At 42.3% G+C, this 288,358-nt stretch overlaps 3 protein-coding genes across 5 annotated transcripts in view; 1 reads left to right on the plus strand and 2 right to left on the minus strand.

The window, feature by feature from the left end:
• The first annotated feature begins 24,069 nt into the window (after positions 1-24,069).
• On the plus strand, positions 24,070-179,574 carry SLC6A13 (solute carrier family 6 member 13). The gene is made up of 15 exons (XM_030214649.1): positions 24,070-24,098; positions 32,202-32,420; positions 61,996-62,130; positions 70,490-70,630; positions 80,843-80,924; positions 106,111-106,243; positions 109,071-109,205; positions 122,685-122,788; positions 143,512-143,636; positions 147,259-147,371; positions 148,833-148,970; positions 157,736-157,838; positions 161,663-161,763; positions 163,575-163,745; positions 178,993-179,574. The coding sequence occupies exons 2-15, from the start codon at positions 32,207-32,209 to the stop codon at positions 179,128-179,130; spliced, it is 1,833 nt and encodes a 610-aa protein (XP_030070509.1). The 5' UTR covers positions 24,070-24,098; positions 32,202-32,206; the 3' UTR covers positions 179,131-179,574.
• Positions 139,122-139,732, minus strand: LOC115477638 (dynein light chain roadblock-type 1). The gene has a single exon (XM_030214650.1). It carries the CDS (start codon positions 139,668-139,670, stop codon positions 139,380-139,382), a length of 291 nt encoding a protein of 96 aa, XP_030070510.1. The 5' UTR covers positions 139,671-139,732; the 3' UTR covers positions 139,122-139,379.
• Positions 179,575-205,067: 25,493 nt separating the features above from the next.
• LOC115477581 (sodium- and chloride-dependent betaine transporter-like) overlaps positions 205,068-288,358 on the minus strand; it is a 107,716-nt gene continuing 24,425 nt past the window's right edge. Inside the window, exons 3-16 of one of the 3 annotated variants that reach the window (XM_030214554.1) lie at positions 273,227-273,423; positions 268,696-268,830; positions 268,250-268,390; positions 261,255-261,327; positions 250,905-251,037; positions 246,954-247,088; positions 241,412-241,515; positions 236,758-236,882; positions 228,420-228,532; positions 218,439-218,576; positions 216,835-216,937; positions 211,289-211,389; positions 208,299-208,469; positions 205,068-205,616 (exon numbers count right to left, since the gene is read on the minus strand). In XM_030214554.1, the coding sequence (XP_030070414.1) occupies positions 205,470-205,616; positions 208,299-208,469; positions 211,289-211,389; positions 216,835-216,937; positions 218,439-218,576; positions 228,420-228,532; positions 236,758-236,882; positions 241,412-241,515; positions 246,954-247,088; positions 250,905-251,037; positions 261,255-261,327; positions 268,250-268,390; positions 268,696-268,830; positions 273,227-273,419 (1,812 nt within the window). In that variant the 5' untranslated portion in view covers positions 273,420-273,423 and the 3' untranslated portion in view covers positions 205,068-205,469. Of the gene's footprint in view, positions 205,617-208,298; positions 208,470-209,154; positions 209,356-211,288; positions 211,390-213,729; positions 213,882-216,834; positions 216,938-218,438; positions 218,577-228,419; positions 228,533-236,757; positions 236,883-241,411; positions 241,516-246,953; positions 247,089-250,904; positions 251,038-261,254; positions 261,328-268,249; positions 268,391-268,695; positions 268,831-273,226; positions 273,424-288,358 lie in introns of those variants that run through there. The other 2 variants (XR_003943350.1, XM_030214555.1) reach the window with 2 other exon arrangements.

Genomic DNA, 288,358 nt, shown 5'->3' on the forward strand with positions numbered 1-288,358 from the left:
GGGGTGGGTAGGAAGTATGCATGGGGACATCAAAGCATATCATTGATATTCTAACAGGGTGGGTGTGGATAGGTGAGGGGAGGGTGATCAACAGAGACATACAGCTTTATGGTTTATAATGGGCTAGGAACCCCAGATCCTTGTTGTCCTTTCTGTTGGGTGTTAAAATATTCAATCATTCTGACTTCAAAGGTCTTACGTTCTTGTATGGTTTTAAAGTTACCTTTGAGGATTCTCACTGTGAAATCACTGGTACAGTGTCCTGGTCCTGTAAAATGTTGACCAACAGGCGTGGGAACCCTGCTGGCACCAGTATTGTTCATATGATGTCATTTATAGGGTGCTTCAGTTCACTGTTGTGTTTTGCCTTGATGAAACACGACTTTTCCACCATCATTTCATTTGATAAGTTCATGTGAGAGAGAGGAGAGAGAGAGGAGAGAGAGAGAGAGAGAGAGAGAGAGAGAGAGAGAGAGGAAACATGGTGCCTTGTCGAGTCTTTTTATGAATAAACGTTGAGTTTGATTATGTACATCTTCCTTGTGCTGCTTTGGAAATGTCTTGTTGGCTACACTACTACTTCACTGGGGTTGGAGATATGTCAGTTTTACTGGACACATACACGTACAGCCCTGGTCTTGTGAAATATATCACATCCTGCATGTTTTCAAAATACAATGATATTTCCATATCCACAACCTATCTAAAATGGCACTGCACACCTCTGCCATCTTTAGTTTCTGAGGTAAGAACTAGGCAAGCAGTTTTTCCACCAACTGTAACTGAACTGTCTTGTTCAGAGGATGAAACAATGTCATATAAGGTGACAAATTTGTGTTCCTTTCATGAATCTACAACTGGGGTGACAATCTTTATTCTGCAGTAGTATCTGAATCTGAATAAACTTGTCTCCCTCAGGAGAAACAACTATGGAATGTGAAACTCTTAAATTTTGTTCCACACCAAATCCAGAACCCGAAGTAGTGCTGACTTTTTCAGAAAAAGATATGTAACATAAAAGAAAACAGATGAGATGTCATGTCTTCTATAATACACTTGCAGTCTGGTAGATTTCAAGAATGAGATCCTCCAGCCTTCTTAAACCAGTGGCCTTGGTGGAAGATGCCCAGGGAGTTTCAGAAGACAACAACAATAACTACAACTACTTATAATTTTTGTAGCGCTACTAGATGTACGCAGTGCTGTACATTTGAACACGAAGACAGTCCCTGCTCGACAGAGCTTACAATCTAATTAGGACAGACAAACAGGACAAGGGATAAGGGAATTACTAAGGTGGTAATGATAAAACATGAGTACTGAAGAAGTGAGTGGAGTTAGAAGTTAAAAGCAGCATAAAAAATCTGGGCTTTTAGCCTAGATTTGAAGACGGCCAGAGATGGAGCTTGACGTACTGGCTCAGGAAGTATATTCCAGGCATATGGTGCAGCAAAATAAAAGGAACGGGTCTGGAATTAGCAGTGGAGGAGAAGGGTGTAGATAAGAGAGATTTACCCAATGAATGGAGTTTCCGAGGAGAGTGTAGGGAGAGGTAATAGTGGAGAGGTACTGAGGAGCTGCAGAGTGAATGCACTTGTAAGTCAATAAGATGAGTTTGAACTGTATGCTGAAATGGATAGGGAGCCAATGAAGTGACTTGAGGAGAGGGCTAATATGAGCATAGCAACACTGGTGGAATACAAGTCGTGCAGCAGAATTTTGAACAGATTGAAGGGGAGAGAGATGGCTTAGTGGGAGACCTGTGAGAAGCAAGTTGCAATACTCTAAGCGATAGGTGATAAGAGTGTGGATAAGCATTCTGGTAGTGTGCTCAGAAAGGAAAGAACAAATTTTGGTGATATGATAGAGAAAGAAACGACAGGTTTTTGAAGTATGTTGAATATGTGCAGAGAAGGACAGGGAGGATGAGAGTGTTATCTACCGAGAAAGAGAATGGGGGCAGAGGAGAAGTTGGTTTAGGGGGAAAGATAAGAAGCACAGTCTTGGTTATGTTTAGTTTCAGATGACAGTGAGACATCCAGGCAGCAATGTCAGACAGGCAGGATGATACTACAGTCACTTCCCCTCTCTGCTACAGTATCATTGGTGTTATCACTTAATGAAAGTATCTGTGGCTGGATATATCCTACTGCTTTTAAGAAGTTCTGAAATATTTTTGATTTAGTTTATTTATCTCACAATAAAAACATAACATTGTTCTTCCTGCAATCTGTGAAACAATAAGCAAAGGACAAGACAAAATGTCTTCACATGGTTGCTTTGACTGTGTCCTGTGGATGGAGCAGTTCAAAGGAATAGCAGGGAGGCTTCCCACCTGGAGCTCAGAAACATTTGTAAAAACTTCCCTGATATCTAGTGGACAAAAACTTCAGCTGGATCAAAGGGAACAGCAGCTTGTAGTGTGGGCCTGGACAACTGCCAATAAAGTCATGTAAAACCTTATGTAATGCAAATAGAGGAGTGTTGTTTTATTGGAAAATGAATGATTTGCATTGCATGTTCATATAAATGCTTGTATTACAATTTGCGCAGGTAAATAAATTGGTGCAATTAAAAAAATGCTGCCACGTGTTATAATGGATTTTTGTGCCACTTAAGCCCTCTTTTACAAGGCCTCGCAACAATGCCAACACAGCCCATTCAAGTGAATGGGCTGTGTTGGCATTGCCGCACCACCAGCCACTAGCACAGCTGTGTAAAAGGGAGCCTTAAATAGCACCAAAGCTGAAAATTATGAAAGGAAACTGGTTTATATGCATCTGCAGCATGTGTGTTTACTATTGAGCTTTATTGAACTGTTTTCTTAAGATACAGTATATGCTGTTACTAGTTCAATATTACGGGTCAGCTTTACGGTGCAGTCCAGCATACTGTGCTGCTGGCTGAGATGGCTTCTGCTCATCAGGGATTAGAAAGGGTATTTGGAAGTGATTCTTGAGTCTTATGCAGCAGTTCAAATGGGAACAGTAGGGAAGGAATTGAGGATTTAGCTTACGCCCTTTTTTAGTTTTGTCTCAAAGTGAGTTACATTCAGGTATAGCAGATATTTTCATGTTCTTGGAGGGTTTGTAATATAAGTTTTTGTATCTGAGGAAATTGAGGGTAAGTGACATAAAGGGGTATTTTCGATATGACATCTAAGTCCGACTTTGGCCGTTTTGCAAAAAACGTCCAAAATCCGAATAGCAAAGAAGGTCATTTTCAAAACAGAAAAATGTCTTTCTTTTGTTTTCGAAAATACTGTTCTGAACAACATTTTGTGATTTGGACATTTTGTTTTTTGGTCCATTCAAAAAAAAAATGTCCAAGTGCAAAATGCACAAAATCAAGCCATTGGGCTGTAGAAGGAGTCAGCATTTTTAGTAGACTGGTCCCCTTGACATCCCAGGACAGCAATAGGGCACCCTATGGGGCACTGCAGTGCATAAACTGCTTCCAGGTACACATCTCACCATTGCTCCCTTACCTTGTGTGCTGAGCCCCCACAAAACCCACTACCCCCAACTATATACCACTACCATAGCCCTTACAGGTGAAGGGGGCACCTATATGTGGGTATAGTGGGTTTCTGGTGTTTTTTTGGAGTGCTCACAGTTTCCTCCACAAGTGTAACAGGTAAGGGGAGGTAGGAACCTGGGTCCACCTGTCTGCAGTGCACTGCACCCAACACTAGACTATTCCTAGGAACTGCATGCTGCTCTAATGAACCTGAGTATAATAACATCTGAGGCTGGCATAGAGGTTGGTAAGTAATGTTTTTCATCACATTTTTGGGGGGTGGTAGGGAATTAGTGACCGCTTGGGGAATAAGGGTAGGTCAGTCCTGATTCCTTCCAGTGGTTATCTGGTACTTTAGGGCATCTTTTTGTGCCTTATTTGTAATAAAAACAGGTCTTGCTCAAAACATCTAAGTTTTAGTCCTGGACGTTTTTGTTTTGTTCCATTATGGCTGAAAAACATCTGAGTCTTAGAAACGCCCATATTCTGACCTGAACATGCCCCTGGCATTCCCCCTTGAGATCTGGACACACTTCTGGTGGACTTCAGAGAAAAACATCTAAAAATATGTCACGAAAATGCTGCTTTGGACGTTTTTATGAGAAAAATGTCCAAATGCAGGCTTACGCCACTTTTTGGACATTTTTCTCTTTTGAAAATGAGCCCGTAAGATCACAAAGAGCTGTATTCTGCTTTCTCTACAGGGGGAACTATTCCAGCAGTTGGTAATGGAACCCATGTGGGATGGGGCCATACTGGACACAGTGCTTACTAATGGGGAGAGTGTTATAATAGGTGGTCATCTGGCATACAGTGATCACCAAATGGTGTAGTTTAATATTAAGATAGGTATGGAGAGGGTTCATTCAAAAGTGAAGGCTCTAGACTTAAAAAAAAAACTAACTTTATTCAGATGGAGGATTACCTCAAGGACTTGCTGTCTAAATGGGAACATCTGGAAGAAGCTGGAAAGCAGTGGGCAAAACTGAAAGGAGCTATTGTAAGGGCAACAAACCTTTTTGTAAGGAAAGTTAATAAAAGTAAGAGGAAAAGGAGGTCACTTTAGTTCTGAAAAGTAGTAGTTAAAAAAGGTAAGGAAAAAGTGGTTAGCTTTTATAAACTAAAAGAGATCACAGAAAGAGGAAGACAAGCAACAGTATCTGGAAAAAGTAAGAGAAGCTGGTAGATTTGTTAGGAAAGCTAAGATGCAAATGGTGGAAAAAATAGCCAATATGGTAAAAATGGGGGCACACAACATTTTTTAGATATGTTAGTGATGAGGATGAAGTGCAAAAGTGGCATTGTGAGACTCCAAGGTGAAGGGGAGGAATATGTAGAAGCTGATAAAAGATAAGGCAGAATTACTTAACAAATATTTTTTTTCTGTGTTCACAGCTGAAGGGCAAGGAGCAGGACCACAGAAGACAAACACAAATAGGAACAGAGGGGTGGGAGTCCCTGAATGATTTTCAAAGCAGAGGACTGTGTTCGTGAGGAGCTGGATAAACTAAAGGTGGACAAAATGATGGAGCTGAATGGCATACATAAGAGGGTATTGAAGGAACCTAGGGAAGTTCTAGCGGCTCTACTGACTGACCTTTTCAAGGCCTCTCTAGAGTCAGGAGTAGATGTGGTCTGTCTCCACAAAAGTGGAAGTAAGGAAGAGGTTGGAAACTATAGGCCGATAAGACTGACTTCGGAGGTAAATAAATTAATGGACACTCTTTTAAAACAGAGAATAATAAAATATTTGGAATCAAATGGATTACAAGGTAACATGGTTTCACTAGAGGCAGGCCTTGTCAGACAAATCTGATTAATTTCTATGACTGGGTGACCAGAGAGTTGGATCGAGGGAGAGTGCTAGATGTTGTGATAAAGTCACCTCCAGGATAGTTGGGTTAAGGCAGTTTCAGTTTGAAATACAAGTCCCAGAAGGCATTGCAGGCAAGGAGCCAGAGGGGGAGATGAAGAAGCCGGACTGGACTCCTAGCTGCAATCAGGGAAGACATGGGTGTAAGCTGGCAGGTTGTGTAGAGTGGCTGCCACTAGGCGGAAAGAGAGGAAACCCTGTGTGCAGGAACTCATCATTGGTCTCATTAGTTTAATGCTCAATTCAGCTGGTTTGGGTGTGAGGAAGCTAATGGAAGGAGAATGATTGGTGGTGGTAGCTGAAGCCAGGGATTGATTAGGCAGGTGGGAAGGAGTCCCAGCAGAGGAGTTGAGTTCAGTTCAGGAGAGAGAAGCAGAAGGAGAGAAGTATTTGCAGGCTGAAAACCCTTGGGCAGGGAGGTCCCTAAAGTACTGAAGCAGGCTGAGATTCCTTGGGTGAGAGGAAGTCCCAAAAGTATTGAATTCATTGTGAAGCTGATGCAGGGGAAAACCCTTGGGTAGAAGGAGTCCCTAAAATATTGAACTCTCCTGAATGTAAAGCGGATAGAAGGTAGAAAATGCTGCTTGGTGACTGAACTGAGATGATGAACTGAAAGAACTGTTTGTCTGGGGGAATTGAATTACTGTTTATTGTGCCCTGGATAAAGAGCCCAGACTGAAGCCTGTAAGCCTGTATTGAATCCTGGTATGTGCTATGCTGCTATTGGAACTGTGTACTAGAAACCTGCATGGAATAAAAGTTCTTAAGATTGAAGTTACTGGTGGACATCTGTTTCTTCACTGTACCTGGGAGCCTGTGGCTGGAGGAGATTGTTCTATCCTTGGCTGCATAAGAGAGGTACCTGGTTACAACGTGGTGTATTTAGATTTTAGCAAAGCCTTTGACAAGGTTCCACATAGATGACTAATAAATAAACTGAGTGACCTCGGTATGGGCCCTAAAGTGACTGACTGGATTAGGAACTGGTTGAGTGGAAGATGACAGAGGGTAGTGGTAAATGGATGCTATCAGTGGTGTGCCGCAAGGTTCAGTCCTTGGGCCGATTCTTTTAAACATTTTTGCAAGCGATATTGCTGAAAGGCTGTCTGTTAGGGATTGCTTCTTTGCAGATGATACCAAAATCTGCTGTAGGGTAGACACCCATTATGGTGTGGATCACATGAAGATGGACTTAGCAAAGATAGAGGAATAGTCTGGAATTTGGCAGCTTATATTTAATGCTAAAAAATGCATGGTTGTGCATTTGGGCAGCAAAACCCAAGAGAATGGTACACTTTATGGGGTGAAGAATTTTGGTGAATGAAAGAGGAGTGGACTTGGTTGTGATCTATGTGATGATCTTAACGTGGCCAAAGAAGTAGAAAAGGCGATTGACAAAAGCTAGAAGGATGCTTGGCAGTGGCGTAGCCAGACTGCCAATTTTGGGTGGGCCTGAACCCAAAGTGGGTGGGCACAAAATTTTCTCTCTACCCCCCCCCCCCCCCCCCCAGCAAAATGTAGTCACACTCAGATGCATTTGTCACACAGGGTAAAGTGCTGCTTTTCAGTGCATCAGATTTCAGACAATTTATTTAATAGCCTATTCCTTTTCAGTGAGCTTTCAGAGGCCAAAACCTCCTGCCTCAGGTCAGTATAATGCTGTTACGGTATCCTCTCCTGACCTAAGGAAGGAAGTATTGGTCTCTGAAACTTTATTAACACCATATTACTTTATCCTAAATTAAAAATAAAATTATTCTCTGTACCTTTGTTGTCTAGCCATTTACTTTTTCTAATTGTGTTGGTCCCAGTCAAGATTCTGCATTCCTTTGTCTTCTCTTAACTCTCTTGCCAGGGTTTCCTGTTCATTTGTAATTTTTCTCTCCTTTTTCTTTGTTTTCTTCAATTTATTTTTCTGTCTCACTCTCTGTCCAGATTTAATGAATTCTTACTATCCATTCTTTAATTTCCCTCTTTTTACTTCATCTACCTATCCCTTTTCATCTTTTCCTCACTTTTGTTCTCCCCATGCCCCTTCCTCTTCTTCTCCAGTCTTTCATTAACTCTATCCTCTCCCCCTTTCTCTCCCTATCCTTTCAGTGTCTCTCCCTCTCTCTGAATCCAGCGTCTCCTCTTTCTCTCCCTAACCTTCCATCCAGCACCTTCCCTCTTTCTCTCCTACCCTTCCATCCAGTGTCATCCCTCTTTCTCTCTCCATCCTTCCACCTATTACTAATCCATCCATCCATCGTCTCCCTCTATCTCCCCTTCCTTCTAGATAGTTATCTCTCTACCCTTTTCCATTCAGCATGTCCTCTCTCTCCCCCCCATCCTACCAGTGGCTTTCCTCTTTCTCTTCCTACCCTTCCATCCAGCATTTTCCCTCTTTCTCCCTCCTTTCATCCAGCATTTCTCCATTTGACCAGCTAAGGTCTCCCCCAGTTTCTCTCCAGCAGCTTCTCTCTCTTTCTCCTGCCATTTTCCATGTCCCCTCCTTCTCTTCCCCATCTTTCTACTCATCTCTCTCTCTGTGTACCCCTCTTCCATCTAGCATATTCCCTCTTTCTGCCCCTCCTTCTAGCATTTTTCCTCTTTCACCCTCCTTTCATCCAGCATTTCTCCTCTTTGTCTCTCCATCTGACCAGTCAGGGTATCCCCCTTGTTCCCCTTCCTTCTCCCCAGCAGCCTGTCTCTCCCCTGCTCTTTTCCATGTCCCCTCTTTCTCTCCCCATCTCTCTCTGGCTCTCCCCTGCTCTTTTCCATGTCCCCTTTTTCTCTGGCTCTCCCCTGCTCTTTTCCATGTCCCTTCTCTCCCCATCTCCCACATGGCTCTGCCCTCTTTCTCTCCCCTGCTCTTTTCCATGTTCTCTCCCCATTTCTCTCTCTGGCTCTCCCCTGCTGTTTTCCATGTCCCCTCTCTCCCAATCTCTCACTATCTCTCTCTGTACTCTCCAGCGTCCTCTTCTTTTTTCTCTCCCCTCTGCTCTCTCAGACACCCTTCCCCTACCAGCCACGTTTCCTCTCTCACTCTGGCCTTCTCAAGCAGGAGCAGCAGCAGCGTCGTCGTCAACACAAGAAGAAAAACAAGCGCGGGGCCGCCCGCAGCAGCCTTCACTCATGCGCTTTCGGCTCTCCCATCCTCTGCCCCCGCTGACGTCAATTTCCCGTTCCGGGAGCAGAGGACAGGCAGAGCCGACAGCGCATGACTGAAGGCTGCTGTGGGCGGCCCCGCGCTTGTTTTTTTTCTTATGCCGGCTGAATTGAAGTGGTGGCTCGGCGAAGCGCCTGTTTTTGTTCCTGCTGCTGCTCAGGAGAGAAGCGGCGGCAGCAGTTGCAGCAGTGGAGTTCAGCGGGAGACCGGGAGATGACCCGCCAAAGCGGGATGCGGGAGACTTGGCACGAAGGTGGAGAAGATGTCAGATCATGGATGGGCGGGCCTGGAGGGAAAGTGGGTGGGCCTGGGCCCACCCATGCCCACCCGTGGTACGCCCCTGATGCTTGGGTATATAGAGAGAGGAATGGCCAGTAGGAAAATGGAAGTGATGATACACACTCTGGTGAGATCTCATTTAGGACCCTGTTTACTAAGCTACGCTATAGGCGCTAATGTTTTTAGCACACTCTAACACTAGAGACACCTATATATTCCTATGGGTGTCTCTAGCATTAGCGCACGCTAATTTTTAGAGCACGCTAAAAACGCTAGTGCGCCTTAGTAAACAGAGCCCTTAGAATATTGTGTACAATTCTGGAGATCGCACCTTTAAAAAGATATAAACAGGATGGAATCTGTCCAGAGAATGGCTACTAAAATGGTAAGTGGTCTTTGTCATAAAGCATATGAGGACAGACTTAAAGATTTCAACTTGTATATTTTGGAAGAAATGTGGGAGAGGGGAGATATGATAGAGACATTTAAATTCCTATGTGGCATAAATGCACAGGAGGCAAGTCTCTTTCAACTGAAAAAAAAAAAACTGGAATGAGGAGGCATACGATGAACTTGAAAGGGGATAGACTCAGAAGTAACCTGAGGAAATACTACTTCACGGAAATGGTGGTGAATTCGTGGAACAGCCTCCTGGTGGAAGTGGTAGAGACAAAAACAGTATCTGAAATCAAAAGAGCTTGAAACAAGTACATAGGATCTCTAAGGGAGTGATAGGGAGAGTAGATGGAAAGGATGGGCAGACAGACTAGGCCATATGGTCTTTATCTGCCTACATTTTACTATGTCTCTCTTAGTCTGTGAATTAGTTCTGTAGTATATGGGTGAAATGCAAAATGGTAGAGAGATTTAAACAACTGGAAAAAACCCTGGGTAGCTGTGAGGCTAACTGGGGCATATTTTGCTTGGGATAGAAACACAAGAACTAGAATACAGCAGGGAAAACAAATAAGGCAATGTTAAGAATAGAACAGATAACCTTATGAAGTTGATAGTCTGTCAGTGGAATTATTCCTGGGTATTCAATGCCAGGCCATTTCCAGAAAACAGCACTAAATATCTGGGTTTATGTGGTCAGCTTTTTCTTATGCTGTTAAGTGCGATATTCAGTATTTAACTGTATAAGCAACACCACATAAAAAAAAGGACAGATTTTTACGCGATGTGTGTCATGCAGTACAGGTTACTCTCCCTATACTTGTGTCATTGGGGTTGTACTTGCTGTGCAGTTCTGTATTGCAATGAGGAAAAACAATTCATTACTACTCATGCACCAGAAGAATTGGAGGAGTCAATATTCAGCTGGTGGCAGTTAGCGTCTTGCTGACTCTCACTGACATTATTCTTGAGTATTCAATACCCGGGACATGTCTGAGCTTCGGCACTGTATATCCAGTTTATGTGGAGCCGGCAAACGTATAGCCAGTTGTCGATATTCAGAACTTAAGTGGCTGGTAGTGGTTCCCAAACCTGGTGCTGGAGGCACCCCAGCAAGTTAAATTTTCAGGACTCCCACTGACATTATTCCTGGGTATTCAATGCTCGGGTCATGTCTGAGCTTTGGCATTGAACATCCGGTTTATGTGGAGCCCCAGTTAAGTCGATATTCAGATTAAGTGGCTGGTAGTGGTTCCCAAACCTGGTCCTGGAGGCACCCCAGCCAGTCAAGTTTTCAGGATACTCACAATGAATATTCATGAGAGAGATTTGCATGCACTACCTCCACTGTACGCAGATCTCTCTCATGAATATTAATTGTGGATATCCTGAAAACCTGACTGGCAGGAGTGCCTCTAGGACCATGTTTGGGAACCACTGAGCTATGGGTTAGCACATAAAGATAGGACTGTGATTTATGCAATCCCATTTATGTGGTTTCTCTGGCTGGTTAAGTGCCCCCAAATAGCCAGTTTTCACTTGGGTGCCAATTACTAATTTTCTGTGGTGATAACCAATCAAATGCCCCTGAAAATGAGCAGATAACCCCAAAGAAGTGATTTAAATGGTGAGCAGCCAATTAAATAATTTTGAATATCAACCAGGTAATAATTCATGATGTAGTTTTAGCTTATGTGTGCCAATGAAAACTTAAATTGGCCCCAACATAAATATAGTAAACAGGCAAGTCATTGAAATAGATGTTATAGTTACACATTTAGGACTAGATTCTATTAAGGCAACGTAAAAATTGGCGCCAAAAAAAATACACCTAGGCATATCCTATAAACTATGCCTAAAGTTAGGCACGATTTATAGAATATGCCTAATGCCTGTCCACGTGACTAAATTTAGTCGCAGGTATTCACACTTGGTGTAAATGCCGGTTAAGTTAGGCATGGAGTGGATGTATTCAATATCAGCGTGCATAGACTGTAGAAATACCCATGACCTGCCCATTACACACCGATAACCATGTCCCCTTTTTTGTTCTGCATCTTAGAATTTATAGTTCTGCACATAAAGTTTAATTAATGCTAATTAGTGTTATTATTGGCGCTGATTGGCTTAAAATAAATAAGTTGTGTGCAAATCAGAACGCAACCTGATTTATGCGCGCAACTCCAATCACACTGTATAGCATCCGGGGAGTTAGGGGGCAATTGTATGAGTTCACACTTAGAACCACATGCCACTTATACACGTCAAAGGTGCCTTTAATTGATGTTTTCACACATAAGTGCACTAGGCACTTTTCTATAATGTAGTGCAAAAGCAGGTGTAAACGTGGATGGAGAATGAGTGAACCATGGGTGTGTCACCAAGTCACACACGTAACTTACAGAACGCTATCAGTTATGCATATCACTTGGTGCACATAGGCATGGACATTAATACCTTTCTACAGTCTGTGCTCTGATCTGTGGCTGGACAGATTCAGTTTCAGAAATTGGAGAACAAGGCCAGTGTTGGGCAGATTTCTATGGTCTGTGCCCTGATCATGGCTGAATAGATTTGGATGGGCTGGAGTGGAGCTTTTCAGGGGCTTCGATGTTAACTTCAGGAATTTTAGAACAAACACAGGGCTGGGCAGATTTCTATAGTCTGTGCCCTGAAAATGGCAAAGACAAATCAAGATCAGGTATATATATGAAGTATTGCATGCCATATGTAATGAGTTTATCTCATTGGGCAGATTGGATGGACCATACAGGTCTTTATCTGCTGTCATCTACTATGTTATGTTACTATATTGAAATGACATAGAGGGTCGTGCCTAAGTTTGGCGCACCAATGCGAATTTGCCCTAATATTTTATCATGACTTAGGTTTGTCTAAGTGTTATAGAATTAGCACTAAGCATGCCCCTTTGCCTAAAAAAGGCACCAAATGATATAATTGCCTCCTTAGTCTTTTAGCTGATGTGGAATGCAAAGGTCTGCTATATTAGCAGCAGAACGTTTGGTAGCTCTGGCTAGTATTTGGCCAGTACTTTTGTTGTTTGGCAAACGTTGGTTTAGGTGAGAGGAGATGGAGTTTCTAAAATAGGGAAAACCCCTAGGGACTTGCAAATGAAAGCTCATAGCTATGTAACCCTCTAGAGGCTGGCCCCAATTAAATTTAAAGCCCAAAGGAGCAGGAGAACACTGCCAGACTACCCTTCCCCCTCCCTCTTCTCCTACAGTGTGAGATAACATTATCTGTTTGAGGTGATAAAGCCAGATTTAAGAACTAAGGGCCAGATGCACTAAACTTAACGAGCCATTAACGAGCAAGTAATAAACCGTGGCCTGCACAAAAGGCTTCAGGGATGTTGTTTTTTGGTTTAGTGAAGGACGTCCATGTTAGGCACTTTAGGACGTCCCTGATGAGCAGGACAGCCTTTTCTTCAAGGGTACTCATTTATGCCCCTCCTTCAGGTCTCTCTCAGCCAATCACAGCGCGTTTAGCTGTCATTGGTGTCAGCTAAACATGCTGTGATTGGCTGAGAGGCCATGGGGGGGCCTCACAGTCATCCATTAGCCCTTTCTTCAGCTGCCAATGAGGAAGGGAAAAATGTCTCAAAAGAAGATTTAAAACAGAAAAGCGAGAGTAAAAATTAAGAAGTATGACGTCCTTTTTTTTTTTTTTTTAAGTGAAGGACGTCCATAAAGGACGTCCTTGGCATGCACAGAGCAGCCAGCATAACACTCATTTGCATTCCATTTCCTTGATGCATGGCCGTTCCCTACCGATTCACTATGGAATCGGTAAGGGAAGGGCTCTTCCGAGGATCTCAGTGCATCTACCCCTAGCTTAGCAGTCCCGCCAGGGTTAACAGGCTGTTAACGCTAGGTTTGTGTGCAGGTTAGAGTGAGCGGCATGTACAAGTGCAGACTGCATTTAAATGCAGTCATTATGCACCCCACAGCTATGTTTGAGGGGGGAAAATAGGTTCTCGTGCCTTTAGCTCGGGAAACTTTTCACCAGGTCCAAGAAAGCATTAGAAGAGTGGTTGAGGGGTGTCTAGCAGCATCCCTTCTTTCCCGCCAATATGACCACCCTGTCCTGGACTCCTCAAATACAGAAAAGTAGCCCTGACTCTCATGACCTCCTTTCCACTCCAAACCTAAAAAAATGCCCTGGTGGTCCATTGGCTCCCTGTTCTTCCCTCCCTCAGGCACAATAACAATGATGGTCCTGTGATTCAGTGCCCCCCCCCCCCAGCCTACTCCCTCCCTCCCTCCCTCCTAAGTCAAACATTGCCCTGGTAGTCCCTTATATGGTAGGTAGGCCCCACCCAGTGCATCCCAGGATGTACTGTGTGGGCAGGGCAGTGACACTTTGGAGGTGACAGCACCTGGAGACAGGAGGGAGTGGGCATCACTCCTGCCTCCTTCCAGGTTCAGAGCTGGGGATGTTTTGGTGGGGAGGGGGTCCTACTAGACTAACAGGGCAATTTTTGATGAGAGAGGGATGGAGTGGACCAGGAATGGCCACCAGACCACCATTGTTTTTGTGCCAGAGGGAAGGAAGAGGGGGTCCACTAGACCATCAAGGCATTTTTTTCTAGGTTTGGGTGATGGGGGTTGGGAGTTGGGATGGAGCTGCAGCATGTTTTTACTTCTTTTTTTTTTTAATGTCAACTTTCCTGTCAATGCCTGAGCCTCTCAGGCACTGACAGGAAAGTTGTCATTCTGCACTAAACTATGGATTACTGCTTAATGTGGCAGTAATTTGCATGCTCATTAGTTTGAGCATGCCGTGGCTAAAGTTTGCGTTGCAGTGAGGATTCTATTGTGAACCTCTGCACATCAGCCTCACAGAATGTAGCACTATAATGCAATATCACTTTGTATTTCTGAACCCGGAAGTGGCGATCGCCACTCTGGCACAATGTAGGCCACATTGCAAAGAGGTGGGAAAATGTGGGATACAAATGCAACAAATAAACAAACAAATGAGGTAATTGCAAGAGAAAGCCATAGCAGCAGATTTAGAAATTACACAAAACATTTTCACAGCTGTGCAGAAATGTGCACAATATTTTAAAACAGAAACAGTGTTCGGAGTTTCTGTCATCAATTTTGCAAACATTTGTGAAGAGCTTTTTAGATCACAACATGATAAAGAACACACTTCAGGTTGTGACATCACTTCCTGCTGGGGACTGACCATGAAGGGTTCAGGTTTAGTACTTTGAAGCTCAGCTGGAAGAATCTTGAAATAAAAAAAACCAAACTGGCACAAAGTTAGGTTCTGGTGCAATAGTTTACGCATTTTATTAAACAGTGTTGGTAGTTTGTGCTGTAGGGTTGACACCCAACCTAGGTCAAATCTTGCAAACTCATGCAATTCTGGATTTGCCCTTCTACATCTGTTGACTTCTAGTTTTGCTTTCATTAGAAAAATTGGAACTAAAAATCCATAGATGATATTCCTATTATTGCTACTTACCATTTATATAACACTACTTGACTTGCAATGCATACGGATATACAATAAGAGCCAGTCCATGTTCTATAAAGCATATCATCTAGTCGTGACACAAAGAGAGGACTAACAAGGCTATAGAAAATTTCTGAATTATATGACTAACATTAGGAAGAACAAGAATTTAGGCTGTATTTGATTATAAGAATAATATAGCACCATTTTAACTAAATACCACTAATTACAAAACATACCCTAATGTAGCTACATATAAATAAATAATAAAAACGTATACACTAAGCAATGTGTTTAGTTCATCAACAAGTGAGAACTGAAATGGAATCATCACTGCACATTAATGTTTCGAATACAACACCAATAATATTAATAATTATTGGTTATATCACCACCATCGGATTACTAAGGAGAAACTGTTATGGAAAAGGTCATAGCATTAATCAATTATAAAGCCAAGTCACTTCAATTGGTGCTGATAACAAGCAAATAAAAGTAGTGCACATTAGTCCATGACAATTAGATGAAAGTAGAACACAATAGTCCATAACAGTTTACTACACCAATTTCTTTAGATGAAAGTACATAAGTAATGCCACATGGGAAAAGACCAAGGGTCCATCGAGCCCAGCATCCTGTCCACGACAGCGGCCAATCCAGGCCAAAGGCACCTGGCAAGCTTCCCAAACGTACAAACATTCCATACATGTTATTCCTGGAATTGTGGATATTTCCCAAGTTCATTTAGTAGTGGTTTATGGACTTGTCCTTTAGGAAACTGTCTAACCCCTTTTTAAACTCTGCCAAGCTAACCGCCTTCACCACGTTCTCCGGCAACGAATTCCAGAGTTTAATTATGCGTTGGGTGAAGAAAACCTTTCTCCAATTTGTTTTAAATTTACTACACTGTAGTTTCATCGCATGCCCCCTAGTCCTAGTATTTTTGGAAAGCGTGAACAGACGCTTCACATCCACCCGTTCCACTCCACTCAATATTTTATATACCTCTATCATGTCTTCCCTCAGCTGTCTCTTCTCCAAGCTGAAAAGCCCTAGCCTCCTTAGTCTTTCTTCATAGGGAAGTCGTCCCATCCCCGCTATCATTTTAGTCGCCCTTCGCTACACCTTTTCCAATTCTACTATATCTTTCTTGAGATGCGGCGACCAGAATTGAACACAATACTCAAGGTGTGGTCGCACCATGGAGCGATACAATGGCATTATAACATCCTCACACCTGTTTTCCATACCTTTCCTAATAATACCCAACATTCTATTCGCTTTCCTAGCCACAGCAGCACACTGAGCAGAAGGTTTCAGTGTATTATCAACGACGACACCCAGATCCCTTTCTTGGTCCGTAACTCCTAATGTGGAACCTTGCATGACGTAGCTATAATTTGGGTTCTTTTTCCCCCACATGCATCACCTTGCACTTGCTCACATTAAACGTCATCTGCCATTTAGCCGCCCAGTCTCCCAGTCTCGTAAGGTCCTTCTGTAATTTTTCACAATCCTGTCGCGAGTTAACGACTTTGAATAACTTTGTGTCATCAGCAAATTTAATTACCTTGCTAGTTACTCCCATCTCTAAATCATTTATAAATATATTAAAAAGCAGCGGTCCTAGCACAGACCCCTGAGGAACCCCACTAACTACCCTTCTCCATTGTGAATACTGCCCATTTAACCCCACTCTCTGTTTCCTATCCTTCAACCAGTTTTTAATCCACAATAGGACATTTCCTCCTATCCCATGACCCTCCGTAGCCTTTCATGAGGTACCTTATCAAACGCCTTTTGAAAATCCAGATACACAATATCAACCGGCTCCCCTTTGTCCACATGTTTGTTTACTCCTTCAAAGAATTGAAGTAAATTGGTCAGGCAAGATTTCCCCACACAAAAGCCATGCTGACTTGGTCTCAGTAATCCATGTCCTTGGATGTGCTCTGTAATTTTGTTTTTGATAATAGCCTCTACCATTTTCCCTGGCACCGACGTCAGACTCACCGGTCTATAATTTCTCGGATCTCCCCTGGAACCTTTTTTAAAAATGGGCGTTACATTGGCCACTGTCCAATCTTCTGGTACCACGCTCAATTTTAAGGATAAATTGCATATCACTAGCAGTAGCTCCGCAAGCTCATTTTTCAGTTCTATCAGTACTCTAGGATGAGTACCATCCGGTCCAGGAGATTTGCTACTCTTCAGTTTGCTGAACTGCCCCATTACGTCCTCCAGGTTTACCGTGAAGTCAGTAAGTTTCTCCGACTCTTCCGCTTGAAATACCTTTTCCGACACCGGTATCCCATCCAAATCTTCCTCTGTGAAGACCGAAGCAAAGAATTCATTCAATCTCTCTGCTACATCTTTATCTTCCTTGATCACCCCTTTTACCCCTCGGTCATCCAGCGGCCCAACCGATTCTTTTGCTGGCTTCCTGCTTTTAATATACTGAAAAATTTTTGCTATGTTTTTTTGCCTCTAATGCTGTTTTTTGTAATCCCTCTTGGCCTTCTTTATCTGCGCCTTGCATTTGCTTTGACACTCCTTATACTGCTTCTTGTTATTTTCAGATGGTTCCTTCTTCCATTTTCTGAAGGCATTTCTTTTAGCCCTAATAGCTTCCTTCACCTCACTTTTCAACCATGCCGGCTGTCTTTTGGACATGCGTCTTTCTTTTCTAATATGTTTGGCCTGGGCCTCCAGGATGGTATTTTTGAACAGCGTCCATGCCTGTTGTACAGTTTTTACCCTCTCAGTTGCCCCCCTAAGTTTTTTTTTAACCGTTCTTCTCATTTTATCATAGTGTCCTTTTTTAAAGTTAATCGCTAACGTATTTGACTTCCTGTGTATACTTACTTCAAGGTTGATATCAAAACTGATCATATTATGATCACTGTTATGAAGCGGGCCCCAGTACCATAACATCGCTCACCAGATCATGCGCGCCACTAAGGACCAAGTCTAGAATTTTTCATTCTCTCGTCGGCTCCTGCACCAGCTGCTCCATAAAGCTGTCCTTGATTTCATCAAGGAATTGTACCACTCTAGCATGTCCCGATGTTACATTTACCCAGTCTATATTTGGTCACCCATTATTATCACATTGTCCATTTTGTTTGCGTCTCTGATTTCTTTTATCATTTCTATGTCTACCTGCTCATCCTGGCGAGGTGGACGGTAGTACACTCCTATCACTGTCCTTTTCCCTTTTAAACATGGAATTTCAACCACAATGATTCAAAGGTGTGATGTGTGTCCTGCTGAATTTGTAATCTATCTGAGTCAAGGCTCTCGTTAATATACAATGCTACCCCTCCACCAGTCCGGTCCAACCTATCACTACGATATATTTTGTACCCCAGTATGACAGTGTCCCACTGGTTATCCTCCTTCCACCAGGTCTCAGTAATGCCTATTATATCCAATTTTTCATTTAGTGCAATATATTCCAACTCTCCCATCTTATTTCTTAGACTTCTAGCATTTGCATATAGACATTTCAGAGTATGTTTGTTGTTCCTATTTGCATGATGCTTAGTACTTGACACTATTGATTTGCTATCTTTTGTCTGATCTTTAGTTGTGTTTAAGGGCACCTGGCCTACCACGGTCTGTTGTGCAACCTCACTATCCAGAAACCCTATCTTCCCTGTTTGTGAGGTATCCTTGCAAGATACCTTATCCCGAACCATGCGCTTTTGAGCGACTGTCGGCCTTCCCCCCCATTTCTAGTTTAAAAGTTGCTCTATCTCCTTTTTAAATGCCGACGCCAGCAGCCTGGTCCCACTCTGGTTAAGGTGGAGCCCATCCTTTCGGAATAGGCTCCCTCTTCCCCAGAATGTTGCCCAGTTCCTAACAAATCTAAAACCCTCCTCCCTGCACCATCGTCTCATCCACGCATTGAGACTCCGGAGCTCTGCCTGTCTCTTTGGCCCTGCACGTGGAACAGGTAGCATTTCAGAAAATGGTACCCTAGAGGATCTGGATTTGAGCTTTCTACCTAAGAGCCTAAATTTGGCTTCCAGAACCTCTCTCCCACATTTTCTTATGTCATTGGTACCCACATGTACCAAGTCAGCTGACTCCTCCCCAGCACTATCTAAAATTCTATCTAGGTGAAGCGTGAGGTCCGCCACCTTCACATCAGGCAGGCAAGTCACCAGGTGATCCTCACATCCACCAGCCACCCAGCTATCTATATGCCTAATGATCGAATCACCTACTACAATGGCTGTCCTAACCTTTCCCTCCCGGGCAGCACTTGGAGACATATCCTCGGTGCGAGAGGATAGTACATCCCCTGGTGGGCAGGTCCTGGCTACAGGACTACTTCCTACTTCACCAGGGTGATGCTCTCCTTCTAGGAGACCTCCCTCCTCCAAGGTAGCACAAGGGCTACCAGAATGGAGATGGGACTTCTCTACACCATCCCTGTAGGTCTCCTCTATGTACCTCTCTGTCTCCCTCAGCTCCACCAAGTCTGCTACTCTAGCCTCAATAGAATGGACACGTTCTCTAAGAGCTAGTAGCTCTTTGCATCGGGCACACACATATGACATCTCACCAACTGGGAGATAATCATACATGTGACACTCAATGCAAAAGACTGGATAGCACCCCCTCTTGCTGCTGGACTGCTGACTCCATCTTAGTGTTTTTGAGTTTTTCAATAATTTAAAACTTGCTACAGTATTAAGGATATTAGCCTAATATAAAAGTGTCTTTTAGTTTATATAGTATATTGTATGATTTATTTAGTGTTTCCTTCTTAGATGGTAATGAAATGTATTTAAAACTCTGTAAATTGCTTATCTCTTATATTAATCCTCCTCTAGTAGAATGAATGCTGACACTCAGAATTGCGTGAGGGCCCACACCCAGTTTGTATATAATAGCTGTCATCCAGCACCTCTCTCCTTGCCCCTTCTCTCCTCATCTGGCATATCTCCACTTGCCCCCTCTCTCCCATTCTGGCATTTTTTCCCCTTGCCCTCTCTCTCCCCATCCAGTATTTCTCCCCTTGCCTTCTCTCTCCACATCCAGCAACTCTCCTAGGGCTGCTGCTGCTGGTTGGGAGAAGCAGTAGCGGCCCTAGGAGAGTTGCTGGATGGAGAGAGAGGGCGAGGGGAGAAATGTTGGGTGGGGAGAGAGAGGGCGAGGGGAGAAATACTGGATGGGGAGAGAGGGGTCAAGTATAGATATGCCAGATGGGGAAAGAAGGGGCAAAGAGAGAGATACTGGATGGGGAGAGGGCAGGCAAGATGGGGAGAGAGAAGGCAAGGGGAGATATGCCAGATGGGAAGAGAGGACAAATGCTAGAAGGGGAGAAATGCTGGATGGGGAGAGAGGGGGCAAGGGGAGAAATGCTGGATGGGGAGAGGAGGCATGAGAAGAGATGCTGGATGTGGAGAGAGAAGAAAAAGGGAGAAATGCTGGATGGAAGCAGAGAAGGGGCACATTCTGGATAGATGTGTGGAGGAGAAAGAGCAAATACTGGATGGAAACAGGTAGGAGAGACGGGCAAGCTATAGGTAGACAAAGTCAAAAGACATAAAAAGAGGGAAATTGAAGACTGGATAGTAAGAAAGCACTAATTAGCCCTTTTACTAAGGCACATTGGCACTACCACCCAGCTACCATGTGCCCCGGGTGGTAATTCCATTTTTGGCACATACCCAAAGCACTTGGTAGAAAATATTTTTTTTATTTTTTACCACATTGCGCTTAACCAGCGATAATTGACAGTTTACGTGCATTGAATGCTTACTGCCCGGTTAGCATGTGAGACCTTACTGCTAAGTCAATGGGTAGTGGTAAAGTCTCATGCCAAAAATGAATGCGTGCTGGTTTTAATTTTGCTGCATGTCAATTTTCCAGCACAAAAAAATGTTTTTTTTTTCCAGGCACACTGAGGAAATGGACCAGCATGCATCCAAAACACGTGCCTTCAGCAGCACAGGCCACTTTTAGATGTGCCCAAGTAAAAGGGCTCCTAAATATGGATAATGGCAGTAAATAAAACCAAAGAAAGCTGAAAAGGATAAGGAGGAGACAAAAATGACAAACAGGAAATCCTGCAATAGAGTTAAGAGAAGATGAGGAAAGTAGAAACCAGAGAAGTACCTGGCCAGACAACAAAGTTAGAAAAAAGAATTTTATTTTTATTTTAAGTTAAAGTAGTGTGGTAGTTGTGTTAATTTTTTTTGCTTTATTTGTAGTTGTTAATTTGTAATGTAGTGAATGAAATATTTGAAATTTATGTCTGCTATTTTTATAGCAAGGGGAAAATACTCTTGTTTTTCTGGTGTTATCCTGCATGCCAGAGTCCGGTTTTTGGGGTTTCAGCTGATTTTTTGTCTACACATTTTATTAGTTTATGTAGAATCTTAGGGGTTCTTTTGTTGGGCCTAGGGACCTGTGCACCATTTTCAATGATGCCTTTTTATATGCTCTATGACTGGTAAAAGGGTGTGGCTACTGTGGGGGTGTGGTTACTGTAGGAGTGGAGCTATAAATAGTGACCCCGGCCTTAAGGTTGGAGATGGTGATAAATATCTGGAATGTCCTCCTGCGGGAAGTGATGGAGATGAAAATATGACAGAATTAAAAAATGTGTGGAATAAACACAAAGGAATCCTGTATGGAAGGCATGGAACCAAACAAGTTTAACGGTAATTAGATGGCAACACCTGTAATTGAGAAGCAAAGTCAGTGCTGGGCAGACTTCTACTGTCTATGCCCTGATTGTGGCTGGACAGATAGATGAGTGCCAGGCAGACTTCTACATTCTGTACCCTGATCAGGGCTAGACAGATTTGGATGGGCTGGAGTGGGGCTTTGATGACAACTTAGTTGGAGAACAAGGTCAGTGCCAGTCAGACTTCTATGGTCTGTGCCCTGAAAATGGCAAGGATAAATCAAGTATGCATATGTAGCATCACATCATACCTTATGCTATGTGTTTACCTTGGGTGGTGGGGCTAGTTCTGGGCAATACTTCTACGGTCTGTGTCCTGAAAATGGGGCTAGTTCTGGGCAAGACTTCTACGGTCTGTGTCCTGAATATGGCAGATACAAATCAAGGTAAGGTATATACAAGAAGTAGCACATATGAGTTTATCTTGTTGGGCAGACTAGATGGACCGTGCAGGTCTTTTTCTGCTGTCATCTACTATGTTACTGTGTATATATGAGTTTACCTTGTTGGGCAGGTTGGATTGACTGTACATGTGTTTATCTGCCATCGTCTACTATGTTACTGTTAACCTGGTGGTCAATGCAATGGATCATAAACCAGGGAACCCAGGCTCAATTCCTACTTCAGTTCTCTTTAAATTGTGAGCCCTCCAGAAATAGACATATATCTACTGTACCTAAATATTTATGACACCTGCAAGCCTGAAGTCTACTGAGGTGGAGTACAGTCAGGTACGGTAGGCATTTCCCTGTTACTGGAGGGCTCATCATTTAAAATAAGAGTAGTAAGGGGATATGAACCTGGGTGCCCTGGTTTATAGTCCATTGCACTGACCACTAGGCTGCCCTTTTGCTCTGCAAGGATATCTCTACTACTACTTAACATTTCTAGAGCGCTACTAGGGTTACGCAGCGCTGTACAGTTTAACAAAAAGGACAGTCCCTGCTCAAAGGAGCTTACAATCTATCGGGCGAAATGTCAAGTTGGGGCAGTCTAGATTTCCTGAATAGAGGAACGGTGGTTAGGTGCCAAAGGCGACATTGAAGAGGTGGGCTTTGAGCAAGGATTTGAAGATGGGCAGGGAGGGGGCCTGGCGTATGGGCTCAGGGAGTTTATTCCAGGCATGGGGTGAGGCAAGGCAGAAAGGGCGGAGCCTGGAGTTGGCGGTGGTGGAGAAGGGTACTGAAAGGAAGGTTTGTCTTGAGAGCGGAGGTTAAGGGTAGGAACGTAAGGGGAGATGAGGGTAGAGAGGTAAGGAGGGGCTACAGATCGAGTGCATTTGTAGGTTAATAGGAGAAGCTTGAACTGTATGCGGTACTTGATCGGAAGCCAGTGAAGTGACTTGAGGAGAGGGGTGATATGAGTGTATCGGTCCAGGCGAAAGATAAGACGTGCAGTAGAGTTCTGAACGGACTGAAGGGGGGATAGATGGCAAAGTGGGAGGCCAGTGAGGAGTAGGTTGCAGTAGTCAAGGCGAGAGGTAATGAGAGAGTGGATGAGAGTTCGGGTGGTGTGCTCAGAGAGGAAAGGGCGAATTTTGCTAATATTATAGAGGAAGAAGCGACAGGTCTTGGCTATCTGCTGGATGTGTGCAGAGAAGGAGAGGGAGGAGTCGAAGATGACTCCGAGGTTGCGGGCAGATGAGACGGGGACGATGAGGGTGTTATCAACTGAGATAGAGAGTGGAGGGAGAGGAGAAGTGGGTTTGGGAGGGAAGACAATAAGCTCGGTCTTGGCCATGTTCAGTTTCAAGTGGCGGTTGGACATCCAGGCAGCAATGTCGGATAAGCAGGCCGATACTTTGGCCTGGGTTTCCGCAGTGATGTTTGGTGTGGAGAGATAAAGCTGGGTGTCATCAGCATAAAGATGATATTGGAAACCATGAGATGAGATCAGGGAGCCCAGGGAAGAGGTGGCCTTTTCTATAACAATGCTGCCAGACAGATGTCCTTGTCCCTGGATTTTTGCCGTTCGTAATATGGACATTTCAGTTTGTAAAATGGCAGTAAAGTTTGGATGTCCCTTGACCTAAACACCTCCATGCCTGCTTACTAGGGATGACTGTCATTTGCACTGACATATCCTATGTCATTTAATGTTACCAATCGAAAATGAGCAGCGAAAACACAACGTTTTGTGTTTTGTCATTCTTCGACAATAGTATGTACTATGTGGAATTAAGATGCACTATGTGGAATGTGTGCAAATTCATCCTCAATAGTGGAACCACCATACGTGTGCGACTTGTTGTGCTTGCATAAACTAGTGAGCATTTACAAACTCAGGAAAAGAGTACACCCTCTTTCCACATAGAGCACACTTTCCAAAGAGTGCACATTATTATCAGAAAATGACAGAATGGCCAAATAAAGACAAATAAAAATGAAAATTCCTGTAAACAACATGGGACATGACATAAAAACAAAATTTTTCTGCCTACACAAATTTTTACCTAGGTAAAAGATGGGACATCTTTACTGGGTAAATTGCTCTCTTAAATTTCTTTCTACCATACACCAGTGAGAACAGTGCAGAGAGGACCCTGTCTGGCAGTGGCTGGGAATGTGGGAGGGGCAAAGTTTAGAATTACACAGCTGTAGAATTCCTCCCTTTGTCCTTTAAATAGCCCATGCACTGCTCCTTTTTAAAGTTTCTACAAGCAGATCTCTGAGTGTTCTCTCTGAAAGGTAACCATTGGTTTCACTTTATTTTTCACTCTTCAACTTTTATTGTGTTGGAATCAATGAGAATGTGTTATTTATGGTGAAAGAATCTCTTTGATGGGATTATTCTAGGATGGTGGTTTAGCCTATTATATTTATTTTGATTATTTTATGAATTGTTCTCTGTTTGGTGCATTTGTATAAAAAAAACAGTATACAAATTAAACCAAATAAATATTTTTATATCGCTAATTGAGAAATCATTTAGATAGACGATTACTCTTTTTTTTTTGTAAAGCAAGAGTGAATGCTAATTGAAATGAAATACACAGACTTGACCGCAGTCTGACAAAATAAAATTGTTATTGGGACAGGATTGTAACCTGTGATATCTGCAATGTATGAGGTTGTGCGTTATGTAAGGTCATATGGATTTGGCTTTAGATCACACCTTTTTCATTTATTTATGATGGTGAATTACATACAGGTTCAGTAGATATTTCCTTGTCCCCAGAGGGTATATAATCCAAGTTTGTATCTGAGGCAACAGAGGGTTAAATGACTTGCCTGGGAACAAAAGGAGAAGCAGTATTTGAACCAGGCTTCTCTGGTTTGCAGACTGCTGTCTATCCATATGCTATGCCTCCATTCCAAATGCCACTCACCTGTGCTGCTGGACAGTATCTTCCACATCCTTGTTCTCTGTATCAGAAAATAAAATATTGAAATAGACTGCTACTCTTCTTGGAATTTTCTCTCTCTGTCTCCTCCTCCAAATCTCTCTGTTTTTTACATGCATGTCAAATCTTTATACAGTACTAATCAATCAAATGTCAAACAATCTATCTTTCTAGTCTTACCTGGAAGATGAACCCTTTTAATCTGGCTCTATCATGTTCTTATAATCTATTTAAACATTTACCCTGTTTACTAAGCCACGCTAGCGGCTGGCGATGCGATAATACCGACACAGCCCCTTCACTTTGAATGGACTGTGTAGGCAATGCTGCGTGGCAGCTTCTTGTTAGGCCAATATATGGTAAGTTCATTTTAACAGCTATAATTGTTGGGGGACAATATTAAAAGTGATTTAACTGGCCAGAAATGGCTCCTGATCAGTTAAGCCACCTGTTTGGGGCTAACTGTTAATATTCAGTGGTACTTCTGTTTACTGCAGCTGAAAATAACTGGTTACATATGAATAGCCATACTGGATCAGAGCAGTGGTCCATCTAGCCCAGTGTCCTGCTTCCAACAGTGGCCAATCAAGGTCACAAGTACCTGGCAGAAACCCAATTAGTAGCAACATTCCATGCTACCAATCCTGGGCCATGCAGTGGCTTCCCTCATGATCATCTTAATAACAGACTATGGACTTTTCCTCCAGGAACTTGTCGAAACCTTTTTTTTAAAAACCCAGATATGCTAACCACTGTTACCACATCCTCCGGAAACGAGTTCAAGAGCTTAACTATTCTTTGAGTTAAAAAATATTTCCTCCTATTTGTTTTAAAAGTATTTCCATGTAGTTTAATTGAGCGTCCCCTGGTCTTTGTACTTTTTGAAAGAGTGGAAAATCATTTCACTTTACCCGTTCTACTCCACTCAGGATTTTGTAGACCTCAATCATATCACCCCCCTCAGCCATCTCTTTTCCAAGCTTTCCTCTTTAGCCTTTCCTCATCTCCTTCATTGTTTTGATCGCTCCTCATTGAACCTTTTCTAATTCCACTATATCTTTTTTGAGATATGGCAACCAGAATTGAACGCAATACTCAAGGTGAGGTTGCACCATGGAGTGATACAGAGGCATTATAATATTCTTGATCTTATTTTGCATCCATTTCCTAATAATTCCTAGCATCTTGTTTGCTTTTTTGACCGCTGCTGCATACTGACAGAAAATTTCATCATATTGTCTACAATGATACATTTGTCCATATTTAAATTTCATATGTCTTTTGGGTGCCATTCAAGTTTCCTAAGGTCGTCCTGCAATTTTTCACAATCTGCATGTGTTTTGACAACTTTGAATAGTTTTATGTCATCTGCAAATTTAATCACCTCACTCGTTGTTCCGGGCCCCAGTACAGATCCCTGCGGTACTCCACTATTCACCGTCCTCCATTGAGAAAAATGGCCATTTAACTCTACACTCTAGTTTCTATCCAATAACCAATTCCTAATCCACAGAAGACATTGCCTCCTATGCAATGACTTTTTAATTTTCTCAGAGGTGTCTCATGAGGAACTTTGTCAAAAGCTTTCTGAAAATCTAGATATACTAACTGTCTCAACTTTATCCACAGGTTTATTCACGCCTTCAAAGACATGAAGCAATTTTGTGAGGCAAGACTTTCCTTGGCTGAACCCATGCTGACTCTGTCCCATTAAATCATGTTTGTCTACATGTTCCATAATTTTATTCTTTATAATAGTTTCCACTATTTTGTCCGGCACTGGTCAGGCTTTTACTGGTTTGTAATTTCCCAGATCATTCCTGGAACTCTTTAAAAATCAGCATTACTATGGATGATTTTAACGACAGTTTACAGATCACTAACAGCAGACCTGCAATTTCATGTTTGAGTTCTTTCATTACACTGGGGTGTATGCCTTCCGGTCCAGATGATTTATCACTCTTTAACTTGTTGATTTGGCTCAGTGCATCTTCCAGGCTCATTGAGATTTTTTTCCGTTCCCTTGCATCTTCATCCTTGAAAACCATTTCTGGTACAGGTAGATCTGTTACATAAAGACCATAGCAAAGAATTAATTCAATCTCTCTGCTATGGCCTTGCATTCCTTGAGTGCCCCTTTTGCTTCTTCATGATCTAATGGTCACACAGATTCCCTCACAGGCTTTCTACTTCTGATGTACCTGAAAAAGGCGTTACTATGAGTTTTTGTCTCTGCGGCTAGCTTTTCTTCATATTCTCTTTTAGCCTTCTTTATCAGTGCTTTGCATCTAGCTTGACAGTGCTTATGTTGCTTTTTATTTTTTTTTTCGTTTGTATCCTTTTCCCATTCTTTAAAGGATGTTCTTTTGGCTCTAATTGCCTCTTTCACTTAACCTTTTAACCATGCTGACTATTTGCTCTTCTTTCCACCTTTATTAATATGTGAAATACATCTGGTCTGGGCTTCCATGATCATATTTTTAAACAACATCCATGCCTGATTTCAAGCCCTAACCTTTGTGGCCAATCCATATAGCTTCTTTTTAACCATTTTTCTCATTTTGTTGTAGTTACCCTGCTACCCTGTAGTTATCTGCTACAGTAGATTTCCTTTGTGACTTTACTCCAGATATCAGGTCAAATTTGATTATGTTATGATCACTATTTCCCAGCAGAGCCAACACTGTTACCTCTCGTTCTATGCCCTGCAATCAACTAAGGACTAGATCTAAAATATCTCCCCCTCTTATCTGTCCATAGACCAGTTGATTAGAACCAAATTGAAAACCATCTATTTTGGGGGCGTTCTGGGGATGGAGTAAGTGCTTGGTCAGTTAAGTGCCAATATTTAGCATTTAACCAGCCATGTTAACCGCATAAATAGGACTGCATAAAAATCTGTTCTATCTTTATGCGATAACCCATGACTGAATATCACACTTAACTGGCTATGCGTTAGTCAGCCCCAGAAACCTGGATTTATAATGTCAGTGCCTGACATTGAATTTCTGGGTTTAACACCAGCAGCAGCCAGCAAAACGCTGATCATTGCCGACTGAATATCAGGCATGTTAATTATATAATTGGCACAATTATTAATCTTATTTCTTTTATTGTTCAGTTTTAAATGCATCTATGACAGGTAGTAAAGAACAGTGAGAACCTTAGAGACAATTATGCATAAATAGAACTTCTCACTAAATTTTCAAAATAATTCAAAAGTACTTTAAAGCAAAAAGTTACCTACAGATCAATACAATGTAAACACATCTAGACACAAGCAAATAGAGTATCACCATCAACCTATATCTTTAATGCACAAACTTTTCTACTCCTTACAACAGATGTTCTTTTTGTATGTTAAACATGTATGTTGAAGATTGTGCCTGTAAATGTGTTTGTATTTTATTGTTCTATATGTGCTATACAGTATTTTTGTATATTTTGTAAATTTAGTGATACGTTCTGTTTATATATAACTTAAATGTCTTAAGCTGCATGTTTGTGCAGTATGGCCTAGTCTCCTATACCAGAGCAAGGTATTTCTCTCCTTTCCATGTTTCTCTCTCTGTCCTTCCTTTGTCATGTATATCCCTCTCATGAAAGAGTGGTTTGGGTTCTTGGATGGCAGTATACTATTTGTAATATAGCTGCTATTATTCTGGGATCTTCATTAGGAATTTTCAATGAAAAGAAAACACAACTGCAATAAAATACAAAGTATTTTTGCTATGAAGCTTAGAGGGGCATTTTCAAAAGAAACATCTAAGTTGGAATTTGGATGTCTTTTGTAAAACATCCAAATTCGGAGGCGGGGAAAAGGTTATTTTCGAAAAAAGATGGATGTCCATGTTTGTTTTCGATAATACCATGGACATCCTTGATTTTCGGCCATTTTCGAATGCAAAGACGTCCAAGTCTAAAACGTCCAAATTCAAGCCATTTGGACATGGGAGGAGCCAGCCCTTGTAGTACACTGGTCCCCCTGACATGCCAGGACAGCAATCGGCACCCTAGGGGGCACTGCAGTGGACTTCATAAAATGCTTCCAGGTACACAGCTCCCTTACCTTGTGTGCTGAGCCCCCCAAACCCCACTACCCCCAACTGTACATCACTACCATAGCCCTTACAGGTGAAGGGTGCACCTATATGTGGGTACAGAGGGTTCTGGTAGGTTTTGGAAGGCTTGCTGTTTCCTCCACAAATGTAACAGGTAGGGGGGTATGGGCCTGGGTCCACCTGTCTGAAGTGCACTGCACCCACTAAAACTGCTCCAGGGACCTGCATGCACTGTCATAGACCTGAGTATGATATCTGAGGCTGGCAAGTAATATTTTTAATGATGCTTTTTGAGGGTGGGAGGGGGTTAGATCTAGCTGGCTATTTCCTGTAGAATATTGCCAGTTAGCGCTTAGCAGATATCCGACTATACCGCGTGATATAACCGATGATTAATATTCAGTGCATTGGTGGTTACATTTGGTGGCCAAATTAGTCCGCCGAAATAGAAGGTCTAGCTTTGGTGGGTTTCAACTTAACCAGCTAGCGCTGAATGTTGACTCGGCCGGTTAAGTTGAAAGTGGCCAAAAATAAACTTGGATATTCAATGCCAGTCACTGGAAATGGCCTGGCATTGAATATATGGGCTCAGTGACAAATGCAGGAGATAGACTTACCACAGTTTGAATATCGGCCTCAATGTCTTTAAGGGAAAACTCTCCTAGGAACTGAGACAACACAAGCTTAAAAAGAATAGATGTGAAATGAAAATCTTTACCTGTTTGGGTCCATGTAACTGCTGTTCTTGGTCAGGGATTTGGTAAGCTGCCTAAGAGGCCCTTTTATTGAAGTGTGGTAGGTTTTTGTATTTATTGTACCTGAACTGCAAAACTCCTTATATGGAAAGATGGCCTCTAGTGATAGTACCGAGAGACTACTAATAGGGCTCATTTGCACCATTTTGAATCTAGCACAGTCTGAAGCAGAAATGAAGGGGGACCACTCCTGCTGTGGGCCACTAGGCTACCAGTTAGCCCTTGGGTAACTCCCAGGGGAGGAGAGGGGGGAGAGTTTGGCTCTGTGTTGGACTGGGTTTTGGTGCTGTGAGAAGGGGGATCAGACTGGGGACAGTTATGTGCTTGGGAGGGGGGAACTGGACTGGGGCGAGGGAGCTGTGTGCTGTGGGGATAAAACAAAAGGAGGAGAGATTGTGAAGGTGCCCCACCACGGCTTTCTGTTCTGTTTCATTTGTGCCACCAGACTGCCTCTTGAGGTGAGGTTAAGTGTGGCCATACTGTTGACAGTTGTGAGAACTAGTGTACAGCACTGACCTGCGAACTAGCTGTCACAGGTGGTCAGTCCTCCACTCCACATTTTGTCACGCCTATGATCTGCACCTACCAGTACTGAGAAGCTAGCTTGGGTTTTTCACACTTCAAGTAAGAATAACATCTAGGAACACATTCATGAACTTGTGGATCTTTACCAGATCCTGTATAGTTTGATCTTTGAGCCCTCAAATTGCTATGAACATTGAGATGTTCCCGGCTTCCTATGACTCTGAAGATCAATCAGACCTCTTGAGGAAGGACCACTGGAATTTTATATACTCAATTGTTTTTTATGAATTGTATTTATTGTAAGCTACTTTGGGCTTTATATTCTGCCTTATCAACAAATTGTCATTAACTGTACCATAGTGTACCAAATGCCTTTACAAAGAAATGCCTTTTCAATTCTTAATAATAATTGTTTGAATTGTAAAGGTGGCATCCAAGTGTGAAATAAAATTAAAAATACACTAGACTTTATACAGAGCCTGCAGTTAGCTAAGCCACTCCATTGTTTTGAATGCAGAACACCAGCCTCTGACTAAGCAGATCCAGGCTCAGGACTGGCCTGAGCATTTTTGGCCTCAACACAAGGAAACTGACCTTTTAACATAATTCAGATTGATTGGCCATAATACTGACCCTTCTACTATTCATGTGAAAAACACTGAGGGAAAATATGGTTCCTTAATGTCACACAAAAAAAGGCTGCTTATTTGTCTTTACTGAGTCCTGGGTGTTATGAGTGTTACCCCCTCATATTTTACAGGTTCTTAGTTTCAACCAAAACAATATAGGCTTTCATCTTAGCCAGAAGGCTGAGAATCAGTCCTTCAGATGATGATGATGATATTATAGAGCTGTGGTCTTCATCCAGTCTTTAGGATCCACCTATACTACTGGGTTTTCAGTGTATCAACAATGAATATGCATGAGAGATATCTGTATACACTTTCTTCACTGATTTGCAAGAAAATCTTGTATATATTCTTTGTGGATAGCCAATACATGTACGGTACAAACATATCTTGTGCATATTATTGGGGGGGGGGGGGGGGGTTCTGAGCACTAAGATGAGAAGAACTTCTATAGATAACAGTTGGTATGTCATCCTTAGTTGAATGGAAGCTTTTAGAACATATAGACCCTTATTTTAGAAGCTCTATTCATGTTTTAGACATCTAAAAATTGACATTTAGACATCCATATTATATAGATGTACCAATCTCGATTTTATAAAGGCAGGATATCGATGTTTAAAACTTCAGTACATCCTTCTGGCAAGGGGCATGGTCTGGATATGTTTTCGGTGGGACGAAGGAGGGGCTAAAATATGGATGTCCAACTCTGATTTCAGAATGGGATGGGACATTTATGTCCAAAAAGATGGACATTGTTATTTAGATCTGGTACTTGGCACGCCAAGGTTACAGAAAGGTATGCTGATTGAGCTGCTGTCCACTGGATGGATTAAGGCAAGTCATCTCCTTAACCCCCAGTGGTTGATGTCCCCCTTGCTCCCCCTGAATGTGAACCCACTTCAGCTCCTTATTTAGACCAGAAAAATACTTACAGGCTCATTTTCAAAGCACTTAGCCTCCCAAAGTTCCATAGAAACCTATGGAACTTAGCCTCCCAAAGTGCTTTGAAAATATGCCTCTTAGTCTACTTGAATGTATAAGAAGCCACTCATAATTTAGACATTTCTTGTTTGTAAAATGGATTGTTCTAAAATACATAAGACTTCTATATGTAACTTGGATGTCCATATTCTGAGTTGGACATTGTTTTTAAAATGTCCTTCATGATCGCTTGAAAGTAGGTGCGCTGCATGTATGCTTGATGCAAAACAGAGAAAATGAGAAGTGAAGTTTAATGTGCTTTATTATAAATCATCAATAATATATCAAATTTTAGTATTTTTAACAGTAAGTTGAACAGTTTGGCATTTAAAAGGATCTTACAGCAGTGTACTGAAATATATGTCTAACTCATTTCATTCAAAATTCCATATTTGACACTTTTGCATTTAGGCAACGATATATATCTTAGTCAGGGATGCTGATGGTACTGATGTGAACAAAATAATTTAATTGTGTTTATAATATTTTGAAGGTGTTATGGACAACAGGGTACCTGGTGCTGTTAGCAATGGAAGGGCAACCCCTGATTATCCCCCCATGAAAAAGAATGGGAAGGAAGTGGATAAGCTCGAGATAATGGAACGAGGACAATGGAACAATAAACTGGAGTTTGTGCTGGCTGTAGCTGGAGAAATCATTGGCCTGGGAAATGTCTGGAGGTTCCCTTATCTTTGCTACAAAAATGGAGGAGGTTGGTGGATTTATTGCTCTGGATTTTCAGATCTTCATCAATGATGAATGATCAATGGTACTGCCACATCAAACTAAACTTTCATGGTTAACTTTTTGTTCCTTCTGAAGCATCAGAGGGATCTTTTTGACTCATAGCTCACATGCCTTTCTTATGATATTACAAATAGCTCAATATTCAGTTGACCTTGATAACAAATTTCCTCTGGAAAATACAAAGGACAAGTAGGTTTTAATGGATCAAGGTCAGATTTCATGTCACGATTTTGGAACTCTCATGGGAGGACAGTAAGACATAAGTTTATTTATGTAATGTATGCATATAGAGGTCTTGACTATTTGTAGAAGCATGTTCCTCAAATGGATAATATTTAGCTGCTGGTAACAGGGAATAATGACGGAATGGGTAGGGGATGTGGGTTGGAATAATAGTGAACTGCTGATGGTGATTGCATTGGTTGTGTCTGAACAGGTTGATGGTTTTATAAAGGGGTTATATGATGGTGTAATGGAAATTTCAATTTGTTTTAGTAAAATAAGTGATATGTGGCAGATTAAGAGATGGATTTTTAGAAAGGATGATCAAAAATCAGAATTGAGACTTGCAGGTTGAGGTGTCTCGATTTCTGCTGGTATTTTAGTAAAGGATCTGCCAATGTAGAGCCTGTTCTAAAAGCAAATGACCAGAAAAGAGGTGATAATCCACAAAACAGCAGAGAAAGAAGCAGACCAAAGTAAATTAAATGCTGAGCAATTTGACTCAATAAAATTGCTCAGCACTCCATTCACTTTAGTCTGCTTCTTTTTCTGTTGTGAACCTGTTCTAAAATACATGGAGAACTGGAAGTTTATGTACCAGAGACATGCAGTAGGTTCATCCATTTTAGAATTATAAATATCTAAAATATCAATGGGCGAACATGGACACATAATATCTATGTGCCAGCACATACATGTTTGTTATGAAATGGCATCATAACCATCTATGTGCCAGAACATAAACATTTATTTTTTCTGAAGCTGTCACAGATCTCAGTTTTGATTTTGAGAGGGACATCAACTACTGGGGGATTAAAGGAGTGACCTCCCCTAATTCCTACAGTGGAGTGTTGCTGAATAGGAGCACTTTCCTGTAACCTAAATGTTATGGATAGAGGGTGTAAATCCTGACATCACTCTTCTTGGACAAAGAAGTGCTTTCCCCTTCTGAAATGGGGAATAAACATTCTGGTTGATATTCAAAGTGATTTAAGTGGGTAGGAGAGGGTCCTGTCTGCTTAAAACACTTGTGGCCGCCTACCCTACCTCCTCCCCTGATATTCAACGGCACTAAACAGGACAGTGTTGTAATACTTTTTGATTACCGTTTTAGAACTACTGTCCATTTTTTCTTTTTATAAGCGCACCAGTAAGGTAACATTATTTATTATTGTTAGTTCACTAACTGCTGATTATTTCCAATTCAATTTTTAAATTTTAATGTCATCATGTTTTTACGATACTTTATGTATTATTAATGTCCATAACATATTTATATATTGTTTATGTACAAATCATTTATGCATGTTGTATCATGTTTTAACCGTAATTCTTTATATTTTACATTTGTGACAGTCGTTTGTATGTTTTTACTTGTAGACTCCCGAGGCAGGCATTTGTTTTGCCGAAACATGGTGCTGTGTTGTGTTGACATTTGTTTTTATGCAATAAATTTTATTTGTTGAACCTGTGGTTTGTCCAGTCTCTTGAGAGGTCATGACAGCCATATTGAAGGAGCTGCTGCTAGGGGCAGGAGTGAGTGGCCTGTCTCCATTGCCCCCCCACTGGACCACCAATGAGAGGAAGTAGGCCCAGGGGCCTATTGAGCCCTTGGGAGTTGGGGGGCTTGGTAAAGGTACGGGATGGAGATACAGAGACAAATGATAAGAAACATAAAATATAAAATTTCAGCAATGAGCAATAGGTAGGGAAATGTAGTAGCACAACAACAACAAAAAACAAACAAAAAGTCTAAATAATGGATACACAGTAGGGAAGAGGACTGCCTGCAATATTAGATAAAAATAGAATAGAAGGGGAGTCACTGCTTAAAATGTTGACTAAGTAAAAACATAATGAATTCATTAGTCTAAGCAGAGAAATTGAGATTGCTTCAAGATTAAGCTTTTTGAAAATCTTGATTAAAAAAAAATATATATATAGGAAGGCTCTAACAATCAACAAAAGGGTATTCCAAAGGTTGGGGGTCATACATAGTTTCAAAGTGGATGATCCCTTGTTGGCCTTAGAGTACATCTCATGAGATGTAAAGTATAAATCCATAGGATCCAGTGCCTAGCCCTCACTTATTCCCATAAAGTATCCATAATTTGAGAATCTCCCAGGACACAGATGATCCCTTCCACAGGACATGATAGAAGAGCACAGTTCCAACCCTTCCTTCCCTTCCCCTAATAGGTTTACCATATTCAGCCAGCCTATACTTTAACCCCCTAACAACTTAAACTTCCACTCCCACAATCCCTTCTCTATGCCGTAAGGACTGTGATATCTAGACACCCCGTACCATCACCTTTCCACCCAACCCATCAATTCTTGCAGCCTCTTCCTCCCAACAGCCCAATCATCCCATTTTTAAATTAGGTTATCCCAGAGGCAACAGTTACTCCTTCTTCCCATATAAACAGCGATTAATTTGTACAGATAATATACAACAATAACTTTTTTAAACTTCTGGCAATATTACAACATTCACTAATCATAGACATTTCCAAATGTTTCCTTATCCAGAGAGCTTGGAAGGATTGGATCATGTACTCCAAAAAGTGTACACTGCGAAATAAGACTTGAATTAAAACAAAGAAAGCAAGGAAGAGAATGGGGGTTCCCCTCATTTCACTCAAACTAAATAGTCCAACTAGAAACCTCATTTAACTGCCTGAGGTCCAACAGATGCTTTCAAGCCAGTCAAAAAGAACTCAAAGAAAATATCTTCTTAACTTCAAGAATATTTCACACAGTTTCCCTATAGCAATTCGCATGCCATATCTCTGTATTGTCCCAGCTGTTAGGACCAAAGCAATCAAGTTTCTGCAAGATCTCCCTGCATCTGTGTTAAAAAAAAGCATTAGCCTCGGTGACTTTTACAAAGATTTTAGTTTGACCATCATTTGTGACTCTGCTTCACTGGGTAGAGTAAAGCAAATTTTATATGTTTATCAAACAAGGCAGTACACACAGGAGCGAATGCCCTGCGCTGTGCTTGCACTGATGCAGAGTAATCTTGGAAACATAACATTTTTTTGTTGTTATAAGTCCGTGTTGTTCCAGAGCAAAAGTGCTTGTAGTACAGCTTGTTTATGGGAAAAGTTCAGTAATTTAAGAATTACCAGCCGAGGATGCTCCAGCTCCACTCTCCTAGGTCCAGGTCTGTGTGCTGTCTCAATATAGAAGGGTCTGGAATGCTCACTCAGTTGTATGTCTATGGGAGCCAAGTTTCCAAGAAGCCTCAGAGTTCACCCTCCAGGAAGACTCAGGGAGCTGAATTAAATGCAGATTACTCTTCTGGGACTTGTTTTCTAGGTTGTCTACCTTCTGCTCCAAGGTCAGGTCCCATTTATGCAGCTTATCATGCAACTGAACCATATTTTTGACCTGGTCTTACAATGTCCTGGTATGTTGCTGATGAGTGTTAAACTCCAGGTCTAGGCTATCTAGTCTTTCCGGGGCCTCCTCTGTTTGATCATATAATTGCTGCAATTTTGTAATGCTGTGGCAGTGACCTCCAATGTAATCTCTGCTGTCCATGCGGAGCTGATGGATGGTCTGTATGGGCTATATGAGTGTCCTCCATTTTAAGGTCCACCATGCCCTGCTTCTCCTTGTCTCGGCATTATGGTTTAGAGGTCATTCTAGCTTGCTCCATTGGTCGACAGATCTGCACCAACATAAACCACACTCCCTATAGTTCAGTTCTCAAGATTCTACTCCAATAAAATCGCCAGGAAAGCCAATAATTAAGCAGCTTGGTAGGGGTATGGAGGAGCTCACCTTTTCAGCTATCACTCTATTTCATGGCATCACATGGCTCCACATGTGTATTTTATAAAATATGTATGTGAATGCACAGAGAAAATATTTACACCTTCTTTGGAGCAGCTCTAAATTTGTGCAAAAGTATTTGTGCTCTTTTGGGGATAGTTTTCGAGTCTATTTTATAAAGGCATATGGGCTCATTTTTGGAAATTTTACATGGGTCTTCTGTAATAATATTAGTCCCGTGGAGGGGCATTTTCGATATGTCTAAGTCCAACTTTGGACATTTTGCAAAAAACGTCCAAAATCTAAATAGGGAATAAGGTCATTTTTTGAAAAAGAAAAATGTCTATCTTTTTTTTCGAAAATACTGTGGACGTTTTGTTTTTTGGACGTTTTGTGATTTGGACTTTTTTTGGTCCATTTTTGGAAAAAAAACCGTTCAAGTGCAAAACGCACAAAATCAAGCCATTGGGATGTAGGAGGAGCCAGTATTTTTAGTAGACTGGTCCCCCTGACATCCCAGGACAGCAATAGGGCACCCTAGGGGGCACTGCAGTGGACTTCATAAACTGCTCCCAGGTAGACATCTCACCATTGCTCCCTTACCTTGTGTGCTGAGCCCACTACCCCCAACTGTACACCACTACCACAGCCCTTACATGTGAAGGGGGCACTTATATGTGGGTACAGTGGGTTTCTGGTGAGTTTTGGAGGGCTCACAGTCTGCTCCACAAGTGTAACAGGTAGGAGGAGGGTAGGAGCTTGGGTCCACCTGTCTGTAGTGCACTGCACCCAACACTAGACTACTCCAGGGACCTGTATGCTGTTCTAATGGACCTGAGTATAACATCTGAGGCTGGCATAGAGGTTGGTAAGTAATGTTTTTCATCACATTTTTTGGGGGTGGGAGGGGGTTATTGACCACTGTGGGAATAACAGGAGGCCATTCCTGATTCCCTTCAGTGGTCATCTGGTTATTTAGGGCACCTTTTTGTGGATTATTCGTAATAAAAACAGATCTAGCTCAAAACATCTAAGTTTTAGTCCTGGACGTTTTTGTTTTGTTTCATTATGGCTGAAAAACATCTAAGTGTTAGGAATGCCCAAGTTCCACCCTGAACACGCCCTTGGCACTCCCCCTTGAGATTTGGATGCACTTTTGACATACTTCAGAGAAAAACGTCTTAAAATAGGTTTCGAAAATACTGATTTGGATGTTTTTGTGAGAAAAACGTCCAAATGCAGACACGCCACTTTTTGGACATTTTTCTCTTTTGAAAATGAGCCTGATAGTGTCAACAGAAGCTCTCAGTACAGAATAAACTTGCCTTCATCACCAAATTACAGTTGTGTGTGAAAATATTATAGGGACAGTTTTCAAACTGATTGTCTAGGTGCAAACTCTGAAGCAAATAGTCTCAATTATGCTTAATTTTCAAAGGGAAACTACATGTATTTTCCTTTTGAAACTCCATGGGTGCAAAGTATCCTCAGACTTTTGCTTGTGCTTTTTTTGCGGACCATCTTTCTTCTTTCCAAGTGAAAGTATTAGTGTTAAGGAACTCCAGGTAAGGGTTATTTATTTATTTATTAGGATTTATTTACCACCTTTTTGAAAGAATTCACTCAAAATGGTGTTCAGTAAGGATACATCAAACATAAGCAATAGACAAGTACATTAGTAAAAATATTCATATAACAATACAAAGTATGGCATAGAGGAGCATAATAAAATGGGGCGCCCAAGTTTTCCTGAGGGCGTCCTTGCAGGACGTCCCCACGAAGGGGTGGGGAAATCAGTATTATCGAAACAAGATGGGCGGCCATCTTTTGTTTCGATAATACGGTCAGGGATGCCCAAATCTCCACATTTAGGTCGACCTTAGATTTGGTCGGCCCTAGAGAAGGTCGTCCTCGATTTTCCGCGATAATGGAACCCGAGGACGCCCATCTCAGAAACGACCAAATGCAAGCCCTTTGGTCATGGGAGGAGCCAGCATTCGTAGTGCACTGGTTCCCCTGACATGCCAGGACACCAACCGGGCACCCTAGGGGGCATTGTAGTGGACTTCAGAAAAAGCTCCCAGGTCCCCTAGGGGGCATTTTAGTGGACTTCAGAAAAAGCTCCCAGGTCCATAGCTCCCTTACCTTGTGTGCTGAGCCTCCCAAAACCCACTCTCCACAACTGTACACCACTACCATAGCCCTTAGGGATGAAGGGGGCACCAAATGTGGGTACAGTGGGTTTGTGGTGGGTTTTGGAGGGCTCACATTTACCACCACAAGTTTAACAGGTGGGGGGGGGGATGGGCCTGGGTCCGCCTGCCTGAAGTGCACTGCACCCTCTAAAACTGCTCCAGGGACCTGCATACTGCTGTCAGGGAGCTGGGTGTCCTCAACAACAGAAGGTAACCTCTCCACTGAAGAACAATTGCCAAGCAAAAAAAAGTGGAGTAAAAAAATCTCTCTCATGGTGTTCACAATTAAGGTCTTTATTCAAATTGATAAAAACGACGACCTGACTAGGGTCGTGTTTCGGCCCTACTGGCCTGCGTCAGGTGTGTAGGAATTTTGCGAAATAGTATAATTTCCCAGAGCGATAAGATTGCAGCCAATCTCCTATGGTGTGTAACATCACACGCGGATCTCATGAAAACAAGTCCCGCAAACTTTCTGTAAAACGCTGTTCACTACATGGTGAAGAATATGAATTAGAAAAGGTTCGGAGAGAGGGGGTGTGTCAAGATGGCTGCACAACCGGTCAGGTTGTGAAACGCTCTGAACTTCTGGGCAAGAAAAAGTTTGTTTCCTCATTATGCCACACTCTAAACGAAAAGGAATGTTGAGATTAGTACCTCAGCCTACCTCAACTTCCTCTCCAGCCCAGCCGTCTTTGGAACGTTACTTCCCCGGGACCTCCAAGTCACAACAAGGGAAAGATCCCATTGCGGTAATTTCTGGAGAAGCAGATTCCCTGCCGGGAGATGAAACTTCCCTTTCTCCACCATCAGCTTCAACGATTCCTCCCTGTCCAGCATCGAAGGCGGTCCTAGAGGGAAACCTGACCAACCCTGGAAATGTGTTGGGAACGGTAACCAGCGAGGACCTAGGCCCGCAGCAACAGATGCTGAAAGCTGAAGGAGTTTTTTCTTCTTCGGTGAAGACCTCGGAGGTAACTCTGGAAGCGAGTTGGGTGATGTTAAATCGGATGGAGACTACACTGCAAAAAGCTTCAGGTGATGTTGAAACTCTTAATAATAAGTTTGAAGGATTAAAATTGACTGTAGACTCTGTTAAACAAGATCTAACAACGCAAGTCATAACTTTGCAAAAAGAAGTCGACTCAATTAAAGAATTTAAAAATATGGCTATCAAAGACAATAGTGACATACGAAGGAAAATCGAGCAGTTGGAAAATTTTAATAGACGCCTCAACCTTCGCCTCTTGAACTTTCCTAAAGTATCGGGGGCGACCCCAATAGAAACATTTCAAAGATATCTTAACGAAATATTGAAAATTCCTCTGGAGGCTATTCCCCCAGTAAATAAGATATATTATATTCCTAAACTTAGAGGAGAAATAGGTGGTGTGGAAAACGAGATTCCTGATCTTCAAATTATATCTGCTATATTGGAGCAATCTTCAGAAATAATAATAGAGAGATCTACATTGATTGTCTCATTAGTTTTCGAGCAAGACTATAATAAAATCTTAAAGCTTTAGAAACTCTAAAACTCAATTTTGTGGGTCTAAAATCTGGATGTATCCAGATGTGACTAAACAAACACAGTTGAAAAGGAAGTCTTTTCTTGCCCTGAAACAAAAGACAATAGAAATTGGTGGTTCCTTTTTTCTAGCATACCCTTGCAAATGTGTAGTTAAAATGGGTCAAACGAAATATACTTTTTTCTCACCGGAACAGCTGAAATCGTTTCTGGAGTTGAAACAGTTGAAATAATGTGAAAATTATACTTGGAGGTGTGGTAGCCTTTTTACTTTTGATTCCTTCTTTTGCTTACTTGATTACTTCTCTAATTCATAACTCCTCCTCACCAATTTGAGGTCTAAGAAAGTATAATATATTTCCTTATTGAATTGTTTAAATTTTTATTCTCATATTTTCTTTTATTTACTTTATATAAATAATCTATTGATTTTTTTTAATGTTGAGAATAATGATGTATAATTATTCGGCTGTGTTTCTGTATGCAAGGTTATTCTTGTTAAATTATGTTACAATAATAAATAAAGAATTAAAAAAAAAGAATTAGAAAAGGTTTAAAGAAGAGCGACTAAAATGACAAAGGGGATGGAACTCCTCTCGTATGAGGAAAGGCTAAAGAGGTAAGGGCTCTTCAGCTTGGAAAAGAGACGGATGAGGGGAGATATGATTGAGGTCTACAAAATCCTGAGTGGTGTAGAATGAGTAGAAGTAAATCGATTTTTTACTCGTTCTAAAAGTACAAAGACTAGGGGACACTCGACTAAGTTACATGGAAATACTTTTAAAACAAATAGGAGGAAATATTTTTTCACTCAACAAATAGTTAAGCTCTGGAACTCTTTGCCGGAGGATGTGGTAACTGCTGTTAGTGTATCTGGGTTTAAAAAAGGTTTGGACAAATTCCTGGAGGAAAAGTCCATAGTCTGCTATTGAGACAGACATGGGATGCAACTGTTTGCCCTGGGATTTGTAGTATTGAGTGTTGCCACAATTTGGGTTTCTGTCAAGTACTTGTGACCTGGCTTGGCCACTGTTTGAAAAACAGGATACTGGGCTAGATGGACCACTGGTCTGACCCAGTATGGCTACTCTTATGTTCTTATGTTCTAAGAAAAGCAATGCTAAGCAAGATCAACGTCCATCAAGCCCTTCATCTTGTCTCTGACAGTGGCCAGTCTGGGTCATAAATACCTGGCAGATCCAGAAAAGTAGGTTTATTGCTCAAAGTTCATTCCAAATGGATAGGCAATGGTTCTCCCAAGTCTCTGTGGTTTATAATTTTTTAGGGTGTTTTCCTCCAGGAATGTGTCCAAACCTCTTTTGATCCTTGCTCTGTTAGTCACCTTGATCACATCATCTACATGAAAAAGATTTTTCCATGGTTTGTTTTCAATCTGCTAATCATTAGATTCATGGAGTGTCCTTTTGTTTTTATGTTGTTTGAATGATTAAACAGCTCTTCCTTATTTATCAATTCCACCCTACTCATGATTTTATTATCTTTCATCATATCCTATGAGTCATCTTCTCTGCAAGCTGAAAAGCCCTTTCCTTACTAAGGATGATATTCTATCCCCTTTATTCTGCTCCTGATTTTAAATGGATAACTTTTGGCCAGACATTAAAATGTCCAGTCAAAAAGCATGCATTTAGCTGCCCAGGAAATTTAAAAACAAATATTTATCTGATTATGTATTTATAAAATTGTATTTATTTATTTATTTTAACCAACTAAGGTGAAAAGTTATCAATGTGGGCTACTGTTAAATTGGATTATTTTACAAGTCAGGTTTTTTTTTAGCACAGGGTCTCATTGCATAAAATGGGACACTGTGCTAAAATAGCACGACTTGTGGTAAACTAATATAATATAATAATCACACATCTAGTGACAGCCTGAATGGGAAAAAAACTTAAGTACTAAAAAAAACATGAAGAAAAAAAGACCTCAGAAACATAGCTCAAGCCTCCATTGCAGAGCCTAATGCACCATCACAGGTCAGAAGAAAACTCCACTTTTATATAGTACAACAAACATAAGCATCTTACCCCCCACCCCGTTTACTAAGCTGTGTGGCAATGCCGATACAGCCCATTCAAAGGGAATGGGCTGTGTTGGTATTAGCACAGCTTAGTAAATGGGGGGAGGGGGGTTAGTCTTCAAACAGAGTGAAAAATCACATGCACAAACACAGACATTAATGTTCCAAAATTTTTTTTTAAGTTCAATAAACAATCAATTCAAGCTGACACAAGTTTATAATCCACTTATGTCACATGCTATCTTCACTTCTTCAAATGATAGCGAACAGAAAATGTATGTCTAGCATCCAATTGTAACCCCAACACCTGACAGGGAATTCCCGTTTTGCCGAAGCTACGTCGGTGGTAGAAATCCTGTGTCATGATCATTGTAACTTACACTAAACAGGGCAACTGGCAAAAGACACCTTCAAATACTTTAAAGGTGAAACTTCTCCACCAAAATAGAGGATAACCAATCATACATTGATATAGTCAATTTTCCACCCAAAGAAAATCAACGGTCCACTCAAAGGTGCAATGGAGGCTTGAGCTGTGTTTCTGAGGTCTTTTTTTCTCCACACTTTTTTTTAGACTTGTTTATTCTCATTCAGACTGTCACCACATGCGGGATTATAATATTATATTGATTTTCAAGTATTGCATAAATTGCTCGTTTGGATTGTAGTTGTGCTAAACTAACACATCTTCATGGTAGCCCGTATTGATACCGCCCACCCCCCAAATGACTTTGAATAACAACCATTGTAAGGCCACAAATGTGATGGGAAGAAAACCAAGACAGCTTACTCTAAGCTTTTTGATATGGGATAGGTCTTCACAAATGTGTTCTGGTGACCCCATAGCCGGTTGGGTTTTCACATATCATTTTGCACATATCGGGTTCCATTGTATATATCTTGTGCATATTCATTGTAGATATCCTGAAAAGCTTACAGGCTACAAGGTCCTTAGAACATGTGTAAAAAGTTCTGAGCTAGAGGGTTATCTTATGTAGACCTGACTTGCTCATTCCTATTTCTATTAGATGAATGTTGTAAACCATTTGTTTAGAAGCAGCACACTTGACCCATTTTTATTACATAAGTACATAAGTACATAAGTAGTGCCATACTGGGAAAGACCAAAGGTCCATCTAGCCCAGCATCCTGTCACCGACAGTGGCCAATCCAGGTCAAGGGCACCTGGCACGCTCCCCAAACGTAAAAACATTCCAGACAAGTTATACCTAAAAATGAGGAATTTTTCCAGTCCATTTAATAGCGGTCTATGGACTTGTCCTTTAGGAATCTATCTAACCCCTTTTTAAACTCCGTCAAGCTAACCGCCCGTACCACGTTCTCCGGCAATGAATTCCAGAGTCTAATTACACGTTGGGTGAAGAAAAATTTTCTCCGATTCGTTTTAAATTTACCACACTGTAGCTTCAACTCATGCCCTCTAGTCCTAGTATTTTTGGATAGCGTGAACAGTCGCTTCACATCCACCCGATCCATTCCACTCATTATTTTATACACTTCTATCATATCTCCCCTCAGCCGTCTCTTCTCCAAGCTGAAAAGCCCTAGCCTTCTCAGCCTCTCTTCATAGGAAAGTCGTCCCATCCCCACTCATTTTCGTCGCCCTTCGCTGTACCTTTTCCAATTCTACTATATCTTTTTTGAGATACGGAGACCAGTACTGAACACAATACTCCAGGTGCGGTCGCACCATGGAGCGATACAACGGCATTATAACATCCGCACACCTGGACTCCATACCCTTCTTAATAACACCCAACATTCTATTCGCTTTCCTAGCCGCAGCAGCACACTGAGCAGAAGGTTTCAGCGTATCATCGACGACGACACCCAGATCCCTTTCTTGATCCGTTTAGATTTCCTTGGTGAGAACTCTCCACCCCTTCTTTGATTTGTTCAAATATTACATTCATCATTTTTGGAGGTAGGGCATTGGAAGAACTGGATGGTTACCTCTTGGCTCATGTTCTGGAAGAAAGCAGTTTCTTGCTGGGAACAAGCGCTGCATGTTAAATCATAACTTGGGTTAATCAGAAGTCTTTTTGCATAATCATCTTACAAACACTTCAGTTACAAGGATCACTGCCTGTGAAGTTCAGGTGGATCAAGTTTGCTGAATGAGGCCTTAATAGTTATTTATTATAATTGTGACCTGAGGTAGTTGTAGTTAAAACAGTTAAATATTGGTTTGACAGGTCGATGTGTAGTAATTCTGCTCATCTGGTCCAGTGAAAACAAGTTAGGATCAGGTGTTTTATGACACTGATAGTTAATGGGGAGGACATACGGTGAATCGGTAGCCTGTGTACTTCCTGTTCTGATTTTAATGAATGTCCTTCAGCCCACAAAGTGATGTTCATTTATGAAAAATCTTTCTAATCCAGCCTAAGTTTAGCTGCTTTCTTTCTTGAAGATGAGGGCTATATCCAGTGAAAATGGGGCAGGATGGGGGGGGGGGTCACAAGGAGGACAGCTTCCTTTCTGGGTATGTCCTTTCCTCTTGGACTGAGACCCATATGAATATAAAGCTTTGTCTTATTTACAAATTTAAATAAATAAAAGGTACAGAACTCTGAACATTAAGGGCCTCTTTTATTAAACTGCACTAGTGATTCCTGTGCAGCAAATGCGATGCAGCCCATTTAGAATGAAAGGGTTGCGGCACATTTGCTGCATCAAGAATTGTTAGTGTGGTTTAGTAAAAGAGGCAGGCCCTAAGTAACCATATCCATAATTGGTACTTATCTAGTACAAGTTCTATGTCTCCTTTTTCTCTCATCCAAATTGGTTTCAGAAATAAAAGCTAATTGCTTTGGGTGTAAATTATGTTTTCTTTAGGCTTTATTGAATAACAGAGAACTATGATAACACACAACATCGAGAAGCAGTGTGCCTTATGAGACTACATTATTCTAGCATAGTTTTGTATATGGTTCTTAAGAGGGTAGCTTGGGTATAAAATGCTTTCCAATTAGATCTTGCCATTTATTAGATATCATCTTTGAGAGAAGACATTGGTAATAACATAGTAACATAGTAACATAGTAAGTGACGGCAGAAAAAGACCTGTACGGTCCATCCAGTCTGCCCAACAAGATAAACTCATATGTACTACTTTATATGTATACCTGACCTTGATTTGTATCTGCCATTTTCAGGGCACAGACCATAGAAGTCTGCCCAGCACTAGCCCCACCTCCCAAGCACTAGCCCTGCCTCCTAACCACCAGTGCTGCCACCCAATCTCTGCTAAGCTTCTGAGGATCCATTTCTTCTGAACAGAATTCCTTTATGTTTATCCCACGCTTTTTTGAATTCCATTACCGTTTTCATCTCCACCACCTCCCTCGGGAGGGCATTCCAAGTATCCACCACTCTCTCCGTGAAAAAATACTTCCTGACATTTTTCTTGAGTCTGCCCCCCTTCAATCTCATTTCATGTCCTCTAGTTCTACTGCCTTCCTATCTCCAGAAAAAGTTCGTTTGTGGATTAATACCTTTCAAATATTTGAACGTCTGTATCATATCACCCATGTTCAGGTCAGCAAGTCTCTCCTCATACATCTTGTAACGCAAATCCCATACCTTTTTTGTAGCTTTTCTTTGCACTGCTTCAATTCTTTTTACATCCTTAGCAAGATACGGCCTCCAAAACTGAACACAATACTCCAGGTGGGACCTCAACAACGATTTGTACAAGGGCATCAATACCTCCTTTCTTCTGCTGGTCACACCTCTCTCTATACAGCCTAGCAACCTTCTGGCTATGGCCACTGCCTTGTCACACTGTTTCGTCGCCTTCAAATCCTCAGATACTATCACCCCAAGATCCCTCTCCCTGCCTGTACATATCAGACTCTCACCGCCTAACACATACGTCTCTCGTGGATTTCTACTCCCTAAGTGCATCACTTTGCATTTCTTTGCACTGAATATTAATTGCCAAACATTAGGCCATTCTTCTAGCTTCTGCAGATCCTTTTTCATGTTTTCCAGTCCCTCCGGGGTATCAACTCTGTTACAAATCTTGGTATCATCCGCAAAAAGGCAAACTTGACCTTCTTTTTTTTTGTGGAAATGTCTTAACCCTTCGGCAATGTCACTCACAAATATATTGAACAGAATCGGCCCCAGCACCGATTCCTGAGGCACTCCACTACTCACCTTTCCCTCATCCGAGTGAATTCCATTAACCACCACCCTCTGGCGTCTGTCCGTCAACCAGTTCCTAATCCAGTTCACCACTTCGGGTCCTATCTTCAGCCTGTCAAGTTTATTCAAGAGCCTCCTGTGGGAAACAGTGTCGAAAGCTTTGCTGAAGTCTAAGTAGATTGCATCTATAGCACATCCTTGATTCGATTCTCCAGTCACCCAGTCAAAGAATTCAATGAGATTTGTTTGGCATGATTTACCTTTGGTAAAACCATGTTATCTTGGATCTTGCAACTTATTGGCTTCCAAGAAATTCACTATTCTTTCTTTCAGCATCGTCCATTACTTTTCCAATAACCGGTGAGGCTGTACTTTCCAACTTCTTCCCTATCACTACTTTTGTGAAGAGGAACCACATCCACTCTTCTCCAATTCCACGGAACCTCTCCTGTCTCCAAGGATTTATTAAACAAATCTTTAAGAGGACCTGCCAGAACCTCTCTGAGCTCCCTCAATATCCTGGGGTGGATCCCGTCCGGTTCCATGGCTTTGTCCACCTTTAGATTTTCAAGTTGTTCATATACACTCTCTTCTGTGAATGGTGCTATATCCACTCCATTCTCATATGTACTTTTGCCAGTCAATTGTGGTCCTTCTCCAGGATTTTCTTCAGTGAAAACAGAACAAACATATTTGTTTAGCAAATTTGCTTTTTCTTCATCATTATCCAGATAGCGGTTCGTAGCATCTTTCAGTCTCACAATTCCATTTTTAGTCTTCCTCCTTTCAGTAATATACCTGAAGAAATTTTTGTTGCCCCACTTTATATTTCTAGCCATTTGTTCTTCTGCTTGCACTTTCGCCAGATGTACCTCTCGGCTTCTTTCAGTTTCATCCGGTATTCCTCTCCGTGTTCCTCTTCTTGAGTTTTTCTGTATTTCATGAACGCCAACTCTTTAGCCTTTATTTTCTCAGCCACTTGCTTGGAGAACCATATCGGTTTCCTTTTTCTCTTGCTTTTATTTACTCTCCTTACATAAAGGTTTGTGGCCATATTTATAGCTTCTTTCAGCCTGCACCACTGCCCTTCCACTTCTCGTATGTCCTCCCAGCCCATCAGATCATTTCTCAGGTATTCCCTCATTTTACTAAAGTCAGCATGCTTGAAATCCAGGACTTTGTTTTGTGTGGCTGCTCTCCACTTCAGCTGTTATACCAAACCAACTGGTCTGAGCAGATCACTTTGAAAAGCATCCATGATCTCTCTGCTTCTTTCCGATTCCACAGATGGAACTTTCCAATCTACATCTGGCAGATTGAAATCACCCAGCAACAGCACCTCTCTTTTCTTTCCCAACTTTTGGATATCTGTAATCAGATCTTTATCTAGTTCCTCCGATTGTGTCGGAGGTCTATAGACAACACCCATGTGGACAGAGGTTCTATCATCTCTTTTTAAGATGATCCATATCGCTTCTTCCTTTCCCGAGGCCCCTGTCATTTCAGTCGCTGCAGTATCACTTCTCACATACAGAGCTACTCCTCCACTTTTGCGACCATCTCTGATATATATAAACATGATATATATATATAAACATCTTTCTGTCAAGCTTCCAAAAATAATTTATATATATAATTATTTTTGGAAACTTGACAGAATGATGTTTTTTGTTGTAGTCAACCTGATTGATTAGAACACAGGATGTTAATCCATTGATTTGTTGTCTCACAGATGCAACTATTTGGAATGTTTCTGTTTTGTGCATTTTTTTCTTCACAAATATGTTTCAAAAACATAACCCCCTATAATAATAAATTTTGAAAACTATTGCTATTTTGTTTTATTATTTGATTTATATTGTACTTCCTACATTTGCTTGTATCTGTATATTGGATTGCCTTTCTGTTATTATTTGTTAATTATTTTTTTGTTTTTGCTGTTTAGTTTTTTTTTTAATTGATTTATATTGTATTTTTTAGATTGATTGCATTTATATTGGATTACTTTTGTTTTAATTGTAATGTTTGTCTATATTGTTCTTTATTTGCTGTTATCTATTCAGAATTTTAGAGGATTAAGTGGAATTCACATCCAGGAATTAAATTAAAATTAAATTAAATTAAATATATCTGGTTTAAAAATGCCCAACTTCACCCAGGACCTTCATCTCTAAGATTCAGAGCATTGCACTCAAGTTGACAGAATTAGGAGGTTTTGGTGTTTGGGTCTCAGATTATGGAATTCGATTTCACTTGATTTACGTCAGTTACATTGTTATGGGTCATTTAAGAAACAGTTTATAATTTGAGAGCCCTTTTACTAAGCTGTGTGAAGGGCTAATATGTGCTTAACACAGGAAAAAGTATTTTGTATTAGTCTTGCAATTTGTGTGTGTTAACCGTACGGTATTACTTAATTTTTTGTTTTGGAGGGCACGTGCCAGAGGCAAAGAATGGGCAAGGAAGAACTATTCAGCAGACACACTGACATTACTGCTGCTGTAACTGGTTCACATGTCCATAATGCGGAAGCATTTGGTTTCGCCTAAATAGGTGTGTTGATTTTTTTTAAATGGCCGTGTACTAATGCTAACATTAGCACATGGCCAGAAATTCAACAAATAGAAAAATGCCTATTTTGTGACAATGCTAGAAATGGGCTTAGAACGCATTTAGAACTCGCTAAGCCCATTTACTTATGCACCTTTGTAAAAGGAGCCCTTGGTTTTTGAAGACAGGGCCGTGCCAACACGATAAGTGAGGTAAGCATGGCAGGGGGGCGCCTCCCTCTGGGGGGCGCCGCCGCACCATGCTCACCTCGCTCGCCCTCCCGCTCCCATTGTTCAACTACTGCCCGCCCTCTTCTCCCCCCCCCCAACATCCCTTTTCTTTTTTTTCTTTTAAATTTACCTCCGTGGCGGTCCAGCAGCGCAGCATCAGTGAAGGAGGTGGCGCTCCCGACGTCTAGCTTTCCCTTCGCTGTGTTCCGCCTTCTTCTGACATCAAGGAAATGACGTCAGAAGAAGGCGGAACACAGCGAAGGGAAGGCTAGAGACGTCGGGAGGCGAGCGCCGCCTCCTTCACTGACGCTGCGCTGCTGGACCGCCACGGAGGTAAATTTAAAAAGAAAAAACAAGAAAAGGGATGTTGGTGGGAGAGAAGAGGGCGGACAGTAGTTGAACAATGGGAGCGGGAGGGCAGGGGAGAGATGAGCATGGATGCGAGGTGGGGGGGTCATGGAAGGGAGAGAGGGGAATTGCTGGATAGGGATTAATGGAGGGTGACAGAGGAGTATGGATGGGGGGGCAGGGCTCAGGGAGAGAGGGGAATTGCTGGATAGGGAATTAGGGATGAATGGAGGGCACAGAGGAGCATGGATGGGAGGGTAGGGCTCAGGGAGAGAGGGGAATTGCTGGAAAGGGATGAATGGAGGGGGCAGGGGACAGAGGAGCATGGATGGGCATGGATTGGGAGGGCAGGGCTCAGGGAGAGAGGGGAATTGCTAGATAGGGATGAATGGAGGGGACAGGTGGGCATGGATGGATATGGATTGCAGGGCAGGGCTCAGGGAGAGAGGGGAATTGCTGGATAGGGATGAATGGAGGGGGCAGGTGACAGAGGAGCATGGATGGGCATGGATTGGGAGGGCAGGGCTCAGGGAGAGAGGGGAATTGCTGGATAGGGATGAATGGAGGGGGCAAGGGACAGAGGAGCATGGATGGGCATGGATTGGGAGGGCAGGGCTCAGGGAGAGAGGGGAATTGCTGGATAGGGATGAATGGAGGGGACAGATGGGCATGGATGGATATGGATTGCAGGGCAGGGCTCAGGGAGAGAGGGGAATTGCTGGATAGGGATGAATGGAGGGGGCAGGGGACAGATGGGCATATAGAAATGCTAAATAGTAGTAGTAGTAGTAGATTGCAGGGCAGGGCTCAGGGAGAGAGGGGAATTGCTGGATAGGGATGAATGGAGGGGGCAGGGGACAGAGGGGCATGGATGGGAGGGCAGGTCTCAGGGAGAGAGGAGAAATTGCTGGACATAGAGGGGAGGGAAGAGAGATGAAGGAGATGAAATGAGGGAAAAGGAAGAGAGGAGAAAAACTGCTCATGGATGAAGAAAATAGGCAGAAGCTGAGGACCAGAAATGAAGAAGAAAGGAGGAAAGGAAAGAAATAAATGGAAAGGTAGCCTTGGAAACGGAGTTAAGAGGACAGATAGCAGCAGAATCAGATACTGGGCCAGCATGATCAGAAAAAGAAAGTCACCAGACAACAAAGGTAGAAAAAAAATAATTTTATTTTCATTTTAATGTTTGGAATATGTCCACTTTGAGAATTTACATCTGCTATCTTATTTTGCAATGTATAGCAGTTTGTTTCTAAGAATATTGCTGACAATTCCTGTCAGTGTGGCAAGTAGTGAGCGATCATTTTCACGGGGGGGGGCGCCAACGCCGCCACTGCCAACTGATAGTCTGCAGGGGGGCGCCAGAGACCCTAGGCACGGCCCTGTTTGAAGACATTTATAAGGAGCTTTTAGGTCAGCATTAGGATATTTTATTGGGAAGATGATAAATTAAACTACAGTATGTGGAAGTGTGAAATGCTTTCTTGTAACTCACTTTGAGCTCCTTTTGGTGAAGAGTGTAATCAGATAATCTAATGTAATGTATTTATATAGTAATTGGACAAAATACATTGGCAATAATTACTTGAGAATCCAAATTTCTTTTTTCCCCACTTCTGCTGTTAATCCAGTCTTTATATTTATTTATTTATTGCACTTGTATCCCACATTTTCCCACCTATTTGCTGGCTCAATGTGGCTTACAAAGATCTGTTATGGCATCGCCATTACAGGGTAAAAGATACAATTGGTGTTACAAAGAGATCAAGGATGACAGAGAATAGCTAAGCCAACATTTAGAGAAAGATGTCGTTTAGAGACAGGGTGGGGTAAAGAAGTGTTATAGTTAAGCTACGGATTCTCGTGGTAGGCCTTGATGAAGAGGTTTTCAGAGATTTGCGAAAGTTAGTTATTTCGTTAATTGTTTTCAATTATAAGTCATAATATATACTGATGCCTCCATCATTCCTGCACTATATAACTATCATGGCCAATAATCCCATGGCAGCTGGATGTCAAAGATGCAACCTGAACCACTGAAACCATTCAGCCCTCATTATTAGGTTTAAAGCAAAGTGGTCTACTCCTTGCTTAACTATCAACTAGCAGGCACTACAGCAACTCTTTATGGCTGACAGCAGGGTGGAGTCACTTTACAGAACTTGTTCAGTGCTTTTTTTATGCTGATAATCATAGACCTGCTCCCAGGTTTCAGTCTAATTCATGTTTAATGTGGGATAAAATGCCACAAATAAGTAAATAGATAGAAACTCTGAATGCTAAGCACCTGATTTTCATAACATGAAGTCTGTTTAGTGGCCCTTTACCAGGAGAAAAAAAAATCTCTGCACGAATATAATAGTACTAGGATGCCCCTTTAACCAGCCCCTCCAAATGACACAATTTATAACTACTTACTACTCTACTTATTATACTTCCTTTGTATACAGTCTGTAAGCACAAGCCGGCATGTTTGAAAATGTAAGTGAGATTAAATAAAAATTCCACCAACAATAAAGAAAGACAGGCACCCAGTCATAATAGCCATGACAAAATAGCCCTGACAAAAGAGCCTTGTAACAAAATAACCCTTGACATTTCACACCCTAACAAAATAGCCCTTGACAAAATGGCCCCTCCCACAAAACAACCCTTGACAAAATACCCCCTACACAAAACAGCCCCCTAAGAAAAAATAACACATCACAAAAAATATAATAAACTACACTAAAATCTTCACTGATAAAGACTCATACCAGCATTCAATTACATAAAGCATATTAAATAAAGAAAATTCTATAGCTACAAACTGGTATTCATGATCTATTCTGCTATTTAAAGAAACCATTCTTCCATCAACATGCTAATTAAAAACAAAACAGAACAGTATTGTCATCATTTTCATAGTCTTACCAACCTTATCCTGTTTGGCAAGGTAAGATTATTAGGAAAAAAAATGCAGTCTCAGATTCTGGGTAGCCTGATCGGGCCCTTTTGTCGGGAGGCTAACTTGTCAAGGGTTATATTGTGGGCAGGCCGTTTTGACAGTGGCTGTTATGTCAGAGACTATTATGTCAGGAGCTTTTTTTGTCGGGGCTATTTTGACCAGGTACCAGAAAGACTACAGATATCCAGCTGCACGAGGAAGGGGACAGATATTACCTTGTGTTTTTTTTTTTAACAGTGTCCTCCTCTCCCTTCCACCCATCCACCTATTCCAGATGCCCTCCCTGCTCCTCAGTTCCCCAAGCCACAGGGTGCCCACCTGGCACATACCTGAAGCCACCCTGGTGGTCTAGTGGATTCTTTGGGGCAGGAAAAATCCCCAGTCTTTCTTGGCCACTGCTAGCGCTGACCCTTTTGCTGCTGCATCTTCTTTAAAGTCTCATGAGACCACCGCTGGAAGTCTTGGTAGCCATTTTAAAAAAGCGATGTAGCACCAAGAGAGTCAGCGCTGGCAGTGGGCAGGAAAGACTGGGGATCTTTCCTGCCCCGAATAATCCAATAGACCACCAGGATGGCTTCAGATAAGTGCTGGGAGGTGAGGCAAAAGCAGTCAGATTGCAGCCCATGCATGAAGGAGACAACAATAGCAGGGAGTGGGAGGGAGCGCCGTGGGGCCCCTGGAGGCGCGAGGCCCTGTGCGTCTGCCCCTGTTGTCCCTGCCTAAGACTGGTACTGGGCCTCATAGAAGGTGCCACAAAATCATTAACTCCTTTTTTTCTATGGGCAACTGCCATCAGCTATATAAAGGGCAGTGGTGTGCCCTTTGCTAAAGAAGAACATTCTTAACCAGGACAAGCTTAAAAGTTACTAGTCAATATCTAACATCCCATTTCGAGGAAAAATTATAGAACAAACAGCCTGTGTTCAACTTGGTGCTTGGCTAGAAGAGAGAAACTGGCTAGATCCATGTCAATCTGGATTCAGACTCGGTCATGAAACAGAAATAGTCTTTGTATCCCTACTAGATGATCTTCAAAGAAACCAAGACAGGGGATTTGCCTTGGTGTTAGTACTGCTGAATGTTTTCACCAGCTTTTGACACTGTGAACCACAATATCATGCTAGAATGACTAGCAGAAACAGGTATCAATGGCACAGTACTTGCTTGGTTCAGATCCTATCTATCAGATAGGCAACAGTCCATACTGTTCAGCAGCATCTCATCACCACCATGGGCACTGACCTGCAGGTTACCACGAATTTGCTATACCGCTAAGACCAAGTTGCAGATCACAGCGGTGTACAAAATCAAAAAAGCATAGAAAAGGAAAAGAACTACAATACATTGATAGGAAAGGCATTCATACACATACCATACTATAAAGATAAGGTAGAATAAGAAGAGGGAAACAATATAAAGACTGAGGAGGGAGGGGAAGGACTGTAGAAAATGGATAATGGTATACAGGACAGTGGCAGCCTGCCTAGTGGCTACTCCCCGACAAGACCAAATGCTTGGGTAAAAAGCCAAGCCTTAAGCCCTGCTTTATCATTTTTTTGAATGAAAGTTTTGCTCGGAGGTAAAGGGGGAGGGAATTCCAACATGAAGGGGCAGCGAAAAAGAATGCCCGATGTCTTGTCAATTCTAGTTGGGCAAACCAAGGACTCGGCAAGACCAGCTGGTGGTCATTTAACAATTGAAGAAGAGCTGGGGAGTACGGGATGATGAAAGTGGATAAGTAGTATGGAAGCCCAATTCTGTGAGGATTGATACTATCACCTATTATGTTCAATATCCACTAGCCTAGCTGATTCAGTCAATGGATACTCAGTTCTACATCTACGATAAATGCAAAGTGATGCAGATTGGGAAGAATAATCCAAATCATAGTTACCTGATGCTGGAGTCCACCTTTGGAGTCAGCACTCAAGAAAAAGATTTAGGTGTCATTGTAAACAATACACTGAAATCTTCTGCCCAGTGTGCAGAGGTGGCTAAAAAACAAACAGGATGCTAGGAATTATTATTAAGAAAGGGATGCAAGGTAAGACCAAGAATATTATGCCTCTGTATCGTTCCATGATGCGACCTCACCTTGAATATGGCATTCAATTCTGGTCGCTATATCTCAAAAACACATAGCGGAATTAGAAAAGGTTCAAAGAAGAGAGACCAAACTGATAAAGGGGATGGAACTCCTCCTATATGAGGAACGACTAAAGTGTTTATGACTGTTCAGCTTGGAAAAGAGATTACTGAGGAGGGGGGGGGGGGGGGATATAATTGAGGTCTATAAAACCCTGAGTGGTATAGAATGGGTAAGAAAGACACGATTTTTCACTCTTTCAAAAAGTACAAAGACCAGGGGACACTAAATGAAATTATATGGTGTCAGGCTCAGCCGCCAGATCCGCACCACTCTTTCTCAGTCTCTTCCTTTCTTTACCAAGCACGCCCTTCACTCCCGACAGTCTGCAATCAGGGTCTCCGGACAACAGGCAAATCACCAGAAGTGCTTTATTATCTCCTGCGTACATTTACTCTGCTTTAAGGCTTCATAGGCCTTCCCCTCTCCTCAGTGTAGCTCCACTTTTAAACACAGTTCATTGGAGCCCTGCTTGCAATACAGTTCAGCTTGGGCCTGCTTTCAATATGGTTTTCTCCAGCGCTGCTTCTAATCCAGTACTTAGTAGCCCTGCTCTTTCTCACAGCTAATGAGCACTGCTCACAATTCAGTTCAGTTAGCAATGTTTTCCTCCTCAATTCAGTTTTAGCACTGCTTTCAAACACAGTTTAGTTTAGCATTGCCTTCAAACACAGTTCATCTTAGAAATGAAATTAAACAGTTCAATTCAATGGCAATATGGTCTAAGTCACTTTCTCACTCTTAGACCTAATGACCCACCTCCCTCATTTGTCAGCACAAAACCACCTGACATCCACCCACCGGGTCAATTCACCAAGGCTTCATTCACTCTCTCCAGTTCAGTTCATAACTCACTTTAAGAGCCCTCCACCAGCACTTCCATTTCCTCCTCATTCTCCCCTCCTTTCTCCTCCTCCAGTTCCATTCTCTCCTCCCCTTCCTCCTGGTCTAGGGGCTCCTCCCTTCCCCCATCTGATTCCATCTCCCAATCACACCCCGGCTCCTCCCTCCCTTGCATAGATTCTTCTCCCTTCACCTGATCTGTCTGCTGGTGCTGCACTGCCTTCTGGGGCTTGTAGTTTCTTAGCTCCTGGCTTCTCTGACGTTGCCCTGCCTTCTGGGCTTTGTAGTTCCTTGGTTCTGAATCTCTCTGGTGCTGCACTGCCTTCTGGGGCTTGTAGTTTCTTTGCTCTTCACAATGGAAATACTTTTAAAACAAATAGGAGGAAATTTATTTTTCACTCAAAACAGAATAGTTAAGCACTGGAACTTGCTGCCAGACGATGTGGTAACAGCGGTTAGCATATCTGGGTTTAAAATAGTCCATAGTCTATTATTGAGATGGACATGGGGGAAGCCACTGCTTTCCCCAGGATTGGTAGCATGGAATGTTGCTACTAATTGGGTTTCTGCCAGGTACTTGTGATCTGGATTGGACACTGTTGGAAGCAGGATACTGGGCTAGATGAACCATTGGTCTGATCCAGTATGGCTATTTTTATATTCATATGTTCTTACGTGGATGATGTGCAGCTACTCATACCCATTGAACCTGACTTACCTACAACTCTGAATAAACTGACTACCTGTTTAACATCAATTCAGGAATGGGCAAAAAACAACAACCTTTGCCTTGAACCCAAGTAAAACCAAGTTTCTGTGGGTCCCTAACACAAGTGGGCATATACCTGACATCTAAATCTCTTTTGGGAAATACGAACTTCCTCTTAAATCACAAGTAAAGATCCGTGGAATACAGCTAGACTCCACACTTATGCTGATTCCCCAAATTCAAGCAACCTTCAAGAGCTGCTTCTATCATTTGTGACAACTACACTGCCTCTTTCCATACTTGAAAAGACAAGTCTTGTCCCGGTGGTTCTTGCCATGATAACATCAAGACTGGATTACTGTAATGCACTCTATACTGGTCTGACTACAAAGGGTTTGTACCAGCACCAATTGACTCAGAATGCTGCTACAAGATTGATAGGTTATTTATTTATTTAAAAATTTATATTCCGCCTACAACTAAGCGGATTGCAATATCACATACATAATCAAAGTAAAAACAATAAAAATTAAATCAAATATAAATAAAGATATAACATATTAGGCCCTTGCAAAAACTTCACTGGCTACCAGAACAATACAGTGCTAAATTTAAAACTATCAGGCTTATTTTCGAAAGAGAAAGACACCCATCTTTTGACACAAATCGGAAGATGGGCATCCTTCTCACAGGGTCGGCCAAATCGGTATAATCGAAAGCCGATTTTGGGCGTCCCCAACTGCTTTCCATCACGGGGACGACCAAAGTTCCTGGGGGCGTGTTGGAAGCGTAGCGAAGGCAGGACTTGGGCGTGCCTAACACATGGGCGTCCTCAACCTATAATGGAAAAAAAGGTTGTCCCTGATGAGCATTTGGATGACTTCACTTGGTCCAGATTTTCTTACAACCAAGGCACAAAAAGGTGCCCGAACTGACCAGATGACCACCAGAGGGAATCGGGGATGACCTCCCCTTACTTTCCCAGTGGTCACTAACCACCTCCCACCCTCAAAAAAGAAATTTAAAAATATTTTGTGCCAGCCTCAAATGTCATACTCAGGTACATCACAGCAGTATGCAGGTCCCTGGAGCAGTTTTAGTGGGTGCAGTGCACTTCAGACAGGCAGACCCAGGCCCATCCCCCCTACCTGTTAAACTTGTGGAGGAAACAGTGAGCCCTCCAAAACCCATGAGAAACTCACTGTACCCACATCTAGGTGCCCCCCCCTTCACCCGTAAGGGCTATGGTAGTGATGTACAGTTGTGGGTAGTGGGTTTTGGGGGGCTCAGCACACAAAGTAAGGGAGCTATGTACCTGGGAGCTTTTTCTGAAGTCCACTGCAGTGTCCCCTAGGGTGCCTGGTTGGTGTCCTGGCATGTCAGGGGGACCAGTGCACTACGAATGCTGGCTCCTTCCATGACCAAAAAGCCTGAAAATCCTTGGCCTCGTAATAGACCACAACCTTACACTGGAGAGCCAAGCAAAATCCACCACAAAGAAAATGTTCCACTCAATGTGGAAGCTCAAACGCGTGAAACAGTACTTCCCGAGGGATACCTTTCATAACATGATACAATCAATGGTAATAAGCCACCTAGACTACTGCAATGGAATCTATGCAGGATGCAAAGAACAAACCTTAAAGAAACTTCAGACTGCTCAAAACACAGCAGCTAGGCTCATATTTGGAAAAACGCGATTTGAAAGTGCAAAACCCCTCCGCAAAAAACTACACTGGCTCCCAATCAAAGAACGCATTGCCTTTAAAATCTGCACCATTGTCCACAAAATTCTCTATGGCGAAGCGCCTGGGTACATGACAGACTTAATCGACCTACCAACCAGAAACGCCTCCGATTCAACACAATTGTATCTAAACCAACACTACCCAAGCTGTAAAGGTCTAAAATACAAATCTACCTATGCATCCAGCTTTTCCTACATAAGCACACAATTGTGGAATGCTCTACCAAAAGCCTTAAAAGCAACCTACGACCACCTAAACTTCCGGAAAATACTAAAACCCACCCTGTTCAAAAAGGCATACCCTCCCGATCCAACTTAAAGGACTGACCTTGGCTACACAAGAAAACCGAAGCATGTATGAACACAACACTACTCTCCCACTTTATGACTATTACTGTGACTTTGCCATTTAAACTTCATCTTATCACAACATCACATTGTATTTGTTCACACCGGAAACGGCAAACGCCTTTCCGGCACTATGTAAGCCATATTGAGCCTGCAAATAGGTGGGAAAATGTGGGATACAAATGTAATAAATAAATAAAAATTTTAAACAGTTTTCTATGAAGTCCATCAGAAGTGCATTCAAATCACAAGGGAGTGTGTCTGGGGCGTGTTAAGGGTGGGATCTGGGCGTTTCTAACACTTGAAAGTTTTTCAGCCATAATGGAACAACAAAAAAAAAAGAAGTCCATGACTAAAACTAAGATATTGTGAGCTAGACCTGTTTTTATAATGAATAAGGCACAGAAAGGTGCCTTAAATAACCAGATGACTACTGGAGGGAATCAGGGATGACCTCCCCTTACTCACCCAGTGGTCACGAACCTCCTCCCACCCCCAAAAAATGTGATTTAAAACATTACTTTCCAGCCTTAGATGTTATACTCAGGTCCATTAGAACAGCATTCAGGTCCCTGGAATAGTCTAGTCGTGGGTGCAGTGCACTGCAGACAGGTGGACCCAGGCTCATATCTCCCCTTATATGTTACACTTGTGGAGAAAACTGTGAGCCCTCCAAAATTCACCAGAAACCCACATATAGGTGCCCCCTTCACCCATAAAGGCTATTATATTGGTGTACAGTTGGTTTGGGGTAGGTTTTGGGGGGGCTCAGCAGACAAGATAAGGGAGCAACAGTGTGTACGTCGTACCATTTATTTGAAGTCCATTGCAGTGCCCTCTAGTGTGCGCCATTGCTCTTCTGGGATGTTTCTGTGGCCAGTCTACTAAGAATGCTTGCTCCTCCTATATCCCAATGGCTTGATTTTGTGCGTTTTTCACTTGGACCTTTTTTTTTTTCAAAAATGGACCCAAAAGATAAGCACACGGAGCACAAAAACATCTTGCAAATAGCCATTTTCAAAGAAAAAAAAAAGAGATACGATTTTTTTCTGTTTTGAAAATGGCTATCTTCCCTACTTGAATTTTGGACGTTTTTAGCAAAACATCCAAAGTTGGACTTACATGTCATATCGAAAGTGTCCTGCCACATCATAGACAGTAAATAGTTTCCATTTGAAATTTTGGGCTAAATTGAAGAAATCCTACTGATACAAATATGTCTGTGTGCATACTAAGTAGAGGGAATTTTTTTTTAAATCTGGGGAATTTACCTTGCAAATTGCTTTGAAAGGTTCACTAATGCTGCCTCCATTCTGCCAGTATCCTGGCACCAAAGAAAGCTCCTTTTACTTCTTTAATTTATGAAGACTTTTTTACATTTAAAATTTCATAAATTTCTACTTGAGACACATTTTCTTTGAAGAAAGCCAACCCTGGCATCTCTGGTTTGTACCAAAGGTGATAGAAAGTGAAAATGACTTACCCATCCGCTGTTACTCAGTTGTTGTTCTAGGCTATTCCATTCAAAGCATGAATTTGCAGAGAAGTCCCAGAGTTCTCTCAAAACCTGATCCTGCTGTCACTTTAAGAACTAGGCCCTATAGTTTTTCCTATAATAATCCTGGAGAGGTGAAATGTAGGGGAAAGTTATGAAAAAGTATGTGTGTGTGGTGGGGGGGGGGGGGGGGGGGGGGAAGAGGCAAAGCAAAACTGCTAATGTAACTGTGAGGGAGGGAGGGAGGGCTGATAAAATGAGTAAATAGGGGTCTGTGGTAGGGGCCCACATATGTCTGTTTGTCTAGAGCCCCATATAGCATTAATCTGGTCTTCCCAGAAGAAAAAGAAAGTATTAAAATATTCAGTGTGCCAGAAAGAGTGTGCAAACTGAACCAGAAGAGAAAAAAAGAGGACACCAGAACAATGAGGTGGCAGTCTGCAGAGATGAAATTAAGAAAAGAAGGAGAACAAGCAGAAATACAAGGATAGAAATCAAGCTGCAGCACGGGTTGGAAATTATTTATTTTAATTTTGGCTAGGATTCTTTGGGCCCAATATTCAAAATGATTTAAATGGCCAAGAGAAGCACCTGTCCATTTAAATCGCTTGTCTGGGGCTAAGCAGCAATATTCAGTGGCACTCGATCAGACATCGGTGTTGAATATTGCCTCTTAATGGCAAACCCCCTAAATGACTTGTTTAGGGGTGGGCTGGGGCGGAGTTTGGGCAGAGTGACTACCTAGCCAGTTAGCAGTCATATTCAGCCCTCTAAACTGGCTAGGAACCTGCATAAAGTTAGACCAGAAAAGAGGTAGTCGTCCTAACTTTATGCAATGAAGGTAACCAGGCCCCATTCTGAATATCAGCTGGTTGCCCCTCCCCCATCCCAATCTCTCCCACCCATGGAATAGAAAGAATCCCCTCTGGCCTAATCACCTTCCCCCCCCCCCAAAGATAAAGCAAGGTAGGCCCAGGCCTCCAGCTCCCACACCACTGGACACTCCCCCCCAGGCCTACCTTGAAGAATCCCTGGTGATCCATTGGTAAATGGGCAAGAGCAATGTCCACTTGCTCCTGCCTACATCCAAAGCTATGACAGAATGGCTGCACTGACAGGTAGCGGCAGCCTCATGATATTTCAAGTACCACGGTACTGTAAGGCTGCCGCTAGAGGTCACGGCAGCCATTTTAGAGGGGCCTCAGACATAGGCAGGAGTGAGTGGGCATAGTTCCTGCCCGTATACCACTGGATCATCAGGGATTCTTGAAGGTAGGCTCGTGGGGGAGGGGGGATTCTTTTCATTCCTGGAAAGGGGCATAGTGGAGGGAGGGAGGAGCAGGATCTGGATAAGAATGTCTTAGACAGGTCATGGCTGAATAGGGCCTGCAAATTAGTCCTAGATGTTCTGTGTTGAAGACTAGATATAGCCCAGTACTGAGTATTCGGGGCTTATTTAGCTGGCAATGGTCAGCATTTTAAAAAAGGCTGACTGCCACTGGCTGAATATCAGCTGTCTTACCTTTATTTTTCCTGTGCTACATAGATACTCTAACACAAGAGGCATCTAGTGGTGGGAGAACTAGCTATTATCTGTCCTTCACATTTATCCCTGTTGTTCTGGTGTTAATAAGGGGTTTTACTGGAAGGATTGGGGGTGGGGTGGGACACTGTGCTGTGCCATGCTCTGATACATGTTGAAAATCTCCCTCTTAAAAATTTATATGCTTTCGCAGTTCTGCAATTAAATGCCACTTCAAGAACAGCACACAGTTCTTAATGTCTCTTGGAGTTCTTACTGTAGACTTCACTAAGGCTGGGAGCAACTATCTGACTTGTAGTATATGCAGTTTCCTTTATGTTGAAGCTACTGATGGACTGTTGATCCAACAAGTCTAGCCTTTGTTAACTGATCACACTTTCAAGTCTATTACCACAAACCCCTATAAAAACCTCTGTATCAAACCCGCCATAGATCTATGCTCTTTCTATAAATCACTCCTTTGTTATCTGTCATTTCTGTATCTGTTCTCTTTGCCTTTTTTTCTGGTCAAATTCTGCTAATTTTTGCATCATTCTTCTCTTATATGTACCTTGCCGTTCCCAAATTTCTCATCTAATGGGGCGCTGAAACTCATTCTAGCTACACTGACTTTAATAAACATGATATTGGGGAAATGCAGATGGGAACTAGTGTGTAAATGTTATCAAACGTTTTGTTCTTTTACCTGGCAGGAGCTTTCTTCATCCCCTACCTAATTTTCCTCTTCTCATGTGGGATACCAGTGTTCTTTTTGGAAGTTGCTCTGGGACAGTACACCAGCCAGGGAGGTGTCACCTGCTGGAGAAGGCTCTGCCCGCTCTTTGAAGGTGAGTTAGATCTTCCTGCAACCTCTTATCCATCTACATTGCAACATTAGGAAGCAATATTGAGTTGCTATTGTCTCTTTTCAACTTGAACTTCTTCTAATTATATACAAAGATGGATAATTTGCTGGTAATGATACCTTTAGCACCCACAGTAGAATTATCTGAACATATTTTAGATGAGTTTTAGTTTAAACTTTGAAGGGTATTACGTGATTTCAAAAACTCAGATGCAAAATCTTGGCATGATTTTTTTTGGTCTAACAAAAGCTATTCCGGCAATATAAACCCTCATTAACTCTAACATCCTCCCAATTAAGGCAAATATATATAAAGGACAAATCTATGATCTAATTCTGGGGGCAATTTTCAAATCTTCCACATTGGGACAAAGACTACAAGTACACTTTGGGACTTGTTTATAAGCAGCACTAAGGACGCGCTAGCGTTTTTAGCACACACTGATTAGCATGCGTTAAATGCCAATCGCCCATAGAAACATATAGGTGACTCTAGCATTTATTTATTTATTGCATTTGTATCCCACATTTTCCCACCTCTTTGCAGGCTCAATGTGGCTTACAATATATCATGTGTAATGGAAATACATTAGAAAATAGACATTTAGTATTACAGAAGGATCTTGGGCAACATGATGAAGATAGAGCATAGTAGTAGTAAACCAAGCAGATAGTGCACCTTATTAAACAGGGCCATTTGAAGACTTTGCACCGATTTTCAGATGAAATATATACTCAAATATATTTTCACTTGGAAACTTGCCATATGTACAAAGGTTGCACAGTCTGAGTCACTTGCATTCATATTTTATGTAGGTAGATTTTTACTGGAAAACAATTGAATCTATGGCTGTACTTTTCCACCCCTCACCTAAACTTGCCTCTGGGAGTTCCTACTCTCAATGAAATACTTGTGTTTTGGAACAATGTGCAGACTTTTAGCTGCATCAACAGAATACAATTTTCAGACAACCGACCGATGTTTGTTAAACAGTTTTTACTGGCATACATGGCTTTGAAATTTGCCCCTTTAATGCAAAATGATAAATCCAGGCACCCCATTACTGATGTCACTGCATCTCCATCTAATAATAATAAACAACTTATTTATATACGTCTTAACCTTTAGCTCTAGAATGGTTTACATAATGAGAGCCTAAAAAAAGCTCTATGTATACAACATAATTAGATTTACAAAAAAAACAGTAATAAGAATGCCATATTTATATTCCCAACCCAAGTATCACTAAATGAATGATATGATACATTTTAGAAGATACTAGAAGTACTTATGGGTCCTTTTACTAAGCTGTGGTAAGTGCTAGCATACCGCAGCTTTAAATGGTTTACTGCGGGGTGTGCTTAGCAGTGGCGTATCTACCAGGGGTCCTTGAGGATCTGGGCCACCCAAATTGGATCTGGATCCCCAAGGTCTGCTGGTTTGCCTGGTGTGGGCCCTCAAGCCCTGCCAGCAAAAGCCTTCCTCCAGTGCTGTATGCTGCTGCCCTGCCTGCCCTACTTCCCTACCCCCTATGTGCATGCTTAGATTTAGTGGAATTGAGCATGCATGACGTTTCATTAAAATTTAGCTTGCTCCACGGGGGGAAGGAGGGCAGGCGGTATAGCAGTGAACAGTGCTGGAGGAAGGTTTCTGCTGGCAGGGCTTGGGGACCACCACCAGCCCAGGTATGTAGGGTTTTGGCAGGGGGCGGAGAGTAGTGGGGAGGTGGGGCAAAATGTGCCCTCCCACTTTGGGCTCAAGCCCCCCCCCCCCCCAAATTGAAGTCCGGCTACGTGCCTGGTGCTGAGGCGTCCTACAGTAAGTTCCAAATCGGCTTGTGCTAACCCTGCACTAAAAAATATTATTTAATTTTTGTTAGAGGGGCATGGCAGGGAGGCAGAGAGTGAGCATTCATGCACTAACCAGCGTGACTACATTACCGCAAGTTAGTTGGTTAGTGCAGGAATATAGTATGAGCTCACACCACCTACAAAATAGGTGTCAGTATGTGCTCATGCAGTAGCTTTTTTTAATGGCCACGTGCTAATGGCAACATCAGCGCATGGCCATTAATTCCAAAAATGGAAAATTGGTCATTTTACTGCTATGGTGAAAAGTAGCCTTAATGTACTCTCACATGGGTTCTCCCCATGTGTTCAGGCCACTCTTTACCTCAGTTTAGTAAACACAAAACATGACGGCAGATAAAGGACAAATGGCACGTCCAGTCTGCCCATCCTTTGTAACTCCTAACACTCCCTTTTCCTAAGGGATCCCATGTGCTTGTCCCACGTTTCCTTAAATTCTGACACAGTCCTAGTTTCCACGACTTCCACTGGGAGGCCATTCCACGCTTCCACCACCTTTTCCATGAAATAATACGTTTCTAGATTCCTCCTAAGCCTATTTCCTCTTAACTTAATTATATGCTCTCTTGTTCCAGAGTTTTCCTTCAGTTGAAAAAGGCTTACTTCCTGTACATTAATGCCCTCGAGATATTTAAACGTCTCCTCTCTCCCTCCTCTCTTCCAGTGTATGTTGAGGTTCATAAGCCTGCCCCTATATGTTATGTGTTCAAGACTGCTTACCAATTTTGTAGCTGCCCTCTGGACCAACTCCATCCTGCTTATATCTTTTTGTAGGTGGGGCCTCACCACTATCGCCTCTTTTTTCCTGCTGATCATCCATCTCTTTATGCACTCAAACACCCTTCTGGCTTTGACCTTCACTTTTTCTACCTGTTTGGAAGCTTTAAGGTCATCAGACACAATCACCCCGAAGTCCCTCTCTTCCTTCATACACAGAAGCACTTCACCCCCTATTACTGGCTAAATCCAGAGGTCAATATTCCATCCTCATTCTTCTTGATCTTTCTGCTGCTTTTGACACTGTCGATCACAGCATACTTCTCGATACCCTGTCCTCACTTGGATTCCAGGGCTCTGTCCTTTCCTGGTTCTCTTCCTACCTCTCCCTCCGCACCTTTAGTGTTCACTCTGGTGGATCCTCTTCTACTTCTATCCCTCTGCCTGTCGGCGTACCTCAGGGTTCTGTTCTTGGTCCCCTCCTCTTTTCTATCTACACTTCTTCCCTTGGTTCATTAATCTCATCCCATGGCTTTTCCTACCATCTCTATGCTGATGACTCCCAAATCTACCTTTCTACTCCTGATATCTCACCTTGCATCCAAACCAAAGTTTCAGCGTGCTTGTCTGACATTGCTGTCTGGATGTCTCAACGCCACCTGAAATTAAACATGACCAAAACCGAGCTTCTCATTTTTCCCCCCAAACCCACCTCCCCACTCCCTCTGTTTTCTATTTCTGTTGAGGCTCTCTCATTCTCCCTGTCTCCTCAGCTCAAAACCTTGGGGTCATCTTTGACTCTTCTCTCTCCTTCTCTGCTCATATCCAGCAGATTGCCAAGACCTGTCGTTTCTTTCTTTACAACATCCGTAAAATCCGCCCCTTTCTTTCCAAGCACTCTACCAAAACCCTCATCCACACCCTTGTCACCTCTCGTTTAGACTACTGCAATCTGCTTCTTGCTGGCCTCCCACTTAGTCACCTCTCCCCTCTCCAGTCGGTTCAAAACTCTGCTGCCCGTCTCATCTTCCGCCAGGGTCGCTTTACTCATACTACCCCTCTCCTCAAGACCCTTCACTGGCTCCCTATCCGTTTTCGCATCCTGTTCAAACTTCTTCTACTAACCTATAAATGTACTCACTCTGCTGCTCCCCAGTATCTCTCCACACTCATCCTTCCCTACACCCCTTCCCGTGCACTCCGCTCCATGGATAAATCCTTCTTATCTGTTCCCTTCTCCACTACTGCCAACTCCAGACTTCGCGCCTTCTGTCTTGCTGCACCCTACGCCTGGAATAAACTTCCTGAGCCCCTACGTCTTGCCCCATCCTTGGCCACCTTTAAATCTAGACTGAAAGCCCACCTCTTTAACATTGCTTTTGACTCGTAACCACTTGTAACCACTCGCCTCCACCTACCCTCCTCTCTTCCTTCCCGTTCACATTAATTGATTTGATTTGCTTACTTTATTTATTTTTTGTCTATTAGATTGTAAGCTCTTTGAGCAGGGACTGTCTTTCTTCTATGTTTGTGCAGCGCTGCATATGCCTTGTAGCGCTATAGAAATGCTAAATAGTAGTAGTAGTAATATTGTATGATTCCCTCGGATTCTTGTGACCCAAGTGCATGACCCTGCATTTTTTAGCATTAAATCTTAATTGCCAAATATCAGACCATTCCTTCAGCTTTGCTAGGTCCTTCCTCATGTCATCCATACCCTCTGAGATGTCCACCCTGTTGCAAAATTTGGTATCATCCACAAAGAGACAAACCTTACCAGACAGCCCTTTCTCAATATCACTCACAAAGATGTTTAAAAGAGCTGGCCCGAGGACCAATCCCTGCGTTACTCCACTGATAACATCCTTTTCTTCAGAGCAAGCTCTATTTACCACTACCCTCTGTCTCTTTCCGTTCAACTAATTTTTAACCCAATCAATTACTCTAGGTCCCATACCGAGGGCACTCAATTTATTTATCAGTCGCCTGTGCGGAACCATGTCAAAGGCTTTGCTGAAAACTAAGTATACCACATCTAGCGCCCCTCCCACGTCCAACTGTTTGGTCACCTAGTTGAAGAACGCAACCAGATTCGTCTGACACAACATGCCTCTAGTGAAGCCATGCTGCTTAAAAGGACACCTTAGTAAATAACCAAGATTTCAGAACTTTCCTGAATCTTAGATAATTTCTGCTTCTAATATTTGTGGGTAGTGGGTTCTACAGCATAGGGATTGCTCCATTGAAAGGTTCCTATTCATTGAGGCTGTACAGTCCAAAAAAAGAGATGGAGAGAGAGAAGAAACAGATATATAAAACTAACAGGAAACAAGAGGGACTAGGTGGAACTACAATGTACATAAGTACATAAGTATTGCCATACTGGGAAAGACCAAAGGTCCATCAAGCCCAGCATCCTGATTCCAACAGTGGCCAAACCAGGTCACAATATACCTGGCAAGATCCCAAAAAAGTAAATAGGAAAGAGGGAAAGAAAAGTAAGGTTGGGAAATCTGTCATCCAGCTATGAGGGGCCTTATCTGGAAAAATTAAGCAGAGGCATCCTGAAAAAGGAAAGTCTTGAGCTCAGCTTTAAAGATGAGTCACAAGGTAATTTATCTAAAATGGGATGGTAAGGAATTCTGTAACTTTGAGCCTTGAAATGAAAATATGGTATGCCTACTGTGTTCATGAAATAGTTCTCTATGTGATGAAATAGACAGGTTAAGCTGGGACAACCTTAATGCTGTAGTCGGTGTGTACGAGGTGAGGTATCTCAAGACATAAAGGTGCTCAGAGGTAGCTAGAGTTTTGAAGATTAACAGAAAGATTTTACAAGTAATATGGTGAGAATTTGGAAGCCAACAAGAGGATTTAAGATAAGAAATAACATGATCATATTGTTTGAGATGATGGATAATTCCAGAGGCATAGCCAGACTCAGTATTTTGGATGGACCCAGAGATAACTTGGACGGGCCCTTTCACTCCACCCCCCCCCCCAAAAAAAATATCTTGCCGGAGATATTTTTTAAATTACAGATTTTATTCATCTGCCCTGCATCTCCCCTCCTCTTCTCCGTGGTGTCCCAGCATCTTTTTGTCTCTGAACCCCATCCTTCCCTGGTGTACCATACAGGCATCCTCAGCGCCTGCATCAATTCATTCTTGCTGCTTGCACCATCCCTGCAGGCTTCCATCTGCTGCGTGCCCATGTCCTGCCTTCACTGATTGCCTGTTTCCTGTCTGACGGGATGTGGCAAATGGAAGCCGGCACAAGCAGCAAGAATGAATTGCTGCAGGCGCCAAAGATGCCTGTATGGTACATCGGGGAAGGATGGGGTTCAGAGACAGAAGGTCAGATGCCGGGATGCCGCAGAGGAAAGAGGAGAGAGAGCAGTGTTGTGCTGCCACTGGGTGGGCCTGAGCCAAGAATGGGTGGGCCTGTGCCCACCCAGGCCCACCCGTAGCTACGTCACTGGATAATTCTGATGGCAGTATTTTGAACTAATTGTAAATGGTGATGATTCTTAATCCGAAGGCCTAAGTAAAGGGCTTTGGCTTTGAATATCTGGTTTTGTGGAGCTGGCTAGCGCATAGCTGTTATATTCAGCACTTAGCCGGCTATGGATTACTGCATAAAGATAGAACTGATTTTTATGTAGTCCCGTTTATGCAGTTAACCCAGCTGGTTAAGTGCTGAAAATCAGCACTTAACTGTACAAGTGCTGACTCCTCTCCTGGAAAGCCTCCAAAATTGCCAGTTTGCAGTTTAGCGCTAACCGGTTATTTTCAGTGGCACTAACCGGTTGAGTGTTGCTGAAAGTTAGCGGTTAACCCTGAGCAGGCAATTTAACCGGCCAGGAGCCATTTCTGGCCGGTTAAATTACTTTGGGCCCTGTTTACTAAGGTGTGCTAGTGTTTTTAGCATGCTCCACAAATAGCGGTGGTAAATGCTAGAGACACCCATATGTTCCTATGGGGTCTCTAGCATTTAGCATGTGCTAATTTTTAGCATATGCTAAAAATGCTAGCACGCCTATAGCGAGACTTAGTAAACAGACCCTTTGAATATTACTACTACTACTAATCTACTTTTACTAATAATTTCTATGGTGCTACTAGACGTACTCAGTGCTGTACACATTATATATAGGTACTTTCTCTGTCCCTAGGGGCTCACAGTGAAAGTTTTTGTACCTGGGACAATGGAGGGTTAAGTGACTTGCCAAAGGTCACAAGGAGCTGCAGTGGGAATCGAACCCAGGTTGTCAGGATCAAAGCCTGCTGTACTACTCCATAGTGTTTTGACACAAATTGTTATTGTTTTTGAATATGCTCAATGATGATATCTTTGATGCTTTTAGAGTGTTGCAAGCCACTTCATAGTTTGCTAAGAAAAGAAGTTATATAGATTCAGCAAATAAAAAATAAAACATTACCCATGTGACTGCAAGCTCATTTTCAAAGGGAAAACCTGTGTGGGGTTCTCCTTGAAAATGCAGCCAGCCATGGGAATGATGCTCCCTACATACATTTGCATTTGCTTTAAAGCAGATGCAAATGCACCAGTGGAAAGTACAAGTAAGGCCTTCAGAATGCAAGTCCTGAGCATATGATCCCTCCTCTGACCTCATTCTTTCTCTTTACAGCCACAGGTAAAAGTACCATTTTAAATGGCTTAAAACTATCCTCCAGATTCTATAAACTTACACACGCAAATGTATGCATAGTGCACAAATTTGCGCGCATAAGTTATAGAATAAGTGTTGTATGTGCCACTTAATTTAATAATTGGCTGTTAATTGAAGTAAACAACCTATTATTGATTTAAATTGGTGTTAATTGGCACCCATTAACATTTGCGAGCATAACTGCCCTTAATTGCTAGTCTAGAAATTGGGTGTGCCGTTTTTTTAATCACTTGCAACTTCTAGGGGGCCATAGATGTGGGAGGGTCAGGGGCATGCCATGGAGTTAGACGAGCAGGTTATAGAATACTATGAGTTATGTGCCTAACTTAGAACAGTTGGACACAAGCACATCCTTTGATATGGTGTAAGTGCTCTCACCTATAGTTAGGCATAAAACTGTAGACTTACAGTAGTATTCTCTAACAGCAATTCCATGCAGAATCGCTGTTATAGAATTCATGCTTAGTATGCATCCTCCTGGCGCCTAAATGTTGGCGCTTTTTCTTGAATCTACCCCTATCTGTATAATTTTTATATAGATAGTTCAATTATGCATATACCAGTTATTGGTAAATATGTAATTGCTTTTGAATAGGGCCTCTTATGGTTAACTACACATCCTGCTCAGCTTTACAATCCCTTCCTATCCCTCAGTTTTTCTGCCATGCTTTTGTGAATTCTTGTACTATCCTTGTCTTCACCAGCTTTATTGGGAGGCAATTCTTCATATCCATTCCTTCGGGAAGGAAATATTTTCTTAGATTATGCCTTTTACCCTTATCTCATGGTCTATTTTTAGAGGGTCTCCTTTTTGTTGATAGGCATCTGCTTTCTTGCATTAGTACACTGGAGGTATTAATGCCTCTATCATATGTCCCAATATTTCCCTCCTGTCCTCCTGAGTATATGTGTTTAGATTTTGGTTTTCTGCTTTTCCTGTATGATGAAGGCCATTGACCAGATGGAGAAAAGAGATGTTGTACTAGAGTGAAAACTATTTTCATGGTTTTCAGGTTTTTTACATGCTTATTCATCTTCATGGTGTTCCTTCTCCTCATTGCAGGAATTGGATATGCTTCTCAGGTGATTGTTGCTCTCCTGAACTTCTATTACATAATCGTCCTGGCATGGGCCTTTTTCTACCTCTTCAGTTCCTTCACCACAGAGCTTCCTTGGGCCAGTTGTGGTCATGAATGGAATTCAGGTAACTTTTTCTTTTTCTTATCCTCATATCCCTCAGTTTTTCAGTTCTGCTGTTAGATGGTACAATAAGATTCTCAGATTTGGCTATATTTGCTTCCTCTTTTAGGGAGCAATTTTCAAAGCAATGCAAGTAGTTGCAAAATCCGTAGATACTTTTACTCACACTAGTTTTCAAATGGGAAGTATAAGTGCAGTTTCTCTTTGAAAACTGCCTAGTGTAGCACTTATCACACACTTATAATGGCTACAGAAAATGTAAGGCCACCATAGGCATGGGCTGATGATGTTTCTATGAAGGACCTGCCTAGGCTGCAACCCCCAAATGTGGGTTTTGTGACTCTAATTGTTTGGGAATTTCTGGCCTAGAGAAAAAGCATCTGTAGAAACGTACACCTGCTTTTCTTGAAGATATTTTCTGTGACCAACAAAATGCATAATTTTGAAAATGCAAACTGTATACCTCTTCTTTCCTAATCCCACCCCAGGAGTACCTATGCAGAAATGTAGGTTAAAATTACATGTGTATAAAACAAAAGGTTTTACTGTTAGTGGACCGTCGCTTTGGAACTCACTAGCTATATCTCTCCATCTAGAAAGTGCTCCAGAACAATTTAAAACTGGGTTAAAAACTTTTCTATTTAAAGATTCTTTTAGGACAGAGTCTGCCTATCTTAGTGGAGCAATTGCTGTAATTCGGCATTGCTCTTTCCCCAATCACCTTTAACCTTCTTCACATTCTATCCTATCAGTTTATTGTAGTTCCTTTCCATATCTGATGATTTTTATTTCAATATTGTAAGTCACCTAGAAAGTACTACTTATGGCATAGTATACAAAAATTAAACAAACCTATCCTTAAATAGGTTGGGCAGTTTACAAAAAGACATCAAATGGCTTCTGAAAATTGCTCTGTGCATTCTTCACTTTCTCCCATTTTGCTCCATGCCTGACTTGGATGCAAATTTGACCTTCCATTATCCTTCAGGTAAAGGCTTCTACAGCAGGGCGTAGCCAGACTTCGACAGGAGGGAGGTCCAGAGCCCAAGGTGAGGGGGCACATTTTAGCCCCCCCACCCGCCCCCGCTGTAACCCTCTTGACCCCCCCTTCCTGCTGCCAACCCTTTCCTGCCGCATACCTTTGCTGGCGGGGAACCCCCGCCAGCCGAAGTCCTCTTCTCGGCTGCGCAGCATTGCTGACCCCCCCGCCACTGCTGCCGCTGCCGCAACCCTCTCGACCCCCCCTTCCCGCTGTGTACCTTTGCTGGCGGGGGACCCCCAACCCCCGCCAGCCGAAGTCCTCTTCTTGGCCGTGCAGCGTTGCTGACCCCCCCTCCTCGCCGCCACCGCAACCCTCTTGATCCCCCCCTTCCGCAGGATGTCAGATGCATGTACAGAAACTTGATCAGATCATTCAGCAAGCAATGCTGTGCAGCCGAGGAGAGAACTTCGGCTGGCGGGGGTTGGGGTCCCCCGCCAGTAAAGGTATGCAACGGCGGCGGGGGAGGGTTGGCGGCGGGAAGGGGGGGGTCGAGAGGGTCGCAGCAGGGGGGTCCAGGGCCAAATCTACGGGGGCCCAGGCCCCCGTGGTCCCATAGTAGCTACGCCCCTACTACAGAGTATTTTCCTCACTTTAGCCTTGGTGTGGAGGAAACTAACCATTCTGAGATGAAAGAGGATATGATATGCACTAACAGTGCATCTGAGCTTCATTGTAATGACCCATTAAGACATGACAGTTCCTGAAGACTTCCAGCATTGCAAAAGATGGAAAATCTAGAAAATCTTATTGACGTTTGAGACAGTGAAACTTCTCTAGCTCACAGTCAGAGGAATTAATATGCATATATGTTAGTGACTATTTTGAACTGATGCAAAAAAACGTGAGTTAGAGTTCTGCACTAAAGGTCAGCAGTGTAGAGTTTCCTAATGCAAATAATCTGAGCATGCCGGATGCATGTACACACTGATCTGCACTTGCAGCAGCTACATTGGTGTACAAAAAATTGCATCTGTATGCAGGCAGCAGTAGTAAAATCCTCACTAACGTTGCCTTCAAAAGAACAAGCTAAGCTTTTATTTCTCCTTAGACCTTGTGTTCAAGCCTCAGTTTTAGAAAACACTGTGCTTGGCATTTGGTCTTCTGTGCATCTGCCTTTAATAGCATGAGCTTAAATGAGCTTGCCCACAGTTCATTTGCAAACTTATTTCAGAGATTCTAAGGGGGTGAACCTCTCGAGCAGGAGATATAGGGCCTGCCTATAGCTCCGCCCTAGCCTGCTCAGCACACCCATAGCTCCGCCCATCCCACCCACAGTTCCGCTCAGAACCGTCCACAACTGTGTCCCGGCAAAGTCTCCCTTTCCAGTGACAGCAGGAGACGCCTTGTAAAACATCATTTCCTGCTGCCGCGAGACCAGCGGCAGCAGGAGATAACGTTTAATGAAGGCATTTCCTGCTGTCTTTGGAAACGGAGCTGTTCAGCGGAGATCCCCAGCGGGAGTGCAGGAGATGACCAGCAAAAGTGTGAGTCTCCCACTTAAATTGGGAGACTTGGCAGCTCTGTCATTTTAACATAGGGTGTCCATGGTAGTGTGCAAAATTGTGCACAAAAGCCAAGCCTACTGCACTTTAGTGCATTGGCCCCTCAATTGTTACTGCAGTCATCAGGACTTTGCTTTCTGAGAGGCCGATGCTCAGAACCTAATGCTGGCCTTAGAGCCCATTAGCGCTGGACTAGGGCCAGTGTTTATCTGCACGGAATGCTCAGATGGCTTTAGCACAGGAAACAATGTGTGCGTCAAAGATGGCCACAAATTGTATTTAAATGTAGTCAAATGGTTGTTAATGAGGTAATTTGCTAAGCCAAGGCTCAGAAAGCAGCACACAAACAAACCCTGCTCTTACTGCTGGCAACCTACCACCAGCTCAGAGCTGGCATTGGGGGGGGGGGGGGGGGGGGGGGGGGGGGGGGGTTGAAGAGAGGATTTCTTTCAGAAGGAGAAGGAAGCCTGTGCAAGTGAAAAAAGCCCTGAAAAGCTTATATTTAGAAGCGCAGAAGAACAGCGCTGATGTGTACTTCAGTTCAGGGCTTTGCTTACTGTGAAACTCTTGTGCGCATGCGCGAAGCACATTCCTCCCCATACCTTTGGTCTCACAGCGCACATGCAAAAACTTCATTGGCTGCCAGTACTATACAGGGCTAAATTTAAAACTCTATATCTGATCTTCAAGGCCCTGAAAGGAAATGGCCCCGAGTATCTGAAGAATAGGAGGATCCTCCACACACCGCCAAGGACACTAAGGTCCTCTCAAGGACTTTCACTAACTACACCCTCTCCAAAAGACATTACACGATGTGATACCCGCAAGCAAGCCTTCTCCGGAGTAGCCCCCACACTCTGGAATGCATTGCCTGAAAGGCTCTACTTAACACAAGACTACCTCTACTTCAGGAAGCAGGTGAAAGCTTGGCTCTTCAACCAAGCCTTTAATGGAAGAAGTAACTAACCTGTTAGTCTCACTCACACACACAAGGATTGACTCGGGCTGCACATACTGCAGCGGGACATGTTTATCCACTCCTATCCTAGCTGAGATAATATTTAACCATCTCTCTGACCTCACATGCAACTTTCTTCAAATCAATCACCTTACTTTCTAATTCTTCCTACTTTCTTACTCATCTATATGTTACAACTTTGCCTTACCCTTCACTACCAATTACAATGTTCTAGTACATATTGTGATGTCATTGCAAGTAGTATACCATCTATTATAAATTTATTCCAAGGATACTTTGAATGTTATTTTCACATGAGCGTAACTATAAATTGCATACAGTTATTAACCAGACCTCAATACTTCCACTCCTGGTCTATCACCCTCCTGGAATCCTTTTGAAAAGAAGGTTCTTTTACACCCGAGAGGATGATAGACCAGGAGTGGAAGTATTGAGGTCTGGTTAATAACTGTATGCAATTTATATTTACGCTCATGTGAAAATAACATTCAAAGTATCCTTGGAATAAACTTATAATAGATTATAAAGAACCAGGGAACCCTAACACAAGGAAAAATAGAGAAGTAGTATACCATGCCATACTTTGTATTGTTGTTAGAATATTTTTACTGCTTTAATTGCCTACTGCTCATGTTTGATCTATTCTTAATGTACACCGCCTTGAGTGAATTCCTTCAAAAAGGCATTAAATAAATCCTAATAAAGAAATAAATATAATTTGAATGTCATTAGCTTTGAGCATTGGAGGGCTATTTTTCTGCACCATTTCTGTGGTATGGGGCAGGCGCTGTTCGATTTAGTGCCAGAGCTTTGAGCATCGGGGCCTGACAACAGTAACCTGATTTTATAATTGTACTTGCTTTGATACAGAAAGCCCAGGGTGTTTTCAAAAACAAAAGTTAGAACAAAACACACTGGGCCTGTAATGCGCTGTAATGCTTAGTTTGTTTCAATCCAGCAGCTAGAGTCTTGGCATGGGTCAAGCACCTGAAACCTATTAAAATGATAAGGTTTTTATTTTTTATTTTTTTTACTTTCTCATGAACATTGCATTACATTACATTGCTCTGTCCCAGGCATTCCGCAGCCTGCAGTGTTTTCTCAGCAGGAAGTAAGCAGCATGCATCCTCTATGTCTGCTAACTCTGCGGGATGTCACATTGTGTGTATAAATCCAATCACAGGATCCTGCCCCTGATATGGAGGGGCCTCTTTTGAGTGAGCAAGTTGAAAAGTACAGTTACATTGAGGCACAATGGCACTTTTCTGCTTTCTTCACAGACTCAGGCATGTCTGCAAGGGGTACTCAGTAAGAACAGTCATGGTAAAGTCTGTCACAGAATAGCCAGTTTAACGTGCAAGTAGTAAACAGGGACATGCACAAAAGGGCATTTTCCGATCATGGTAGCAGCTAACGAAAATGGAATGCAAATGATCCAAAGTCTATTATAATGAGCTGCACTACCGTTGCAAGGCTATTATAATGAGATGCACTACCATTTTCCGATCCCCTTACTGTGGAAAACCTAATGGGAGGTCTGCACCTCTCGTTGGGGCTGCTGTGAGGGAATTGGAAGGAAAATAAAAGTGCTCATCAGGGACGTCCTTCTAAAGTGCCTAACATAGACGTCCTTCACTCACAAAAACAAAAAAGGACGTCCCTGACGAGCACTTGGATGTTTGCAGCTTAAGTGAAGGGCTACTACTCTGCTCGAAAAGACCTTTCCTTACCTGCTGACCCCTTTTTTGTCTTCCCTCTCCGTCCTGCCCCCCCTTTCCCTATTCTCCTTAACCCTTTCCTTCTCGCTGGCCTACAGCCCAGTTGTGTCCGGCCAACCTAAATGGTTTGGCCTCCTCCATTTGTCTTGTCCCCTGGAAATCTGGGTAGTTTGTAGCAGGGGCATAGCCAGGCTTCAACGGTAGGGGGGTCCAGAGCCGAGTGAGGGGGAACATTTTAGCCCCCCCCGGCACCGCTGAGCCCCCAGACCCCGCCAGCCAGCCATTGCCGACACCGACCCCCCCCCCCATTGCCGACACCTCCAACAACTTTGACCCCCCCCTGCCGATGACCCTCTCGACCCCCCACCCGCCGTCACCTACCTTTTCTGGCGGGGGACCCCAACCCCCGCCAGCCGAAGTCTTCTTCCTTCATTTGGTTTCTGACCGAGTCTGATGTCCTGCACGTACAATGTGCAGGACGTCAGACTCACAGAATCAGAACAAAGCCTTGCGATCTGCAGGGCTTCGTTCTGTTTCTGTGAGTCTGACGTCCTGCACGTTGTACGTGCAGGACGTCAGAGTCAGAAACCAAACGAAGGAAGAAGACTTCGGCTGGTGGGGGTTGGGGTCCCCCACCAGCAAATCTAGCAGGCGGCGGGTTGGCAGCAGAAGGGGGGGGGGGTTGAGAGGGTCACTAGCAGGGGGTCCAAATCTACGGCCCCCGTGACCCCATAGCAGCTATGCCCCTGGTTTGGAGGGTTTGTGTGCCTCGGATTCTGCTGTCCCCACACAGGGTGGCATCGCGGGGGCTCTTCGGCTGCTGTTTTCCTTCTGAGGAGCATGGGGAAGTGGCTGGAAGGACGACAATCTGGAAAAATAAAAGGTCCAAGTGCTCGTCAGGGACGTCCTTCTAAAGTGCTTAACATGGATGTCCTTCACTCAGAAAAACAAAAAAGGACGTCCCTGATGAGCACTTGGACGTTTGCAGCTTTCTCCAGCTTTCAAAAGTTGAACGGAGCCCCTTTCTCATCGCAGCTGAAGCTTAATGGACAATTGTGAGGGCCCGCCCCCACAGCCTCTCAGCCAATCACTGCGCATTTAGCTGACACCAGTGACAGCTAAACGCGCTGTGATTGGCTGAGAGAGATCTGGAGGAGGGGCATATTCGTAAGAAAAACGCGTCCAAGAAGGACGCCTATCAAAAATTCTTCATGGGGAAAAAAAAGTCCTGTCAGGGACATCCTTTTTTTGTTGTTTTTTTTGAGTGAGGCAGCCTGTGTCTGGTCCTGCACTGCTGTTCCAGTGCGGGTGACTCGCGGGAGGGTCGGGTTCATCTCCTTATTAGCCACGGCTCCTTCCACACCTCTTGGTGCACAGCTGGTCGCTCTTTCCCAGGCATAAGGGTGGAAGCTGGGTCACTCCTCCTTGTCTTGCCAGCTCAGGGAAAGAGGAGAGAGATCAGCTGTGAGGCACGGTGTCTAATTGTTTTTTTTTAGTGAAGGACGTCCTTGGCATGCGCAGTGCAGCCATCATAATGCTTGGCTGCTCTGCGCATACTCGACCGGCCGACTGGCTTCCGAGGGAATAAAGAATGCAAGTAAGCTACAACGAGCAGCTCATTTGCATTCCATTTCCTTGATGCATGGCCGTTCCCTGATTCGCTATGGAATCGGTAAAGGAAGGGCTCTTCCGAGGACCTTAGTGCATCTACCCCTGAGTATTGACAGATGCAGTATGTGTGGGACAGGAGGTGTGTATCAGTGGTTTGGTCTGCATATTTATTCTGTCTGGAGTGTTTAGCTGTTTACCTATGGGGGGAGGGGCAGCTTTTGATGGGATGTCAGGGATGCATGTGTGTTTCAAGGGTGTGGTGTGTGTAAGTATGTGTGAAGGGTGTGGTGTGTGTGAATATATGACTAGTATGGGTACAATGCTGGAGTTAGACATCAAGGGCCCAGGGCAGAAACTGGCGCAGGGACCCCAAAACCAACCTGCAGGTAATGTCTACTTCAACTTGAGGCAGGCTTGGGGCCCCTTGTAGCATGGGGGCCCACGGCAATTGCTATGGTTACTGTCCCATAATGCCGGCCCTGTATGGATGATGAGTCTTTGGCTGGGGTCATATAGGCTTCGTTGCCCTTGCCCTCTTCTGTGCCCTCCTTTACTTACTCTGAGGAAGATGCAGAAAGCTTCTCGGAAGAGCTGCTGAGCTTTCCACTAACAATGGATCATGGGATGCAGTATTCAATGAGCATGCAAATTACTACTGCATTAATATCACAGCAGAAATCTGCATATAAGCAAAATATCACCCTTCCTGTCAGTGCCTGAGTTGCGATTGGCTCAGGCACTGACAGAAAAGGTGATGCTGGAAAAAAAAAGAAAAAGTGCTAGCAGTCTATACCAGCACCTGATCTCCCTCCCTTCCCTTCTTCTACCTCCCAATATGAAAGAATTTGCTTGGAGTCTACTTGCCCTCCTATTCCCCCCCCCCCCCCCCAATTAGGGGATTGGCACAGGCACCAGCCAGCTTTCTTCCCACCCCCACCCTCCCAACAAGACCAATTGGCCCCCTCTCTACTTCCCTCCTTAAAACTGTCCCTGGTGTCTAGTGCCCTCCCCCTCCAGAGTCATACCTTGCCAACATGACTTTTCACTAGTATTCTGTAACAACTTAGGTATGCCCTGAAGCTGTTATAAAAATTGGTGCTAAGCATGCCCCATTGTGACACCAAATTATAGAATTGCCCCAGGATGCACCACATAGGCCAGGGAGCTGCCATTTTAGAGAAGACAGCCTGGAGGCAGGAGCGAGTGGGATGTCATTAAACCACATATTTGACTAGTGATATATAGAGAGGGAGACTGGAGTGCTATGATGTCTAACTGGGCAATATAACACAGCTTTCGCTGTGTATGATTCCTTGCAGGATAGCCCTTCTTCACTGAGCACTATTGCATAACTTAAAAAAGAAAAAAATGTTTGTGTTTACACATGAGGTATCACGTACATAGATGAGTTTATGATTGTAGGCTTTCTTTAGTAAGAATTAAATTTTAGCTGCCAGACCTCTGACCATTCTTCTAGTTTTTGGAGATCTCACTAACAATCAATTATTGGAGTTAACAAGCACTTAATTGGCAGTAATTAGGAGTTTATATGCGGATCTGCCCTCTGTCCTATTCTATAACATGTGAGCTTAAATGTTATTGTGTGCAACTCAAAAGGGGTGTGGCTATGGGTGGGTCAGGGGCCTTCTCAGAGATTAGGTGTGATGATATAGAGTACCTGCAATTGTGCACCTGTCATCAGTTGGATGTGAAAGAAGCCAACCAAAATGTCCAGGATGAGCAAAGTTTATTCTTCAAAGAAAATGCTGATAGAACAACCCAACATGGGCTGTGTTTCGACAAATACAGGCTTCGTCAGGGGAATCTTTCAAATCAGCAAACAGTATGCTGTCATATCGGAACTGTCATAACAGCATTCTCCTTTGTGGAGCAGATCTTTCATCATGCCTAACAACCTTGGTGTGTGAAGGGCCAATACCATCTTGGTGTAAACAGCACCATTAGCCATGTAACAGGCATATACTGTTGCTGAAACATGGGACTATGTCGAGTCCATCCTACTTGGTTTTTGACAATAAAAACTTTTTATCCACCTATGTCTGGAGCTCTACTTGTTTTTGATTGTCCTAAATCTCTTCCCTACTTCGTGGGACTGTCGTAATGGTTCCTAACCTTGGTTGCCATTTATTGAATCTGACCATGAACCTGTGTAAATGTTTTTGTGTGTTGGGGGACATCTGTCCACTAGGAGTTTGACTGAAACTACTGACCCATTTCACATAGGCCACAGAACAATATTCTGTAAGGTAATGAAGGCATCTAATTGGTACTTTCATCACTGTTTGCAAAGGGGCTAATGAGGAGTTAGGAGTACATAAACAGCTAATTTCCACACAATCCATGTCCCTGTGAGGAGTTTCACTTTGAAAGCAGGGTTGGATGTAGGAATGTGATAGCTTTACCCAGTATTTATTTTTTTAGCAGTATTTAGCTTACACCTTTCCTGTAGTAGTTCAAGGTGAGTTATATTCAGGTACAATAGGTATTTTCCTATCCCCAGAGTGCTTACAATTTAAGTTTGTACCTGATGCAATAGAGGGTTAAGTGACTTGCCCAAGGCCCTGGTTTCTCTGGTACCTAGCCTGTTGTTCTAACCACTAGGCTATTTCTTCACTCTTGTAAATAGGAAAGAATATGGTTTCTTCTAAACAGCAATGCTTAAATATATGTAAATTGCTGGCAGTATTCATTTGTACTTGCTTGGAAGCAAAATGCAAGTCATACATGCACTTTCTTTTTCCCCCGATAAAAGTATCCATGTTGTGACCAAGGGAGGTACTTTTGCCTTTATTGAAGATGGATAGTTTCCTGCTGAACTTTTTCCATGGATAAACAGCTGTTCACTCAGGGCCAAATTCTATAAATGGTGCCTGAAAAATCAGCACCGAAAAACCATGCCCTTAGCGTGATTCTTTAAACTATGCCTAAAGTTAGGCATAGTTTATAGAATATGCACGTGACATTCTTGTGACTAAAATTTAGGCACACCCATTTAGTGCACCTAAAACCAGGCCTAAATACCTGCGCCTAACTTAGGTGCAGATCGTTGGTATTCCATAATAGTGTTGATAGTTTTTTTTTAATGCCTAGAGCCCACCCTTTCCACGCCCATGGTCATGCCCCCTTTTCAGCTACATGCATTAGAATTTACAAGCACCACGTTATAGAATACGCCTAGAACATTGTGTGCATAATGGAGAGATATGCTTTGACCATGATACCACAATTAGGCTCGAAGAGTCCTAGGTTATTATTGCCTCCCCATGGAAGTAAAGTGATGATCAACTCCAGATATGTGTATTATTTAGCATTCATTGATTTCATTTTTGCTTGTGATCTGCAGGTGCCTGTATGGAGTTCCAGAGGAGCAACTCTTCCCACAATATGACATCAAATAGCACTTCAGCTGTCATTGAATTTTGGGAGTAAGTGAAACTCTTTGTATACGATGCAAGCTGCTCTGTGCTAATAGGGAATACTAGCCGCCTTGTAGGTTCTTAAGTTCAAGTTCAATTTATTTGATACACCACAAATATTATTATTAAAGAATCTTTTTATTGATTATAGAAACACAATAAACATTGTAGCAGGTGAACACCAATGAAAAACAGTACAAAACCATACAAACAACTTCACCCCATCCCAAAAAAAATAAAAACCAACCCTTAAAACCCTGATGTCCATCAGCAGAAATAAATTTAAGCAGTCCAAGTCCTGGACTCTGAAAACCTAAAAAAAGCATCAAACCCCCACTTCCCAACCCCCTCTCCCCCCCTCAACTATTTAGAGAGTTACCGAGTAGGACCTTGAAAAGTATTCAAGACTAGACTTTTTAAAATGGGGGATACTGAGTTCAAATAAGGTTCCCAAACCAATAAGTGTGTTTGATCTAGGCGGTTGCAGGATAACCACAAAAGTGGAAAGAACACTGAAGTCTCATGGAAACATCGCAACACAAAAAAAAGGAGTGGGAACTGGATCAGGCTCTTCAAAATCGGACCAAGGACACTCGATATGAAGATATAACTTTTATATTCTATTGTTGATTCTATTGTTGACGCGACACGGTACCATGTTTCGGCACAAACATGCCTGCTTCAGGAATATTTGATTAATATTTACAATACAGTTTGTCTTCTATGGTGAGAAACACATACAGAAACACCTATCTGGATGGCTAGGGTGTGGTTTTAGAAAGACCATTTATGAATCAATTCCCTGAAGTGCATGGCGGTTATAGATGTGGCAGTTAACTACTACTACTACCACTACTACTACTCATTTCTATAGCGCTACTAGACATACACAGTGCTGTACATATTATATGCAGGTACTTTCTTTGCCCCTAGAAGGCTCACGATCTAAGTTTTTGTACCTGGGACAATAGAGGGTTAAGTGACTTGCCCAGGGTCACAAGGAGCTGCAGGTTGCCAGGCTCAAAGCCCGCTGCACTAACCATTAGGGAAAGTTAAACAAAAGACTAAAATCTATAAAACCTTCCTGAGCCCTTACGCCAAGCCCCCTCCCTGCCCGTCTTCAAGTCTTTGCTTAAAGCCCACCTCTTCAATGCTGCGTTCGGCACCTAACCCTTACTGTTCATTGAATCCGGACTGCCCCAATTTGACTGCCCCTATTGGACCGACCGTTCACTTGTCTATTAGATTGTAAGCTCTTTGAGCAGGGACTGTCTCTCTTTGTTAAATTGTACAGCGCTGCGTAACCCTAGTAGCGCTCTAGAAATGTTAAGTAGTAGTAGTAGTAGTAGTAGTATAAAACAGATGATAAACTAACTAGCCACAAAATGGGAAAAAAGAGAAAGAAGATCCAATTTAACAAACAGGAAAAGCGGTGGAGGGAAAAACAAATGCGGGAGAGGACAACAAATATCATCATTGGATGAGTTGCAAAGGAAGAGAGCAGCAAACAGGATGCATGGACAGATGAAAAATAATCTACCAAAAAGAGGCGTAAACAGTCTACAAACAGAATGGAACAGACCACCAAACTGAAGAAACAAAAATTTATTGGTCAAGATGCTCATGGTTCAAGATGGCCATGTTTTGCCTTCCAAGCAGCTGCATCAGGGCTACACTGTTCAACCAGAACATATATGACAGTTAAAATAACAAAATACTTGATCTCACAACCAAATAAATAAATTACAAATCATGCACAAGCAAATACTTAACAAAAAATCAACAACAAATAATTAGGCAAATCATAACAAATATAGAACAAAAAAGTTCTTACATGAATAAAATGTCCAATATTAAATGAAGAACATAAATCAAAAGATTTAGAACATAGATATGATCATAAATAATAAATCATTTAAAAGGGACACATACCTATCAGAGGAGTCCTTTTACTAAGCTGTGGCAAAAAGTGGCCTGCGGTAGTGTGGGTGTGTGTTTTTGGCATGCACTGGGCCAGTTTTTACCGCGTCTGGGAAAAAGGGCTTTTTTCAATGGGCTGGGAAAAGGGCCTGCAGTAAAACTGAAACCAGTGCATGCCTATTTATGGCTTGAGCCCTTATTGCCACCCATTGATCTAGCAGTAAGGGCTCATGTGCTACTAGCGTGGTGACCGGTCAGTGCGCGCCAACTGCCAATTAACACTGGAAACGCCACGCGCGGTAGGAAATAAAAAATAATAATTTGTCCTGGGCGTATCATGCACCAAATCCAAAATTACCACTAGGGGGTGCTCTAGCCTGGTAGTAGCCTCATTTTGGCGCATGCTGCTTGCACGTAGAGCCTACCGGGCCTTTGTAAAAGGGCTCCTTAGTCTCTTAGTGCACTTTCCCCTTGTCTGTCATACTAAGGTAGCAGGGTCTGAGATAGAGATGTCTGTTTTATTAGGAGAAGGAAGATAAAGTGGGCTATTTACTCTGTAAGCTGACCTACAAATTCTGATTCGGCTGTTTAGCTAACACGCTGACATTAGCAGTAATAAGTGTCACTTAGCTTATCACTGATACGGTCCCTATGATTCTTTACATATCAGTAATAGGTTAAGTGAAGTTTATTAGTGCTGTGACAACCAGATGTTATTCTACTGTGCTAATATATATGTATATTTGAATCTGTAAGAAAATTTGGACAATTCATGTTGTTTTGCATTAGTATTACATATTGCATATTCTGTATAGGAAGTATATAATTATGATTGATACAGCAGCTCAGTTAGCCTTTGGGTAAAAGCTGTAATTACTGCAGTGAAGATAGTACAGCAACCTATTTGGCATTAATTTTTAAGCTGTTGAGAACTTAACCCTCATATTAAAATATTTTCATTGGCATTTAATAGGATATTTTTGAACTCTTCCATTTGCTCTGGACAAACTTTTTGGCCTTCAGTTTTATTCTTTGGGGTGGTTAGCTCACGCTTTGGGATGGTTTTCTCTTAGCATATCCAGGGTATAAATAGCTGGCTACATTTAGCCAGGGGTAATCAGGTAAAGCTAGCCAGCTATCCCTGTAAATTTGCACTAGCCAGCTAAATTCCCTCCCTCAGCCAAGTTTTGTAAACACCAACCTTTTAGAAGTGTGAAGCTCAGTTTTACATGGAACATTGAGATGGGAATTGAGATGTCCAGGTTGGGATGTTCACAGTTACCTTGGCATTTTACAAAAGGTAACCCCTCCTCCCCCGGGACAGCAACACATCCCCTGGCAGCAAATGCTTACCCACCTCATTATGCCATCTCTGACTTGTACTGACAGTCCCTGATGGCCTAGTGGAAATAAGAATGATCCCCATTTGCTCCTGCTCATTGTTGCTCTGGGTTCAAGATGGCACTAGTGGTAATCTGGCAGTACTACCTAATAGTGGCAAAGCTACCAAATAAGGGCTTGCTGCCATGGGGGATATTGCTGCAGGGGAGGGATTGATATTGGGGGAAGGGGGGTGTTGCTACCAAGAGTCACTGATGACCAGGGTGGAGGTAGGGGAGATGTGCTGTTGTTGGGTGGCTGGGGGCATTGGCCTTTACAGCTGGCCCTTCAAGTTGCACTTGCACATGCTTAGGAAAGGTGTATAAAGCCGACATTGACATATATTGGTCTTCATATATACTACTAGACATCATGCCCCCTTAGAATCTAAACATGGTGCAGATCTCCATGTGTAAAATAGTGGTTTTCTGAAATCACTATAAGTACATAAGTGTTGCCATACTGGGACAAGACCGAAGGTCCATTAAGCCCAGCATCCTGTTTCCAACAGTGGCCAATCCAGGTCACAAGTACCTGGCAAGATCCAAAAACAGTACAATACATTTTATGCTGCTTATAAGCAGTGGATTTTCCCCAAGTCCATTTTAATAATGGTCTTTGGATGTTTCCTTTAGGAAGCCATCCAAACCTTTTTTAAACCTCGCTAAGGTAACTGCTTTTACTACATTGTCTGGCAACGATTTCCAGAGTTTAATTACATGAGTGAAGAAATATTTTCTCCAATTTGTTTTAAATTTACTGCTTTGTAGCTTCATTGCATGCCCCCTAGTCCTAGTATATTTGGAAAGAGTAAACAAGTGATTCACATTGACCCGTTCCACACCACTCATTATTTTATAGATCTCTATCATATCTCCCCTTAGCCGTCTTTTCTCCAAGCTGGAGCCCTAGCTGCTTTAGCCTTTCCTCATGGGGAAGCCATCCCATTTCCTGTATCATTTTCATTGCTCTTCTCTGTATCTTTTCTAATTCTACTATATCTTTTTTGAGATGCGGTGACCAGAATTGAATACAATATTTGAGGTGCGGTCGCACCATGGAGCAATACAAAGGCATTATAACGTCTTCATTTTTGTTTTCCATTCCTTTCCTAATAATACCTAACATTCTATTTGCTTTCTTAGCCACAGCAGCACACTGAGCAGAGAGTTTCAATGTATCATCAACGATGACGCCTAGATCCCTTTCCTGATCGGTGACTCCTAATGTGGAACCTCGCATTATGTAACTATAATTCGGGTTCCTCTTTCCCACATGCATCACTTTGCACTTGCTCACATTAAATGTCACCTGCCATTTAGATGCCCAGTCTCCCAGTCACATAAGGTCCTCTTGTAAATTTTCACAATCCTCTCGCGATTTAACAACTTTGAATAACTTTGTGTTGTGAGCAAATTTAATAGCAGGCTTCCTATTCCAGTTTACCGCCCTCTGCTTAACAGCCAGAGTTAGGGTTACCTTTCTCCCTACACTCAACCTTCGGGCGGCAGAGAGCAACACCTTCCTTTCTTTCTGCGCTTCTGGCTCAAGCCTGCCTATTTTCAGCTGGGGATGGGAATGGCTCCTCCTCCCAATTTCCCTTCCTGATGAGGCACGTCTTGCTTTTTTCACCTAGGGGAGCTGAACTTTCTTACTGAGGCTCCCCCTGGCTGCCAAACAAGGTAACTCCACCTCTAGCTTAGGAAGAACAATCCTAATCCTTTTTCCTGAGGACATTCCAGCTTTTCTTTCCCTCCCTTAGGTCTAAGGCCAGAAGCTTTATCCCTAAGTGCTGTTTTGCTGTGAATCCATCCCCTAGAGGGACAATCTGGGACTGCCTCATCACAACATCCTCCAACTCTTTCAAAAGTCTTACCCCTGGAGACTTCCATCCAGGTCAGCTGGACTTGCAGTGTGTGCACTCTACTGCCATTTCCTCTCAGTGGTCCTGCACATTGGCATACTCTGTGCATATCTTCTTTTCCATTTCTACCAGCTGCTGGGTGAATAACCCATTGACTTCTGCCAGTCTGGTACACTCTAGCTGGGCTAGGCTGGACTGCTCTCTCTCTCTCTCTGGCAAGCCCTCGCCTTCCAGATGCAACTACTGCACTTTGTTCTGGAGCATGGCATTCAAGTCCTCTAACATCTGTGCCCTTGCTTGCAGTTCCTCCTGGCTCTGCAAGACTTCAGTTAGCAGCCTTTGCAGCTCAGTATACTGCCACCATTGCACTGTTGATGCCAATTCTCTCTGCGGCTACTTCACTTCAACTTCTGCAGCCTCTGGTTTGGCCTGACAACCCCTGGTCTAGACTGTTAACTGGTTCATTCCGTCCTTCAATGCCTGGACCTCTTTCCACTGCTCTTCATCCCTGGTTTTAGTAGCTTAACTTTCTCTGCCACTTCATTGGTCAATAGACTCTTCATTTCCTGAAAATGATTATCTGGAACATTCCTCTCCAACTGGTCTTGCTGTTCCTGCAACCTGCAGGTTACGTCTTCTTTCTCTTTTACTCAATTAGTTTTCTCCTCCACCAGCATCTGGGAATTTCTGATGAGCTGTGCTTCCTCACAGCGCAGCTCTTCTACATGAATTTCCAGTCATCTACACTGGTCATGAGACAGGCTAAGTTCAACCAAAGCATTCTCCCATTGCTCCTTTGCAACCCAGGTGAGTTCTCTTGCCCCTTTCAATTCAGCAAGCAGCTCCTCTACATGCTTCTGCAGTATCTCTGTGGAGAACTTCACAAAGGTTACCTGCTCCTGCAGCTGGGTAACCTCTGTGGCCTCTTGTTCTCTGTCACAGTTTAGAGACAGGGCTTCCATTTATGTATTTTGGCTCTGTGCCTACTCTCTCTCCTTCTGCAGCTGTTCTTCTCTGTAGCTTAAATAGATTTCCAAGCCTTGCTTGTATTCCTCTTTCAGCAGGATCCCTTTCCAGAGACTTGACACTCAGTTGTCTTATCTCCTCAGTGTTTTGTTCAAGAGTTTCCCATAATCCCTTCTGTTCTGCTTCCACAGCAGCGCGAATGGTCTGCAAACTTACTCACGTACTCACCAGTTTGGTGGGCAAGAACTCCCATTAGTTCCTCTTTCTCTCTTGCCGGGTCCTACAGTCTGGTCTGGTCTTCAATCCACTTTTCTCTTCGATCTTACAGCTGGTCCTTATCCTCAACCAGTTGTTACTGAAGGGACTCCTTTTCCTCTTGTAGGTTACATACATACACAACTGCCTGCTGTAGCTCTTCCTTTTGTACCACCTCAGTTGGCTTTCATCAAGCTCTTGAGCTGCCCTCGGCAGGTTCTTAACCTCAACTGTTGTTCTTGACAGGTTCCATTTTCCTCCTTGGGGCTTCTGGGCTTGAGTTGTAACTCACTCCCTTGCTCAGGCATGCTTTCTGTAGGCAATCTTGCTTCCTTCTGCTGCACTGTCACTTATCTGGTTTCAGGCTTCCTGTTCTTGCCAAGGCACTTAACCTCCTGAAGCCCTTTGACCTTGAGCATGTCACTTAATGCTCAGAGACTCATTTGGCTGTCTTTCTCCTAGTGCCTTCTTGGCAACCCCAGGTGGTTTCTTATCAGTCACCATTTGTGACTGCCTCATGACCCTCTGCTTGCCCTCACCTTTCTTACCTTCAACCGCACCCCACTCCCAAGACTGGTAATTCTCCTGATACACAGGGCATTGTTGCAGGGCTATCCAGGCTTCTTGCCACTCTAGTTCACTTATTCCCATCTTGGAATCTTCCTTCCTTTGAACTTCTGTATGCACCCTCACTGGTCTTCCACCAATATACACTGGAGCACTGAGCTGAAACAGATACTACAAGATTTCCAACTGCTCCAGTTACAGCAGCTTCTGCATTCAGCACACAGCATGGAGTCTCTATCTTCCTTTAGCCTGCTAGGCACACAAGAGATGGCCTTCCACCACAGGACCACAGCACCACCTCTGGCTCCAGCTACAATTATTACTCCAGACCAACTTTTCTGGACTGCTCCTCATTTCTTAGTTTCACTTTTCACTCTGACCACTACTTGCTCTGGGAACTGCTTCTCTGTTAATTTTACTAACATGCACTCTGTGCTTGATTAAAACAGCCTCCAGGATTACTACTCACTTCTTTCTTCTTTTAAACTTGCCATTCCTTCTGGCTGCTTATGGCTTATCCTAAAGCCCACAGAATTTTCTCTAGATAATGATTCTGACCACTGTTCTCTCTAAACTGCACAGCTGTGCAGCCAGCAACACCTGCTCTGTCCACCATTGCTACTGCTTTCCCAAACCAGCAGCAGGAAAACAAAATACAAACATCATGGGGCTGCACTGTACATACCTCGGCTGCCAGTCCTGCCCCCCTCTGACATCACTTCTTGTACCAGGACAGAGCCAGCAGCAGTGCAACCCTAAGATGTTTTTGCCGCTACTGCTGCTAGTTTGGGGAAGCAGAAGCAGTGGCGGGATGTCAGGGAAGGAGGCAAATGCTGGATGGAAGGACAGAGGGGCACATGCTGGAAGGAAGTGGAGAGAACAGAGGGGTACATGCTGGATGGAAGTGGAGGAGAGAGAGAGAGAGAGGACAAATGCTAGAAGGAAGTGGAGAGGACAGAGGGGCACACCCTGGATGGACATGGAGAGAAGAGAGAGGACAAATGGGCCCATGCTGGATGGAAGTGGGGAGGATAGAGGGGTCATACTGGATGGAAGCAGGGAGGACAGAGGGGCAGGCTCTGGATGGAAGTTGAGAGAAGGGGCAGATGCTTGATGGAAGAGGAGAAAGAGGGCAGATGCTGGAAGGAAGAAGGGGGAGAGAGGAAAGATGCTGGGGGAGGGGGGAGGATAGAATTAGTGAGAGACTGAGGAATAAGAGGAAGCAAAATAGGAGAGCCAGAGTGACAGAAAGAGTGGCAAGCTGTAGGCAGACACAGTAAAAAGAGGGAAATCAAGGATTTGATAGTAAGAAAGAATTAAGTCTGGATAGAGGCAGAAAATAAATTGAAGTAAGATGAAAGGAACAGATGGAGAGAAAATTGACAAGTGGACAGGAAATCCTGGCAAGATGAGGAAAGCACAAGCCAGAGATTGGGACCAACACAATTGAAAAAAGTAAATGGCCAGGATAGCATAACAGCCTAGTATTAGATTTTGGTTTTGGATTTAGACCACACCTGTCTCAGAAGTAGCTCAAGCAAGCTACATTCAAATACAGTAGGTATTTTCATGTATATTTCATGTCCCTGGAGGGCTTACAATTTAAGTTTTGTATCTGAGGCAATGGAGGATTAAGTGACTTGTCCAAGATCTCAAGGAACATCAGTGGGATTTGAACTCTGGCTTCCCTGGTTCTCAGTCTGCTGCTCTAACCAAGTTTGGTAACTCATCAGCAAACTAAAGGCCAGCAGAGCTGAAGCCCAGTAGCCTTAAGCATATTCACTGTGGCTTTACAGAAAACAAGACCTGTTAGGTATGCCTCCAGGAGTGGATTGGGAACACTGTGTTAAAAAAAATCATACACATATATTTCTAATTGATGTATCAGTAGATTTATTTTTATTGTAAATATTTTACATATTGAAAATACAAGAAGTGTGTTGTTAAACAAGAAACAACTATAAGGGCCCACTGCTAACACACAGTCATTATGTTTAAACAGCATTCATTAAAGAGTCACTGTGAGAACTTCTACATGTTAGAAAACTGGGCTTGAACATACTCCTGCTATAATGAGAACAGCACAAAGTTGGAAGCAAACAGAGTGCTGGCCAGTGGCACACTGCATTGACATATAGGGGCCTTTTTACTAAGTCGCGTTTCTACGCGTGCCAATTTGGAGTTACGGCCCGGCTACCGCGTGGCTGTATCGGTAATTTCCTTTTTGGCGTGCGTCCGATATGCGCATCCAAAAAATAATTTTCATTTTTGGGGGCATGTCCGCTATGCGCACCAAGTGGCATTTGATGCACATAGGTCATTACCACCCAGTTAATGTGTTAAGACCTTACCGTTAAGTCAATGGCTGACGATAAGGTCTCAGATTCAAACTGGACACGCACCAATTGTATTTTGCTGCACATCCATTTTCAGCAAAATTTTTAAAAAGGCATTTTTTTGCAGGCGTGCTGAAAAATGGATCTGCACGCACCCAAAACACACACCTACATTACTGCAGGCCATTTTTCAGCGCGCCTTAGTAAAAGGACCCCATAGTAAACTCAGGATGGAGTCATGCCTAACCCATGCTCATTGGGATACAAAAGGCTGGGGCATCTGGGAAAGCAGCACTCAAAAGGGGAGTCCTATCAATTGCTCACTAGTGGTACCTACTGGCCAGAATAAGGGTGCAGGCATGGCAGGTCTGAAGAGAGCTGGGCAGTGGCGTTCCTAGGGGGGTGGGTGGGTGCGGTCCGCCCCAGGTGCATGCCGCTGGGGGGGGGGTGCCGTGCGCGCCTGTCCTTCGTTCATTCCATGCTCCCTCTGCCCCGAAACAGGTTACTTCCTGTTCCGAGGCAGAGGGAGCATGGAACGAACGGACAGGCGCGCACGGCACCCCCCCCAGCGGCGTGCACCCAGGGGGGTTCTTTCGCAGGGGGGTGTCCTTTCGCCGGGGGGGCGGGGCGCATCGGCGATCCGCCCTGGGTGTCAGCCCCCCTAGGAACACCACTGGAGCTGGGGTCTCTGGCCCTTGTCCCAGATTTGACATCCGAAGGCCAAAAATTTGAAAATTGGGTTACATTTGCAACAAGTACACAAATTTATCAAAGGATGAATGTATATTTCTTTGGATATTTGTCTATGTTGTATCATACATAGCCATTCTAACTTTTTCTAAAACCAAAATTTGAGTTTGACTGCTTTTCAAAAATATAAAATTGATGCTCCTGTTACGTTTTTCAATGTTTTGTTGATAAAAATGGGCAAATTGGTCTGTTCAAAATCAACACTCCACACTCTAGTCCAGTGTGTCTCAACCCAGTCCTCGGGGCACGCCCAGCCAGTCAGGTTTTCAGGATATCCACAATGGATATGCATGGGATAGGTTTATATGCACTGCCTCTTTGGTATGCAGATCTATCTCATTTATATTCATTGTGGATATCCTGAAAACCTGACTTGCTGGGTTTGCATCGAGGACTGGGTTGAGAAGCACTGCTCTAGTCCACCCTTCCTACACAGATTCCAGATTCTGGTCTATGATCAGTGGTTCTCAACCCAGTCTTAATAGACCACCTAGCCAATCTATTTTCTTTTTTTTTTTTTTATCATTTATTTATAATTTTTTCATTTTACAAGGATCACTTGCAAAACAGTAAAACAGAGATGATTGTACATTAAAACAATATTAGAAGAAAACAATCTCAACAAGATAAATGGATTTTATACAATCTTTCTCTTTCTTAGACCACAAAATAAATAGGGAGAGTGAAACAAGACAAGGAGATCAATTTAAGCAACAGCAAACAAAGAAAACGTTTTCTAGCCAATCTATTTTCAAAAATGATTAGGTATTGTATATATTTGTATACTTTGGAGGCCTGGATTGAGAACTACTTCCTTTACCAAACTAAAAAAAAAAAAGTCTCTGCCAATCAAGCCTTGGGCATGTACTTCCAGAAGGGAGAGCTTGGAAAGCTGGAAGATAACCTTTAACCGACAGAATAGTTTTCCCAGCAAAACGGACTGGATAGGGCATAATGCAAGGCGCAGTGCCCCGTAGGGTGCACGGAGCCAAAAATAACATGGCGCCGTGCCCCGACGGGCATGCCCACCAAGCCCCAGCGGGAGGCGAGGGAAGGGACATCCCCTATCGCCAGAGGCTCCCCGCTGGGCATCGGGAGGAGCCAGAGAGGGGCTTAAAAGCCCACGATGGGAGCCGGGTCGACCTCTTCCGGTCGCCGCGGCAAGCTGTGTACACCCAACCCCCCCTCCCCAGTAAACCTTACCGTATGCAAGTAGAAATTGTCGCAGCTTGGGTGGGGTACCCAAGCCAGTTGACAAGGTTGCTAGGCAGCTGGTAGCTGCGGTTACCATACGGCTCCCTTGCTGTGCGGCGGGGAGCCCTGTTCAAGATTAGCCAGTCTTGCTAGTGCGGCGGACTCGGCTTGGGGGTGATTGAACCAGAGGCTGAAAGTGGCTTGGGTATGCCCAGGGTTAAGATATGTTGTTGTAATTAAATAAAGCTGCGGCCAAGTTGTGCCAAACCTGCAAATAGAATGTGTGAAGTCTTTATTCAATAAAGGGATAATACAGTAAGCGGGGCCCGAGGGGTCTCGGCTGCCTATGTTATGGTCTTTATCTTCCACCATTTTTGCTATGTTTCAGTATTTACAGAACTTGAATATACTTAGATATTCAATCAAATGTTTATCCTTTAAAAGTGGTAATCTAACAGTACCATTATCTACAGTAAGGTTCAGGCATGATTGGATAAATTTCACAGGATCAAGCCAGGTAACTCTAGGGATCTAAGAATTTGAAAAATTTCCCTTGCAGAGCAGCTATATACCGCTGTCTATCTTGACTAGGTGCTATATTTAGGCCCTTGTTTTAGAAACATCTCCATATCTAAATAGCAGTTTTCACATTTGTAGATTGGCTACATGTGCAAACCTTGCCTCATCAATCTATTACTGATACTACAGATTGTATTCTCTTGTTATTATGTAAGCCGCATTGAGCCTGCAATAAGTGGGAAAGCGCGGGATACAAATGTAATTAATAAATAAATAAATATTACATTTATTTGAAGGGGTAAACAAATGTGGATAAAGGTGAGTCGGTCAATATTGTGTATCTGTATTTTCAAAAGGTGTTTGATAAAGTACCTCATGAAAGATTCCAGAGGAAATTGGAGAGTCATGGGATAAGAGGTCGTGTTCTATTGTGGATTAAAAACTGGTTTAAAGATAGAAAACAGAGAGTAGAGTTAAATGGTCAGTATTCTAAATGGAGAAGGGTAGATAGTGGGGTTCCCCAGGGGTCTGTGCTCGGACTGCTGCTTTTTAACATGTTTATAAATGATCTAGAGATGGGAGTAACTAGTGAGGTAAAAGGAATTCCAGGTACTGCAAAAGGCAGTTGTGGGAGACCACAGAAAGAAGTTTATTGGAGCGGGGAGCTGTCAGCCCTCAATAGTGAAGGCGGCAGACCACTGGAAGAAGCTTATGGGATCTGGGAGCTACCAGCCCTGAATAGTGCAGGGGGCAGACTGTAGAAAGAAGCCTGTGGAATTGGAGTGCTGCTAATCTCAATAGCGGAGGTGTAGACTGCTGAAAGAAGCCTGTGAGAGTGGGGAGCTGCCAGCCTCAGTAGTAGAGGGGCAGACCACTGAAAGAAGCTTGTGGGAGTAGGGAGCAGCCAGCTTTCAACAGTGGAGGGGCAGACTGCTGAAAGATGTTTGTGAGGAATATCTGAAGCTGGAACAGAATCAGGTATAAAAGCACTTAGGATTGATATAATGTTTGTGTACACTGCTGGTTTGTTATTTTCCTTTTGTTTGCTGCACTTGTGTTAACACTGTTTGGCTGGAATAAAGGAAGAAAATCCAGAGTGGCCTTGATCTGAACTCAGAGAAATTATAAAGCTGGTAGTGTTGACCAAGTGATGGAAGGGCTCAAGGGACCTGGGACCCAGGGATTTTATCACAATATGCTCATGAAGGCTTCTCAATCAAGGGTTGCTCTGGAGAGATATCAGAGTACGTGGGAGGTCCAGCTGATGGAAGCAGAAGGAGAGTGAAAGAGGAGAAGCAGTGGATAAAAGGTGCTCATGTCCTGACTCAAATGAGGGAGATGTCTCTCCAAGTGGAAGACTTAAGCAGACAATTGAAGGAAGAGTTAGGAACAGCAAAAAGACTGGTGGAGGCCTTGCCGAGAGTCCAAGTAGATTCAGGAGCAACAGGAGCCAGAGGTGGAGACTAGAGACCAGAGTGCTCTAGTCCATGTGATTTCTGAAGTGGTTCGGTGGTGAACCAAGTGTGTGCCAAGTGGGCGACTGGTATCAGAGGTGCCACACTGGATAGAGAATGTTCTGTTCTGTACTGAGAAGGAGGGGGGCAAGTCCAGTGTCCATGAGTTTTGGAGAACAGTTACCAAGAACGTGGATATGTTAATTGATTTGCTGCAGGCATATGAGGAAGCCCCTGTAAAGAAGCTGAAAGATGTACAAGTGAAGTTTTCAGAAAATGGGAAACCTATGAGTTTTGTCTTGGTATTTCACTCTGAACCTAGGGACCAGGGTGCAGTAAAGGAGGCAGATCTGTTGGCGAACTCATGAAAAAACTGTGACAGTACTTCCTTTCCTGTGTTGAGTCACCCAGAAAAGGGCACCAGAGTAAGCAGGGAAGACGAGGATACTGAATTGGAAAATACATTTCTCTGCAGATGCTTTCTTTCCTTTGACTCTATTACATGTTTACTGACCCGAAGAAAATGCATGACTTTATAGTTTCCAAGGAAGAAGAGAAACGATCTAACCAGAACAATCCTGTAGGCTAATGCTGTTAAATTCGATTGTGGGTTTAGTAGCTCTCTTGCTCTAATGTTAAAGTATTTCCTATTTTTTTTCATTGTGTCTTGCCCCACTTTACTTTATTTTATTGTGGACTAACTAAATGGAAGTGTTTACCTCAGGAGGTTATCTCCTAGATTTAATTTTTTTCCTTTATGTTGTAATTCAATTACTGTGATTGCAGTCATGTTATGTGATTGTTAATTTGGAAAATTATAAATAAAGATATTAAAAAAAAAAAGAAGAAAACAGTACGCTGCCTGTACAGCTGAATATACAGGCAAAGCTTCAACTCCCCATAGAAGATGGGGTGAGGTTAGATAGCCATGCAATTAGTTACCAACTTTTTCACAGAGATAAACCTGACACCTGCCCTGATCTATGCTCCACCTACAGTGGGGGAAATAAGTATTTGATCCCTTGCTGATTTTGTAAGTTTGCCCACTGACAAAGACATGAGCAGCCCATTATTGAAGGGTAGGTTATTGGTAACAGTGAGAGATAGCACATCACAAATTAAATCCGGAAAATCACATTGTGGAAAGTATATGAATTTATTTGCATTCTGCAGAGGGAAATAAGTATTTGATCCCTCTGGCAAACAAGACCTAATACTTGGTGGCAAAACCCTTGTTGGCAAGCACAGCGGTCAGACGTCTTCTGTAGTTGATGATGAGGTTTGCACACATGTCAGGAGAAATTTTGGTCCACTCCTCTTTGCAGATCATCTCTAAATCATTAAGAGTTCTGGGCTGTCGCTTGGCAACTCGCAGCTTCAGCTCCCTCCATAAGTTTTCAATGGGATTAAGGTCTGGTGACTGGCTAGGCCACTCCATGACCCTAATGTGCTTCTTCCTGAGCCACTCCTTTGTTGCCTTGGCTGTATGTTTTGGGTCATTGTCGTGCTGGAAGACCCAGCCACGACCCATTTTTAAGGCCCTGGCGGAGGGAAGGAGGTTGTCACTCAGAATTGTACGGTACATGGCCCCATCCATTCTCCCATTGATGCGGTGAAGTAGTCCTGTGCCCTTAGCAGAGAAACACCCCCAAAACATAACATTTCCACCTCCATGCTTGACAGTGGGGACGGTGTTCTTTGGGTCATAGGCAGCATTTCTCTTCCTCCAAACACGGCGAGTTGAGTTCATGCCAAAGAGCTCAATTTTTGTCTCATCTGACCACAGCACCTTCTCCCAATCACTCTCGGCATCATCCAGGTGTTCACTGGCAAACTTCAGACGGGCCGTCACATGTGCCTTCCGGAGCAGGGGGACCTTGCGGGCACTGCAGGATTGCAATCCGTTATGTCGTAATGTGTTAGCAATGGTTTTCGTGGTGACAGTGGTCCCAGCTGCCTTGAGATCATTGACAAGTTCCCCCCTTGTAGTTGTAGGCTGATTTCTAACCTTCCTCATGATCAAGGATACCCCACGAGGTGAGATTTTGCGTGGAGCCCCAGATCTTTGTCGATTGACAGTCATTTTGTACTTCTTCCATTTTCTTACTATGGCACCAACAGTTGTCTCCTTCTCGCCCAGCGTCTTACTGATGGTTTTGTAGCCCATTCCAGCCTTGTGCAGGTGTATGATCTTGTCCCTGACATCCTTAGACAGCTCCTTGCTCTTGGCCATTTTGTAGAGGTTAGAGTCTGACTGATTCACTGAGTCTGTGGACAGGTGTCTTTCATACAGGTGACCATTGCCGACAGCTGTCTGTCATGCAGGTAACGAGTTGATTTGGAGCATCTACCTGGTCTGTAGGGGCCAGATCTCTTACTGGTTGGTGGGGGATCAAATACTTATTTCCCTCTGCAGAATGCAAATAAATTCATATACTTTCCACAATGTGATTTTCCGGATTTAATTTGTGATGTGCTATCTCTCACTGTTACCAATAACCTACCCTTCAATTATGGGCTGCTCATGTCTTTGTCAGTGGGCAAACTTACAAAATCAGCAAGGGATCAAATACTTATTTCCCCCACTGTATGCCTGTCCCTTGCCCTGCCCACTTGCCCCGCCCCATGGCCCATCACAGGTCCCTTGCCATTCCTACTGTTGCACCCTTTCCCAACCCCCATCACCACAACCAACTATCTGTACTAGGGTTGCCATATGTTCTATGATTATTTTATAAACTTTACATAACAGAGACAGGCTAATTTTGTTATGAATGTGGAATTCAGATAAACCAAGCATTATATACATACTAGTAACAGAGGCCCGTTTCAGAGCAAATGAAACGGGCGCTAGCAAGGTTTTCGTTGCCAACACCCCCCCTCCCTCCCTGGCCAACCCCTTCGTTGTTCTGTTATTGCTCCGCCCTCAAGGGCGGGGCCCGGAGCGATTTTGGTGGCTTCACCACCACGAACCTTCGAACCTTTTTGAAGGAAGTCAGGGCTTGGCTTCCCTGACGTCAGTGTCCTCAGAACGTTGAGGGTGAGTTTTATTATAGTAGATACCACAGAGGAAACTCACCGCTATACCTTGACAAGGGAAGTACAAGATTAAGATTAACACCAGTTAATGCAGAATAAAGAACAGGATCCAGAGAACATCCAGAGGATCCAACTAAACAGGGGACCCAGCGGAGATGGAAGATACTGAGAATGTGGAAGTTCTGTGTACCAAGTCAATATGCTCAGTGTAAACAGGCTGCTCAGAAAGCACTGTTGAATGTAAGCTATTATTATTCTAATAGTTTAGAAGGAAGTAGACAACACTAAAAACTGGACCAGAGTAAGCAGTATGCTGCCCATAGAACTTGGATATTCAGGCAAGGCTTCAGCTCCCCATAGAAGATGGGGTGAGGTTAGAGAGCCATGCAATTAGGGTATTAGGAAAGAAATGGAAAACAAAAATGGGGATGTTATAATGCCTTTGTATTGCTCCATGATGCAACTGAACCTCAACTACTGTGTGCAGTTCTGGTCACCGCATCTAAAAAAAGATATGGTGGAATAGAAAATAAAAGTGAGGACATTATAATGCTCTTGTATCAGCCCATGGTGCAACTGCACCTCGAATATTGTGTTCAATTCTGGTCGCCGCATCTCAAAAAAGATATAGTGGAATTAGAAAAGGTACAGAGAAGATCGACGAAAATGATAAAGGGGATGGGACAACTTCTCTATGAGGAAAGGCTAAAGCAGCTAGGGCTCTTTAGCTGGGAAAAGAGATGGCTGAGGGGAGATATGATAGAGGTCTATAAAATAATGAGTGGAATGGAATGAGTAGACGTGAATCAACGGTTTACTCATTCCAAAAATACTAGGACTAGGGGGCAAGCAATGAAGCTACAAAGTAGTAAATATAAAACAAATTGGAGAAAATATTTCTTCACTTTACATGTAATTAAACTCTGGAGTTCATTGCCAGAAAATGTAGTAAAAGCAGTTAGCTTAGTGGGTTTTAAAAAAGGTTTGGATAGCTTCCTAAAAGAAAAATCCATAAGCCATTATTAAAATGGACTTGGGGAAGATCCACTGCTTATGGAGTGGAGGAGTGGCCTAGTGGTTAGGGTGGTGGACTTTGGTCCTGGGGAACTGAGTTCAATTCCCATTTCAGGCACAGGCAGCTCCTTGTGACTCTGGGCAAGTCACTTAACCCTCCATTGCCGCATTGAGCCTGCCATGAGTGGGAAAGCGCAGGGTACAAATGTAACAAAACATTTTTCTAGGATAAGCAGCATAAAATATGTTGTGCTTTTTTGGTATCTTGCCAGGTAGTTGTGACCTAGATTGGTCACTGTTGGAAACAGGGTACTGGACTTGATGGACCACTTTCTGTCTGTCCCAGTATGGCAATACTTATATACTTATGACCTGGTGGCTTACCACACCAAAACAGCACTAAATCCCAGGGCTCAAGCAACAACCTTATTTATGAAAAAGCAGTACTGTAAATAGTAAATCAGAACCAAAAACCACTTGTAGTTAAACTGATGGAGAGCATGGTGACCAAACAGCTCACTGACTATTTGGACAAATTCTCTTTACTACATGAATCTCAATCTGGTTTCCGCCCTTCCCACAGTACCAAAACTGTGCTGGTCACTCTCCTGGCCAAATTCAAGAGTGAAATAGCTTTAGGTAATAACATACTTCTGCTCCAATTCGACATGTCGAGTGCATTCGATATGGTCAACCATAATATACTTCGACTTCTAGATCACTTTGGAATTGGTGGAAATGTACGTGATTGGTTCAAAAGCTTTTTGACCACCAGGTCATACCAAGTTAAATCTAATACAAATATATCATCAACATGGAAATCAGACTGCGGAGTTCCTCAAGGTTCACCTTTATCACCAATACAACATATTAATGATCCCATTGGCCAAGTCCCTATCAAATCAAGGTCTCCACCCGTTCATCTATGCTGATGATGTTACAATCTACATCCCTTTTAGAAATTATCTATCAGAAATCTTCAATGATACCAAGAGTGGATTGAACAGCATGCACTCATGGGCAAACTCATTTCAATTGAAGTTGAATACCGATAAAACGCATTGCATTATCCTCTCATCCCAGTACAACAATTACAAACCCACAGCCTTATTCACTTCAGATCATTCCCTTCCCATCTCTGATAGTCTTAAAATACTAGGTGTTATTATTGACCGAAATCTTACACTTGAGACTCAAGTCAACTCCACCGTAAAGAAAATGTTTCATTCAATGTGGAAACTCAAGCGTATAAAACCGTTCTTCCCAAGGGATGTTTTCCGTAATTTAATTCAATCAGTGGTATTAAGCCACGTTGACTACTGCAATGGAATCTATGCATGATGTAAAGAACAACTCACAAAGAAACTCCAGACGGCCCAAAACACAGCAGCCAGATTGATATTTGGTAAGACACGATTCCAAAGCGCCACACCACTCCGTGAAAAATTGCACTGGCTTCCTATCAGAGAACATATCTCTTTCAAAATCTGCACCTTAGTCCATAAGATTATCTACAATGAAGTCCCAGGTTACATGACTGACCTAATCAACCTCCCAATCAGAAATAGTACCAAATCATCACGGTCTTACTTGAATCTTCATTACCCAAATTGCAAAGGACTAAAATACAAGACAACCCATGCGTCCAACTTCTCTTACATAAGCACGTGCCTGTGGAACGCACTGCCACAAGTGGTGAAAACAATCTACGATCACCTAAAATTCAGAAAATTATTAAAGACTCACCTATTCGGAAAGGCATACCCAACTGACCCAACTTAAATGCCTCAACCCTGCAACACTTCACAATCAAAGATCGTATTAGACTTTAACAAACCCTTTACATTAAACCCAACTTGACTGATTCTTAGCTTCCCTATCCCACTACAACATTTATTATACTTATCCCCTACCGGACTTGGTGAATGCCTTTATGGTATTATGTAAGCCACATTGAGCCTGCAAGTATATGGGAAAATGTGGGATACAAATGTAATAAATAAATAAATAAGACTGCTACAAAATCTCCTCACAGAAACTATATACTAGAAGACTATCACACCTTGGTCTCATAAAAAAAACAGAGACCCTCAACAAATATGAAAGAAGGGAACACAGGTCACTAACAGTGATATGAAGGCAAAAAGCTCAACTGGAAACCTCAAGAAGTCAGGCTCTGCATATAAAGCACATAAATATTAGAGAAATAGAACCTGAAATGCAAGATAGGAGATGCACATTTTCAAAAACTGATATGTTCCAAATAAGATACCTTTTTCTACCTTTGTTATATGAAAATTGTATTTTTCCATTTTCTTTGGTCCCAATGTCTCTTTTCTGCTTTTCTCTATCTTTTACTAAACCACTTTCCAAGTTCTCTGGTCCATTTGACATTTCTTCTCTCTCAGTGTCCACTATCCATCTTCCCTCTGCAACCCTATGTGTTCTGCCCAGCATCTCTCTCCTGTGTTCCTGTCTCTATCCCTATCCTCCCCCCCCCCCATGTTCAGCATTTGGCTTTTGTGTCCCTATCATCCTGCCCCAGGTTCAGCATATGTCCTCTCAGTGTCCCTATCCTTCCCCCATGTCCATCATCTTCCCCATATAATAATGCCACCCCTTTACAGCATTGCCCTCTGTGTCCCTATCTCTCATGGTTCTAGTGCTGACCCTCTGTATCCCTTTCCCTGTACTATCTCCATGCCCAGCATTTTTCCTCTGTGCCCATGGCCCTCCCCTTCCTCCTTCACACCCCACCCTGGGGCCAGAATATCTCCCCTCTCCCCTGCCCACCACCTCATAGTCTGGAATCTTTCCTTCCCTCTATGGATCCAGTGTCTCTCCCCCTCTCTAATGCGCCCCCCCAAACCAATCTCTCTCTCTCTTTCAGGTGGAGAAGTAGCATTATAGGCCCTGGAACAGGGAGAGCCACAGGTGACATGGCACACTCAAATTTTTTCTACCCTTCCTCTCTCCTCATGAGGCCTTTCTTCACTTACCTCTTATCTTGCATCTTCACATACTCAAAGCTGGTTGCCTGGCTTCCAGGGAGGGGAGAGATGCTGGAGACCGTGTGTGTGTGTGTGTGTGGGGAGGGAGGGAAGGAGAGATATGCTAGAGACCATGAAGGATAGTGGAATGCTGGACACCACATGTGGGGGGAGGGGAAAAGGAAAAGAAAAAGAGAGATGTTAGAGACTATGGGGGTACAGGTAAAAAGTGGGATGTTTGACCACGGAAATACAAATCCTGGAGACAATATCTTAAAAACTTCTTTATTGATGAAAAGACTTTACACAACTGTTGTGTTTTGGCCTACAGGCCTGCATCAGGAGTCTGAAATGCCTGAAACACGATTTGGTCCGTGTGGCGAACCAAATGTAATGTGATTGGCTGAATGCAAAAGTGGTCTTGAAAAAGACCTTTCGTGGTAAGCTTGTCCGTAGCGGATCACTAGAAGCGTGGCACTGAACGTTCAGTTGTCGAGTCTTTTCATCAATAAAGAAGTCTTAAAGATATTGTCTCCTGGATTTGTATTTCCGTGGTCAAACATCCCACTTTTTACCTGTATTTGTGTTTTCCCGTGGGGCGTTCGAGTTCTCCGCTTGATTGCGGATTTTTCTGAACAGAGACTATGGGGGTAGAATTTGGACATCACAGGCTGTGGGGGGAGAAGGGAAGACCACAGACAAGGGAACTAGAAGGGAAGGAGAGAGATGTTGAAGTGGAAAGGAAGGAGAGAAATGCTAGAGACCATGGGTGGGTACAGCTGCTGTCGAACTTAGGGATGGGGTTGAGAGGGAGGGAAGGAGAGAGATGCTGGAGACCCTGGTGGTGTGTGTGAAATGCTGGACACTATAGGCAGGGGGTAGGAGAAGGGAAGGAGAGATGCTGAAGGAGAAAAGAAGGAGAGAGGTGTTGGAGACCATGTGGTGGGGGGGGGGGGGAAGAGAGAGAGAGAGATGCTGTAGACAATGGGGGGGTTGAAAAGGAAGGAAGGAGAGAAATGCCAGATAAGATGGGGGGGGGGGGGGGGAGGAAAGAAATGTCTGACACCGTAGGTAGGGGGGTGTTGAGAGGGACAGAGGGAAGGAGAGATATGTCAGATACCATAGGAGGGGACTAGGATAGTATGGAAAGGTTGGGGGTGGAGCTTGGGCACTCCCAAATAAAAAAGTGTTCCTCTGCTCCTGAGTAGCCTAATGGTTAGTGCAGCAGCCTGAGAACCTGGGTAACTGGGTTTGATTCCCACTGCAGCTGCTTGTGACTCTGAATAAGTCACTTAACCATCCACTGCCCCAGGCACATAATAAGTACCTTTACATAATATGTAAACTGCTTTGATTGTAACCACAGAAAGGTGGTATATCAAATCCTGTCCCCTTCCCTTTCTTTCTCTTTCTCCTCCTGTCTCATGCCCCCAGATCATGCATCTCTGCTCTGCTCTCTCCCTTCCCCTGATCATTTACTCTTCTCCACCCCTTCCCTGCAGATCCAGCATATTTCTGTCTCCCTTTTCCCACCTTGGCAGATCCAGCATCTTTTTCTCTCACTCAGCAAATCCAGCATCTCTCCATCCCCTTCCCTGGCAGACCCAGCATCTCTTCCTCTCCCTTGTGATAATAGCATCTTTTGGGTCCTTTTCCCCCCTCCCCCCTGCATTTTCCTTCTCCCTCCCTCTGTGAAAATTTATCATCTCTTCCTTTCTCTAGGCCGATCCACCATTTCTTTCTCTCTTTCATTCCCCCCTCCCCCATGAGTTCAGCTTTTCTTAATGCCCTCTCTCTCCTTCTCCCAGGTCCATCTAACATCTCTCCTACTGCCTCTCCTTCTCCCTCTTTCTCTCCCTTTTCCTGGTCCATCCAGTGTTTCTCCTGTTTTATGTCCTTCTCTCTCTCTCACTCTCCTGGGTCCATCCAGCATCTCTCCCACTGCCTCTCCCTCTCATTTTCCCGGGTCCATCCAGCATCTCTACCTCTTCCCCTCCCTCCTAGGTAATAGTGATCATAACACAATATGGTTTGATATAAGAACAAAAGTGGGGTGTGGACGCACAAAACTGAAAGTACTGGATCTCAAACATGCTGATGTTGGTATAATAGGGGAATACCTGGATGGAAGAAGTAGCTGACGGCAGGGGTAGGAAGACATGGAAATGCAGTGGTCCAAGTTGAAAGCTGCTATAAATGTAGCAACAAGAGAAACAAGCCTATGTGGTTCTCCAAGCAAGTGACCAAAAAAATAAGGGCAAAAGAGGCTGAATTCAAAAAAATACAGAAGAATGCAACAAGAGGATTACAGAAAAGATTACCGGATTAAACTCAAAGAAGCAAAGAGGGAAATATGGCTAGCAAAAGCAGAGGTGGAAGAAAAAAATGGCTAAAGATGTAAAGGTGACAAGACCTTTTTCAGATATATTGGGGTAAGGAGAAAGCTAGGAATGAAATTGGAAAACTGAAAGATGTCGAGAATAGCTATGTGGAGAGGATAAAGCAAATATACTAAACAAATACTTCTTTTCGGTGTTCACGGAAGAAAATCCTGGAGAAGGTCTGCGTTCAGCTGCTGAGAGTATGTCTGGGAATGAAGTGGATATTGCACCATTTACAGAAGAAAGCATTCATAAACAACTTAAGTACGTAAGTGTTGCCATACTGGGGCAGACCGAAGGTACATCAAGCCCAGTATCCTGTTTCCAACAGTGGTCAATCCAGGTTACAAGTACCTGGCAAGATCCCAAAACAGTACAATACATTTTATGCTGCTTATCCTAGAAATACCTCACATGAACAAGTAGAACAGATGTGTGTATGTTATGTATATAGTACTGCTCTTAGTAGGGAAGTTCATAAGGTCGCCGGGGTTTAATTGTAATCTCTTACATGCCCCTGTTTTGCGACAGTTATAATCATTGACTTATCCTACCTCCTTCCTCTTTTGTGGTGATTTTATAATTTTTCTGTCTTTTTTTAATCTGTTTTTCTGATTATCAAACACCAGAGGTATGACTATTATCATTACTGCATACACATCAGGAGCTTTAGTGTTTGAACAATCTGACAATCTGACAAGGCTGTATACTTTTCTCACAAAAAAGCATAACTTAGCTTAATTCTTGAAGTGTGGAACTCTCCCTGACAGGTGCCTGTTTCCCACAACATGGCTTTCTCAAGGGGTTGATAACACACTGGTCCTGAAAACAAACAAAGAGATGCAAAGCATCAGTACTGGCGTTCTCTAAAGCTGTATTAGCGTGCGGGAACATCTTAGCTTCTGGCTTACAGCGAGACAGCCTGTCCTCACTCAAGCTAAACGCAATTGTGAATGTAACGGTTTTTAAAGGGCTGTATGGGATGCTTCCTGTTTCCGGTTTCAAGGTTGAGTGTCTCACATGAAACAACCCCAGTGGATATATGTGTTTAGTCCACTGGGTTCCAAGGTGTTTAAATAATGAATCCAGAATGTTTCACGTTGCAAGTTTTCTGTCTCTGTTACCACCTCTAGTAGTTGATGCTGCGTGGTCTATGACCATACATCTCAGGGCATCAGCAGGATGATTGTGTTGAATACAATGTTGCACAAGGGGTGCTCCCATATGTCATGCTCCGATGCGGGATCTGTGCTCGGTCATCCTGGCGTGTAACGTCCTATTGGTCTTACCTATATATTTCTTGTTGCACGGGCAAAGAATGTAATATATCACATAAAGAGTATGACATGACGTGCAATATCTTAATAGATAGGTCTTCCCATTGTGTTGAAAGCTGACTCCCTCTTTAGTCACGGTGCACGTTTTACAATTTGCTTTACAACACTTGCTATGTCCAATATTGGGGCTCAGGGATTGTTGATCTGAGCTAGGTAAATCTGCTGGGCTCAGGATTTCTTTTAAATTCTTTGCTCTTGAAAAAGCTGTCCTCAATTTGTGCTGAGCAAATAGGGGATGAGATCTCATAATATCCCAGTGTTGTCTAATTATGTGAGCTGCTTTCTCACCACCCGGCGCAAATCGCATAACGAAGGTCATCACTGGATCAGGAGATGTGTCTGGTCTTTTTCCTTGTAATAGCAGCTCTCTATTGTATGCTCCTGAGGTGTATGCAGTAATGACCACTGTTGGAAACAGGATACTGGGCTTGATGTACCTTCGGTCTGTCCCAGTATGGCAACACTTATGTACTTAAGTTGTTTATGAATGCTTGTCCCTGTCCCTGCCCTGTCCCTGTGGGTTCTGTCTCCATCCTCACCCCATCCTCGCAGGCCCTGTCTCCATCCCCGCCCCATCCCTGCAGGCTCTGTCCCCGTTCCCGCCCTGTCCCCATGGGCTCTGTACTTATCTGTAGAAGCCCCGAACAGTTATGATTTTATATATAAATTTTTATATTAAAGTATAAAAAGGAACAATATGCTGTGCAACTATTGTGTATAAATTACAAATCGAAAACAATAATAACAGCGAGCAGGTATAATAACCCTCCTCACCACCACCTTCTACCATTCCAACCCCAACAATTGCTGATTTCTACTACCTCAAGGAATCCTAATCCACCCTGTTAAAATGTCCAGGGGTACAAAATACAACCCATTCTGTATGTCCTAGAGGGAAGAAATATGCCCTATAAAACGCTGTTATGATTTTTTAATCTGTGGATGAATAAGAAGTCATCAACAATCTCAGGATACAGTCTTGCTCTTCTGTGTTGCATAGTCCTTCCTGCAATAGAAGATGTCTTCTTCGAAGATGTGCTGGTAGCAGGATGTACAGGATCCCCCATGCAAATTTTGCTAGTTGTGGCCAGCATGTTTGCATGTTTTTCCAAAAAATCAAACCATTGGAACAGAGAGAAGTTGGAAAAAATCCTGTCATAGTTTGGGGAGCACGGAAGAAGTGCTGTGGTACATTATATATATATTGATGTCTTTTATCTCCCGTTCAGAAGGAGAGTGCTACACATTTCTGATGGGATCGAGCACATAGGTAGCCTACAGTGGAAGCTAGCCCTTTGTCTTCTCCTAGCCTGGGTTATCTGCTATTTCTGCATCTGGAAAGGAGTAAAATCCACAGGCAAGGTAAGTACATCAATCCAAATTCCTTCCATCCACATGAGAATCGGAAAATTTGCACCTTAATAATGTCTTGCCCAAGACATATCCTCCTTGTCCTCTCGTATCCAGCTTGCCTTAGTATGATAAATTTGGGATATGTCTCATCCTTCCATTCAGGACAGGTTTAATCATAGATTCTGGAATAGAAAATGTATTATGGGGCTCATTTTTGAAAGAGAAAAATGTCCAAAAATTGTCATAAAGCACCATTTGGACGGATTTCTTCTCAAAACATCCAATTTGGTGTTTTTGAAACCTATTTTGCAGCTGTCTATCTATGCATTTTGTCTGCAGTTCATCCAAATCACAAGGGGGCATATTAGGGGCATTTCAAAGGCTGTATTAGAGCAGGTTTAGGGCGTGTCTAACATTTGAATGTTTTGCACTCATAATGGAACAAAACCAAAACGTCTAGGGTGAAAACTTCAACGTTTTGGTCTAGACCTATTTTTCTAATAAATAAGACACAAAAAGGTGTCCTAGATGACCAGATGACCACTGGAGGGATTCAGGGATGACCCCCCCTTACTCCCCCAGTGTTCACTGACCTTCTCCCACCCCCAAAAAATTTGAATAAAAATAGTACTCACCATTCTCTATGGCAGCCTGAGATGTTACAGCCAGGTCTATTAGAGCAGCATGCAGGTTCCCAGAGTAGTGGGTGCGCAGAGCACTGTAGACAGGTGGACCCAGGCCCATACCTCCCCCTACCTGTTACATTTGTGGTGGAAACTGGGAGCCCTCCAAAACTCACCAGGAACCCACTATACCCACATATAGGTGCCCCCTTTAACCATAAGGGCTATTGTAGTGGTGCATAGTTTGGGTAGTGTGTTTTGGGTGGGTTTTGCAGGGCTCAGCAGACAAGATAAGGGAGCAATGGTGAGTTGTGTACCTGGGAGCATTTACATGAAGTCCACAGCAGTGCTCCCTAGAGTGCCACATTGCTCTCCTGGGATGTCTGGGGGATTAGTCTGCTAAAAATTCTGCAAGATATAAGTTTGTCCACCAGGAGTCAGGGGATGGCCCTTTTTGCCTTCAGCACACAAATTCATTTGGAAATCAAATAGGAGAGACGCACAACACTGATTGGGGGGGGGGGGGGCATTACATTGGTACAGGTGATGTCATTGAGGTGGACATGAGGACAGAGAGTACCGTTTGTGTGCAGTATTGTAGTGATGTGGGAATGGTTTTCCTTTCTAGTACATAGATTCTATGTACATAGATTCTGATTACCCTTGAATACAGACTACAGTTAGTGCTTACATTGCTGAGGGAGCTCTTATATGTGTAGCTACAGGAGGGGGAACCTGATAGCCTAGGAGAGGGGGAAGCAAACACTTACCTTTCCAACCTGTCTCTTATTTGACACCAGGCTTGGATGGAGACAGTCTTGGGGGGCAGGTGGTGGTGGTGGCGAAAAAGAATGCGCTGGTGTTTTAGGCAATTGTACACCAGGTACAAGCTTTCAGCGTTGCTGAAATTTGGCTTTCTTCGTAAAGACATGTTTGTCAGGGAATAACCGTTGAAAAGCGTGCATCACCTTATATGGACACCCATGCGTGTTGGACGTCCTTACGTGCACAGTTTCATATATGGATGAGTCATCACGTGGACGTCCTGCCCCATATATGATGGGTCGACACGTGGACGTCCATGACGCATGGATGACTATGACGCATGGACGTCCATGACATGCATGGACCATCGTCACGTGTGCGGGGCCTTATTTGGATGAGTACGTGTTCATACGTGTGGAACCTTCCTTATTTAGATCATTATCAAGTGTGCGAACCTCTTCATATATACACAATAAAATATGTATGTTCCTTATATTTCCCATAGCTGTATATTCCGCAAGTACAGTGCATGTAGTTGTGGATATCCAGGTACGGGAAATATAAGGAACATTCATAAGTGTAAAGTACAGTAACAAGGACGTTTCTCACAGAACTGCCGAAGAACGTCCCTTTTACAGGCCTGCTATCTTTGGTGGGCCTATAAGTTGGATGTCCTTTGGCAGTTCTGTGAGAAACACGTCCTTGTTACTGTACTTTACACTTATGAATGTTCCTTATATTTCCCGTACCTGGATGTCTGCAACTACTTGCACTGTACTTGCGGAACAACCAAGTACATCAGAGAAGTCCAAAGTATAGTAATAAGGACGTCTTTCTCATACAACCAGCGAAGGACGTTGATGACAAATTGGCAAGTACAGTGAATGTTTTAGGGATGTCCTTTATCGGTTCTGGAGGATGGGCATCCTTTTTACTATACTTTGGGCGACCCTGATTTGGGCGTTTTGCACTGCAATAATGGAATGTCTAAGGACGTCCATACTATTTTTCGATTATACGTACCTGATTTTGGCCGACTTGGACGACCTTTCGAAAATGCCCCTCTTTGGGGCAAAATGTCCAAAGTCCGACTTAGACGTCATATTAAAAATGCCCCTCTATGTATAAAACAAATATCCTTTAATTCTTTCTTTGTGTTCAGTTTCCTATCAGAGCAGACCCTCTTCCTGCAGTCCAAATCTCTCCCATTCTACAAAGGTCTTAGAAGGCTTTTCATACATCTACATCTATTCACATTACAGAGCCTTCTGCATCCAACCTATACTAGTATTACGAGGGTCATTGCAGCTCCACCATTAAACTGCATTACTGTGATACCTTTCATCCCCAGACTAGTTTACTAGACCCTCATACCCAGACTAGCATTGCAGTGATCCTCATGTGGTAAAACTATGGACTCTGTCTCTTTTATGTTATATCTCCTGCAGGTTGTTTACGTCACTGCCACATTTCCATACCTCATGTTGTTTGTTCTACTGATCAGGGGAGTTTCTCTGCCTGGGGCCTTACAGGGGATCCAGTTCTATCTATATCCAGACTTGAATCGACTTGCAGATCCCCAGGTAAGAGGTAGGATTAACTGTAGCATTATGTACATGTGTATAGTTGTGTGCCTATGCTAGTTGTTTGTGCACAGCTAGGCTCATACGTGTCTTACTGTGGGATCTCCGATATGTTGTGTATATTCTGTTTCTAGCCATGCCATGTGCTGATGTCCTTTTATGCCTATGTGCATGCATCAAATACAGTCCTCCCACTCAGCCCTGGATTAACCATTAAGCAAAATAAGCATGTGCATAGGTCCCCGAGGGAAAGAGGGCACCACTGTTTTTTTCTCCTAGCTATCATTCCCTTAACTCTTTCACTGCCACCTGCCACACCCATTATCCAAATGAATGTCAGTGTTTTTCTAATCATTTTAAATATGTATGATGTTTTGTTTCATATAATAATGATATTTTTCATAACTTATTGAGTCTCAATGTCGCGGGTTAAGCAGTGGAAGGGCCAAGGGGCACCATTGTTGGGCTGTGCTTAGGGCATCATTAGGCCTTAATCTGGCTCTGCCCCCATTATTCAACCAAGAGGCAGTTGGTGCTTTTAAAGGAGCAGACTACTTCCAGCTGAATCTGTCTCAGACCAACATAGATCCTGATCCAAGCACTACAATTGAATATCCAGGTACGGCTGGCTGGTGGAAGCTGTGCGGATATCAGCCAATATTTAGTGCCTGGATAAATTTAGGAGAGCAAAAAAGCTGTCCTAACTTTATCCAGGCAGCTACCTGGTTAGTAGACTGACTATCACAGCTAACTGGGTAAATACTGATACTGCCCTACTCCGCCCCCAGATCACCTTGGCCCTAACTGGATAGTAGGATGACTACTATCCAGACGGGGAAGACTGTAAGACATTACTTATAAAAGTAGCAAAGGAAGGAGTAGTGTAGTCAGCAAAGCTCTTCCAGAACAACAGGAGGACGACTGAATGAAATTAAACACTTTATTCCTTGATCGACCCAACACAGCACCGTGTTTCAGCTTAGTGCCCCTGTTGTTCCTCTGGAAGAGCTTTGCTGACTACACTACTTCTTCCTTTGGTCCCTACTGGATAGTGCCATGGTAGTCATATTCAGTAGCACTGTCCAGTTAAATACCGCTGAATGTGTGCTCTGAAACTGGCAGCTGGATTTAACCAGGTAGGAGCCTTCCCACTTGGTTAAATCTTTTTGAATATCTACTGCACTATGGCTAGAGGCTGATGGTTAAATTGTTTCGAATATCTACTGCAGTATGACTAGAGGCTGATTTTCTGTGGGATCTAGTTAGCTAAGATCACATCTGACAAGATCCTGTGAAGTGTAGGAGTAGCTTAGCGACAAGGTCAGGCTCAAACCCCACTGCTGCTGCTGCTCCTGGTAATCTTGGCCAAGTCACTTAAATCATCCATTGTTTCAGGTAGATTGTAAGGCCTCTGGGTACAGGGAAATACTTGGTATATCTGAATGTAACTCACCTTGAACTACAACTGAAAAAGGGGTCAGCTAAATCCAAATAACTAAATCACCTTAAAGAATGGCCATATTTGGCCAGTTAGATTCACTAGGCCAACTAGTTTGGTTTGTTATAAGATTTGATGTTTTGCTTATGATCTTCAAACTCAAGATGAATTACAATAAATTTGGATAACCAAAAAAAATGAATGGCTCTGCTGGTATTCAACAGGGAAGCTCCCAACTTAGTCACCCTATGGGGCAATTCTTTGTCTTAGGTGGTAACATTTACACAGGACCGCCGAGAGACAGAGTCGGTGCAAGGCTGCCACAGCTGCCACCTCCCCACTCAGACTGCTTCCGCAGCCCCCTATTTGGGCTGCCATCACCCCACCACCCCCTTATCTTCCTGTGTGTGCTCCTCCCTCGGTCTATCACTCTTCTATTCCTGTGTGCCAGGACCCAGGTTATCATGTTAGTACATTCACCCGAGTCCCGACACAGGAACAGGAGAGAGACAGACTGAGGGAGCAGAACCTTCTGGCACCGGGCCCTCCTTGGAGGCTGTGCCTGAGGAATCTTGCCCCCTACCCCTCCCCCCTCAACGGCCCTGCATTTACATTTGTATTACATACTTATATGCGTAGAACTCGATGTTCAGCTGCCAGTTTTGATGACCACCGCTGGCATTAAACCTGGAAATTCAATGCCAGTCCATGTCTGGGCACCGGCATTGAATTTCTGGGTTTGTGAAGCCGGCTAATACATTGCCAATTTAGTGTGAAACTTGGGTTTCTACATAAATATAGGACTGACATTTCTGTGGTCCTATTTTTGCAGTTAACCTGGCCAGTTAAGTGCTGAATATCAGCACGTAACCGGCCAAGTGCTAACTCTCCAAATTTTCAGTTTGGACTGAGCTAACCAGTTATTTTCAGTGGCGTTCCTGGGGGGGGGGGGGGGGGGCGGTGGGTGCGGTCCGCCCCAGGTGCACGCTGCTGGAGGGGGTGCCGCGCGCGCCTGTCCGTTGTTCGTTCCATGCTCCCTCTGCCCCGGAAATTTGGGAGGAAAATGGGGGGGTGCGTCTTGTCCGAATGCAGGGCCCCCGATCTCTCCATTTTCCAGGGCCCCCCTCCCTCCCTCCGTTTTGCAAGGTCCCCCTCCCTCCGTTTTGCAAGGTCCCCCCTCGCTCCCTCCAAATTTTAAAAGAAGTTTTACCTGGTCGTGGTCGGGGCAGCAAAAAGCATGCACGCTGGGCGCATCAGTCTTCCGTTCTGACGTCTCTCTCTGCTCTGGTCCCGCCCCTTGAGGGCAGGACCAGAGCTGAGACAGACGTCAGAACGGAAGACTGACGCGCCCAGCGTGCATCTTTTTGCTGCTGCTGCCGCAACCACGACCAGGTAAAACTTCTTTTAAAATTTGGAGGGAGCGAGGGGGGACCTTGCAAAACGAAGCAAGGGAGCGAGGGAGGGACCTTGCAAAACGGAATTATGGTGCTTTTAAAACTACATTCGGACTATAAGACGCACCCCCTCATTTTCCTCCCAAATTTGGGGGGGAAAAAGTGCGTCTTATAGTCCGAAAAATACGGTATTTGGCATTTCGCACAACTTAAAAAACTTGGCTATTTTCTGAGCTAATGGATTTTTTGTCACATTATAATATGTATTTTCCTGGACAGTTGTAGTCCAGCATTTCTCTTTATGTAATCTGCATTGAACTGATTAGGTATTTGCTGACTAGAAGCAGTGTATACTATGGTATAGTATAGTGAGCCTATTTTGGTCTCTGCCAGCATGATATCTGGATATTCAATGCTGGTCATGTCCAGACACTGGTATTGAAAATCTAGTTGCGTGTGGACGTCTCTCAGTAATGCAGTTAAGAATGATATTTGGCATAAGTTTATTTATTTAGATTTTGCTCACACCTTTTTCAGTAGTAGCTCAAGGTGAGTTACATTCAGGTTCTCTTGAATCAGACAAAGAAAGGACTGAGTTTTATGTGGTCTGATTTGTCTGGTTAACTTAAGTGCCGATATTCAGCACTTAATCACTCCATCCTCAGACCACCCACAAAATAGGGGGCTATATTTACTAATTAGTGCAGGTATTCAGCAGTACTAACTGGTTATGTGCCACTGAATATCAGCCGATAGCCCTGCACAAGTATTTGCGTTGCAAATCGTATGAGGAAAGACTTGCTGACCTGAGCACGTATACCTTGGAGGAAAGGAGAAACAGGGGTGACATGATACAGATGTTCAAGTATTTGAAAGGTATTAATCCGCAAATGAACCTTTTTCAGAGACGGGAAGGGGGTAGGACATGAATTGAGGTTGAAGGGGGGCAGACTCAGGACTAATGTCAGGAAGTATTTTTTCATGGAGAGGGTGGTGGATATGTGGAATGCCCTCCCGCGGGAAGTGGTGGAGATGAAAACGGTAATGGAATTCAAACATGCGTGGGATAAACACAAAGGAATCCGGTTTAGAAGGAATGGTTCAATGGTGGCGACGCCGGCAGTGGCATAGCAAGGGCGGGGCGGTCCGCCCCGGGTGTCATTGGGTGGGGGGGTGCTCCGCTCCCGCTGCTCCGCCTTAAAAAATTTTTTTTCGAAGCGCCGGAGAGTGGCAGGCAGTGCGCCTCGCATCTGCCCTGCTAGTAAAGAAGATCTCGCTGACGTCGTTGCCCTTCCCACATTGAGTCCCGCCCCCCTCTGAGGCAACTTCCTATTACCGCGAGGGCGGGCGGGACTCAGTGTGGGAAGGACGACAACGTCGACGAGATCTTCTTTACTAGCAGGGCAGACGCGAGGCGCGCTGCCTGCCACTCTCCTGCGCTTCGAAAAATTTTTTTTAAAGGCAGGACAGGGTAGGAGCAGCAGGAGAACGGATCTCAGCTGTCGGGTCGGGGGGGACTCAGAGGGGAGAAGGGGATTGGGGAGGGGTGGGGAGCTCAGAGGGGTGCTTAAAGGGGATTAGGGAGGGTGGGGGAGCTCAGAGAGGGGAGAAGGGGATTAGGGAGGGTGGGGGAGCTCAGAGAGGGGAGCAGGGGATTGGGGAAGGGTGGGGGAGCTCAGAGGAGTGCTTAAAGGGGATTAGGGAGGGTGGGGGAGCTCAGATGGGTGCTCAGAGAGGGGAGAAGGGGATTGGGGAGGGTGGGGGTGCTCAGAGGGGGGAGGGGAATGCTCAGATGGGAGAAGGGGTCTGAAGCTGGAACTGGGGTCTGACAAGGGGGCAGGGGGGAAAATGGGTCCATGTCTGGGGCAGGTGGGAGAATGGGTCTGGGGCTGAAAAGGGGGGGATGCAAGGCATGTGGTGGATGAAGGGGGCTGAAACTGTGGGGACTAGGGGCTTTAAAGGGGACAGGGAGAACTGGCTGGGGCTGAAGCTTGGGACTGGTGAGAGAAAAGGGCTGGGGTTGAAACTAGGGGCTGAAAAGAGGACAGGGAGAAGTAGCTGGGGGGCTGAAGCTCGGGACTGATGGGAGAAAAGGGCTGGGGACTGGTGGGATAGTGGGGCTGAAAAGGGGCATGTTGGAGATGTGGGCTGGGGCTGGAACTAGGGGCAGGTGGAATAAGGGGGCTGGAACTGGGGGCTGAAAAGAGGGGGCAGAGAGAGAGAGGGGATAGAAGGGGGGAGCGTGAGGGAGGGCAGACCCTGGATGGATGGTAGAGGGAGAGCAGACGGATTGAAGGGGCAGAGAGAAAGGGCAGATGGTGGGTGGAAGGGGAGAGAGAAAGAGGGCAGCCTGGGGCAAATGGTAGATGGAAGGGGCAGAGATAGAGGGCAGATGTTGATGGAAGGGGGAGAGAGAGATGGCAGACTGGGGCAGATGGTGCATGGAAGGGGCAGACAGTGGATGGAAGGGGCAGAGAGAGAGGGCAGACACTGGATGGAAGGGGCAGAGAGAGAGGGCAGACACTGGATGGCAGAGATAGAAGGAAGACGGTGAAAAGATGAGGAAAGCAGAAACCAGAGACAACGAACTGTAAATATATATTTTTATTTTTTTGCTTTAGGATAAAGTAGTATTGTAGCTGTGTTAATAAATGATTATAATAGAACATGTAAATAAGGTAATTTTTTTATTGGACTAATTTTAATACATTTTACTTTCGGAGAACAAAACCCCCTTCCTCAGGTCAGGATAGGACACTGTAACAGTACTATACTGAATTGACCTGAGGAAGGAGGTTTTGGCCTCTGAAAGCTGAATATATTAGTCCAATAAAATGATATTATTTGTTTTATTTCTATTTGTTAATTTGTAAAGTGGTGATTGGTATTTGTTAGTTTTTTCAGATTTACATCTGCTGTCTTTATATTTTGCACAGTACTAGAGAACATTTTCTGTTTCTGTGGTGTTGCATTGTATGCAGAGTCTGGCATCGGGGGTTCAGTTTAATTTTTGTCTAAATAGAAAGTTTATGATTACTTATTCTATAGTGGATTAGGGTGTATCTGTATTTGTGAAAAAGACATGGCTTTCAGTTGGCATTGACTGTGCAGGATCGACGATCTGTACTAATCTGTCTGTTTTCATGTTACAATAGGTGAATTGATGTTCTAGTGCTCACTGTAGTGTTTAAGATGCTTTCCTTTTCCTTGTGTGACTCGTACAAATTACTGCTTATGGTATGGTACAATTGCTCTACAGGTCCTGAGTGTTTTGTATTCTCGGTATGCCTAGTACTCAATTTGGGGGGGGGGGGGTGTTAAAAAGTGACCGGCCCCGGGTGTCAACTACCCTAGCTACGCCATTGGACGCCGGTAATTGGAGAAACAAAACGGGAGCTGGGCAGACTTCTACGGTTTACGCCCTGATCGTGACTGAATAGATAGGGATGGGCTGGAGTGTAAATTTTAAGGGGCTTCAACGTTAGCTTCAGAACTTAGTACAAGAACAGTACTGGGCAGACTTCTATGGTTTGTGCCCTGAGAAAGGCAAGGACAAATCAAACTCGGGTATACATACAAAGTAACACATACCATGTAAAATGAGTTTATGTTGTTGCGCAGACTGGATGGGCCGAACAGGTCTTTATCTGCCGTCATTTACTATGTTACTATCCTGCTTATTTTCGAACGAGAAGGCCCGCCATCTTCCGACACAAATCGGGCCTTCTCCTAAAGTTGGCCAAATCGGTATAATCGAAAGCCGATTTTGGCTGGCTTCAACTGCTTTCCGTCACAGAGCCGGCAAAAGTTCAAGGGGGCGTGTCGGCAGTGTACTGAAGGCGAGACAGGCGATAATGGAAAAAAAGAAACCAGCCCTGATGAGCATTTGGCCAACTTTACTTGGTCCCTTTTTGTTCACGACTAAGCATCAAAAAGGTGCCCCAACTGTGATCAGATGACCACCGGAGAGAATGGGGGATCACCTCCCCTTACTCCCTCAGTGGTCTCCAACCCCCTCCCACCCAAAAAAAAATTATAAAAACATTTTTTTGCCAGCCTCTATGCCAGCCTCAAATGTCATACCTAGCTACATGACAGCAGTATGCAGGTCCCTGGAGCAGTTTTAGTGGGTGCAGTGCACTTCAGGCGGGTGGGCCCAGGCCCATCCCCCCCACCTGTTACACTTGTGGTGGTAAATGGGAGCCCAAAAAAAAAAGAAACAGGTGGAAAAACAACTTCAAGAGATCAATCCAAGACAAGGGGTGAGATGCTCCAGAAAAACTTTATTAGGGACCCTAATAAAGTTTTTCTGGAGCATCTCACCCCTTGTCTTGGATTGATCTCTTGAAGTTGTTTTTCCACCTGTTTCTTTTTTTGTGTTGGACTTTTGTGGAAATTTTGGACCTTTTTGTTTCTGCGGTAAATGGGAGCCCTCCAAACCCCCCCCCCCCCAAACCCACTGTGTCCACATGTAGGTGTCCTCCTTCATCCCTAAGGGCTATGGTAGTGGTGTACAGTTGTGGGGAGTGGGTTTTTGGGGGGGATTTGGGGGGCTCAGCACCCAAGGTAAGGGAGCTATGTACCTGGGATCAATTTGTGAAGTCCACTGCAGTGCCCCCTAGGGTGCCCGGTTGGTGTCCTGGCATATGAGGGGGACCAGTGCACTACAAATGTTGGCTCCTCCCACGACCAAATGTTTTCTTGCAGCTGCCTGACTGCCATGCTGCTTAAGGGTCTCTTTCACTTTGCCTGGAGCCCTGTTTTTACCACTGGAAAAAAACAAGGAGGTTAAATGACAGGAGATGGCATGAGCCTATCTGGCCCATTTTCTGGGCTGAAGCCACTGGGCGGAGCTTGCTGCCATATTGATATGTCCAAAACAATAGCTAATGCTATTGAAAAGAATTTCAAACTTGTGAGGTTTATATTGTTTTACATTCTTTCTTTTAGGAGGGGATTGGGGCGGGGGATGTAAGGGGAGTTGGGGGGATTGGGGATGTTTTGAGGGGTCTGCGAAGGGGGGTGGTGGTTCTTGCTCACCAACTAGAAAGGAACTGTCAAAAAGTCTGCTGTGTAGTTTGTGGATAATGCTTGGGGAATAGAAAAAACCCCCCAGAAAGCCAAAAGGTTTAAGTTGTGCTGAGTTCACAAACAGATGGCATTGATTTTTCCTGTTTCAATCGTCCTGCCAAAATGTATTTGCCTTTTGTGGTGCTGCTTTCTAGAAAATTTGAAGGTGATACCAGCAAAAAAACCAAAGCTGTATTGAAATTTGTTATTCCTTGGTAAGAAAAATACATGTTAAGTCTTGTTTACTAGTATATACTTCCAGGTTGCACTGATGGAATAAAACCTTTTAAAAACAATAGCAAACACTTATGTGTGGTCCATTTGTAAAAACTCTAAAGCTGTTCCAGTTGGCTAGGCATTTAGATGTGTGACAGACGAAAGCTGGAGAGCAGTATGGCTGTGGTGGAAGGGTGGGTGAGTGCTTTAGTGCTCTGAGGAAAGGTGCCTGGGCTAACTACTGCTGAAGTGACAGCGACAGCAGCAACCCTTGGCCTGGGTGCCTCTGTCTATCCCAGGATTAGATTCCAACCACTCAATGCAAGCGATTTAACTGGGCAGGAAAGGCTTCTACCCAGTTAAATCATTTTTGGCAACCTAAGTGTAGGCTGAATATTGACTGGCAAGTTTCTGTCTTCCTCTCTCTCCGTGACTTTGCTCATTGTCTTGCACACAAAACCCCCTTCTTCCTGGGAGTCTTTCACTGCTGCACGTGCTCTCTGGCAGCTTTTATATTTCTTTGAAAGCTTCCCATATATAGTTCCTCTGTATACATCCGTATGCTGTACAAGCCGGCATGTTTCTAACTATAACTGAAATAAAATAGCAATGAACATCAACAACGTGGATGCAGCAGCTGATAATTTGCATTGGACATACCAAGATAACGACTGCTGAGGGAACTGGCTTCAGCCTTGTGATGTCATGTTATCTCCTGTCATTAAACCTCCTTGGGAAAACCCCTCATGCTTCTCTCTTGGTGATGCCATTTCCTGCCTCTTTGCCCCAGAATGCCCTGTTCTGTAGTTTATTACTCGGGGCCAATGAGAACCAGGATGGCAAGGCTCTGGCTCAGGGTTGCCAGATGGGCGGTTTTCCCGCCCAATTGGGTGGTTTTCCGCAACCCGCCGCGGGAAACTTTTGCCAGCGGTGGGTTGCGGTTTTTTGGGCTGGTTTTGGTTTTTTTGGGCGGGTTTTGGGGCGGTTTTTCGGCCGGCGGGGGTGGGGCTAATGGTGACAGAGGTGGGGTTTATGACATTTTGGGCGGGGTTTGCCGACGTATTGGGCGGGGCGATGGCGGGGGCGGGGGTGATGACGGAAGAGGTGGGGCTGATGATGGCGGGGGCGGGGGTGATGACGGAAGGGGCGGGGTTGATGACGGCGGGGGTGGGGGTGATGACGGAAGGGGCGGGGGTGATGACATCGGGGGTGGGGTGTGTGCGGTTTTGGGGCGGGTTTTGGGCTGTTTTGGGTGGGAATTTTTTTTTTTATATGGCAACCCTGCTGTGGCTGTGACCAGCATTGTCAGCTGACAATCCAGGAAGAGACTGCCTTGCTATTTTTATTATTTCCTTTATAACATATATTTTCCTCAAAATATTCTTTGACACACTCCCAGTTACACAAGCACCAGCATTGCCATAACCAACCTCTGGTGAATTTAATTTTTTTTTCACTTTTAATTTTTGTCACCCTATTCACAGTACCATTACTTTTGAGTATCTGTCCCAGACACAGTAAACATGGGCCTTCCAGCTCCCTGTGGGGTTTAATTATTGTTCTCTCCAAATCTATTTTTTTTTCTTGTCCTGTGGATACATCACTGTTAAGTGTTGCACGTCAGTTAGAGCTGGATAAGGAAGTCTGGACCCAACATGCTATATAAAGCGGGGTATGGGAGCATACAGACCTTAACAACGAGAAGAGTCCAATGTACTCTGAAGTCCTCTGCAAAGTCCACGTTTCCCACCACTGTTTCAGATTAGGGCAAAAGGAAGTTATGTATGATGCAGTATTGTTTCAGCTGTTGTTTTTTCTGAAATAACCAGTATGCTCTGTTTTCCCTGCTCTGCTCCCTATAAAACTACTGAAGATTAATAGCATGCAGCCTGAACTTATGAGGTTCCCGAATTGTATAGGAGAAGCTCAGTGGGCTAGAGATTACTGTCCTCTTCCATCAGGGCAGTTTGGGTCTGGGTTCAATAGGATACATTTCTATTAGGTGAGAATGATCTTTATGTGTTCATGTTTCTTTGAAAGTCTTTCTAACCTCACCAGGTCCTTTGTGTATTTTGGCTTGCAGTTTCTTAGATGTTAAGCTCTCCTGTGTCCTCACATAGTAGAACAATTAGGAAAATCTTTTAAATCCAGAAAACAGCAGGAAGAAAAAGAATTTTGCCAAACTCAGCTAGGGCTGTCAAATTCCACTTCTCCATCTGGCTGACCCACGGCAAGATTTCTTCCAACTGTTGTGAACTTAAATTTTAAGAGACATTTTTCTCAGTCTAGTCATCCATAAAATAGCTTTTCTTAAATTGCAATAAGGCAATCAGACCCTGCCTACTGTCCTCTAGATATTTTCTGTTCATGCATGTGCTGTGTCTGTTCTGTGGCTGTGGTAGGGTAATTCTCAAAAGTATATGTAAGTGTTCACATATCCAAGGATGTGGGTGTGCCTAAAATAGAATCCTGTGTTCTTACAGTGGCAGGATTCACACATATGCATATATCCTCCCCCTAATCTACATGAATCCCTTTGCCCATTAAGGACTAAATTCTATAAGTGGGTGCCAAAAAATGCACGCCGAGCACTATTCTATAAATGGCGCTCATAGTTGGATGCCATTTATAGAATAGCACTTAGCACTGGGGATCTGCACCCAATTTTGGGTGTGAGGATCTACATCAACTGAAACCTGGTGTAACTCATCGCACCTAAATTAGACATAGATCTTGTGCAAAATTCAAGAAACACCCCTGCCTGTCCCATGGCACCACCCCTTTCCAGATTTGTCTGTAAAAATTTATGTGCATATCGTTATGGAATATCAACTAGAAAGATGCACACATAAATTCAAATTGTTGCCAATTGGTGCCAATAATTGATTGTTAGCACCCAATTATTAGCGCTAATTGATTCATTATCCAATTAAATTGTGCATGCAAATTGGGCATGTGCCCAAATTTGTGTGTGCAATTTTCAGCATCAACCGCGGGATTCCATATATTGTGCCTTAATTTCTGCATGGAAATCGAAGCATATTCTGTAGCAATTAATGTAATGTAATTGGTTAACTAGCTAATCAGCGCTGTTAATTGGATGTTAAAAAGCAATTATCAGTACTAATTGGAATTAAGATTTACAAGCACAGCTTGCTAAGCGTATTCTGTAATGTAGTGCTCTTAAATTCTAAGTCATAGTTGAAAAATGAATGTGGCCATGGGCGTTTTAAAACTCTATGCATGTTGTTATAGAATACACCTGCTCTGTGCCTAATTTAGGCATCAGTATTTACTCCAATATTTGGTTGTGTGGAGAGGCACTCGGCATTATTCTATATACCATGTGAAAATTTAAGCCTATTCTATAAAATGTAGGCGTACTTTACAGAATATGCCTAGGCATATTTTTTTTCCAAGCAAAAGTTTCAGGCGCCATATATAGGGCCCTGTATACTAAGCCGTGCTGTAGGCACATAAACCTTTTAGCATGCGCTAACGCTAGAGACACCCATAGGAATATAATGGGTATATCTATTGTTAGCGCGTGCTAATTTTTAGCGCTCGCTAAAAAGTTAGTGCACCTACAGCGTGGCTTAGTAAACAGGGCCTATAGAATCTAGCCCCACATACAGAATTTAGGGGTAAATGCACAGAGCCTTTGTGTGAGTGGATGTGCACATGTTGTTTCTGGTTCCAGAAACACAGTCGAACCATCAGAAAAATGGCATGAAGGGCCTGAACACCTAACTTCAGGTGGAGGGACCTCCAACTTGTGGCTGAAGTGATTATGGTGGTGTTGGAATGCCTTTTCCTTATCCCTGGTAACAGAAGAAACAAAGGAAGGTAAGCCTCATATCTCCAGAAAGTGAATGAGTTAAAAAATAAAGGCCAGGCACCTGCACTTCCATGAGAGGGTATAGCTGCAACAGCTCCATGCAGACACAGAGCATGGAGATAAATGCAGTAAAGTCACATCTAAGAGTTTTCACATTTGTTTCTGTGGAAATAGGGCTCAAAGACAAGATGAAAGTGATTTTTTTTTAAATTAGAGTAACAGCTACAGTTCTAAACTGTGCTCTGTGTTACTGTGTATTAACACCATTGCAGAACATGGGACCTACAGAAAAATGATGCATGCTAATGGTGATAGCGCATTAGTAACTGTAAGTTAATTCATCTATGATTTGCTTTCAAGAGTTATCCTGTCTTCATCAGGTCTGTGAAGAAACAGCACAGTTGGACTGGATGTAAACAGTAAACAGTACAGTCATTTAGGTCTTAGGCTGTGGGTATGTGCTGTTACAACTCAGTAAAGGGAAGAGGGAAAGGAGCTGACAGACAAGATGAAACAGTAAAATTTTAGATTAATAATTAGCCCACAGTAGTCAGCGATAGTCACCCTCTGTGTTCTGATCTGCTTGCCCTTTTTCTCCTCTTATTCTCAAACCCTCTCTCCTCCTCCTTACCAGTGGTTCCCAAACCTGTCCTGGGGGAACCTCAGCCAGTTAGGTTTTCAGGATATTTGCAATGAATATTGATGAGATTGATTTGCATGCATTGCTTCCACTGACTGCAATTTTCTCTTATTCATATTCTGTATGAATATCCAGAAAAACTGATTGGTTGAGGTTCCCCCAAGGCAAGTTTGGAAACCACTGTGCCTTCCTCTCTCTTTCCTTCATTCCCTCAGTCTCCCTAACTTCATCTCTATCCCCCTTCCCCTCCTATTTCTCTACCTCTCTTGCCTAAGATCCCTTCTCCATTTCCCTTCTAAGAGATTACTCCTATCTGGCTACTACTGCCCACCTCTGGGAAAGGCTGTTTCCTTCTTCAGCCTTTTGTACTGACACCTGATCAAAGACCAGGCATTAAGGATTATTGATGTACCTACATGAATTTGTGTTTAATAACTGTGTTTATGTAGCTATGTTTTTATATTGAAAACGGTTCTTCCTTTCCATCATTCTCCTAATAATTGAGATAAACAAATTAGCTAGTTACTACTACTGACACTAAGGTTTGGTAGATGGCCAGTTAAATGCTTTTGAATATTGGGGGGGAATTACAGATTTCATGTACCGGTAATTTTGGTCTAAAGAATAAAACTGTTTCATTCTTAACTGATAAATAATTTACAGTGTGATCAGAAAGTTTTCAAACTGACTAGCATGGTTTTCAGGATTTCCACAGTGAGTATGCACTAGATAAGTTTGCATGTACTGCTTCTGTTGTATGCAGATATATCTTATACAAATTCAGTGTAGAAATCCTGAAAATGGCCCAGCTTTGGTGACTCAGGCTTCTAGAAACCTGATCTTAGTATTCTGCATTAATATCAGATATGTTTCTTCACCTCAGGTATGGATGGATGCTGGAACACAGATCTTCTTCTCATATGCTATATGTCTGGGGTGCCTTACAGCACTGGGCAGCTATAACAAATACAATAATAACTGTTACAGGTAATACAATATTATTTAATTTGCAGGAAACAAATATCTTTGTTCCAACATAACTTTAATTTAACCCATTAGATACCAATCTGGAGATATAAATGTATTTATTAGGATTTATTTCCCACCTTTTTGAAGATATTCACCCAAGGCAATGCACAGCAAGATCAGGCTGGACATTGACAATAAACAATTTCAACAGAAAAAAGATATCAAATTACAGTACTTATTTTGGACCAATATGCTACTTACAATGTTGACACAATCTATATATATAAAACTCATCCTCAACGTTCTATTGTCTGATGATGTCACTGAAGCCAAGGTTCGTAAGTTCGAAGCTCTGAAGCCAAGAAAATCACAGTCTCGGGGCCCCGCCCTCGCGTCAAACATTATGACGTTGAGGGCGGAGGCGGAGCAATTCACTCACATCGACGACAGCCAGGGCACCGCAATGGGCCACCCACTGATGACGAAGATGCGTTGGGTGGGGGGGGGGGCCACAGTCACATATCGACAGCGGCCACGGCGGCGCAATGCCGTCACTAACAACCAAGGTGCGTTCAGTGGGGGGGGGGGGGGGGGGGGCACAGGAAAGCCTTGCTAGCGCCCATTTCATTGGCTCCAGAAACGGGCCTTTTTTTTACTAGTAAACAATAAAGCATCTTAATAGAAAGCATATGGTGTAAGCAGAAGTGGAACACATAGATAAGATAGAGTAATAGGAGTTGGAGAATAAGGGGACTAACTTAAAGAAAGTTGCATGTGGTGTCTGAAAGGTGCATGAATATGGTCTCAGCTAGGGTAGGAGTAGATAAACAAATCCTTCTACAGTACTATATTTGCAGCCAATATTCTATTTGTGTGATACTAGCACTTGTGTGTGAGTTAGTTGCTTCTTCCATTAAATGCTTGGGAGAAGATCCAAGCTTTCCCCTGATTTCTGTAAGAGAGATAGTCTTGTGCTGAGTGAAACATTTTAGGGAGTGCATTCCAGAGTGTGGGGGCTACTCTGGAGAAGGCTAGTTGGCAAGTGTGACATCATGTGATGCTCTTTGGAGAGGGTGAGGTTAGGGATCCACCTTGGGAGGACCTTAGTGACCTTGGAGAACAAGATCTCATTCTACACTGGCCCATTTACTTGAAGGGCCAGAGTTTTACATTTAGCCCTGTACTCTACTGGTAGCCAGTGAAGTTTTTACAGAAATAGTGTGATGTGATCATGCACTTAGAACTTTCTGTCAATCTTGCTACAGCATTCTGAATCAATTGGAGCTGGCGCAAAGCCACTATAGTTGGACCAATGGTTTATGGTTTATTGGATTTTAATATACTGCCCTTCCTGCCAAAATAGTTTATAGTTTATTCCATTTACTATACCGCTTGACTTATATAAGAACACAGTGGTGAACAATATAAAAAAAATAAAATGAAAATAACTACAATATCAATAGAAAAGCACAAACATGCATGATCAGACAATCCAACCTATACACACAAAAGAAGTGAAACACATACAAACATAAAAATGAAAACTACAAACAGACCCACAGGCACCTAACCCTGACCATTAGGAAGGGGAAAATCAATAGCAACCATAAAAAAATAAGCTTTAAGCAAACACTTAAAGTACTTCAACAGGCCTTCTGTGCAACAATGGCAATGCATTTCATAGGGTAGGGCTCAAATTTTTAAAAAGTACCTTTTCTGTAAGATGTCAGGTGTGCCATGTTCAAAGAAGGTACAGTCAATACAAAAGCGTTCTGACTCTGCAAGGTATGTGGAGGAACAAAGGGCACAACCAAAACCACCAAAAGGGCAGGGATCGTTTCAAAATATGCCCTATGTGTTAGAACCAAAACCTTAAACAAAACCCTAAACTGAACAGGCAACCAATTGTACCACAAATAAAGTGGTGTCATGTGATCATATCTATATGTTCTACCCAAAATTGCTGTATTTTGCAGAGTTTGCAAATTCTTTAAATTTGCAGTTGACAAACCTGCTAACACAGCGTTTGCATAATCCAAATGAGACACAAAGAATGCATGTATCAAGATGTGAAATGATACCTCATCAAAGCAGTTATGATCATACGCAGTTTACAAACGGCAGCATGGTCCTTTCAAACCAGCATATTCACCTGATCAGTGAGGGTCAGCTGACAATCAATCTCAACTCCCAAATACCTGAAAGTCTCCACCACCTTTATAGAAGTGTCCAATAATGTCACTGATGATAGAATGGAATAGAATAGAATATTTATTTATATACTGCCTTTATACAAGGCAGATAATACAAAACACATACATAATAAAATCACAAACAAAGGCAAAATCAAACTGTGAAATAACCATATGCCGCAGCAAATGAATAATCCCTCAAAGTCCTCTTAAAATAAGTAGGCTAAAATTCAACCTTTAAATATAAAGGCAGCTTATTCCACACCACTGGTGCTATAACATAAAATGAACCAGTTCTAGTTAAATGATGAAGGGCCATCATCCCTCCCAATCACCCAGCATGCCATAGTCTTGTCCATGTTCAAAACCAAACGATAGATCCCAAGCCAACAAGATACAGAACATAAACAGCTCTGTAAAATAGACAAATCTAAAGAATCTTTTGAAATTTGTGCCACCAATAATAAACTATCTGCATAAACACACTGACTAATTCCATATTGCTGTATCACTGACAATAGTGGACTGAGAAACAAATTAAGGGGTCTGTTTACTAAGCTGCACTAGTGGCTTCCGCAAGGCTGTGTCGGCACTAGTGCACAGCCATCCATATTAGCGGCTTAGTAAACCCCAGCGTAAATAACATAGGTGAAAGGGCAGAACCCTCTGGCACCCCAGTAACCGATCTAGAATCAGAAAGTTCCTGGTCCTTCACCATTGAAAAAGTATACCCAGCCAAAAAATCATTAAACCACCTCAATACTGTTCCTCCAGTCTCTATAGATGCCAAATGGCTCAGTAAGAGGCAATGATCCACCAGGTCAAAAGCTGAAGCGAGGTCCAGGAAGACAACCAAAACCAAACTTTCTCTGTCAAGAATTCCTCAGATCTCACTAACAAACTCCACTAATGTAGTTTCAGTACTATAAGCATACTGAAAAGCCAACTCCCTGGGATGAAATATAGCAGTCTTCTCCACCAACCCCAACAACTAGCATTCTACTACCTCTTCCAATAACTTAGCCAAACTTCCTATAACTGACATAGACTGATAACTTTCAGGGTTAAGGGGATCTTACATTGCACCCTTGTTAACAGGTCTAACCAAAGTATGTTTCCATGCCTGAGGATAGCGTCTACCTGCTTTTACATCTGCTGCTCCAGTGCTGCTTCTCCTTTTCCATGGGTCATCTTGAGGGAAGCCTTCGTAGTGGTAAAACAGCTGGTTGGGTCCAGGACAGGCTAGCTGTGCTCCTTGAGTGAAGATGCCCATACCAGCGCTGGAGGCTCAGACCAGCACTTGAGGCACAACGTGCTGGGGCAGCGAGTGCCTCCTTGTCGCGTTGACAAAGGCGTGCTTCTTTGGGGTACTTTGGAAGTGGTAAGGTTGGATTTCTTAATTGTGTATAAAGGAAGTAGTGTGTGAATTGTGAAAATGTGTTTTATGAATCCAATTGAGGAAACAGTTGGGAGGGGGAGGATTCTGTATCACGTAAGAACAACACAGAGAGGGTTTTAGGAAATTTGAAGGCTGTTGATATTTTTCAGGCTCAAGTTTTAAAAACTGCATTGGCGCATGTTGGGTTAGTAAATGCCAGATCTGTCAAGAATAAATTGGTAATGATTCAGGATCTTTTGGAGGACATGGGTTTAGATGTATTATGTATTATAAAATCATGATTCCTAAGTACTGATAAGGTGCTTGTGAATCAATGTTGTCCTGACTTTTGTTGGGAACGGGCATGTAAGAAATACAAACGTGGGGGCGGCATTTTGATTCTTATGTGGAAGGATATAGATTTAAAATTGTGTTGTGCTCAAGCGACATATTTTGGTGAAATTTTGGTAGTGATTGGTGACAGTATGATTTTGCCTTTAGTTTATAGTCCACCTGGAATGATAAGGGGAGATTGTTCTCCTTTTGTAGAATTTTTAAGTAGTTTACCCATAACATTGGATAGGCTTTGTATTTTGGGAGATTTTAATGTACACGTTAAAATGGATGAAAGTTTGTTGGATGGGTCTGAACCTGTGGTGTTGCAGATGCTAAAGGTGTTGTCTTTTTGTCAAGTAATACATGAGTTACTCAAGTGACAGGGAATAGTTTAGATTAGGTTTTTTTGCCAACTGCATTATTACAGGAACTTTGTCAACTACCGATGATTGATTCGGTTGGATGGTCAGATCATGCTGTTATCTCTTTTTCTTTGAATATTTCTGACAATGTAGTTAAAACACAGACTATTTCAAGAATGGGGTTTGTGAGGCCAAATTTTACAATTGATGATTTAAAACAAGCTTGGATGCCATTTTTAACTTTTGACAGTCAGAGTTTGTTAGATGATTTGGTAGATGAGTGGTATGATTCTCTTGGTTTGGTCTTGGATATGGTAGCACCATTGAAGGAAGTATGTTTTAGGAGTGGTTATAAGTTATGTCCATGGAAGACTCAGGCAGTTTTTCAGTTAAGAAGAGAGTTGCAACAAAGTGAGAGGGTATGGCGGAAATCAAAAGATGAGGATTTTGAAAGTTATAAACTTAGGTTGACAGAATATGTGAGGTTTTGTGAAGAGTAGAGGAACAAATATTATAAAGTAAAGATTTATACAGCCATGAATAGGCCAAAAGAATGATAATGTGGGAAGAATGATAATGTGGGGTTTAGTGATATTTGGATAGAATTCAATTTGCCAACTGAAAAAGAAGTAGAAGGTATGATTTTGGCATTGACTCCAACCAGATCATTGGTGGATCCTTGCTCAACGGTAGTGGTTAGGAGTTTAGCTGCTTCTGTATCCCCTATGATTTCTTTGATTGTGGGTAAATTGTTATCTTTGGGAAAAGTTCCTGAAAAATTTACGTTATCCACAGTAAAACCTTTAATAAAGCGTGCTTTATTGGATGCATCAGTCGGACTTTGATCCTGGGGAACTGGGTTCGATTCCCACTGCAGCTCCTTGTGACTGTGGGCAAGTCACTTAACCCTCCATTGCCCCAGGTACAAAATAAGTACCTGTATACATGTAAACCGCCTTGAATGTAGTTGCAAAATACCACAGAAAGGCGGTATATTAAGTCCCATTTCCCTTCCCTTCTGAGTAATTATAGGCCTATCTCTGTTGTACCTGTTATTATGAAGGTGATTGAAAAATTAGTTTTAAAACAATTGTTTGAATTTGTGGCTAGTGTGGAGTGTCTGGATAAACATCAGTATGGTCTTCGAGTGGGCCACAGTATGGAGATTTTACTTTTGTCAACTTTGGATGTGATTAGAAGAGAAAATGATAAGGGTTTGACGTATTGTTTTGTATCCCTGGATGTGACAGGAGCTTTTGATACATTAGATGTTGACCCATTGTTGTTGAAAAAAATTGGTGTAGGGAGTATTGTGTTGTGTTGGTTTTCTTCCTATCTGAAGGGAAGGTCTTTTCAGGTGATTAGTAAAGGACAGACATCTTGCATTATGACTTTATCAAAAGGAGTATAACAAAAGAGAGGGAACAAAGTACAAACTAAAGTCCAAACAAAAAAAACAGCACCACGGGCCTTTAAAAATGGAACACAGTTCTTTAATGAATGAGCCTTGACAAAAAGACCCGACACGGGCCGTGTTTCGGTGACTAGCACCTGCGTCAGGGGTCACAGTGATGACGTGGAAAACTTGGGGAATAACTCGAATATATTCCTCTACAATATATTATTCCTTACCCCACGTCTCATGTAGTAAGAGCTACAAAGCACCAAGGCACTTTCACTTTCTGTATCAAAATGGATGAAAAAAATTGGTGTAGGGAGTATTGTGTTGTGTTGGTTTTCTTCCTATCTGAAGGGAAGGTCTTTTCAGGTGATTAGTAGACAGACATCTTGCATTATGACTTTATCAAAAGGAGTAATACAGGGTTCAGCTCTTTCTGCCTTATTTTTATATGTCATCTTTGGGTGAGTTTTTCTGTCATTCATAGGTAGAATATAGGATATACTGATGACATTCATCTTTTTTTTCCCAGTACAAGGGGGTTTGCTATGGTTATGTAGTGAGCTGAATAAATGTAATAAATGTATGATTGAAATTCAGAAATGGATGAAATCTCACCTACTTGTGTTAAATTTGAAAAAAGACTGAGTTGATATTCTTTGGGAATGATGAATCTATGAGGCAATGTAAGTCCGTATGTGTGGGAGACTTGGTATTAGCAGTTAAAGATAAAATGAGGGTACTTTGGTGTGATCTTAGACTCACAATTATCTATGCAAGATCAAGTGCTGTCAGTTGTTAGAACTGCTTTCTCTCAGCCTCACCTTTTGAATAGGTTGAAACTTCTGTTATCATGGTACAATTTTAGGTCTGTTGTACAAAGCATGGTGCTCTCTCAAATTGATTATTGCAATGCTGTATATATGGTATCATGAAACACCTAGCCACCCACCTGGGGTTACCCCATGGCCACTTAGAGGGTCTGTCCCCAGCACAGCTCAGGTCTGCCTGCCCCTGCCACTTGTGCTCTACACTAGCACCCTCCTTCCACTGACTGGGTCACAACTGCCTTTGGACGAGTCTCCTGCTCTCAAATTATACCCAGTCATTTCTAGGTTACTGCAGCCACACTCCCAGTGGTCCCACAGTTCCCAGAAAGCACCAGGATTCTTTATCAGTCCAGACAAGCAAGGCAAACAAAAAATTATGTTTATTCTCCTAAAAATATTGAAAAGTGGACAGAAAAAGTGCAATCAGCAAACAGTAACAAGTAACTGAAAATGGATCAATTAGAACACTAACTAAACATTTGTATACTGTCTAAACAGTACCTGGGAAGATCAGGACATATAACTGTTCACAGAGCCTCAGCAAAGAGATCTGTCTCTTTTTTCTCCCTGGCTAAGACTGGAACAAAAGCCAATACTACTGGGTAATTTCAAACTCCAAGCCAATCAGAGCCCAGAACAACAACATAAAAATAAAGCTGGTTACCTCACTACAGGCATTTCCTTTATCTGTGTTAACTAAAGAAGGGAAAAGTCAGTTCTTTGTTACAGTTTAAAACATAACATGCACCACCTGCTGGCCAAACTAGAGAAATGCACTTCAAGAATCAATAAAGGCAATTCTACAGGCTTAAAACACACTGTTCTGTCACATATGGGTATTGCAAAATCTAAGATACAGGCACTGCAAATGATTCAAAATGCTACAGCTTGATTGTTGAATGGTACATCTCGTTTTCAACATGTAATGCCTGTGCTTCATTCTTTGCATTGGCTACTTTTCCTATTTAGAGTATTATACAAAATTGCATGCATAATTCATCAAGCATTATATCTTGAATTACTCACTTGTTCAGCACCCATTTTTTATCATTTCCTCCTTTGTAATTCCCTTATCCCTTATTTGTCCTGTTTGTCCTACTTAGATTGTAAGTTCTTTCGAGCATAGGCTATCTCTTTATGTCCAGTGTACAGCGCTGTGTACATCTAGTATATCTCTCCACTCTTGTCTCTACCTATGCCCCCCCCCCCTCGGGTACTCTGTTCTGTGGGTAAATCTCTCTTGTCTGTCCCCTTCGCCTCTACTGCTCATTCCAGACACCGTTCCTTTTATCTCGCTGCATCTCACGCCTGGAATAGACTTCCCAAGCTTGTACGTCTAGCCCCGTCTTTGGCTGTTTTCAAATCCAGGCTAAAAGCCCACCTCTTTAAAGCTGCTTTTGACTCCTAACCACTACTCACTTGCCCTGCACCCTTTTATCCCCACTCTTTAATTCCCTTACCTCTTAGTTGTTCTGTCTGTTTGTCTGTCCTATTTAGATTGTGAGCTCTTTGAGCAGGGACTGTCTTTTCATGTATGGTGTACAGCGCTGCGTATGCCTTGTAGCGCTATAGAAGTGATAAGTAGTAGTAGTAGTAGCAGCGCTGTAGAAATGATAAGTAGTAGTACTAGTAATTTCTGTTCCTTGGTATTTGAAAGAATCCATCATTGTGTATCAGCCATTAAGGGCCTTGAGGTCAGATTATGCGATGCTGCTAGTAACTGGTGATTTGCATTCTGCAAAATATATGTTTGTATTTGGAATTCAGTGTTCTCACTCACTGGTCTGCAGTTTTAGAATGCATTACCTGGAGTTATTAGGTTGTGTAGTAGTATGACATCTTTTTGTGAATTACTGAAGACACATCTGTGTATGCAGGCATGGAACTGATGTGTTAAATTTTGTATATTGCTGAAGTAAAATAGTTTTAATTTAATTTTTTTTTTTTTGCTGAGACCACATTTGTATGTGTTAGTATGAGATCAATCTGTTATATTTGTGTTTTGTATTGATTTTACTTTTATTTGTTTAAATTGGATTATATATGTGCTCTTATAATCCACTTAGTTGTAGGTAGAATATAAATTTTTTAAATAAATAAATATTCTCCAGTCACCAAACTCTGATTTAACATGATAACACAAAAGGCAATAATCCATGGACTGGCAAAGAAAGCCAGGGAGGAGGAATAGAATCTAAAAAAGTAAAATTCTTTTTTACCTGCACACAACTTCTGCAAATGCTATAATGACACGGGCTGAAAAACCTCCCAAGACTTTCCACCGCAATCAATACCCCCAGCCATAGCAAAATCCACACTCCCATGATCCAATATATTTGACAATGAGAGTATTACTCGAAGACACTCAATCTTATGTATAAAAAAAGAGGGCAAACTTTCTACTGGCAGAAGAAAAGGCACTGCCTGAGATTGCTTATCACCCAGTGCAGACACTACTGAATTAACCGCTGTGTAGGACAAACATGCTACACAAGTGAAGAATAATAAGCAAATTATTACGTAAGTATTGCTGGGACAGACCCGAAGGTCCATCAAGTCCAGCATCTTGTTTCCAACAGTGGCCAATCCAGGTTACAAGTACCTGGCAAGATCCCAGAACAGTATAATTAAATCCCAAACCAGTATAAGTACCCTCTGGTACCCCAGTAACCAACGATCTAGAATCAGAAAGTTCCTGGCCCTTCACCACTGAAAAAGTACACCCAGCCAAAAAATCATTAAACCATTGACATGGCAGAGTGGTGTAAACAAAAAAACAAATATAGAGTGTATTACAGTAATCTAATTGATGATATCATGGCATGAACCACTGTGAATTGCCTTCTCAGTGTATGGAGAGAGGCTGCGTAGTTGTTGTAGATGATAGAAGCCGCTCCTAAAGGTTGCTTGGATTTTGAGGATCAGCATAAGTGAGTCTAGCTGTACCCCAAGGTTCCTGACTTGTGATTTAAGAGGGAGTTCATATCTCCCAAAAGAGATTTTGATGTCAGATATGTTCTCACTTGTGTTAGGGACCCACAGAAGTTCAGTTTTACTTGGGCTCAGGTGAAGTGTGTTTTTAGCCCATTCATGAATTGCTGTTAAACTTCTGTTTATTTAGTTGTAGGTGAATCTGGTTCACTGGATATAAGTAGCTGCACATCTTCTGTGTAGATGTAGAACTGAGCATCCATTGACCAACTAATTTTGACTACTGGCTTGAGGTAGATATTAAAAATAATAAGTGACAGTATTGATCCTTGTGGTACCCAACAGGTCAGCACCCATAGTGGTAAAGAGGTTCTACTGAAAAGTATGGACTGTTTCCTCTCTGAAAAATAGGATCTGAACCAAGCAAGTACTGTTCCACTGATACCTGTTTCTGCCAGTCATCCTAGCATAATATTGTGGTCTACAGTGACAGAAATCCAGCAGTTCTAACAGTTAGGCAAATCTCCTGTCTCAGTTTCTGTGAATATTATCTAGTAGGGATACTAGGACTGTCTGAATCCAGATTGTCATGGTTCTAGCCATTTTCTCTCTTCTAGCCAATCACTGAACTGAACACAGTCTGTTATTTCTATAACCTTTACTAGAGGTGGGATATTAAATACTGGCCAGTAACTTTCAAGCTTGTCCTGGTCTAGGTTGTACATCTTTAGCAGGAGATGCACCACTGTCCTTTTCATGTTGTTAGTAGTAACCCACAAGAAAAAGAGGAGTTCACGATTTTTCTGGCCTCTTCTATGAGGCCCCTGCTAGCCTGCTGCACTATCTGGCCATCTTCGTTGATGCTCTGACCTCAAGCAGTTTAAAAAATGTTTGAAAACAAAACTGTTTGTTTCTGCATTTTGGTAATTATACATGAGTATGCTGTTTGATGCTGAGTAAAGTTCTTGCACTGTGGCTGATTATGAATGTTTTTCTGGAAACCACTTAGTTATAGGTGGTATATAAGTTTTTAAAATAAATACATGTCATTGATGGGCAGGGGTCAAAGGTGCAGGAAGTTGGATGAAAGCCTCTTAGGATTTTGTCAAGGCCCATCTCTGTTATTGGGTTAAGAGTCCCATTTGTCTATGTATGTGCTCCTGGTTCACTGATAAGAGACTGGGTGAGACTGCTTGTAAAGTGAAGATTTTTAATTTTGTTGTGGAACAGGAAATTGCTGGAAATAGGGAATTGATATATATAAACACATGGAGGTGTATTTTTAAAGTACTTAGGGCCCTGTTTACTAAGCTGCGCTAAGGGTGCATTAGCATTTTTAGCACACGCTAAACAGCATGTGCTAAACGCGAAAGCCTCTCAACCTCCCTGATGCCATCACCATTCCCCTATCCAAGTCCTGAATCACTGATGCCATCATCCAAACCCCTTAAAAGCCAATCCCCCAGATGGCAATTGCTCTTTATTTGCCAGGTTGACTCTATAATCATAGTATCGAAGACTAGCATGAGAGATCATTGCTGCCATTTTAAACTGTGTAGTAATGGGATGAGAATGGAGGAACATTGCCTCACCCTATCCACTAGCCTACCAATGGTAAGTCTCGGGGTGGAAGTGGGGGTCTGGGAAGAAAGGATCAGGTTTTGATCCTTGTGGGGGTGGGGGATCCTTGAATCATGGGGCTGGCACTATCAGAAGCTCTGACAGTCAGTGTGCAATACAGGTAACTACACCTGGGAGCTATAGAGGGGAATAATCGAACGGCACCGGCGAAATACATGGCCGGCGATGTATTTTGGCGGTGCCGCAAACAGCTGGCCAGACCCGTATTTTCGAAAAAGATGGCCGGCCATCTTTTGTTTCGATAATATGGTTGCGGCCAGCCAAATGCCTTGGATTTGGCCGGAGTTTGAGATGGCGTTGTTTTTTAGCGATAATGGAAAGTTATGTCGGCCATCTCAAACCCCGGCCAAATCCAAGGCATTTGGCCATGGGAGGAGCCAGCATTTTTAGTGCACCGGGCTCCCTAGGGGTCACTGCGGTGGACTTCAGAAAAGCTCCCACGTGCATAGCTCCCTTACTTTGGGAGCTGAGCCCCCCACCCCACCCCAAAACCCACTACCCACAAATGTACTGCACCCACTAAAACTGCTCCAGGGACCTGCATACAGCCTCTAGGACTTATTGCTGCTGTATAACTTTGGCACACCAGTTGACACCTGAAGACTAATCTCTTTGAAAAAGTCCTTTATTTGAATAAGCACGTTTACTCACAGTTAACTGCAGATCAGAAGTTGTGCCCCACTGGCAAAGAGTCCCCTGGTACTAAGATAAGCAGTAGGTCAGAGCTAGCACAATGGTGTACAATGCCCTCTTTCAGCACCATTCAAGGTAAGAACTACGTTCTCTAATGTGGGTAACACAGGAGAGGGAACTAAAACTGGCTTACAAAAATGGCCACTACCGCATGGACTACAACAGGAAACAAAACAGGACACACTCTGACCCAGTAAGCAGGGGGAAAGCACCAGGGGAGTAGAGCCTACCAACTACCAATACCTACACCCACCACAATGCATTGCTGATGTGACTCTGCAGTGCAAATAACAGAAAAGGTGTCACACTCATCCCAGAGCCACATCACAAGCAGGAAAAGGCTGTCGGAGGACAGAACACATTCTGCTGTCATGGAGGTGGGTACGGCATTTGAGGCTGGCATACAGGCTGGGAAAAAAGTGTTTAAAGTGGGGGTTTTGGGTGGGAGGGGGTTAGTGACCACTGGGGGAGTATGGGGAGGTCATCTCTGCTTCCTTCCGGTGGTCATGTGGTCAGTTTGGGCAACTTTTTGAGGCTTGGTCGTGAAAATAAAAGGACCAAGTAAACCCGGTGAAATACTGCTTAACGCCGTATTTTTGTTTTCCATTATCGGCGAAAGCCGGCTATCTGGAAGCCACGCCCATACCCACCCATGTCCCGCCTTTGCTTCGCTGCCGACATGCCCCTTTGAACTTTCACCAGCGAGGCGTTGGGAAAGCGGCGATGCTATCAAAAAAAGCAGCTTTCGATTATACCGATTTGGCCGCTTTTCCGAGATTGCCGTCCATCTCCCGATTTGTGTTGGGAAATGGCCGGCGATCACTTTCGATTATGAGCTGGATAGTTAACTTTCACCCCAGTGACCTCTGTTAATGAACATTACTTTATGCACTTCTCAACCACATTTATAGGTCTCTGTACCCCACTCCCCATATAATTCTCAACTCCACCCAAACTCAAATGAGGCCTCAGAGTTCCTCCAATCAGCTCTCTACCTTTTAATAAAGAAGGAGTAGAGTCATGTGGAAACCTTATACTCTCACACTGAACAGATTTGGGCCTTCTGAAACTCCCATCCTATAATGATGTGGGGCCATATGGGCTATCTAAAAGCCTACTCTGGAACAAAGAAGGATCTTTAGGCCTTCCTGAATCCTATACCTTCACACTCTAATGAAGAAGGTCTGTGGGTGCACGGATGGGCCTTCACATAGTATGATTCCCCCATCTACCTCAGCCCCCTATTTATGTCTTCTTAAGTGCTCCTGAATCTTCACTGGCAGAAGAAACTGTTTTCCTTCCTGTGAGCAAAATGAAATATTGTATGCCAAAACATATCAGGGGAAAAGGACTAACAGTGGGCTGAAGAGTTGGTTGGGAGGGTGAAGGGTGAGAAGGGAGTCATCAGGGCAGATGCAAAGCTGATGGGCGCCCTAAGTGAACCTTTATCCTTATGCTTTTTAAAAATAAAGGGATAGTCAGTGATTTTTTGGCCACTACCATCTTTATGCCTCGATATTCAAAGCTGGGCCATGTCCGGGCACAGGCATTGAATATCTGTGTATGTGCGGCTGGCCAGCACTTAACTGGTTAAGTGCCGATATTCACTAGTTACGTTAAACTGGCCAAAGATAGGACTGCTATTTATGCCATCCTATTTGGCCAACTAACTTAACCAGTTAAGGGCTGAATATCACCCTTAACCGGTTAAGTGGCGACTGCTGCCTGACTCCGCTCTCTGATTGCTCACTGAATAGCTGTTTTTGGCTTAGGTGGTTAGTGCTGATATTCAGTTAAGTGCTACTGAATATCAGTGGGTAGCCTCTCACAGGTGGTTTAACTGGGCAGGGATATCTCTTGCCCGGTTAAATCGTTTTGAATATTGACCCCAAAACTTTGTTTTGTACTCATTGATGGTTCTCTGAGTTTGTGTAGCTGTTAGGCCCTATTGTTTTGCTTTGATGGCAGCTGCTCTTTGTTGCCCCCCTGTCCCAGAAGCTACCACCCTAGTTGATTACTTAGTCTTACCTAATGATTACGCTGGCCCTGGGAAATTGCTAATTTTGCACTGTGAAGCTTTTGTGGTGTCCAAACAGCTCTATGATAAGTTAAAGTACATTGATTGTAAAAAGTTGGCTGCAGAAAGAGGCTTAATTAAAGATGACTAAAGCCAGAGCTGTTTGGACACCACAAAAGCTTCACAGTGCAAAATTAACAACTTCCAACCTTTGCTGGCTTTGTCACACACTGCCAGGAACTCTAGTTCACATGATTTTTTAATGCTCACAAATTCAGCCATTTCGGCATTCTATTTGGTATATTATCAGGCTTATTTTCGAAAGGACGCCCATCTTTCGACACAAATCGGAAGATGAGTGTCCTTCTCCCAGGGTTGCCCAAATCGTCATAATCGAAAGCCGATTTTGGGCGTCTCCAACTGCTTTCCATCGCGGGGACAACCAAAGTTCCCAGGCGTGTGTTGTGAAGGCGGGACTGGGGCTTGCTTAACACTTGGGCGTTCTCGGCCGATAATGGAAAAAAGAAGGGCGTCCCTGACGAACACTTGGCCGACTTCACTTGGTCCATTTTTTCTTGCGACCAATCCTCAAAAAGGTGCCTGAACTGACCTAATGACCACTGGATGGAATTGGGGATGACCTCCCCTTACTTCCCCAGTGGTCACTAACCCCCTCCCACCCAAAAAAAACTTTCAAAATATTTTTTGCCATCCTCAAATGTCATACCCAGCTCCATCACAGCAGTATGCAGGTCCCTGGAGCAGTTTTAGTGGGTACTGCAGTGCACTTCAGGCAGGCGGACCCAGGCCCACCCCCCCCCCCGACCTGTTACACTTGTGGTGGTAAATGTGAGCCCTTCAAAACCCACCACAAACCCACTGTACCCACATCTAGGTGCCCCCTTCACCCCTTAGGGATATGGTAGTGTTGTGCAGTTGTGGGGAGTGGGTTTTGGGGGGCTCAGCACACAAGGTAAGGGAACTATGCACCTGGGAGCAATTTCTGAAGTCCACTGCAGTGCCCCCTAGGGTGCCCGGTTGGTGTCCTGGCATATGAGGGGGACCAGTGCACTACGAATGCTGGCTCCTCCCACGACCAAATGGCTTGGATTTGGTCGTTTCTGAGATGGGCATCCTAAGGTCGACCTAAATGTTAAGATTTGGGCGTCCCCGACCGTATTATCGAAACGAAAGATGGACGCCCATCTTGTTTCGATAATACGGGTTTCCCCGCCCCTTCCCGAGGATGTCCTGCGAGGATGTCCTCAGGAAAGCTTGGGTGCCCTGTTCGATTATACCCCTCACACATGTCAGGTATTCAAAATTAATACCCCTTTGTCTTTGCCACTAATTATTTTTAAATTCTGTTCTTCCGATATTGAAGTTTGCATCTGCTGAGCTTTTAGTGTTGACAATTACAAAAAAACTCAGGGGCCCTTTTACTAAGGCGTGTAGGCGCCTATGCATGTCCAACACACGCCAGATTGGAACTACCGCCTGGCTACTACATGCCCCGGGCAGTAATTCCATTTTTGATGTGCATCCAAAACATGCGGTAGAAAATATTTTGTAAGGAGCCGCATAGCACCACTTGATTTTGTGTATCCATACTGTGTGTTTCCGGGTATTGCCATGGCTCTTTGATCTTCCTTTGTGTTTATTTGCGGGGGGGGGGGGGGGCGTTGTTTGCTTTTGTGTTTATTTTTGAGTTTACCTTTGTATTATCGGTATGAAAAAGCCTTTAATAAACATATTTAAAAAAAAAAAGAAAATATTTTCTATTTTCTACCGCGTGACGCTTACCCGGCGTTAATCAGCAGTTTACATGCACTGGCCACTTACCGCTTGGTTAGCATGTGAGACCTTACTGCTAAGTCAATGGGTAGTGGTAAGGTCTTAGTCTGAAATGGACGCACGCTGGCTTTAATTTTGCCGCACGTCCATTTTCGGCCACCAAAAAAAAATGCCTTTTTTCCAGGTGTGCTGAAAAAATGAATTGTGCACGTTCAAAACACGCGCCTATTATTATTATTATTATTAGCATTTGTATAGCGCTACCAGACGCACGCAGCGCTGAACACCTGATACAAAGAGACAGTCCCTGCTCAAAAGAGCTTACAATCTAAATAATACAGACAAGACAGTTACAGGTGAGGGAGTAACGGGAGCTAAAAAGCACAATCAAACACACTGAACTGGGCTGGTTCATGCTGTATGTGATGTAATTTGTGACTTTCTTGCCTCTGGTGAGCAGAAAACATACCACTGAATCATCAGGGAACTGCTTACAGAAACTCTTAAAAGGCACCCACCCATCCCCTTCTTAAAAAAAAACTAAAAACATACATTGAAACAACAGGATATAATACGGAGGGGGGGAGGAGGAAGCAAAGAGACCAAGCAAGACTGCAGAAAATAGGAGCTGCTGTTCTGAGGGAAATATCTGGTACTATCCTTTCAAAGGCCAAGATCTGGATAAAACTGTCCCAAGAGCATATATAAGCAATAACGTTTAGCATGATTACTTTTCTCTCATGTAATTCTGCAACTTGTGTGATATCTAAACATTGTACCAAATTAAACATGGAAACTTGAATGCCAAAATCCAGCTCCTGAGGCCGACCTATTCTCAGTACTTTGACTGTAAGGAATGAAAACTGTTAAGCCTTGTTGCTCTTGCACCAGGCATTTTGTCCTGAAGAAAATCAATACTTATAAAATGCTTAAAAAAAATGTGTATTATGTCTTAATACATTAGTAAAGTGGCACGTCATTAACAAGGATTTTGATGATTACGCTAAAACAAAGCTGATCAGAATTGCAGGACATCTTATTCCGTGGGGTTCTGAATGACAATCAAGAAATAGTCTTTATCTGGAGCAACCATGATTTCATTTTTCTTGGAGCGTATGCGCAGGAATGTGAGATCATTCTGAGGATCAATGTCACGTACTGTACCTCGTGCTTTTATCATCAAACTGTGCATTAGACCTGCATACTGAACGGTCGTAGAATTGTCCATAGTGCTTTTGATGGGAATACCTTCGGCGTTGACAATGATGATTCCTTGCACTCCTTTCTGGCTCTGGATCCGCTTTAGCGTTTCTTCTACCTCCGCCATCACCCCGACACTGCGGCAACCGGGACAGACAACAATCAGGCACCAGCCCTTCCGCTTCTCTCCAGCAGCAGCCTACACCAGCACAGGCCACTTTTAGGTGTGCCTTAATAAAAGGGCCCCTCAATTTGGTACCTGCTTGCTGACTTTGTGAGCTCTCAAGGGTCTATTACTTGACTATGCTGTATATTATTCCTTACTCATTTCAAGCATATCTAATTGTTATATATGCTGTAATCTCCTATGCATAACAGTTTTCTGTTTTTGATACTTCAATGTTTGTACTTGTACACCACTTGTTACTCTATTTTCTATGCACAATAAAATTTCATGAGAAAAAAAAAAAAGCTGGCCCTGGGGTTCCCAACTTCAGTTGGTGTTAGGGGTTGGGGTGAGGTCTAGAAATCAGCCTGTGAATTCCAGAGGGTGGAAGCAGTTTCACTGCTGAGGCTAAAACATAAATGGTGCTGCAATGAGGTGGCACCCCCATTGCACTCTTCATAACTGTTGGCAACACTTCTGGAGGAAGGGGCTATAATGGGGAGGACCACTGAGAGGAAACTGAAATACACATATAGAGGTGCTGCATTAAGAGCAAGAATGAAAGCCATTTCTGTGGGTAAGACCCTGTTTTAATTGGGAAAATGGACTCTTTGTTTATTGCCCACCCTCTTCATGGGTTAAAGTATGTCAGTAGCATGCACATTTTTACCCAAGTAATTTTGTTGCATTCCTGGGGCAGGATGAGGTCGAGCATTACAATATATATACCTTATTATGCCTTAAAGTACTTATATATAAAAGTGGTGTGAATCTGTGTGGGTACTTTTTCATCTTGTGAAAATCAAAGCCAAACTAAATAGCTAATTATCCTAGAAAAATAAATATGCATTTTACTAGGCCTAGTTGCATGTTATATAAGCATAGAGTCATGCAATCACATACACACACAAGGCACGTAGGACAGCAGTGTAAGATAGCACAGATTAACGTGTTTAATACAGGTGTTAACCCAAGATGGTAACATAACAAATGGACAGCAGAAAAATAACAGTCTGCCCTGTTGTTTCTGTCCATTCTGCAAATCTATATCCCTAATGCCAGTCATAAAAACTTGCCTGCTTATAGGGTGTCAATCTTTAAGCAATTGGTTCTCTTCCATCCTGAATAGATGATCGTACAAGTTCCAGTACTTAATCCAACACTCAGCACTTCCCTGCCCCATCATGTCTTTCTACAGAACTTTGCGATAATCTAGTCAAAAACCAAAATTAGTGAGGTTGTTGCTAAAAATCTGATCGCTTAGGTTTACATGGCCTTTGTTAAAGTACCTAGCCATCATCATCCTGTAATACTAACCTGGTTGGCCTTTGGGAAGGTATAACCTGGTGGTGCCAATCTGGTTACCTCATGGCCTGCAGTGTCGCTAGGTCATGATTCCTTTTTCTGCTCTTTGTTTTGTCCTTATCAAATTTCGCCTGGCCTCTGTTCTTGAGGGAACCTAGGATGAGTGGTTTACAATCCTGAAACCTCCCAAACTTGTTCCTCCTTCTGTCATGGGATATGACAAAAAGATAAAAAACAAAAAGTGAGGAGAATGGATGAGGATACCAAAAATTATGTATTTATTCACATGAAAAATAAAAATTAAAAAGTAACAAATTTGTACATAAAATGGACCCGACACGGAGAGGAGAGGAGTATTACAAGTTCGTTTTGCTTTTTAGCATATTTTATATATATTTTTTAGAGGAGAGGAGACCTAATAGATTTTCGTCTCGATATTTCCCTTGGAGCACACATTCTGAGGTATATCTTCTAAGGTTGCAAAGACCCCTGAGGCAGGCCTTAGGGCCGAAACACGGCCGTGTCGGGTCCATTTTATGTACAAATTTGTTACTTTTTAATTTTAATTTTTCATGTGAATAAATACATAATTTTTGGTATCCTCATCCATTTTCCTCACTTTTTGTTTTTTATCTCACGGTTTCGTGAAGACTTTTACCTCCTTTTTGTTTTTGCTTTGTTCTATGGGATATGACAACAAATAAGGACTATTAGGCCCATCTAGTCTGCTCAGTCTCACTCCTAGTTCAATGCCATAAGTCCCAAGTGGTCTCTGGCTTTCTTCCTATTTCTTCACCACAAGGGATATTCTGGGCTTATTTTAAACTCTTTTGAATTCTGTTAACTATTTTGATTCAGTCACTGCACTGGAAGGCCATTCTGTACACCCACCTCCCTTTTATTGCCTCTACTCACCAATATTTATTTCCAGTGTAGTTTTAATTTATTTACTACTACTACTTCTTATCAGTTATATACCCAGGATTCTATATAGCATGACTTAACTGGCACGCACAAATCTGGTTGTATTCTGGATTTGCACACGCAACTTAATTAGTTAACAAGCCAGTCAGTGCCAATAATTGCCAATTAGCAAGAAATTATTGACACTATTTGGCTTTAATTAGAATTTATGCACACAACTGTCTAAGCATATTTTGAAAGGTGATGCTCGTAAATTCTAAGTCACATAGTTGAAAAGGGAGTGTGGAATGGATAGGTCATGGGCATTTGTAAAATTGATGTGTGTTGTTATAGAATATACCCATTCTGTGCCTAATTTAGGCGTCAGCATTTACACCAAGTTTTACTTCTCGTAACTTCCCATAATTAAATTTAGTCATGTGGACAGGTGCTCAGTGTATTCTATAAACCACATGGAAATTTAGGAGTTTTCAAAAAGTATGCCTAAATTTAGGCGCACTTTGTAGAATATGCCTAGGAGTATTTTTTTTGGCACCGATTTTTTTAAGCATGATATATAGAATGTAGCCCATAATGTTGATAGACATATGTATCATTGCACATAAGAGACAAATGGGATGCTTGAAGAAATGTATTTTTGTAGTAATCATGGTTAAGATTGAAGGGGTCAACTATTCAAAACGATTTAACCAGACAGAAACGGCTCTGGTTAGTGCCACTGAAAATGACCTGTTAGCACCTAAGGCAAAATCAGCTATTTTGGAGGCGTTCAGGGGATGGAGTTGTCACTTGGCTAGTTAAGTACCGATATTCAGCACTTAATTAACTGGCCAAGGTCACTTCATAAATAGGACTGCATAAAAGACAGTCCGAACTTTATGCAGTGCCCATAGCTGGTCAAGTGCAGAATGTCATACTTAACTAGCTATGGTTTAGCTGGTTTCAGAAACCCAGAAATTCTATGCCAGAACCTGGACATGGCTCAGCATTGAATTACCAGGCATAATGCCAGCGATGGTCAGCAAAACGCTTAGCACCACTGAATCAACATCAACCCCAAGATTGATTAATAGGGGATAGGATTTAATTAAAACCTAACCTAAAAAAGATAGGTGTGTAGGTAGGACTTGAATAAGACTCGCTAACTCAGGAAGGCAAGGTGGAAACTGTGGAGTTAGGAGTTGGCCATAGAGTAGGTCACTGCTTCTCAACGCTCTCCTAGAGGCACATCTTGCCAGTCAGGTTTTCAGGATCACCACAAAGAATATTCATGAGAGAGATTTGCATATAATAGGTTGCTCCTAGATGCAAATTTATCTTATGGATATTTATTGTGGTAATCCTGAAAACCCACCTGGCTAGGTATACCTCCAAAAGAAGGTTGGTATTGAAAAACACTGACGTAAGCTGTGGATAAGAACAATTTGTCTGATGCATAGAGGTCATGTGGAATGGGTCTATGGAGAGATAAAAGTTTCAGTTCTGATAATATGCTGGTGTTTTTAAAATGTTTTGTATTAAGATAGCCATAAAAAGTATTATAAAGCTGTCTTGCCTTTCTTGCATTTCCCAGGGATTCTATTGCGCTCTGCCTCCTGAATAGTGGCACCAGTTTTGTTGCTGGTTTTGCTATCTTCTCCATTTTGGGTTTTATGGCTCAAGAACAGGGAGTAAATATTTCTGAGGTAGCCGAATCAGGTGAGTGTACCCAGTCTGGAATAGCCCCAGTTTCACAGTGATTGAGTGACTGAAGATGAACTAATGGAAGGGGAAATCTAGCTGTTGTGATGAGGATGGTCCTTTATGTAATTGTAGAATTTCTTGTTCCATTTGAATGCCTTGTAAAATAACTTTTATCATGCCCAGATGTTTTTCTGTGATTATTATCTGTGTTTTTCTCACATGAATTGAAGAAACCTTTTCTTTTTCTGGTTAATTTCACTAAGATCCATTACTCTGCTTTCTTTGTTTTGTCCTGATGCATTAGCATTATCCCTAGATCTCTTGCCTTATCTTTTATCTTTAACCAATAAGAACTCCCATTCTGTAATTCAGGAGGAGGACATGAAAAATTTAATATATTTACTGGCAGCCATATTTACATAGATTCCTCATAAATAATTTACCAAACCTTTTGTACTAACTGTGAGGAAAACAACTGATGAACAGATTTGGCTGGATTTCTTAGGCAGTCTCTCTGTCTGCCCAAGAAATCTACAACTGCTACTACTTGTCATTTCTATAGCGCTACTAGACGTATGCAGCGCTGTACACTTGAGAGAGAGAGAGACAACTTGAGCAAAATTGTTAATGTGTACTGTAGTCCTTCCACCAATTCTGCCTTCAACAGAATAATGTGGTGTAGATGCTGTAAATGCTGCAGCCCAACTCCTTGGTCTCTACATGGGCCATGTTTCATTGTGTGCTTATTCAGGAGACCAAATTCTACAAATAAAAGAGAAAACACAAAATAAACCAATACTAACCTATCAAACTACAAAACATTTACAAATCAAAATCCTACCGTCTGCCAATTCAGGATCAAGAACCCGAGCCTCTCTGCTAATGGCATTAAACTTCGAAGAGACGCCAATGTATGTGCAATAAGGAATACCCTACATTTAAATACTCAATCTACTCCACCACTGAATTCAACCCGTCAGCAGTAAAGAACAATCAACCTCCTTATTAAACCCATTGGGCGTCACTGTATCCCACAGAAAAATAAAATTTTCTTCTTTAAAAAATAACTTCCTCTTACTACCACTATCTCTTTAAGCAAGCCTACCCTAATGCCCCAACCTAATCTCGCCAACCTCCACTCCCAATTCTGTTCTGACTTAAATACCAACCTCCCATCCTTCTCTTTCCATCTCTCCTTAATTTTATCCCTCCTTACCCCTTTTCTCCCAAATTACACTATCCTATCCTGTCTACCCTCTTTTATCCTAGTCAAATATTATCTAGCTCAACTTATCATACACTACTAAGCCCGACTTTATGTTGTTTTACTACTGTTTTATTGAAAATTCTATTCTTAACTTTGTATTTCAAATTACTATGTAAGTCGCATTGAGCCTGCATTGTGTGGGAAAGCGCGGGGTACAAATGTAATAAATAATAATAATAATAATAATAATCACAATAGGAGGTTAATTGCATAAGAACTACAAATCACAACTCACATGATGTTTATTTTGTGCCCAATGTTCCACTAGCAGTGTGTCAATTCGATGTAAATGTATATTACTTGAATGTTGGGCAATATGAACTTTAACTTTCCAATAGTTTCCCAATTTTATTAGTAACCATTGCATAGGTGCAATAAACACAATATCTACACACTTGATGACTGCCATGTTCAGGATTAGAACAGATAAAATGCCCCTTCTGTTGAAATAATGCCTCTAAATTAGGACCCCTAGTAAATGCAAATTGAGGAGGCTGTTCAAAATTCTTATGTAAAGATAACAAAGTCCAATGATTAAGAATAGAACGTTATATTGCCTGCACTGGAACATAGTACATTAATATGCAAGTAACTCTAGAGTCAATGGACTTACTCGAGGGATAGTAACATAGTAACATAGTAAATGACGGCAGAAAAAGACCTGCATGGTCCATCCAGTCTGCCCTACAAGATAAGATAAGAGCAACCAACTCCTTTGGGCATTATTTTGAATGCTTGCCTAACTGCTTTCCTGTGATATCCCCTTGCCTTAAACCATGTATACATTTGTAAGGCTTGCTGTTGATAATGGCCATCAAAAGTACATAAACATTTTAACCTCATAAATTACCCAGTAGATATACTATCTTTCAATTTTTTGGGATGGTGACTCGTATAATGCAGGATCATATTATGATCAGTTGGTTTCCTGTATGCATATGTGAAAGAACGCCCCTGACAAAAAGAAATTGTAATATCCAAAAATTCAACCTGGGCTCCCCCTATATGAGTTTGCATTGATTAAGATAATCCAAAAAATGTTGCAATTCCCCACTATTCCCTGACCATATAAAAAATATGTAATCTATGAAGCCATTCCAAGCCAAAATAAAACCTGACTGTAAATAAATATATACAACTGTGGCTTCCTAGCCGCCTTATTTTCAAAAGAGAAAGACGCCCATATTTCGACGCAAATCGGGAGATGGACGTCTTTCTCCTGTGGGCGTCCAAATCGGTATAATCGAAAGTTGATTTTGGGCGCCTTCAACTGCAATCTGTTGCTGGAATGGCCAAAGTTGATGGGGGCATGTTGGAGGCGTGGTGAAGGCGGGACTGGGGCATGTTTATCGGCTGAGGAGAGATGGGCGTCCTCGGCCGATAATTGAAAAAAGAAAGGCGTTTTTAGCGCAAATTTGGGTCACTTTTTTGGACCCTTTTTTTTCATGAACAAGTCCCAAAAAACTGCCCTAAATGACCAGATGACCACCAGAGGGAATTGGGGATGACCACCCCTGACTCCCCCAGTGGTCACTAACCCCCTCCCACCCCAAAAAAGCAACTTTAAAACCTTTTTTTTCCAGCCTGTATGCTAGCCTCAAATGTCATACCCAGCTCCATCACAGCAGTATACAGGTCTCTGGAGCAGTTGTTAGTGGGTGCAGTGGACTTCTGCCAGGTGGACCAGGCCCATCCCCTCCCCCCCACCTGTCACACTTGTGGTGGTAAATGGGAACGCTCCAAACTGCCCCCAAAACCCACTGTACCCACATCTAGGTGCCCCCCCTTCAGCCATAAGTGCAATGGTAATGGTGTAGAGTTGTGGGGAGTGGGTTTTGGGGGGGATTTGGGGGGCTCAGCACCCAAGGGAAGGGAGCTATGGACTTCAGAGGTAGTTTAACTTTTTTTTTAATTGTTACAAGTGCCCCCTAGGGTGCCCGGTTGGTGTCCTGGCATGTGAGGGGGACCAGTGCATTACGAATCCTGGCCCCTCCCACGACCCAATGCCTTGGATTTGTTTGTTTTTGAGCTGGGCACCTTTGGTTTCCATTATCGCTGAAAAACGATACCGCCCAGCTCAAATCCGCACAAATCCGATGCATTTGGCTGGCACAAATGTGCACTTCCAGGCAAGGAACGACCAAGGAAATTAGTTTAAAAGGGGAATGGCTCTCTTTTAAAAAACGGAGGTATTTCCTTTTTTTAAGGGTGGCGTTTCCCTTCTAAAAATCAGCTTACAGGTCCTCAGATATGAAATACCTTTGTACCTGCAAGCACTACAATGAGGTTGAAAATTAGCTTCCCTGAGAGTTTCCCTTCTACTTAGAGCTTCATGGGTTTTCTCTCACTTAATTCCTGGTATCATTGCAGGGCCTGGCTTGGCATTTATTGCATATCCTCGAGCTGTCGTCATGATGCCCTTTGCACCACTCTGGGCCTGTTTCTTTTTTTTGATGCTTGTTCTGCTGGGACTAGACAGTCAGGTAAATCTGCAACATTAATAGAAACACATAGATGCAGTTCATTTTTTTCAATAAAGACTAGGCATAGAATGAGGAAATACCCTTTTTGGATTGATCCAATGACTCTGATTGTATTCAGGGATAGACAGTATCTCACTGTACCAGTTAGAAAATAGTATAACTCCTTTTATCTCTTAAAATGACAGTCTGGAACATCTTACAAAGGTATTTTAACTTAACTGGCTTAAACCTGATCAGTTTGAAATATCCCCAACCCAAAGGCATATGGAAGACTAGTGGAACCATGCCCGTTTCCTCAACAATGAAACGGGCCCTAGGAAGGCTCTGATGTAAGCTTTTTTTTCTCTCTCGCCTGCTCTGCCCTCCATGTCCAGCGATTCTTCCCTTCCCTCCCCTCCCCTCCCCTCCCATCTCATCTCATCCCCTCCATGTCCAGCAATTCTCCTCTTCCCTGCCTTCCCATCCGTGTCCCGCGATTCTCTCCTTTACTGTCCTCCCATCCCATCTGCCCTGCCCTCCCCTTCCCTTCCCCTCCCTCCCTCCCCTCCCCTTCCCCTCCCTCCCCTCGATGACCGGCGATTTTCTCCTCCCCTCCCCTCGATTTGTACCTGAACGTTCTGTGGCTGGCTGGCGCTGGCTTCTGTTCTGTTCGTAGCATCCCTCCTGACATCAGCTTGCCTCCAGCGTTCCCTTCCCTCTCACTGTTCCGCCCTCTGACATCATTACGTCTTGATGCGAGGGTGGGACAGTGAGGGGGAATAGAACGCTGGAGGCTGGCTGACGTCAGGAGATGTTACGAACCCAGACAGCCATGGAACGTTGGAGGTGCAAATTATTATATTGGATAACTTTCAAAGGAATGTCTACAGGCAAATAGAGGTTTACATGTGGAAAAGCCCCTGTGCATGTTGTTCCCCCCCAAAGAGTGTACCTTGAGTGTAGGTTAAATGTACATGGTCCTTAGATATCCACAATGAATATGCATTAGAGAGATTTACATGCATTGCCTTTGTTGTATACAAATCTATCTCAGAATACCCATAATCCTCACCTTTCAAAATATGCTTAGACAGTTGTGTGCATAAATTCTAATTAAAACCAAATAGTGTCAATAATTGCTTGCTAATTGGCAATTATTGGCACTGACTGGCTTGTTAACTAATTAAGTTGCGTGTGCAAATCCAGAATACAACCAGATTTGTGCGTGCCAGTTAAGTCATGCTATATAGAATCCTGGGTATATAACTGATAAGAAGTAGTAGTAGTAAATAAATTAAAACTACACTGGAAATAAATATTGGTGAATAGAGGCAATAAAAGGGAGATGGGTGTACAGAATGGCCTTCCAGTGCAGTGACTGAGGATCATTAGCTGTTAAGATTATGGGAAAGAGTAAATATTTTGGAAAAATGGTGCCTTGAAGGACTTATTCAATGTTTTTGTGGCTTGATCTCTCCTCAGTTTGTTTGTGTCGAGAGCCTGGTGACAGCTATTGTTGACATGTATCCCAACAAATTCCGGAAGAAGAACTGCAGAGAACTTCTGATTTTGTTCATTTCCATTTTCTCATTTCTGATTGGCCTGGTCATGCTCACTGAGGTGCAGTAAATTAAATTAATTTCCCTTTTACATTAATGAATGTATCTGTACTGTTAGAAATAAAACTTATAAAAAATGAATTTGAGGAAGGGCTTGACGCAGAACAAATGAAGAAATGTTCGATAATTTCAAGTTAACATATATCTCCAGATTATCAAGTTCTACAGTTTGCTGAACTGTAGAACTTTTCCATTCTTTCAATTTTTGTAAAACAAATCAGTGCCAGACTGCAATGGTACAGGAGTTGAAAAGAACAGATGAAGGGAGAAAAGAAACGTTGTATGTAATAGCGATGGTCTCCGCCATACATCAAATTATAATTGAATTTGCAAACTGTTTCCTTTCAGTAAATACCTAAGAAAAATAAGGGGTAAAGACGTATTTCAATGATATAGCTGCAGGAAAACAACAACGAACAGGGTGTACCTCATTCTTGTCCCTTAGGAACCTGATAAAATAGAAAGAGAGCATGTTAATAAAAATCCATGAAATATAAACCATTTACAAAACAAATATAGAGGATTTTGTAGCTTAAAAACAAAATATATCATTCTGTTTCCCAGGTAAACCGTATTTGGTAAATGAAGAATTAAACGTAGGCCCATGCTTGTGCCCTGGTGCCTTTAAAATCCAAGTTCAGGAATCCTTGGTAACAGTTTGCATCAAAATGAGAGCCAGGAGGCAATGGGAATGTGAGATTGCTGCATAACAGTTCTTCGAACGGTGGCTAATTAATAATTTTTAAAATCTTTAATTTAATTTTATTTATATCCTGCTTTTGTCCAAAGCAGGTAACAAATAAACATACACTAGAAATAAAAACATGAATACACAGAACTATCATTAAGACAATCACAGTCAATCAACAGCAATCTACCTCTTTCTTTCAAAAAGGCCTTCACAAAGTAATGATTTTTCAAAAGACGTTTAAATTGCTGAATAATATTGCAAGGTCTCAAAATTGCTGGCAAGGCATTCCACAAGAATGGACCAGCAATTGAGAGTGCCCACATCTTTGTCTCTACATAATGATAAGATGTTGGAGAAGGCAAACAAAGTTTGGGGGATGTCTGAGATCTTAATGCAAGCCTGGTACATACATTTTGAATGAATTGCAGAAATAAGCAGGTACAGACATATATATGCTGATGAATTAATACAAGAACTTTAAACAAAACTCTGTACATAACCTGGAACCAATGTAATCTTTTTAACACTGGAGTTATATGTTCTGATTTTGAAACTCCCGTAATCAATCTTGCAGCAGCATGCTGAGCAACCTGCAGTGCCTGACACCGTAAAGAAGAAATACGTAGAAATAAAGAATTGTAAAAATCAATTTTTGTTAAATACCAGGCTCTGCACGATGGTTCGGAAGTGCTGTAATGTCACTATGCCCTTCAATTTACTTAAAATCTGAAGCTGAAAAAAGAAGTAGAAATTACATAATCTACCCATCTTTGCATCATCAAATTACTATCTAAAAGGACTCTCAAATTACAAAAGGATGATTTAACTTTTATGTGCTCTCCTTGATATTGAAAAGTAATTAACATACGTGATCTCTGTTTTTGTAACATTTAATGACATTTATGTTGTTTCATCCAGTCCTCAATTTCATCTAAAATTTTCTTTAACTTCAATGATGGATCACAGCAACCATTCTCAAGTGGAAAAAACCCCCTGCACATCATCGGCATACGTTCTATAGGAAACCTGCAAACTCAAATACTTTCCTGAGGGATACCATAAACAGATTAAGCAAAACCACTGATAATGCAGATAGATCCCAGTGGTACCCTTCATAGAAACATAGAAACATGATGGCAGATAAAGGCCATATGACCCATCCAGTCTGCCCATCCTCTGTAACCCCTAATTCTTCCTGTTCCTAAGCGATCCCACATGCTTATCCCATGCCTTTTTAAACTCTGGAACAGTCCTCGACTCCACCACCTCCACTGGGAGGTTATTCCATGCCTCTACCACCCTTTCTGTGAAATAATACTTCCTTAGGTTGCTTCTAAGCCTATTCCCTCTCAACTTTGTCGTATGCCCCCTCATTCCAGAGTTCTCCTTCATTTGAAAAAGGCTCTCTTCCTGTACGTAAATGCCCTTGAGATATTTAAATTTTTCTATCATGTCTCCTCTCTCCCTCCTCTCTCCCAGCATATACATGTTGAGGTTCATAAGCCTTGTCCCTATAATTTTTGCATTCAAGACCGCTTACTAATTTCGTAGCAGTCCTCTGGACCGACTCCATCCTGTTTATATCTTTCCGTAGGTGCAGTCTCCAGAACTGCATGCAGTGCTCCAAATGAGGTTTCACCAGAGACTTATACAACAGCACTATCGCCTCCTTTTTCCTGCTGGTCATGCCTCTCTTTATGCACCCAAGCATCCTTCTGTCTTTGGCTGTTGCTTTTTCTACCTGTTTGAAAGCTTTAAGGTTGTCAGACACAATCACCCCCAAGTCTTGCTCTTCCTTCACACACTGAAGCACTACACCCCCTATACTGTACCGTTCCCTTGGAATTTTGCGATCCAAGTGCATGACCCTGCATTTTTTGGGATTAAACCTTAGTTGCCAAATATCGGTCCATTCCTCTAGCTTTGCTATGTCCTTTCTCATGTCATTCACACCTTCCAGGGTGTCCACCCTGTTGCAGAGTTTAGTATCATCCGCAAAGAGACAAACCTTACCAGACAGCCCTTCCGCAATATCATTCACAAAGATGTTAAAAAGAGCCAGCCCTAGGACCGATCCCTGCGGTACTCCACTGAGGACCTCCTTTTCTTCAGAGCAAGCTCTATTTACCACCACCCTCTGTCTCCTACCATTCAACCAATTTTTTACCCAATCCGTTACTCTAGGTTCCACACTGAGGGCACTCAATTTATTTATCAGTTGCCTGTGCGGAACCTTGTCAAAGGCTTTGCTGAAATCCAAGTATACCACATCAAGTGCCCCTCCCACATCCAACTGTTTGGTCACTCAGTTGAAGAAGACAGTCAGATTCGTCTGACATGACCTGCCACTAGTGAAGCCATGCTGCCTCATGTCCCGCATTGCATGCAGTTCAAGAAATGTCACAATCCTCCTCTTTAGAAGTGTTTCCATTAGCTTACTCACCACCGAGGTCAGACTGACAGGTCTGTAATTCCCTACCTCCTTTTTACTTCCACTCTTGTGCAAAGGAACCACATCCGCCCTTCTCCAGTCCACCGGGACCACTCCAGTTTCTAAGGAAGCATTGAAGAGGTCCGTCAGCGGAGCCGACAGAACTTCTCCGAGTTCCTTAAGCACCCTCGGGTGTATCCCATCAGGTCCCATCACTCTGTCTACTTTTAGTTTGGCAAGCCCCTCACGAACACAGTCCTCTGTAAACGGGTCTTGGTCTACCATACATCCATCCCCTTTAGCCTTTGCTTTCTGCAGCCCTACCCCCGGTTTTTCATTCGTGAACACAGAGCTAAAATAATCGTTAAGCAGTTCAGCTTTACCCTTATCATCTTCCACATATTTCTCTCCCTCAGCTTTGAGCCTCACAATGCTATTATGGCACTTCCTCTTGTTACTTACATATCTGAAAAAGGTCTTGTCCCCCAATTTTACCATATTAGTTATCTTTTCCTCCATTTGCCGTGAAACTGAAAAACATGCAGATACCAATTCCTGTACTTTAACATGGAATGTTCTGCCTTGCAAGTAAGAATGAAATCATGACAATTCATGATCATGAATGCCAAAATCTAGTCAATATGTTAAGTGAAAGCTGATGGTCAATAGTATCAAATGCAGATGCAATATCCAATGTAACAACTCAAAAACAAAGATTTTGGTCCATGCCAATTCTTAGCTCATCCAACATTGATAAAAGTAAAAATTCCACACTATGGTCTGATCTGAAACCAAATTGATAATCGTCTTTCTTCCACAATTTCCATTAGCTGTTGTAAAATAACCTTCTCAATTACATTTGCTAAAACCGGCAAGACAGAAATAGGAATGAAATTATTCAAACTTTCGGTATTTAATGATATTTTTTTAAAATAAAGGTTTCATTGTTGTTTGTTTAAGTGTATCTACTAAATACCCTTCCTATAAAGATTTATTAACCACAGTTTAAAAAAAAAAAGGACCAGTCACATCAAACATTCATCTAAATATTATAAAAGAACATGGATCTAGAAGAGATTTAGTTGGAGACAGACTTGTCACATAATCCTCAATTAATTTCTCATCTACTGCACCAAGCATTATCAACTTGATCCTCTACTAGTATTGGTAATATTAAATTACCAGATCCAACACATGATGTCTGATCGTCAAGTTTCTGGTTTAGCCACACTGCATATGTTTGAGGATCTAGATTCTGAGTCTGATCATCATTTACCTCATTTACCAAGAAATTTACAGTATGAAACAACTTCTTCGGTTTATTCAACAATGTTTTGATCTTATTCTTAAATTAACTATTTTTTACTTTTTCACAAAGCCCTCTATATTCTACTAATTTACTACTTACTACTTATCATTTCTAAAGCGCTACTAGACGTACGCAGCACTGTACACTTGAACATGAACAGTCCCTGCTCGACAGAGCTTAAAATCTAATTAGGACAGACAAACAGGACAAACAAGAGAAAAGGGAATATTAAAGTGAGGATGAGGGAATATTAAAGTAAGCCATCATTATCTCTAGACTTTTTCCATGTTTGCTCTGATAATCTTAGTTCGACTCTAATTTGTCTTAGTTCTGATGTATACCAACAGCAAAAGTCCCCAGGGCTTATAACTTTAATCATCTGCATTGGGGCAACAGAGTCTAAAGATTCTGATAAAGACAGTATTCAAACATACAGTCTTGATTCATATCAATAGCAGCCACTAGTTTTTCTGAAAAACAACTTTTGAAATATATTAAATGCAGATCTTATTAATATGAAAAATGTGAGATTTCTTCAACTTTTCATTGATCTGCTTGAAAATTGGAACCAAAAGTTGCTTGTGAGCTGAAGAGATGCACTTTGAGTAGGCAGCAGAGACCTCCAGTGGCTGGAATTGGTACAGTGTTTTGGTGAAACTAGAGAACCAGACCTGTAAGCTCTACTTACATAGGGCCTATTTGCTAAGGGGTCCTTTTACAAAGGCATGCTGAAAAATGGCTTACAGTAGTGTAGGCACGGGTTTTGGGCATACACCGATCCATTTTTTAGCGCGCCTGTAAAAAAGGTCTTTTAAAACTTTTTACCAAAAATGGACGTGTAGCAAAATGAAAATTGCCATGTGTCCATTTTGGGTCAGAGACCTTACTACCAGCCATTGACCTAGTGGTAAAGACACACGCGGTAACTGGGCAGTAATGACCTACATGCGCCAAATGCCACTTGGTGTGCGTCCGTTATGTGCGTCAGAAAATAAAAAATATTTTTCAGACGTGCATATCGGACGCACGCCAAAAATGAAATTAGCACAAGAGCCACGCGGTAACTCCATTTTGGCATGTATTGGGCACGCATAGACGCTTACATGGCTTAATAAAAGGGCCTCTAAGCTTTTTTAGATGCTTAACATGGATTTTAATGTGTGATAAGCACTTAACCTGTGTTTAAAAAAACAGGTAACACATGGCTCAGACCGCTAAGATTTGTTAAAACCCCCCAATTTAACAACTAATGCAGAAAGTGGGGTTAGAAAATGTTTTACGAGAAGCATCCTCAGATGTTGATAAATTGCATTTGAGGTTATTAAAGTGCATTAAAAAAAATCAAAAACTGGTCCAATTGTTATTTACTTAAATTAAATCCTGCCAAAACTAAAATATTATGGCTAGGAGCACAAAGTTCTACTACTATTGTTTATATAAAAATGATGTGCTTACAACTGGCTTTACTTTGTTTTAGGAGTTATCTTGGACTCCTGGCTAACCTTTTGAAGCCCAAGTAGTAAGGAAGTGCTTTCTAAATGAAACAATTGAGATCAATTTGTTTCTTTTTTTATGAACATCATTTTGTACTCCTGGTTCAGGGCCACGATTCTAGCGCAACTTGACTACTGAAATTCCTTCCTTGGAGGAATAACCAAACATTTTTAAAAATTACAATTTACTCAGAATACAGCGGCAAGATTGATTTTTTAAAAAGAAATCCAACCATGTATTGGTGTGTTTTTTTTTTTTTTTTTTGCTGAACTCCATTGGCTTCTGTTACAAGCACGTATTGATTTTAAACAGGCTTGTTTTATTTTTAAAATTTTAAATGGTTGGTGGCTTATTCTAAAGGTGTTAACACAGCCAGATTAAAGTCTGTGACATGATTTTTCCATCCTTTAAGGTGATTCGTCTTAAGAGGTTCTTAGAAAGTTCATTTTCTTATTTATTTATTTATTTAAAATATTTATAAACTGCTGTAGGCAATGTACAACACAGAAAAGTACAAAATCATTAGCATCGAGACAGTACATTTTTAAAAACAAACACAGCAACTAACATTGTACAGAGAGCAGCTCCCTACATCGTGACTCCAAACACCTGAGTAGAAAGGAGTGATTTCAGCTGCTTCCTGAACTGTGCAATGGATGACACCACTCGCAATTCCACTGGCAAGGTATTCCAGTCGAGGTACCAGCAACTTGAAGCATTACAGATAGATTAGCCTCAAGCTGGATGCACCTAAATGAAGGGATATCTAATAAGCACTTATTAATAGAACGCAAATGTCAAAAGGGTTGATAAAAGCTAAAAGAAGAAACCAATGAGGGATTGCTGTCAGCCTTCAAAGCTTTGAAAATCAGAGTCGGAAACTTGAACCTGATCCGCCAGTACACTGGAAGCCAATGCAAATCCTCTCAAAGCCAGAATAATATGGTCAAAGTTTGACAAACCAGAAAAGAACCTGGTGGCAGAATTTTGCAGAATCTGCAGGGAATGAATCATGGACTTTGAGAGGCCAAGGTACAGAGAGTCAGTGGCATTCCTGGGGGGGGGGGGGGGGGGTGCGGTCCGCCCCGGGTGCACGCCGCTGGGGGGGGGGTGCCACACGCCTGTTGGCTCCACTCGTTCCATGCTCCCTCTGCCCCGGAACAGGTTACTTCCTGTTAATGTGTGTTAAGTGCACAGCCTTAATGTGCTTTAGTAACTAGGCCCCATATTTATTTAGGGATCAATACTGAAACCCCACAGTTGGCATTTCTGTTAAACGCTGGCTGTAGAGTTTATTCCTGGACTAGTAAAAAAAGGCCTGTTTCTGACACAAATGAAATGGGCGCTAGCAAGGTTTTCCTTGGAGTGTGTATGTTTGAGAGAGTGTGTGTGAGAGTGACTGTGTGAGAGAGAGAGAGTGAATGTGTGTGTATGTGACAGAGAGAGAGTGAGTGTGGGTGCGAGTGTGTCTGTGAGAGAGTGTGTGTGTGAGAATGAGAGCGTGTGCGAGTGCGTATGTGAGCCACAGTGAGTGTGAGAGAGTGTGTTTCACACAGATACAGTGTGTGTGAGAGTGTTTGTGTGAAACAGAGTGTGAGAGAGTATGTGTGTGATACAAGTACAGCATTTGCCGCGCGGCCATTTCAGGGGGTAGCTCTAATCGTCACTCATTGAGGTGGCGGTAAGGGCTCCCATGCTAACCCAGCGATAACTGGGCAGCACACGGCACTGCCCGATTACTGCTGGGTACACTCTGGAGCTACAAAAATAAATATATTTTTGTAGCTCTGAATATGACGGCGCCTTAGGGGTGGGAAGTACTTCCGGGCTGCTGCAGTAGCCCAGCAATACTTCCTGTTTAGCATGCAGTAAGCCTGCATTGGGCTTACCGCTGCTTAGTAAAAGGGGCCTTTATTTTCTTGGATTCATGCCCCTACCTTTCTTTTTTTCCTGCTCTAATCCTCTAACTTCAGCTCCCTTACATATCACTATCTTCCTCTCCTAGTCTCACTCCTCCCTAATCCCTGTCTATTCTACTCCCCCCGTTCCTGTTACTATTTTAAATCTACAGTCCCCCTCTTATTTCCTCTAATTTCAGCCTCTTCTCTCCCTTTGCTTGACCTCCATATGTGTATTTTATGCTTCTGTTTGCAAAGCAGGAGCAGGCTCGCTCTCTTCAGTATGCTTTTTAAAAGCAGATCTAGCAACTGGGGAAAGTATTGTAGCAGACCTCAGGCCCTGTTTACTAAGGTGTGCTAGCATTTTTAGCACGTGCTAAAAATTAGCGTGAGCTAACCATGTAGATGCCTGTAGGAAAATTATGAGCATCTACACAATACATGCTAGTGCATGCTAAAAACGCTAGGGCACCTCTAGCACAGCTTAGTAAACAGGGCCCCCTCATGTCCTATGATGTAAATAAGCTTGTGAAATCCATTATGTATTTATTTATTTGGATTTATTTTCCACCTTTGTGAAGATTGCCTCTTATTTCCCATGTCCCTTTTCTTGGTGATTCTATTCTCCCTTTATTTTATTATTAGACCTACGATTTCTTTCCCTCCTTCTGATCTAAGTATCTCTAAATGTTCTCATTTCCTATTTTGGCTTCACAATCTGTGCTTTCTTCATCTTTGTGTCACATGTCTACACCTTGTTTTTTGCTTCCTTCATCTTTTTCTCTTTCGTCCTTTCTCTTCTTTAAATTCAGTCTTTCTGCACAATCTTTTCTATATTTTTGTAGCTCATTCGCACATTTTAAAAATTGACTCCAATCCTCTTTCTTTCTTTCCTTGTCTTCCATTCCCTGTGTCTCTCACTGTACCTCTCTTCTCCTTGCAGGGTGGAATGTATGTGTTCCAGCTCTTTGATTACTATGCTGCCAGTGGAATTTGCCTGCTTTTTGTTGCCATTTTTGAAACCATTTGCATTGGATGGGTATATGGTGAGTAACTCCACCACAGAGCTGATTTCCTTCAAGTCCGCACTAGGGATATAAAATATTAAGGGCCCTGTTTACTGAGCTGTGCTGTAGGCGCATAAACTTTTTAGCGTACGCTAATAATGCTACCCATAGGAATATAATGGGTGTCTCTATTGGTAGTGCGTGCTAAAATGTTAGCGCGCCTATAGCATGGCTTCGTAAACACGGCCCTAAATGGTTTAAAAGTTAACTGATAAGTTTAAACTTACTGGTTGGTCTTGAGCCATATCATTTAATTATAGCAAGGGTAATTTTCAAAGTAATTTCCCTAGGTAGTGGTTCACCCTTATCTTGGGGCGGTACATCTATCAACTGTCACACCAAGGCCCTCCAAATGGCATTTTTATCCTAGTCCTCTCCCCTCTTTCAATTAGGTATGCACACTTGTCTCCAAGGAGCAGGTTCTTTCCAGGATGAATGGAATTTCGTTCAAGATCCTGCTACAGATTCAAACTCACATGATTGCCATACAAAGTGGCAGTAGGATGAAATTTCTTTATTGGAAGTGCCAACAATCACTGCATACTGCACAAAAAACACATAAAATATCAAATTCATAAATAATTTTAAAAACCAGCTTATCATAACTTTTATAAAATAAATGGATTCATAATAATTGTTAAACATCAATTAATGTTTCAAACCATAAACATAAAAATGAATTTGCAATGATGTTGCTCATGTTAAAATGAAAGCATCTTACATAAACTTATATTCAGCACGTTTTCAATATTTTGACATTATGTTGGGGCAAGAGACACCTAAAGAAATTTAATGCTAATAGAATTTTTTCATGATGCACTGCACCAAATATTTTGTTTTCATATGAACCACATCCAGAAGAGTATTTGATTGAACTAAAATTTTGTTTTTCAATAGTGTATGTTGTGGCTAACAAACATTGGGCCCTATTTACAAAGGCGTGCTAGTATTATATACACAAATATATAAAACAATACCAAGACATTTTGGGGCTGTTTTACTAAGCGACAGTAAGCACTAATGCATGCTTACCACATGCTAAAAGGTACTACCATGGGATGCATCCCACAGTAGTTCTGGAATCGGCGTGCGCCAAACCCATGTAGTGCTGGGGATGTGCTTGAGGGAGGAGAGTACACATACCCTGCACTAACTGGCAAATCGCCACATGCTGCCAATTAGCGCAGGTTCAGTATGGGAGCTCATCGCCTAGTAAATAGGTGGCAGTAAGGGCTCCTGTGCTAATGGCCACTCTCTAATTGGAAAATTAGTGCATGGCCATTAATGGAAAAATACAAAATTGCAGCCATTTTACTACTGTGCTAAAAGTGACCCCAGCATGTCAGAAATCCATGTGCAAAAATAGCGCAGGCCAATTTTTGGCGCAGCTTAGTAAAAGGGCCCCTTTGCTTACCCTGAGGTCATTATATAAAATCAAAAAGAAATTTGTAACTTATAAATAAAACTGTTAATCTTTTATGTAGATTTCCCAAAGTATAATACCACTATATGCAGTGTCCTGGAAACCAAAGAAGGGAGACCTTTCACTTATAAATATAAGGGCCATAAAGCGCCAAATTATGTGAATGAGATTCACATTTTCACATTTCATCTATATTTAATTGACCACAAATAAAATTAGAACAGATTGAAAATTTTCATCGTAGATTAACACTACGTTTTCTGAACTTTCCAAGGTCTTCGGGGGTTAGCCCACTGGATGCATTTAAGAAATATCTACTGGAAGTATTACATTATTCCCCTGAAATGTTTCCACCAATAAATAAGATTTATTATATACAATCAAAGAAAGTATCCGATGTACAGCCAGATCTAGGGGCCCCCGAACGGCCAAAAGACAAGGAAATTATGAATCTAACTGATTTTCTAGAAACTTCCATATCTGAAGACTTTGAAAGACTGACACTACTAGTGAATTTTGTATTCGAACAAGATCTGGAAGCAGTTAAACGCCTTTACTTTAGAAATGCAAATTCACTTTTCTTAGGAAAAAAAAATATGGATGTTCCCAGATGTTACTAAATTAACCCAGGAGAGAAGGAAAGCTTTTCTGTCTCTTAGGGCTGAAACCATAGCTCTGGGAGCATCTTTTTACCTTAATTACCCCTGTAAATGTGTGGTTAAATTCCTAGGGATAAAATATGTGTTTTTTCAACCAGAACATCTTAGCGAATTTGTTAAAATAAAAAAATTGGCCACTGGGTAGACTTAGTTTGATGATACTTAGGTGGATAGATGTGTGCTAAGCTGTACAATTTGATTTTGTTTTGCCTTAAACTTCTCCTGTTGTATTTCCTTCATGTGGCCTCCTAATATTGTGGTCTAAAGAGGACAAAGTGTTATAATTTCTTCGTGAATGAACAAATGTTTTCTTTTTTTTAAGTATGTAGGTCTGCATTACCAACGCAAGTTTATGACTTGTAAATGTATTGTAAAAGCATTAATAAAAAAAAATATATATATATCTAAGTGAATCGTTTCTCATGTGCTACATTAGTGAAATTACTTACTAAATCAAAAATAAAATTAAAATTACCTCTTGAAGAATCGTAAATCTATAAATGTTCATAAAAGTTGAGCAGCTCAACAAATGGGTCAAATATTCTCTACCCTCAAGTGCTTTAAAATGGCAGGTAGACTTTTAAAATGGCATGCTATGACACTACCTTAAAACCCAAGTGTCACAAAATGCCTAGCCACCTGCCTGGGGTTAACCCCGTGGCCACTTAGAGGATCTATCCCCAGCATAGCTCAGGTCTGCCTGCACCTGCTGCTTGTGCTCTACATTAGCACCCGTCTCCCACCGACTGGGTCCCATCTGCCTCTGGGCGAGTTTCCCGCTCTCAAATTATCCCCAGTGATTTCTAGGTTACTGGGGCCACACGCCCAGTGGGCCCACAGTTCCCACAAATCACTACCAGACACAACTCATAAACCACCAGGACTCATTATCAGTCCAGACAGCAGAAGTAATAAACTAAATAGTGTTTATTCTCTTAGAAATATTGAACAATGAACAAAAAAAGTGCAATCAGCAAACAATAACAGGTAACTGAAATATGGTATGGATCAATTATAAAACTATCTAAACATTTATTTACTTTCTAAAATGTACCTGGGAAGATCAGGACATATAATTCACCAAGCCTTAGCAAAGAGATCCTGCTCTCTTTTCTTCCTGGCTAAGACCGGGTAAAAAGCCAGTAAAATCCAAATGAAAATGAGCTCCTGGGCCAATCAGAGCCCAGAACAACAATCTTTGAAAGTATACTGCAGACTGCCTTTCCAAAAGGCTTAAACAAAGCTACTGCCTTGGTTCTGCCTTGATTCTGCAGCAGCTTCAAAACATGTACCTCCTGCTGGCCAAACTAAAGAAATACACTTCAAGAATTAAGGCAGTTTTACAGGCTTAAAAAACACTGTTCTGTCACAGCAAGGTAAGCTTCACTCTAACTAGACCTAAAGGCTAAGCCCCCAAACACACACTAGCAGCAGTTCTGTAAATTGACTCCTCCTTTTGGTACCCTGATGTAGCGTAAGAAGCACCAATTCTGTAATGGCATCAAGCATTAAGGGCTATTACAGAATACTAGTGTACAGTTGTAATGAAGGATTCTCTTGGGAGGACACTCTTTGTACCCCATTTTATATATAAGGAACAGTATCTACACAGAAACCCACTAGTGTCCTTTGAGCCCCTCATCTACATGTATAGTGTCCTCGCAAAGCCACTTGTTTGTGAGATCTATTTATTAAAAAGAGAAATATTTCCCCATTTTCAGGTGCTGATAATTTCTATAGCAACATTGAAGATATGATTGGCTACAGGCCGTTACCTTTCATGAAATACTGTTGGCTATTCATTACACCAGCAGTATGCATGGTAAGAACTTGATGAACCCAAGGATGGTGTGTTGAAAGAAGAGAATGAGAAAACAAAAACTAATGAAGAGAACTGTAGAGAGGATAGACTGAAGAGTTCTTATACTAAAGTGCTTTACATTTTGCAGCTAATGTGCCTTAATGCAAGAAATTAATGTATGGTAAGTGCAAATTTAACATGGCATCTATTAGGGAGTATGCCCAGCATTTCATTGGTAGGTCATACAATCGAATATCTATTAGTGTATGGGACCCTGGTTGCAGTTAGCATGGATGCACTGAGTGCCTCCTATTTAGGAAGTGCTAAGTGGACCATTGTGCCCTCTAAGCTGAATGGGAATCCTCCACCTACCATCCTGTCAGTGGGTGATGCTGTTTCACTGTCATATTTCCAATAGTGAGGGGTCAAAGGCAAGCTCTGCAGGACTCCAGGGAACCTGCCTGTCTCTAGTGATTGAAGCATCACCCCATACTGGTAGCAATGCAGTTGGAGGACACCCGCTCAGCTTAGAGGGAACAGTGAAGTGGAAGCATGCTAACTGCAAAATTGTTGGCTATTGCATGGTAGTTGCTGTGAGCTAATTGATATAAACTCTCCATCCCTATTCTCTGCCCATGCCCCACCTAGTTATACCCTTAACACAAAATGCTCTTAATGTGCAAATTAGCACATGCTAATGCAAAAGCACTTATCACGATTGTGCAGTAGCAGTTAACATGTGTCAATTCAAGCATTAAGGGCTAAATTCAGAAAATTGGGCGCCTGAAAAAATGAGTACTATGCACTATTCCATAAACAGTGCTCCAAGTTGGGTGCCATTTATAGATTAGTGCCTAGCCCTGGATCCATGCTAAAATTTGGGTGTGAGGTTTTAGACCAAACTGAACCCTGGTGTAATCCTTGCACCTAAACTAGGCATGGATCTTCAGTATTCTACAATACTGCGTGCATATTTAGTGAACACCCCTGCCTCTCCCATGGCCATGCCCTCTTATCACTTGTGTGCTGAAAAATGTATGTATGCATCCTTATAGAAAAGCTCCTAGAAGATACATGCGTAAATTTTAATTGTTGCGAATTAGCGCCAATAATTGATTGTTAGTGCCAAATTATTGACCCATTGCTCGTGCAAATGGGGCATGGTCCCAAATTTGAGCAAGCAATTTTGAGCATCATTTATAGAATTTTGGGTTCAGTAAAAGGGCCCCTGAGTGTCCAAGTGGTAATGTAGGCATCAGATTTTAAAGTAGATTATTAGATGGTATGTTCTTGTATATGCGTGCTTGCATGTCTGTACACAGACTGAAATAGCATGTTGATGTGAGGGCATTTGGGTCAAACAGTAGAGGTCCTCTCCAATAATATCAGTTGTGGCTTTTATTTACTCAGGGACCCATTTACTAAGCCGTGGCAAAACGTGGCCTGCGGCAGTGTGAGTGTATCTTCTGGGCGTGTGCCAGGCCAGTTTTTACTGCATCGTGGAAAAAGGGCCTTTTTTTAAGGGGCTGTAAAATGGACGTGCAGCAAAATAAAACCAGCGCGCATCCATTTTCGGCTTGAGATCTTACCACCACCCATTGACTTAGCAGTAAGGTCTCATGCACTATCCGGGCAGTAGGCATGCAGAATTACCACCTGGGGCACACGGTAGCCAGGTGGTAATACCAATTTGGTGTGCACTGGATACACATAGGCCCTGACGTGCCTTTGTAAAAGGGCCCCTCAGTCTTTAAAATAAAACTGATTGAATCAAAGAATTTCATTTTACATTCTGTTCTAATTTTTTTGCTTCCTTTATTCATTTTCCCAAGACAACATTCCTCTTCTCAGTGATTAAATATGTACCCCTGACATATAACAAGAAATATGTCTACCCATGGTGGGGTGATTTGATAGGCTGGCTGCTTGCCATCTCGTCAATGATCTGCATTCCTCTCTGGATCATCTACAAACTGTTCGTAAACAAAGGGACTTTGGCTGAGGTGAGTGTTCCATCTTTAATGGTTCATTTATAGGCAGCAGCCATATTGAAAAGGATGAGTAAGAACATTAGTGATGTTTCTATAAAAAGAATGTGTCAATGCAGGGACTTAAAATTGAGGTGTAGTAATGAAAGCATGAATAAAATCCTAAGTAGTGTAGAATAAGTAGAAGTGAACTGATTGTCTACAAAATCCTGAGTGGTGTAGAACGAGTAGAAGTGAAATGATAGTCTACAAAATCCTGAGTGGTGTAGACATAGACGCCAACTCTGTGGGGTCTGTTGTGCTCAAGCACTCCCAATAATTTGGGGCAGTGGCGTAAAGTGCCTGTGTTTAGGCAGTACTGGCTGCCCTCCCGTTCCTTGCACCACTGTTCCACGTAGGAGGCCTAGTGGTTAGTGCAGTGGACTTTGATCCTGAGGAACTGGGTTCAAATCCCACTGCAGTTTCCTGTGACTCTGGGCAAGTCACTTAACCCTCCATTGCCCCAGGTACAAATAAGTACATGTATATACTATGTAAACCGCTTTGAATGTAGTTTTAAAAACCACAGAAAGGTGGTATATCATGTCCCATTCCCTTTCCCTTTCCTTGCCCTGCACCCCTGTCCTTCAATTTTTCAGGCCTCTGGCAGCATCAGTGAGGTAAACACACTTCCTTCGGCGGCCCAGAAGATTTACCTTTACTATAATTTCCTGTCCCGCATAAGTGGGATGCTGCAACAGAGGGATAGCTTCTGGGGGCCGCCAAAGGCAGTGTGCTTATCTCACTGATGCTGCCGGCGACCCAGAAAATTGAAGAAGGGTAGTGGTACAGGGAGCCAGAACAGGCGACATTAAAAAGCTGAAACCAATTAGGTTAGTCTAGTTTTACCTCTCCTCCGCTCAGCTGTTGGTCATCCCCATTCACATAAAACAAAGCAAGCAAATCTATGAGCCATTCTATCCACGTTGTTCTTTATTGTTGGTAACATTTTTATTTGATCTCGCTCATTTTTTTTCAAACATGCTGACTTTGCAGCATACAGATATACACAGGGGAAGTATTGAGTAATTAATTCTAAATTGTAAACATTGTGTCATTTGGAGGGGCTGGTTATAGGGACTCTGTATTTGTGCAGAGATGTTTTCACCTAGTAAAGGGTCACCAAAACAATTATCATGTTATGAGAATCAGGTGCTTAAAAATACAAAACATTAATTAGGTTGAGACCCGGGAGCATTTAACATCTTTTTTCCCTTTGCCTACATCAAAAGAAAAAGATGGCATGTGGTAACTTGTTCCTTTTTTGTTTTGTGGAATGCAGTGAAAAATGCACTTGTCTTTTTTATTACTGCTGTTTCACAGAGAGGTATTGAATAATGAGTAGGGGCTTCCTTCATGCAGAAGTTCTATCCAGAGGCAGTCTAAATGTGCCAACATTGTCCAGTTCAGCACACTTAGCCACCAAGCTCATACAAAGTTAATTATGTTCAGATGAAAATAAATCTGTTGGCTCAGGTTGCCTGCTATGTGAATATTCCATTATTATTGCTACCAAGTATTACATATTAAGGCATTTATTTTAAACTTTGTTTTAATTCATTTATCCAGTCCTTACATGCACATGGTTTTACTTTCTAAGCCAAAGGTGAATCCTAAGGGTGGTTGAACAACTGGTTATAAACTGCGTTTATTCTGAATTAATTAATTGGAATATGTCAGTTTTTGGAAATGCACATCTCTAATGTTTTCCATTTTAGTTGACTTCTTAAGGTTTCTAGTTCAGTTCTTTTGCCCTCATATTGATTTCTGGTCCCTTGTGATATATTTGTTGTGCCATGTGTTTTTCAAGTATGACCATGGTGTGGTATTCTGCATAGAGATCTTGTTTGTTTTGTTTTTCATTAAGTAGTGTATTGGTGTTTTAGGGCCCACTGCTGCCTTTTCACACATGAGGCTGTAGCTCTTCGTGTTCTGGCAGTTAATACTATTATGGTATGGTAATGTTCTGAGTGTGTCTTTGCCCAGGTAGTGACAGAGAAAAGCAGTAGATGACAAATAGTCAGTGGGTAGGAAACCATTCATCTTGGCATGAGTAGGAAAGAACAAGAAATTTCACTCAGAACTAAAAAGACTTACTTTTCTTAATGTATGTCCACAGCATAGATCCGAGAAAGCTGCCATCACCACATACTGTCGCCCCGTGCTGGTGGGAAGCATGTGTGGGTCGTTCTGTAATGACAATACGTTATGTAATGACAAAACTCAGGCACTAGCCAATCAGGTTTTTTAATTAGTATTTTTAAAGAAGATGGGGATAATTTTGTAATATTTGTGAGCTAATTAACTTTAAAGTTAATTTAGAAAGCTATTACATATTGTACCTTGGTACAATATGTAATAACTTTCTAAATTAATAACATTCTGATGCTCGGATAGTCATTCTTAGTGTTTAAAAGTAGGTGCAGTTCAGTTACTCCTGAAAATAAGCTTAACTAATTACAGCTAATTGTTTGTTTTTGACTCATTAGAAAATAATAGTCACTTTGAGACATACTCATGCTCTAGGGCAGGAAAGGATTTTTCACTGCTGCTGGATCTTTGACTAGCCATCATACAGCTTTGAGAGTGAACTTTGAGTCCACATGGATAATTCCCTGTCTTTTCAAATCAGATATCATCTGTTGTACAATGTTGTTTTTATATGCTGCAGCAGATCTGACTCATCCACTCCATGGTTGGCATTTCCTCCCTCCTTTTGTCCTTGATCATTACAAAATTGGATTATTGTAATTCCCTATATCATGGCCTACCAGTTTCTCAAATCCAGTGGCTTCAGATTGTCCAAAACACTGCCATCAAACTGTTATTTGGGAAAAAAAGATATGGCCGTATGACACTTCTGTTTATTTCAGAGCTCTGGCTCCCTATTTCCTATCGGATTTCCTTTAAATACTCGACCATTGCATATCAGATCCTGCACTCCAGCCTCTTGACATTTCTGTCAAGCCTCCTTATTTCTTACTGTCTCCAGCGAGCCCTCTGTTCTTCCCAACTGAATTTACTAACAGTCCTCTCCTTTCGTCAGGGATGACTCAACTCCTTATGTAATACTTGTTTTAGTGTTGTCGTACCCACTACTTGGAACTCTCTCCCTCTCTCAGGGGCCCTTTTACTAAGCCACGTAGGCATGTACGTGCTTCCTACATGCATCAATTTTGAACTACCGCATGGCCCGGGCGGTAATTTCATTTTTTACGAGCGTCCACTAAGCATGGCGCTAACCGGGCGGTAATTGGCATTGTACGTGCATAGACCATTACCACCCGGTTAACACATGTGGACAATGGGGAGCCGGTTGATATTGTATATCTGGATTTTCAGAAGGCGTTTGACAAAGTGCCGCACGAAAGACTCCTGAAGAAATTGCAGAGTCATGGAATCGGAGGTAGGGTATTATTATGGATTAAGAACTGGTTGAAAGATAGGAAGCAGAGAGTAGGATTGCGTGGCCAGTATTCTCAGTGGAGGAGGGTAGTTAGTGGGGTCCCGCAGGGGTCTGTGCTGGGTCCGTTGCTTTTTAATGTATTTATAAATGACCTAGAGATGGGAATAACTAGTGAGGTAATTAAATTCGCCGATGACACAAAATTATTCAGGGTCGTCAAGTCGCAGGAGGAATGTGAACGATTACAGGAGGACCTTGCGAGACTGGGAGAATGGGCGTGCAAGTGGCAGACGAAGTTCAATGTTGACAAGTGCAAAGTGATGCATGTGGGTAAGAGGAACCCGAATTATAGCTACGTCTTGCAAGGTTCCGCGTTAGGAGTTACGGATCAAGAAAGGGATCTGGGTGTCGTCGTCGATGATACGCTGAAACCTTCTGCTCAGTGTGCTGCTGCGGCTAGGAAAGCGAATAGAATGTTGGGTGTTATTAGGAAGGGTATGGAGTCCAGGTGTGCGGATGTTATAATGCCGTTGTATCGCTCCATGGTGCGACCGCACCTGGAGTATTGTGTTCAGTACTGGTCTCCGTATCTCAAAAAAGATATAGTAGAATTGGAAAAGGTACAGCGAAGGGCGACGAAAATGATAGTGGGGATGGGACGACTTTCCTATGAAGAGAGGCAGAGAAGGCTAGGGCTTTTCAGCTTGGAGAAGAGACGGCTGAGGGGAGATATGATAGAAGTGTATAAAATAATGAGTGGAATGGATCGGGTGGATGTGAAGCGACTGTTCACGCTATCCAAAAATACTAGGACTAGAGGGCATGAGTTGAAGCTACAGTGTGGTAAATTTAAAACGAATCGGAGAAAATTTTTCTTCACCCAACGTGTAATTAGACTCTGGAATTCGTTGCCGGAGAACGTGGTACGGGCGGTTAGCTTGACGGAGTTTAAAAAGGGGTTAGATAGATTCCTAAAGGACAAGTCCATAGACCGCTATTAAATGGACTTGGAAAAATTCCGCATTTTTAGGTATAACTTGTCTGGAATGTTTTTACGTTTGGGGAGCGTGCCAGGTGCCCTTGACCTGGATTGGCCACTGTCGGAGACAGGATGCTGGGCTAGATGGACCTTTGGTCTTTCCCAGTATGGCACTACTTATGTACTTATGTACTTATGTACATGAAACTTTACTGCTAGGTCAATGGGTTGGTGGTAAGGTCTCAGACCCAAAATAGACACGCACCAATTTTTATTTTGCCACATGTCCATTTTTAGCCCAAAAAAGAGGCCTTTTTGCAGGCGCACTGAATAATGGACCTGCACGCGTCCAATACACACGTCTACATCAGCACAGGCCATTTTTTGCCATACCTTAGTAAAAGGACCCCTCAATCAAGACTGAACCTTCCCTTAAAAATATTTAAAGGTTGTCTTAAAGTGCATTTTTCTCCTCAGGCTTTTCCGACCCTCCTTCTAAGGATTATGGCATTTGGTCTTTTACATTTTTTTTTTTTTTGCTTTTTGGCCTCTCTGAGCCCATTCTTTGGAATGCTGCCTTCTTTTCTGTGCTTTTTCCTCTTGTTTTATCTATCCCCTATCTCCCCTATTCCTCTTAAGAGATTGTAATATTGTTGTTGTCCCCCATTAAGTGTAACCACGGGCAGCTGAAGAGAACGCTCCAGATTGGTGCCTGCAAAGGAAAAGGCAGAACCTCTTTTTTTTTCTTTTGCTCTGTTCTTAGATTGATTCTTATTTGTGCTCCCCTGAAACTGTTTATTTTGACTTTATAAATTGTTTCGATGACTTTGCTTGTATTAGCAGTATATCAAATAAAGCTGAACTTGAAACTGGACTTTGAAAGAGCTTTTCCTCTAGTTGTAAGGCCAATAAAGAGTCATGTCCCCTGCATGTCTCCTGGATAGGGGGTCAAAACATGCAAGAGGAGGCAATTAGATTAAACAATTAGTTTATTGATAGCCTGCTCTCTCATTTTTAAGCTACATTTGCTTTTCAAAGGATAATACTTAAGAGCAAAAAGTGATTTACACACAAACATTCCCATTTCACAAAATGGTTACAAGTCCAGGCATTGTTCCACAGTGCATGAAAACATTTGTCCTTATTAATGGGAAGAATTCTAGGTGCAGAGTTATTTTTGATGTGATTGAAAAGATTTGTATTTTCAAGTCTGCATGCCTTAGGGCCTCTTTTATCAAACCACGCTAGTGGTCCTCGGTATGGTAATGTTGACAAAGGCCATTCACTTTGAATAGGCTTTGTCGGCATTGCCACATGGGAACCACTAGCGCTGCTTGATAAAATTGACCCTTATTTTCTAATGAAAATCTACCTGTGTGGAAAGCAGGTGCAAATGTCTGAAGGTAAGTTTCAGAATGTGTGTGTATACATTCTTTGAAGACTAGTACAAAAGCTATGGTTGAAAAGTTCCTGCAGACTTTACCCCAAAATGGACAATTTCAAGTTTCTATTTATTTGATGTTATGTGTTACGTCCCTCACCTGAGTTGCGGTCCGCACAGTCGGTTCGCCGCTGAGCCTCATCCTGGCGGCGATAGCCGGCCATGCGGGCTGTCAGCAGCGGGCTTGTGAAGTCCGGTTCCGTTAGCCGGCCATGCCGCTCCGGCCGTGGACGATGCTCAGCTGAGAAATTGGACGGCCATGTTGTGTTGGCCAGCCAGGCTGGCCACACGGTATGGCGGCATTCCGGAAGCAACGCCGGTTTCCGGTGCGGGTTGCTCGCATTGCCTGGTTGCTCGGGATTGGGCGCCTTTCCCGAGGTTCCGCCTTTTCCTTTGCAGGCACCAATCTGGAGCGTTCTCTTCAGCTGCCCGTGGTTACACTTAATGCGGGGACTACTTAAGGGGCACAGTTCCCCACACACCTTGCTTCGGCTTCTATGTTTCTAGAGGTTTGGTACTTATCTCGTGCGCTCCATTGCTTTACCTGTCTACTGTTACCTGACCCTTGGACAGAACCCGATACTTGTGGATTGCTGCCTGCCCTGACCCTTGGACTGAACCTGATACCCGTGGATTACTGCCTGCCCTGACCCTTGGACTGAACCTGATACCGGTTGCATTGCTGCATGCCTTGATCTCTGGACTGTACCGGCTCACCATCTGAGTTACGCCCGCCTTGCCACTAGCCTGGTCTGGGCGGCCAAACCTCGTCTGGTTCCCGAAGTCCTGGTGGCCGTCTGCACCTGGGGGCTCAACTCCCGGGGAACGGTGGTCGCTTCCCAGGTGAAGCTTGGGGTTGTCCGGCTGCCTGAACGAGCACGGCGCGACTCTAACCACCAGGCTTTTCCTGTGCAAGTCCCATCTCTCTGATACCTAAACCTCCACTACCCAAACTGCAAAGGACTCAAATTCAAAGCAACCTATGCATCCAGCTTCTCCTATTTAAGTACAGAACTGTGGAACGCACTGCCAAAAGCCGTAAAAACAATGTACGACCATTTAAATTTCAGGAAATCACTAAAAACCAACTACTGACCCAACATAAATGCCTAAACTTTGCAACACAGCAAAACCAAAGATCGTATTGGACACTATACAACTTTCCTCTCTTCAACCCCCATAGTACCTGAAACACACGTACCTTATTCTACTACAACATCACCTTGTATCTGTCTCCCTACCGGACTTGGCGAACGCCTTCACGGTATTATATAAGCCACATTGAGCCTGCAAATAGGTGGGAAAATGTGGGATACAAATGTAATAATAAGAATAATAACTTCCAGTGTGCGGGATGCACACAGGAAAGGCCCTGTTGGCCAGAGATGCAGGTTTCAGTTCTCTTCTGCATATGGAGGACTGGTGGTGGAGGAAAGCTGATGTGATGTCACACATGAGTGCAGGGTGGGGGTTGCAGAGATGCAACCTCAGGCAGCCCCTACCATTGGGTGACTCTGAGCATTTTTCTGGGCTCACTCAATGGTTGCTATGCCGCTGATTGAATAAAGAAATTTTGGCTTGAGAGGGTACTTGAGCAACACCGGAATGGCATTGGTTATAGATGTGTCAGTTCTAAATGATTATTCTGTGAATCAGGAGGAGAGAAAGAAGATCCTTAAATACCAAACAATGCATTCAGAGACTAAGAAAAGATATAGAAATATTTCCTATCACATTGGCAGCCGCAAGCCTGATTAAAAAGAATTTTCAAGCAGGCCTGGATGAAATGCTTACACATATTACATCTTATGACATCCAGAAGGAAGGTCTCTTGGACAACGAAAGTACTATAAGAGAGCATTAGCAGTAAATTTGAGAGCTGGAGTGAGGTTCATCACTGTCATAGTATGCACAAAACTAAAAACAACCAAATAATTCTTTAAATTGGTATCTTATTTTTGGCCCCCTTATGCCAGTGCTTTGAGTGCTAATTCTCTAGTGGCAACAGGGCACCTTGATTCCATTATATAATACTAGCACAAACCCCCATTGATTTGCTAAAAAGAATGCACGCTTGTCAATTGTAAGTGGGTACGCCTAAATACACCAATCAACATGCGCCACTTACAGTATTTATTTATTTGTTACATTTGTATCCCACATTTTCCAGCATATTTGTAGGCTCAATGTGGCTTACATGGTACTGGAGAGGCATTTGCAGACATAGTAACATAGTAGATGACGGCAGATAAAGACCTGCATGGTCCATCCAGTCTGCCCATGACAAACTCATATGTGTATACCTTACCTTGAATTTGTACCTGTCCTTTTCAGGGCACAGACCATATAAGTCTGCCCAGCAGTATTTCCCGCCTCCAAACCACCAGTCCCGCCTCCCATCACCGGCTCTGGTACAGACCGTATAAGTCTGCCCTCCCCTATCCTCGCCTCCCAACCACCACCCCCTCTTTCCCCCACCTGCTCCGCCACCCAATTTCAGCTAAGCTTCTGAGGATCCATTCCTTCTGCACAGGATTCCTCTATGCATATCCCACGCATGTTTGAACTCCGTTACCGTTTTCATCTCCACCACCTCCCGCGGGAGGGCATTCCAAGCGTCCACCACCCTCTCTGTGAAGAAATACTTTCTGACATCTTTCCTGAGTCTGCCTCCTTCAATCTCATTTCATGTCCTCTCGTTCTACCGCCTTCCCATCTCCGGAAAAGATTTGTTTGCGGATTAACACCAGTGAGAACAAATACAAAATGGTGCTAGGTAAGATAGAGTTCGTGTGTCCCAGCCACGAATGGGAGTCGTATTGCGGAAGGGTTGAGGTATGTCCATTACGCGCTTTAGTTTTGTTGTGTTCCAGGGATCAGACACTTAGGTTGGGTCAGTAGGATATGCTAGTTTTTAGTGAGTTCCGGAAGTTTAGGTAGTCATGCGATGTATTGTGTAAGCTGTGCACATTGATGGTTGACACATCCATACTCCTCCCATGTATATGCCCCCTTCACAATTGTGTGCTATGCCACCTGCACATGAACTTACAAAATAGCTCTTTACGATATGATATGGGACTTACAGACCGCTAACTCCCAGTAAACTGGTTCAAAGTGGGTTACAAGCAATAAAAAGAAACTACACTAAGGGCCTTATTCTATAAAGATTACGCTTCTAAAATTTATGCTCCTAAATTATGAGTATAATCTATGTTCCAAAATAGATTAAGCTTGTAATTTAGGAGCGTAAATTTAGAAGTATAAATTTTAGGAGCATAACCTTTATAGAATAAGTCCCTTATTAAACATATGATTTCTGACTTTCACAAAAAGATAGATAAATTGGCATTGTTCTAGGTTTAATAGGCAAAGAACACTAAAATGGAACAGCCTGATATACAAACATTGACTGCAAAGAGCTTTTATATTTAATTCCATGGAATGATGGAAAATAAAGAGGCCGAGAATCCCCTGGATAATGGAAAAGCATATAAACCTGATAGATAATCAGGACAAGAGCCTTCAAAAATCTTGTAAACCCAACAAGCCAATTTACAAGAAACTTGGGCTTTTATAGGAAGCCAGTGCAGTCTTTTCAGACACTGTGTAGCAAGATCAAACCCCCTCTTGCCAAATATCAACTTTGTTATGGTGTTTTGCAAGATGTGTAATCTAGCAATTGAGGAAGCAGATAAAAGGCTATATTTATTTATTTATAGCATTTGTATCCCACATTTTCCCACCTATTTGCAGGCTCAATGTGGCTTACATTATGCCGTAATGGCGAACGCCATTTCCGGGTCGAGATTTACAAATGATATTACAGTAAGGTGCATACATGATAAAATATGATACAATATGGTATTGCATAGAGGTTCCTGAGCGGTAGAGTTAATTATAGCAAAGTTGGATAGTCAACTATAGAGAGTTCATTTCTGTCCTAAGGAATAAAGTGATAGTGCGTATTATGTAATTTTCATTAGTAGCCATTTGGTTATCAGTCAAGTGTGGGGTGCAGTTTTGTCTAGTTCATTTACAGTCTGTGGTTAGGATGGAACATTGTGGGGTATGCCTTCTTGAATAGGTTGGTTTTCAGCAGTTTTTGGAAGATTGTTGGGTCATGCATTGTTTTTATTGTCGTTGGTAGTGCCATTATAGCCATTATAGTAATCTAAATAGGGTAAAATTATATATTGAACCAAAATAGGAAAACAAATATTTCAGTAAACAATGCACAAACATTCCTTAGTTGATGTAATTTAAAAAAATGCTTTAACTACTGCTATTACCTGAGGTACTAATAGTAAAGAGTAAGAAGTACGTGTAAGTGGCACCTGTTGTGCAGTTACATAAGCCAGATGCGCATAACTGCAGGTACCTTTACACAGAATTCCCTTAACCTATGTGCAGATAATATTTTTTCCACCACAAAATTATAAAAGTCACATACTAAAAACCCAATCTCTTGGGTCTTAAACAATGTTCCTGTAACCTCACAGCAAAAAACAGGGTACTCGTGCATCATTATTGCTCTAAAATTCATTCCCCAAAGGTTGGGTGTTTATTTATGTTTGCTTTATCCCCATAAAAACAACCTTAAAAGCTGATCTGAAAATTTGTTTCCAGATGCATCATCCTTTCATAGCCATGTTCTTCACCATTTCATGGCTGGAACCGAACATGAATGTCCCATAATTGAATAATAGCATATCTTAATGTTAATGCTGATGACTGCCTTAACTTGGCTAGTGGATTTGCCAAAACTAATGGGCTTTATTAAAAGGACTTATATAGAAACATAGTAAATGATGTCAGATAAAGACTTGTACGGTCCATTCAGTCTGCCCAACAAGGTAAAATCATCTTATAAGGTATGATATGTATACTTGATCTTGATTTGTCCTTGACATTTTCAGGCCAGAGAACATAGAAGTCTGCCCTGCTCTGACCTTGTTCTCCAGTTATGGATGCTCAATCTGTCCGGCCACAATCAGGGCACAGACCATAGAAGTCTGCAAAGCACTGGCTTTGCTTCCCAATTACTTGTGTTTGCCATGTAATCACAGCTAAGCTTTTTTGATTCCACGCCTTCTATACAGGATTCCTTTGTACTTATCCCATACATTTTTGAGTTCTGTTACCATTTTCATCTCCATCACCTTCCATGGGAGGGCATTCCAGGTATCTGCCATCCTCTCCATGAAAAAGTACTTCCTTACATTATTCCTGAGACATCCCCCTCCCCCCGCAACCTCAATTCATGTCCTCTAGTTCTACCACCTTCCCTTCTCTGAAACAGGTTTGTTTGTAAATTAATACTTTTCAAATATTTGAACATCTGTATTATATCACCCCTGACTCTCCTTCCCTCCAGGGTATACATGTTCAGATCCTCAAGTCTTCTCATACGTCTTGCGATGTAAACCCCATACCATTTTGGTCACTTTTTCTCTGAATCACTTCAAGTCTTTTTACGTCCTTAGCAACATACAGCCTCCAAAACTGAACACAGTGGGCCTTCACCAACGACTTGTACAGGGGCATCAATACCTCCTTTCTTTTTCTGGTTATGCAGCCTAGCATCCTTCTAGCCATGGCCACCACCTTGAGATCCTCAGACACCATAACCCCAAGGTCTCTCTCCTGAGCTGTGCCTATCAATCTCTCTCTTCCTATCTGGTACATCTCCTTTGGCTTTCTAAACCCCAGGGTGCATCACTCTGCACTTCTTGGCATTAAATTTTAACTTAAGCAAAATATAAACAAAATTCTTTTTTATATAGTTCTATATCTTATTAAAAAAGTTTTTTGTAGTGCGCAGACCAAGTGCATTATAATCAATGTAGGAGCAACTCCCAAATAATTCACCCTTCCACCATCATTGCACACAGTCTTCCCTTCCTCCCTAATAACTCTCAAATAAATTGCAATTATCTCAATGTCTAACAAGAAAAAAGTTCACTTATCTGCAGGGATGAAGTTCTCACAGTACATCTTCTTGTGCGATGGTTCCTATTTAGAGGTGACTCCTACATGATTCAAACTAAGTATCCAAACTTCACAATATTCCGCATCCTCTCAATTCCACTGTGTATATAAATATCTCTTTCAAAATGTTCACAAAATTCTCCTCTCAAATTGTCCTGATGTGTTGTCAAATCTTCTCATTATTCTTTGTTCCCTACATGGTGACCATGTTTTGCCTTAGGATGGCGTTATCAGGAGAACAAAACAAAAAACATCAAAAGCAAAAAACAAAACAAAATCAAAAACAATCTGCCAACCTCCCACAATCACCCATATCTACCCCCAATTTCATTTCTCCTAAACAATAATCAGTACTCAATGACTACCTGCAGTGTGACCCAATCCTGCACCAGCGCCCCAGGAAGACGGCAGTACATGCACTCTAACTAGCATGCCACACAACCCGCTTTAAACTGGGAGAATTTACATCAGCGTCAGTCATTCAATTTCTTTCTTCAAGCCCCTAGGGATCATAGTTCGCCAATTAAAAATAAATTGTTCCTTTTTTAGCAATATTGCTGCACTATTACCTTCTCTATTCAGATGTATTTTCAACAAAATTACAAAAAATTAGATCCTGTTCTGTATGGTAGCATAAATCCCAATGACTAACCAGGGGAGCCTCAGCCTTATGAGTTCGCAGATTGCTCAAATGCTCAGCAATTCTATGTTTAATCCTGCACTTAGTATGACAAATGTACCGTTTTCCACATGGACATTGTATGCCATACACAACCTAAGAAGTGCTGCAATCTGTACATTCTCTCACTGAAACATTAATCCTGTTACTGGATATTTTACCTCATGAGTGACCCAAGCATGACTGCAATACACACAATTACCACATGTGGAGGGGCATAATGGAACAAGGTGCCCAAGTTTTCCTGAGGGCGTCCTCGCAGGACATCCCCGTGAAGGAGCGGGGAAACCCGTATTATCGAAACAAAATGGGCGGCCATCTTTCGTTTCGATAATACAGTCGGGGACACCCAAATCTCAACATTTAGGTCAACCTTAGAGATGGTTGTCCCCGGTTTTCGGCGATAATGGAAACTGAGGATGCCCATCTCAAAAATGACCAAATCCAACTCATTTGGTCGTGAGAGGATCCAGCATTCGTAGTGCACTGGTCCCCTTGACATGCCAGGACACCAACCGGGCACCCTAGGGGGCACTGCAGTGGACTAACTGACGCACTAACTGAACGGAAAAAGCCCTTCCCTTACTGATCCCTTAGCGGTTCGGAAAGAAATCGCATGCAAATGAGCTGCTCACTGTTAGCTCATTTGCACATGATTTCCTTCCTAAGGCGGGGAAGCCAATGCAGAGCAGCCAAGCATTATGCGTGGCTGCTCTGTGCATACCAAAGATGGCTTCATACATGCAGACAAGCTGCATGTATAATAGCCGTCTACAACCTTAAATAAATTGCCATCTACAACCTTAGAAAAGTACAAGTCCAGGTGCTCGTCAGGGACGTCTTTTTTTTTTTTTTAGAGTATGGGTGAAGGACATCATTTGCTATGCCTCTGTCCCTGCGACGGCAGTTGAGGATGTCCAAAATGTGGATGTTTCTTTGAGAAGGATGTCCATGCCTTTGCTATGCCTCCAACACCCCCTTTATTTGGATTTTGGATCACAAGTAGCAGCAGTAGGATTTGAACCGGCCACCTCTGGATTGCAAGACCAGTGCTCTAACCACTAGGCCACTCCTCCACTCCACTCCAGTCTGTTGAAATTTGGATGCCCGTGTGGGGGGGGGGGGGGCAGTTCAGGACGTCCAAAATGTTTGAAAGTAGGACGCCCATGCCTTCGCTATGCCTCCACTGACACACACATACCTTCTCCCCCCCCCAGGGACCTGCATACTGCTGCGATGGACCTGAGTAAGACGTTTCAGGCTGGCAAAAAAAGTTTTTAAAGTAGTTTTTTCGGGGTGGGAGGTGGTTAGTGACCACTGGGGGAGTCAGGGGATCCTATATATTGTGCCTAAAAAATCAGTGCTGAAATCACTGCCAACTAAGCGTATTCTATAATCGGCACCTAGATTTAGGTGCCGATTATAGAATACACTTAGTTGATATTTTAGCGCTTAAATCTACATGCATCCATTTACACCAACAAAAATGTGGCGTAAATCCCAGCATGTAGATATAGGCACACTGGACCATATTCTATAACTAGGTGCATAAATTTGAGAACGCCCATGAAATGCCCATTTCGCTGCCCATAACCACACCCCTATTGCCTGTGTGCATTAGACATCGGCACACATCATTATAGAATACACTTAGTGAGTTGTGTGCTTAAATTCTAAACAGTGCCAATTAGTGCTCATTATTGCTTGTTAAGTGCTGTTAGCGCTCATTAGCTTAAGCTTGTTAAATTATGCGCATTGTTATAGCATCCATGCCAATATCGATGCCGATCTCTAGGTGTGCTATACAGAATCTGGGGGAGAGTGGGTGTATTCTATAACAACATGAATAGAAATGCCGATGTCCTGTCCTTGGCCCCGCCCCCTTTTCAACTATGTTACTTAGAATTTAGCACACCACTTTACAGAATACGCTTACCGAGTTGTGAGCATTAATCTTAATGTTACTAATTGCTTGTTAACATACAATTAAAAGCGCTGATTAGCTAGTTAAACAATTAAGACGTGATGTATAGAATCCCAAGGTTAGGTCATGAATTAGTGCATCCTAGCTGTCATGCCAGTGCAGAAACTATTACCACAGCCATGCAGTAAATTATTGCACTTTAATTCATGCAGTAACTGCTTACCATATGTTAGTAAAAGGGCCCTAAAGCCAGACAATGGTCCTTTATAACCTTCTGTAAATGGAGAGAGCTTGTAGAAGGCAAAACATACCGCTCAGTATTCAGAATAAACTTTGAAGGAAACTAATTTAAAAATCAATACTTATTTGACAAGACCTGCAGGCACTATTTTCTAATTTTAGAACTGGCACTATCAGAAAATCTGAGGTGTCTGACGAAACTTCTGATACAAAATAGGAAAAGATCACTAACAAATTGGATTGCAAAGCTATCAAAGTGGGCTACTGTTAGTTTGGGTTATTTTACCAGAAGTTGGGTTATTTTATGCAGTGAGACCCTGTACTAAAATAGCCCGACTTATAGTAAAATAACATGACTTAACGGTAGCCCACGTTGTTAACTTCCTTCTGTGAATGTCCTAAGTACTCTGAAATATGGTGGGAAGCAAGAAGAGGATGGAAACCACTGCTTCAGACCATCCTTCTAGCGTGCACAACTGAATATGGTGAATTAAAGGATATCTCTTTTATATACTTGTCATTTGAGACTTATTTGAAATATAAAGGTTTTCCCCTTCTTTCAGAGACTTCGCCTGCTAATTTGCCCCGAAGCGGATTTGCCACAGAGGACACAGGAGCAGAAGAGAAGTGGGCCAGATCAGTGTCTCTTACCTACCCTGCCAGCTCGTCTGGTGGTGACGGAACATGAGTCAAACTGTTAGGTGGATGGCGGCATGACAAAGACAGACTTTTTTGTACCATTGTTTTTTACAGATTGATTTCCATATTGCTATTTCTTCGGATTTGAGGGCTTTACCACTCCCAGATTTTTAAGAGTCTAAGGAATTCAGCAAGGATTTCCATGAAGAAAATTTCAGGGGAAGTCCTGGAGGATATGAGCTCCTTTGCTCCCTTCCTCTCTAGAGACCAATTGCAAACTTCATTTCTGTGGAACAGAGGCAAACTGGGATGATTACATTTTGAGCTTGATCTAATTTGGAAGCCCCGGCATCCAATGGAGCTAAGAATGAGTCTTAGAGGGGAAACTGTTTAAGTGTTACAGAGACTATTAAAAAAAAAAATTACAAATAGAACTCTCTGAAGCCTCTTAAAGATTTAATCCTTTGAATCTTTCTTAGGTGCACTGCTGTCTGTACAGTGTTCTTTTTTTAGTTATTCTCTTACCCCCCTGTTTACAAAGCCTTGCGGCATTGCCGATATAGCCCATTCAAAGTGAATAGGCTATGTTGGCAGTACTGCACCGCCAGCTGCTGGTGCGGTTTTGTAAACAGGGGTCTTAGGGGTACTTTTACTAAGGTGTGCTGAAAATGGCCTGTGCTGGTGTAAGCGCACCTGTAAAAATGTCTTTTAAAAATTTTGACCGAAAATGGACATGTGGCAAAATGAAAATTGGCGCGCGTCCATTTAGGGTTTGAGCCACTTTAGCGGTAAGGTCTCACGCATTAACCAGGTGGTAATGGTCTATGCGTGTAGATGGACTTTTAACTGCTTGGTAGCACTGTGCGCCAGAAAATAAAAATTATTTTCTGGCACACATAGTGGACGCGCATAAAAAATGAAATTACTGCTTGGGTCACGCAGTTCCCGGGCGGTAATTCCAAATTGACACACGTTGGGTGTGCGTAGGCGCCTACACAGCTTAGTAAAAGGGCCCCTTAATTTGTACCCTTACAGATATATTTGTATTTCTGATGTATTTCCTAGCCACAGCAGCACACTGAGCAGAAGGTTTCAGTGTATTATCGACGACGACACCCAGATCCCTTTCTTGGTCCGTAACTCCTAACGTGGAACCTTGCATGATGTAGCTATAATTCGGGTTCTTTTTTCCCACATGCATCACCTTGCACTTGCTCACATTAAACGTCATCTGCCATTTAGTCGCCCAGTCTCGTAAGGTCCTTCTGTAATTTTTCACAATCCTGTTGCGAGTTAACGACTTTGAATAACTTTGTGTCATCAGCAAATTTAATTACCTCGCTAGTTACTCCCATCTCTAAATCATTTATAAATATGTTAAAAAGCAGCGGTCCTAGCACAGACCCCTGAGGAACCCCACTAACTACCCTTCTCCATTGAGAATACTGCCCATTTAACCCCACTCTCTGTTTCCTATCCTTCAACCAGTTTTTAATCCACAATAGGACATTTCCTCCTATCCCATGACCCTCTAATTTCCTCTGTAGCCTTTCATGAGGTACCTTGTCAAACGCCTTTTGAAAATCCAGATACACAATATCAACTGGCTCCCCTTTGTCCACATGTTTGTTTACTCCTTCAAAGAATTGAAGTAAATTGGTCAGGCAAGATTTCCCCACACAAAAGCTGTGCTGACTTGGTCTCAGTAATCCATGTCCTTGGATGTGCTCTGTAATTGTTTTTGATAATAGTCTCTACCATTTTCCCCGGGACCGACGTCAAACTCACCGGTCTATAATTTCCCGGATCTCCCCTGTAACCTTTTAAAAAAATCGGCGTTAAATTACCACCCTCCAATCTTCCGGTACCACGCTCGATTTTAAGGATAAATTACATATCACTAACAGTAGCTCCGAAAGCTCATTTTTCAGTTCTATCAGTACTCTAGGATGAATACCATCTGGTCCAGGAGATTTGCTACTCTTCAGTTTGCTGAACTGCCCCATTATGTCCTCCAGGTTTACCGTGAAGTCAGTAAGTTTCTCTGACTCGTCTGCTTGAAATACCATTTTCTACACCGGTATCCCACCCAAATCTTCCTCAGTGAAGACAGAAGCAAAGAATTCATTCAATCTCTCCGCTACGTCTTTATCTTCCTTGATCGCCCCTTTTACCCCTCGGTCATCCAGCGGCTCAACCGATTCTTTTGCCGGCTTCCTGCTTTTAATATACCGAAAAAAATGTTTGCTATGTTTTTTTGCCTCTAATGCTATCTTTTTTTCGTAATCCCTCTTGGCCTTTTTTATCTGTGTCTTGCATTTGCTTTGACACCCCTTATGCTGCTTCTTGTTATTTTCAGACGGTTCCTTCTTCCATTTTCTGAAGGCGTTTCTTTTAGCCCTAATAGCTTCCTTCACCTCACTTTTCAACCACGCCGGCTGTCTTTTGGACTTCCGTCTTTCTTTTCTAATTAGTGGAATATGTTTAGCCTGGGCGTCCAGGATGGTATTTTTGAACAGCGTCCATGCCTGTTGTACAGTTTTTATCCTCTCAGTTGTCCCCCTAAGTTTTTTTTTAACCGTTCTTCTCATTTTATCATAGTCTCCTTTTTTAAAGTTAAACGCTAACGTATTTGACTTCCTGTGTATAGATACTTCAAGGTTGATATCAAAACTGATCATATTATGATCACTGTTATCAAGTGGCCCCAGTACCATAACGTCCCTCACCAGATCATGCGCTTCACTAAGGACCAAGTCTAGAATTTTTCCTTCTGTCGTCGGCTCCTGCACCAGCTGCTCCATAAAGCCTGTCCTGATGTTACATTTAAATATCTTTTACTGAAGCAGTCACTGAAAAAATGAACTTCCAAACTAGAATTACATAAAAACTTTCACAAAGCGAAGAGTAAAAGGAAGTACAAGCAACATTTAAAAAAAAAAAATCCCAGATCTTCCTTCAAGTTATAAATTTTAACCCCCTCCTCAAACCAGTTCCTTTCACCCATCCTTCCACCAGCCCCTTGCTACTTTGACCATGTTTCATAGCATTGGTTTCTGGTGTCTGGCTGTGTCAGATTCAAAGTTCTTATTCTGGCAAACCTCGCTGCCTTTCCTGTTTGCTGACACCTCACACTTCAACTCATTATCTTTGTTCTTCTCAAGCTGCTTTGCTTTCCCTGCCTCCCTGCCACCCCCTTTTTTCCTTTGCCTGGATCTTTCTTGCACTTTCGCTTGCTCTTACTTAGGCCCCTTTGTATGGAGTTCCCTCTCTCTCTCTATTTGTCTGGCGATTATCTTTCTCAAAATTTGAAAAGGCTGTCAAGACACCACCTGCTAAATTTCTCATTCATTTTTTTCTGCCCCTAATTTCTTGTTTCCTGCTATTCTTGATGGAGATAGTTGGCTGTTTTTTTAGTTGCAGACTTCCTTGATAAGCTCTTTGGTCTGAAGTGTGGTATAGCAAGTGGTAAAGAAAAGGTCCCTTCATTAGTTCCCTTTGAGTCCATCATATGTACACAGTGCCACAGAGCAGAGGGATTCAATTCAAATGTGAAGTATAAGGATATTTTCTAATGGCATCTGTCTACAGCAATAGTTCTCAACCCAGTCCTCGTACACACCTAGCTAGTTGGGTTTTCAGGACACCTACAATGAATGTTCACGAGATAGATCTGCATAGAATAGAGGCAGTGCATACAGATCTATCTCATGCATATTCATAGTAGATATACTAAAAGCCTAACTGGTTTGGTGTGTCCCAAGGACAGGATTGAGAACCCCTGATCTACAGCTTTAGGGGGCCCTTTTACTAAGCTACATAAGTGTCTAAGCCAGTGGTGTAGCTACGTGGGGCCTGAGGGGGCCGGGGCCCCCACAGATTCACCCCCGGACTCCCCTCCCGGTGAACCCGCCCCCGCCGCCGCCTACCTTTACTTTTGCTGGCAGGGGATCCCACTCCCCGCCAGCCGACGTCTTCTCAGTCCTTCCTGCTCTTCAGTTTGTTTGCTGACGTCCTGCACGTTGTGCAGGACGTCAGCAAACAAATTGAAGAGCAGGAAGTGACTGAGAAGAAGACGTCGGCTGGCGGGGAGTGGGATCCCCCGCCAGCAAAAGTAAAGGTAGGCTGCAGCGGCAGCGGGTTCGCGGCGGGAGGGGGGGCGGCAATGTCGGCGGGGGGGGGGGCGGCGCCGGGGGGAGGGCTAAAATGTGCCCCCTCCCCCCGGGCTCTGGACCCCTCCCCCACGGAAGGCTGGCTACGCCCCTGGTCTAAGCGCACCCAGTGTGTGCCAAAATGGAGTTACCACCCGGCTACTGTGTGGCTCTTGCGGTAAGTTCATTTTTGGCGCACATCTGAAAATTAATTTTTATTTTCGGATGCATGTATCAGATGCTCGCCAAGTGGCATTTGATGTGCGTAGGTCATTAATGCCCGGTTACCGTGAGACTTTACCGCTAGAACAATGGCTAGCGGTAAGGTTGCAGTCCCAAAATGGATGTGCGGCAATTTTTATTTTGCCGCATGTCCATTTTCGGCAAAACTTTTAAAAGGCCTTTTTTTACAGGTGCACTGAAAAATGGATTGGCACGTGCCCAAAACCCGCGCCTACACTACTGCAAGCCATTTTTCAGCGCACGTTAGTAAAAGGACCCTTTATTTTTACTCCTAGTACTTGAGGGAAAAATAAGCTTGCAGCTCTGCATAAAAAATGTATTGAAAATATGTTGATACAACAGTCCTTCACAATACCCTTATACTTTGTCAAGTTACTTAATGAGAGGTCACTTTTTTTAAAAATAAATTTAAATTATTGGTAATTAGGTTTTACAAATTCTGGTCACTGAGTCTCAAGTTGTTTCTCACTTTGAACTGGCATGTTTTGCTTGAGTTAGAGAAATAAAGGTTATTTAGCAAAACAAAAAACAAAAGCAAAAAAACCAAACCTAAAACAAAACAAAAAAAGAAAGCCAAAATAAAACATAAAAAGAATTAAGGGTGATAACGTTGTTAGTGGAATAACAATACATTTTAAGACCCATTTTACATTGAATGTCTAGGCAAGAAAAGGAATATTCAAGTTCCCAAATATTTCACAAAAAGCTCACTGAACGTGGAGTCTTTTGCAAAATATGTATGAGAACATGTATGCATGTATTGTGCAACATGTCCAGGGGGAACAGCCATTTTACAAACATGTCAAAAAGAAAAGAGGGGCTTCACTTGAGGTATTACATCTGTAAGCAGTGACACCTTGGGGGGAAGTTATCAACGTGGGCTACAGTTAAGATGTGTGATTTTACTGTTAACCCCTGTTATTAGTATCTAGGTTTCACTGCATAAAATAGCACAAGTTAGTGGTAACATAATGAATCTTAATAGTAGCCTATATTGATAACTATGTCCTTTACATGGCTATTTGTCTTCTAAAATTGGAAGTACACATATGTTTTAAAAGTCTGTGCATGCTGTGGATTCACGTGTTTATGTAGTGGCTTTTCTAAAATGATTACTTATGCATGTATTCCTATTTATATATGTAAAGTTGCTTCATACATGTGTAAATACCACCTAACTCTTCTAAAATGGCCTTTTTGGCTAGCTTTTGAGAGATAAAACCCACTGATTTGATGGTTTAGTGAGGGTCTCAGATCAGTCCTCCCTTGGGCCGGTGGTAGCATTGGCGGAATGCCAAGATAATCAAACTTGACTATCTAGAGGAAATAAAAATCATACAGGGTTACTTTAGGTGGCAGGTATAAGTTGGTGTACCAAGTAATGTGCACAGTTTATAGTATTCTATAAGCTACATGCCTAACTGAGATGACCCACTCGGGTTCCATCCATATGTAAATCCCCCTCGCAGTAGACATTATGACACTTAGGCGCTACCTTATAGAATTGCTCCTAGTGCACAGAAGTAATTTTAAAAGGCTTTTTTCATGGGTAACATAGGGGCCCTTTTACTAAGCCACTGAAAAAGTGGTCTGCAGAAGTGCGAGCACATCTTTTGTGTGCACTCTGGGCCATTTTCTTACTGTCTCCTGGAAAAGGGGCCTTTCTTGAAGGGGCCAGAAAATGGACGTGCGGCACAATAAAAACCAGTGCATGTCCATTTTCATCCTAAGACTTTACCACCACCCATTAACAGCAGTAAGGTATCATGCACTACACGGGTGGTAGGCATGCAGCACACACACACTGCCATTTACCGCCAGGTAAACGCCACGCAGTAGAAGTAGAAAATATTTTCTACTGCATGTTTTTGGTACACACCAAATTCAGAATTACCACCTGAGGTGTGCGGTAGCGACAATTTGGCGTGTGCTGGATGTGCGTAGTCCCTTACTCACCTTTGTAAAATGGCCCCATAGGGTTTTATGTACCAAAATTGCCTGTTCTAAAATTACCTAGAGTATCTGTGCTTAAATATTTATCAGAACCAGGCAGAAATATTCCCAGGGGTGGAGCTGGGGAAGGATTTGGAGGCCCTTTTATAAAGCTATGGTAAGCACTAATGCATACTTACCACAGCAAAAAAACATATCTTACTGTGGGGTGCACTTGGGCCTTAACATGTGGGAATGGGGAAGAAGCTAGAATGGAGGGTGAAGGAGAAGGCAGCAGAGTTACAATGATGGAGACAATCCAACAGTGTATAGTTACATGTGAAACAAAAATTAATGATGTTCTTTGTTTATGCAAAAGAATTGAACCAGTAATTCCAGAGTTGTGAGGTTACCTTACATAATGTGACAAAGCAATGAGTGTTCTGTTGATGCATTATTTTTGCTCTCTGAATGATTATTATGCACTCTACTAATAATACAGACAATTAAATAATTTCTTTGCTTAATTTTTGTTTATTTTTAAATTGCACCAGCATTTTACTAAACACTGACACATGGCTCTGGTACGTGAGCTAAGCATGGTTATATTTGAGGTTAGGCATTAGAAAACCTAAGAGAGAAACAGAAGGGAGTTAAGAAGTTCGCTTTCACTCTGCCTATGAAACTGACTCCTTTCCAGACACAGAAGTAACAGATAATCCAGCCCAACAGCAGACAGTGTGCCAGCTCCCATTTTGCAGAGTCCAGATTGTGAATGCCATCTGAGATTCCCAGAACTTGCCACCTTAAAGAAAACAAACTTGTTTAATACAATATCATTACTGCCAAATCCAGTTAAGCTCCAGTATCAAGTTTTCCAAAATTTCCATGCATATTGTATTCAGATTTGAACAATCCCAGGGATTTGCACAAGCAAAAAATGTTCAGTTTGTTTCTGAAATTTATCTAGATTTTCCATTGCTTTCTTTGATTCATTTTTATACCTTTAGATCACATGGAGGGGCATAATCGAAAGGGATGTCCAAGTTTTGATGAGGACATCCTTGCAAAACGTCCCGATGCAGGGGCAGGGAAACCTGTATTATCAAAACAAGATGGACGTCCATCTTTCATTTCGATAATACGGTCAGGGACGTCCAAATCTTGAAATTTTGGTCAGCCTTAGAGATGGTCATCCCTAGACTTGGTCGTTTCTGATTTTCAGCGATAGTGGAAACCAAGGATGTCCATCTCAGAAACGACCAAATGCAAGCCCTTTGGTCATGGGAGGAGCCAGCATTTCTAGTGCACTGGTTCCCATGACATGCCAGGACACCGACCGGGCACCCTAGGGATCACTGCAGTGGACTTCAGAAATTGCTCCCAGGTACATAGCTCCCTTACCTTGTGTGCTGAGCCACCCAAACCCCCCAAAACCCACTTCCCACAACTGTACACCACTACCATAGCCCTTACGGGTGAAGGGGGGCACCTAGATGTGGGTACAGTGGGTTTGTGGTGGGTTTTGGAGAGTTCGCTGTTTCCGCATTGAGCCTGCTATGAGTGGGAAAGCGCGGGGTACAAATGTAAGAAAAATAAAATAAAAAAAAAATAAAAATAAGATAAGAATAAGATAAGAATACCTGGACACTTGCGACACAATGTAACCAAAGACTGTAACGGATATTACCGGACTGTTCTTCCCCCTTTCCCTCCCTAAGTTCCCCCCCAATTGTACCTACCATACGTGTACCTCATTCTACCACACTATCACTTTGTATTCATTCATACTATGTATTTGTTCAGACCGGAATCGGCTAACACCGCTAACGGTTATACGTAAGCCACATTGAGCCTGCAAAAAGATGGGAAAATGTGGGATACAAATGTAACAAATAATAATAATATATGTAAACTGCTTTGATTGTACCCACGGAAAGGCAGTATAGCAGATCCATGATCCTTGAACTTTCTACTCAACCTTGCTCTTGACAGTTTTAAATCACTAGTGAAGCATCACACACCACAAGGGAGTAAATTTCGATTATATCTTCATTAAAAATGTTAAACCTTTCAAAACAGAAGGTTTTGATTTCCTCCTTGGAATGATCGTTCTTCATGAGCCACAAGCAGATGTTGAGGAATTACAAATTGTAGAAGGCATGACAAAGGAAGTTGGAGGGAAGAACTGTATTAGAACTTACATTCCTGTGATATGGGTGTATTACTATTATTGTTGTTGTTGTTATTATTATGTGTGACACATTTACAGAGAACTTCTGAATATGTTTTCCTAAACTTAAAATGAACAACTAAGCTGTTTGTTTACAGCTAATGTAAATTGGTAATTTGGTTCTACCCAAGGAAGAGATACTGTTCCAATTAGAAGTTTTTTATTTTCAAAATTAATGAGGATATAACTTTTAGATTTAGAATTTCCAGGTACTGAAAGCAATTTGGGACCCAACATTCTTGACATCACAGTCATGGAAAAGAAGAATGTATGGTTTATAGATGTGGAAATATCCAGTGATTGTAGAACTGACAAAAAACAGCTGCTCTTGGAGCAATACTGCTTATACTCCCAAAATACTTAGAAATTATTATTATTATGACTGATTTTAACTCTGGAGTTCTTTTACTAAGGCACACTAACAGATCTGGCGTGTGCTAACCATTAGCATGAACTAAATAATAAGATGCCCACAATATAATGGGTGGTTTATCATTTAGCATGTGCTAATCATTAGCTTGTGCTAAATCTGTTAGCACACCTTAATACAGTGGTTCCCAAACCTAGCAGGAGGCACTCCAGTCAGTCAAGTTTTCAGGATATCCACAATGAATATTCATGAGAGAGATTTGTATGCACTGCCTCCACTGCATGCAGATCTCTCTCATGAATATTCATTGTGGATATCCTGAAAACCTGACTGGCCGGGGTGCCTCCAGGACCAGGTTTGGGAACCACTGCCTTAGTAAAAGGACATCTCTATGAATTTGAGTGAAGGCGTGGCCTAATGGTTAGTGTAGCGGGTTGAGGACCTGGGGAACCAGGTTTGATTCCCTCTGCAGCCTAAACGGCAGTGGGTTAAGATCCTGGGGAACCAGGTTCAATTCCCTCTGCAGCTCTGTGTGACCCTGGGCAAGTCACTTAGCCCCCCATTGCCCCAGGTACAATATACCTAGACTGTGATCCCATCAGGAACAGTGGAAGTACATAAATCGCCTCGATGCATGCTTCAAAAGAGGTAGTATATCAAATTGATAAACTTAATTTGAGTCCTACCCAAAGAACTGGGAATCATGGAGAGAGGGGTGTAAAATGTATGTAATTCTGAGCAGGGTAGCTTTCTGTAAAATAGAAAGATTAATTTACAAAAAAACCTTTTCCAGAGATGGGAAGGTGGTAGAACTAGAGGACTTGAATTGAGGTTGCAGAGGGGCTGACTCAGGAATAATGTCACGAAGTACTTTTTCACAGAGAGGGTGGTAGATACCTGGAAAGCCCTCCCACGGGAAGTGGTGGAGATGAAAACAGTAATGGAATTCAAAAATGCATGGGATAAACACAAAGGAATCCTTAACTTATGCTTATTTTTTATCACGTTTGGACTATTGTAATATAGTTTATGCAGGTCTTTCAAAACTTAATGTAAAACGATTACAGATGATTCAAAACACTGCAGCCCGCATCATTTGTAGAGCTTCAAAATATGATAGAATTACTCCACTGTTATATCAACTGCACTGGCTTCCAATAGAAGCTAGGATAAAATTCAAAATTCTTATATTGACACATAAAGCATTTTACTTATCAAGTCCATCGTATTTGTCTAATCTTATTATTCCTTATACACCAGCACGAACATTTCGGTCGTTGACAGATAATAGATTGGTAATTCCATCTCCATCTAAAGCTAGATGGGAATCAACGCGAACATCTGCATTCTTCTTCATAGCTCCTGCTCTTTGGAACTGCCTTCCCAAAGAACTTAGGCTTGAAGATTCCTATACTCATTTCCATAAAATTTTAAAAACGCATTTTTTTGAGATATATTTGAAGATAATGTTTAATACAATTTTAATTATTTAAAAACGGAAAGGTATAGGAGAAGAAAAGAAAAAAGAAGGGGGGACGGAGAGAATAGGAGATAAGGGGTTAAAAAAAAGGAGAGAATACATTTTTCTCTTCTTTTTTTTAAATTTTATTTTAGATTTTTAGTAAACGTTTTTATGACGATGAGTATAGCTTTAGTAACTCGTATTGAATTGTTTAATTGACTGTCTGGTTTGCTGTGCTTTCCTATCATAAATGGATTTCAGAGTATGTTTTAGAGTATTTTAATGGTATATTTTAATGTTATATTATATTGTAAACCATTCTGATTTACCTTTGTAATAAGTGACGGTCTAGTAAATGAATAAACGATAAACAATACAAGACACTGAACCAAACAAGCCTAGCGGTGATTAGATGGCACACCAGTAATTCAGAAGTAAAGCTGGGCAACTTCTATGGTCTGTGCCCTAATTATGGCTGGACTGATTCAAGTTCAGTAGCTGGAGAACAAGGCCAGTGCCAGGCAGATTTGTATATTCTGTTCCCTAAATATGGCAAGGACAAATCAAGATCAAGTATAAGTATATTGTATCTCATCATACCTTATACAATGAGTTTATCTTGTTGGGCAGACTGGATGGACCGCCAAGGTTTTTAGCTGCTATCATCTACAATGTTACTATATTATGTTACTATGATGAGGTTATATCTTCTAAATGTATAATATCCAAATATTGTGGGATTCCAATCATATTTGGCATTGCCATTGATTTTTTTTTCTCCATAGGATTTTCAACTTCAATTTGTAAATTATGGTATTTTTTCCAGCTGTTTTTCAACAATCCTAATATCACTGGGTATTGCTAGATCAATAAACCATACATTTTTCTTTTCATTGAACATGTCAGAAGTATTGTGCAACAAGTGTACGTCGGTCTGTATTTTAAAGTCCCACAAAGTCTTGACCTGTTCATTATGAACCTAATAGTTGTTACAGTAAAACCATAGGGTCCAGCCAGCGACGATCAGTGTTTTGTTGACTGCCACTGGTGTTAAACCAGGAAATTCAATGCTGGGCCATGTCTGGGCACTGACATTGAATTTCTGGGTTTGCAGATCTGGCTAATGCATAGCCAGTTAAGGGCCCCTTTTATCAAGCTGCAGTAAAAAGTGCCTTGCAGTAACATCAGTGCGTGGATTTGCTGCGCACTGAGGCCCCTTTTACCACAGCAGGTAAAAAGCCTTAAAAAGGAAATGGCTGTGCGGTAAGTAAGCACTAAGCACTTTCCACACACAACCATTTCCAGGGGATCCCTTACAGCTACCCATTGAGGTGGCGGTAAGGGCTCCCACGCCAACTGGGCAGTATGTGGTGCTGCCCAATTACTGCTGGTTAACCCCCATGGTAAAAATTACAACTAATTTCTGGAAGCGCCAGAAATGGCACATGTTGGTGTCATCGCTACTGTTGGCGTCTGTGTAGGGCCAGTGGTAGTGCTGGATTGCCATAAGGCAACCCTTTCGTAAAAGAGTCCCTAAGTGTGATATTCAGCACTTAACCATCTATGGGGCACCACATAAAGATAGGATTGACTTTTATGTGGTCCTATCTATGTGGTTACCCTGGCTGGTTAAGTGCTGAAAATCAGCACTTAACCAGCCAAGTGTCGACTGCACTGGAACACCCCCAAAATTGCCATTTTTCAGTTTGGTGCTAACTGGTTAGTTTCAGCGGCACTTACTGGTTAAGTGCTGCTGAAAATTAGAGGTTGTCTCGAACTGGTGATTTAACCGGATACAAGCCATTTCTGGTCTACTATAAATCACTTTTATACTACTACTATAAATCACTTTTATAGCGCTACCAGTCGTACGCAGCGCTTTACAATTGAACATGAAGAAGAAAGACAGTCCCTGCTCAAAAGAGCTTACAATCTAAATCAGGACAAACAGACAGGACCAAAAAGCATAAGGGAAGGACAGACAGAAGGACACATAAGGATAAGATAAAAGTTACAAGTCAGGAGTCAAAAGCAGCATCAAACAGGTAGGCCTTTAGTCCGGATTTGAAGGCTGCGAGGGATGGAGCTAGACGTAATGGCTCAGGAAGCCTATTCTAGGCATAAGGTGCGGCGAGATAGTCTTGTTAAATTGCTTTGAATATCGATCCGATCTTTTTTTCAGGGATTTCAATAGATTAATTTAGCCACCCAGTCATGGTGTTGTTTATAGTCCATTTGGACTGTTTTGCTACAGGCATTGGCTAGATGGTCTACAGTTACATCTTTAGCTTTGCATAATCAGCATTTGCTATCATTTGAAGAAGCTCAAAGGGTCCCCGCATGCACAATAAATAAAACAATTAGAGAAGTCGTTATAAGGCTGACCATTGTTATTCCTTGATTAGCCCATTTACCCTTGCTTGTGATCAGGCAGCTGAAGAAAGTGGAAAATACAATACATTGGGTACCAAAACTGAAAATCAAAGCAAGAAAGATTTAGAAGTCCTTAGACTAACAGAGGAAATTAGAATGTATTGGTGCTATAACTATGGTTAGACAAGGAGAGAGAAGAATGAGGAGAGTACCTCAAAGAAGGACAATACATCTCTATGGAAGGGTGGGCAACCACAGTCCTTGAGGGCCACAAACCAGTTGAGTTTCAAAGATTTCCACAATGAATATGCATGACATCTGTTTGCTTGCATTGGAAGCAGTACATGCAAATCAATCTCATGAATATTCATTGTTAATCAGCTGCGCTACTTTTAGCAGCTGGTTTCATTTTGCTATCACAGTCCAACAGAGTTGAGGGACTGTTTGATGGTGTTGTGTTTATATCTGTCTTTAAACAGTACAAGGGATTTACAAGCCCAGCTGAAATTGAGACGCCTGAGGCAGGTGCACTGCACACTGAAATGCAGGACTGTGTCGAATCTTTATAGATCTTTCATTGGTCATTCCCCTTTTCATTTTGTTTTTCCTCATTTAGTTTTGCAAAGGGGTTACTTTGGCTCTTTTGTTGTTCAATGAAGAAGAAGACCTGGCTGGCTTCCCCATCACCTTATGACCTCAAACACCAGGACTCTAGTTTACTCATGTAGTATAACAAGAAGATACCAAGAACAAAAAGCTGGTTGCCTTGAAGCTTAAAAGTGCAGGAGCTGGATTGGACAGAGGCTCCTCCTTTGGTTTGCCTTCCTCTGTTGTTGCTCCTCCTTCCAATTTTCATTACACACATTACATAAGAGCTTATAGTGAAGGTGTGTTTAAAGAGACGAACAACCAGTTAATCATTTATGACTCACTAGTTACTGCTTAAGCAGGATGCTTGCCTTCTGACTTTTTTCTTTGATTGACTGAGAACACAGGAGAAGTGGCACTTGCATCCTTGGGGGATTGGGGTGGAAGAGAATTGCAAGGGTGAACTTAGACTTTTTCTTACAGTGATATGTATTAACTTTCCAAAGACTATCACTAGAATTAATTTATTTGAGAACATGCCTCTTGGTTATACAAGCCATTGCAATGGCAATGTGGTGAGCAAAGCAGAAAACCCTTTAAAATAGTGAAGGACAACAGATAAAGACCAGTATGGTCCATTTAAGTCTGCCCAGTAAAGTGACTAGAGTTATAGCTTCCACTACATGCCCCTATATGTAACTGGATGGTCAGGGGGTATATCCTATCCTGGTTATAGGGGTTCTTACTGGTCAGTGATAGATCAAATTGTATGGTAGAGTTGGGAGTGAAGCTGTACTGTAGAAAGGTTATCTAGTCCTCTTGGATAGTTTTCTGTTTTGCAAGATCCCTTCCAGAATCTTTGACCATGCAGCAGCTAGCTTACAGTGCAAAGGCTATTCACAAAATTCACACTGGTGCTTAAACTGTAGTTCTAAAGCAATTTTAAAAGAAAAGTTTGGCACACATTTCAACCAGCCTACTCTGGCTTTGCTCCTCGCATCACCTTCTTTAGCTATGGAGGGTGCTTACTCACAGAGAATATTTTTTTAAAAATTACCTCTTGAAGGCACCAAAATTTAAATGCCAAAAATGTGCATAAATGACCAGAATGGTAGCATATGCATGCATATATATGTGTAAATGCCCATATTCTGCCTAAGCATTATTCTATAATATGACATTTAAATGTGATGGTGCATACTTTGAAGGTGGACATACATATGGGTGAAGTCAGGGTAGACCATGGACAGGAAGTAGAGTTTCACATGTTAATTTTAGGATACTATAATTTATGTGTGTTTAAAAAAAATCTTGGTACAAACATTTATACCAGCTCTATGGCTGATGTAAGAGCTCACACCTAAAATGTAGGTACATATTTAACCTGTCATGTTAGGATTCTATAAAGAAAAGTAGGTGCCTACTTTTCTTTATAGAATAAGGTCCAAATAGATACATTCTTGGTGCCTAAAGACAGGTGTCCCTTTATAGAATTACCCCTGAGAGGGTAACTTTATAAGAGCGTGGCTAGGCAGCAAAAGCTCATTGGTGCATATGTTATGCTTATTTTATAAAGGCTTGACAAGAAAAAATGATATACTTCCTTATATGAGAAATAATAAAAGCAAACATTCATTAAAAAGTAAGCTCACATGCCTTAATAACTCATAAATGAAAAATCTATTTTGGAATATCAGAAGAGAGGTGGCTTCCTTCAATCTGTCGGGGAAGGCTACGTGAGAGGTGGCAGACACAAAATTAGTGACTGACCCATCTGAGAGCTAATTAATATGATTCCCTGAATCCTGGAAAATACCCAGATAAGATCTGTGAACCAGTGGGAGGTGAGAGGGATTTGTATCTCATTTGCATATCAGAACTGAACTATGAACACTGACTACCGAGAAAAGGAGAAAGAGAGAGAGAGCGAGAATGGGAGGGACCCCATAAGCCCCAAAAAGGGAACAATTGCATAACCCTTACAGCTTAGGAAGACAAAGGGATAAATGATTGTGTAAAGTAAGGACTCACTGTGATCATATGGAGGGGATTAAAGAAAGACCTTCCAGTGGGTGGAAAAAGAAATTTGAGACAAGCTTCTTCTGTATCTGGATGGAGAATATCTTATAATGAAGTTGGAATCAGGATGGCTGTAAAGAGGATGGAGATCTGGTTGGAGCAGTGACATTGAAGGACTACAAAGAGCAACACTGAGGTAGATCTGGTCAGAGCAGCAGGACCTGAGGAGCAGCAATTGACATTTTGTGGCAGTGGTGGGATCTGCGGAAACTGACAGCTGTATGTCCCCTCGAAGAAGGCGCTCCTATCCAGGAAAACCAGGCAGTGGGTACCATGACTGGGAGGAGTGTGCTTGAGGGGCTCTGTGCTGTTTGGCATCGAGAACCTAAATACAAGTCAGGTTCTGCACTTGGATTTTTTTTGTTTTCCTTCATTTTCAGAATCATGACCTTGGAGTCAGCCCTACAATGAATGGCGGAGCAGATGCAATTACATCAAGAAGCATTGGAATGTCAGTTTTCCCAAGCCATGGAACAGCATTGGCAGCAAAAAAAAAAAAAGATAGGGGAGGACCAATCAAAACAAACACCTGGTCAAACATTAATAGAAAATCTATTAAAAGAATAAAACACACTCAATGCAGATCTGCATTTTGGCACAGAGGCGCCTGCCTCAGGAGTCAAATAAGTGGAGTGGGGGAGTGGCCTAGTGGTTAGGGTGGTGGACTTTGGTCCTGGGGAACTGAGGAACTGAGTTCGATTCCCACTTCAGGCACAGGCAGCGCCTTGTGACTCTGGGCAAGTCACTTAACCCTCCAATGCCCCATGTAAGCCGCATTGAGCCTGCCATGAGTGGGAAAGCGCGGGGTACAAATGTAACAAAAAAAAAAATATCAGTGTAGTAGGTCTGAAAATAGGAAAATCCTCAATTTCATGTAAGAAAACAACAAAGATACACATTATCTCAAACTAATGGCAATATTTGCCTCATAGGTATGACAACTGAATGCTTTACCTTGGTGACACAAGCAAAACATGGACAGATCCGCACCAGTCTGCTGCCCCCCCCCCCCCCCAGTTCCTCTTGTTTCTGCTGGTGCTGCAAACAAGTTGACAGCAGCAGCAGCAGCAACCTACGCTTCAGCTTATGGAACCTTAAATGAAAGAGCTACAATGACTGGCCAATGGATTACAAAGGACTGTGGCTCGTCAGGAATCAGAGACCCCCAGGGCTGAACTCGGTGGATCAGACTATGAGATTGACTTTGACTAAGCTGGGACTGGGGATGACCCAGAGGCCTTTTTGACCAATTTTGAGAGAATAGCCACAGTAGCCAGATGGCCCTTTGATCAGTGGGCTATTAGACTGGAAGCCCAAGCAGCATACCGGGCATTAGATGCTACTAAGGCTCTGGAATATAAGCAAGTGAGAGCTGCAATACAGGACAGATTGGGCCTCTCCCCTGAGCAATATCGAAAGAAATTTAAGAGGGAATTTCAAAAGGGAAAGTGACCAAGGGCTGTACTCCAATAGCTCCTGGACTGGTTCCTGGTCAGAGCAGCAGGACCAGCAAGCAATGATCAACAATAGTATTAAAAAAATCATATATCATTGTCCAGTTTTAGAAAATGTTAATGAATATTAAAAAAAGCATATCTTTATTGACAACTGAAACTTATGAGAACCTCTACAATTGGAAGCAAGTGAAAACTGGCCTTGGTCTGCAATGATGGTTCCAAGTGTAAGCCCACTCACTTTATTTTGGCTTATCTCTTTGGCTAGGCCCAGCCTGTCCCTAATTTGATTCTGATTCTGTCAGGCCTAAGATCCTTACATTGTTGTGACAGCCATGTTCTCCTGATCATCAATTTGGTATCTCAGTAAGGCATTTTGCTTTCTAAATTGCTCCAATTGTGTCCTTAGGCTCTCATGACCTCGATTGAATATCTGGGGTTAAGTCAGCCCACAGCTGTGAGTGGCTTACAAGCCGCTTACTGCTGTGAGCTGAATATTGGGCTCATAGTTTAGGTCTGCTGAAAAGCAGCAGTGGTGGTGAATGCAACACTGCAGAATGTACATTTAGTGGATCTGAATATCTATCTATCTATAGTTATTTTAATACTACTAAGACATTGAAATTAGTATGGTTGTCTCTGTTGCTGAATACTGACTTCTTAGGGGGTAACTTTTTAAGGAGCCACACAGTGGCCACTTACATGCCTAATATTGACCAGCATGAAAGTCATACATTGTTAGTATGGCACGTACTTTCACTGTGGGTGGAGCATGGGCAATGCAAGCAAATATATATGTTGATTTTAAAACATTATCCCCCAAATTCTATAAAAAGTGCTAAAATTGCGTATGCAACTCTGAACATGTGCCTGATTTGTACATGCAATTTAATTGAATAATGAGCTAATTAGCACTGATTATTGACTTTTTAACAAGCAATTATTGGCATTAATTAGAATTAATTAAAATGTGCATGTGTACATTAGGAGCGGGGGTATGGAAATGGGAGGGTCATGGGTGGATCGGGGGTGTTCCTTTTATTTATATGGGTAATTATAGAATAAGGAGGGATCCACGTCTAACTTAGGCATGAGCATTAGCACCACTTCTCCACTGGAGTAAATTGTTGGAATAATGTATTGTATTTTACATGCATTGCCTGTCACCAATTTTTTCTCTGTGATTACTCTGTGACCTCTGATGTGAATTACTTAGAGAGGTCACACCCATGCAACTTCCTGTGGGGGTTAGGCACAGCACATGGAGCTCATGATCTCTCCTAAACTGAGAGGATCTATGGTGGTGTGAGCATCCATTACCATCTAAGCACATGGAAAGAGCTGATAATCCAAATGTATAGTATTATGTATATATAAGCCTGTCTGAATATAATCTAACTACAAACTGTGAGTAAACAGATGTTTTGTTACTTCAACTTTAAAGTGACTCAGCAGTGAATTATTCTGGGGTGAATGAGAGAGAGATGAAGAATAGAAATTAACATTTCTAAAGCTGAAGCTGTGTGTATAAAATCTGCTAATTATTTACTACAAATAATCCAACAAAAGGGTTATGGGCCCAGGGGCCAGGAATTGAAAAAGAAGAGAAATATTACCAGGCAGTAAAAAAGCCACATTTTTTCTCTTAAGTTTTAAAAGAAAGATTCAGTCTGTCTCTCTCTCCCCCCACACACCAGACAGAAGGCTAAGAAAATGGCTGAGGGAGGAAATTCACCATTTTTCCACTCTCTCAAGGTGCCTAAATTAACTGAATTTAATTATCAGCAGTGGGAACTAAGATTCATATGTCTCCTTCAAGCAAAGAAATTAAATATATGCTTAGACCAAAACAGAACAGCTGAAAATATGGCTGAATGGGACAATGCAAACTATTATGTGAAGTGCATGTTTTTGGAAGCTCTCTCAGAGAAACAAGCCATATTAGTGGAGGGAAAAGATACACCAAAGGACATCTTATATAAACTGAGAACTATGTATGCAACTACATATGCAAAACAGCAACCAATTTGGTTGGCAGAGTTAAATGAAACCAAATTAAGGGATAAAAGTAAGTGTAATGATCACATTATGCATCTTATGTCTTCATTTCAAAAGCTAGAACTTTCTGGAATTCCCATGTGTGATGCATTGAAAAGAGCATTTCTTTTTACCTCACTATCAAAGAAGTTTGATGTTTTTAGGTCTGTAAATGAAGCCATTGAAGGGCAATCTTTTGAACAGGCAGCATCAAAACTGAGGCAGGAATGCATAATTAATGATTCTGAGGAGAAGTGTTCTCAAAGTCAGTCAGAGAGAAATGAAACAAATTTCTTGGCAAAGAACAGAGGAAGGCGGAGCTATGGGAAAACTCCACCCAAGGGCAAGCTGATTTGCTACTCATGTGGAAAGGAGGGACATGTATCTAAATGGTGTAAGGAAACACAAAACACTCCCTCTAGCTCACCTAAGCCAATGGAACAAAAGAATTCTCCAACCAGGAAATGTATGAAAGACAATGATAAACATAAGGGCTTTCTAATGGCAGAAAAATCTTTGACTATGGTAAATAATAATTCAAATGAAAGTACTTGGATTTTGGATTCGGGGAGCACATGCCATTTAACCAATTGTAAGGATTTCTTTCAGGAAATGTGTCCAGAAGAAGGTATTCTTAATACTGCAAACGCAGGGACTGCTAAGATCCAAGCAAAAGGCATTGGATTCTTAAAATGCAAAGTGTCTAATGAAGTTAAAGAAATTCCTGTAAGTGATGTCTTGTATATTCCCCAAGCAGTTTGCAATATGCTTAGTGTATCTACATTAGATAAGAAGGGATTTGTGATTCATTTTGAAAACAGTAAGTGCACAATCTCTAAAAATGATGAAGTGTATGCTGAAGCTTTTATGCATAATGATATTTATAAACTGAGCATTTCAGGTGAAGCCTCACATCTGGCGCAAGTAAGGAAGAATTATGGTAAATGTAGTCTGGAAATCTGGCATCGCCGCCTGGGACATCGTGATTTTAAGGTGATCCAGGATCTTTACAGTAGGCAACTAGCCACAGGCATTCAGATAAGTGCAAATACTGGTAAAATGGAGAAATGCATAGACTGTGTTACTCAAAAAGGTGTGAGACCCTCATTTCCTGCATACATAGGAAATAGGAGTAATAAAGTACTGGACTTAATACACAGTGACTTATGTGGACCGTTTAATATCCCATCATTGGGAAATAACAGATTTGTGCTAATATTCTTGGATGATTTCTCTAGATATTGTGTGGCCTATTTGCTGAAAGAAAAAAGTCAAGTCACAGACATGCTGAAGAAATACGTAGCCATGGTGAGCAATAAATTTGAAAGAAAACCAAAGGTTCTTCAGACCGACAATGGTGGTGAGTTCACTTCACAAAGCATGCGCACATTTCTAGAACAAGAAGGCATTCAGCATATCACAATAGTAGCTTATACACCAGAGCAAAATTCTGTTGCAGAGAGAAAATTTAGGTCACTTGTGGAAATGACCAGATGTATGCTGTCAGATAGCAATCTCCCTAAAAGACTATGGGGGGAAGCCATTCTCACAGCAGTGTACCTACAAAACAGAATGCCAACTAAAGGCGCTGAGCGCACACCACATGAGACATGGCATGGTAGGAAAGCCAAACCTGTCACACATAAGAACATTTGGAAGTACAGCATATGCTCATGTACCAAAGCAAAGAAGGCATAAGCTGGATTCCACAACAGAAAGGGGCATTTTAGTTGGCTATGCTCCAGGACACAAAGGATATAGAATTTTGAATCTGAAAACTGGCATTGTTGGCATAAGACATGTTACATATTTTGATGAAAACAAAAGGGTTGATAAAGGCTGGATTATCCCAGATGAGCCTTATCATCCAGAATATGAAACTAGAACCATAATAGACATGCCAGTGTATATAAATGCCATACCAAGGCAGATGTCTGAAAGCAACTCATCTGTATCTAACGAGGAACAGGCAGAGGAAGCAGACACAGAAAGGATCATCGCAGGAGACAGTACAGTTGGAGAAGGGGAATCAATTGGAGAAGGACTCTCAGATTTAGAGGATGCGGAAAGGTCAGACCAACCTGTTGTCAGACGCTCATCCAGGGAAAACAAAGGTGTTCCACCCCCAAGACTGTCTTACCTAACAAAGTCAGCAGAAGCTCAAGAGCCCTTAACATGGGATGAGATTGAGAAAATGCCAGCAGAAGAAGCTGCTGAATGGCGTAAAGCTGCACAAGAAGAAATTGATGCATTGCATAAAAATAATACTTGGATTCTTACAAAATTACCTCCTGGCAAGAAAGCTATAGGATGCAAATGGGTATTCAAGTTAAAAAGGAATGCACAAGGAAAAGTGGAAAGGTATAAAGCCAGATTAGTCGCAAAGGGATATCTTCAAAAATATGGAGAAGATTTTGATGAAGTGTTTGCACCTGTAGTGAAACACACGACAATTAGAACACTTCTGAGCATTGCAGTCTCAAAAGGCATGCAAGTCAACCACATTGATGTGAAAACAGCATTTCTTCATGGAGATATAACTGAAGACTTGTACATGGAACAGCCAACAGGTTTCATAAATACAAAACAAAGACAGCTAGTGTGTAAATTAAACAAAGGTCTTTATGGATTAAAGCAAAGTGCAAAATGTTGGAATGACAAATTGCATGAAATATTGACAAATTTAGGATTTAAGCAAGGTGAAGCAGATAAATGTTTGTACACTAGGTGCAGAAATGGACAATATGCATACATTTTAGCTTTTGTTGATGATCTGCTCATTGCAAGCGAAAGTGAGCAAGAGTACAAGGACATTGTAAAATATTTAAACCTGAATGTTGAGATAAAAGAACTTGGTAATGTGTCATACTATCTTGGTATAGAAATTGAGAAACAAAATGATGGTTCTTATCTTCTAAGCCAGAAGCAGAAAATAAATGAGCTTATTGAAAGTTTAGGTATGCAAGATGCCCAAGTTGTAAGCATTCCCATGATCACTGATTTTCTGAAGGATGAAACAGTAAGAGAACCTTTACCAGACAACATCCAATATAGATCAGCCATAGGTAAGCTTTTATATCTGACTACCACATACAGGGCTGATATAGCAAATGCAGTAGGAATTTTGAGCAGAAGGGTCAGCTCACCTACCAAATCAGATTGGACTGCAGTTAAAAGGATGGTAAGGTATTTAAAAGGTACCATTGATTGTAAATTAAAGATTTCAGCCAATAGTAATCCAAAACTAATATGTTACTGTGATTCAGATTGGGCAGGGGATCATTCTGATTATAAATCCACAAGTGGATATGTGTTTATGTATGGAAATGTAAAAATTTCATGGGCCAGTCATAAACAAAGTATTGTGAGTCTGTCTTCTACAGAAGCTGAATATGTGGCCGTATCAGAAGCATGCAGAGAACTGATGTAGATTGAAAAACTTTTGCTGGATTTTGGAATAGCTGAAAAGAGACCAATCCAGATAATGGAAGATAATCAGAGCTGCATCCGACTGTCACAGAATGACAAGGTTCAGTCACGCACCAAGCACATCGCAACGAAATACCACAACGTGCGAGAGTTGGCGAAAGAAGGGGTCATCAGGCTAGACTATTGTCACACCAGTAAGATGACAGCTGACATCATGACCAAACCGTTACCCAGAGAACGTTTTGAGAATCTGCGTATAAAGCTTGGACTTTGTGTGAATTAATAATTGCATGACAGTTATGCATGAGAAGGGGTTTGTTGGAATAATGTATTGTATTTTACATGCATTGCCTGTCACCAATTTTTTCTCTGTGATTACTCTGTGACCTCTGATGTGAATTACTTAGAGAGGTCACACCCATGCAACTTCCTGTGGGGGTTAGGCACAGCACATGGAGCTCATGATCTCTCCTAAGCTGAGAGGATCTATGGTGGTGTGAGCATCCATTACCATCTAAGCACATGGAAAGAGCTGATAATCCAAATGTATAGTATTATGTATATATAAACCTGTCTGAATATAATCTAACTACAAACTGTGAGTAAACAGATGTTTTGTTACTTCAACTTTAAAGTGACTCAGCAGTGAATTATTCTGGGGTGAATGAGAGAGAGATGAAGAATAGAAATTAACATTTCTAAAGCTGAAGCTGTGTGTATAAAATCTGCTAATTATTTACTACAAATAATCCAACATAAATGGCTGTGCGTAAATATAGTCACAGTTCCCGGGCATAAACGCTATTCTATAAACTGCATAACTTTAAGCACAGTTAATAGAATAGTGCTAAATGTCTTTTTTTAGCGCCACTTTTTTAGGTACCATATATAGAATTTAGTCCTATCATTTATGCATGTATTTGCAAAATGTAGACGTGGAGGGGCATAATCGAACGGGGCTCTAAAGTTTTCCTGAGGGCATCCTCGCAGGACGTCCTGGTGAAGGGGCAGGGAAATCCATATTATCGAAACAAGATGGGCGGCCATCTTTCATTTCGATAATACGGTCAGGGACACCCAAATCTCCACATTTAGGTTGACCTTAGAGATGGTCGTCCCCGATTTTCAGTGATAATGGAAACCGAGGACGTCCATCTCAGAAACTACCAAATCCAAGCCCTTTGGTCGTGGGAGGAGCCAGCATTCATAGTGCACTGGTCCCCCTGACATGCCAGGAAACCAACTGGGCACCTTAGTGGACACTGCAGTGGACTTCAGAAAAAGCTCCCAGGTGCATAGCTCCCTTACCTTGTCTGCTGAGCCCCCCAACCCCCCTAAAACCCACTCCCCACAACTGTACACCACTACCATAGCCCTTAGGGATGAAGGGGGGCACCTAGATGTGAATACAGTGGGTTTCTGGTGGGTTTTGGAGGGCTCACATTTACCACCACAAGTTTACCAGGTAGGGGGGGGGGTGGGCCTGGGTCCGCCTGCCTGAAGTGCACTGCAGTACCCACTAAAACTGCTCCAGGGACCTGCATACTGCTGTGATGGAGCTGGGTGATATTTGAGGCTGAAAAAATATTAAAAAAAAATTTTTTGAGGGTGGGAGGGGGTTAGTGACCACTGGGGGAGTAGGAGGAGGTCATCCCAGATTCCCTCCGGTGGTCATCTGGTCATTTAGGGCACATTTTTGTGGCTTGGTCGTAAAAAAAAAAGGACCAAGTAATGTCGGCCAAGTGTTCGTCAGGGACGCCCTTCTTTTTTCCAGTATCGGCCGAGGACGCCCATGTGTTAAGTACGCCCCAGTCTCGCCTTCGCTATGCTTCCGACATGCCCCCAGCAACTTTGGTCATCCCCATGACGGAAAGCAGTTGAGGGTGCCCAAAATCGGCTTTCAATTATGCCGATTTGGGCAACACTGGGAGAAGGATGCCCATCTCCCGATTTGTGTCGAAAGATGGGCTCCCTTCTCTTTCAAAAATGAGCCCAATAGTCATTCGCACTAGTTCTAGGGATGGTGTAAGCAGTGTTCCCTTCAAGCTGAGCAGGAGTCCTTTACCTACAGTCCTGCCACTAGAGGCTGCTGTTTCACCATCACAAATTCAATACTGAGGGACAGGCAAGTTCTGCAGGACTCCAGGGAACCTGCATTTCTCTAGTGGTTGAAAACACAACATTGAAGCACCACTCTCTTACTGGTAACAATGCAGTTGGAGGAAACACGCTCAGCTTAGAGGTAACAGTGAGTGTAAGTGATCACTTATATCACTATTCTATAGAGAAAAGTAGACACCTATTTTTCTTTATAAAATCAGCTTTCAATAGACTGCCTTAAACTAGGCACCCAGCTATAAAATTACCCTTTATGTCTCCTTGCACCCACCTGCCTCCTCCCTCCTGTCCAACAAGAAAATATGCTGGGGGCACAAGTGTACTCCAAATAGCATCCAGAAACCCACATGCACCTCCAGATTTGGGAGGCAGGAGCAATACCCACTGCCTCTCACCTCCATGCTGCTTTCTGTTTCTGTGCTAATCAGTTAGCACAGCTACGTTGCCACATACTAACTGGTTAGCCCAGGATTAGCATGTGAGCCATTATCGCCTACAAAATAAATGTTGGTAAGGGCTCATGTGATAATTATTAATAATGGCCGCGCGCTAATGGCAATATTAGCGTATGACTATTAATTCAGAAAATGAATGGCTGCAGTAGAAATGGCCTTAGCGCTTGGGAATTACCCACATAAGGGTATACTAAGGCTACTTTCTACCATTGTAATTGGAGCGCTTTAAAAGTTAATAAATAAATTATTTTAACTGTAGGTATGTATGTATGTATGTAATTCATGTAAGCATCCAGCTTGGGTGGCTCATTTTTGTTAGTATACCCTTGCAAATGCCTAGTCACGTTTAGTGGGATAAAGTATGTTTTTTATGACTCAGAACAGCTAAAATCCTTTCTGGACATGAAACAGCTTAATGTAGAATTAGAAAAATGATATGTAACGAATTACACACATAAACCGCATTATGAATACTTCTGTTAAATTACTTATATACAACTCCCCTAAATTGTAACTCTCCCCCTTCGTTGAGGTCTAAGAAAGCATGTATAATTTTTCTTTTACTTATATCTTTAATATTTATATTATGCTGTTTTTCTGTAACAAGTGATATGCTTGTAAGAAATTGGGAAATCTTATAAATAAAATAAAAAAAAAAATGTAAGCATCCAGCTTCTCCTACATGAGCGCACAACTATGGAACGGACTCCCAAATGCTGTGAGAACAATCCGTGACCACTTAAACTTCAGGAAATCACTCAAAACTCACCTCTTCAAAAAAGGCCTATCCCACCGATCCAACATAAATCCCAGCACCTAGCAACACAGCATAACTAATGATCATACTGGACAATTTATAATCTTCACTTCCTTCGACTCCATGATGCCTGATCCACACCTACCTCATCTGACCACAATATAACTTTGTATCTGCTATCAACCGAATTGGCAAACGCCTCTATGGTACTATGTAAGCCACATTGAGCCTGCAAATAGGTGGGAAAATGAAACAAATAAATAAATAATATCACCTTATTTGTTTTTTTAAATTTATTTATTAAACTAAGAGCCTAGTAACTAGGGGAGGGTTTGTAGCCCCCCATCACCACCCAAGGGCTACACAGTAAATTATCCATGTGTCTTAGAAGCAATTGCCTTGGGTATTGATATTAATAGTTGTCCATTAGGTGAGCAATGATATTATAGCTCTAATAGGGATTCTCTTGTTTGGAAGCTGAAGTGAAATATTCAAGATGTGTATAGAGCTCTGTTGGAGGAACATAGGGAATTAATTTCATATATTGCATTTGAAGGTTACAGACTCAGATGTGGCAGGAAGCTCTTCATGAGTTTAAAGTAGCTGCATTTATGAAAGAATTAATAACAAATGTGGAAGATGCAATGGCTCCAGAAATAAAATTTTTCTTCAGGCGTATGAGACGGTACAGCTGTTCTTAGATGTGAAAGCACCTCATTCTTAGGTAACGGCAATGAAGTATGGTGTAGTACTGAGTTCTGGAAGGTTCTCATTCGGGTGCAAGGTGTCTTCTGGTGGAGGTGGAGGTGGCTGGTGCTTCTGTGGCTGTGGAAGATCATCTGATGGGGTAGTGATTTTACGCATCCTCTGTGGAGAAACAGGCAACAACTATGAGAACTGAACTACTGTTGGTTTGGAGGGAAATTTTCAAATGAATCTTGCCACCTATCTTCTGGAATTAGATGGCTAATATGACATTAGAAAACTTACTCCCACAGAGTGCTTAAAAAGTGCAGGCATACTTTCACAGTACTGTTTGCCACATACATACTAAGAATCCCTAGGAGTATGTAGCAGGAAAACAACCAATGTACACTTGAATTTTCATGCATGCATATTTATATTCATACAGGTGTATGTTTTTTCACCCGCCTATCTCCAGAAGTAGCTGGTAGAATAAATATGGGTACTTTGTTGTTTTGTGGCTTCTGCAATTTTAGGGGCCCTTTTCCAAAGTGGTGGTACCCATACTGCCGCTTTACTGCATGTCAATCCGACACTACCACTGGGTTACCTCAGAAGCCTGGCCGTAGTGCCTGGTCCCACCACGTGCCTTTTCTGGCACAGAAAAAACACTTTTTTTTGCACCCAGGGCTTACCTAGAGGTAATTAGGCAGCCCTGTGTGCTGCCCGGTTACCACTGGGTTAGTGTGGGAGCACTTACCGCCTCCTAAATAGGTGGTGGTAAGTGCTCCTCCAGGAAATGGCTGTGCGGCAAATATTCACCTTACTACCCCCCCCTTTTACCGGGCAGCTGTAAAAGGGGGCCTCGGCATTTGGCAAACCTGTGTGCCAACGCCATCACAGGGCTCCTTTTTTCGCCGCTTGGTAAAATGGACCCTTAGTGAAAGTAACTGGTTAGTGCCTTTTTGAAGATTTTTTTGATGTTACAAGGATACCTGCCTATCTTACCACTAGACAGCCAAGGTCAGCAAAGAGCAACTGTAGCCAAAGCAAAACAGTAGGTCCTGACAGTCACACAAAATCAATGAACCATCAGAACATATTTTAACCTAGCAATGTTATAGGATTTTTGTGTGATGATCATGTTTGTTCAGTTTAATTATGAAACTCTTGGGGGGGGGGGGGGGGAGTAAGGGTTTAGGTTTACCTACAGTACCCATTACCTGGCTCAGTAGACAGTTCAATGAAAATTGTATCTTAAAGGTTAGCAAGCAATAATAGTTATTGAGCAAGTCATTTAAAATTTTCTATTGCACAGTAATGTAAAAATTACTTATTGCCTTAGCATACATGCAAAGGAAGTCCAAGTTCAATCATGGCAGCAGCCAGGCTTCTTTGGGGCAATTTTACCTAACTGCTGGAGGGGCAGTCTAGCCATCTATATCATAGCCAGTTAGATGTCAGTGGATTTTCAGTCACAATATAGCTGACTTGGTAGCAGGCGATAGTCTATTTACATCTAGTTGGCTATAACATAGCTATGTAAGGGGTACTTTTGGGCCCTGCAGTAGCGGTGGGAGCCCTTTGTACCGTGTATCAGCGCCCTTTTTACCTCAGCAGGTAAAAAGCCCCTAAAAATAAAATGGCCATGTGGTAAGATTACGTTTACTGCATGGTCATTTGGCATGGCACCCGTTGAGGTGGTGGTAGGGCTCCCATGGTAATCTGATGGTAACTGGGCAGCACACAGCACTGCCTGATTACCGCTGAGTTAGTGCCACAGTAAAAATAAAACTAATTTCCATCGTGCTAGAAATGACACGCGTTCAAGGTGAAACTACTGCTGGTGGCTGCGTTGGACCAGCAGTAGTTCCGGGTTGCCACGCAACAACCCTTTCATAAAAGGGCCCCTAAATTACTTCTGCTGTCCCTCTTGAGTGGGATAGTCATGGGACTTAGTAGGCTACCAATGAGATTTCATTGCTAGCCAGTTAAGTTCCTCCTCTGATCCCATCACCACCCACAAAGAGAACACCTACATTTAGCTACCTGGAGAAATACCAGGAGGCATTTCACAATATACTGTATTGTGAAAGATATGCTTCTCCTTATATGGTTACGTGATTGTTATAGGCATCATTCAATTATTGCTTACTGCATGTGCAGGAAGACTCCAACATCCATCCTGACTCAAAAGACACTACCTTGTCTGGTGGGGGTCCCCAACCCCTGCCAGCTGAAGCCTTTGTCCAGCGTTGGTCTCCGGCGCAGCCACATTGCCTGCCCTGCTCTCTCTTCCCCTCATGTCCAGCATGCTCATTTTAATGAAATTGAGCATCTACATATGCTCAGTTTCACTAAAACAAGTGTGCCAGTTGTGAGGGGGAAGAAAGAGCATGGCAGGCAATGCGGTGGAGCCAGAGACCAGAACTGGACAAACACTTCAGCTGGCGGGGGTTGGGGACCCCCCCTGCCAGCCAAACCAGGGTCCCGGAGCCAATTTGGGGGGGGGGGGCCCAGCCCCTGTGGCCCTCCATAGCTACGCCACTGATGTAACTTGCCTTGAGCTACAATTGAAAAGGCATGAAGTTAAATTCCAAATATCTATTGATCTTCAGAATTACTCTGGAACTGTGTGTGGACCACCTATCCAGTTGCTTGTGATTTAGTTATAATGCTAGTCAACCAGAAAATAAAACTAGTTAATGGGCAGCTATTGGTATGGTTAGCTAATACTAGTTAGAATATGAAGATGTCCTGATACAGCAGCTGAGACTCGGTCTCTGGAATTGAGCTATCACTTTTTTCTTTTTGTGAGTCAGGATGGACTGTCCTTTATCTCTGCTCATTCACGTGGCCTCTTACCTGCATAAAGGATCCTTTGGTTATCAGGACAATGTAGATTGCATAGGCAGGAATGCAAATCATTGATGAGATTGCTAAAAGCCATCCAATAGCATATCCCCATGGAGGGTACACATACCAGCCATCATATGTTAAGGGCTCATACTTGATCACTGTAAATAAGAAAATTGCCTGGAGAGGAAGAAAAGAATAAATCATAATGAGGGAAAATGGAGTATTAGAAGCAGATCTAGAAGACAGCACGAATTATGACAAATTTTCTAGAGTACAAGCCTCATGTATCTAAAAGTTCCACATTGTTCACAACCTAATTAAAATGCAACAACCATTATGATGCAGGAAACACTTTCAGCTGATAATCTTGGAACCATTTGTAGAAAAAACATTGCATAGTGATGAGTCTTTGTTTGTTTTGTCAGGGACACTTCTTAATGAGAAGGTTTACCAATTTCCAAATGTTGTCTCCTAGGATGTGCCAGGTATGTTGGTTTGTTGTCTGAAAACCTTCTCTAAAAGTATTACTAAAGTGCATCTGCATCTTGTGGTTACATCAGTATTCCTAACACACTGAATGTTGAGGGCAGACAGGAACATGTAATGTCTTAGATACTCTCCACTAGATGGTGTCTTTCTGTAAACTCATGACCCTTCCTTGCCTCATCCTTTTCTCTTCCATCCTGTTAGGTATGTACTGATGCTCAAGGGCAGAGCATGAGAGCACTTAGATGTGGGACTCTCTTGAGTTCCAAGTGGATCTTCAGACCGAGAGAACCAGAGCTTGATGCTGGTGAAAATGGAGTTAGACACAAGCTACCTGTTTTTCATCAAAGTTATCTAGAGAGTCTGAATTGCATACCTGGAATCCATTGAAGGACTACCAGAGGATGAACCTAATACTAAGCTGTTGCCCTATAAAGGGCAAAGCAGAAGTTCAATTTATTTTCTTCAGGAAGCATCAGGGGTGTAGCCAAGGATGAGCCCGAGTGGGTCTTGGCCCTACCTCACTGGACTCGGGCCCAATCAGGCCAGAGAGGAGACCTGAAGGCAGTGCCAACATCTAGAAACATAGAAACATAGAAAAATAAAGGCAGATAAAGACCATATGGCTTATCCAGCCTGCCCAGCCATGCCATCTACTCTCCCTTTCACTCCCCTAGAGATCCCATGTACTTGTCCCAAGCTTTCTTAAATTCAGATACAGTTTTCGTCTCCACCACCTCCACCAGGAGACCTTTCCACAAATACACCACCCTTTCTGTGAGGAAGTATTTCCTCACGTTACTTCATAGGATATCGTGCTCCTGGCTAAGCACTAATATTCAGTGTGGGATAGCCAGTTATCTCCTCTGAATATAAGCACTTAACACATAGCAGCTAACCAGCTATATGGCACGATATAGCCAGCAATCTGCAAATGTTCAAGCGCTGGCTGGTTAAGTTTAGTGGGTAAATTGGACCGCCTAAATAGCAGTCCTATCTTTGCCTGCTATTGACTTAACCAACCAGCGCTGAATATTCACATGGAGAGGCATAATCGAACCGGGCCGGCCATCTCTAAGGCCAGCCCCGTAAAGCGGCATACCCGACCGTATTATCGAAACAAGATGGCCGACCATCTTTCGTTTCGATAATATGGTTGGGGTCGGCCAAATCTCAACATTTGGGCTGGCGTTAGAGATGGCTCGTATTAGAGATCGATGCCATTGGTTTCCGCCGATGACGGAAACTAATGGCGGCCATCTCAAACCCGGCCAAATCCAAGCCATTTGGTTGTGGGAGGAGCCAGCATTTATAGTGTACTGGTCCCCCTCACATGCCAGGACACCAACGGGGCACCCTAGGGGGCACTGCAGTGGACTTCAGAAATTGCTCCCAGGTGCATAGCTCCCTTACCTTGTGTGCTGAGCCCCCCAAACCCACTACCCACAACTGTACAACACTATCATAGCCCTTATGGATGAAGGGGGCACAGTGGGTTTCGGGTAGGTTTTGGAGGGCTCCCATTTACCACTACAAGTGTAAAAGGTAGGGGGGAGATGGGCCTGGGTCCGCCTGCCTGAAGTGCACTGCAGTACCCACTAAAAACAGCTCAAGGGACCTGCCTAGTGCTGTGATGGAGCTGGGTATGACATTTGAGGCTGGCACAAAAATGTTTATAATTTTTTGGGGGGTGGGAGGGGTTGGTGACCACTGGGGGAGTAAGGGGAGGTGATCCCCGATTCCCTCTGGTGGTCATCTGGTCAGTTGGGGCACTTTTTTGAGGCTTGGCCCCAAAAATATATGGACCAAGTAAAGCCGGCCAAGTGCCCGTCAGAGCCGGCCTTCTTTTTGCCATTATCGGCCAAAGCTGGCCATCTCTTAACCACGCCCCCGTCCCGCCTTCAGAAGCCTGCTGACATGCCCCCTTGAACTTTGGCCAGCCCTGCGACAGAAAGCAGTTGAAGCCGGCCAAAATCGGCTTTCGATTATTCCGATTTGGCCAGGTTTAGGAGATGGCCGGCCATCTCCAGATTTGTGTTGGAAGATGGCCGGCCTTCTCCTTCGAAAATAAGGATAGCTGATTAAGTTAGAGCCAACCAAAAATCTCTCTGGATATTCAATGCCGGTCACCAGAAATGGCCCGGCGTTGGATATCTGGGGTCAGCGAATATAATTGGGTTTTTTTGACCTTGTAGTTTCTCCTTTTTCTTTGAACTCAGTTGAGGCCGTTGTTGAGACTGTAAGTCTTCATTTTGGAATTTTTCCCTTTATTTTAATAGACTCCCAGTGTTCTAAATCTGATCATTGCAGCAACAACCCTGATTCAGGAAGCCATGCACTAGGATTCCTTTTAGAATCCCGTGTCCCCATGTCATGGGCTCTAAGACCAGCCACCAGATCTTTTCCTTCATAATGCCTCTCTCCCCCACCCACCAGGAATGTGAATGCATTTTTTGCTGCATCCCCAGCACTAGCTGAGTCAGGGTGCAGTGGCAAACCTCTATACTTACTGCGCAACCAAGAGGAGTGACAAGGAGCCAACAATACTTCATCAAAGGCCATATTCTGTAGCCAAACATATCTTCAATATTGTCATAAAAACGATTCACGCCTTGACCATGACAAAAAGAAGGAAAATTATAGTCTTAAAGTTAGTTCAGATAGAATATTTATTTTTTAAAACATTGAATTCCACAATCAAGCTGTATGTGGATTCAAAAAACCATTGCCAATAAAATAATTACGACAAACATACCAACAAATAACCAATTTAACATCCACCATATATTTAAATTGAGAATTTAGAAAAGTTGGCACGTGTATATACTGGATGCACATGCTGCTTTGAAGAGGGCATGTTCTAAGAATGATTTGGGTAGCTTGAAAAGCACACATGTATTTCCTATTTTGCAACAGAAATACATATACTTTAATTTCCCTGTTTGTATTTACTTTTGATCTAAGCACACATAAATGCCAGCTAAATGCTATTATGGACCTGGGATTCAGAGGAGTGATTGAGGCAACAACTGTACTTATATCTATGGGGCCCGATATTCAGCCGGTGGCGGGCAGCGTGTTTGCTGTCCGCTGGCAGCGTTAAACCCAGATATTCAATGCCAGGCTGTTTTTGGCAACCAGCATTAAATATCCAGGTTTATTTTGGCCGCTAAAAAGTTAACCGGCTATGTTGATATTCAGCGCTAACCGGTTAACTTTTTAGTGGTCAAAGATAAGCCACATAAATAGCAGGCCTATTTTGATCACTCAATGTAGCCGGTTTGGCACTGAATAACCATTAATTTGCAACCAGACTCCAGTATTTTCAATGTTTACAAAATATCTTTATTGAAAGAATGTGCCTTTAACAATCAGCACTTATCCTAGCTAAAACCATCAATCCACACATTCATTCACCATGGTAATGGTTTATGTATATTTTTGTGCATTTGAATTGATTGATATTTTAGTCAGGTACTGAGAGTGATTGGTGTATGAATGTGTGGATTGATGGTTTTAGCTAGGATAAGTGCTGATTGTTAAAGGCACATTCTTTCAATAAAGATATTTTGTAAACATTGAAAATACTGGAGTCTGGTTGCAAATTAATGAATGTAGTGTGACTCTAGTGAGTTAAGCTTGTCCCTATTTACCAGTATTGTTACTGAATATCCATGCCTAACTGGCTATGTTGCGTGATATAGCTGGTTAGTGGCTAACCGCTAACTGGGATATTCAGCGGGAGATAATTGGTTATCTCTCACTGAATATCCACGGTTAGGCACTTAAATGCTATTTAACTGGCCAGGAGCCATTCCTGGACGGTTAAATAATTTTGAATATATGGGGGTTGGTGTTACAAAGTACCTCAAACTGAAAAAAAAAGGAGTTTTGGAGCTTGGCTCCTTGTATCCCCTTGGATATGCAGTTTTGTCTTCTGTTCTGTTCCCTCACTAGTATTATGTAAATAGCCTCAATGTCAACCTGATGATTTGGCAGTATAACAAATGTTCACAATAAATAAATAAAATAGATGCTGGCACTTACCTGTACAGATTGCAAAATCTGCTGCTTAAATGTATAAGTGTGGCATTTACAAATGCAGAGCCCTAAGTGAAGCTGCCCTTTTTTTTGAATATGTATTTTTGAATGTAAGGGGATTGCCATTCCTACTCCCCTCCCCCCACCACTTTTCCCTGTGGCATGTTACCTAAGGTTCCTTTGGATAGATGGCTGCTTGTCTCCCCAAAGGAGAGGTGTGTCTATAACAAGACAGGCAGGACCACCCACTGGTCATTTCCTTGTGTATAAAATTAACTTTGATGACCCATGAGAACTTTAGAATATAAAGGTCAGTTTTACTTGCATAACATACACAAAAGGGGACCATGGGTTTGCCCTGCTGCCTAAGCCAGTATCATCAGTATTGTTGTGGCTTATGTTCACTGCACTGTATTTGAGTTGGGAGTAGGCATTCACTAGGATCCTGGTAAGGGCCCACCTTGCCAAGCCAAGCTAGGTCCTAAGTCTCTCTTTTCCATTGCTGAAAGGTCCGAGGTCTGAAGTCGGCTGTGAGCTTAGCAGCTCATCACCCTAGAGCAATAGTTCTAAATCTTTCTTCTGTTGTGACACACCTAACAGATAATGTTCATGTGCAGGACACACTGAACACTTCAATTTGCAGCTGAACAAAGAAAAAACCCTATACATCATTTCACTGCTGCTGGCAATGATGCAAGAGAAATACAGATGTAATGGTGGTGACTGTTGGGATGGAGGAGAGGGGTGCGCCATAGGCCTGCAACATTTCCAGTTGGAGCTGATGACAGGAGTAGGGACTAGTTATGAAGATTAAGTATTTGACTTTGTTCTGAACTCTCCCCAACCTGCCACACACATGTTAAGAAAAGCACAATGGTGCCTCTGTCAAATTTATGGTGACATACCTTCCAGCTCTTAGTGACATACCGGTGTGTCCCGACACACTGGTTGAGAACCGCTGTCCTAGAGAGAATTCACCAGGGCACTCTGCCATTGGAAGCAGCTAGAGTGCACAGTCTCTCACCTGCATAGACCATTATCTGCTGATTACTGCTGCTAAACCTGTGACGACAAGTACCACAGAGCAAAACCACAAGCATGCACAATAATGCCTCATTTCAAACCAATAACTTTGAAATCACAAAACAGATACACAATCCATAACTAACAGGTTGCTCCATTTGCACTTACTGACAAACAGGTTGTTCTATCTGCATTTTGTAACAACTTACATAGCATGTACACAATTACTGACAGGTTATTCTATCTGAGTTTTGTATTGCCGCATGTCCAATGGTGGAAGGGCTGAGTCTCGGTGGCTGGGTGCAAAGAGAGTAATGTCCACCAGATGCCAACCAAAATAAGGACATCCAAGTTCCTCCCTTGCCCCTCCCCAATCCTGTAGCTTATTGCAATCACAATATATTGTGGTGATACGAAATGTACATTACCCTTGCATACCATGGGACAGCAGCCAATCAGAGGCCAATTCCTGATGGAAACCTGCCACCATGTTACCCTGGGTCCCCTTTACATGGGGCTTGGGGCCTCCATTAAGAAGGCAACTGGAACCACCTGCCAGTCATTCCTTTGCATATGAAATTAATGAAGGCAACACATGAAAGTTTGCAATATAAAGGTCACAGCTTTATTTACACAATGTATTTGTTCAAACCAGTATTGGCGATCTCCTCTATGGTACTATGTAAGCCACATTGAGCCTGCAAATAGGTGGGAAAATGTGGGATACAAATTTAACAAATAAATATAAAACAGGTGGTTTGGGCCCACCCTGCTCCTGGGCTAGTATCACCAATATCGTTGTAGTCTACATTAACTGCATTCTACTTGAGTTGAGAATAGACATTCACTGGGATCATGGTAAGAGCTTGCTTTTCCAAGCTGAGCTAGGCCATATTACATTTTCTATGACTCCCTTTTGTCCTCCTGAAAGGTCTAATGTCTGCCATGAGCTTAGTGGGTCATCACCCTACAGAGAAGTCGCCAGGGCATTCTGTTGTAAGCTGCACAATGTAATCCATAACCAAGTTGTATCATATTGTATTTCCATTATTCATATCATATTGTAAGCCACACTGAGCCCGCAAAAAGGTGGGAAAATGTGGGATACAAATGCAATAAATAAATAAATAAAACTAAGGTACCCTGTCTCTAATTGTCTGGATAGACCCTTATTTGCTGTTGGTTCAAGTAACTGCTACAGACCTGGAATAGTCTGCCTTGCTCTGGATCCACCATAACAGGACCCATGCCCCCATCTGTTCCCTCATTGTTGCTAACAGCTGACTTAGGTAACCACTTTGAGGACTTCCAGGAAATTATTCTATAGCAAGTCCAAAGCAATGCCAGACAGGTATATTGAATCAGTATTGCAATCTCTTCAACTGCCAGCAGCATGTATTCACATACTAATTTGCTTACTAATGTTTTTTTCAGTCAGCAATATTCAGCTACTATCCACATAGCTATGTGGATTAATTTAGGCCAGCAAAAAACCCATACTTACTTAAACCGGTTGAATTCTGTCACTATGGACTAGATTCTATATATGGCGCCTGAAAAATCAGTGCCAATAATATGTCCGCCTAGGCGTATTCTGTAAACCATGTCTAGATTTAGGGGCGGTTTATAGAATACACCTAGTGGCCTGCGTGTCCATTTACACCAAATAAAACTTGGTGTAAATACCGGTGCCTAAGTTAGGCACATATCAGGTGTATTATATAACCCTGCGTGTAGATTTTCTGAATGCCAATAGCCACATCTCCATTTTGGCAGTACACATTAGAATTTACAATCATCACTTTACAGAATACACTTAGCAAGTTGTGTGTGTAAATCCTAATTAATGCCAATTAGTGTCAATAATTGCTTGTTAAGTGGCAATTATTGGCACTGATTGGCATGTTATGTAATTAAATTGCAAGCACAAATCCAGAATACAAGCAGATTTGCACACACAATTTCAGTTGTGCTATATAGAATTCAGGGGTATCTATAGAGCCGGTGGTGGTCACCAAAGTCTATGTATATTCAGTACCACTTACTATCCGAAATATATTTAAATGTGGTGGTTGATGTTCAAAAAAAACACTGACCGTAACATTTGAATATTGACCTGTATATTTCTGTGTGCTTCCTTTTTACTTTTACCATATGAATATGGTCACCAGTTTTTGTTTATGCTATAACAAAGATACAAACCATGTTTGAATCTCACACCTTAAGGTTCAATTTCAGTTTCAAACCTTAAAGTTGAAATTCAAATCCAAATTTAAATTCAGTTGCCTCAGTTACTTAAATATGAGATTTATGGAAACCATTTTAGACATTAACATTATATGTGTGCATATACATACCCTCTTACGCTCAAAAGATGGCCCTCTATGCTGACCTCCTTCTATATTCCCTGAATCTTCAGATCATTCAGTCCACCTCTGTCAAACTACTCCATCACGCGCACCATTTCAACCATGTCACTCCCCTACTTCTTGCTGAGCATTGGCTCCTGCTTCTTCTTGTATTTAAAAATCACCTCCCTACAACCCTGGCCTACATTCATTAATATGCTCATCTCTTATAATCTTTCACATACCCTGTGCTCCTCCAACAGTAATCTTCTCTCCCACTCCTCTCTTAATTGAACATCTCAGGTGAAACTGCCTTCAGTTTCCTGGGCCTCAAACTCTGGAACTCTTTCCCCCCACACCCTTTAGGTCACAGCCCTCCCTCTCTGCCTTCAAATCCATGCCTAAAACTCACTGAATCCTTTGGCACCCAGCCAAACTGACCTAGCTTTCCTCTCCCTGATAACCCTCACTGGTCCTTCTACAATATATCAAGTGATGTAAATATATAAATAATAGATATATGCATATACTCTTAGGAAATTTCATAAAAGCCTACTTGAGTGTGTAAAACACTACTCTACAAGCTCTAGTACCTTATAAAATTACCCCTAATTCTGTCAACCACAACAGTAAATTCTACTTACCATATATCCAGCCAACGCAGGCAGTTTCAAATGTTCCCACAAAGAACAGACAAAACCCACTAACTGCATAAGTATCAAAGAGTTGGAAGATATACATTCCACCCTGTAATGGGTAGAAAAAGAAGGCTATGAGCTGAAAATAACCACAGGTTAATTGAAATGTCTTGATAAAATGATTTTATTACAAGAGGCACATAAATTACGTAAGTAAATTTAATGGTGGTATTAAAAGAACTCCAATAGCTGAATGTTTAAAAAAACAAGTACCATGTCTGTATGCAATATTCTGTGGATACATGAAGAATTTAATATTAAGCAGTGAGAGTCTGGCAAGAGTTCCATATTGTTAGGCAGATCCAGGTCATGCCATGAGACCAAAGTCTTAAAACTAGCATGCATTAATAGACTTTTTTATGCTTGTATAGGCTTATAGGAGATCGATATTCAATACTGGAGTTGGTAAATTTTATCATGCATAATCTGCAGCACTTATCTGGTTAAAAAGTGGCTAACTGTACTTTGTGAAAGTTAATCAGATATACAGTTAACCTTGGTACTGTAAGGAAACGTTTTCTGGAAAATTATTCCAGGTATATGCATACGTATATTAAATATATATGCACAGGAACAAAGCAGACACAGAGTCCAGAAGAATCTTGTCCAAAAGGACCTAAATGGTCTTTATTCAAAAGGACCCGACGTGGCCATATTTTGCCAAAAATGGCTGCATCATGGATATAACAAAACATTAACAAAAATAAAAACATATACAAATGAATAAAACATAAAATATACATAACAAATGAAATCAAACAAAACAGCCATCAGTAAAAACAAGCAAAAAATACTGCATTACTTAAGTATCAATAAATATAAACCAGGCAAAAAAAACGTATATGCTATAACCATTCATATTCAAATTTGCACAATGACATGTAAAAATTAACAAACATGTCATTATGCAAATTTGATTTTTGAATGATTATAACATACATGTGTTTAGCCTGGTTTATATTTATTGACACTGCAATATTTTAGTATTTTATTGCTGGATTTTTTTTCTTTGTTTGATTTTATTAGATATGTATGTTTTTATGTTTTATTCATTTGCATATTCTTCTGGACTGTCTGTTTTGTTCCTGTGCATTCTGTTTTGCTGCAGACTTTTCACGTCTCTTCTTTGTGTTTGTGGCATTCAATATCTTTTTTTTTATTTTGCCAGCTCAAACTTAACCGCACTGGTCGATTAAGTTTATAGCGGCCAAAGATAGGACTGCTATTTAGGCAATCCAATTTGGCCACTAAACCTAGCTGGTCTGTGCTTGAATATTCACAGACAGCTGGCTATATTGCATGATATAGCCGGTTAGCTGCTATGCGCTAACCACCAATTATGAGCGGATCAAGCGGAATATACATTTTCTGGCCAGTTAAATAGTGCTGAATATTGGCCAGAAAATGTATATTCCACTTGATTTTAGTATAATCGACGGATAACACTTTTGTAACGCATGAGTAAATGTTAGCACCGAGTTTACTCATTGACTCTTACCAGGGCAATTCTATATTGAGAAACAGAATAATAGAAGAAATAAGCTTCTTACCTCTGTGATTAAGAGTAGCCCTAACAGAAAACATATGATACTGAATACCAGGATCAGTATCTCTCGGCTATAACGCTTTTGGGAAAGACTTGGGAACATGTCCAGCGTAGCTGTAGCTAGGGTCTCAACAGAGACAAACTGCAGAAAAAAAATTCACATTTATAATCCAAGATTTTACATCTCTTGAAATCTCTCACTTTTCTCAATGGATTGTAATAGCTAATTCAAATAAATTTGAAATGCAGACTACTGGGAAAGACAACCATTTGCATAGGTGCCATCAGATTTGGACATCATTACACAGATTTGCCACTAGTTAATACTTCATATATATTACATATTCCATTCTTTCACTCTGTAGCTTGTAACAGAGGGGCATTTTTGAAAGAATGTCCAAGTCATAATTGGGACATTCTGCTCATAATGTAAAAAAAAAACCCCATTCATCTATCACAGCCATTTTTGAACAGGAAAAACATTGGTTCATATTCCACTGCAACTCTTATTTTAAATGGTGAGCCCTCCAGAGACAGGGAATGTGCACCAGCTCAGTCTCCCTCAGGCTTGCAGGTGTCATTAAAATTGCAGAGCATATACAAAAACATGGACTGATGAGACAAAGTCAGCACGGATTTAGTGAAGGGAAGTCTTGCCTCACCAATCTAATGCATTTTTTTGAGGGGGTAAGCAAACATGTGGACAATGGGGAGCCGGTTGATATTGTATATCTGGATTTTCAGAAGGCGTTTGACAAAGTGCCGCACGAAAGACTCCTGAAGAAATTGCAGAGTCATGGAATCGGAGGTAGGGTATTATTATGGATTAAGAACTGGTTGAAAGATAGGAAGCAGAGAGTAGGATTGCGTGGCCAGTATTCTCAGTGGAGGAGGGTAGTTAGTGGGGTCCCGCAGGGGTCTGTGCTGGGTCCGTTGCTTTTTAATGTATTTATAAATGACCTAGAGATGGGAATAACTAGTGAGGTAATTAAATTCGCCGATGACACAAAATTATTCAGGGTCGTCAAGTCGCAGGAGGAATGTGAACGATTACAGGAGGACCTTGCGAGACTGGGAGAATGGGCGTGCAAGTGGCAGATGAAGTTCAATGTTGACAAGTGCAAAGTGATGCATGTGGGTAAGAGGAACCCGAATTATAGCTACGTCTTGCAAGGTTCCGCGTTAGGAGTTACGGATCAAGAAAGGGATCTGGGTGTCGTCGTCGATGATACGCTGAAACCTTCTGCTCAGTGTGCTGCTGCGGCTAGGAAAGCGAATAGAATGTTGGGTGTTATTAGGAAGGGTATGGAGTCCAGGTGTGCGGATGTTATAATGCCGTTGTATCGCTCCATGGTGCGACCGCACCTGGAGTATTGTGTTCAGTACTGGTCTCCGTATCTCAAAAAAGATATAGTAGAATTGGAAAAGGTACAGCGAAGGGCGACGAAAATGATAGTGGGGATGGGACGACTTTCCTATGAAGAGAGGCTGAGAAGGCTAGGGCTTTTCAGCTTGGAGAAGAGACGGCTGAGGGGAGATATGATAGAAGTGTATAAAATAATGAGTGGAATGGATCGGGTGGATGTGAAGCGACTGTTCACGCTATCCAAAAATACTAGGACTAGAGGGCATGAGTTGAAGCTACAGTGTGGTAAATTTAAAACGAATCGGAGAAAATTTTTCTTCACCCAACGTGTAATTAGACTCTGGAATTCGTTGCCGGAGAACGTGGTACGGGCGGTTAGCTTGACGGAGTTTAAAAAGGGGTTAGATAGATTCCTAAAGGACAAGTCCATAGACCGCTATTAAATGGACTTGGAAAAATTCCGCATTTTTAGGTATAACTTGTCTGGAATGTTTTTATGTTTGGGGAGCGTGCCAGGTGCCCTTGACCTGGATTGGCCACTGTCGGTGACAGGATGCTGGGCTAGATGGACCTTTGGTCTTTCCCAGTATGGCACTACTTATGTACTTATGTACTTATAGTTGGTATATCTCTGTTTCTGGAAGGCTCACAAGTGGGATTTGAAACTGAGTCCCCTGGTTTACAGTCCACTGCACTGATAACTAGGCTAGCTTTCAGACCCGCTTGCTGCTGTGTTCAGAATGCCGATAAAAGCTGATGTTATCAGGGAGCCTAGTTTCCCTTTCCAGTGTCACTCTCAGGGGTGAGGAAAGGGACAGTAAGCATTGGGAGATTAAGAAGGGGTCATGCCTTAATCCCTACAGTGGTCAGCTACTCAATCATGGCAACATTTTATACCCGAGATGTGACGGAAACAGGTATAACTTAGTATGCCCTTATTTTTGGGCTTGGATGTTTCTTCCTGTTTGATTATCGTTGTTGGATGTCCTAAATTTGGGCCTTCCTTAGCCCAGTCCTAAACACGCCCACAACATGCACTCTTGCTATTTGAATGAACTGCAATGTGTAGGATGTACAAATTCTGCCTTTTGAAAATTGCAATTTGGCTTTTTTTTAATGGCAGATGGATGTTTTTTGGTCATTTTGAGACATCTACATGTTTTGAAAATGAGCCCCAGAGTTTGTTATATGTTAACACTATGAATACTTTTTGGTTTCTTATCAAGTTAATCAAAAATTATATTTGAATAGAGGATCCATCACGTTTCTCCTCTCTTTGCTTTACTCTTGCATTCACTGTTTTTCATAAGGTTAGCATGGTTTGTTACCTCAGGACTTTAGAGTATGTTACTGCAAATGTCAAGACTGCAGATTTCATCCCTAGAAACAACTATGGGGTCGATAGTCAGCATGGTTTAACTGAGCAGGAGAGGTTACTGGCAGGACGATCCAGAGGCATAGTCAGGGTAGACCTAGAAGTTATCCTGGTACTGTCAACATTCAGTGCTGGTGCTTGGATAACTATCCAGGCAAGTAGGACCAACATAAAGAGGAGTCCCGTATTATGACTGTTCCTGATGCTAATTATAGACCGTCTTCCGTAATCTGGTACAGTCATTAGTACTCAGTCATCTAGACTACTGCAACTCAATCTACGCAGGCTGCAAACAGCATATACTCAAAAAACTCCAAACAGCCCAGAACACGGCAGCCAGACTCATATTCGGAAAACCAAAATACGAAAGTGCAAAACCCCTACGAGAGAAGCTACACTGGCTCCCACTCAAAGAACGCATCACATTTAAAGTATGTACCCTAGTTCACAAAATCATCCATGGTGATGCCCCAGCCTACATGTCAGACCTGTTAGACCTACCACCCAGTAATGCTAAAAAATCATCTCGCACATTCCTTAATCTCCATTTCCCCAACTGTAAAGGTCTAAAATACAAATTAATGCACACATCAACCTTTTCCTATATGAGCACGCAATTCTGGAACGCGCTGCCACGCAACCTAAAAGCGATCTATGAAATGACCAACTTCCAAAAACAACTGAAGACCCATCTCTTTGACAAGATATACCACAGAGATCAACACACGTGAAACTCCCCACATATATCCAGAAATGTTTATAATGCCTTTTGTTATATTCTATCATGTATTCTATTACCATGCAACCCAAAATCCTTCTGTAATACCAAATATCTATTCTCTTCTTACTTCCACTTTCCATGATGTATTGTAAGCCACATTGAGCCTGCAAAGAGGTGGGAAAACGTGGGATACAAATGCAATAAATAATAATAATCATTGTATTAAGCTGCGCTAGCAGATTTAGCACATGCTAAACACTAAGACTCCCATAGGAATATAATGGGCATTTTAGCATTTAGCGCGTGCTAATTTTTAGCGCACTTTAGTAAAAGTGATGCCCTATGTCTTTTTTGAACCATATCACCTAGAAAAAAGTTAATAGATAAGGAAGTTAAGTAATGCAATTCAAGATGGATACATGTTAGATAGCCTTATGTATTTCCCAAGTAGAATGTAATTTTCTTGAATACTTTGTTAGCTTTTTTCCTTGTTAGATCTTCTCTTTCTTCCTTAATGTGGGCTATATAGTTTCCTAATAGTACTTTTTGTGCTTGTGATCTGTAAAAGTTTAGGGGTCCTTTTACTAAGGTGCACTAAAAAATGGTCCGCACTAGTGTAGGCGCGTGTTTTGAGCACACGCAGATCCATTTTTCAGCACACCTGTAAAAAAGGCCTTTTTTTGCCTGAAAATGGATGTGTGGCAAAATCAAAATTGGCGCGTGTCCATTTTGGGCCTGAGACTTTACCGCTACCCATTCACTTAGTGGTAAGGTCTCACGCATTAAGTGGGCAGTAATCGTCGTGTGTGTACAATGCCGAATACTGCATGGTTAGTGCAGCTCGCCGGAAAATAAAATATATTTTCCGGTGCGTGTAGTGGACATGCATAAAAAATGAAATTACCACCCAAGCCACACGGTAGCTGGGCGGTAGTTTCGAAATGGCGTGTGTTGGGCGCAGTGGCAATCCTAGCCGGCATGACACCCGGGGCGGATCGCTGATGCGCCCCCCGGGTGCAGCGTGGCCCCCCCGGCGAAATGACACCCCCCGGGTGCACGCCACAGGGGGGGAGGTGCCGCGGCGCCCGCCTGTCAGCTGAGTTCGCTGACTTCGCTGCAGCTCCCTCTGCCCCGGCCGGAACAGGACCTGTTCCGGGGCAGAGGGAGCTGCAGCGAAGTTAGCGAAGTCAGTGAACTCCGCTGACAGGCGTGCGCCGCGGCACCCCCCCAGCGGTGTGCACCCGGGGCGGACCGCCCCCACCTTGGTACGCCACTGGTTGGGCGCGTGTAGGCACCTACGTGGCTTAGTAAAAGGGCACCTTAATTAAAGAAAAGAGCAGTCCCAGCTTACCCAGATAGTAATCCAAGTACCAACACTGAATATCAGCCAGACCTAGATAACTTCCAGTAGCTCCAAAAGTCCCAAATATTCAGTGCATGAACTAAGATTAGGCCTGGCACTAAGTTAGAGGAGGGGCAGGGCAACACCAGAATTTATACTTTTACTGGTGATATTCATCTGCTAAATGGATGAACGGATTATCTGTTTAGTTTAGGTCTGCTGAATAGTGGATAGTGCTGGCGCAGTCACTGCAAAACAAATATATTCAGCACTGAATATATATATTAAGGGGTTCTTTTACCTTTTTTGGTAGCGGCAGGGGCTGTTTTTGCCTTGCGCCAGGGCCCTTTTTACCACAGTGGGTAAAAAGTCATTAAAAAGACATGGCCATGTGGTAAGATTATTTTTACCATGTGGCCATGCGGGGAGGTGGGGGGGGGGGGGGAGCATTTACTGCCACCCATTGAGGTGATGGTAAGGGCTCCTGCAGTAACCAATTACTGCCAGGTTATTGCCACACTAGAAATTATGGAATCATTTTCCATAGCACCGAAAATGGCGCACACTTGAGGTGGAACTACTGCCGGCAGCCGCTTTCGGCTGGCGGTAGTTCTGGGTTGTGCGCAGCAACTCTTTAGTGAAAAAAGCCCCTTAATTAAGCATCAGTGTCAGTGCTTAACTTAATTCATTGACTATGCTGACTCATTGCAAGAGAATTTGACTCACTTTTCTCCTCTTGCTTCGCTGTTCTCGACTCTATTAGCTGTTGAGAATTCTTAACCTTTACTTCAGCAGTTAATGCGGATGAAATCTGTTGCAGGGACACATTCATTGCCTGTATGGCGTCCCAGAGGGTCTCTAATGTGACGGTTGCTGGTCTTGTTAATTCGTCAAGCCTTACTGGTGGAGGCGTCTGGATGGAAAAGGGCGCAATCTCTGCTCCTCCCACCCTACGCTCAGACGCCATCGCATCTGGCATCGAAAATCCCACAGGGCCGCTAGCAGCTTCCAAACTATCCGAATGGCACTCTCGTGTAGGGTCCGTCTCTCCACCTGGTCTCAGTGGCGCAACTCTATTGGGCGGACTACGGTAAGATGTTGTTTCGGGGATCCAACCTGGGCAGAAGCTTGTGATCCCAGCGTTTGAAACCCAAAGGCTTCTAAAGTAGGCTGTCTCTGCGATAAGTTATCCCCGGTGCTAGGAGCGGCTTTAGCACCGATTTTTCCCTTCCTCTTGACTGTATTATGGGCAGGGTAAGGAAAAATGCTGAGAAGATCCACTCGTGTCTCGGAGCTTCAGATCGCTGCTCCTCCCCCGGACGCCATCTTGACCGCTGCCTGTTCACTTTTCAGAAGCAGTAGGGTTAACGAGAGGGTAGCACACCAAATTGACCCTACCACAGGGGTAGCGCAGGCATGCGCTTTATCCTGTGGTAGAAAATATTTTTCTATCATGGGGGGTATTCCCAGTGGTAACTGGCAGTGCAGCCGCATTGGCGCGCGCTGAATGATTACCACACGAGTAGCGCATGAGCTCTTACTGCTAGGTCAATGGGTGATGGTAAGTACTCAGGCAGTAAATTGCCGTGCACTACTTTCAATTTTAGTGCATGGCCATTTACTGCCCCATTAAAAAAAAAGCCCTTTTTCCCAGCTGTGGTAAAAAAATGGCCCAGCGCGTGCCAATTTCACGTGTCCAAACTACTGCAGGGCACTTTTTACCACTGCTTAGTAATAGTACATATATTAAACATGCAACATTCTTTTCAGTCACAAACATGTCCTTAAGAACTTTTCTTTAATTACAACTAAAACCACACATTGGGATTAATTCTGTAGCAGCCGTCTAATTTTAGGTGGTAAGAACACATGTAAGTCCTGGCATTTTAGTCATTTACATGTGTAAGTGTCATTTATGTGTGTAAAAGATCCCTTATAAAAGTACTCGCATAATTTTATGGCTCACACTTTTCCTTTGCGCATGCATAAGGGTGGAGTTTGAATGGAACATAGAGAGGGGGCTCTTTTCCTAAAGTTTAGCATGTGCTAATTCCATTAGCATGTGTTAAATGCTAAAAAGCCCATAGATATAAAATAGGCTTCTTAGCATTTAGTGCATGCTAAGCTTTAGTAAAAGGACCCTACATAGTCCACCCTTACCTGGGTAGATTATAAAATTCTTTAATTTACATGTGTACGTGTGGAAAGTCTGTGTTAACATTTACACCAGCTGTTATAGGTGCTAACAACTAATGTACATGCACGCCTATCCTAGAGACCCATTTACAAAGGTGTGTAGGCGCCTACACGCTTCCAATGTGCATTAAATTGGCACTACTGCCCGACTACCGCGTGCCCCAGGAAGTAATTCCATTTTTGGCGTGCGCCCAAAACACGAGGCAGTAATCAGCAGTTGATGCACGCTGGACGGTTACCACCCAGTTAGCGAGCGCGACCTTATCACTAAGTCAATTGGTGGCGGTAAGGTCTTAGGCTGAAAATGGACGCGTACTGGTTTTAATTTTGCACCACATCCATTTTCCAGCACATAAAAATAATGCCTTTTTTCCAGGCACGCTAAGGAAATGGACCAGCGGGCAACCAAAACATTCGCCTACATCAGCACATGACACTTTTAGGTGTGCCTTTGTATATGGGCCCCTTAGTATTTTATAAACTCAAGTGGGTGCATACTTGACTTCATAAAATAAGTGCATGAAAATGTGTATTTCCTACACATGACCTTATATTATCCCCCATATTGGAGATAATATGATAACACAGTTTCCATGTGTAAAGCATGTGCTTTACAGATGGAAAAAGGCTCTTGTAAAGTTCTGTAGCTGAATATGCACTTACAGGTATGCATGCCATTGCACTATTTTACTACAAGTTAGTATATAGGTGCCCTTTTACTAAAGGGTTGGCACGCAGCAATGGGCTTGCCGCTTGCTAATTTGGAACAACCGCAGGAGCCTGGTGGTTGTTCCAACCCCCAGCATGCACCATTTCTGGTGCTACAGGAAGTTAACCAGCGGTAATTAGGCAGCATCGAATGCTGCCTGGTTACCGCCGGGTTAGCACAGGACCCCCTAACGCCATCTCAATGAGTGGCAGTAAGGGCTCCCCATTGAAATGGCCATGTAGTAAGTGGTTCACTTACTAGATGACCATTTTTTTGCCAAAAATGGTCAGCCTTTTATCCATGGCGGTAAAAGGTGGCCTCAGTGTGAGTCAAAAACATGCACTGACGGTAGTGCATGTAACATGAGGTCAGTTCAATTGTCAGAATTAAATATGCAGCAGAATTATTGAAATGTGTAGCATAATATTGATTATGCTGAATCAGATACAAAAATACAGCTTTAAAAATATATTTGAAACTGCAGCAGAAACTGGCTTTGATAGCAGGGCTAGTCAATTACAAACACTTAACAGAGACAAAAGGCACTACTTCAGAAGTTTTCAAACTTCCTCTCCCCCTCCCACTTGAAGGACTGTTTAACAAAAGCTTGACTAAGGTGGGTACCTGAAGGCTCATCAAGATATCCCCACCAGCAGACAGAGAGTCTGGGAAGGTATAACTCCAGCTATTGACTCAGAATGAAAGAATAAACAGGAAGCCATAAACCACTTGCCACAGAGGACTCAGTGCTCCCCCTCTTCAGATAAGACTTCAGCACATGTAAAGACAAAAGGCTGATGGCATGTGACTCCTTGCAAACTACAATACCCAAGATCCTCTGCAAGCTTCATTATCCAGGACTCAGGGAACATTATAAAAGGCCTGGAAACAGCCCAGCTCTCTCTCTCTCTTCCTGGGACCTCTTCCTCTTGGGACCTGCCTCTTTCTTTGGGAACCTGCAGCTTGTTTCCCTGCTGGGAAGACATCCCTGACCATGTGGCTCATCACAGCATGCTTGTGACAAAGACTCTCCTGTAAGTTAACCTATAACCTTAAGAGTTAAGCCTGTTACTTTGTTCTATTTTATGCACAAATTCTCTGTTCTAAGATCCTTTTAAAAAAGCTATCTCTCGCTTGCAATGTTAATTATATTAAACTAGTGAAAAAGGCCCGTTTCTGTAGGCAAGGAAACGGGCCTTAGGCAGGCAATTCCCCCCCCCCCCCGGGCTACAGCCCCCTCGAAACCCCCTTCCACGAACCTGTCGTTCCTCCCCCCGTGCCAGCGAAAATTGCCACCACCGCCGCCGCTGTTGTTGTGCTACCTTCCCTTCCCGTAGGTTCTTCAATCATCTTCTTAGAAAGTTTAACTCCGTGCGTTCAGACGCACGGAGTTAAACTTTCTAAGAAGATGATTGAAGGGAAGGGAAGGTAGCACAACAACGGTGGCGGTGGTGGCGGCAGTTTTTGGCGTTCCGGGGGGGGGGGGGGATCGACAGGTTCGCGGGGGGAGGGGGGGTGACAGCTGATTCCGAGGCAGTAGGAGGAGTACTCCTCCCCTTGCCTTGGAATCAGCTGTGTTGACGTCAGTGACGTCCGTGCGTGTCTGCCTCGCAGACCACTTGCAGCCAGGGAGCCACGGTCCCAAGCATAGAACGTTGGAGGTGAGAATTATTATATAGGATACACCCTTTTAAAGCTAAAAATATAGTCTCTTTGTGTTCTGAGCATATGGTATCTTTTAAAGTTATACTGATAGCACATGGTCACTTTTAAAATTTAGTGACATACTCTGAGTACATACTTTGAAATCTTGCAGTACCTGCTAGTGAAATTACAAGCATATAGCATTTAATTCCTTGTATTCTTGCAATTGTAAATCATTCTTACCTTATAGGTAAGTGGTGGAGAAATTTTAGCGAGTGCTCTAAAAATATTCCCCTGCTCTTTGTTCTTAAATATCATATTAGGACTGTGACAATTTTGTAACATTTTTAATGGATATTAAAAACATTAAAATTATTTCCGGTAACAGCGCAGACCCCCTTTTTACTGTAGCTTAGTCAAAGGGCCGCTTAGTTTCTAATCTTGGTGTACACAGATCAAAGCCCAAATCAAATTGCATTAATCACAAGTCGTAGTATTGTGGTTTCATGCAGATTCTGAGATGCACTGTATCAACTGGCAGCAATTGTGAAGCAGCAGACAGAGGGGTTAACACTCAACCTTGATGGCAGGAGAAAGTCACAGTTCTTATTTCCAGTGGAATATTTGCTTACCTCACTATCCAGTCCTAGGATGATCAGCATGAGGAAGAAAAAGCAGGACCAGAGTGGAGGTACCGGCATCATTGTTACAGACCTTGGGTAAACAATGAATGCTAAGCCAGGTCCTGCACATAAGAAGAGACATAGAAATCAATTTTCAAAACAAAAAAAAATCCCACCGAGCCCCCTAATTACTAAGGGCCTCTTTTACAAAGCGGCACTAAGTCCAACACGGGCTTAACGCTCGCTAAAAAGGAAGTACCGCCACCTTAATGGGTGGTGGTAAGGGCTCCCCCTCGAAATGGCCACACAGTAAGTGCTTCACTTGCCACACAGCCATTTCTTAAAAAAAGGAAAACCTACCTTTTACCCATTGAGGTAAAAGGGGGGGGGGGGCCTCAGCGTGCATCAAAAACACGCACTGATGCCAGCGCAGGCCCCCTTTTGCCACAACTTGGTAAAAGGAGCCCTTAGGTACACTAAGGTTTTGGACTTATTGTATAGGAATATGTATAATTAATGCACTGTTGCTGCAAAATCTCAGTGGTAAGTGCTCAGTTTCTTAATATGTATGCTTTGTAGGATTCTATACAGTGGTGTTCCTAGGGGTGCTGACACCCGGGGCGGATTGCTGATGCGCCCCGCCCCCCCCGGGTGCAGCGCCCCCCCCGGAACAGCGCGACCCCCCATGGCGAAATAACCCCCCGGGTGCAGCGCGACCCCCCGCGAAAGAACCCCCCTGGGTGCACGCCACTGGGGGGGGGGGGTGCCGCGCACCTGTCGGTTCTTCGTTTCCATGCTCCCTCTGCCCCGCAACAGGAAGTAACCTGTTCTGGGGCAGAGGGAGCATGAAAACAAAGAGCCGACAGGCGCACGGCACCCTCCCAGCGGCGTGCACCCGGGGCGGACCGCCCCCACCTTGGTACGCTACTGATTCTATATTCCCCTGAAGAATCAAGATCATGAAACATAGCTTGTGTTGGGGATCAAGTTTTAATCACAGATATATAGCCAGCACAGGGTAGCACTGAGGAACATCCACCACAGTAATTTTCCCATAAGGTGAGAGCTGATCTGAATGAATAATATAAAGTTCAATTTCAAATTTGTGGCATCATGGAACCACTGTTGTTCAGATAAGTGACTTTAGTAACAATATAATTGAAAACGGATTACATTTGCTGATTAATGTAGTAGTTTCTCTTTTGACTTCCTCATTTCAAGATTTTGTATGCTGATGCCTAAGCCTCATTAATAGGCGGTGTTTTGACCCAGACTGCTCACGGACTTTTTTTCATTCCACTTTGTTCCCTTGATTGGGTGACACTAAAGTTCTCAGCACACAATATTTATTCTTTGAATAAAAGAGGAGTGGCCTAGTGGTTAGGGTGGTGGACTTTGGTTCTGAGGAACTGAGTTCGATTCCCGGCACAGGCAGCTCCTTGTGACTCTGGGAAAGTCCCTTAATTCTCCATTGCCTGCCGCATTGAGCCTACCATGAGTGGGGAAAAAAGTGCGGGGTACAAATGTAATAAAAAATATACATTTTTCTTTGTATGAACTTAATTAACACCATAATCTATAGGTTTTTTAGTGTTATAGGCAACAGTTAGGGTTGGGTGTGTTAAACATTTAAACCCCAATTTTTCTTTTTTTGTGTTAGCGATAAATGTGGAGGATATTCTCAGTATTTATGGAAGAACTGCTGTATAGTCAACAAACAACAAAATTCACCACCACACATTAAAACGTGCACATATTTGCACACATCTTGCCTACATAAATCTCTAGACATAACATAATAAAGAAAACCTATAAGATCAATTATGGTTGGATAATATTGGCATTGCTGCAGTAGTGCCTATCCTGCTTATTTTCGAAGGAGAAGGCCGGCCATCTTCAGACACAAATCGGAAGATAGCCAGCCATCTCCTAACGCTGGCCAAATCGGTATAATCGAAAGCCAATTTTGGCCAGCTTCAACTGCTTTCCGTCGCAGGGCTGGCCAAAGTTAAAGGGGGCGTGTCGGCAGGGTACCGAAGGCGGGGCGGGGGCGTGGCTAAGAGATGGCTGACTTCGGCCGATAATGGAAAAAAGAAGGCCGGCTCTGACGAGCATTTGGCCGGCTTTACTTGGTCCATTTATTTTTAGGACCAAGCCTCAAAAAAGTGCCCCAAATGACCAGATGACCAATGGAGGGAATTGGGGATCACCTTCCCTTACCCCCCTAGTGGTCATCAACCCCCTCCCATCCAAAAAAACAAATTTACACATTTGTGTGTCAGCCTCTATGCCAGCCTCAAATGTCATACCCAGCTCCCTGACAGCACTATGCAGGTCCCTTGAGCTGTTTTTAGTGGGTACTGCAGTGCACTTCAGGCAGGCAGACCCAGGCCCATCCCCCCCACCTGTTATACTTGCGGTGGTATATGGGAGCCCTCCAAAACCCACCCGAAACCCACCGTACCCACATGTAGGTGCCCCCCTTCACCCGTAAGGGCTATGGTAGTGGTGCACAGGTGTGGGTAGTGGGCTTTGGGGGGGGGGGGGTTGAGGGGCTCAGCACACATGGTAAAGGAGCTATTTACCTGGGAGCTTTTTCTGAAGTCCACTGCATTGCCCCCTAGGGTGCTTGGTTGGTGTCCTGGCATGTGAGGGGAACCAGTGCACTACAAATGCTGGCTCCTCCTATGACCAAATGCATTGGATTTGGCCGGGTTTGAGATGGCCAGCATTAGTTTCCATTATCACTGGAAACCAATGGCAGCCATCTCTAACGCCAGCCCAAATGTTGAGATTTGGCCGGCCCCAACCATATTATCGATCTTGTTTCGATAATACGGTCAGGTATGCCGCTTTATGGGGCCGGTCTTAGAGATGGCCGCCCATATAGATGGCTGGCCCCGTTCGATTATGCCCCTCTACATATATTTTGTCATGGTGAAGGGATAAAAGACAAATGGGTTGTGGCAGGGGAGATCTATATTCAATAAGAAGAATTTAATTATTTTACAATGGGAGTCTTAAAGAATGAATTAAAATTAATGAAATGTCGATGTAATTAAATTAATTAACAAATTAGCAAAAGGGGTAAACAAAATAAGAAGGGATTATTGAGATGTTGAGCTTTAGTAAGGCATTCAAATTAGAGCAGAAAGAATGTTGACTTCAAAGGGTATGTAAATTTTGTTTTCTTTTTAAGGTTGGGGCACGAGAACGTCAGGAATATTGACGGACTCCGGACTGAGAATTGATGGGCAGCAAGGAGGAAAGCTAGTTGAGGGAACTGAAGCAAGAAATTTCATCCCACCCAATCCCTCCCAAAATTTAAAAAAGTCAGAATTGGGATTGGTATCTTGGGTAATTTTGTAGTTGGGATCACAATGTTTAGGGATGTTAAAAGGGGTAGTTTAAGTTGCAGCTGCGGTAATTTAAATGAGAATTTTTCTAGCAGCCTTCATTTAAGGACAATGAATTTACTGGCTATATAGATTTTACAGTGTAATCTGCTTATGTGTGAAACCACCAGAAGCAGAAGTGAGGCCTTGATGTCACCGCAGGTCTCACTTTACAAGGTGGTTCATGGAGTATTAATACATTTGATGGAATAAATATGTGCAGCTAGGTCGGTGTTATAAAAGGTAAGAAAAGTGAAGGTTGCATTGAAATATTGATAATATTTTTATTTGTGTTGGTTATGAATTTTTGATTGGTTAATAAAGCTGCGGCCAGAATTATTTTTCCAATTTATAAGGTTGTCTTTGTATTCTTTGTTCATGTGTGTATGTCAGGAACAGATGCAATTGGGTATATAGCATGGGCAGGGATCCCACTTACATGTATAACTTACAGAATACTATAATGATGCCAGGTCTATGGCTGGTGTAGCTGCAGATCCAGAAATGTTAGGCATACTGATACTGGGTTACATTAATCCTATATAATAATTCTCACCTCCAACGTTCTGACTTGCCTGGAACCATGGCTCATTCCGAGTTGGTCTGCTAGGCTCTGTAGATCAGGCTGACATCACCGTAGCCATTATGATGTCAACTTCAGAACCCGGGGGGAAAAACATGCCTCACAGCTGAACCATGTCCAGAGGAGGGTCGCTGGAAATGGGTGGCTGCAGTGGGCGCAGGGGGAGAGGAGGGTCGCTGGACATGGGTGGCAGGAGGGGGGTAGGGGAGAGAGGAGATTCTCTGGACATGGGTGGCTGCAGGGGGGGCAGGGGGGTTGCCGGACATGGGTGGCTGCAGGGGAGCCGAGGAAAATCTTGCTAGCGCCCGTTTCATTTGTGTCAGAAATGGGCCTTTTTTACTAGTGTTCTATAATGGAATGTAGGTGCCCAGATATAGGCTTTCACCACGTGGCACTGAGGCACCTAAATGGCAGCACCCACTTATAGAATTGTTCCCTGAGAGAGTAATTTGATAACCTGGTGCCTAGTTTAAGGTGGCAAAATCTGCCTATTTCAAGTAGGCACCACTTTTCTGTATACTAGCATAAGTGGCTGAAAAAGTGCCTTAATTTAATAAATGATCATTTACGCCAGCCCTGTTGCTGGAGTGATTGATCGTGCCTACAATTTGCAAGAATGCACATAAATTATAGTATTATATAATCCATATGCACACTTGTTTGCACTATCCATGCTTGACCCAAAATCTGTCTATGGGCAAGCACATACAACACCATGCAAACAACACAGGTACTTTTACACTGATTGGTATTTTCAAAGTGGTCATTTATGTGCATACTTTGCCACTTATCCAAGTAAATGACTGAAAAACTTTAATTTATGCACACTGTTTGCACTCAAAACTAAGGTGCCACCTTATAAAATTAGGTACAAAATGCAGTTCTGATTACTGATCATTACTTACCCTAAAACTGAGTTTTCTATGTTAGTTTTGTGCAACATGTTAATGGACAATATACACGTACAAACCTCAGACTCATGTTTTGGTGTTTTCATAGTTATGTAATGTGTTTAATAGGATATGATTCAGTTACATATTTTGATGTGTTTTTTGCTTCATGCTTATATTTATGTATAAGAACGTTGGGGAGTCAGTAGTATAAGTTATTTTTATTTATATAGCTATTCATAAATACATACATAAATAAATATTTACTGTGTAACAGATTGTGCTTTTTATTCATTATATATCTTTTTAAATGTTTATATAGCTTGATTCGTGACTCCTGATGCAAGTGGCTTTGGTCATCGAAACATGGCCCATGTCGGGTTTTTGTTGATGGTGCTTTTAATAAAGGATACCAGTTTCACTCATCTCCATGGCTGGTCATCATTGGTATCATCCTCTACTTGGTTTCGACCTGTTATTGTGACAGAGCTTTTGTCCTGTTTTTCCTTTTGAAGCTGTTGAGCATGTCAGTTTGCATGCACTAACAGATGATATGGTGAACCACTGTCAATGTGTGGTGATTCCTATGTTCATCAAATTTGCTTCATAAAATGTAAAACTAATGCCCGTATTTTCTAAGCTGCACTAGCTGTTTAAATTATAGGAAATTTAGGAGCCCTTGTACTAAAGAATGGTATGTGGTTACTGCAGGAATTAGCATGTAAAAAATTACCACATGGGTGCAGTAACAGTTGCCTCACAGTCTCCACATATATCACATTCTAATTCCCACAGTAACTTCTTGCCAGAATTTCAAGCCAATACTCATACATTTATACATTGAAGCTGAACCCTTTCTAGGATGCACAATAGTGACTATTACAAGGAGCACAACACCTGGCCTGTTACACATGGTATCAACATCCAACTACCTCACTGCTTCCTGATTTAGGAGCCCTTTTACTAAAGTGTGGTAAGCAGCTAACATGTGAAATAGCATGCATTAGCTGCAGTAGTGTAGCCAGATCTCAGTTATTGGGGGGACCAGGGTGGACATGACTTGCATTCCCTCTCTGCATGCTACTTCCCTGCCCCCACCCATGTCTGGCAGTGATTTTTGGGCCCCACCAGTCAAAGAATCCCATGCAGTCTCATCCTTATGGCTGTTAGCAGCCCATTTGCAGCCACCAACACCAGCACTGCTCCCCCTCCCACGCATGCTCAGTTCAACCAACATCCCCCATGCATGTGTAGGGGTGCCACTTGAATTAAACATGCGCGGAGAACGTGCTGTTGGAAATGTACTGCTGACTGCTCCAGAGATGAGACTGACAGAGGAGGAAACTCTAGAGGACATTACAGTTGGTGGGGCCTGGGGATCTGTGCCAGCTACACTAATGATATGTGCTGCCACTGTAGGCCAGAAGTGAAACTGGGTGGGCTCCTGCCCACCGGGGCCCACCAATGGCTATGTAACTAATTAGCTGGTAATGCACAGCCATGTTGACCATTAATGCAAGTCTGGCACACTACTGCACCCTAATTCTCATGTTGATTGAAGTGGGATGGGAGAAATAAGAAGAAAACCAAGACAGAACAGATCCCCAAAAGGACAGCATATCAAGGAGCAGATGGCAATTCACAGTGTCAAAAGTAGTGGATAGGTCAAGAAGGATGAGGATTGAGTAAAGGCTCTTGGATCTGGTCAGGAACCAGATCATGGGGACTTTGGTAAGAGCTGTTTCTGTAGACTGTAGAGGGTAAAAATCCAGATTGGAGTGGACCAAGAATAGCTTGAAATAAAAGAAAGTCAAGACAGTGGTGGTGAACAGCAGTTCAAGTAGTTGGATAAGAAAGGAAGGAGGGAGATGGAAGAGCGTGTAAGGTCCAGTGAAGGTTTTCTGAGGACTGGTGTAATCATTTGTAAAATTATCCACTGAATGTAGAGGCAAGGAAAGCAAATTACTATAGATGTAGGTGAGAAACAGAGAAAATGAAGACTGTTCCATGAATTCACAATCCTTTCCATGAAGAAGTATAATGCCATTTTAAATATCTAAAATGTAGAACTACCATGGATCATTCAATAGGAAGAGAAAGTTGGAATATGGACTAAAGTGGACCATATGTACTGTTCATCCCTGAGGCAGATAGCAATCAAAATATGATTATAGAAAAACACTTATCTTTCAAATTAAATTTAGTTATATGGCTTCATCCATCCAATATGATAAATTTCCTTTAGTACATTTTTGAGCATATTGGATTGGAGGTGCTATTCCTTAGATTCTATATAGTGCACCTAGCATTCTGTGCTGAAATCCAAGCAGATTCTATAACTGTGCGTAATTTAATTGGTTTAACAAGCCAATCAGTGTTGTTAACAGCACTTAAATAATAATGAGAACTAATTGACAATAATTAGAATGTACACACACAAATCTCTAAGTGTATTCTGTAATGCACTGCGCCTAAATTTTAATGTGTGCAGGCAAAAAGGGGCATGGCTTTAGGTGGGGAAATGGGAATTTCATGGGTGTTCCCAAGTTTACGCACATAATTATAGAATATGGCTCAGTGCACCTAAATCTATGTGCTGGGATTTACACCATGTTTTCATTGGTGTAAATGGCTATACGTAGTTTTAGGCACTGAGATACCAACTACACATATTATATAACATGCCTAAATCTAGGCGCCACTAATAGAATATGCTAAGGTGGAAATGATTTGTGTGGATTTTTTTTAGGCGCCATATATAGAATCCCCCCCCCCCCCATAGGAGGAAATTGAAGGAGAGTTGGCTATTACTTAATATATGAAAGTCCAAGAAGTATATTCAAGGTGAGAAAAAAAAATAGCTCCCTAGAGCAGTGGTTCCCAATTCTTGTCCTGGAGGCACCCCAGCCATTCAGGTTTTCAGGATACCCATAATGAATATACATGATAGAGATCTGCATGCAGTGTCTCCACTGCATGCAAATCTGTCTAATGAGCTGTCCTAGATCATCTGCAGTGCAGGTTTGGATGGAGCTTGTGATAGGCCTCCAACATTGCTCCCCAAGCAAAAGTCTACGTCACGGTGACATCATTAACAGTAAGCTTTTACCCCAGGTTTTTTTTTCAAATAGTGGTAGTTTTACAGTGCAAACATTTTTGAACATACAAAAACCGCTGGGTGGTCACACTAAAAAGTCTAACTTAGTTGTGTTTAAAGATACTATCTGTATTTATATGCCAAATAGAATGAGATTAACAATAAAGCTGTAAAATTTCACATTGAAATTCTGAGCAGTTGCTGAGAAAATAGCAAAAAACAAAACAACAAAAAAAACCAAACAAAAACCAACCCCCCCCCCCAAAAAAAACTCTAGGGGGTTACTATTTTTTGCCTCAACCTGTATTTATTGTATATTTGCTAAACAGTGAATAAATTGTATGACTTTAAATATCTAGACATTTAGTCACAAGGAACCTACCTGAGGCTGCCACAGTTTCAATGGGAACTCCTTGCTCTTTGGACATGAAGCCCAGCACTGAAAAGATGGCAAACCCAGCAACAAAACTTGTCAAGCTGTTAACCACACAGAGGCCAATGCAGTCTCTAAGGACGAAAAAGATCAGAAAAAAAAAAGATCATGTACTCCAAACAGTTGATGGCCTCATGAGGTTCATCAGGGCTCACAATTAAGATTACCAAATGTATAGTTCCCAAACAGAAGAAATTACATGGGGGGGGGGGGGGGGTGGAGGAGGAGGCGGAGAGGCAGAGGAGACAGTTCATACAGTTGTTTAAGCATTAGTTGTGTAGTTGTGTACATTTGATAGGTTTATGGAAGGAAGTGTACACTGATTTTCAGCTTCTTAAATACTTAAAAGTGACTTCTCGATAATGTCTCCCCTAGCCCAGTCTGTCTCCACCACCATCTCAAACCAACGAGAGTAGAGGTTGACTGACAGACAAACCAACTCGGGAGATGATGTTGGAGATGTTTTATTGAACAACTTGCACAGAGGACCCGACATGGTCCGTGTTCTGTCACAAGTTGATGGTTTACTGGCAGTACGCTGTATCTGTATTATCCCCCCCCCCCCCCCGAGTTAACATCCAGAGGGAGAGTTTGTTTTTTATTTCACCACACACATGTTCGGAGGGAACTCTGAGCCAATACATGTTGTGAACTTTATCTGTAACCTCTGAAGCAGGAACTCTTTGCGCCGAAACACGGACCATGTCGGGTCCTCTGTGCAAGTTGTTCAATAAAACGTCTCCAACATCATCTCCCGAGTTGGTTTGTCTATCAGTCAGCCTCTACTCTCATTGGTTTGTTCTACTTTTCGTGGAGGTTTCTCCTGCCTTTTTTTGGTGTACCACTATCTCTCCTCAACATGTCTCCATCATCATCTCTCTATTCCTTCTCCATCACTTTATCCCCCTTCCTGCCTCCAATCATCTTTTTCCAAGTCTAGCTCCACCAACCTCTTAATTCCCATTCTTGTTCATTCCATTTTACCCCTTGCTCCATTGCTTGATCTCCTGCCACTGATGCTGCCTCTCTGTAGCTGATGCCTCTTTTGGACTTATGCAAGTCAGTAAGCGTCACTGGTATGGTCCATACAGCTCGTGCTCATCTTCTGAGATTGTGAGAAGAGCATAGGATTATGGGTACTCCATGACTCAAATTCATCAACTCTCATGTGGAGCCAGAAGCAGCAGCAGCAGCAGCAACTGTATCAGAGTTGTTAGCAGGCTCTGATTTGGGCATAGCCAACATAAGAATTTGGCTCCAGGGCCAACATTGAGAAGATACCGAGTGCCAGCATCCTGATGACAATCAGTGCAGTGCTAATGATTTTCTGTCTCTGCCTCTACAGCAAGTAGCATGGTGAAGCACACCTCGAGTCCTGACACAAACATGTCTGATCTTCACACCCCTCCACATCTTCCCAGCATTATTTCCAGTTTGTTTCCTGCAGCATTGCCATTGCCATCTTCTATTTGTGACCACTGTCAGACTCAGGAAAAGAGGGGGTGTGGGAAGGGCAAGGATGTGGAGCCAAATGTGGCTGCACCTGCGTTACAGCCTGTAAGCCACTCCATCATGGTACTGACAGAAAGGGAGTGTGATTGCAGCAAAACTCTACAAAATTGACACATTGAGGTCAACAGAAGTCCACTGCTGCAGTACTTGCTTGCTTTCCCTAAAAGAAGACCTGTGTCCCCACCCTGCATGTAGCTACCTTTGACTGAAAAATCACTGGTAATGAGGAAAGGAGGAGAGAAATGGATTGCTACGGCCATGGGAAAAGAAAGAATGGAAAGAGCAGGATGCTAGGATGGTGCTGGTGGTGGAGGTGGGGGAGACATTTTTGGATGAGATGCAACATGTGTATGAATGAGGGTGAAGGAAAAAGGCAAAAATGTGGGAGAAGGTCCAGGAGAATTGAAATTCTGAGTGGATAAAAGGCTTTAAGGAAAGAGTAGGTAGGAAAGGCTGCCAGAAAGGGTACTTTAATGAAGGTTAGAGTCAAGGTTTATTGCATTGCATGACCAATAGAACTAGTTATCTATGATATTAAGGCATAAAGATATTACACATTTAAAATTCAAGTAAAAAAGTATTTCATACCTAGGCAAATGGTGGGTACAGTTGATGATTGTGATGGGCTGAGTCTGATAGGACCTGTATTTGTGTTTTATTTTGCTCAGTTGCTAGATAGAATAGAAATGCCAAATAAATAAATAAATAGATAAAAATAAAATAAATACTGGGCAGTAAGCTTTAATTGGAGGGGGGGGGGGGGATCCAGGAATTTTATACTTAGTTACTTGCCTTTCCAAATTTGAACTCAAAGGAATTCTGGGCAGGCGGTTTTAATAGTTAGTGGCAGTAGGGAAAATTTGGTACTGGGCAAAGGGTGTCAGGGTAAGAGAGAATACAAGGATTCTGGGCAGGAGCCTATAATAGACTAAACAAGGTAGGGGAAGGAAAAAAGGTATGTTGGGCAGAGTGTTTTAAAGAGGAGTATGAAAAAGAGTGCTGGGTGAGCAAGCAGCTTTAAGGGATGGGGCAAATAATGCCCCCTGTAAAGTACTGCAGCTTTAAAGTGAATGGGCATAAAGCAGATAAAGCAGGAGAATAACCAGATATATATCCATGCTTGCAATTTCTGCCAAATACACTAATACTTTTTATAAAGAGCAATAGATTCTTATTTGTCTGTATAAAATTGACTGAAAATAGGCGCCTGAAAATATATTTACACTGGGCACTGCCTTACAAAACTATCTTCATAGGATGTAGTTTCTGGTTAAAGCAATTTTTTCAGTCACCTATGTGAAGCTTGCTTTATAAAGAAAAAAAGGTGACGAAACAGTGTGACAAGGTGGTGGCCGTAGCCAGAAGGATAGAGAGAGATGTAACTAGCAGAAAAAAAGGAGGTGATGCCCCTATATAAGTCGTTGGTGAGGCCCCACCTGGAGTATTGTGTTCAGTTTTGGAGGCCATATCTTGCTAAGGATGTAAAAAGACGAAGCGGTGCAAAGAAAAGCTACAAAAATGGTATGGGATTTGCGTTAAAAGACTTACGAGGAGAAACTTACAGAACTGAACATGTATACCCTGGAGGAAAGGAGAAACAGGGGTGATATAATACAGATGTTCAAATATTTGAAAGGTATTAATCCGCAAACAAACCTTTTCTGGAGACGGGAAGGCAGTAGAACTAGAGGACATGAATTGAGATTGAAGGGGGACAGACTCAGGAAAAATGTCAGTAAGTATTTTTTCACGGAGAGGGTGGTGGATACTTGGAATGCCCTCCAGTGAGATGAAACAGTAACAGAATTCAAAAATGCATGGGGATAAACAAAGGAATCCTGTTCAGAAGGAATGGATTCACAGAAGCTTAGTAGAGATTGGGTGGCAACACCGTTAATTGGGAAGCAAAGCTAGTGCTGGGCAGACTTCTACAGTCTATACCCTGAAAATGACAAGGACAAGTCAAGGTCAGGTATACATATAAAGTAGCACATACAATGAGTTTATCTTGATGGGCAGACAGAATGGACTGTACAGGTCTTTATCTGCCATCATCTACTATTTTACTATGTTACTTGTCTTTATAAAGTAAAAGTGGCATGTGGGGACATTTACACCAGTCCTATTGAAGTGCTTATTTGATCTATGGTATTTTATAACCTACAAAGGTACTTGCATTCTCCATTCAATCTCTCCCCATACTCCATCCCATGCACGCTCACCAGCTTAGTACTCACTATCATTTCATAGTGCGTACTTTTGCACATTATGGGAGTGGTTCTTTATATGGTGCCTAAAATAATTGGTGTGGAAATCAATGCTGACTAAACATAATCTATATAAGCTTAGTTGATATCTCAGTGCCTAAAACTACGTACCTCCATTTATACCAGCGAAAATGTGGCATAAATCGCTGCATGTAGATTTAGGTGCACTGGACCATATTCTATAATTATGCACATAAATTTCATAACACCCACGAAACACCCATTCCCCTGCCTATAACCACGCCCCTTTTTGCCTGCACACATTAAAATTTAAGCATACTGCATTACAGAATCCACTTAGCGGGTTGTACTTGTAAATTCTAATTATTGACAATTAGTGCTCATTGTTAATAGCTGTTATCAACTCTGATTAGCTTGTTAAGCCAATTAAGTTATGCACATTGTTACAGAATACATTTGGATTTTGGCGCAGATCTCTAGGCGCGCTATATAGAATCTGGGCCTATGTAATTATGTGGCCACATCCACATGTAATTGACTTTTTTTGTCTCTAAAGCATGGATGAGCTTCTAATATATGACAATTTATCAAAATGAATGGCAGTAGCAGTGAATGACCTTCTGTTACTACTGGTTGTGTGTGTTTGGCCTTTCCCCCCCCCCCCCCCCCTAATAATATGTAGTTTTTAAGTTTGCAAGCTTATGATTATTTGTAAACTGCCTTGACATGTGCATGAAAGAGCCGGTATATCAAATCAATAAATAAAATACAACCAAAGTGGGCATACAACTTTGCAGGACATTTTCAAAACTGTTCATAAGTTCTGTGGAGTCTTTGATAGAGATGCTGGTTGTGAATCATACCTGTAACACCTGTAATGGTACTTGTTATAGCTGCCAAACGCTATGTTGATCCCCATACAAATACTATAGGAATAAAATATCTGGGATCCTGCATCCAACCAGACCTGGAAAGAAATAGAAAAAAATATTTCTAAGAATGAACCCATGTAGAAATTAGGATAAAGTTTCCAGACCAGCAGTTCCCAAGTCTGCCTTTCTGACCCCATGAACTTATCAGGCTTTAAGAATACCTCAGTGAATATGTGCAAGGTAAATTTGCGTGTGAGGATCTCTGATGTATGCAAGTTGTGCATACTCATTATGTATATCCTGAATAACTGACTAGCTATGGAGGAGTGACCTGGTGGTGAGAGCAGTGTGCTATGTACTACGGAAGCCATGATTCAGTTCCTTCTTCTCCCACTGATGATTCTTTTGGACTTCAGCAAAGTGGAAAATTTAGGACCCAATGTTCAGAAAATGCTGTGCTCCTAAATTTGTACCCTATTTTCAGTCAAACTTGGGAGGATAACTTTTCGGCTGAAAATTCATCTTAAATTAGGAGTTTAAAAGTTATGCTCATAGATTTATGAGCCTAGTACTGAAAATTTGTGCTAATCTAACTTCTTTCCCCCCGCCCTAAATCTCCTGTAGCCACCCACTTTTTATGCTCCTAAATTTAAGGATTTAGTGAAATATTGAGTAAAAATGTATACACTCAGTACATTTTCAAAGAGGCCAATTTATGAGCATAGCTCTCAAAGTTAAGAGAATAAATTCTTTGAATATTGGGCCCTTAGTGTTGTGTTAATGCAATGATGTAATTTTATTTTTCAAATATCTATTATTGGACAAAAACCAAGTGGTCAGACATCTAAATACACAACCATTTGAGAACAAAACTGCTTGTTGCTGACACAAAGCAGGTGAATTGCACAGTCAAACCAGACCCCCAGACATAAAATGATTTCAGAACTCTTAGCTCAATAGCTAACATGAGCACAAGTGACCATGGGGCTCATTTTCAAAGCACTTAGATTTACAAAGTTCCATCACGTAACTGTAAGTCTAAGTGCTTTGAAAATACACCTCATAGTCACCCGGCATACCAATTTTTCTTCATTTCTCATCACCCACTCCACTTCCAATCCTGCTCCTCTTGCATCCTCTCCTAAGTTCCCTTCCTCAATCCAGTACATTCCTCTGATAGCTTAGATATGTGTGTGACTTCTGTTGCTTACCAGCTCTGTGTTCCTTCTGTTCTCGGGGTGGGGGCTCAATCCAATGATGCAAGACCTCTTCTTTTTTGCTAATACAAGAGTTAGTAGTACAAACTTACACTCTTCCATCTGTAGGCCACTCTCCTCCAGACCTTTGTTCTTACCCAAGAATAGTAACTTAAATGTCCACAGCCATGAAGAGGTAATTACCCTCCACACTTTCTTGAATGAATGTTTCCAGTACATCAACAATTTGTGACACTCAATGAAGATGCACAAACATTCTTCTAAACACTTTGCATCCTCTCAAGTATTAATATATTAATGAAGGTAATTCTATAACAGTGTTCCTATGAGGTGCTTATTCTATTAAAGGAAAGTAGGTGTCTACTTTACCTTATAGAATACAGTCAGACATAATTGTAAACATGAAATAAGTGAAATATCTCTTTCAGTAATTCATCCTCCTGGAGTATAGGTTGTATGATTTTCCTCAGTTTCCTCAGTTTTTCCAGCTCTGGATTGTATGTCACTTGTAGTGACATACAATCCAGAGCTGGAAAAACTGAGGAAAATCATAAGAGATCTACAACCTATACTCCAGGAGGATGAATTACTGAAAGAGATATTCCCATCCCCATCCGACAGCCACCCAACTTAAAACACAAGCTAATCAGAAGTAAACTTCCATTACAGACTGAAAAGGAACAGAAGGGCACATATCCCTGTAATTTATCCAGTTGCAAACTATGCCAAAATATTTCACAGGACCCCACAGTTATCCACAAAGGAAAGATATTCAACATAAAGGGATCTTTCACTTGCTCATCTTCCAATGTGGTATATATCATTCAATGTAAAAAAATGTAACGAAGGATGCTATATTGGAGAAACAGGCCAGATGCTTAAAACAAGATTCAATTTACATAGACATCACATGAACAATACAGCCAGTAGGGCCCCCACCCCGGTGGGACAGCACTTCACAGAACCAGGACACTGTACCAGTGATTTCACAGTGAGAATAATGAAAGGTAACTTTAAAACCATACAAGAACGTAAGACCTTTGAAGTCAGAATGATTGAATATTTTAACACCCAACAGAAAGGACTTAACAAGGATCTGGGGTTCCTAGCCCATTATAAACCATAAAGCTGTATATCTCTGTTGATCTCCCCACCCCTCACCTATCCACACCCATCCTGTTAGAATATCAATGATATGCTTTGATGTCCCCATGCATACCTCCAACCCACCCCCATCCTCCCACCCTGTCAGACTGTCATAATAATGCTTGAATGTTTTCACTTATATACACTGTCAGCTAACACATTTGCTTATTTCCGATCTGACGAAGAAGGGCAACCTTCGAAAGCTAATCAAGAAATGTATTAAGTTATGTCCAATAAAAAAGGTATCATCTTATTTTCTTTTCCATGTTTTATTTTGTTTGATTTCTATTGATAACCTTAAGAGTGGACTAACACGGCTACCACACTCCTCTACTTAATTCTCCATACACAAAGAGAATCCAATCTACAATTCAGCTGCAAGTAAGAACTGTGCCTATTGCAACATAGAGTTTGTACCCAGCCACCTTATAGGCAAGGAGAGGCCAGATCTCAGCACTGCTGAGAGGCAAAGCTGTAAACTTAAACAGGGAGAAACAAAGGGAAAATGTGTTTTACAGCAACCTAAGGGAAAAGTCTCTAAGAGACTTGGGAAAGGACTTCCTTTAAGGACAGAACCTAAATGAGAGAGAGCTCTGTGAGGTAGCTAGGAAAACCTTAGTGAAAAGAACTTCGGGAAACGAGTACCCGGGGGGGGGGGGGGGGGGGGAGAGAAAGAGAGTGAGAGGAGAGAGAGGTAAAAAAATACTTGATGGAACTACAGTGGAACCAAGAAAGGTCAGCTCTCAGAAAGCTGCTAGCACATGACATGCAAGGCACAGACTGAGCCTCTCCAGTGTTGCCAAATGGCAAAACTTTTCCAGCCCAAAAGGAGCCCCAAAATACCAAATTGTATTAATATTAATAAGATCATGAATATTAATGTCAAAATGAAGCCCTCATAATCATCAGCATAATTCATAATCCATAATATAGCAACATAATCCATCCAGCAACATAATGTATAATCAGCATCAGAAGCAAAATTCATAATCCAGCAGCATAATTCATAATCAGCATAATCATAATCAGCAACATCATCAGCAGCATGTCAAAAATAAATAAATAAATAGCTAGAAACTTTGAATGTTAAGCACCTGATTCTCATAACAAATGCTAAACAATAAAGAATGACAACGTGGATTCAGCAGCTCATCATAGGTTTGTTTGCTTTGTTTTGAGTGTACGCAGAATGACGACTGAGTAGGGAAGGGGAAGGGGAAACACAGACTACCCAAATTGGCTTCAACTTTTTTATATCATCCAGTCCCATCTCCTGTTTGTATTGAAAATAGGAGACGGGACCAAATGAGGTCAATCTCTTTGCTCTCTAGCCCTGGGTGGGTGCCCTCCCTGAACTTCCTGGTGGTCTAGTGGTGCAGGAAAGATCCCATTCTTTCCTGCCTGCTGCACTGCTGCTGATCTGCTGCTCACTCCTACCTCCCACTTTGTCTTTAAAATGGCTGCCGAGAGAGCTTGAAGTCTCAGTTGGCAGCCATTTTAAAAACAAAGCAAGAGGCGGAAGCAAGCATCAGCATCAGCTGCAGTCGGCATTAGACCACCAGTATTGAGGTATGTTTGGGGAGGGTAGGATGGTGACTGACAGTGACACCTAGGCCGACGTTAGTGCAGCGTGGGATCCCTCCTAGTGGGGACCCCGACTCACAATTAGACTGGCATTGCTCAATTGCCAGTGTGCGCTACTGACACTTTCTTCTCCTCTCTGGTGCCAGGAACCCATCCTGATGATCTGCTCTGTGATAGTCAGAGAGCTCAGCAGATCATCAGACAGGAAATAGAGACCCACGGTGCCACAAGACAACAACATGATCGTGTAGTGTTAGTTCTGGGACACTCGGGAGTCGGGATGGGATGGGAATGGGACGGCATGGTGCCAAATGTTAGCTGATGCTTAGAGATGAAGTACTCTTCTATTGGTTCTACAAAATCTGCTTTCCAAAGACTCTTTAGAAATGACCATCATAATATGCAAATCACCTATTTCATATAATCAGAAATACACTGAACTACATTGTTTTGGGAAAGCTTTCAAATATTTTAACCATATCAGTGATAAGTGGAGGGCTTTGTCTTAACATTGGTTTTGTCTTCACACCAGTTCTTGGACGCTCCCTCCTTGCCTTATGATCCACTTTCCCAGGGGAGACTTTAAAGCCAGTTCTAATTACTGTATATGAAACTATTAAGGGCCCTTTATTAAAATGTGATAAGTTTTTGCACTTAGGGATCCTTTTACAAAGGCACGCTAACGTTTTTAGTGTGTGCTAATGATTAGCACCTGCTAAATGCTAGAGACACCCATAGAAATATATGGGCGTCTCTAACGTTTAGTGCAGGCTAAAAATGCTAGTGCACTTTTGTAAAAGGCCCCCTGTCTACACAAATTAACATGTGCTAAGTGCAAATTGTTGGAGACATGCCCACGATGTCCTCTCCAGATATCACACTGAAATGTTCTTTACTGTGCATTAAGATTGCAATTAGTATGGATGCATTTAACATCTCTTCTTGAGAAGGCATTAAGTGCACCTAAGCTAGGTGCATAAATGACAGTCTGTGAACTAACTTCAGGTGCAGTCTAATTTTAATTTACTTTAACTCTGACATTTATAATCTGTTTAACCATCAAGTTCAAGATGGAGGTCAACCATACATTATAAACAGGTACTTTCTCTGTCCCTAGAGGGTTCATAATCTAAGTTTGTACCTGAGGCAATGGAGGGTTAAGTGACTTGCCCAGGGTCACAAGGAGCTACACTGTGAATCAATCCCAGGATGCCAGCATCAAAGTCCACTGCATTAACCATTAGGCCACACCTCCACTTAGTTAACATGTCAGTTAGTACATGCTGTCATGACACTACGGTAAGTTATCATACTCATGCAGTAATAGCGCATGCCAATTCATGCATTAACTGGGTAACACACTTTAGTAAAAGGGCCCCTTGATGTGTTTTAGTACATTTAATGATAAAATTGAAGATGCAGGACAATGGATACGTACCACAGTAGAATGTAGAGTATATTCGATACCTAGCAATGGCCCAAAGCATTCCTTCAGAAACTGGGTCACTTGGGAGCTATGGCATGGTTGCTTGTTTGATGCATTTGGCTTTATTATTGTTCTTGCATTTGTCAGTTACTGAACCTACCTCTGGGTCTTTGAGCCTTGCCATGTCAGGTTTCAGGTAGAATATAATTCCTTCATAGGCACCAGGCAATGTGACTCCTCGAATCAGTAGGACAATGAGCATCAGATAAGGGAAAGTGGCTGTGAAATAGACAACCTGCAGTCAAATGAAACAGTTTCAGAAGTTAGAAATGTCAGTTTATGGAGCAGCAGTGTGAAACATAATCATTGAAATCATATTCATGCACCTTTCTGACTTGACCTTCAATTTTCTTTAAGTTAGTCCCCTTATTTTGTGTCTAATCCCTGTTACTCCATCTCAGAGGCGTAGCTAGGTGGGGCCATGGGGGCCTGGCCCTCATCAAATTTTTTCTGGGCCCCTGGTTTTGCTGGAGGGGGTCCCCAACCCCCGCCAGCTGAAGCCTCGTCCAGCACCAATCTCTAGCGCTGCCGTTCCCTGCCCTGCTCTCTCTTCCTCCTGACATCCTACACACTCCTTTCAGTGAAATTGAGCAAGGTGTTTGCTGCTGTGGGGTGTGGAAACATAACTAAATGGGTTATAAGCCCCTATTGCAGCCCATTGGTTTTCTTATTTTTTGTTCTTGTTATGGCTCATACTGTGCCAAAACTGAAAATACAGTGAGACGGAATAATAGAATTCAGTAACATTTTAAACTTATTTTTATGTTTTAATCATCCTTATTAAAAGCAAAACATGTTGGTTGATAAGCTTCATACAGAACAAGAAAAACAGTAAACCATCCAATATGGCACAATAAAAACTTTTACTTTTACCCCACACCCCTTCCCCTCCCGTACTCTCCTCCCTCCCTCCCTCCCTATAAGCCCACCTGACTGTTTCCACCCGCCAAAATAACACAACACATGTATGGATCAGTAGGACTCAAAGCATTTCATAACAAGTAAAGTCATAAACCATACAATTTATACCAAATTGTTCAACCACACTTTGATTTTCCGTTCAGGTTTAATAAGCAATACCATGTGCTTGTAAGGTCTAGATAAACAAATGTAAACAATCTATGTTTAAGGCATATGCCCTAAATATGTAATACTTGGTAGCAATAATTAAACAGTGATGGAATATTCACATTGCAGGCAACCAACAGATTTATTTTCTACTGAAAATAATCAACTTTGTATAAACTTGGTGACAAATACTGTGCTGCTTGCTATTTTGTATTTTGGTGGTGTACTGTTTGCCTGCATAATAAATTCGCACTTGCAAATATTTTTCTGACATGGCTTTAATGAACAAAAGCTACCATAAGAGGCAGACATGGTTGTATAATTAACATTATAATTTTATTTGTATTTGGGTAATTACTGAGAAAAAATGCTATTAAAAATTATATTACAAAGCATGAAGTTGACTTGGTTAACTTCTGCTGTATATCAACCAGTAGTAAATAATATTAATAAACAATATTAAGTGCATTTTTATAATATACCACTGCATTCTTCAAAACAGAAGGCGCAAGTTCCCACAAACCATCTAGGCACAGGTTTTAAAAAACCCCACTTTAAAATGCTCCCAGGTTTCAACCTAATACATGTTAAATGTGGGATATGAATGTCATAAATAAATAAATAATTGATTCTCATAACATGATGTCTGTTTTAGTGACCCATTACCAGAAGAAAATAAATTTTTGCAAGAATATAACATGTGCTAGGGTGTCCCTGTAACCAGCCCCTCCAACTGACCACTGATTAAGATTTATAACAAACTACTACTCTATCTATGAAAAATTATCCCGCTTTTATGCTTCCTCTGTGTACATGCTGCACAAGCTGGCATGTTTGAAAATATAAGTGAGATTAAATAAAAATGCTACCAACAATAAAGAAGGACAACATAGATGCAGCAGCTCATAGGTTTGCTTGCTTTTTTTTTTTTTTTTTTTTTGAGTATACAGGGATGACAGCTGCACGGGGAAGGGAAAACTCAGAACGACCTAATTGGTTTCAGCGTTTTGACGTCACTTCATCTCCTGTCTATTAAACCTCCTTGAGCAGGGGAAAGTAGGAAGGAGGTGCTTCTATATCCCAGTTATTGTTCCTTCCTCCTCTTGCTGCCTATTGGATGGCTTATCTGACCAATGGGCTGCAGGAAGAAGAGGGAGCTTCTGCAGTCTATTGGCTGGTTGTGTCTAATTGATGGGCTGTAGGGAGAGGAGGGAGCAACTGTAACCAAGAGATAGAGGTAGTTCATGTCTATAGCTACCAATGGAGAGGGGAAAAGCAGCAGATGGACACTGAGAAATGAAAAAAGAAAAGACAGAGGGGCTTTTATACCAAGCCACAGTAAAAAGTGCCCAGTGCTATCCCCAGTGCAGGTCTTTCCCATGTGTTAAGGCCACTTTTTTGCATGGTGGTAAAATGGTCTCGTTTCCCATTTTTCCTATTACTGGCCACACACTAATTACTCTATTAGTGAATTGCCACCATAATGTAGCAGAGGGAAGGCATCAATGTCAGTTGCAAGTAGCATATGGAAATCGCTGCTGGAGACCCTATGAAGAGCCAGATAAATGTTAAGATAAATGTGGGAGGGGGGAGAGATTTTGGATCTTTGTGCTGGGGAGGGGCAGCAGCAACTGGAAAAGAGAGAAATGGGTGTTTGTGTGTCAGGGGTAACAGGTTTAACAGCAGAAGGGAGACACTTGGGCATATATACAGGGAAAGAATGTAACAGGAGAAAGGTAGGTACCTGTATGGGAGGAGGGGGGGGGGGAGCAATGTGCTGTGGGAAGGATGTATATGTATTCAACTTTTCATTATATTTAGCAGGTTAAAAAAAATTCCATATAATCTGCGAAGTGGAAATTTACTAGTACCAAGCCATCCAGCCCAGAGGTGCGAATAATCATGTGATTAAAATTTGTATTTGTTGAGTACCCCTAATTTTTATTCATGTATTTATTACTGGTATTAAATAGATGATTCCCAGCCCTAAGGGTATCATCTCTTGAATTCCAGTAAGCAAACCATCTGTTGGAAGAACTTCGGAAACTCATAGGGCATATGCTCTTGGTTCAAAAAGAAGGCACCCAATGTAAGGTTTAGGTTTTTGGGTACCTGTTTTCTTTTTTTTTTCTACTACTGGCATGTACCTCCAAATCAATTCAATATTTGTAGGGAGAACTATGAAGTACTGGAGACCAAAGATGTCTGCCATCTTTTTGCAACCAAAGCAAAAAGTCATCAAAAAGGAGCCCTGAGTACTGGATGTTGACATCACTTCCAGCATGTTCATGGATCAGACAACCAGGGGTTGAGTGAAGCAGAGTCTACATGTGAAGACAAGGCTTGCCACACCCTGAATGGTGTGATTTGTCATGCTGTGGTAACTCAGAAAGTTTCCAGCAAGGCCCAGTCTCCAGTGCTACAGAGGAAATGGCACAACTGTCCCAAGATCTCACTTACAGATCAAGGAGACTGAAATTTTACTACAAATGCCATTAAATATGGTAATTTTCAGACATGTCAATTTAGATCCCTAACTCCAAAATGAGTAGCCTAGTGGTTAGAGCAGTATGTTTACAGCCATGGAAGCCAAAGTTCAAATCCCACTGCCAATCTTTGTGATTTTGGACAAGTCACTTGATCCTCTATTGCTTCAGGCACAAAATTAGATTGTAAAACCTCTGGGGACAGGAAACACTCATAGTACCTGAATGCACTTCACATTGAACTACTACTGAAAAGATGTGAACTAAATTCAAATAAAACTGGCCAACTGGTGACCTGAAAGGGAAACTCAAGGAAGCAAATGAAGAAAGCCACGCATCCCTGGGAGTAAGCAACAAAGCTACTATACTCTTTTGGATCCTTATGGGTACCTGTGACCTGAATTGGCCACTGTTGAAGACAGGATGCTGGGTTTGATGGACTTTAGGTCTGATCTAATATGACCTATGTTTTTATGAGTTAATTGAATCTCACTCACCTTGCCCGTAGAACTGACTCCTTTCCAGACGCAAAAATAGCACATAATCCAGGCCAGCAGGAGACACAGAGCCAGCTCCCATCTTACAGTACCCAGATTGTGAATGCCATCCGTGATTTTCAGGACTCGACGACTATAAATTTTAAGGACAAGATATTTAAGCCAATAGTAGTTTTGTATAAATACTGGAAAGTTCAATCAAGACATGGAATGTGGAAGCCAAAACATTCCAAGCATGCTGTCTCAAAATTTTGAAGATTATGTTATATTACGGTACTATGTAAGCCACATTGGGCCTGCAAATAGGTGAGAAAATGTGGGGTACAAATGTAACAAATAAATAAATACAATATATATTTTTATTTTATTTATTTATTTATTAATTTTACTAAGGAAAGCACTGTTTGAGCAGTTATCATGCTTGAAAGGCTTTTACAAATGAAGATGCTTAAATGAAGGATAATCAAAGTAAAATGTACATAAGTCTAGGGCTTAATTTCTAGGGAAATGACCTGGAACACAGTTCTGCCACTTCTTTTCAGACTCCAGAGCCAGAGTAGCAGGAGTGTTGTGTTCCAGCCTCTCCCTTCCAGGAAGTCTGCAGGGGAGAAGATGGGAGGAAGTGTGAACCTGGAGCTGAGCAGAGAACAAAACACAGATCAAATTCATGTTAAAAAAAAAAAAGATTATCCTGAATATTACAGAGAATTGATATTCAAACACTTGTCCCTTTATTTTAACTTGAAGGAGGAAAAAGATCTCATAAAACTGTGGCAAAAGACATTAAAAATAGATCACTACATGAGGGAACTATCTTGCACACAGTTAAAATAGTAATCATAAGTAAAAAAAAAAAAAAAAACCCAAATCCTCCATATTGTGAAAAGTGTCCAATATTCAATAAATCATCAAACATAAAAAACTTCCTTACAGGCTTATTTTCGAAAGAGAAGGACGCTCATCTTTCAACACAAATCGAGAGATGGGCGTCTTTCTCCCAGGGTCACCCAAATCGGCATAATCGAAAGCCGATTTTGGGTGTCCCCAACTGCTTTCCGTCACGGGGATGACCAAAATTCCTGGGGGCGTGTCAGAAGCGTAGCAAAGGCGGGTCTTGGGCGTACCTAACACATGGGTGTCCTCGACCCATAATGGAAAAAAAAAGCATCCCTGACGAGCACTTGGACGACTTTACTTGGTCATAAGCACATAAGCACCGCCACGCTGGGAAAAGACCAAAGGTCCATCAAGCCCAGCACTCTGTCTCCGACAGCGGCCAATCCAGGCCCCAAGAACCTGGCAAAAAACCCAAAATTTAATAATGATCAATGGACTTTTCCTTCAGGAATCTGTCCAGACTCCCTTTGAACTCAGCAAGGCCAGCTGCCGTCACTACCTTCTCTGGCAATGAGTTCCAGAGTCTAACTAAGCGCTGAGTAAAGAAAAACTTTCTCAGATTTGTTTTAAACCTACCACATTCTAATTTTATCTTGTGTCCCCTGGTTCTAGTATTGTTAGAAAGTGTAAACAAATGCTTCACATCTGTCCACTCTACCCCACTCATTATTTTGTAAACCTCTATCATATCACCCCTCAGCCGTCTTTTCTCCAGGCTAAAGAGTCCTAGCCGTCTTAACCTCTCCTCATAGGGTAGTCGTCCAATCCCTTTTATCATTTTTGTCGCCCTTCTCTGTACCTTCTCCAATTCCTTTATATCTTTCTCGAAATGAGGCAACCAGAACTGAACACAATACTCCAGGTGCGGTCGCACCATGGAGCGATATATCGGCATTATAACATCCTCATGCCTGTTTTCCATCCCTTTTCTAATAATACTCAACATTCTGTTCGCCTTCTTAGCCGCCGCAGCACATTGATCTGAAGATTTCAACGTCCTATCCACGATGACTCCCAGATCCTTTTCTTGGTTCATAACTCCTAAAGCGGAACCTTGCATAACATAGCTGTAATTCGGGTTCCTCCTTCCCACATGCGTCACTTTGCACATGTAAACGTTGAACTTCACCTGCCATTTGGACGCCCAATCCCCCAGTCTCATGAGGACTTCTTGTAATCTTTCACACTCCTCCTGTGACGAGACAACCCTGGATAACTTTGTGTCACCTGCGAATTTAATTACCTCGCTAGTTACTCCCATCTTGAGGTCATTTATAAATATGTTAAAAAGCAGCGGTCTCAGCACAGACCCCTGAGGGACCCCCACTAACTACCCTTCTCCATCGAGAATAATGACCATTCAACCCTACTCTCTGTTTCCTATCTTTTAACCAGCTCTTAATCCATAATAATACACTGCCTCCAATCCCATGACTCTCCAGTTTCCTTTGGAGTCTTTCATGAGGCACTTTGTCAAACGCCTTCTGAAAATCTAGATATACAATATCAACCGGCTCCCCTTTGTCCACATGTTTGTTCACCCCCTTTTTTTCTTATGACCAAGCCACAAAAAGGTGCCCTAAATAACCAGCCAGCTCATTTTCGAAAGTGATCGCCGGCCATCTTCCGACACAAATCGGGAGATGGCTGGCGATCTTGCAACGGCGGCCAAATCGGTATAATCGAAAGCTGCTATTTTGACACCATCACCGCTTTCCCGTCGCAAAGCCAGCGAAAGTTCAAGGGGGCGTGTTGGCAGCGACGCGAAGGCGGGACTTGGGCGGGCATGGGTGGGGTTATGAAATGGCTGGCTTTAGCCCATAATGGAAAAAAAAAGGCGGTGATGAAGAGCATTTGGCCGCTTTTACTTGGTCCCTTTTTTTCAGGTCCAAGCTTCAAAAAGGTGCCCAAACTGACCACATGACCACCGGAAGGAAGCGGAGATGACCTCCCTGTACTCCCCCAGTGGTCACTAACCCCCTCCCACCAAAAAAACCCCACTTTAAACACTTTTTTTTCCAGCCTGTATGCCAGCCTCAAATGCCGTACCCACCTCCATGACAGCAGAATATGTTCTGTCCTCCGACAGCCTTTTCCTGCTTGTGATATGGCTCTGGGGTGAGTGTGACACCTTTTCTGTTATTTGCACTGCAGAGTCACATCAGCAGTGCATTGTGGTGGGTGTAGGTATTGGTAGTTGGTAGGCTCTACTCCCCTGGTGCTTTCCCCCTGCTTACTGGGTCAGAGTGTGCCCTGTTTTGTTTCCTGTTGTAGTCCATGCGGTAGTGGCCATTTTTGTAAGCCAGTTTTAGTTCCCTTTCCTGTGTTAGCCACGTTAGAGAATGTAGTTTTTACCCTGAATGGTGCTGAAAGAGGGCATTGTATACCATTGTGCCAGCTCTGACCTACTGCTCATCTTAGTACCAGGGGACTCTTTGCCAGTGGGGCACAACCTCTGATCTGCAGTTAACTGTGAGTAAACGTGCTTATTCAAATAAAGGACTTTTTCAAAGAGATTAGTCTTCAGGTGTCAACTGGTGTGCCAAAGTTATACAGCAGCAATAAGTCCTAGAGGCTGTATGCAGGTCCCTGGAGCAGTTTTAGTGGGTGCAGTACATTTGTGGGTAGTGGGTTTTGGGGGGGGGGGTTGGGGGGCTCAGCTCCCAAAGTAAGGGAGCTATGCATGTGGGAGCTTTTCTGAAGTCCACCGCAGTGACCCTTAGGAAGCCCGGTTGGTATCCTGGTATGTCAGGGGGGCCAGTGCACTAAAAATGCTGGCTCCTCCCATGGCCAAATGTCATGAATTTGGCCGGGGTTTGAGATGGCCGACATAACTTTCCATTGTCGCTAAAAACGAAGCCGGCCATCTCCAACCCCGGCCAAATCCAAGGTGTTTGGCTGGCCGGAACCGTATTATCGAAACAAAAGATGGCCGGCCATCTTTTTTGAAAATACGGGTCTGGCCAGCTGTTTGCGGCACCGGCAAAATACATCACTGGCCATGTATTTCGCCAGCGCCATTCGATTATTCCCCTCCAGATGACCACCGGAGGGAATCGGGGATGACCTCCCCTTACTCCCGCAGAGGTCACTAATCCCCTCCCACCCTCAAAAAAATTTTTTTGCCTCTATGCCAGCCTCAAATAGCATACCCAGCTCCCTGACAGCAGTATGCAGGTCCCTGGAGCAGTTTTAGTGGGTGCAGTGCACTTCAAGCAGGCGGACCCAGGCCCATCCCCCCCTACCTGTTACACTTGTGGTGGTAAATGTGAGCCCTTCAAAACCTACCAGAAACCCACTGTACCCCCCTAGATGCCTACAAATGCTGGCTCCTCCCACGACCAAATGGCTTGGATTTGGTCATTTCTGAGATGGGCGTCCTTAGTTTCCATTATCGCCGAAAATCAGAAACGACCAAGTCTAAGGACGACCATCTCTAGGAACGACCTAAATGTCAAAATTTGGGCATCCCTAAACGTATTATTGAAACGAAAGATGGACGTCCATCTTGTTTCAATAATATGGGTTTCCCCGCCCCTTCGCCATGATGTCCTGCGAGGATGTCCGCAGGAAAACTTGGGCGCCCCTTTCGATTATCCCCCTCCACGTGTTTTGGTTTTCATTACAAGTTTTTACTGAAGCTTAAAAAGTAAATTTAACCAAAACTGTGCTAGGGAAAATAGGTCCCTATTTTTTAGTGCAGCAGTTACCCGGCGGTAATCAGGTAGCGTGGGAGCCCTTACTGCTATCTCGGTGGGTGGCGATAAGTGCTCCCCCACTCACATGGCCACGCGGCAAGTGAAATCTTAGCGTATGGCCATGTCTTTTTTTGGCCTTTTTACCTGCTGTGGTGAAAAGAACCTCAGCGCATGGCACAAACGGCCCCTGTTGTTAGAGCAGGGCCCTTTTTACCATCGCTTTGTAAAAGGGCCTCTTACATATACCCTTTTATGCTTCCATTTAGGTGCACCAATATGGGATTATGCTAATGTTTTATATTGGAATCCAGGTGTTCAGGTGCTGTTATAGAAAGGCACTCCCTGTGCAGAACTGGTACGCTTAAAACGGGGGTACCCACTTATTGAAACGCCTGCTTATAAAATGCACCTGATTTATTTATTTAGGATTTATTAACTGTTTTTATGAGATTGCATATACTAATTTTTTTTAGCATGTGGATTAGAGCGTGCTAAAGTGCTACTTTCCACAGGATCTCTGAGCACATCCTATGGTATGCCATTTTAAGCTATGTCAGATGTGTGTTAGCACCTAATGCAGCACAATAATATAACCCCTATATAAAAAAAGGACCAAAATAGGCACTGTAATGCTGAATTAACCTAAGTGAAAAAAAGAAAACACAGGAGAGGAAAACCAAAGTACACTTGCACAGGAGCAGAGAACAAAAGCACAAGGAGCCTTCAGGATTAGGGGGTGTCAACTCAAATTTATTGGACAGACCTGACACAGACTGTGTTTTGGCAAAACTGCTTGCATCAGGGGTCTTTCAATGGCTCACAATGTTCCAAAAATCAAAGAGACAGTGCTCAATTTGAAGACGCTGAAAGACACTGGAAAATTCCACAAGTACAACTGGATACTTAATATTCAACAAAATCCCATTAATAGCCAGCTGGGAGCTGGCATTTTCCAGTGTCTTCCAGCATTTTCTGATTGAGCATTGTCTCTTTGCATTTTTGTGACATTGTGAAATATTTCAAGACCCCTGATGCAGACAGTTTTGCCGAAACATGGACCATGTCGGGTCTGTCCAATACATTTGAGTTGATACCACCAATCTTGAAGGCTCCTTGTGCTTTTCTTCTCTGCATTAATATAGGTGCCCTGTTATCAAATTACCCTCCACAAGGGGCCTATATACAAAGCATTTTCCCCATAGATACAAAATGATAAAATCCCTACAACACATCACACCAACAATTTACTCATTGGTCATTTGGGGAGTAATTTTATAAAGAGGCTTCTAACATTTAGGCACCAAGAAAACACTGGTATATACATACCTATGTGTGCACATATGTGCATAAATGCCAATATTCCAGCTACGTGCTACAGTGCCGTAGCGAGGGCTAATTGCACCCGGGGCGGGTCGCCGCTGCGCACCCCCCCCCCGGGTGCAGCACGGCGTGACCTCCCCCCTCTGCGGCGCACCCCCCCGGACCGCATTCTTACCTGCGGGAGGGCCGATCTGCCCCGAGTGCACGTCACTCGGAGCTGCGTCGGCCCCGCTGGTTCCCTGCTCTCTCTGCCCCGGAACAGGAAGTAACCTGTTCCGGGGCAGAGAGAGCAGGGAACCAGCGGGGCCAGCACCCCCCGAGCGTGTGCACCCGGGGCGGACCGCTCCTCCTGCCCCCCCTTCCTATGCCACTGACGTGCTATTCTATAACATGGCACCTAAATACAATGGTGCATAGTATCAAAGTGGGCATACACATGGGTGGAGACTGGGCAGAATGAGGGAGGAGCACATGGTTACATGTGTAAAATATAGAATACTATCATTTACGTGTGTTTTTTAAGCAATTTAGGAGTGAACATTTAGACAAGCTCTATGGCTGGTGTCAGTCATTGTTCCTGAATTATACATATATATTTGTCTGCTTTCCTCTGTGGAATAGGCTCCATATAGGCATAACAATAAGCACCCCTTTATAGTTTATTTGCATTTACTATACTGCCTTTACTGACTGGCAAGTCAAAGAGGTGTGAAGACTAAGTAAAAAGTGTAGAAAAGAAAAAAAACAGTTATAAATAGGAAAGATCTTAATACAAAATCATTTTCATTCTAATAAAACAAGACAGCAGAGTGACCAAAAAACAACAGAGCAAGAGAAGGTTTGTCAGTGAACGCATCAGCTGTCAGACATTCCATAAACCTGCCCCAACAACCAGGCTTTAACAACAGCCTGGAATTTCTTAAAAGATAGTTCATTATGAATGGTCAATGGTAAGGTGTTCCAGGTGGATGGAGCAACAAGGTAAAAAGCACAGTTCCTGGTAGATTCCAGTTAGAAAAGTGCTAGTTTCAGCAAAACCTGTCTATGGCTATTAAGGGGCCATTTCACTAAGCTGCAGTAAAAAGTAGAACCAAATTATCATCAGCAGATATAATTAGATCCAGGGTGTGTCTTGCTTGATGAGTAGGGAAATTATTCCATTGTCAAAGACCTTGTTTAGACAGCAAAGAGAGAAAGTAGGATACTTGCAGATGAACAGGAGTATCAACATGTATATTAAGGTTCCCTAAGATTAAAAGATTAGAGTAACTTACAGAAGTATCTGCAAGTGTTTGAAAACAGCATTCTCAAAGTCCTGATGTGAGGGAGAGAGGACAATAAAAGAGGAAGAGAATGAAAGAGATAGGGAGAAGAATACTGACCATCATGGAGATAATTATATAAGGAGTCACCTGAAGATAGACGGTAAATACGCATGTAAATGCTAGTATTGTAGTCATTTATACATTATGTGAACACATATGCACAAAAATAACAATAATCCAGCTACATGTTATTCTGTGAGTATGGGTGGTGGTGTCCGTGTTCTGCAAATTTCAAAGATAAGTATTGAGATTTATACTATTTGTAAGAATTTTATATTGAAGATTTCATACTAAAAGTTAAAACAGACTGACCGATGAAGAGGCAGGCAAGTTATGGGCTTGCAGGCTCATATGAAACGAGTCGCCGCTGAGGACTGTCAGAGGAAAAGATCAAGCTAAGACTTAAACAAGTGAAGTATTGTGCCATATGGAACTGTGCCTGGACAAACTACATATACTGCTGGGTAATATTACAATTCTGTAACTACGTGCATTTCTTCAATTGTGCATGCTTTGCAGCTATGTATTCAGATGGGCAGAATTTGGTCACCTACTTTCCTTTAGAGAATAGGCTCTAAGTAGATTCCCTCTAGGTACCTACATAAATGGAAATGGGACTTGATATACTGCCTTTCTGAGGTTTTTGCAACTGCATTCAAAGCAGTTTACATATATTCAGGTACTTATTTTGTACCAGGGGCAATGGAAGGTTAGGTGACTTGCCCAGAGTCACAAGGAGCTGCAGTGGGAATTGAACTCAGTTCCCCAGGATCAAAATCCACTGCACTAACCACTAGGCTACTCCTCCACTCCAGGTGCCACTTCATAGAATTGCCCTTCATGTGTTTCATTTCAATATGGCCCATTGGAGATTGGTGATTTGTTAACAAGCTTTATGTGAATGTGTTTTGGTGAGTGACTCACAGATATCTAAAAACTATTTCTATGCATCCATTCAATATATGTTCACAGGGGGATTCTATAAATGATGCTTAAAATTGAATTCACAAATTTGGGCCTGTGTCCAATTTGCACATGCAATTTAATTGAGTAATAAGTCTATTAGTGCCAATAATTGGGCACTAACAAGCAATTATTGGCATTAATTGGTAACAATTTGTATTTATGCGTGCATTTTGTTAAGCGCTATTCTGCAAAGATGCTCATGCAAATCCTGTAGCGTGCAACTGAAAAGGGGCATGGCCATGGGAGGGGCAGGTCAGGGGTGTTCACTTAAAATGTGTGCACCATCATAGAATTTGATAGATCCACATCTAATTTAGGCACAGGGATTTACACCAGGGCTCAGCTGGTGTAAATCCTCACACCTAAAAGTTGGGTGCAGATCTTGGCACTATGTGCTACTCTATAATAAACAGTGTGTACTAATTTTAGCATCAATCATATATTAATAACAATAATTACAAATAAAATAACACCAGCTACCAAAATTAATAAATATTATAAAATGTGAACTGTGCTCAGTTCACCAGTGTAATTACATGCCAAAATCATGAGTGAATACTGGACTTGGAACCATCATTGCACATTTGTATTTATATATATGGTCACATCACAAATGGAATGAAAGTATAACAAAACCAAGTGGATCCATCGACTGAATTTTTGTGTGCTATGAATGACGTGTACATACATACATTCGTTTGAACTTGGCGTTTTGTGATGGTTGCTACCGCACACTGTTATGTTTGAGCCTGCAGGGAAGTTCCTCCTCGTAAGTGGCTGCCAACTTTTTTTCTTGTTACTTGTTTTGTATCATATATATTTCTTATTATTTATTATGTAAATAATTTTGGATATAATAAATTTGAGATAAGTATAGTTTTGAAAAGATGTTAGTTCAAGGTTTATTCTAGGTGTTTTCCTCCTGATGAAGCTTAAAGAGAAACCAGATCTGTGTTGAGGAAATTTGGTTGTTTATAATGTGCTATAATGGAAGTAAAAACCAGACTAGTGAGGGTACAGTGCTAAGATCTTTTCCACATAATTTGATAGTTGCAAGTGTACCACGGTTTCAGTTATCTTTGAATGGAAACATAAGTTGGATTTAGGTCGATAATATGATGGCAGGGTAGAATCTAAAGGCTTTTTAAGTACTGCTATTGCTGATTTCCACAGTTTGTGGATATGTTTTAATAGTTAACAGACTTGTATGTTCATCTGTTACAATATCTCATCTGGATACAGATAAGTGACTTTGATTCAGCACATCATTAATGAATTGTTAGCTAATTTAATGTAATCTAATCTAATCATTATACAGGTGTATATTTTCGTATATTTTCTGCTACTTGGTTTTGTTATACCTTCATTCCAGTTGACATATGATCACGTCAACTGGAATGAAGGTATAACAAAACCAAGTAGCAGAAAATATACACCTGTATAATAATTAGATTAAATTAGCTAACAATCCATTAATGATGTGCTGAATCAAAGTCACTTATCTGTATCCAGATGAGATATTGTAACAGATGAACATGCAAGTCTGTTAACTATTAAAACATAACCACAAACTGTGGAAATCAGCAATAGCAGTACTTAAAAAGCCTTCATTAGATTCTACCCTGCCATCATATTATCAACCTATGTCCAACTTAAGTTTCCATTCAAAGACTATATATATATATATATATATATATATATATATATATATATATATATAGTCACATATCAACTGGAACGAAGGTATACCAAAACCAAGTAGCAGTAGCAATGATGGATCCAAGTTGAGTATTTACTCATGATTTTGGCATGTAATTACACTGGTAAACTGAGCACATTTCACAACATTTTAGAATATTTATTAATTTTGGTAGCGGTGTTATTTGTAATTATTGTTATTAATACATGATTGATGCTATAATTAGTACATATTTTAGTAATCATTGGTAGCATCTTAGTTTATTAATTTCCCCTGGAATTAGTTTATGTTATTCGATACACAGAGCACTGTTTATAGAATAGCGCTCAGTGCGCACTTTGTTTTCAGTGCACAAATTTGGGTGCCATTTACTGATGCACATGCTCTTTTCTAATTCTGATCAGAGAAATTATGCCAGACAAGAATTTGAGGACAGCATACATACTCCCAGAACTCGGTGACTGGTGATGTGCCATTCACGACATCCGTCCAGTTCCTTGTAGCATCTATACAGTTCTCTGTGGAACATGAAAACAGGAATTCTGCATCACTGAGAACTGCACACATGAGTGTTCCCCCCCCCCCCCCCATTCAGGAGGACTAACACTAAAATATCACATTATCAAACCAAAATTATGAAAGAAAGCCTCTTTTTAAGAACTAATGCAGGCAATATACAACCTGTCACAGACAGTATTATTTTAAATGCTGACTCTGCATGCACTGAATTATACTTGGATATTGACCGCTGATATTCAAAAGCATTTAACCAGCCAGGACAGGCACCTGGCCGGTTAAATGCCCTCAAACCGGCTATTCACTGATATTCAGCAGGGGCTATTCCCCACTGAATATTGCCGGTTAGTGTTATATTGTGTTATAACCAGCTATCTGACGATTTTTAATGTGGGTTTGCTGGCCATTTTTGGCCGCATTTATAGGTAGTATATCTTCGGCCAGTTTGAAATTAACCAGCCAGCGCCAAATATCATCGTGGTTAGTTAAGTTCAAACCAGTCAAAAATAAACCAGGTCACTGGAAATGGCCTGGCATTGAATATCCAGCATTAGTACCGACCGCGGGAGTTAGCAGGGCTAATTCCCACGGTCTGAATATTGGCCTCTGAGTGCCTGCCCAAATCTAGGTCATCAGTGGCTCCAGGAAGTTATCTAAGCACTGCAGACATTCAGTGCAGTATCCGGACAGCTATCCAGGCAAATAAGGACAGCTATGTATGTATGCGGGCCTGCTTGTCCAGATAGCTATCCAGATGCCAGTACTGAATATCAACAGTGCCTGGAAAACTTCTGGGCCTGCTTCTGCCTCACCTCTGGACTGCCCTGGCACTAATCGGATAGTGTTTTGGTAGTCACACATACTGGCTCGTATTCAATTTGAGTTAACCAGCTGGGAACGGCTGCCGACCAGTCATTTTCAGGGGCACTAAACCAGTTATTTTCACTAACAATGACCAGTTAATGCCAGTGCATGCCAGCTATGTGGGGCGCTCCAGGGGCAGAGTTCAGTTAGTTTGAGATTTTCAGAGCTAACCAGCAAGTGTTAGCGCATAGATAAAACTGTATAAATAGCTGTCCTATCTTTATGCCCTAACACATGGCCAGTTAGCTCTGAATATCGATTTAACTGGGCATGCGCTAGTCAGCTTAAAAAAGTAAAATACTGTATTGTAAAATTGGATTCTTACAACAAATTACTTTCTTATGCATTATTCTTTTGTTATGTATCCTATACTATTTATTGTAAGCCACATTGAACTCAAACGTGTTTGGGATAATGCGGGATATAAACATCACAAATAAATAAATAATAAATAAATAAAAATGGATATTCAATGCCAATGGTTGGGTACAGCCCAGCATTGAATGTCCAGATTTAATGCCAGTGGAAGACATTAACAGCACTGCCCGCCACCAGCTGAATATCAGGGAGGAGGGGATGATATTCAGTGGCATTTCCTAGTTCAGTATCACTGAAAAAGTGGAGGAGTGGCCTAGTGGTTAGGGTGGTGGACTTTGGTCCTGGGGAACTAAGGACCTGAGTTCAATTCCCACTTCAGGCACAGGCAGCTCCTTGTGACTCTGGGCAAGTCACTTAACCCTCCATTGCCCCATGTAAGCCGCATTGAGCCTGCCATGAGTGGGAAAGCACGGGATACAAATGTAACAAAAAATAAAATAAAAATATAGGGAGCCGATCAGTGGGGGATAATTGAACAAAAGCTGTTGCAGCCTGATTAGCTCCTGCCAAGTATCATTTTTAAAGAAGTTTTACCTATTAGTTGATTAAACATATGATGATAAATTTTCAATAGTTCAACCAACTGCAAAAGTAGACATGTGTTTTTAAGCCTGCACAAAATGAGATTTTTAAATTTAAGGGGGTAATATTCAGATGGCGGGAGGTAGTCGGGCTGCCTCCCACAGTCGGTGGTCAGCCCAGATGCTGGGCTGTTCCCGGTGACCGGTATTAAATATTCATATGTTTTTTGGCCGATTTAAATTTAACCAGCCAAGACAATATTTATTGCTGGCTGGTTAAGTTTAAACTGGCCAAAGATAGGCCTGATATTTTGGCAGCCTAATTAGGCCACCAAACTTAGCTGGTGAAGTGCTGAATATTAGCAGACAGCTAGTTATATCACACAATATAACCAGATATCTGCTAAGTGCTAACTGGCAATTTTCAGTGGGAAATAATCAGTGATCTCCTGCTGAATACTGCCGGATAGCAGGTTAAGTGCCATTTAAGAGCCAGGATCTATTCCTGGCCAGTTAAATGGTTTTAAATATCGGAGGTAGGTACTCATCTACATTGTGCTTGAATATGAGGTCGTTATTTGGCTAAAGGTGTATGCATATAGATACTTTTCAAAGCAATGGCATAGATTTAGAACATTAGCAGCATGTCTACAACTTGGTAGTCCTTTGTAAATGAAATGTACCCATACAGTTGCCAAACACACCTCCAAACCACTCTCCACCCTTCCTGAATGCCTCTAGAGTATGCACATTATGAAAATTCATGGCTACTTCTATGTAGCTTAAATTCCACTTTTGCGGGTCTGACTTATTTGGATGGGGTACTATTTTATCCACATTAAAGGTGCCTAAGTATTTAAAAAGATACCCCTATAGCAGTTCTTCTCATTCTTTTTCCAATATAGTAAACATAGGGGTTCATTTTCGAAAGAGAAAATATTTAAAAAGTGGCATGAACTAGCAAATGGACATTGTTCTCACCAAAATGTCCAAATCAGTATTTTCAAAACCCATTTTCCAGATATTTTTCTATGCTGTTGGTCTGCAGTGCGTCCAAATCTCAAGGGGGTATGTCAGGAGCATGTTAAGGGTGGAATTTGGGCATTCTTAAGACTTGAATGTTTTTCAGCCATGATGGAACAAAATGAAAATGTCCAGGACTAAAACTAAGATGTTTTGGTCCAGACTTGTTTTAAGAATGACTAAGCCACAAAAAAGTGTTCCAAATGACCACTGAGGGAATGAAAGAATGACCCCCCCCCTTGCTCTCCAATGGTCGCTGACACCTCCACTCCCAAAGATGTGAAAGAAGCAATACATACTAGCCTCTATGACAGCCTCAGATGTTACACTTGTGGTGGAAAGTGTGAGCCCTCCAAAATTCATCAAAAACTTACAGTACACACATATAGGTGACACCTGCATCCTTAAGGGCTATTGTAGTGGTGTACAGTTGGGTACAGTAGGTTTTGGAGGGCTCATTATACAATATAGGGGAACAATGGTGAGATGAGTTCCTGGGAGCTTTTAGGTGAAGTCCACTTCAGTGCCGCTTAGGGTGCCCCACTGCTCTGCAGGTATGTCTGTGTGGCTAGCCTACTAAGAATGCTGGCTCCTCCTACATCCCAGTAGCTGGATTTTGTGCATTTTTTCACTTGGATGTGTGTTTTTTAAAAATGGACCAAAAAGATAAGCACACAAAGCACAAAAATGTGTAGCAAGTGACCATTTTTGTGAAAAAAAGATAGATGTTTTGCTTTTTTTGAAAATCACTATATTCGCTATTCGGATTCTGGACGTTTGGAGCAAAACATCCAAAGTCAGACGTAGACGTTATATCGAAAATGCCCCTCTATGTAACATAGTAAATGATGGCAGATAAAGACCTGAATGGTCCCATCCAGTCTGCCCAACACTCACATTCATTATCCACTCATGATTAAACCGATAATCTACTAGTATTACTAACTAACATTTTACTCACTAAGGGCTCCTTTTACAAAGCTGCACTATCATCAGTGGTGTGCTGAATGCGAAGAAGCACAAGGGAATAGAATGGGCTTCTTCAAATTTAGCATACCGCTAATTGGTAGCACAGTTTTGTAAAAGGATCCCTAAGTTTCACTTTAAGATGTCTTCCCTTCCTCCACTGAGATACACAGCATCCACACTCATAGCATATGATTTGAATGTGGTATATAAATACACATACATGATTCTGATCTATCCTTGTCATTTTCAGGGTATAGACCATAAAAGTCTACTCTGCATTGGCCCTACTTCTCAACTATTGGAATTGCTGGTGAAGCCCACTCCAGCCCATCCTGATCTATCTTTTGCCATATATGGGACACAGACTGTAGAAGTCTGTCTGGCACTGACTTTACTTCCCCACTGCTGGAGCTGCCTTCTAAGCATCGTCCCTGCCCATCATAAATGAATTTATAGCTGTTGATGTGTTAAGTTTTCTTCTGATACTATCCTCTTTCTATTTAGGAATCCTTTGTGTCTATCCCATACCTTTTTGAATTCCATTACTGTTTTTTGTCTCCACAACTTCTACCGGGAGGACCCCAAATGATGATGGAAACAAAAACATTCCTATTGCTTTTATAAAATTGGATTGAAATAGCCAACATAAACATCCTGTTATAAAGTTACTCATAAGTACATACGTATTGCCATACTGCGACAGACCGAAGGTCCATCAAGCCCAGCATCCCGTTTCCAACAGTGGCCAATCCAAGTTACAAGTACCTGGCAAGATCTCAAAACAGTACTATACATTTTATGCTGCTTATCCTAGAAATAAGCAGTGGATTTTCCCCAAGACCATTTTAATAATGGCTTATGGACTTTTCTTTTAGGAATCTATCCAAACCTTTTTTAAACCCTGCTAAGCTAACTGCTTTTACTACATTCTCTGGCAACGAATTCCAGAGTTTAATTACACATTGAGTGAAGAAATATGTTCTCCAATTCATTTTAAATTTACTACTTTGTAGCTACGTTACGTGCCCCCTAATCCTAGTATTTTTGGAAAGAGTAAACAAGCAATTCACATCTACCCTTGTCAGATATGGTGAGTTCCTGTGCCGAGCAGTGTGCTGCTGGGTGTGAAAAGACACTGACCTGGCGAGCAACCCCGAAGTTCACCTGTGATGACCGCCGTTCCCCGAGGGTTGAGCCCCCAGGTGCGGGTAGCCAACAGGACTTATACTGAGAGGTCAGGAAAGGGGTGCCCACAGAGACCAGCCAGAGGAGAGCAGAAGGAAGAAGTTCAGGAGCGGGTCACAACAGAGTGACATGCAGTAGGCTAAGGAGTGTCTTGGGTCCAGGCAGGTATACAGGCGGGTAACTGACCCAGGAGTCACCAGGTTCAGGCAAGATATTCAGGCAGGCAGTAGACAGGAGAATAACCAGGTCCAGGCAGGATATTCAGGCAGGCAGCAGACAAGAGAGTAACCAGGTCCAGGCAGGATATTCAGGCAGGCAGCAGACAAGAGAGTAGCCAGGTCCAGGCAGGATATTCAGGCAGGCAGCAGACAAGAGAGTAACCAGGTCCAAGCAGGGTCTTTACAGGCAGGCAGGCAGTAAACAAAAGAGTAATCCAGGTACAAGCAGGGTCTTTACAGGTAGGCAGCAAAAAGAAGAGTAATCCAGGTACAAGCAGGGTCTTTACAGGCAGGCAGCAAACAGAAGAGTACGCTGAAGAGAAATGCTTACCCAAGTATAAGCCAAAGCAATGAGGCAGAGGGAAAGCGTCCCAGAAATATTGCAGGCTTTCTGACGTAGACAGGAACCAGCTGAAGGAGAGAGCTTCCATAGGTCAGGTAGGCAGAGAGAAAGTCAACACAGGTGCGTGGTAGTAAGGCAATTAAAGAGCCTGAAAGCCAGGCAGAGAGAACAGATCCAGATGCATGAGAACAAGGTAATCAAGGAGCCTGCAGCCAGAGAAGAAGTACACAGACATGGCTCAAGGCTGAGCCAGTCAAGTGTGTGTGTTGCCAGGACCCGGCGCAGCCCAAGGACACCGCTTGCATTGAGGTAGGGGATAGGACAACCCCTTTCTGCTCCACTTATTATTTTATAGACCTATATCATATCTTCCCTCAGCTGCCTTTTCTCCAAGCTGAAGAGCTATAGCCACTTTAGCCTCTCCTCATATGGAAGTCATCCCACCTCTTTATCATTTTTGTCATCCTTCTCTGTTCCTTTTCTAATTCCCTGTAAGGACAAAGGGCAAATGATGTGAATAAGTAGATTTGTAAAATTATATGCGCAATTTTGCCTACTTTTGCTTTGAAAATAGCTATTTTTTCACATAACTGTTTCCTTTTTATGGTATTTGAGGTAGTTAATGATCGACAGTGATGCAAAATTATGCAAAGCAGGTCATTTAAACTATGTGTAGAAACGCTTCACAAACACAGTTTGGCAAAAAAAAAAAAAATCCAAACTATTCCTCTTTTTACAAAGCTGCAATAGCGGCTGCCAGTGCACTAATGCCGATCTAGTCCATTCACTTTGAATGAGCTGTGTCAGCACTGCCACGTGGCTTTGTAAACAGATATAGTAAATCAGGTATAGTAACATTTCTGTGAATAAGTCTATTGAAAAAGTACCTGCGCATTTTTACTGAAAAGTTTATTTGCACAGGAATCCTGACAATAATATTATGCATGTTGTAATATATCTTGAAATGTAAACACTTTATTTTCTGCTTGGAAAGGCAGATTATAAAGATCGATAATCAAACAAATGCATAAATGCAGAGCTTATGCATCATTGTACAAAAAGTGATGTGTCTAGGAGAAAAATGAATTGTACTAGGGCAGTGAGAGCAAATTCAAAATATTCTAGATGAAAAATGGTTCAGAGAGTGAATGAGAATGTACCAAATGACCAAGGCAAACCACGGATGGAGAACGTCCAAACGTTTATTTGCCAATGAGGTTTACCATTGACAAATAAACTTTTGGATGCTCTCCATCCATGGTTTGCCTTGGTCATTTGGTAATTCCCACTTCCACCTTTGTTTTGTTTCTTGGCATCTCCTGTGGAAGGTGTGTGGACCCCATCTGCTCTGTCTCCAGAGAGTGAATGAACCAAAAGAACACATTTCCCTTCCAATTCTGCTAAATATAGAAAAGGGATTTACCTGTGTTCCAGGTGTTGTTACAGTGGGACCAAGGGAGGACAGCAGTAAAAGAGCTGAACAGGTAAAATAAGGACCAGGCCAGGATAATGATATAATAGATGGCAGTGTAAAATGCGACAATATATGAGGCATATCCAATTCCTGTGAGAAAGAAAGAGATATTTTTATCAAAGGATTTAGCCTTGAATTGATCTTAAGCAGCTACTGACACAGTCATGAAAAGGGTGAGTTTGGAGGTTGCTTTGGAGAGGGATCTAAATGCAAAAAGTCATGATCAAAGAAAAGTGTCACCATTTTTCAGTTTTTCTCATAGAAAGATAGAGAAAGATGGGGAAAACAGAAATGGAGAACAGCAGATATATTGATATTAGTTTGTGAATTACTCAGACAAATTTTAATATATAAAAAATGTACCTCCATGTCCTCCATCATCATCAAGGCCTCACCTTTAGAGATAGGGCAAATTTTCACCCATGCTGTGACCCCACCTTGGTTGGTATACTGCCCAAGTACTGTCTCCAGGAAAAACAGTGGTATTCCACAGACACACATGAAGATGATGAACGGAATCAGGAAGGCACCTGCAGCACAATGAGGAAATTAAAAAAGTGAGAAAGAAATCAATGTAGGTAATGTATTATACCTGGCCTGGAAAGCAAGGGCTGCGCCTAGAGGTCATAGGAAGAAATCAAGTACAGTCTCTTTAAGTCAGATGTAAACTGATGAATTATGTGGATGGCAATTTTAAAAGTCATTTTCACACATAAAGCAGTGTTTTACTTGCAGAAATAGGCTCTTATAAGTTCTGTGCATAAAGTTATATGCGTAAAGGCTGTATTGCACACGAATCTACCCAGACAGAATAGTGGCATGCTCTAGGGTAGGGGTTTGCATTTGTGTACATACTTTAAAAAAAAAAATACACGTCAAGCTTCCATGCAGGGTGGACGTGAGTAAAGTCACTCCGTGATGCCTTCGCTCTACCCTCTCGATTTGAGCCACTCTGGTGGATTGGGATTGAGCTGAGAGTATTGAAAGGGAAGAGCACCCTATAAAGGAGATGTATGCAAGCAAGGCCCCTAAACTGGGGGCAGCAGCTCTACTGGAAATGCACCTCCAGCAGAGCTCCTTAAGCTGCCAATGGCCATGGATAAAAGTGCTGATGACACACTTGCTTTGGTGTTGCAGGAATTGTCTGCAGCCAAGTTGGAAATTGCCAACATGGTGATGAACAAATTGGAGGTGAGACTGGTGAAGCTTGCGAAGAGAGTTGAGCACATAGAGAGGAGAGTCAATGAGGTGGAAGTGGCTCAAGAGAAGGAAACAGACCTTGTAGCTTCGAATACTAAGTAGGTTCAGCTGTTAAGCGAGAAAGTGGAGGATTTAGAAAATAGACACAGAAGGTCCAACCTCCGCATATATAGCATTCCAGAGGGAATGGAAGGTGTACATCTCATACCATTTATTCAGAAAATATTAATGCATTCCTTTCCTGACTCCCTTGGTTGACTGGTTTATGAGGTGGAAAGGGCGCATAGATAATTGCGCCCTAGGCCTGGTTCAAACCTCCCTCCAGATGCATTCATTATTAAGCTTCTGCATTATATGGAGGTTGAGTATGTTATGTGGACAGCAAGACAACAGAAATCATGCAAATATGAGAATTGGGATTTGTGGATTTATCCAGATTTGAGTGCTGAGACCATGAGGAGGTGAAAAGAGCTTTGGAACTATAAACAAGTGCTGGTGGCACGAGAGATTCAGGCAGGAGTGTGGCATCCCACCAAGGTGGTGATTTTCCAGAATCGAAAAAAAAATTTTTTTTTGACTCTGTTAAGGATACGTTGTAGATAATAGGCTGAAATCTTCTGCTCAGTGTGTAGTAGCAGCCAGAAAAGCAAACAGGATGCTAGGAATTATTAGGAAAAGGATGGTAAATAAGACTGAAAATACTGTAATGTCTCTGTATTCCTCCATGGTGCGACCTCACCTCGAGTATTGCATTCAGTTCTGTTCGCCATATCTCAAAAAAGATATAGCAGAATTAGAAAAGGTTCAAAGAAGAGTGACCAAAATGATAAAGGGGATGGAAATCCTCTCATATGAGGAAAATCTAAAGAGGTTAGGGCTCTTCAGCTTGGAAAAGAGACGGATGTGGAGAGATATGATTGAGGTATAGAACGAGTAGAAGTGAATTGATTTTTTCCTCGCTCCAAAAGTACAAAGACTAGGGGACACAAGGAACTTACATGGAAACTTTTTTTCACTTAATGAATAGTTAAGCTCTGGAACTTTTTGCTGGTGGATGAAGTAACAGCAGTTAGCATATAAGTATCTGGGTTTAAAAAAGGTTTGGGCAAGTTCCTGGAGAAAAGTCTATAGTCTGCTATTGAGACAGATATGGGGAAGCTACTGCTTGCCCTGGAATTGGTAACATTGAATGTTGTCACTATTTGAGTTTCTGTCAGGTACTTGTGACCTGGATTGGCCACTGTTGGAAAAAGGAAACTGGGTTAGGTGGACCATTGGTCTGACCCAGTATGGCTATTTTTATGTTCTTTTGTGAATTTTTATTTCTAATAAATGTTCAGATCTATAATGAGCTTAACTATGACCGACTTACAAAGCATACCCAATAGGATCTGGATTATTGGAAATCGACTTGGTTAACCTGGTGGGGCAGGGTGATGACTCTGCAAATGATGATGCTTCCTAAATTCGTATTCCTTTTTGCCCAAATGCTCATTAAGATTCCTAGCAGGCAGTTCAAACAGTGGGATATGATGTTGAGATCTTTTGTTTGGGGGAAACGGTGATCTAAGGTCAGTTGGAAAATATTTCAAAACTCTAAGGATATGGGAGGGGTGGGAATGCCTAATTTAAAAAGATACTACAAGGCAACTCTCAGAGACCACTATATTGAACATCTTTCTGTGAGGTGAGTGCCTCTGCAAAAGTTTAACCTGCTTCCTTATTCTATAATTGAGAGGGTAGGGCTGGAAGAAGGTTGGGTTAGAGGTTCAGCAACCCATACGCATGTTCTTCTTGCCCCTTTGGTGGGCACATGGAGAAAGGTGAGGGAGGTATGGAACTTCAAAGGGAATACACATCCTTTTAGCTTGCTTAAAGATTACTAATCTTGTTCTATCGGGTATTTCTCTCTCTTGCAATCTAAGCTGGTTTCTCTTTCTGTAGGGATTTGTTCTCTCAGGGCACTCTTCTGGCACATGAGCAATTACAGGAGATCTTGGGGTATAAAGTACCATTCTAGCAGTATTTTCAAGGTACAGATTTTCTTCATGGGAGGGATGCAAAGAAAAACTTGCATAGAGATCTGGTAAAGATGGAAATAGTGCTATTTAAATCTGGTCACCAGAAAAAACTCTGCTCTAGATTCTACACAGAATTATTACCAATATATCCATATCTGAAGGTTGAGTGTGAAAGGAAATGAGATTGTTGGGTGGAGAGCCCATTGGGGGAAGAAAATGAAGGTGGTTTATTAGTATGCACATAAATGTACAGTTATAACCAAGTATAACCAGCTTCAGTTTTAGTTATTGCACAGAACATATTGGACACCTCAAAAGAGTAAGAGACTGGGGGATGGCACTTGAGGTCTTTGTTGGAGTCAATGTAGACAGCGAGTGTCTTAGGAACAGTTATGGTGGGAGTGCCCAGTGGTACACAGGTATTGGAATACAGTCTGGGATAGGGTCAATCTATGGATAGGAGAAAACTGGGCCAATGACAAAAAGGCTTGTTTATTAGGTCTGGTGCCACAGTGGTCCCCAGAGGGGTATCCTCTGAAAGGGGTTGCTCACTTGCTGATATTAGCAGCAAAAATGGGGAATTGCAAGAGCTTGGAGGGATTCTGGAGACCTCTCGGTGGCGTGGTTATGGGCGGGAAAATGGGCGTTCCAAAATTTAGGCACCTAGTTCTAGAATATGGCCTAGTGTGCCTAAATCTGCGCACAGGGATTTGCACCAAGTTTTCATTGGTGTAAATAGATGCACATAGATTTAGATGCTGAAATATCAACTAAGCGTATTTTATAACTGGTGCCTATATCTAGGCACCGCTAACTTGGCACTGATTTCAGTGCCGAATTTTTAAGCGCCATATATAGAATCTCCTCCCTAGTGGCTAACCAATTATAACACACGACATAACCAGCTATCTGCTAATATTCAGTGCATTGCCATCTAAGTTTGGTGGTCAAATCTGGCTGCCGAAATAGCAGACCTATTTGACTGGTTTAAACTTTACTGGCCACTGCTGAAATTGGCTTGGCTGGTTATGTTTAAACCAATCAAAATTAAACTGGATATTCGATGCCAATCACCATAAACAGCCTGGGATTAAATATCCGGTGTCAATGCCAACCGCAGGAGTTAGCTGGCCTGCCTGTCTGAATATCAGCCCCAAAGTGCTTAATAAGAAGCTGGAATGTTGAAGTACAAGGAAGCAAGGGGAAAATAACAGGAGCCAAATTCAGAGCTGGATAAGAAACAAGACTGAAGCAAGAGAACAACGAACCAGCAGGAGAGGTAAGACAGAAATACCCAAGCCTATCCTGGGCTGGTCCCACTAGTTGAAACGGGAAGGAGGAGCTAAGATAATTACCAGAAATACAAAATAGAATTATGAATGGGTTTGCTAGTGCCCCACTTCCCAAGAAGTAGAATAGCTCTTCTTGGAAGACAACTGCCTTCCAATCCACAGAACACTGATTTGAGGTCAGCTACTGCTGACAACTGTTAGAGATATTAGAAAAAAAACCCTAAAATTTTGGATTTTTTTCTTGTCATTTTTGGATTAGGAACAATATGAAACATGGTGTTCATATTTCACATGTCGTTTCAAACGAATGCATATCCTTGATATATAATATATTGTAACACCTATTATTATTATGAAGGTTGGAAATGCTATCAATGAAAAATTTTAATTTGAAAAAGTCTTATATAACATACCACCACCATTTTTGTAGCAAAGGTAAGGAAACCTCCAGATATTTCCCAGTCCAACAATAGACCCAAGCATTGCCAGTAGAAATTCCACTCTGTTGTTCCATTGGCCTCTTTCATTTGCATCCTCTTGATCTGATTCCGTATTTTTGTTCTTCACATTACCATTGGGAACCTCTGAAATCTCCATACTCTCCATGACACTGTGGGCAAGAAAAGAAGAGTGAAAGGAAGAATACAATACCCCGGATTCTATAAATGGTACAAATTTCTATGTGCACAATTGCGCACTATACTGAGATTCGTGTGCAACTAATTTGGCTAATGAGCCAATTAGAGCCATTAATTGGGTACTAACAATCAATTATTGATGTTAATTGGCAACAATTGGGATTTGTGCAGTCATCTTGCTCAGCGCTATATATCTGCGCACAAATCTTACAGTGCGCAGCTCAAAAGCAGACATGGCCATGGGTGGATCAGGGGCATTCACTAAAGATGTGCACAGTATTACTGAATACTGGGGATCCACACCTAAATTGCATGTCAGGATTTACACCAGGTTTCAACTGGAATAAATCCTCGCATCCAATGTTTGGCATGGAAATTGGCTCTAAGCGCCATACTATTAATGGTGTACAACTCAGAGCTCCATTTATAGAATAGCACTTCACGCAGAATTTTTTGGGCACATTTTTGGAGTGCCATTTACTGAATCTAGTTCAATGTGTGAAATCTATCAAATGCGCCTGTGCTGAGCTACAGATATTTATTTATTTATTTATTGGGATTTATTAATTGCTTTTATGAAGAGATTTATCCAAAGCAGGTACAGTTTAACATAAAAATTACCAGGCCAATATTCAAAGTGAATTAGCAGGCTGCTAAATTTGCAATTAGTACTTAACTCAAAGCTGGCTATGTTAGGAGCATTCTGGGTGTGAAGTTAGAACTTAGATTTTATATAGTGCGCCTAGAAATCTGCGCTGAAATCCAAGTGTATTCTGTAGCAACAAGCAGAACTTAATTGGCTTAACAAGCCAATCAGTGTTAACAGCACTTAACTAAAGAATAATGAGCAATAATTGGCAATAATTAGAATTTACATGCACAACTCTTACATGTAAATTCTAATTACATGCACAACTCCCTAAGCATGTTCTTTAATGCATTACACCTAAATTTTAATGTGCACAGGCAAAAATGGGCGTGGTTATGAGCAAGGAAATGGGCATTTCATGGGCGTTCCAAAATTTATGCGATTTGTTATAGAATATGGCCCAGTGCATGTAAATTACACACTGGGATTTGCACCATGTTTTTGTTGGTGTAAATGGATGCACATATTTTTAGGCACTATGAGATCAACTAAGCATATTCTATAAACCACACCTAAATTTAGGTACCGCTTATAGAATACGATTAGACAGAAACATTTTCCATGCAGCTTTTTTAGGTGCCATATATAGAATCCCTACCTAAGAGGCCAGGTTTAACACATAAATGGGACCACATAAAAGTATGTCCTATTTTCATGTGCTACCACATGGTCACTCAAGTGTTGAATATCAACTTAAGCAACTACGTGTGTTAGCCAGCTCAACAATAACCAGATATTTGAATATCCGAGAATAACTTTATCGGCATTAAGCAAAACACTCACTGCCACTGGCTGAATATCAGGCCCTACAATTTTTTTATTTTCAACAGTTTTTATTGATGATTCAAGATTATATAATTTAACCATGAAATATGACATTTGAAATAAGACAGCATACTTATATACATATCCAGAACTGTATCATCAATATTTTATCATTTTCTCCCTCCCTCCCCTCCCGTCATTGTGCCATAACCAATAGACTTACATTTGTATTATTAAATGAGGAGAAAAAGAAATCCTATTAACAACATGACTCGACTAACATAGCTTCTAAAATTCTACAAGCAATTAGTTTAACAACTTAGCCTTCTCATGTGAGTAATCAGGAGCGTGTTTCATCAATGCCTTGTAGGATTCTCTCCTTCCCCTTTCTCAAATCAGTATCTCCAGAGCCCACATGGATGCATATTTTGTAAAATGATTACCTAAAATATTAATTTAAATTAGAATCTCATATTATACAATGTTGATATTACTACTGATTCTTAGAATATCGAGCCCACCCATATAAGTCTGGGAACCAAGAACTGAATTTCCTAACCAGGTATCCTATCCCACCATCTAAAACTCCCTCTCCCCCCCTCCCCTTACTTCTATCCAACCCCCCCCCCCTTTCCAAAGGAGAAAAGAAAAGGGAAAAGAAAAAAAAACCAAAACAACCTCTTCCTCCTAATCCGCTCCCTCTCCCCGCCCTCACATACCATTTAACACTAAACTACGCGCCCGAACAGACAAAGATTGTATATAAGGTCGCCAGATTCTCAAAAATCCCACTCTTGTCTTCGGGGAGGGTCCCACCGCCCGCCGCTCATGCAGCAAAAGATCATGTAGCTGATTTCTCCAGTACCAAAAATCAGGGGGATCCGCACTCAACCACCTATTCATGATCAACTTCTTCCCCAAATTGCAAGCTTTACGTATGAATTGGCTATTGCCTCTCTTTTGGAAACCAAATAGTTCAAATTTGTCCAATAAGATCCCTGATGAAGAAAGAGGAATCCTAGATTTCAACAACCCTTCTAAATACTTAAAGATCTTCTTCCAGTAGGCTTGTATTAAAGGACAATCCCAGAGACAATGAAAGAATGTCCCCTCCTTCCGCCTGCACTTGGAGCAAAGAGGGTCTGACACCCCCCCCATCTTAAATACCTGCACTTTAGACATATAAGCTCTGTACAAAATTCTATATTGGCATTCTCTAAGATTAGCATTGACTGATACCGCCGGAATACGGGACACTAATTTCCTGTAATCTAATTCCAAGTTGGATCTCTGCAGATCTTGAGCCCAATGCGCCTCGACTGCCCTCACATCTTTGTCAGGCCCTACCTCCCATAGAATCCTATATATACCCGAAATAGTGAGTCGGTCCCCTGGCACTGCCTTAAAGAACTCTCTAAACTTCCTCCCATGTCCACTATTCAACTGATCTTGATTGAGGGTCCTAACATAATGTGCCAATTGTTGGTAAGCAAATTCGTGTCTAAGATCTATCCCCACTCCCAAAGCACCTAAACTCAGTAATCCTCCCCTCAACCCCAACACGTGTTCCAACCGTGTGATTCCCAATGAGGCCCAGCTACGAAATACTGGATTCTCTGAGCCAGGTGAAAATAATGGGTTCCCCTGCAATGGCAAAAGATCCGTAACCTCCGACGACAAGCCCCAATATCCAGTGAGATCACTCCAGACCGCCCTCAAGGGCCCTAACAATAAACTGTCCTTAAATGTAGCTGGCACCATTCGCTTTGGACCATGTAACAAAAAATACAGATGATACGGATGGAAAAAAATCCTTTTCTAATTTCCTGTTTGTGTAGTCCTGCCGATCTAATAACCAATCCCCTAAGTGCCGCAATAGATATGCTTGATTATAGCGCTTAATATCCGGGACCCCCATACCTCCCACTCTCCAAGATCCTAACAATAAGCCCATGGGGAGCTTAGGCTTCTTTCCCCCCCCAAATGAAAATTCACAGATGTTTATAAAATTGCCGCATGTCTGCACTATGTAAACGTAATGGCAACACCTGAAGCGTATACAGCCATCTGGGGAACTCCACCATGCGGAACAGTTGTACCCGCCCATGAAGCGTAAGCGGCAATACTGCCCACTTTCTCAACCGCTCTCGCATGTTTTCCAACAACCTGGTAAGATTTAAATGATAAAAATCTGCAGTCTGCAGAGTCACCTGCACCCCCAAATAGGTAAAATGTTGCTGTGCCCATTTTAAGGGAAAGAATTCCCCCCATTCACGTTTCACTGTATCTGAGGCCGTAAGAGCCAGGGATTTAGAGACATTTATTTTAAAACCAGTGTAGTCCCCATATTCTTGGAATAATTCCATCAGAGCCTCCAGGGATCAGTAAGGTGTACCAATATGTCGTCCGCAAAAGCCGAAACCTTGAACGTAGAGGATCCCCAACCCACTCCCTTCACTTCAGGGTGAGACTCTATCTCTCTAATCAAGGGGTCCAACGTAAGGACGAACAACAACGGGGATAAAGGACACCCCTGGCGCGTGCCCCGCCTTATCGGAAATACTTGGGACCTTTCTCCATTGATCCACATGTAGGCCTGCGGATTCAAATAAAGGGCCCCCACTGCATCCCTGAAAAACCCCTCAGCACATATCTTCTGCAAAACCGCAAACATAAACTGCCATGCAACTCGATCAAACGCCTTCTCTGCGTCAAAACTGACCAGCAGAGAAGGCGTTTTCTGCTCCCCCACCCTTTCCAACGAAGCTATGAGAGCCCTCACATTACTTACCACTGAACGCCCCCTCACGAAACCAACCTGTGGCGATGCTATGATATCTGGGAGCACCCTTGCCAGTCTATTTGCCAGAATTTTCGCATACAATTTGGCGTCGCAGTTCAACAGGGAGATTGGTCTATAAGACCCCATCTCCTCTGGGTTTTTCCCTGGCTTTGCTAGTACAATTATTTTTGCTGTATTAAAGGCATCAAGCGCCGGTTCTGACCTGGCCAAGGAGTTAAACAGTTTCAACAAAGGAGGTGTCACCTGCTCCCGTAACATCTTATAAAACGCTGTTCCATATCCATCAGGGCCTGGCGCCTTGTGCATGTCACTCTGCTGCAACGCCAACATTAATTCACCCTCTACAATGGGCGCATTCAGAAACTTTGCCTGAGCTGGGGAGATCCTCGGGATTTCCATATTGTCCAGAAATAACATGCTATCCGACATCAACTCCGTCTGTTCCTGATATAACTCTGCGTAGAACCTCTGGAACCCTGCCACTATTTCCTGCGGAGACCTCAGCATGGTGCCCCCCTGCCCTTTCACCTGCAAAATTCCAGACGGCCCTTTCTTTCCTCGGATTAAACGCCCCAGCAAAGTCCCTGCCTTATTTCCATATATGAAAAGCTGATGTTTATAGTATTGTTGTGATTTCTGTACTCTCTCATGCAGCAATTCATTTAATTCTCTCTGGGATGCCAGATAAGCTAGCTTCTGCTCTCACGTCGGGTCCCCTCCAAACTTTATCCTCTGAATCCTTACCTCCCGCTCCAAATGGATGATCTCTGTATCCCGTCTTTTCTTAACCCACGCCTTGTAGGCAATGATCTCTCCTCTCATCACTGTCTTTGCAGTCTCCCAATATAAACTAGCCTGTTCCTCATGTGCCTTATTATGATCCGCAAATTCTCTCCATTTTCCTCCCAAGAATTCCTGAAACTTCGTATCTCTATAGAGCTCCAGTGGAAATCGCCAACCTTCTCCCTTTCCTACCCCCCCTACTCTTTCCAACATCACCCATAGGAGAGAGTGATCTGAGATCTCACAAGGTCCGATTTCTGCCTCTACCACCTTTGAGAATAAAGCCTTAGAGAGAAAGAGGTAATCAATACGGGACATGGAAGAATGTGCCCTTGATAGATGGGTATAATCCCTACTTGTAGGATGCAAGACTCTCCAAACATCCACCAAGTCCAAGGTGGAACACAAAAAAGGCAGACCTCTCTCATAGTGTCGTTGCCCCTTCCCCTGTCCCAACCCACTGCTCTTATCCACCAATGGATCAAACACTGTATTGAAGTCACCTCCTAAAATAATATTACCCCCTTGGTATGAGGACAACAATGCGAAAGCTCCCTGTAAAATTTTTTATCATATACATTAGGCAGAGAATATAGGTAAGTCCCCCCAACTCCACCTCTACTAATACGTATCTGCCCTCTGTACTCCTCTTGATCAATTTAATGGACGGCTGCAATCCCTTACGAAAAAGTATTACTACCCCTGCCTTTTTGTTACAAGCTGGGGAACCCACCACTCCTCCCACCCAATCTTGGTGAAATTTATCATGCTCCATGGCAGTCAAGTGCGTCTCCTGCAAGAATGCGATGTCCGCTTTATGCCGGTTCAATGCCTGCAAAATATTTTTCCGCTTTATGGACGATGAGACCCCCCCCCCCCCACATTCCAAGATATTAATTTAAAGAGCCCCACCAATCCCATCTATTACACTGCAAATCCAACTTCTATCTATACAATCTTGAGAGTGCACCCCCCAGCCCTTGGGTGCCCTCCCTGATCCCCACCGTACTTGTTTCTGCCACCAAATGATTTTCCTGAAGATTAGGAAGAAGAGCAACAACCAAGAAAAAACAAAACAACAAACCAAACCCAACATCCCCCCTCCTCTCAACCCCTCCTCCCTCCCCCTTCCCAGTTCTTCCATCCCCTCCCCTCCTCCCTCTCTGATCCCTCCCCCTAAACCTCCTCTCTGTGTTCTCTCTAGAGAACTAGTCACGGCTCTGCCCCACCCCCTCCCTCACAGCACAACTATGGGCTGAACTTAGTAGAAACCCCATCTCCTCAGAACTACTACAAAACATCGTTGCTATGCTATCTCTATAAACCAACCATCAACTTACACATGCCTGCCCCAACAGTCAACAATATGCATGTGCTTACAGTTTCAACATCAGGCCCCCTCCCCTCAGTAACAGATGAATGTTCCCATGCAACATACTCTTATAGCGAGGGGCCAGCTTCTTGCCCTGTCCTTTTAACATTCAAATGAATTCCTCTTGCATTCCTGTGCTTCTCGATCCGCTCCAAACTAGTTGCTCTCATTCTTCGCAGCTTCAGCTCGGTCTGTGTGCCCTCTCTCCCGCTTCAGCCTCTGAACTGCCAGTCAGCTGTTTAGCATACTGCAGAGCTTCGGTCGGTGAGTTGAAAAATCTGGGCTTACCATCCTGCTGCACCCGTAGCCTTGCTGGATATAGTAAAGCAAATCGAGCTCTCTTCTTGAACAATTCCGAGCATGCTTCCCCATACTGTTTTCGCTGCAGCACCACTGCTGCAGAGAAGTCCTGGAAACATAAAATATTATGCGTTTCATATATCACTTTGCCAATCTGTCTCCAGGCACGCAGTATTTCCTGCTTATGGGTGTAATTAAGAATTTTGCATATTACAACCCTCGGGCGCCCAGCTTCTTGCCGCTGCTGACCTAGGCGATATGCCCGCTCTATTTTCAAAGTTTGTTCCAGGGATTTGAGCTGCAATATTTTAGGCAGCCAGGATTCTAGGAATTCTCTTAGATCGACCTCTCTCAGGGACTCAGGGAGTCCAACCAGCCGAAGATTATTCCTCCTCGCCCTGTTCTCTAAATCCTCTAATTTCTGTTCCATCTGCACAAACTTCTTCCGCCATTCCTCGTTCTGGCCTGCCTGCTGTGTGCAACGATCTTCAACCTCAGACAGTCTTTGCTGAAATCCCACCATATCGGTGCGTAACCCCTCCAGTTTGCCATCCATTGTGTCCAGTTTCTCCGCAATCTTTTGTAACTTTAAATCTACAGAGCTCTCCAGCAACTGCGAGACCGCCGCTGCAATTTCCGCTGCCCAGACAGAGCTCACAGTTTCTGCCGAGGGGCCGGTGTCCACCAACTTGCTGTCCCCTGCTCGCCCTCGTGTGCCTTCTTTCTTCTGCGCTTTGGAGGCCATCGTGCTTATAATTGATTGTCTCTGTTTTGACTACTCCACTGTTCCAAACCTGTTTATGCTGTATTTGGGTTTCAAAAATCGCTTCTTGTGCTGTCAGGGGTAGAGTTTACTTCAGGGGCCTCGGAGCTCTATCCTGCGGCATCCTACCCGCTGCCTAGCATCACGTGACTCCTCAGGCCCTACAATTTTTTAAATGACCAAATATAAGCACAAATACAATCAATGAGATAAACTTCGAAAAGGCAAATTGAAACCTAATAATAGAACTACTTTGATACAGTATCAGAAACAGATTTAACAGCTCTGTGGAAAAATCATATAGCAGAAATATGAAAAATGTCAGTGCAATACCATAATAGGATGTAAGAACATCAAAATAACATAGACATGATAAAATATCATCACAATACCAATGGAACACCTAATAGACACATTAGAACATTCAAATAACATGATGCTAATGCTCTTCATACAATACAATGAAACATCTTACCGTGTAGCCAAGGGGGCAAATGCAGCTGAGATATATATAGATGGAGACAAGATGGGTAGTATAAAGTCAATTGGGATAAACAGATGAGTGTCTAAACTGTGGATTTCCTGAAAACCTGACCTGCCTGTTGATCTTGAGGACCGGAATGGAGTAATCCTGCTTTAAGTACCCTGGCCCATTTTTACTGAGGAGGACCGTGAAAATCAAACAGAGAGTTTTAAATTTAGATACAAACCTTAGGGAGTTTTGTTTGGTCTTTGAGGTCATGCATGTGGACATCTATATAATAACAGGTCACCTGTGTGTGAAGGCTGAGTAGGCACTTGTATCAAGCTAATTTTTTAAAGATATATGGGTGCTTATGGGGGTGATTCTATAACTGGGTGCCTCCAGTTAGACACTCCAATGTAGCGTGAAGAATGCCTATTCTATAATGGTGCCTGAGCATTATTCCTTAATGATGTATAAGTGCTATAGCATATAAATACAAGGGGGCTTATACATGGGCGGAACATGTGTGGGGCTCCCAGTTAAACAGGTAACTTGCAGCACACTGTAAGTTACGCATGCCTTTATTGCATCTATGCTTTCATCATTACGTCAGGTCTATGGCTGGTGTAAATGTAAGTTATGGAATAGTGCTTGAGGCACTAATATGCATGTGTTACTTTGAAGTGCATGTATGCATATAACTATGGTGACCTAGTTACTGTTTTTCTCTAGGGTTGGATAGACCCATGAAGACCCCCTCTAATAGGTTGGCAAACCAGCCATCTACCAGAGAGGTTCCCTTGAAGGCTTTCTAAGATATGTTTGCGCTTATCTGACTCGCTTCTAATGTCCATGGACATATGTGTATTCATTTTAACCATTTTATCCCTAGATATTTCATAGAAAGGAGTGAGAGGAGAAGTTATAAGGATAATTATCTTTATTATAGCTTACCATAATAATACAACGGGATCAGGAATACAAGCAGATGGGTGGACAGTCGGACAACACTTCGTGTAGCAAGTCAAAAGGTCTTCTGACACACCCTAAATCCTCCTGCCTTATATACCCTTTTAACTCCATTCTAAGTAAAGGGGCCCATAAGCTATAGCGTTAAACTTGTTTATCCCAAACTAGCTGACTACAATCTTGCTTGAATGGAAAGTTGACACCCCCTCTTTCTCAATCATTTCCTTGCACCTGGCATGACACACTCATTTCTCAACTTGGTTTTTCTAACTTAGATTAGAGAAAATTCCACTTTGTAACTGATATTAAAGTTTCCATTTTGTTCATATTTTAAATCTTCCATTTTGTTTTCATATTCCTTGACCTAACTTTTCCAGTTCAGGCCATTCTGGTCTTAGTCTAGGCCTAAAAACTAAGCCATGCTTTTCCAGCAAGCTTCTAGTTATGTCAACCATCAGATTTCTGACTTGACCTAAGTCCCTAGTAGCCTGAGCTCTATGGCTTTGCCCTCCACCATTCCAGTGGGGGTCTATGGCTGTATTATATCTTATCATTACAGAAATGCTTTCACTTGTCTTTATAAAATGCTAGGACTAAGGCAGCAGAAATCACACCTTGATTGAAGCTGCAGACAATTACACCTGCTTGAGAGTAAGAATAAATAATTGCACATATAGGGCTAGATTCTATATATGGCACCTTAAGAATCATCGCCGAAAAAAAACATGCCTAGGCATATTCTATAAACCATGCCTAACTGTGGAAAGAGGGGGACTTGGCATACATAAAAAAACATGCTGCAGCTTCGTAAAAGGGGCCCTAAGTTAGGCGTGGAGGGCTAGATTCTGTATATGGTGCCTGAAAAATCCACATAGAAAAAATTATCTAAAATATGCCTAAATTTTATGGAATAGACTTAAATTTCCATGCGGTATATAGAAAACGCTGGGGGGAGATTCTATATATGGCACCTAAAAAATTGGCACTGAAATCAACATCGACTATGCGTATTCTATAAGGCACTGTTTATAGAATATGCTTAGTTGATATTTCAGTGCCTAAATCTACACACATCCATTCACACCAACGAAAACATGGCATAAATCTCAGTGTGTAGATGTAGGCGCACTGGGCCATATTCTATAACTAGGCACCTAAATTTCTGAATGCCCATAGCACGTCCATTTCCCTGCCCATAACCATGCCCCTTTTTGCCTGTGCATGTTAGAAGTTTGGTGCACATCGTTACAGAATACGCTTAGCAAGTTGTGTGCCTAAATTCTAATCAGTGCCAATTAGAGCTCATTATTGCTTTTTAAGTGCTGTTATCAGTGCTCATTTACTTGTTAAGCTTGTTAAATTACATGCATGTTATAGAATCTACTTCGATTTCAGCGCCGATCTGTGGGCGTGCTATATAGAATCCGGGGTGAGCGGCTTGTCATGCAACTAAATTTGTTTGCATCCATTTAGGCCACATATTACTTGGTGTAAATCCTGACACCTAAATTAGGTGCAGATTGGGTATATTCTATAATAATGTGCATAGATTTTAGAAACCCATGCCTAGCTCATTAACTAGTTAACCACTTAAGTTATGCGCATTGTTATAGTATATGCTTCAGTTTCTGTATGGATTTTCAGGCACCATATATAGGATTCGGGGTGGGGGGGGGGAATGGAGATATTCTATAAGAGCGCACATAATTCTTAGAAATGCCCATGATCTGCCCATTCCACAACCATGGCCAAACTCCCTTTTTGACAGCACACGTTAGAATTTATGTTCATCACGGCGGCATGTCAAGATGGCGGCACGCTAAGTTCTCCTGGTGTAGGCTCTCGAAAGTTTGGAGAATAAAACTTTTTCCTCTTTACAAAATATGCCCCATACAAAGCGTAAGGGGATAGTTAGGGCGGTTTCCTCAATCTATTGAGCACTATGCCACGAGGCAACCGGTCCAACCTATTGAGAGGGGCCCTGCTGAAGCCATGGGGGAAGACACCCTTGGAATCTTAGGGCTAGATGTATCACTCTCCCCTCCGGATCATCATCCACCACTGCCGCCCGGTGGTCGCCTCCCCAGGCGAGACCTGCCCGACCCGGAAGTGGAAGGGGTATCGGTCGACGATCGAGGAACGCGAGAGGCGAGCCATTCAGGAGGCCAGGAGATGGAAAAAACCCTGGCTGAGCCAGGAGCTCAGAAAAATCGATCGACAGCAGTGACTCTGGAAAGCATCTGGGACGCTCTCCAGAGAGTGGAATTGACGACAGTCAGAACAGCAATAGAGATTACAGCCTTAGTAGGTACTGCTGAAAATTTAAAACTTTCCTTAAATACTTCTAAGCAAGAAACTGCGGAGCAATATAATGCTGTTAAAAATGATATCTCTCAGTTACAAGGAGTATCAGCCTCGGTAATTAAGGACAATAGTATAATCCACCGTCGACTTGAACAAATAGAAAACTACAACCATAGGCTGAACTTATGTTTTCTGAACTTTCCTCAGGAGTTTGGAATCAATCCACAGGAAGCCTTTAAAACATATCTCTTAGAAGTATTAAATTTTACCCCAGACTCTTTTCCTCCATTGAATAAAATATATTATATACATACTAAAAAATCAGTGGATGATCCCCTTCAAGCTTTACCATCAGAGGTTCCAGAGGAACAATTAAATATATCTGAGATATTAGAAACATCCTTAACAGCTGATTCTGTAAGAATGACTTTAATAGTGTCTTTTGTTTTTCAACAAGACCTAGAAGCAGTAAAATGTATGTACTTTAAAAAGATACATGTTTTGTTCCGGGGGAAAGAGGTATGGATGTACCCAGATATAACCAAGCAAACACAAGAAAGGAGAAAACCTTTTCTTTCTATGAGACCTGAAGTGTTAAAACTGGGAGCCTCCTTTTTGCTTGAACTACTCATGTAAATGTGTCATCAAATACACTGGTTTAAAATATATCTTTTTTCAACCAGAACAATTGAAAGAATTTATAATTGTAAAGAAAGTTGGTTAACGTCATTTCCCACTATGATGGTATAAAATGATTTGATGGGACCGGGAAAGTGTGTTAAGCATATTTCCTCTGGGGCAGATATTATTGATTTAAGAAGTCTTCTTTTTCCTTACGCTCCCCCTCTTGAGTTAGTGGTCTAAAGAAGAAATTATTATTGTTTACTCCTAAAGTGGTATTATTGTAAAATTTTTCTTTCTGAATTTCCTGTCACATGTAATAGCTTGTTAATTAATGAAAATGAATAAATAAATAAATAAAAAGAATTTATGTTCATCACTTTATAGAATACTCTTAGCAAGTTGTGCACTTAAATTCTAATTAAAACCAATTAAAGTCAATAATTGCTTGTTAATTGGCAATTATCAGTTCTGATTGGTTAAGATAATTAAGTTGCTTGCGCAATACAGAATATGGTGAAAAAATCAGTGCCAAAAAGTGCTATACTATAAGACGTGCTTAAAGTTAGGCACGGTTTACAGAACAGAGATTATGTCAGGAGATCAAACCTAACTTTAGGCTCAGCCATTTGCAGCAGCTGAAATGTGATGCAAAAGTACACACCTCAACTGGGCATATATCCCCTGTGTTCTATAACAACATGCATTGTATTGGGAGAATATATGGCAGCACATAGAAAATATTTTCTAGTTTAATTTCCTAATATTTGACATTATGATGTGTCAATCTCTCAAAATTTCTTGTATGCATCATAAGCATCTAAATTGTTTAATATCCTTATTACTTTAGCTCTGAATTTGATTGTTACTAATTGGAAACATGTTGCTGTATTATTTGTGCATATGTGGTGGAGTTTGTGAAATTTATAAGTATGTAATACTATAACTGGGTAAATTAATTCCAATATACTGCAGTAATCATAAATCTTCACAGTGAAAAAACTATCAACCTTTTCAAATTGCTTTATTTAAATATTTTAACATTTATTAAAAGCTATTTGGATTGTCATATACCTTCAACTAAAAATTCCATCAAAAAATGAATGACATGGAACTGGAAGCTTCCAAGTTGAGGTGTTATAGCACTTATACCTACCTACAAGTGGTGATTTCACAATTTCTACATGTATATGTCCCATTTTACAAACCTGCTTGTACAGTAAGTGCTGCCAATTTATAGAGGCAATTTTCACGCAGCCCAGAGGGCTTGCAGACCCATTTTTAAAGGGAAGTTTACTTGAAAACAATGAGGCAGACATAGGAATGATGCAGTTTCAACCTGAATAAACTTGCAAGAGTTTTGATGAATGTGTAAAGATAATCATGGAAAGTACACTTGAAGGGGCATGATCGAAAGGGACGCCCAAGTTTTGCTGAGGACGTCCTCACAAAACGTCCCGGTGGAGGGACGGGGAAACCTGTATTATCGAAACAAGATGGACATCCATCTTTTGTTTTGATAATACAGTCGGGGATGCCCAAATCTTGACATTTAGGTCGTCCTTAGAGATGGTCGTCCCTAGAGTTGGTCGTTTCTGATTTTCAGCGATAATGGAAACCAAGGACACCCATCTCAGAAACGACCAAATGCAAGCCCTTTGGTCATGGGAGGAGCCAGCATTCGTAGTGCACTGGTCTCCCTGACATGCCGGGACACCAACCGGGCACCCTAGGGGGCACTGCAGTGGACTTCAGAAATTACTCCCAAGTACACAGCTCCCTTACCTTGTGTGCTGAGCCACCCAACCCCCCCCCAAAGCCACTATCCACAACTGTACACCATTACCATAGCCCTTATGGGTGAAGGGGGGCACATACATGTGGGTACAGTAGGTTTGTAGTGGGTTTTGGAGGGCTCACATTTACCACCACAAGTGTAACAGGTAGGGGGGGATGGGCCTGGGTCCGCCTGACTGCAGTGCACTGCACCTACTAAAACTGCTCCGTGGACCTGCATACTGCTCTGACGGACCTGAGTATGACATTTGAGGCTGGCATAGAGGCTGGCACAAAATATTTGTAAAGATGTTTTTGAGGGTGGGAGGGGGTTAGTGACCACTGGAGGAGTAAGGGGAGGTCATCCCTGATTCTCTCCAGTGGTTATCTGGTCAGTTCGGGCACCTTTTTGTGGCTTGGTTGTAAGAATAACAGGACCAGGTAAAGTCGTCCAAGTGCTCGTCAGGGACGTCCTTTTTTTTCCATTATGGGTCGAGGATGCCCATGTGTTAGGCACGCCCCAGTCCCGCCTTCACTACGCCTCCAACATGCCCCATGAAATTTGGTCATCCCTGCGATGGAAAGCAGTTGGGGACACCCAAAATCGGCTTTCAATTATACCAATTTGGGTGACCCTGTGAGAAGGACACCCATCTTCCAATTAGTGCCAAAAGATGGGCATCTTTCTCTTTCGAAAATGAGAGACTAATAGTCTTTATTTATTTTATTTATTTGTTGCATTTGTACCCCACATTTTCCCACCTATTTGCAGGCTCAATGTGGCTTATATAGTACCGTCAAAGGCGTTTGCCCAGTCGGTGGATAACAAATACAAAGTTGTATAGTGATCGTATGAGGTATAAGTGGAGGGTTGGAATAGATGAAAATTGCGTGATGTCCTGTTCGATCATAGTCATGCTGTGTTGGTAGGTTAAGAGGGTTACGTGGGGTCCTTGGTGTAGGTCTTTTTGAAGGGGTAGGTTTTTAGTGATTTCCTGAAGTTCAAGTGGTTGTGAATTGTTTTCACAACTTTTGGGAGCCCATTCCATAGTTGTGCGCTTATGTAGGAGAAGCCGGATGCGTAAGTTGTTTTGTATTTCAGTCCTTTGCAATTTGGGTAGTGTAGGGTTAGGTAGGATCTTGACGATCTGACTTTGTTTCTTATTGGTAAGTCTATAAGGTCTGTCATGTATCCTGGGACTATGCCATACATGATTTTGTGGACTAAGGTGCAGATTTTGAAGATGATCCATTCTTTGATTGGGAGCCAATGCAACTTTTCTCGGAGGGGTTTGGCACTTTCGAAGCGTGTTTTGCTGAATATCAGCCTGGCTGC

The sequence above is a fragment of the Microcaecilia unicolor genome, chromosome 9 (genome assembly GCF_901765095.1).
Source record: "Microcaecilia unicolor chromosome 9, aMicUni1.1, whole genome shotgun sequence".
In the NCBI taxonomy this organism is placed as follows: domain Eukaryota; kingdom Metazoa; phylum Chordata; class Amphibia; order Gymnophiona; family Siphonopidae; genus Microcaecilia; species Microcaecilia unicolor.

Excerpts from the sequence above, each read along its gene's own strand:
- LOC115477638 (XM_030214650.1), bottom strand. The coding sequence starts at position 139,670 with ATGGCGGAGGTAGAAGAAACGCTAAAGCGGATCCAGAGCCAGAAAGGA.
- SLC6A13 (XM_030214649.1), top strand. The coding sequence starts at position 32,207 with ATGGACAACAGGGTACCTGGTGCTGTTAGCAATGGAAGGGCAACCCCT. Across the intron at positions 147,372-148,832 it reads TGCTGGGACTAGACAGTCAG|TTTGTTTGTGTCGAGAGCCT; the intron begins GTAAATCTGCAA and ends ATCTCTCCTCAG. Across the intron at positions 161,764-163,574 it reads TTACACCAGCAGTATGCATG|ACAACATTCCTCTTCTCAGT; the intron begins GTAAGAACTTGA and ends CATTTTCCCAAG.